This window comes from Tachyglossus aculeatus, chromosome X1 (genome assembly GCF_015852505.1).
Source record: "Tachyglossus aculeatus isolate mTacAcu1 chromosome X1, mTacAcu1.pri, whole genome shotgun sequence".
NCBI lineage: Eukaryota > Metazoa > Chordata > Mammalia > Monotremata > Tachyglossidae > Tachyglossus > Tachyglossus aculeatus.
In genome coordinates this window covers 111,841,001-112,066,396 of record NC_052101.1, presented here as the reverse complement: position 1 = coordinate 112,066,396, position 225,396 = coordinate 111,841,001, and the positions used below count along the sequence as shown (strand labels likewise).

Sequence of the window (225,396 nt, the reverse complement as noted above, 5' to 3'; positions counted from 1 at the left end):
TCAAATAAATAAATACATAAATAGAGTAATAAATAGACACGAAACAGGTGCCGGGGCCCAAGCGATCGGAAGGCAGTCCGCGTTTGGAATCAGCCGCTTGCTTGGGGTGTCGTCGTGCGACAAGAATAATAATAATAATAATAATAATAATAATAATAGCATTTGTTAAGCGCTTACTGGGACACAAGGTGATCAGGTTGTCATCATCAATCTCAATTTTCAGTTCAGCGAAGACGCTATATTTTGCTAATTGCCAGATCTATTGAATTTAAGAAGTCAGCAAACCAGATTGAAGTTTGTCCCACGTGGGGCGCGCAGTCATCAGCCCCATTTTACAGAGGCGGGAACTGAGGCCGCGAGAAGTGAAGTGACTTGCCCAGGGTCACCCAGCAGACATTTTTAGACTGTGAGCCCACTGTTGGGGAGGGGCTGTCTCTAGATGTTGCCAGCTTGTACTTCCCAAGCGCTTAGTGCAGTGCTCTGCACACAGTAAGTGCTCAATAAATACGATTGATTGATGGGGGCAGGATTCGAACCCGTGGCCTCTGACTCCAAAGCCCGGGCTCTTGCCACTGAGCTGCGCGGCTTCTCTGAATTGGCAATTCATTCATTCAATTGTATTTATTGAGTGCTTACTGTGTGCAGAGCACTGTACTAAGTGCTTGGGAAGTACGATCAATCAATCAATCGTATTTATTGAGTGCTTACTGTGTGCAGAGCACTGGACTAAGCGCTTGGGAAGTGCAATCAATCAATCAATCAATCGTATTTATTGAGTGCTTACTGTGTGCAGGGTACTGGACTAAGCGCTTGGGAAGTACAATCAATCAATCAATCGTATTTATTGAGCACTGACTGTGTGCAGAGCACTGGACTAAGCACTTGGGAAGTACAATCAATCAATCAATCAATCGTATTTATTGAGCGCTGACTGTGTGCAGAGCACTGGACTAAGCGCTTGGGAAGTACAATCAATCAATCAATCGTATTTATTGAGCACTGACTGTGTGTAGAGCACTGGACTAAGCGCTTGGGAAGTACGATCAATCAATCAATCAATCGTATTTATTGAGCACTGACTGTGTGCAGAGCACTGTACTAAGCGCTTGGGAAGTACAAGTTGGCAACATATAGAGACGGTCCCTACCCAACAGCGGGCTCACAGTCTAGAAGGGGGAAACAGACAACAAAACAAAACATATTAACAAAATAAAATAAATAGAATAAATATGTACAAATAAAATAGAGTAATAAATACGTACAAACATATATACAGATATACAGGTATCACACGGGGCCCAGGGCTGAGCCCTAGCCAACCCTGGCCCTCATTAAGCATCGGTGGGGAGCAGGAAGCCTGCTCCCCACACCCGCATCCAAGGGCAGACTGGGAAGGAGAAGAGAAATCTCCCCCCGCAGCCACTCTACAATCAATCAATCATATTTATTGAGCGCTTACTGTGTGCAGAGCACTGTACTAAGCACCTGGGAAGTACAAGATGGCAACATATAGAGACAATCTCTACCCAACAGTGGGCTCACAGTCTAAAAGGGTGGGGGGAACAACCCCTTTCCCTGAAATGACGCTCTTCCCCACTCTATCAGTCGTATTTTTTGAGCTCGTACTGGGTGCAGAGTTTAGCGTCTGAGGGAGAAGAGAAATCACACACTCGCTCTCTCTTTCTCTCTCTCTCTCTCATCCACCCAACAGAGAAATAGCCCCTTTCCCTGAAATGACCCTCTTCACCACTCCTGCCCATGCCTATAGCTATTCCTCTAGTCTGGGATTAAGGCAAAGGGGTATAGAGGTGCCAGTTGCAATCTCCTATCACCCCGATCCTATTTTAGGGCTTTAGAAGATATAGAGAAAGGGAGGGTTTAAATTCCTCACCCTCATGCTTCCCCTGACCTAAGAATAATAATAAAGACTGTGAGCCCGTTGTTGGGTAGGGACCGTCTCTATATGTTGCCAACTTGTACTTCCCAAGCGCTTAGTACAGTGATCTGCACACAGTAAGCGCTCAATAAATACGATTAAATGAATGAATTAATAATAACTGTGATATTTAAGTGTGTACTATGTGCCAGGCATAATAAGCGCTGGGGGGAATGTAAGCAAATTGGGTTGGATACAGCCCCTGTCCCACATCGGGCTCAAAGTCCGAATCCCCCTTTTACAGATGAGATGACTAGGGCACAGAGAAGTGAAGTGACTTGCCCAAGGTCACACAGCAGAAAAGTGGTGGTGTCAGGATTAGAACCCATGACCCACCTGGCCATGCTGCTTCCGAGTTTAGATGTCCCCAAACATCTTCCTCCAGCCACGATCTCATGACCTTGACTCTATCTCCCTCAATCCAAAAATCTCTGGGGGGCAAAATCAGGGGCAGGGATTAGAGGAGGTGGAGTGAGAAAGGCTTTGAAAAGACTTTTTTTAAAATGAGTTTGTATTAGGTTTTTTAAGGGTTTTTATTAAGTGCTTACTATGTAGCAGGCCATGTAAATGCTGTGGTAGATACAGGTTAATCAGGTTGGACACAGTACCTGTCCCACATAGGGTTTACAGTCTTAATCCCCATTTTACAGATGAGGGAACTGAGGCACAGATAAATTAAGTGACTTGCCCAAGGTCACACAGCAGGCAAGATGGACAAGTGTTTGTTATCTCTCTGTCTTACAGGTAGGAAAGACATTTAAGCTGTTCCAGGTGGCACTTTTTTTTATTTTGCGGGGAGCTGGCACGGTAGAGGCAAGAAATGCTTTAGCTAGCCCTCGAACCGTGTGACGTGGGAGAGAGAGGGAGAGCTGGAGAGATAAATAAATGACAGATATATACAAATATATACATATGTGTTGTGGGGATGGGAGGGAGAGTGAATGAAGGAGCAAGTAAGAGCGGTGCAGAAGGGAGTGGGAGAAGAGGAGAGGAGCGCTTAGTCAGGGAAGCCTTCTTGGAGGAGATGTGCCTTCAATAAGGCTTTGAAGTCAGGGAGAGCAATTATCTGTCTGATATGAAGAGGGAGGGTGTTCCAGGCCAGAGGCAGGATGTGGGCGAGAGGTCGTCAGCGAGATAGACAAGGTCGAGAGAAGCAGCGTGGCTCAGTGGAAAGAGCCCGGGCTTTGAAGTCAGAGGTCATGGGTTCAAATCCCAGCTCCGCCACTTGTCAGCCGTGTGACTTTGGGCAAGTCACTTCTCTGGGCCTCAGTTCCCTCCTCTGTAAAATGGGGACGAAGACTGTGAGCCCCCCGTGGGACAACCTGATCACCTTGTAACCTCCCCAGCGCTTAGAACAGGGCTTTGCACATAGTAAGCGCTTAATAAATGCCATAAAAATTATTGTTATAATTATTAATGAGAAAGTATTAGCGGAATGAAGTGTGCAAGTTGGGTTGAAGTAGGAGAGTAGCGAGATGAGGTGGGGGGGCAAGGTGATCATTCATTCATTCAATCGTATTTATTGAGCGCTTACTGTGTGCAGAGCACTGTACTAAGCGCTTGGGAAGTACAAGTTAGTAACATATAGAGACGGTCCCTACCCAAAAGCGGGCTCACAGTCTAGAAGGGGGAGACAGACAACAAAACAAAACATATTAACAAAATAAAATAAATAAAATAAATATGTACAAGTTTAAGTGCTTTAAAGCCAATGGTGAGGAGGTTTTGTTTGATGCCTAGGTGGTTGGGCAATCACTGAAGTGTCTTCCCTCTGGCCTGGAACTCCGTCCCCCTTGATATGTGACAGACCACCACTCTCCCCATCTTCAAAGCCCTATTAAAATCACATCTCCTTCAAAAGGCCATCCCTGACTAAGCCCTCATTGCCCCTACTTCTCCCTTCTGCGTCACCTACCCGCTTGGAGCCGTGCTCCTTAAGCACTTGATAGTCACTCGAACCTCAGCCACACAGCACTTATGTCCATATCCTTACACGCTGCCATTTACCCTGGCTGTAATTTATTTTAATGTCCACCTTCCCCGCTAGACTGTAAGCTTCCTGTGGGCACGGATCCTTTCTCCCAACTCTGGCATACAATAAGCCCTCAATAAATACTACTGATTGATTGATTGATTGATTCTACTTTTCCTGCAGGCCCCCAAGCACCTAGAACAGTGCTCTACACACAGTAGGACCTCAATGAACACTGATGAGGACAAACTAATGAGGGAGACAAGGGTCACTTAAGAATACTGGACATTGAGGCACCCGTGACATCATGTGCATCATGCCCGGCATGTAGCCTAGTGTGATGATGTCACAGGCACCACTATGCAAGATTATGCTGATTCTGTCCAAACTTACAGCATTTCTCTTGGGGGGGCCCTTGATTCCCCTCGAAACACACGCACCCTCCATTGCAGTCTCCTCCCAAGTCCAAGTGAACACAGGCACCACATCTGAGCCACAGGGCTTGGTATCAAAAGCCATGGAGGAGGGAGGCTGGGTACTAAAAATTAAAACAAACAAAAATGGACATAAAGGCTTCTGGTGCTGTACTGGTCATTCAGTCAGTCAGTCAGTCAGTCGTATTTAGTGACAAGAGCACAGGCTTGGGAATCAGAGGTTGTGGGTTCTAATTCCGGCTCCACCACTTATCAACCGTGTTACTTTGGGCAAGTCACAACTTCTCTGTGCCTCAGTTATCTCATCTGTAAAATGGGAATTAAGACTGTGAGCCCCACGTGGGACAACTTCATTAACTTGTAACTACCCCAGTGCTTAGAACAGTGCTTGGGACATAGTAAGTGCTTAAGAAATCCCAGCATTATTGTTTATTGAGCACTTACTGTGTGCAGAGCACTTTATTAAACACTTGGGAGAGTATAATATAGTAATAAAAAGACCCATTCCCTGCCCACAACGAGCATACCAGACAGAGAACAGACCAGCTGAAAAATGGGCTGTCCATTATAAAACTGGATGACTGGCCACCTTAGCAAAAGCATAGATACGAATGATAAAAGCAAAAGTGAATGATGAAATAAATAGTAAAGAGCCATATAAGTGACTGCTAAGGTGACTGATGGTGGTAAAATAGCCATGAAAGTGGGAGATTAGTCCTCTTGGAGAAGGTGGCTTGATAACTCCTAGAAGACTTCAAGACTTTCCTGTCCTCTGAATTATAACTGTACTTCCCCATCAGTGATCCCCTTCTCATAAAAAAATCTTTCCCTCCCCCCACCCACTACACATTGTTATACACCCATACACATGAAAGCACAGGCACATGTGCAGATGTCCTCAGGCTACAACACACACACACCTCTTCTTGCTCCCTACTCCTGTTCCTCTGGATGATTCATGGAGGGGGCAGGGAGGGGTCTATTTGGAGGTGGGAAGGAGAGGGTCCCATTGCCCAGTGAGCAGCAGACTCATATTGGAGAGGGGAGAAATCCCTAAAAGGCCAGAAATGGGAGAACTGGGGACTGGCAGCTCAACCCTGCAACCCTTTCAAAGGCAGAAGGGACTGGGGAGGAGGTGAGGGATCGCAGGCTTAAGGAGTTGGGAAACCATTCTCCTAATACGGAAGCAGAATTCCCATGGATGGCAGATAGCCTCTTCCCCATGCCTCCCCACCTTCAATGTCACCCTCATGCCTTTCCTGCTTCCCCAAACAGCCAGCAGGATCTCAAATATGAGCATGCGGATGAGGAGCATGTGGATAATGGAAACCCATGGATAAATTCCCGCCTCCCCCGCCCCTCCATCCCACAACATATACCATCGCTTCCACTTTCTCCCCTACTAGCCCTATCCCAGAACTGCTCACAAGGAATGACATGAATGAGTGTGAGTTCCCCCTTCTCTTTCTTCTCTCCCTTCCCCTGCTCCACCTTTAGTTGGAGGATCTGGGAAAATGGAGACTATGATTATTCCTCCCTCACCACCCTCCCCCAGACTTTCAGCATTCCTTCTGCGCAGAAGAAAGAGATGAAAGCAGAGATAAAGAGGTGAGTGCAGAGATAGAGGCATGCCCCCAGAGAAATAACACCCCCCCACAAACACACACTTTCACAGAAATAGAGCGACCCAAAGAGATGGAGAGACACAGATACAAATGAAAGGCAAATGGTCACTATACTCTCTTTTTCTGGGATTGGTCCATGGGCAGATGTGGGAGCCCCACGGATGCCTGCCCCACTCCTCTACTGGCTCCTTCCCAAATCCTCTGTGTTTGTGGAGGATGCTGCCTCCAACTAGGGATGCAGGTTCTAATGTGCCTTTAATAATAATTATTATTATGGTATTTGTGAAGCATTTACTATGTGCCAGGCACTGTACTAAGAGCTGGGATGTATTCAAGCAAATCGGCTTGGACACAGTCCCTGTCCCGCATAGGGCTCACAGTTTTAAACCCCATTTCACAGATGAGGTAACTGAGGCACAGAGAAGCGAAGTGACTAACCCAAGGCCACACAGAGGACAAGTGGCGGAGCCGGGATTAAAGATGTTTATCCTTCCTCCTGCCCCCAACCTTAGACCTGGTCGTGCCTGGGCTTCCTCCGGTGCCCCTGAGGCCAACTGGCAAGAGTTTGGCGTCAGAGCTTTGGAGGGGAAGCTAGCAGATGTAAGGCAAATGAATGTGTGGGGTGGGTCTTGGCGGCTCTGCTATGATGGAAGGGGAGGGGCAGGGGGTTTGAGAGGGAAACAGATCCTCAGGGTGCTGCAGTTTTCCAGAGCCAGGAGATGGTGCAGTTTATCTGGGATCCTGGCCCTTCCCCCATTCCCCCCACCTCTCCAGACTATGATCTTTCCCCCAACTCCTGGTCCACTGAAAAGACATAATTGGGGCAGGAACCCAGCCGTCTTGCCTCCCAGCATGTGCCCATCTTGGTCCCTGCACATAGGAAGGGTTCCCTGGTCCCCACTTCTGTGGAGTGGGGGCTCTGTGAGGGGTGAGGAGTGGGGCAGCAATACAGCAGGGTGGCGTGTGCTACGTCCATCACCTCCTACTCCACGGCGGCTCTCTGGCCACGTTCCCGTTGAGAGACCTTGAGCTGAGGACACACCTCACCCCACCAGGCCAGCTGGCTCCTGCTGTTTAGCCAGGAGGCTGCGGCAGGGAGGGTGGAGCTCGGAGCCTGGCCCGGCTGTTGCACCGGGGTATCATCCCCTAGCTGGAGCAATGCCCGCTCGCCGCCCATCTGGAGCACCACGGAAGGGATGTCCTCGACAAGGGGAGGGCCCCGTTAAATGTCCCCAGGACCCGTGGAGGCCAAGGGGCAGGCCTAGTGCCAGGGGCTCCCAAGTGAGTGGGGAACCTGGTGGCAGGAGCAGGGGCTGGGTATAAGAGTCAACTTGACTATTAGATCTGGGGTACAAACCACCCACCCTCATCCCTGTCCATCATGCCACCAGTGGAGCAGCATGGTAAAGTGGATAGTCTACAGGGTGCTTAGGACAATGCTTTGCACACTGGTCACTGAATACAAACGAATCTTCTTAAAGTGCTGTTTGGAACACATCAGTCCCCTCCTCCCAAACTTCCCAGAGCTACAGGTTTCATCGACCCCCGGCCCACGTCATCCCCCGGGCCTGGAATGCCCTCCCTCTGCCCATCCGCCAAGCTAGCTCTCTTCCTCCCTTCAAGGCCCTACTGAGAGCTCACCTCCTCCAGGAGGCCTTCCCAGACTGAGCCCCTTCCTTCCTCTCCCCCTCGTCCCCCTCTCCATCCCCTCATCTTACCTCCTTCCCTTCCCCACAGCAGCTGTATATATGTATATATGTTTGTACATATTTATTACTCTATTTTACTTGTACATATCTATTCTATTTATTTTATTTTGTTAGTATGTTTGGTTTTGTTCTCTCCCCCTTTTAGACTGTGAGCCCACTGTTGGGTAGGGGCTGTCTCTATATGTTGCCAACTTGTACTTCCCAAGCGCTTAGTACAGTGCTCTGCACACAGTAAGTGCTCAATAAATATGATTGATTGATTGATCTTGCATAAAACAAAAACTCCAAATCTTTGGTTTAAGTCTCTTTACCAGCTTTTTCCTATCTGCCTTCTTCTTCTAGACCCCAGCTCACACTCTTTATTCTTCCCTAACTAGCATATTTCTATATAATCCTTCATACTCAAAGACACCATTTCCTTCACTTCTGGATGCATGTGGGACCCACACCTCTCACACACAAAGACCGTCCTCTGTTTTGCTGCCTGGTTTATGTTTGCAGCGCCTGGGGCTGTTTTCACTTTCGCCTCCTTGTCTCGTGATCTGCTCAAAAAGAGCTATGCCTTCCTTAATTGCAGTATACCACGCCAGAACTGTCTGCTGTACTGTCCACCAGTTATCAGCGTAGATGCAGCATTAAGTCTGCTTTACTACATCCTTAAAACGTTTCTTCTGTCCTCCTAGCTTTCGGTTTCTTAATTTCTGCTCAACATACAGCAGCTGTTTGGGGTATCTTATTCTCAGAATAGTCTAGAGGAAGAAGATCGGGGCCGGAAGTCAGAAGACCCGGATTCTAGTCCTGACTTTCCATTTGTCTGCTGGTAACCTTGGGTAAATCACTTAGCGTCTCTGTGCCTTAGCTGCTTCGTCTTAAAATGGAGATTAAAACCCTGTTCTACTGCTCTTGGGCTGTGAGTCCTGTGTGGCACAAGGACTGTATCCAACCTGATTATATTTTATCTACCCCAGTGGTCGGCCCATTGTAAGCACATAGTAAAGTCAATCACTTTTATTATATTTATTGTCATCCATTTTCCTCACATGTCATTCATTCATTCATTCAATCGTATTTATTGAGCACTTACTGTGTGCAGAGCATTGTACTAAGAACTTGGAAAGTACGATTCAGCAACAAATAGAGACAATCCCTGCCCATAGTGGGCTCACAGTCTAGAATGGGGGAGATAGGCATCAAAACAAGTAAACTGGCATCAATAGCTTCAATATAAATAAATAGAATTATAGATTCGTTCATTCAATCGTATTTATTGAGCTCTTGCTGTGTGCAGAGCACTGTACTAAGTGCTTGGGAAGTACAAGTTGGCAACACATAGAGACGGTCCCTACCCAACAGCGGGCTCACAGTCTAGAAGGCACATCATTAATATAAATAGAATTATAATATATATACACACACACAAGAGCTGTGGGGGGATGGAGCAAAGGGAGAGAGTTGGGGCAATGGGGAGGGGGAGCAGAGAAAAAGGGGGGCTTAGTCTGGGAAGGCCTCCTGGAGGAGATGAGCCTTCAGTAGGGCTTTGAAGGGGGGAAATGTGATTGTTTGGAGGATTTGAGGAGGGAGGGCATTTCAGGCCAGAGGTAGGACGTGGGCGGGGGTCGACAGCGGGACAGGTGAGAATGAGGCACAGTGAGAAGGTTAGCACCAGAGGAGCTGAGTGTGCGGGCTGGGATGTAGAAGGAGGGAAGGGAGGTGAGGTAGGAGTGGGGGCAAGGGGATGGAGAGCTTTGAAACCAATAGTGAGGAGTTTTTGTTTGATAAAGAGGTTGATAGGCAACCACTGGAGATTATTGAGGAGGGGGGGGTGACATGCCCAGACTGTGAGCCCTTCTAGATTGTGAGCCCACTGTGGGAAGGGATTGTCTCTGTTGCTGAATTGTACTTCCCAAGAGCTTAGTACAGTGCTCTGCACATTGTAAGCGCTCAATAATATGATTGAATGAATGAATGAAAGATAATCCGGGCAGCAGAGTAAAGTATAGACTGAAGTGGGGATCACTTATGGTTATGTCCTAACCAGCATACCAGTGTTGAGGTGAGCATAGCTACAGAATGTGGACGACATTGGATTCAGAGCATTCTCTGGCCCCGGGAAACGGCTGGATGGAAAGAAGGAAGGCATCGAGTCTCGTCCTTTGTCCATGAAGCCTGGAGACATCCGGAGGGGAACTCCCAACTACAAGTTCTGCCCGGGCCGGATCACCTTCATTCGGAATTCACGACCTCTGGCTGAGAAGGTGGGAAAGGATGACGTCGGAGGCTGCTTCGGCTCCGCCACTTCTCTGCTGTGTGACCTTGGGCAAGTCACTTCACTTCTCTGGGCCTCAGTTACCTCATCTGCAAAATGGGGATTGAGACTGTGAGCCCCGGGGTGGGACAGGAACTATGTCCAACCTGATTAGCTTGTATACACCGCAGCGCTTAGTACAGTGCCTGGCACATAGTAAGTGCTTAACAGATACCATCATCATCATCATCATTGCCTTCTCTGGGGAAGGTCAATCCCTGTGCAAGAAGGGGAGGAAGCTGTAGACCGGCCGCTGGCCAATAAATCATCTCGTGCAATATAGAGGTGTCTGGTTCCTGAGGCCTGGGGGCTGGAGGTATCCACTGCCCACCCCTGGATCACTCCCTGAGGCTTCCTCTTTCCCTACACCTCATCTCCCCTGCCTCTCCTTCCTCCTCCTTCCCCTCCTCTTCCTCTGCTTCCCTACTCCCTCTCCCGGTGCCCTTGGATCCCATTATGGGGTCTCTGGTGCCCATCTCACACAGTTCTGTGCTCATCCTTCCATGGGGGTTTGGGGGAACAGTGTCAGGGGAGGGGTAGGCTATCCCAGCTCCAGGCTGACACAGGAGCTCATGATTCATTCATTCATTCAATCATATTTATTGAGCATTTACTGTGTGCAGAGCACTATACTAACCACTTGGGAGGTACGGGTTGGCAACATATAGAGACGGTCTCTACCCAACAACGGGCTCATAGTCTAGAAGGGGGAGACAGACAACAAAAGAAAAACATGTAGACAGGTGTCAAAATCGTCAGAACAAATAGAATTAAAGCTATATGCACATTATTAACAAAATAAATAGAATAGTAAATATGTACAAGTAAAATAAAGTAAATAAATAAAAAAATAAAGTAAAATAGAGTAATAAATCTGTACATATATATAAGTGCTGTGGGGAGGGGAAGGAGGTAGGGTCGGGGGGATGGGGAGGAGGAGAGGAAAAAGCGGGCTCAGTCTGGGAAGGCCTCCTGGAGAAGGTGAGCTCTCAGTAGGGCTTTGAAGGGAGGAAGAGAGCTAGCTTGGCGGATGTGTGGAGGGAGGGCATTCCAGGCCAGGGGAAGGACGTAGGCCGGGGGATCGACGGCGGGACAGGCGAGAACGAGCTACAGTGAGGACGTTAGCGGCAGAGGAGCGGAGGGTGCGGGCTGGGCTGGAGAAGGAGAGAAGGGAGGTGAGGTAGGAGGGGGCGAGGTGATGGAGAGCCTTGAAGCCGAGAGTGAGGAGTTTTTCTTTGATTGAGAAGTTTTTGCTTTGACTCCTTGCCTCTACCTGTTCCATCCATAAGTGGCCGGCCTCTCCCCCAGGCGCTCAGATGGACCTGAACCGGGCATGGCCCCTTGGGTGGGTGGGACCGGGCCCTCGAGTGGCATGAAGCTTCTCCGGGGTTTGAACTGCTGGCTGCCATTCACTCCTTCAATCATATTTATTGCGGGCTTACTGTGTGCAAAGCACTGTACTACACGCTTGGGAGAGTACAATATAACAACAGACACATTCCTGCCCACAGTGAGCATCCCGTTGGGTCCTCGGACGGTTGGGGATGAGAGCCCCTGAGCCCCAGCTCCCTTCCCGGGGCAGCAGTGGAGCCTCCCTGGAGGTGGACAGCTCACCCTCAGGTGGCCCAGACACCCTCTCCGTAGCTAAGAGGTGGTTGGGTGTCGACCCGCAGATGTATTGTACTTTCCCAAGCGCTCAGACCAGTGCTCTGAATGTAGTAAAGTGCTCAACAAATAACACCACACTGCCACTACATTCTGTTAGACAGTCTCCCAAAGGATGAGCTGGCCTTCTGGATTCATTTTTTACTTCCTCGTCTACTGTTGCATTGTTGGCCAGTGTTGTCTAGGTAACAGAATTCTATGACAAGTATTCATCTGTGTTGCCAAGGCAAATTTTTTGTCAAGTGCACGTAGCTAACTGAACTGTATCTCACTTGCGACTTTCTGGTCTCTGACCCACTGCTTGCACGTTGTCCCTCACCTGGAACTCCCTCCCCACTCAAATCCACTAAACCCCATCTCTCCTCATCTTCAAAGCCCAACTTGATGCCTCCCCCAGGCCTTTCCTGATCAATCCATTTGCCTGGTCATAACACCGCTCCTGCTTATTTGTACAGTTTGTGTCTATCGGTCTGCTATTTAACTGCTTAATCGTTGCTTTTGTTTTGATCTGCACGCTTACTCTACCTACTGTGTATCTCGCATTTAGTGTCAGCTGGTCTCCCCCATGAGACAGTGGGGTCATTGAGTACAAAGGCCCACATCTTATATCTGTGCTGTATGTTACTAAATACTACAGTGATCTGCACACAGTAGTTAAATGCTGTTGATGACAGCGGCGGGGGGCCGGGAGAGGGGGATCCGGGAGACGGTTAATTCAGGGGCCTGCAAACAGGTACAGAGTTCCCCTTCCCCCCCCTCAGATGGCTGGATTTGAGGACAAAACCCTGCTTGTTTCACTCTTCTGTCCAGTCACCGTCAATCACAAGGCAGAGCCTTTTCTGATGCCCAACTGCCTGAGAGCTTTTGGAGAGGAAGTTAGTTTAGAGAAGGAAGAGAACGGAAGCAGGGATCCCCCAAGGGGAAGGAAAACTCCTGCTGCCTGCTTCTTCTAGACTGTGAGCCCGCTGTTGGGTAGGGACCGTCTCTATATGTTGCCAACTTGTACTTCCCAAGCGCTTAGTACAGTGCTCTGCACACAGTAAGCGCTCAATAAATATGATTGAATGAATGAATGCTTCTCACCTCCTCACACAGGTTGTCATCCTCAATGATCGGGAGAATTTCCTGGTCACCAGTGACTGCAGTGCTAATCCCGACTCCATGGAGTCCTCCCGTTCCTTTAGTTACTGGAGCTGAGGGGTGGGGGATGATGCCCAAATCTACCTCGCCTCCTTGACTATGCCCTCATTTCATCTTCTCTCACTTCCTTCTGCATTGCCCTTGGATTTGTACCCTTTGTCCCCCCCACCAAGCCCCACAACATTTATGTACCTACCTGTAATTTATTAATTTATATCAATGTCTGTCTCCCTCTCTAGACTGCAAGGCTCGTTGTGGGCAGGGAATGTGTCTATCAACGCTGCTATATTGTACTCTCCCAAGTGCTTAGTACAGTGCCCTGCACACAGTAAGCACTCAATACATATGATTGATGGATAGACCACTGTCCTCTGCAGTCTTGCATTTCCTCCTGCCTTCAAGCCTTCAAGGGCATCTCTACTTGGATGTCCCGCTGACACTTCTCTCCCAGTTCCTCCTGTCTCCTGCTCCTTCTTCAACTCTCCCATCTTTCCCAGGAGTATCTCTAGAGGAGATCTCCTGCCTTCTCTCAAAATCCACCCCCTCCGCCTCTGCATCCGACCCCATCCCTTCGCACCTTATCAAAACATTTGCCCCTCCCCTTTTCCCTCCCTAACTGCCGTCTTCAACAGTTCGCACTCCAATGGCTTCTTCCCCACTGCTTTCAAACACGCTCATGTCTCCCCTATCCTAAAAAAAACCCCTCCCTTGAACCCACGGCTGTTACTGCCCCATCTTCCTTTGTGTCAAGCACTGTTCTAAGCATGGAGGTAGATACAAGTTTATCATGTTGGACACAGTCCCTCTCCAAGCTCCTTGAGTGAGTTATCTACACCCGCTGCCTCACGTTCCTCTCCTCTAATTCTCTCCTTGACCCCCTCCAATCTGGCTTCCGTCCCCTTCACTCCACAGAAACTGACCTCTCAAAGGTCACACACGATCTCCTTGCGTCTACTCCATCCTAATCCTCATCGACCTTTCAGCTGTCACTGACATTGACAATGTCAACCACCCATTTTCCTGGAAACGATATCCAACCTCAGCTTCCCTGACACTGTCCTCTCCTGGTTCTCCTATCTCTCTGGCCGCTCATTTTCAGTCTCTTTCACAGGCTCCCCCTCTGCCTCTCATTCCCTAACTGTGGATGAAGGTTCCCTCAAGGTTTAGTTCTGGTTCCCCTTCTATTCTCCATTAATATGCACTCCCTTGGAGAACTCATTCACTTACATGGCTTCAACTACTACCTCTATCCAGATGATTGCCAAATCTCCATCTCCATCCTTAATCTCTCTCCCTTTCTACAGTTTCACATTTCCTCCTGCCTTCAAGACATCTCTACTTGAATGTCCCACTGTCGCCTCAAATTTAACATGTCTAAAACAGAACTTTTTATCTTTCCACCCAAACCCTGTCTTCCCCCTGACTTTCCCATCAGTGTAGATGGCACCACCATCCTTCCTGTCTCACAAGCCCGTAACCTTGGCATTGTCCTTGACTCCTCTCTGTCATTCAACCCTCATATTCAATCCATCACTAAATCCTGTTGGTTCAACCTTCACAACATCGCTAAAATCCGTCCTTTCCTCTCCATCCAAACTGCTACACGTTAGTCCAATCACTTATCCTACCCTGCCTTGATTACTGCATCAGCCTCCTCACTGACCTGCCTGTCTCGTGTCTCTCCCAACTCCAGATGCCCCTCCATCTCTGCATCAATCAATCAATCAATCAATGGTATTTATTGAGCACTTACCTTGGGCAGAGCACTGTACCAAGCACTTGGGAGAGGACAATACAACGGAGTTGATACACACATTTGCTGTTCACAGTGAGCTGACAGTCTTCCAGGTGGGGCATCAACTGGGGGGCCCAGACTGAGCCCCCTCCTTCCTCTCCCCCTCCTTCCCCTCTCCATCCCCCCCCACCTTACCTCCTTCCCTTCCCCACAACACCTGTATATATGTATATATGTTTGTACGTATTTATAGAGTAATAAATTTATTTATTTTACTTGTACATATTTATTCTACTTATTTTATTTTGTTAATATGTTTTGTTTTGTTCTCTGTCTCCCCCTTCTAGACTGTGAGCCCACTGTTGGGTAGGGACCGTCTCTAGATGTTGCCAACTTGTACTTCCCAAGTGCCTAGTACAGTGCTCTGCACAGAGTAAGCGCTCAATAAATACGATTGAACGAACGATCAAACAGCGTGAAGCAAAGAAGCAACGTGGCTCAGTGGAAAGAGCCCGGGCTTGGGAGTCAGAGGTCATGGGTTCTAATCCCAACTCTGCCACTTGTCAGCTGTGTGACTTTGGGCAAATCACTTCACTTCTCTGTGCCTCAGTTACCTCATCTGTAAAATGGGGATGAAGACTGTGAGCCCCACGTGGGACAGCCTGATTACCTTTTATCCCCCCTAGTGCTTAGAACAGTGCTTGGCACATAGCAAGTGCTTTACAAATGTCATCATTATTATGGTTATTAATAAACAGAAACCCCTTATCAAAGACTTCGAGGCACTCAATCGGTTCTCTCCCTACAATTATACCTTGCCAATCTCCTACTGCAAATCATCCCACACATTTCGCTTCTCTAATGTCAGTGTACTCACTATAACTCGGTCTCATCTTCCTTGCCATTGACCCCTTGCCCACATCCTCCCTCCGGCCTGGACCTCCCCTTCCCCTTCATATCTGACTGTCTGCCACTCTCCCCATCTTCAAAGCCTTACTAAAATCATACCTCCTCCAAGAGGCCTTTCCTAACTTTCCTCTCATTTCCTCACTTTATCTCCCTCCATTTTTCATTGCCTATGCACTTGGGTCTGTACCCCTTAAGTATTTGATATTCACCCCACTCCCTCAGCGCTTACGTACAAATCCTTGTACTCGGTTATTTCCCCTAACAATAATTCATTCATTCATTCAATCGTATTTATTGAGCACTTACTGTGTGCAGAGCACTGTACTAAGTGCTTGGAAAGTACAATTCAGCAACACATAGCGACAATCCCCGCCCACAACAGGCTCACAGTCTAGAAGGGGGGAGACAGGCATCAAAACAAGTAAACAGGCATCAGTAGCATAAATAAATATAGATATATACACATCATTAGTATAAATAAATAGAATTATAAATATGTACATATATATACAAGTGCTGTGAAAGAGGAGGGGGGCAGAGCAAAGGGAGTGAGTTGGGGCGATGGGGAGGGGAAGGGGAGCAGAATAAAAAGGGGGCTTAGTCTGGGAAGGCCTCCTGGAGGAGGTGAGGCTTCAGTAGGGCTTTGAAGGGGGGGAAGCGTGATTGTTTGGTGGATTTGAGGAGGGCGGGCATTCCAGGCCAGAGGTAGGACGTGTGCTGGAGGTCGATGGCGGGACAGGCGAGAACGAGGCACAGTGAGAAGGTTAGCACCAGAGGAGCGGAGTGTGCGGGCTGGGATGTAGAAGGAGAGAAGGGAGGTGAGGTAAGAAGGGGCAAGATGATAGAGAGCTTTGAAGCTAATAGTGAGGAGTTTTTCATTTATCTTAATGCCTGTCTTCCCCGCTAGATTGTTAGCTCTTTGAGGGCAGCAAACATGTCTACCAACTCTGCTTTATTGTACTCGGCCCAGTGCTTAGTACAGTGCTCTGCTCTGCTCGGCCCAGTGCTTCCTCTCAGTTCCTTTTGAATTGAGAGAGGAAGGGTTGGGATACTGAGGACCTGGGAAACTGTAGTAGTTAGGGGCTTTTCCATCCATCTTCCTCACTTTTCTTCTTGGTGCTTGCTGTTTCATAGAGAAGCAAGGCAGACAGTCAGATATGAAGGGGGAGGGAGGTGCAGGCCAGACAGAGGATGTGGGCAAGGGGTCAGTGGCAAGAAAGATGAAACCAACTTAGAGTGAGTAGGTTGGCATCAGAGAAGCAAAGCGTCTGGGGTGATTTGCAGTAGGAAATTGGCAAAGGACGATGGTTAGGGGCAGAACTGATTGAATGCTTCAAAGTCAGTGGTAAGGAATTTCTGTTTGCTACCCAGCCTGGAGGACCGTAAGCTTGTCGTGAACAGCAATTGTGTGTACCAACTCTGTTGTATTGTCTTCTCCCAGGTGCTTTCCCACAGGCTGGGCATTACCCTCTTTGCATGGAACTGGGTCTACAAACACCTACCAATCCCCCCTCTCTTCCCTCCCCCTAACTGGGCTTCCTTCCTCTCCTCAGCCTTCTTCCAGAGAGTGGAACAGCTCTGGTTGGGATTTCACACTGTGAGAGATGACAATTACTTCTCGTTAATTAAACTCTGGCTGGTGATTAACACAGTATTTCATCTGTGATAACCTCAGGATCCAAGGGATCTGGAGTCCATGAGCGGCAAGATGTTTTTAATAATTAATTGGAGGCTAATTAGTATTAATGAAAGGTGACCCGGTCCATGGAGTTTGCCATTTCATCTTACTCCCGTCATTTTGTTAGTATTTTCCCCCCTCTATTGGGGCCTGATTTTAGTCTTGAAATTCCTCAAGAGCCCGGCAGCAGGACTCATAGGAGGGCAATGGAGAAAATGGAGTAAGGGATGGTCAGGGGGCCATCTTTTGCCTCATTGAAGAAGCAAACTGTATCCCTGGGTTTCCAGGTTGGCCAACCTCTGGTCCTCAGCCTTTCTCACTGTGGGTAGGGAACGTGTCTACCAACTCTGTCACATTGTACTCTCCCAAGCTCTTAGTACAGAGCTCTGTACATGGTAAGCGCTCAATAAATACGACTGATTGAGTACTTAGTTTTCAGTGGGGGTCTGGACCTGGCAAGAAGAGAGAAAAATTGCTGAAGGCAGCTGGGCTGAGGTTCCAGTGGCCTGACTGAAGTCCAGATTGGTTCCAGGTGGTCCTCTAGTTGCCAGAGGCTATCCTAGGGTTTCGGGATGCCCCACTCGACCTGCCTCCTGCTCCACCCGAGGGCTTGGAAAATTTTCGGTCCTTAGGTCGGCTTAACTTTTTGACAAACTGGGGAATCGGGTGACCGGTGAGACTTCCCCATCAGCTTTGAAGTGGGCATGGGAGGTACCTGCGAACACCACAGGACCCCTCACCAAGTTAGATCAGGCATATCCTTTCCCCTTGTGCCTCGTAAATGAGCTTCTATCTTTGGAGGTCCCTTCTCCCCAAACCTCACTGCAAGCCTAATCCATTCTGGATGCAGTTTAGCTAGCTCATATAGCCAGTCTCTGGAGAGATAGAGTGTTGGCTTTGGAGGAGAAGGACCAAATAATAATAATAATGATGATGGTGGTATTTGTTAAGCACTTACTATGTGCCAAGCACTGTTCTAAGCGCCAGGGTAGATACAAGGTAATCAGGTTGTCCTACATGGGGCTCACACTGTTAATCCCCATTTTACAGATGAGGTAACTGAGGCCCAGAGAAGTGAAGTGGCTTCCCCAAGGTCACACAGCGGACAAGTGGCCGAGCCAGAATTCCTTTCTCAGTCTCCCTCCCACCCCCCCGGCCAACCAATCATCCTTTCGATTACCACCCACCCACTGCCCCGGTCCCAACCCTGCCCAGTCACCAAAACGGCTAAGCATAATCATGGTATGGAACTGATGGGTGAAACAATTGAATTCTGGCCCGAATGAACCTCTGATCAGACCCCAACCCCACCCCTCACTATGGCATTTTTTAACCATGTTATGTCCAGGCCTCTAGTTTTTGCAAGAAAGTGAAGACAACCTCCACGCGTAACCTATACTAAACCAATCGGGGTAGCATCCTCAAAAATGGCTTTTGAAATGGGTGAGGGCATAATCAAACAAGAGCAATTGAGAGTAAACTGTGCGCAGAACACTGTACTAAGCACCTGGGAGAGTATAACACAACAGAGTTGGTAGACACATTCCCTGCCTGTAAGTTTCCAGTATCCTCCCCCTCCCATTCTCTCACTGTGGGGGTTCCCCAAGGTTCAGTGCTTGCTCCCCTTCTGTTCTCGATCTACACGCACTCCCTTGGTGACCTCATTCGCTCCCACGGCTTCAACTATCATCTCTACGCTGATGACACCCAGATCTACATCTCTGCCCCTGCTTTCTCCCCCTCTCTCCAGGCTCGCATCTCCTCCTGCCTTCAGGACATCTCCATTTGGATGTCTGCCCACCACTTAAAACTCAACATGTCGAAGACTGAACTCCTTGTCTTCCCTCCCAAACCTTGCCCTCTCCCTGACTTTCCCATCTCTGTTGACGGCACTACCATCCTTCCCGTCTCACAAGCCCGCAACCTTGGTGTCATCCTCGACTCCGCTCTCTCATTCACCCCTCACATCCAAGCCGTCACCAAAACCTGCCGGTCTCAGCTCCACAACATTGCCAAGATCCGCCCTTTCCTCTCCATCCCAACCACTACCCTGCTCATTCAAGCTCTCATCCTATCCCGTCTGGACTACTGCATCAGCCTTCTCTCTGATCTCCCATCCTCGTGTCTCTCCACTTCAATCCATACTTCATGCTGCTGCCCGGATTATCTTTGTCCAGAAACACTCTGGGCATATCACTCCCCTCCTCAAAAATCTCCAGTGGCTACCAATCAATCTGCGCATCAGGCAGAAACTCCTCACCCTGGGCTTCAAGGCTGTCCATCACCTCGTCCCCTCCTACCTCACCTCCCTTCTCTCCTTCTACAGCCCAGCCCGCACCCTCCGCTCCTCCACCGCTGATCTCCTCACCGTACCTCGCTCTCACCTGTCCCGCCATCGACCCCCAGCCCACGTCATCCCCCGGGCCTGGAATGCCCTCCCTCTGCCCATCCGCCAAGCTAGCTCTCTTCCTCCCTTCAAGGCCCTGCTGAGAGCTCACCTCCTCCAGGAGGCCTTCCCAGACTGAGCCCCTTCCTTCCTCTCCCCCTCGTCCCCCTCTCCATCCCCCCCATCTTACCTCCTTCCCTTCCCCACAGCACCTGTATATATGTATATATGTTTGTACATATTTTTTTTACTCTATTTGTTTATTTTATTTGTACATATCTATTCTATTTATTTTATTTTGTTAGTATGTTTGGTTTTGTTCTCTGTCTCCCCCTTTTAGACTGTGAGCCCACTGTTGGGTAGGGACTGTCTCTATATGATGTCAATTTGTACTTCCCAAGCGCTTAGTACAGTGCTCTGCACATAGTAAGCGCTCAATAAATACGATTGATGATGATGATGATGAAAATCAATTACGGATATGTACATAAATGCGGTGGGGCTGAAGGTGGGGTGAATATCAAGTACTTAAAAGGTACAGATCAATCAATCAATGGCATTTACTGAGCACTTACTGTGTGCAGAGCACTATATTAAGCACTTGGGAGAGTACAATACAGAGTTGGTATTGTCCTTGCCCACGACAGATTTACAGTCTAGACCCAAATGCAAGAGGTAGACGGAGGAGTGGAAATCACACCTTAGTCAGGGAAGGCCTCTTGGAGGTGTGATTTTAATAAGGCTTTGAAGGTGGGGAGAATGGTACATGAAGTGGGAGGGAACTCCAGGACAAAGGGAGGACTTAGGCAAGGGATTGGTGGCAAGACAGATGAGATCGAGGAACAGGGAGTTGGTGGGTGTGCAGGTTGGGTTGTCGGAGGAAATCAGCTAGGTAAGAGAGAAGGGGGTGCGCTGAGAGAGTGCTTTAAAGCCTATGATAAGGAGTTTCTGTTTTATGTGCATGGGCAACCACTGGAGGTTCTTGAGGAGAGGGGAGAAGTAGACTGAACAGCTGGATAGAAAAATGATCCAGGCAGCGGATCATTGCTGGAAAGGGGAGAGACAGGAGGCAGCAAGGAGGCTGATACAGTAGTCGAGGTGGGATGTAAGTGCTTGGATCAGGGTATTAGCAGTTTGGATGAAGCAGAAAGGGGGAATTTTAGCGATTTGTGAAGGTCAAATTGATAGGACACATGGTGGCAGATTGAATATGTGGGTTAAATTCATTCAATCGCATTTACTGAGCGCTTACTGTGTGCAGAGCACTGTACTAAGCGCTTGGGAAGTACAAGTTGGCAACATATAGAGACGGTCCCAACCCAACAGCAGGCTCACAGTCTAGAAGGGAAATGAATCTAGGATAATGCCAAGGTTACGGGCGTGGGAGATAGGAAGGACAGCGGTGCTGTCTAATGACGGGAAAGACATGGGGAGGACAGGGTTTGGGTGTGAAGATGAGTTCTGTTTTGGACATATTAAGTTTGGCGTGTGAGTGGGACATCGAAGTAGTGATGTCCTGAAGGCAGGAGGAAATGTAAGACTGCAGAGGTTGGAGATGTAGACTTGGGAATCATTCTTGTAGAGATTGGAGTTGAAGTCATTGCAGCAAATGAGTTCTCCAAGGGAGTGGGTGGAGGTGGAGAATAGAAAGGGATCCAGAATTGAGCCTCGAAGGACTCCCACAATCTGAGGATGGGAAGCAGAAGAGGAGCCTGTGAAAGAAACTGAGGAGTGGCCAGAGCGTTAGGAGAAGCGGGAGAGGACAATGTCAACCAAACCAAGATTAGAAAATGTTTCCACGATAATGGGGTGGCCCGCAGCTGAGACATCGAGGAGAATAGGCTGGAGTAGAGGCCCACGTCCTACCTCTGGCCTGGAATGCCCTCCCTCCACACATCTGCCAAACTAGCTCTCTTCTTCCCTTCAAAGCCCTACTGAGAGCTCACCTCCTCCAGGAGGCCTTCCCAGACTGAGCCCCCCTTTTCTTCTGCTCCTCCTCCCCTCCCCATCGCCCCTGCCCCCTCCTTCCGCCCTACTGCCTTCTCCTCCCCACAGCACTTGTGTATATTTGCACATACTTATTACTCTATTTTATTAACGATGTGTATATTTATATATAATTCTATTTATCTATTTTGATGGTATTGACATCTGTCTACTTGTTTTGTTTTGTTGTCTGTCTCCCCCTTCTAGACTGTGAGCCCGTTGCTGGGTAGGGACCGTCTCTGTTGCCGAATTGTACTTTCCAAGTGCTTAGTACAGTGCTCTGCACACTGTAAGCGCTCAATAAATACGATTGAATGAATGAATGGAAAGGCCATTGGATTCGGCAAGGAAGTCAATAGTGACCTTAGAGAGGGCAGAAGCCAGATCAGAGGGGGTCAAGGAGAGAATTGGAGAGGAAGTAGAGGCAGCAGGTGTAGACAACTCACTCAAGGAGTTTGGAGAGGAATGGTAGGAAAGAGATAGGGGGAGCGCTTAGTACAGTGCTCTGCACACGGTAAGCGCTCAATAAATACGATTGAATGAATGAATAACTGAAGGGAACCCAGGAGTCAAGTGGGTTTGTTTTTTTTAGGATAGCATGTTTGAAAGCAGTGGTGAAAAAGCCATTGGAAAGTGAATGGTTGAAGATGGCGGTCAGGGAGGGGGCAAGTGATAATAATAATTATGGTACTTAAGTGTTTACTTTGTGCCAAGCACTGTTCTAAACACTGAGGTAGATACAAGCAAATCGGGTTGGATAGTCCCTGTCCCTCGTGGGGCTCAGTCTCTATCCCCTTTTTACAGATGAGGTGACTGAGGCATAGAGAAGTGAAGTGACTTACACAAGGTCACACAGCAGACAAGTGGCAGAGCCGGAATTAGAACTCATGACCTCATGACCTTCTGACTCACAGGCCCATCTCTAACCACTACACCATGCTTCTTCTCAAGATAAGGTGGGAGGAGATGAAGTCAGAGGCACAAGATTATGAGGAGGCAGATCTCCTCGACACACTGCTCAATAAAGTATGTAGCCAAGTCATTTGGGGGCAAGAGATGAGGAAGGTTGGGGGACAGGGGATTTGAGGAAGAAGTTAAAAATCCAAAACAGCTAGTGTGGGCAGTGGTCAGGAGAGTCAATAAGGATGGAGAAGTAATGTTGCCAGGTGGAGAAGGGGATAGACTTAAAGCAGGAGAGGATGAATTAGAGTTGAACAAGATCAACCTGGTGTCTGGATTGGCACCAATAGCACTCCACGGCTTGTGCACAGGAACAGAAAAAGCATACTCTAGGTTTGAGGCAGGGTTGTGGGTATGAGATTGGCGGAGGGATCGGAGACTGAGGGAGCTGAGTTCATTCATTCATTCATTCAATCGTATTTATTGAGCACTTACTGTGTGCAGAGCACTGTACTAAGCGCTTGGGAAGTACAAGTTGGCAACATACAGAGACGGTCCCTACTCAACAGCGGGCTCACAGTCTAGAAGGGGGAGACAGACAACAAAACAAAACATATTAACAAAATAAAATAGAATATGTACAAATAGAGAAATAAATACATACAAACATATATACATATATATAGGTGCAGTGGGGAGGGGAAGGAGGTAAGGCGGGGGGATGGGGAGGGGGAGAGGAAGGAGGGGGCTCAGTCTGGGAAGGCCTCCTGGAGGAGGTGAGCTCTCAGTAGGGCTTTGAAGGGAGGAAGAGAGCCAGCTTGGCGGATGTGCGGAGGGAGGGCATTCCAGGACAGGGGGATGACGTGGGCCAGGGGCCGATGGCGGGACAGGCGAGAACGAGGCACCGTGAGATTAGCGGCAGAGGAGTGGAGGGTGCGGGCTGGGCTGTAGAAGGAGAGAAGGGAGGTGAGGTAGGAGGGGGCGAGGTGATGGACAGCCTTGAAGCCGAGGATGAGGAGTTTTTGCCTGATGCGTAGTGGAGGGGGCACGGATTTGTGTCAAGAGAAGGTAGCTGGGAACTCCTTGTCTTCCCTCCCAAACCCTGCCCTCTCCCTGACTTTCCCATCTCTGTTGACGGCACTACCATCCTTCCCGTCTCACAAGCCCGCAACCTTGGTGTCATCCTCGACTCTGCTCTCTCATTCACCCCTCACATCCAAGCCGTCACCAAAGCCTGCTGGTCTCGGCTCCGCAACATTGCCAAGATCCGCCCTTTCCTCTCCATCCAAACCGCTACCCTGCTCATTCAAGCTCTCATCCTATCCCATCTGGACTACTGTATCAGCCTTCTCTCTGATCTCCCATCCTCGTGTCTCTCCCCACTTCAATCCATACTTCATGCTGCTGCCCTGATTGTCTTTGTCCAGAAATGCTCTGGGCATGTTACTCCCCTCCTCAAAAATCTCCAGTGGCTACCAATCAATCTGCGCATCAGGCAGAAACTCCTCACCCTGGGCTTCAAGGCTGTCCATCACCTCGCCCCCTCCTACCTCACCTCCCTTCTGTCCTTCTACAGCCCAGCCCACACCCTCCACTCCTCTGCAGCTAATCTCCTCACCGTGCCTCGTTCTCGCCTGTCCTGCCATCGACCCCCGGCCCACGTCATCCCCCGGGCCTGGAATGTCCTCCCTCTGCCCATCCGCCAAGCTAGCTCTCTTCCTCCCTTCAAGGCCCTACTGAGAGCTCACCTTCTCCAGGCCTTCCCAGACTGAGCCCCTCCTTCCTCTCCCCCTTGTCCTCCCTCCATCCCCCTCATCTTACCTCCTTCCCTTCCCCACAGCACCTGTATATATGTATGTTTGTACATATTTATTACTCTATTTAACTTGTACATATCTATTCTATTTTATTTTGTTAATATGTTTGGTTTTGTTCTGTCTCCCCCTTTTAGACTGTGAGCCCACTGTTGGGTAGGGACTGTCTCTATATGTTGCCAACTTGGACTTCCCAAGCACTTAGTACAGTACTCTGCACACAGTAAGCACTCAATAAATACGATTGATTGATTGATTGATTACAGAGATCAAATGGGGGCACAATGACTTCAGAAAACTGAGTGGGCAAAAGATCAGAGGTCTCTGTGGAAGATAGATTTGTTGGGAGTGAATGTACAGGAAAAAATGCAGGTGAAGAAAGTGCGGTTGGATAGAGCGATTCCAGAGTTGGTGAGGGCAGAACTTGTAGTGACCAGAAGTGATGAAATCAAGCGTGTGTGCAAATTGGTGAGTGGACAAGGTGGAGTGGGGCAGAAGGTCAGTGGAGTGGAAGTGGGCAGAAGGATCATTGGGAACACCCACATTGATACAGAAGTCCTCGAGGGTCAATGTAGGGATGGAGAGAGAAGGAATGTGAAAAAGCAGGCACGGTGCCACCCATTCGCCCCACCAGACACCCTGTGACACATGCCACTGGGCACAGGGGAGCCAGGTAAGAGATGTGGAAGGATGAGCACCTTCACAAAACATCACAAAAGCAACATACATGTGTCCTGATGTCAGGAGGGCACTTCTCCCCTCATCCATTAGCCTCTGCCCAATGCTCACCTGAATGGCAAGGGACTACACATGGTGCCCTATTGCGTTTTCACAGGCAATGTGCAAGATACTCTGCCACTCACTGACATTCTCATCCGCTTTGAGCTGAAGGACAACTCAGTAAGTTTTACGTTTGGGGGACTGGGTTGGGGGCGGCGAGAGGTTGAGGTGGAGGGACGGGCCACTTTGAACCCAACTTCGACTATTTCTGTCCTGCTCACCAGAAGAGTCGGTGGGTGCGCCGGCTATGGCAGGATGAGAACTGCAGTGTCAGGGGAGAAGGAACACTTCTGTGAGACGACACGCTATAGGATGACCGATTTCATATTACCATTTTATGCTTCGCCGTTTTGCCATTTTCAGAGACAGAGTCACAGCTGTGTATAGATATTTATTTTCTTTTTTAAAAAAAGGTATTGCACAAAGGAAGGGGGATTTCACAGGGTACCAAGAAGAAGCTACAAAGTTCTTTCTGACAAACCTAAATTCACTGCTACCCCAAACTTGAGGTTTCCTGTGCCCAAGCTGCAAAGACAGCAGCGTCATAATCCCAAAATGCAGATGGATATCTCCTGGAGGCGACTACCCATCTTGCTGCTGAATGAAAGGGTTTGGAATGGCCTCCATGCCATCCTGAGGGCAGATAAGGACTACAGAAGTCCCTCTGCAGACCACCAGTCCCAGCTGACGTGTGTCCTCAGTGAGCTTGTATTGATCGTCTGGGTCTGAAATGGAACAAACTAAGTCAGTAGGAGGAAGAGGAACCACCTTTAACACACTTTGGCCAATTAAGGTCAATAGCCTCAGTCCAGTTAACGGCTCGAGTTGGAGGGGAACCGTCACTGCTCTAATGTTTAGGTTCCTACCCTCCTGGTTGGACCCCCGCAACCTCCCCACAGCCCTCATGTATTTCTCTAGCTGCTTCTTGCTGACTGTTTTATTCCCATGGTTTTTATATGTTTCCTGTTAGTCCACAGAGGCACAAATCTGGGAATCAGGGAACACAAGGTTTTAATCCAAATTCTGCTTGCTAGGGCTCCACTTTCAGTGGTGTAGGTTTGACCACAGAACCCCCAAAGGTATGAGGCGGACAAGCTCAGCAGGAATCTTGGGTGTGTGTGTGTGTGGGGGGGGGAAATTGCGGGCTAATAAGGGCAGTGAAAGCCACAAGGGCTACCAAGGCAACTGCCTACCAAGTTATGGCTCTATGGCACAACAACTGGCTCTAGGTTGTGGCCACTGAGGCCTTAAATGAGTCCTGCATGTAAGAAATCTCCTTGGGCACTTCACAAGGTACACCCCACGCTGCAGAAGGAACATGGCAGCGAGGACCAGAGAAGTAGCATGGCCTAGTGGATAGATTAGAGGCCTGGCAGTCTGGAGGATCTGGGCTTAATCCCAGCTCTGTCACGTATCTGCTGTGTGACCTTGGGCAAGTCACTTAACTTCTCTGTGCCTCGGTTACTTCATCTGTAAAATGGGGGTTAAGACTGTGAGCCCCACATGGGACAACCTGATCACCTTGTATTCTCCCCAGCGCTTAGAACAGTGCTTTGCACATAGTAAGCGCTTAACAAATGTCATTATTATTATTACCCCAGAGCTTAGGACAGTGCCTGGCACTTAGTAAGTATTTAAATACCATTAAAAAAAAGGAAGCCATGTGTCCTAATGGAAAGAGCCTGGACATCAGAGAACCTGTATTTGAATCCTGCCTGCACCACCTGACTGCTGTGTGACCGAGGGCAAATCACAACTTCCCCGTGCCACAGTTTCCCCCCCTGTAAAATAGGGACTCAATTCCCGTTCTCCCTCCCGACAGATCACGATGGACGGGGATTGCGTCCGACCTGATTATCCTGCATCTTCCGTGGTGCTTGGCACATGTTTAGCAAACACCACTATTGTTATTAACCATTACTGCTATAATCAGTTCCTTGTGCAGACTCCCCGTGCTGAGGGTTCAGGACAGAGACTCGTCCAGAGTTTGATGGAAGATTCCATCATCACCACGCTTCCACATATTTGTGAGTTTACCCGTCTTTCCATTAGTCTGTACGGTCCTCTTGGGTAGGGAATCACCCCACATTCTACTCCCTTTGAATGACCCCAAGCACCTTACAAACAACTACAATGTCACAGCCGTGGCCTGGTTGATCAAAGGTCCTGTCCGAACTCCCTCCCATCCCCCTGACCTTTCTGGCCGTACTTACCCTTGCTCAGGCAAGTTTCTTAACCATTCCTTGCTCCTGATTGTCCCATCCCCAGTCTATTACTTATGTTTCCCCCCACCCTCAAATCTGCCAAAGCATGTCCCTCCCCTCCTATTATTCCATTTGGCCTTCCCCAATTAATCCCCTACACCTCCCCAGTAATGCCACCCCAACTCACATGTACTCATTTGTTTATTTCTGTCTAGGAGTTACACCCATTTGCTTATCAATGGTCCTTTTGTCAATGTGCATTTACCGTCTTCCCCAATAGAGCATATGCTCCCTGTGGGCAGAGATGATGTTTTTTTTTTACTTCCGGCCTCCCCCAGTCACCCACAAACACATCAACAGTTACCTGTGGGTTAATGACAGAATCAAAGCAGTTTAGCCCCCGCAGCTACATGTTGTTTGTTGTGCTTTAGCTGCAGAAGCAGCCCCACTTTCCCTAAAGATCCATAATCAATTGATGAAATTTACCGGGCACTTGGTGTGCAGAGCACTGGACTAAGCCATGGGAGAGTATAGGACAACAGAGTTGGCAGACACGTTCCCTGCCCACAAGGAGCTTACAGTTGAGAGGGGGAGTCAGACAACACATTCCCGTTAGGGGAAATGGGACTATAAGGATATGGACACAAGTACTGTGGTGCAAATATCAAGTACTTAGGGGGTTAAGATCCAGGTGCATAGGTAACAGAAGGGAGGGTGGGTAGGAGAAATGAGAGCTCAGGGAAGGCCTCTTGGAGGAGATGTGCTTCCGCGGGGAGGGGATAGTCTAACACCTGGCACATAGTGGGATCGGCACACAAACGCCAGCAGCCGGGTACCTGAGAAAGGGGCACATTCCTAAACAGATAATAAACTGGGATGGGGAGCAGCATGGCCTAGTGGAAAGAACACAGGCCTGGAAGTCCAAAGGACCTGGGTTTTAATCTCGGCTCTGCTATGTGACCTGGGCAAGACCATCTAACTTCTCTGGGCCTCAAGTTTCTTCACCTGTAAACTGATGACTCAGTTCTCTCTCCTGTGACTGTGGAGCCTGATGCAGGACAGGGACTGTATTCGACTTGATTATCTTCTATCTACTACAGTACTTGGCACACAGCAAGTGCTTAAGTAAAACGGTCATCAGTCGTATTTGAGCGCTTACTATGTGTAGAGCACTAAACTGAGCACTTGGGAGAGTACAATACAGAGTTGACAGCTAACAGCAATTCCCTGTTCATTCATTCAATCAATCGTGTTTATCGAGTGCTTACCGTGTGCTGAGCACTGTACTAAGCGCTTGGAAAGTACAATTCGGCAACAAATAGAGACAATCCCTACCCAACAATGGGCTCACAGTCTAGAAGGGGGAAACAGACAAGAAAATACATTTACAACAAAGCTTACAGTCTGGAGGATCACCATCAACAAGTTTTCCTACCTACCTCTCATGTATTCAATAGTACCATCAAGGACCAGGTTGAGGAGAGGATCAAAACCTTTCAAAATTCCACTGGCTAGAAGAAACCAAGAAACAGAAGGGGAGCATGGGAGTTACATTTCAGAGACACGTAAGAGTCGGTCTGAGTAAATACACCTTACAGGCAGTTTTGACAACCAAAAAAATCCTGCAGCCACCCACCCAGAAAAGAAGCCAGCGTATAATAAGCAGCGTGACTTGGTGGAAAGACCCCAGGCCCGGGAGACAGAGGACATGGGTTCTATATCTGGCTCTGTCACTTACCTGCTGTGTGACCTCAGACAAGTCACTTCGCTTCTTGGTGCCTCAGTTCTCATCTGCAAAATGAGGGTTTGACACCTGCTCTTCCACTTGGACTGTGCGCCCCATGTGGGACCTGAGGATCTTGTACTACTGTTTAGTACAGTGGCACATAATAAGCACTTAAATACTACAATTATCATGATAAACTCTTAGTGGGAATAATGGGTGGAGGAAAACAACCAACAGCTCCATCTTATTAGTTGGCCTAAGAGCCACAGAAAGAGTGTAGAGGAACACACTACCATGCTGGGTCAGATCCACTGTCCTGTCCCCCACCGCCCCCAACCCAGAATTCTGACTTGGCAGCATAAGGTCATCGAGGAAAGAAACAGCTGCCCTCTTGGCCATCCAGGCACGTAACAAAGGGAATGGAAAAGTCTGTCTTAAAGGGATCGGGGGCATTTAGCCAGAAGAGAAGGCTTGAGGTGGTCGGGCACTCAATGGTTTGCAAGCGTCAGAAGTTTTTACAGGGACAGACACCGATCTACTCTTCAGCCCCCTCAACTGCATTTGAACACTTACTGTGTGCAGAGCACTGTACTGTATTTGGGAGAGTACAACACAATAACTGACACATTCCCTACCCTCGACAAGCTTACAGTCTAGAGGGGAAGAGAGACATTAATATTTGCCAGCAGGGGAACATAGGTTTAGCAATAAGTCAGGGGTAGAAACACCTTGGCAAAGGTGACCAAGGGAACTTGGGGAGTCCCCAAGCCTGAATCTTTTAGCAACATGGCCTGGTGGAAAGGGCATGGGCCTGCCTGGCAGTCGGAGGAGCTGAGTTCTAATCCTGACTGCCACTTGCTTGCTGGGTGACCTTGGGCAAGTCATCTGACTTGCTTGGGCATCAGTTTCCTCAACTGCAAAATGGGGATTGAATACCTGTTCTCTCTCCTGCTTAGACTATGTGCCCCATGTAGGATGGGGACTGTCTCACCTGATCGATATCTCTGCCAGCGCTTAGAACAGTGCTTGACACACAGTGTAGACATAATAATGGTGTTTGTTAAGCACATACTATTCTAAGCACTAGAGTGGAATCAAGACCCACATGGGGCTCGGTCTTAATGTTTGCTAAGCACATACTATTCTAAGCACTAGAGTAGAATCAAGCCCCACACGGGGCTCGGTCTAAGTAGGAGGAACAGGTATTGAGCCTTCATCTTAATAATCATCACTGTGGTATTTGTTAAGCACCTACTACATGCCGGACACCGTACTACGCTCTGGGGTAGATCCGAGACAATCGGGTTGGCCACAGTTCCCGCCCTACATGGGGCTCAGTCTTAAATCCCCATTTTCCAGAAGAGGTAACTGGGGCCCAGGGAAGTGACCCGCCCAAGGATACACAGCAGGCAAGGGGCCGAGTCAGGACTCGAACCCAGGTCCACGGCTTCCAAGTAACCCAGCAGCCACGTGGCATTCAATCACTCAGTCGTATTTATTGAGCGCTTCCCGTGTGCAGAGCACTGTCCTAAGCGCTCGGAAAGCATGGTCCTCTGGCACCCAGGCCCGTTTCGGGCGCACACGCCATTCCATCTTCCAGCCCCCATCCCGCCAACGCTTCGTTTCCCCGGGCGGGGTTGGCCTCACCTTCGCGGCCGCCCTGGAATTTCACGCGGATGGTTTTGTCGATGTACTTGGAGAGGTCGAGGATGCTCTCCTTCTTCTTCTTCTCTTTGTCCTGCGGGGAGAACAGAACGCTGCCATGGAGCACGGGAGAAAGGGGGGCGCGGGCCCCGAGGCCGTAGCCACCCTCCTCCTCCTCCTGGTCGTCAGGAAGGCCCCCCAAGCAAGGCCCCCGGGCAGGCCACACGACTCACCGCCATTTTGGCGGCCTTCTTCCCGGCCCTTTCGCCTGGCGCTCCTCTTCCGGCCTGTCTGCAGGGCGTTGCCCGGTAACGCGTGACGCCACAACTCCTCCCCTTTCTCCCCCTTTTCCTCCTCCTCCTCCTCCTCCTCCTCCCAACTCCTCCCCTTTCTCTCCCGTTGCTCTCCCTCCTCTTCCTTGCGGGGCCTTCCGCGGGCCGAGATGGCGGCGACAGGGAGGACTGGGACGCTGGTCCTGCCCGTGCTCCTCCTGCTCGCGGCCCAGGTGAGGGGGTTTGGCTCCCCGGGGAAGGGGGCTCTCAAGCGCTTAGTCCAGTGCTCTGCACACAGTAGGCGCTCAGTAAATACGGCGGATCGATTGCTTGCTCCCGGGGCCCTAAGGGCGAGCCCCTTCTAGACTGCGGGCCCGCCTCTTAGATGTTGCCAACTTGTCCTTCCCAAGCGCTTAGTACAGTGCTCTGCACCCAGGAAGCGCTCAATAAAGAGTGGATGAATGGATGAGACGATCTCAGGCCGGGCGGGGGGCGAGCTTCGCGGGAAAGGGCCGTCCCGAGCCCCCCATTCTCCTTCCCGGACCCTCCCCCCACTCTCCATCCTCAGTTTATCTTGCAGTTTACTCCCTCTTCACCTCCATCCCCCCCTGAGACGGAAGAGAGTCCCCAGAGAGGGTGGGGATGGAATCGTAACCAGGGCCCTGGCCCTGCCTTGCACCCTCCCCAGCGCTTTGCACATAGTGGGGGCTTAATCAATGCTGTCATTATTATTATTATTCCCCCCTTCTAGACTGTGAGCCCGCTGGTGGGTAGCGACCGTCTCTTAGATGTTGCCAACTTGTGCATCCCAAGCGCCTAGTCCAGTGCTCTGCACCCAGTAAGCGCCCAAGAAATACGATTTGAATGAATGACTGGCCATCCGGTCCTGGCACCAGCAGCATTGCCCGCTTCACTACAGACCCTTGGTCCGGAGAGTAGAGATCTGGAAGGGCAGCAATACCCCCGGGGTGGTGTCTGGTGTGGGGCTTGGCTCTTGGGTGCTGTATGAAATGTTCATGCAGATAGGGCAGATTAAAGGCCCTCCTTTATGTGCCAACTGCAGTACTGCACCCATTCACCCTCCCCACACTTTAAAACAAAGGGCCTCCAACCTAGTCCTGGATTGTAGTCTAAGAATTTCTCCCGCTGGTGACATTGCTGGAGGGAGGATCGCTGTAAACGGTGACTCATGGCCCGTTCTTCCACTGGTGTTTTGCTTTCTTTCGAAGCATTCCCAGAAAAGGGCTCTCTCTCCCTTTCTCTTTTTTTCCTCCTCTCTCCCAGCAGGAAGCTCCCTCACGATAAGGAGAACTTCCTTCTCCTGAGTTGTGTCAGAGGACAGGCACTTGGACTCAGGCCCCTTTTTTTTTTTTTTAGGAATCCCGGATCCTTCCGGCTTAGGATCTGGGCCCATCATTCTGGATTTGGGAGTCCCCGCAGAGCTTGGGAGAATTCCCCATCTGTTAAAGGCAAATTCCAGGCTCAAAATGAAGAAGGTGGCTGGCCTCTTTACTGATAGATGAAAATTCATTTCCCGGCTTCTCCTGGAAAATCACTTTGTTTTACACTCTTTCTTAAGGAAGGCCAGGAAAAAAACTTTCACTCCATCAAATCAACTTTAAAAAAAAAATAAAATGCAAAAATATTCGTTTGTGGCTAAAGTCAGGAAAGAATATTTCCTTGCCAGGAAAGAGTATTGTAGGAGAGACAATGCTCTGGGATAAAATGGTGGCCCCGTGTTTTTTTGACTTAGCCGACTGAGCGTCAGGGAATACTGTTGCTATCCATGAGACTCCATCCCTAACTTTCACTCACGTTTGTTTGCATAGCTGAGATTTTTTCAAATCCCCCAAAACAGGTTTGGATGTAGCTGAGACTTAGATCCCTAATCTATTGTATTTCTCTTTAGGGCTATTATCACAGCTTCCAGAGAGTACTGGTATTCCATACTATTGACTCTTCAATTGGTCTGTTGAGTGCCTTTATTTTTTCAGTATTGTCATGCCACCCCGTCAACCACCCAACGCCGTGTAGATCTGTCTATGTGCATACTTTTCAGGGTTTTACAAAAATCATTTGTCTCTTCTCTTCCTATTATGCCGAATAATGGCAGTTTGTATCCGCTTGCCTCCCCCACTAGATTGGATGATCCTCGAGGGCAGGAACTGCATCTTTTCCATTTTTTCTATCTATGTAGAGTTGTACTCTGTGTGCGCAGAGTGGTAGGGACTGTGGATCTTGTGTTGGCCTCTTCAGCCAGACACACACCCGTAGTTGAATGTCGCCATCAACGGCATCACCTTCGAGTACAAAAGGCAGCTGCGTATGGTCTAGCTGCCCTTCATACTTGAAGACTTCTATCGCATCTTCCTAAATGGCTGGTGGGGTAGATACTCGAAACATGCTGTTGATGATAACGGTAGTTTGGCGGGGATAGGGAGGGGAGTGGGGAATGGGAGGAGGAGGGCTGGTGTGCGCTCCCATGCTGAGGTCTTCAGGTGTCCCAACCTGAACAAGGCAATATTTTAAATAAGTGTTTTTAACGTGCACTTGAATAATAATAATAATAATGGCATTTGTTAAACACTACCTATGTGCCAAACACTGTACAGAGTGCTGGGGTGGATACAAGCAAATCGGGTTGAATACAGTCTCTGTCCCTTGTGGGGTTCATAATCTCAATCTCCACTTTCCAGATGAGGTAACTGAGGCACAGAGGAGTGAAGTGAGTTGCCCAAGGTCACACGACAGACAAGTGGCAGAGCTGGGATTAGAACTCAAGATCTTGCAACTCCCACTTCCATGCTGTGAGCCCACTGTGAGCCCACTGTTGGGTAGGGACTGTCTCCATATGTTGCCAACTTGTACTTCCCAAGCGCTTAGTACAGTGCTTTGCACACAGTAAGCACTCAATAAATACGATTTATTGATTGATTGCTTCTCTTAAGAAACTTGTATGGTTTCTTACGATAACCAGGAACCCTTTTAGCCAGCTCCTTTAGTGAAAACAGTATCGTCATCATCAGTGATATTTATGGGTGCAGAGCGCCGTACTAAGCGCTTGGGAGAGTTCACTATAACCGAGTTGGTAGACATGTTCCCTGCCCACAGTGAGCTTACAGTGTAGAATATCTTAGGCGGAGGACTTCTCGGTTGGTTTCCCTCTTCAGTTCCCTAAGGTCACATCTCCTCCAAGAGACCTTCCCTGACTAAACCCTCTTTTCCCCGGCTCCCTCTCCGTTCTAGGTCGCGTATGCGCTTTGATCTGTGACCTTGGGGCATTTGATACGCACCCCACCCTCAACCCCACGGTACTTATGTACATATCTCTAAATTATATTAATGTCTGTCCCTCTAGACTGTAAGCTCGTTGAGGGCAGAGAACACATCTGCCAACTGTGCTCTGCTCCCGGTAAGCACGCGGTAAATACCATTCAAGATGATGATGATGATCTGACATTGGAGAATCCTGTGGAAAGAGAGTGTACCAAAGGGGCTTTCAGTAAAGACCGATTCATCATCATCATCATCATCAATCGTATTTATTGAGCGCTTACTATGTGCAGAGCACTGTACTAAGCGCTTGGGAAGTACAAATTTGCAACATATTGACCGATTGACCAGTGTTTGCGGCTGGTGGGGCCTGGGTGGCCCCTTCCATAATCACTAGTCGAACAAAAGTCTCGGTGACCTCTGTTAGGCCCTGGACGGTGGTGACCATTGCAGAAGCGAGGCTGTCCAGGGCAACGGACTACAATTTGAAGACGACTAAGATGGTGTAACAGGTTGGGACTGCATTGACCGACTGACTGGGTTGGGACTGGGTTGTTCTGTTGCTTTCACACCAGCAGTTAAGCGAAGCAGGCTTGCTCCGTTGTTTCAGATTTATCAGTCGATGGAATGCAGGCGTGCCCATTCAGAAAACTGCAAAAAGAAACAGAGAAGCAGCGTGGTCTAGTGGATGGAATCAGAAGGACCTGGTGTTCTAATCCCGGCTCTGCCTCTTGCCTGCTTTTTGACCTTGGGCGAGTCATTTTAATCATAATAAAGATGGTATTTAAGTGCTTACTAGGTGCCAAGCACTGTTCTAAGCACTGGGGTAGATACAAGGTTATCAGGCTGTCCCACGTAGGGCTCACAGTCTTAATCCCCATTTTACAGCTGAAGTAACTGAGGCACAGAGAAGAGAAGTGACTTGCCCAAAGTCACACAGCTGCCAGGTGGAGGAGCTGGGATTAGAACCCATGACCTCCGACTCCCAAGCCCGTGCTCTTTCCACTGAGCCACACTGCTTCCCCCTACTTTACTTTTCTGGGCCTCAGTTGCCTCATCTGGAAAATGGGGATTAAGACTGTGATCCCCCTGTGGGACATGGACTGTATCCAACCTGATTAGCCTGTATATTCCCCAGCGCTTAGCTCAATGTCTGGCACATAGTAAGTGCTTAACAATAGGGACCGTCTCTATATGTTGCCAATTTGTACTTCCCAAGTACTTAGTGCAGTGCTCTGCACACAGTAAGCGCTCAATAAATATGATTGAATGAATGAATGAAATACCCCCCAAAAAATGGAAGTTGGCTTCAATCCTCCAGGAAATTTTTCAACTCAGGGCATCAGCCAGGGTCCTTGAGACAATCCTCCCGGAATTGGTGTCTCTCTCCCCCACCAGAATGCTCTTGAGGTGTCCTCCCAGGGGAACATCTAGGAGATCCAGGACCCTTTTCCAGCTATCTGGTGTGATGAACTGCTGCAAAATCTGAAGACCAAGGTCACATACATAAGTTCCAACTCCACTGGGGTGACAGAGTTGATAACTCGCCCCCCCCACCCCTTACACCCAGAGAGGGGTCCGCCTTCTGCCTGCTACCAGCAAGATGGGGAGGAGGAGGAAGACGAGGAGGAAGCCGCTGCTACTTTTCAGGTCCGCACCGGGGCAGGGTGTTAGTGGCTCTCTTCCCCGCCGGGAAGCACCTTTATTTAAGACTTCCTCCGTCCCTGCTGATAAATCCAGGCAGCCTGGGAGATCTGCCACGGCTCAATGGAACGGGCACGGGCTTTGGAGGCAGAGGGCATGGGTTCAAATCCCGGCTCCGCCAATTGTCAGCTGTGTGACTTTGGGCAAGTCACTTAACTTCTTTGGGCTTCAGTTACCTCATCTGTAAAATGGGGATGAAGACTGTGAGCCCCTTGTGGGACAACCTGATCACTTTGTAACCTCCCCAGTGCTTAGAACAGTGCTTTGCACACAGTAAGCGCTTAATAAATGCCATTATTATTATTATTATCTGCCGAGAATGGGCTAGGGGTTGGTGCTCTGGAGCTGCAGTGGGGCCACCTGAGTGCAGCCTCTTTCCGGCCAGGAGCCCCATCTGCCACGGCAGCGCTGCCACAGCGGAAACATCCCAACTTCATCGACGTGGCCATAGATTCTGGCCCAAAAGGGGCAGCGCTTGTGCAGTCTTGAGGTGGTTGGGTCAGAGGTGCCTATGCCGCAGTGGACCCGATACGCCAGCCCCTATCCCAACCCTGGTGGGTCCCCTAGGCTGCCTGGGTGATCAGTCAATCAGTTGTATTTATTGAGCACTTACTGTGTGCAGAGCACTGTACTAAGCGCTTGGGAGGGTACAGTACAATGGAGTTGGTGGCAATGTTCCCTGCCCACAACGGGCTTACAGTCTAGGCCCTGGAGTTGAGGCTGAGAGGAACCATTCGCGCCCAGTCCTGGTGCCCTGTGAGGATCTGAGAAGCAGTGGTGATGGAAGAGGAGAAGCAGCATGGATGAGTAGTGACATTTTCCTTCTCTTCTCCCCCCCGGTTCTCTCCTCCTCCCTCTTACTCTCTCTTCCTTCTCCCTACTGCATCTCTTCCTCCTTTCTCCCCATCTTCTTCCTCTACCCACTGAAAGCCTGGCCCCTCAAACCTCCACCCCATCTGTCCCCATACTCAAAGCGCAAAATTGGCACTGGTGTCCCGGCTCACCAGCCGGCAATGGAGATATCCTACCTGTAGCCGAAGGCTTTCAATAGTGGATCAGAACCGAGAGCTGCCCCTGAATAATTCTGCTGCCTGGGCACCGTACACCAGTTGACAAAGAACAGAAGAACAAATGAGTAAAAAGTCCACCTGTCCTTTGGGAGGCTGGTAGAATGGAGGTGCCAGGGCTGCATCAAGTTTCAGATGAGGGTGGGCAAAATAGAGCTCAAGGATCACCGGTCTCTCCTACCAGCCTCCAAGTCTGCCGTGAGTACAGTTAAGGCACACCACACGCTGCTCCTCTCGGGCTCCCGTTGTGCCAGTGGGTTGCTCACTGCATCTGGGAATGGCTCCGGGCCAGGTAAGAGCTGCTGCCGCAGCAGAGCCGCTGCAGGCGAAGGCAGCTGCGTCTTCCAGGCTGTAAACACCTCCCCCATCCTTGTCCCCGCGCTTACCCTCCTCGCCGTGGGGTGCCGACTCTCCGCCCGCTTCAACGTGCTCCTTAAGCGGCCCCGCGGCCTCCCCCATTCTAGATCTCGCTAAGGTCCGAAATTCTCCTTTAGGGCCGGGACGCTTAGGCCTGCCACAGATGTCGCATCTGGTTGCTTGGGCGGTTTCATCGGCTTCACCTGTGAGTCATTCCTAAGTGGCAAGACCCCAACAGGGAAGTCCCAGTCTTGCTGCAACGTAACTCTGGAGGACTGGACATGGTCAAAAGATTGATGACAACCGGGCACTGCAACAGCTGCCCTTAAGCAAGCCAGAGTAGGGCGACCTTAAAAAATGAAGACACACCGCAACACAGCTTTAAGCTGCGAGGCATAGGCGTGGCATGTTAGGAGGAAGCAGCAGCTGCAGCCAAATCTACCAGACTTGCAGCTATCTGGTACTGTGGCTCGGGATCGTGGGGTCGTTTGGTGTCAGCCCTCAGAAAAGGGCACAGTAAAAGTGGCATCCTTGTAACGGCGGTGCTCAGGTGGTGTTTGGGAAGGGGTGATTTGAGGGGAGGAGGTAGATAGAGAAGTCGGCGGTTGGGAACGTGCCCCTCTGAGCTCCCAGGTTACCCGCTCCCTCCCACGAGCATCCTGGAGGGTGCTCCTCTGAATTTCCATTTCTCGTAGCAGCGCTGTGATAAGCATCATTATGTATCGAGCACCTCCTCTGGGGAGACTTACTGTTCTGAGTGCTTGGGAAAATACAATAGGAGTGCAAGACCCGGATCCTACCCTCAAGAAACTCACAATTTAATGGGGGAGTCAGGCGGGCACAGATTGCAGAGGTACATAAAGGCCAAGGGGCGAGAGCAGGAGTTTTGGTGCAACTGATGAAAGCAAAGGTGGGCCAGTCAATTAAATGAAATTCACAGAGTTTCAGGGGCCTGATGAGATGATAAGATCAGGGTTGGGGAGGGATTAATCGGGGAATCCCCCCTGGAGGAGGTCAGAGTAGTAGTAATAGTACTCAGTGTCACCTATGCACCTGGATCTGGACCCTGGATAGTCATCCCATCCTCAGCCCCAAAGCACTTCTCTCATATGAGTTATTTATTTTCATGTCTCTCCTAGACAGTAAGCTCCAGGTGGGCAGGGAACATGCTTACCAACTGTTGTATTATACTCTCCCAAGCACTTAATACAGTGCCCTGCACACAGTAAGCACAAAATAAATATGATTGATTCAATTATCAAGTACTCACTGGGTGCAGTGCACTCTACTAAACACTTGGAAAGGACATGACACATTCTCTGTCTGCTGAGAGCTTACACTCTAATGGAGGAGACAGATAAAATATTTACAGACAGAGTTATCAGAGAAGCAGCGTGGCTTAGTGGAGAGAGCGTGGCCTTGGAAGTCAGAGAACGAGGGTTCTAATCCCAGCTCTGCCACTTGTATGCTGTGTGAACTTGGGCAAGCCCCTTAACTTCTGTGTGCCTCAGTTACCTTTTCTGTAAAATGAGGATTAAGACCGAGCCCCACGTGGGATAACCTGACTACCTCGTGTCTACCCCAGTGCTTAGAACAGTGCTTGGCACATAGTAAGCATTTAACAAAGCGCTTAGTACAGTGCTCTGCACACAGTAAGCGCTCAGTAAATACGATTGAATCAGTGAATGAACAAATATATTATTAATCAAGATAAATGAGTGTACAGTTACATTGTAGGCAGGGAATGTGTCTGCTAAGTCTGTCGTATTTTCTCCCAAGCGCTTAGTACAATAAACTGCATATAAGTGTTTAGTAAATACCATTGATTAAGTTGTGTAAATACTGAGGATGGGTATGTAAATGAGTGCTAGAGATGGCTGATGGCTTTATAAAACTCAGGATGCTGGGAATTGGGGAAAGCTTGTTGGAGCAGGATGGGGAAGGATTTGGCGATAGAAGAGCAGCGCAAAAAGCAGCATGGCCAGTGGTTAGAGCACAGGCCTGGGAGTCGGATGGACTGGGTTCTAATCCCGGCTCTGCCACTCATCTGCTGTGTGACCTTGGGCAAGTCACTTAACTCCTCTGTGCCTCAGTGAGCCCCACGTGAGCCGGGGACTGTGTCCAACCTGATTAGTTTGTATCGACCCCATAGTTTAGAACGGGGGGAACCCAGAAAAGGCCAAGTCCCCTTGGAAAGGGTGAGGTCCTTAGGGTGTGGGGCCCAGATCATCCAGAGTTCAGTCACAACCAGCTGTGACTTTTCCAGTCTTCTAAAATTAGGCACATGTAGGTTTTGGAGGAACAAAGAGAGCAACATGGAGAGCAGGTGAAGAGAGAGAGGATGTGTAAGGAGGGGCAAATTGGTGGAGAGCCTTGAAGCTGATTGTGAAGAGCTTTCGCTTGATGCGGAGTTAGGTGCATTCTGAGGGAGTGGGGAAGGTCCCCCACTTCAATCCATACTGCACGCCGCTGCCCGGATTGTCTTTGTCCAGAAACGCTCTGGGCATGTTACTCCCCTCCTCAAAAATCTCCAGTGGCTACCAATCAACCTACGCATCAGGCAGAAACTCCTCACCCTGGGCTTCAATGCTGTCCATCAACTCGCCCCCTCCTACCTCACCTCCCTTCTCTCCTCCTACAGCCCAGCCCGCACCCTCCGCTCCTCTGCCGCTAACCTCCTCACCGTGCCCCATTCTCACCTGTCCCGCCGTCGACCCCTGGCCCACGTCATCCCCCTGGCCTGGAATGCCCTCCCTCTGCCCATCCGCCAAGCTAGCTCTCTTCCTCCCTTCAAGGCCCTGCTGAGAGCTCACCTCCTCCAGGAGGCCTTCCCAGACTGAGCCCCCTCCTTCTTCTCCCCCTCCTCCCCCTCTCCACCCCCCCGCCTTACCTCCTTCTCTTCCCCACAGCACCTGTATATATGTATATATGTTTGTACATATTTATTACTCTATGTATTTATTTATTTTACTTGTACATATCTATTCTATTTATTTTATTTTGTTAATATGTTTGGTTTTGTTCTCTGTCTCCCCCTTCTAGACTGTGAGCCCACTGTTGGGTAGGGACTGTCTCTATATGTTGCCAACTTGTACTTCCCCAGCGCTTAGTACAGTGCTCTGCACACAGTAAGTGCTCAATAAATACGATTGAATGAATTGAATGAAAAGGTGGGAAAAATAGCGTTCTGCCACTTGTTCATTCATTCAATCACGTTTATTGAGCGCGTACTGCATGCAGAGCATTGTACTAAACACTTGGAAAGTACAATTTGGCAACAGAATGACAGTCCCTACCCAGCAACAGGCTAGTCAATCATTTCTTGAGTGTGTCCTGTGTGCAGAGGACTATACTAAGCACTAGGGAGAATACAGTATAACAGACCCATTCTCTGCCCACGACGAGCTTAGAGTCTAGAGGGAGAGACAGACATTAATATAAATAAAATTACAGATATGTATATAAGTGCTGTGGGGCTGGGAGGGGGGATGAATAAAGGGAGTAAATCGGGTGATACAGAACGGAGTGGGAGAAGAGGAAAGGAGGGCTTAGTCAGGGAAGCCTCTTGGAGGAGACATGCCTTCAATAAGGCTCTGAAGCTGTAATTGTGTCAGATATGAAGAGGGAGGATATGGGCGAGAAGTGGGTGGCGACATAGACGAGATCAATGTACAGTGAGTAGGTTAGCGTGAGAGGAGCAAAGTTTGTGAGCTGGGTTTTAGTAGGAGAGTGGTGAGGTAGGAGGGGGCAAGGTGCTAGAGTGCTTTAAAGCCGATGAAAAAGAGTTTCTGTTTGATGCGGAGGTGGATAGGCAACCCTGGAGGTTCTTGAGGAGTGGGGAAACACGGACTGAATTTTGTTTTTTGTAAAAAAAAATGTTCCAGGCAGCAGAGTGAAGTATGCCCTGGAGTGGGGAGAGGCAGGGAGGTCAGCAAGGAGGCTGATACAGCAGTCAAGGCAGGATAGGACAAGTGAATGGATTAACGTGGTAGCAGCCTGGATGGAGAGGAAAGGGCGGATTTTAGCGATGTTGTGAAGGTTGAACCGACAGGATTTAATGATGGATTGAGTATGTGGGTTGAATGAGAGTGAGGAGTCAAGGAAAATGCCAAGGTTATGGACTTGAGACAGGAAAGATGGTGATGCCGTCTACAGTGATGGGAAAGTCAGGGGAAGGACAAGGCTTGGGTGGGAAGATAAGGAGTCTGCCATGTGATGCTGGGCAGGTCCCTGTGCCTCGGTTACCGCATCTGTAAAATGAGGATTAACATTGGGAGTCCCATGTGGGACATGGACTGTGTCCAACCCGATGAACTTGTATCTACCCCAACACTTAGTATAGGGCTAGGCACATAGTAAGCACTGAACAAGTACCATATAATAATAATAATAATAACTGTGGAATTTGTTCAGCACCTTCTACTTGCCAGGCACTATACTGAGCTCAGGGGAGGTACATGATAATCGGGTCAGACCCAGGCTCTGTGTCGCATGGGGTTCACAACCTAAGGGGAAGGGAGAAGGGTATTGAATCCCCATTTTGCAGACAAAGCTGAGGCACCGTGAAGCGATTTGCCCAAGGTCACACGGCAGACACATGGCGGAGGCAGGATTAGAATCCAGGTCCTCTGACTTCCAGGCGTGCGCTCTTTCCACTAGACCGTGCTGCTTCTCTTGTTAGGAAGGCTTTGAAGGTGAGCAAGGACATGGATTGAGAGATTTCAGCAGAGTTCCCTGATAGGGATAAAGGGCTGCACAGTGGATTGGAGACAGGAATGTCGAGAGCAAGGCCCAGTTAGCTGCATCATCTGGCAGCTACTTCACCCCTCGTATTGCCATGGCCCTTGACCTCCTAGCCGCTGGCCCTCCAAATTCATAAGCAACACAAGTGCCCTCGGGTCAGTCATTTGTTAGTCAGTGGTATTTAGTGAGCATTTAACTGTGTGCAGAGCACTGTACAAAGCGCTTAGGAGAGTACAGTACAACAAAAAACCAGACACATTCCCTGCCTGCAATGAGCTTGTAGTCTAGAGGATCTGAGTGGAGGACGAGGAAACTGGAAAAAATGGGATGGTGGTTTGATATCTTTGCAGCTGAGGTGAAAGAACTCGGTTTTGGCGTAGAGGATTTGGTCACAGATGACTTTGGCAGTAGCACATAGGGCAGATTGTAGGGGTACAGACCCACAGAGTGGCCAGCTGGACTGTTGGCAGCTTGTGGGGGTGTGTGGCGTGGCCCCGAGCCCTTGTTTGTTTTTGCCACATGGATCATTTCACAGATCTGGTCTTGTCCACAGCTTTCCGCGCCCACCCCCTTCCCCCCCGCCCTTTGGTCAGAGCATTGTCCTTTCTCTGATGAGCCAGCTAAATGTTCATCTTGCTTCTCTGTTGTTTCTACTCCCTCTATCTCCCCGTCTCTTCTCCCTTTCCCTCTTGCTACCCATCACTTCTTTCTGCATCCCATCCTGATGAGGGGGATTCAGCTGGAGCTGTCAGAACCTCGCCGTAAGGAGCCAGCACTCTTCCCTTTGCTTCCTTTGCTGGGTCTTTCCCTCCCAGGACACACTTAGCAGCACTTGGGTTTTGGCCAGAGCCAATTACATGGTCCAAAATAAAACAGCAGCTTGCAAACTAAGAGGAGGGAGCACTTGACACAAAGGCTCTAGGGGGGCCTGGCTTGACAGTTTGAACCTTAATGAATGCATCTTGCGGTGCCCAGGTTGCACATTGCCTCTTCTCCCTTTAAGCATTGGACAGCGTAGACAGAGCAAACTAAACAGCTCTTCGTTCAACTCGGTCGCCAGCACGATGGCGAAAAGGCGGCCTGGATAAGACTAAACTTCGAGACCATAACCTGTGGCTTCTGCTCGGGTCCCCGCAACGCGGAGCTTGGTGCCGGTGCCACTGTTACTCAGATGGCGACAGAGCCTTGGTCCTAAAGCCAAGGTGGCCTAGTGGAAAGAACACTGGCTTGAAAGTCAGAGGATCTGGGTCTTAATCCCGGCTTTGCCACTTATGTGCTGTATGACCTTGGGCAAGTCGCTTCTTTTCTGTGCCTGTTACCTCATCCGTAAAATGGGGATTACGTCCTCCCTCCGATTTAGACTATTGGACAGGGTCTGTGTCCGACCCGATTATCTTGTATAATCTAAAGCAGCGCTTAGTATGGTGCTTGGCACATAGGAAGCTTTTAACAAGGACTATTTTTTTTTTTTTTTAAAAAAAGATCATTTGGGGCACTTCAGGTTTCTTTCTTTGGCCAGTTAACAGTTCTGGTGAAGCCGGGAGTGGGTGCTTTCCAGCAATAATCCTCACATCCCCAGGAAGCAAGATGCATTTCCCTATTACCATGACAAATAGCTTCTACATTTAGTGTGAATTTGTGGGAAGCCCGCATTGCCTCTCCCCCTCCTCCCCTTCTTCCCCACCCTACCTCCTTCCCCTCCCCACAGCACCTGTATATAAGTTTGTACATATTTATTACTCTATTTATTTTACTTGTACATATTTACTATTCTATATATTTTATTTTGTTAATATCTTTTGTTTTGTTGTCTGTCTCCCCCTTCTAGACTGTGAGCCTGCTGTTGGGTAGGGACCGTCTCTATATGTTGCCAACTTGTACTTCCGAAGCACTTAGTACAGTGTTCTGCACACAGTAAGCGCTCAGTAAATACGATTGAATGAATGAATGAATGGAAAGGCGATCCGATCCGGAGCCTCTGAGAAGGAGGCCCTGGAGGCGTAGGGGGTGGGTCGTGCCTGCGGACCCTTCAGCCCCACGACCCGGGACAGTAATCGGGAAGCCGGGCTTCGTGGCGAAGGAGCGAGAACAGAGAGAGCCAGGGAGCCCAGGTTCAAGGCTCACCGGATCTCTGTGGCCCCATGCCCCTCCTTTCCTCTCGAGGATATTGGAATGATTAGTGAGAGAGGGTTTGTAAAGGAAGGTGTAACCGCACTAGAAGACATTGGTGCTGGTTTGTTCTGCTCCATAATCTGATCCCAAAGTGAAAATCTGCTCCTCTGCTGCTGCTGGGGGCTGTGGGGAGACACTTTCGCCTTCCGTGCGGCCCCTGGAGAGGAGAGAGCACCCACCAAGGACCCTGCAAACAATCCTCCACAGCCGATTGTGACCCCTGTGTGGGGCTGGGATTGTGCGCTTGGCTTCTAGTAAGTGATTCGTAGAGACTATCGCCTACTTAATTTGAGGATTGTGTCCTCCCATGCTTGCCGGATCGCCAAAAAAAACCCCTTCTCTTAGGTTCTCTTGGCCTCTTGATACAGCGTTCTGCGCATAGTAAGTATTCAATAAGTGGCATTGATTGATTATTGGGTCCTTGAGCCTAACCCCTCTCTGGTGGTTTCAGGTAACCTGCGAGTATGGAATGGTCCATGTAATCCCTGAGATGGGGGATGCCAAGGGAAAAGACTACTGCATCCTGTTCAACTCTCAGTGGGCCCATCTGCCGCACGATCTCAATAAAGCTGTAAGTACCGTAAATATCTGAGATAAGTGACAAAGGGTCCCCAAATGTCTGAGATTCCCAGGACTCTTTGATGTGGACTAAGGGGCCTCGTGTGTTCTCCATGAATTTCCCAATGCTCTTTTGGTCCATTAACCCACCAAACCCTCATGATCAGGAGCCTTATACAGCATTGTGTATGGGAGCAGCCGTGCTGCACGCAGAAAGCTGGAAATCAAAGGGAAAGATATCCTTTGGCAGGATAGCCAGGGACCACAGAGAAGCTGCCCAAATGTACCATTCCCTAAGAAGTTAAGTGAAAGCCACAGATGCAGCCCACGGTTTGTTCTCTTAGCAAATAAACTGGATGTCCTTCTTTCTGGGTGATTGCTGAACCAATTCCAGAGACCTGCAATTGATGCTTTTGTGAAGAGTCCTTTATTCAGAAGCCACGGGCTGGCAGGATGAGTGGTTTAGGGCCAGGGATGAGGGCAGCAGGACTCATAAAGCCTATTCCTGGTTGGATATAGTTTGAAGTGGATGATTCACAGAACTGCCCGATGTATATTCCTCTGTAACTCTTAGAGTATAATGCAGCCTAGAATTGTGGGAGCAGGTGGGAAGTATGTGACCCCAATCTGAGGCTGCCTCCTGGACATAGGAGTGAAGCCAAGAATTTAAGCTTGCTCCCAAGGCTCTTATGAGACTCAGGGAGGGGACTGTGAGAGGACGTGATCACTGGAAAAAAAAACCCCACTAGGTGCCAGGCTGCCCCTGCCATTTGGGGCCCCCTAGCAGCTCTACAGTTTGGGAATTCCCTAGTCTTTCTGCCATGGCTCCGGACTGTCAGGTAGGGAGCTTTCCTGGGGTGTAGTCGTGGATCTGAAGGGCATGTGGACCCTACCCGAGCATTGAGCGTATTACCAGCATCCCTGGGTCCCCTCGGCTCTTCAGAGGCCCAAGCAGCGCGTGGCATCTTGGGGATGTTCCTTCCCACACCCCTCCCTCTCGGAGTTCAGCTGCTCTCAGGGGGTTCTGGCCTCAAGGACTTTGAAAGCCTTCCGGGAGGGCCTTGCGTGGGCTCAAAATCTGGGGTTGGCCCAGTACCGATCCTTGCCTGGGCCAACTCCTTCAGACCTGGTTCCAGCTAGGGAATTCTGATCACCTTAGATGGATGGGGTTGGGAACCGAGAAGGACAGCTGAAGCAGGGAGCTGGGAGGGAGAAAGTGGAAGGCGGAAGAAAGGGAGAAGAGGGAGTGGGAAAAGAGAAGTAGGAAAGGGGGAGAAGGGAGAGAATATTCCTTTACCACCGCTACCCAAATGGCAGGAATCTTGGAAACCTGACTTAGGGCTGGCCAACTGAGCCAGCTGCTGCTCCTGTCCAAGGGATGGCAGTGGTGCTAGCATTAATCTTGGCTCAACTGGCCTGTTCTGTGTTGGGCTACAGCTGCCATTCCCCTCCCTCCCCACCCCCAGCCAAGTGGAAGCAGCAGTAAGCTCAGCCCAGCCATCCTGGAGGCTTGTAGTATTCACGCTCTGGGGTGGCAGTGGGGTGAGATGGAAGCCTGAAGATTGTGACTGTTCTGCCCATTTTGGCCATTCTGGTCAAATACGTGAGGCACACCAAACGCAGAATGCCCTGAAACTCATCTTTAAGGGCTCCGGTGGCCCACTGGGTAATATCTCAAGTCACCTTTGGTTTGAGGCTAAATACAACTGGCTGAGACTAAGCAAGTGGCACTAACAGGAGTTAATTACCAGGCTAGACCCAGACAGGAACTGGGGCAGGGCGGGCTAGGCCCCAGATAGTCCACCTGGGCAAGCTTCCACAGTACGGAGTTCTACCTCCACCCAACCTCCTCCTTAGCCTTTTCTGGCATTCCCCTGCTGAACGCTTCCCTCTGACCCCGTAGGGGTTGTGGAGACCCGCCGTCGTGTCATACCTGCAACCATCCGTCTGCTTAGCAACACTGCCCTCAGCTGCGGGAAGTTACTGCCAGTTCCCCCCCACAGTCATTCCCTCAGCAACTCACCCACTACTCCATATGTCCCCCAACTCTCCTCCCCACCCCAGTACATTTACTGTATTTATAGGGGGGCTGTCCCCATCCTCGAGCTTTCCTTCTTGGGTTCAGTTCCCCCGTACGTATCCCCCCATAACCTGTGCTGTTCCCTCTACCATGCCCAGGGTTCAGCCCTCCTCTCCCTGCTGAATCTCCCCTTCTGCATTGTGATTATTTTTCTGGCCGATGATATTTTTTGCACATATTCCCAGCTATTTTTAAGTGCCCAGGGTGAGTGGAAAACCTGTTGTTTACGAGGCTGTATTATTTCTCTGACAGTTTGGGAAAAAAACTGGGAACAAAAGCCATATTGTTTTTTTCAAATCAGTGGCTGAGAGGGCAAGGGCCCTGGCTTAAGGAGTTAAAGGAGAGGCGGTGGTAAAGGAATGGATTTGTACCCGGATGCTGCTGTGGAACTTGTTATAGTCCTGGAAGCGCATCCTGTGGTGCAGATGGCAAATGTCATTTTTTTTTTCAACTGGGTAAACAGAGGCAGGGAAGAGTGAGCTGGATCAGGGAATGGGTTCCAGGGTTAGAAACCGGTCCCCGGAGGGAACCGTGACTCATTGGAGTTCATTGGTGACCACAATCCTGTTGTAAGTTTTTTGGGGGGGGTTTTGTGGGGTTTTTTTCTCCGAAGTACACTCGGTTCTGTGACAATGCGTGCTTCCACTCCATGTTTTGGCTAGAATGTTGCAAGGGAATTAAGAAAGGTTTGCCCCATGAAGTGGTCTTGTTTGTTTAAGGCATACCACGATATCAGGAGGAACTGGTTGTCCTCACATGCGTGGTGTCAGAGCAGGGGTGAATACCGCAGCGTGACTTTTCCCCAACTGTGTTGCCTATAGTATTCTAGAATTGGGTGTAATGAAAATTGGGCGGGAGGTATTGAATTTTTCTGACACTTCCAACGTAGAATGTCCCATATTTGCTCGACTTTGCTCCAGAAACGGAATCTGCAATTAATGCATCTTTCTCTTCAGTCTCTGTTACAGCTTCAAGACCAGACAGTGTCTGTCTTATGTTCTCCTTCCGATGTCCCCAGTGGGGGATTTAGCAACCGAATCCCCATGGTGATGCGGGGAAACTGCACCTTTTATGAAAAAGTGAGGCTGGCTCAGATCAACGGGGCTCGCGGGCTGCTGATCGTCAGCCGAGAGAAGCTGGTGAGACTCTTCTGGACTGTGATTTTTCAGCTACTCCCAAAAACTCATACCACAAACTCTTCTGTACCGGGTGTTAGAGCCGTTTTCCTGAAGCCCTTCTTTCCCGAACAACTTTCAGGGTTAAGAGGCCTTTAAATATTGGGCAACGGTGTATCTCTCCAGGGTGGCTGTCTAACCTCGTCCCAGTGAGAGACTCTAACTACCAGCTCAGAAATATGAGTGAGGAGGACAGTGTGTATTGGGTCCCTAAAGATCAGGACATTACTAAGAGATCTGGTTGCTTATCTCTAGGCATCCCGAGTAGAGGACATGAGGGCTGAAACAGGAAGTTGTGCCGGTTGGAAATTTCAGGAGGTTCAAAAGGGATTTGGATAGATCCCATGGTGGAGTGGGAGAAGGAAAGTCCGGGGTGTTAAATGGTCCCTTCTTAACCAAAAGGATGGGAGTCCAGGAGGGCCATCAACCCCACTGTTACTCTGTGTCCTGATGCCACTGTCAGAGACAGACTGGTAGGCTATGGATCTGACCCGGTAATAACATCACTACTTAGGGATGGTCTGATGATTTCAGTAGTTATATTTTTTCCTCTGGCTATAACCTCTCTCATCCGTGCCATTCGATTGGCTAGGATTTGGGGATGCTAAGGTTCTGGCGGGCAAGATCAGACAGTGGGCAATAAGGGCTTTGCTGTTGGGGCATAGAGGGAGGGGGTTGTTGCGGGCACCAATAAATCCTTGATCTCCTGACTCCTAATCTCACCTTGCAGCTCTTGGATCAAGCAATCTTTTTTCTTCTCCCCATCAACAGGCCCTTGCCTGGTTTCAGACCTCGGGACACTAACAGCTACAGCTCGAATGAGTCTAAACCCGAGTTTTCCCTTTCTTTGCCGTCCATTACCTATATCAATCAGTCGGTGATATTTATTGAGTGCTTACTGAGTGCAGAGCACTGTACTAAGCATCTGGAAGAGTACGATACAACGGAATTGGTAGACACATTCCCTGCCCACCAGGGATTTAGTCTGGAGGCGGAGACAGATGTTAAAATAAATTATAGATTCGTTCATTCATTCATTGAGAGCTTATTGTGTGCAGAGCGCTGTTCTAAGCGCTTGGAAAATACAACAATAAACAGTGATGTTCCCTGCCCACAATGAGCTCACCATCTAGAGTGGGGGAGACAGACATCAATCCAAGTTACAGACTTGTACATAGGTGATTTGGGGCTGGGAGGGGGGAAGAGCACAGGGATAAATAAATATGGACATAGGTGCTGTGGGGCTGAGGGTGAGGTGAATATCAAGTGCTTAAAGGGTACAGGTCCAAGTGCATAGGCGATGGAGAAGGGAGAGGGAGTAGGGGAAATGAGGGCTTAGTCGGGGAAGGTGTCTTGGAGGGAGATGTGATTTTGAAAAGATGGGGAGAGTGATGCTCTGTCAGATTTGAAGGAGGAGGGAGTTCCAGGACAGAGGGAGGACATGACAAACAAAGACAAGATCGAGATAGACTGAGCAGTTTGGCGTGAGAGGAGTGAAGTATGTAAGCTGGGTTGTAGAGGCAATTAGCAAGGTAAGGTTAGGAGGGGGTGAGCTGATTAAGTGCTTTAAACCTAATGGTAAGGAGTTTCTTTTTGATGCGGAACTGAATGGGCAATCAGTGGAGGTTCTTGAGGAGTGGGGAAACATGGATTGAACGTTTTTATACTAAACTTATCCAGGCAGCAGAAAGAAGTGAGGATTGGCGAGGGGAGACAGGAGGTGGGGTGGGGGGGGCAGCGGGGAGGCTGATGCAGCAGTCAAGGCAGGATGAGAGGTGCTTGGTTCAGCGTAATAGCAGTCTGGATGGAGAGGAAGGGAGGATTTTAGCGGTGTTAAGGTAGAATCAACAATATTTCATGAAAGAAGGAATATGTGGGTGGAATGAGAGAGATGAGTAGAGGATAATGCCAAGGTTTTGTGCTTCAGAGATAGGGAGGATGGGGTGCTATCTACAGAGATGGGAAAGACAGGGAGAGGGCAGGGTTTGGGTGGGAAGATGAGAAGTTGTGTTTTGGACATGTTAAGTTTGAGGTGACAGCAGGACATCCAAGTAGTGATGTCCTGAAGGCAGGAGGAAACGCGAGACTGCAGAGAAGGAGAGGTCTGGATTGGAGAGGTAGATTTGGCAATCATCCGCATAGAGGTGATAGTTTGAAGCCTTAGGAGCGAATGAGTTCTCCAAGGGAGTGGATGGTATGAGATTGGCGAGGGGCAGGGGAGCAAGGGAGCGGAGTTCAGTGGAGAGGGCAGTGTTGAGGGCATGGATTTGTTCGGCAAGAGAAGGTAGTTTGGTATGGAGAGCAAATGGGGTGTGATGGCTTTAGAAAATTGGTGAGGGGGGCATCAACAAGATTGGAGGTCTCTGTCGGAGAAAGGATAGATCTGCGGGAGTGGATGTGTAGGAGAGAAGGCAGGTGAAGAGGTTCATTCAATCGTATTTATTGAGCGCTTACTGTGTGCAGAGCACTGTACCAAGCACTTGGGAAGTATCAGTCAGCAACATATAGAGACGGTCCCTACCCAACAATGGGCTCACAGTCTAGAAGGGGGAGACAGACAACAAAATGAAACATGTAGACAGGTGTCAAAATCGTCAGAACAAATAGAATTAAAGCTAGATGCACATCATTAACAAAATAAATAGAATAGTAAATATGTACAAGTAAAATAAAGTAAATAAAATAAAGTAAAATAGAGTAATAAATCTGTACAAATATATACAAGTGCTGTGGGGAGGGGAAGGAGGTAGGGCAGTGGAATGGGGAGGAGGAGAGGAAAAAGGGGGCTCAGTCTGGGAAGGCCTCCTGGAGGAGGTGAGCTCTCAGTAGGGCTTTGAAAGGGGGAAGAGAGCTAGCTTGGCAGATGTGTGGAGGGAGGGCATTCCAGGCCAGGGGAAGGATGTGGGCCGGGGGTCGATGGCAGGACAGGCGAGAACGAGGCACAGTGGCAGAGGAGCGGAGGGTGCGGGCTGGGCTGTAGAAGGAGAGAAGGGAGGTGAGGTAGGAGGGGGCGAGGTGATGGACAGCCTTGAAGCCGAGGGTGAGGAGTTTTTGCTTGATTCGTAGGTTGACAGGCAGCCACTGGAGATTTTTGAGGAGGGGTGTAACATGCCCAGAGCGTTTCTGCACAAAGATAATCCGGGCAGCCGAGTGAAGTATAGACTGAAGTGGGGAGAGACAGGAGGATGGGAGATCAGAGAGGAGGCTGATCCAGTAATCCAGTCGGGATAGGATGAGAGATTGAACCAGCAAGATAGCGGTTTGGATGGAGAGGAAAGGGTGGATCTTGGCAATGTTGTGGAGGTGAGACCGGCAGGTTGCAGTCGGATAGAAGAATTTCAGCGTTAGTGAGCGTAACAATAATGATGGTATTTGTTAAGTGCTTACTATGTGCCAAGCACTGTTCTAAGCACTGGAGAGATTGTACAGTGACTAGAGATGACACGATCAAGTGTGTGTCAAAGTTGGTGAGTGGGAGAAGTGAGGTGGAGTAAGATGTTGGTGGAGCTGGGGAGTGAGAGGAAGCAGGTAGGGGCAAGGGCATCGGGATACTGAAGTCCCCATTGTAGGGGTGGAGAAGGACAGAGAATGTGAGAAAGGGATCAAAATGGTTCAGAAAGATGCAGGAGGATCCTGGCGGGTGGTAGTTGACCGTGACTAGTAATTGGAGTGGCAGATGAAAATGGCTTCAAAGGAAGGGAGAGAGAGGGATGGGGGAGGTGGGATGGTGCGAAAGGGGCATTGGGGAGCGAGAAGGAAGCCCACTCCTCCTCCCTCTTTCCCTCTTTCTTGGGGAGTGGGAGAAGATGAGGCCCCCTCTGGAGAGAGCGGCAGAGGATAGAGTGTCATCTGGGGAGAACCAGATTTCAGTGATCAGAAGAGGAGCAGTGGCTGGATCAGGAACAGGCCCAGGATGAAGGGAAGCGTTCCATGATGGTTTCGGGGGGTCCACAGGCTGCACTTGACTGAGGCTATTGTCAGGGGATGTAGTGAGGGGACAGCAAGAGAGGTGAGGAGGTGTTGGATGGGAATGAGCTGATGGGGGCTGGTGAGGCGGGGAGGGGAATGGGGGATAGGGATGGGGCAGGGGAGGAGGCAGTGCACGGTGCAGGGAGGAGTGGGGTGGAGCGGGATGTAGGGTGACTCTGGGAAGGAAAGGTGGGGGTGGAGGGAGGGGAAGATGCAAGGGGTAGGGGTGGGTTGAATGGAGTGCTGGAAAGGAAGGACAGGGATAGACGGATTAGAGGGAGGGGATGTGGTGAGATTTGTTTATACTGTTTGTATATGCTGTTGGATCTCCTAATCTTCCTCCTGAATTTTGACCTTTTGAATGTTATGCTCCACAAGATCAGGACCAAGGTCTTGTATGTTGCTTAGAACAGTGCTTTGCACATAGTAAGCGCTTAACAAATGCCATTATTATTATTATGTTCTTCATGGTACATTTAAAGTCCTGAGTAAATGTGGTGGTGGTGATGGTGATGACATTGGAGATGAATGACTCTACATGTCCTCCCTAGAGTCAAATCCAACTATTTTGGGAAAGCTTTTTAGAATCTTCTTTCTTAGAAGCAGCTTGGCCTAGTGAAAAGAACCTGGGCTGGGCATCAGAGGGCCTGGGTTGTAATCCCAGCTCCGCCACTTACCTGCTGTGTGACCTTGGGCAAATCACTTAGCTTCTCCATGCCTCAGTTCCCTCATCTGCAAAATGGGGATTCAATACCTGTTCTCCTTCCTACTTAGACTGCGAGCCCCATGTGGGATCTGATTATCTTGTATCCTCCCCAGTGCTTAGTATAGTGCTTAACAAATACTGTTGTTATTTTGAGTTAAACTCTTGATTGATCCAGCACTTCATAAACTTCGTAATTTCTCTCATTCCCTTTCTGGTCCTCAGGTTCCCCCTGGGGGCAACCGGTCTCAGTATGAAGAAATCGATATTCCAGTGGCGCTGCTCAGCTACACCGATATGCTGGATATTGGCAAGGTACGTTCAACTGCTCGCAGTCTGGAACTTAGTCTCTGGTTGGGTGTCCAAGTGTGTCTCTGAAGGGAGGGAAAGAAGGTTAGAAGCTCTAAAAAGAGGATATTTGGTTCACACCGTAAGTTGTGTAGGTCAGATATATCAGATATATATTTATCCAAAGAAAGTTTGGATAAATTCCTAGACCAGCGGTCCATGACAGACTACTAGAGGGAAAGGTAGGGATGTTGTTAGGCTTAAGAAAGGTTGATATAGTTTCATTGGCATTAGGTCTGTGGCCCAGCCTTAGCAGTGGATAGAACATGCTCAGGCCTGGGACTCAGAAGACCTGGGTGCTAATCCTGGCTCCACCACTTGCCTGTTGTATTACCTTGGGCAAGTCACTTCACTTCTCTGGGCCTCAATTTCCTCATCTGTCAAATGGAGATTCAGTTAACTGTTCTCCCTCCTAGTTAGATGGTGAGCCCCATGTGAAACACGGACTGTGTCTGACCTCATGATCTTGTATTTACTCCAGTGTCAGTGTCTGTTTATTGCTGTTCAGTGTCTGTTTATTGCTTTTAGACTGTGAGCCCCTTTTAGATTGTGAGCCCACTGTTGGGTAGGGACTGTCTCTATATGTTGCCAATTTGTACTTCCCAAGCGCTTAGTACAGTGCTCTGCACATAGTAAGCGCTCAATAAATACGATTGATGATGATGATGATGATGCTGTACTGTACTTTCCCAAGTGCTTAGTACAGTGCTCTGCACACAGTAAGTGCTCAGGAAATATGATTGAATGAATACAATACTTGGCACATAGTAAGCACTTTATTGTTATCATCAGAGGGAAAAATTAGGTTGTTAGATAGTTTGTCCCTAGCCATTAAGGTGGATGTCCAGGAGGGTATCCTAGTATTGTAGTTGGAGACAGAATCCTAGGCTTGATGAAACCTTGGTCTGACCCAGTGATGGCATTTCTCGTGGTTTGCTGAAATGTCGGAAACAGATGCAGTGGTCCTCAGTCTTTTCCCCAACAGTAGTTTTGAATCTTGTGACCCAGTTATTTAGGGAAGAGCATCCTAATTTGCGCATTTTTCCCTCATCTCCTCAACCAGATGTCTTTCTTCCCCTTGAAATCAGGGGTTGTACTAGGAGCCAGAAATATATCAGTCAGTGGTATTTATTGAGCACTTACTGTGTGCAGAGCACCGTTAATACACTCTTCGGAGAGTACAACGGAGTTGGTGGACAAATTCCCTGCCCACAGCGAGCTTGCATGATGAGTAGAATAATATAGAAACTCTTAGGATTGATGCAGTTTTTCTTGGGATCAAAAGTTCTGGGTGCAGTTTTCCCAAGATCTTAACTTATTGGCCATTAGGGTACTTGGCCCCAGGAGTGGATGAGGGCTTCCGAGTTGGCATTACTCCTTTAAATGAGCAGTGTGGCAGGAAAGGGAAATGTCACCCCTCCTATCTGTGGTTATCGTGCCCCTGAGAATTGTGGTATTATGCAATAACTATGTGCTAAGTGCTGGGTTAGGTTCAGGAGCATCAGGTCAGATAGAGTCCCTGTCCCACACAGGCTCACACAGAAGCAGCATAGCCTAGTGGAAAGAGCGCAGGCCTGGAAATCAGAGGACCTGGGTTCTAATTCTGGCTCTGCCATGTACCTGCTGTGTGACCTTGGGCAAGTCACTTAACTTCTCTGTGCCTCAGTTCCCTCATCTGCAAAATGGGGATCCTCCTGTTCTTCCTCCTACTTAGACTGTGAGCCCCCTGTGGGACCGGACTATCTTGAATCTACCCCAGTGCTTAGTACAGTGCTTGGCACATAGTTAACAAATACTTACCGAATACCATAGTTATTAGTAACTATTAGAGTCTAAAGGGCAGGGAGAACAGGTATTGAATCCCCATGTTACAGATGAGAAAACCGAGGAAAAGAGAAGAAACGGGTCACACAGCGGGCAAGTGGCAGAGTCCGGATTAGAGCCTAGGGCCATGTTCTTTCCACTAGGACATGCTGCTTCTCCTCTAAGGAAAGAAGTTAGTGAATAGAGTTTTTGGGAAATGACCGCCCTTGTCATTGAATTATGATGTGTCTCTGAGGCAGAATTTTGGCCGACTTGTGAAGGTGGCGATGTATGCCCCCAACGAACCAGTGCTTGATTATAATATGGTGATTATCTTCGTCATGGCTGTGGGCACCGTCGCGATTGGAGGCTACTGGGCTGGAAGCCGAGATGTCAAAAAGTAAGTAAATTCATCGGTCGGTGAGCTTTCTCCTCCTGTTTTTTCTCTGACTTTCTGGGGCCAAATCCTATCAGTCTTAAAGTTGGTATCCTAGTCTAGAGCCCAGTCAAGACTTTGGAAGACAGAGAATTTAAAAAAGCCATGCCTGACCTGCTACCTCTGGGAATAGAGGAAGTCAGAAATGGTGTGGGGGGCGGGGGGGGGTTTGGGAAATCCAAAATGAGGCGTTATAACAGGACAGATTGTTTGTTTTGCAGTATGTGTTAAGCTCTTACTGTGTGTCAAGCACTGTTCTAAGTGCTGGGGAAGATACAAGTTTATCAAGTTGGACACAGTCCCTGTCCCACATGGGGCTCACAGTCTAAGAGGGAGTAGGATTTAATCCCCATTTTACAGTTGAGGAAACTGAGGCACAAAGAAGTTAGGTGGATTGCCCAAGGTCACACAGCAAGCAATTGACATAATCAGGATTAGAACTCGGATCCTCCGACTCCCAGTACCGTGCTCTTTCCATTAGACCACGCTGCAGATCCCTGATGAAGATCTTACTGGTGAAAATGGTTCAATTAAGAACACCATTTCACTGAAGAAACTCCTTGGATTTCACTAGTCAAAAGTAAATGCACAGGACATGGGATAGGGCCTATAACAACGATTGGAGCAAGCCAGTGCCTGTTGGAAAAAAAAAATCAAATTTCCCAAACCATGTGTTTCTTAAACAGTGCAAGCATAGACAGCCTTGTTTTCAAGCAAATGGGGTTTGGAAACTAGTTCATTATGATGCCATATTTGCCCGATTGACTGAAGGCCTTCAGAGGGCCTCATAGGAAATAAGCTTTGTCTTTTTGCCTTCTTCCTAGCCTACCCAGGATTTCCTAGGTATTCCCTTCCCTATTCCCTCACTAGCCATCTCCTGGTAGCTCTGCCCTATCCCACTGTGCCTCTCCAGCTACCCGCTTGCCCCATATCTCATAGAAAACTGTCTGTGACTGGCCTGGAAAAGCCTGCATTGTCATGTGTCCTTCAACTGGGAGGAGCGAAAGCCACAAGGTACCCAACATGGGCCGTAGGGCAGGATCGTAAGAGCACTGGACGGGCTGAACTCCGGCTCGGTGTCTAGAGCACTATTCTTCGACTTAGGTCAGACCAGAGCTCAGACCGGTTGGAGGCGGCCGGGTTCGGATGTCCCTCGGGAGCTCCCCCGTTTCAGGCATTTGGAGTTGGGGTTGGGGCAGCCACAGTGCGGTAGCTGAGGTGCCGTTGCCCACGGGCAGTCATTCTCCGGGCACCCGGGAGTCAACTCTCCACAGCTGCGCACATTTAGCAGTGTCCCTGGAAGTGAATCCCAGGCCCAGTTCGAGGTTAACTCCAGTCTGGCCAAGTAGAACTTGGACACCACGGTTTAGCACAGCTTGGGGCCGGCTGGGAATTTCCAACTTGTGCTGGACTCTCCTAGAAACCTGGCTCCAAAATATGCCCATGTCACATAACGCTTCCCCCGTCCCCCCCCCGCAGTGTTTGTTTGTATTGGATTTGCCCTTTGTAGACTGAGATAAAAACTACATTTCAAGCCAAAAAAAACTCAAGAAAGGCAATCATTTCATTTGATTCAGAGAGGTTTGAAGTGTCCAGCAAAATAGATCAATGGAAATTTGTTGAGGGTATATGGAGTGCAGCGCATTGTTTTAAATACTTGAGAGGGTACAACAGAAGCAAGAAACATATTCCCTGCCCTCAGGGAGCTTACAATCACACAGTAGGGACAGACAGATGAAAAGTATAGTCAATATGTCTATATCTTTCTCCCACATGAGCCAGTAAGCTCCGTGTGGGCAGGGAATGTGTCTTGTGCTTCTGTTGTATTTCTCAAGTGCTTAGTGCAGTATATATTGCATTTAGTAGGCACTCAATAAATCCCAGGACTTCGGGAGGAAGAACAGAAATATGGGTAGTAGGCAAACCTATCAATGAAATAACAGAATGAAAAATAGAAACACAAATAAATCTGTAAGTAAGCCTCGTTGTTGAGAGGAATAAAATCCATAAGTGCTAAGGGTGGCTGCTGGATTGACATGATTAGACTGTTGGGAATTAATTGGGGAAGGCTTGCTGGAAGAGTTTGGGATTTAACGAGGGCTTTGAAGATGGGGAGAGCTGTGGATTTGGGATGGGCAGGAGGAAGAAAGGAGTTCCAGGCTGGGAGCACAGTGTGAATGAGGAGTCGGAATTGGGAGAATTGAATGAGGTACAATTAGAAGGTGATCTTGGGTGCAGTGAAGAGTGCAAGCTGGGAAGCAGTGGATGAGACGCGCCAATATGGTAAAGCTAGGCTAACTTTCTCTCTCTCTCTTCCCTCCCCCCTCCCCTCCCTGGAGTTTCTCTGAGCTGATGTTTTGTTATGATGGATTTTTGATGCTGAAAACATATGGGATGTTAATGGGGTGCAGAGAGAGGATTGTTACTTATGACATTTGTTATGCACTTACAGGGTGCAAAGGACTGTAGTAAGCTCTGGGGAAAGGTACAGGGCTATTAATTCAGAGACGGAGTCTAAACCACATGGGGTTCAATTCATCAAACCGTGGCATTTTTTGAGCGCTTACTGCATGCAGAGCATTATACTAAGAGCTTGGGAGAAAGTACAGTACAACAGAGTTGGTAGACACGATTCCTGCCCTTGAGGAGCTTACGGTCTAGTGGGGGAGACAGACATTAAATTACAAAAAAGGGGAAGCAGCTCACAGTCTGAAAGTGGGGAGGGGGTTGGGCTAAAGGAATCGAATCCCATTATGTCATCCCATACCCACTCTACCGCAGCTCTGACCCATCCTGATACCATGCTCCCTTCCTTCACAGGAATCCCACTGCCTCCTTGACACAATTACCTCAGGGCTTCTGCTACAGATTCCCAAACCCAGTTGCTTAGACAGGTAGAGAGGAGTGAATCACCCAAGCTGCATTTTTTATGGTATTTAAGTGGTTACTCTGTGCCAGACACTGTACTAAGCACTGGGGTAGTTACAAGATAATTGGGATGGACACAGTCCCTGTTCCACATCAATCAATCAATCGTATTCATTCAGCGCTTACTGTGTGCGGAACAGTTTCGAAGGCAGCTGAGAGGTCGAGGAGGATTAGGATGGAGTAGAGGCCGTTGGATTTGACAAGAAGGAGATCATTGGTGAACTTTGAGAGAGCAGATTGTGCGGACTGAAGGGGTGGAAAGCCAAATTGGAGGGGGTCATGGAGAGAATTGGAGGAGAGGAACTTGGGACAGCGGGTGTAGACAACTCGCTCAAGGAGTTGGGAGAGGATAGGTCGGAGGGAAATGGGACGATGACAGGAGGGAGCCGTGGGGTCAAGGGAGGGAGGGATTTTTTAGGGTAGGGGAGCCGTGGGCATGTTTGAAAGCGGTGAGAAAGAAGCCACTGGAGAGTGAACAGATGAAGGTGGCAGTTAGGGAGGGAAGATGGGAGGGGGTCAGATGCACAGGTGGAGGGGGGTGGATTTTGAGAGAAGGCAGAAGATCTCTTGAGATACCGCTGGGAAAAATGGGAGAGTTGAAGGAGGGCCAAGCAGAGGGAGGAGCTGGGGAGGGGCAGGGGAGATTTTTGGGAGATCATGCCTTATTGTTTTCGATTTTTCTCAATGAGGTAGGTAGCCAGGTCATTAGGGGTAAGAGATTAGGGAGGGAGGGGAGCAGGGGGTTTGAGGAAGGAGTTAAACATCTGGAACACATATGGCTCACAGTCTTAATCCACATTTTACAGATGAGGTAACTGAGGCACAGAGAAATTAAGTGACTTGCCCAAGATCCCTCAGCAGACAAGTGGCAGAGCCAGGATTAGAACCCAGGTCCTGATTCCCAGGCCCATGCTCTAACCATTCGACGACACTACTTCTCCTGCATTTGATCAACTGCAATTGCACTTTTGTTTAGGACAAGAAAAGGGAGAGTCCGAAGAGCAAATTTCAAATTCTGATTTAAAGGTATCCCTATAACACTGCCTCCTGTTTTAACCCATCCTGCCATAAGCCATATGAGAAGCAGCGTAGCTCGGTGAAAAAGAGCCTGGGCTTTGGAGTCAGAGGTCATGGGTTCAAATCCCAGCTCTGCCACTTGTCAGCTGTGTGACTTTGGGCAAGTCACTTAACTTCTCTGTGACTCAGTTCCCTCCTCTGTAAAATGGGGATGGAGATTGTGAGCCCCCCCGTGGGACAACCTGATCACCTTGTAACCTCCCCAGCGCTTAGAACAGTGCTTTGCACATAGTAAGCACTTAATAAATGCCATTATTATTATTATTATAAGCCAAGACCAAGGTCCTTGTTATTACACCCAGTTCTCTTATAGCGGGGGACTGTTCTAGCAAAACTCTGCATTAAGGAAAGCTCATGTAGTTCCAATGCTGCAGTTGTGCACTCAGACCATTTCTTCTGAAACATGCTGTATCCAAACAGGCTGTTGTGGTTTGGGAATAAAATGCAAAAAAGCTTAGGCAAAACTCAGAGTGAAAATATGCATTCTGGCAGAACCGATCCTACTAACATTTAGTAAGCACTGAAAAATGTGCACGGGACTGTGCTAAGATCTGGGGTGTGTACAAGGAAATCAAGGATCAAGGCAGAATCCCTGCCCCACACAGGCTCCCAGTGTAGATGTGGGAGGACAGCACATAGAACAGAAGGATATTATCTTTCAATGGTATTTATTGAGCACTTACTGGGTGCAGAGCACTGTACTAAGTGCTTGGGAGAGTCCAGTATAACAGAATGGGTAAACATGTTCTCTGCCTACAAGGAGCTCACAATCTAGAAGGGGAGACCGACATTAATATAAATAAATTATGGCTAGGTACAAAAGTGCTGTGGGGTTGAGGGTGGGATGGATAAAGGGTGCAAATCCAAGTGCACCCTTGAGGCAAACAGTTGAAAACCAGTTAAAATTAACTGGCCTTAAGCAATAAAAATATCAACAGTAAAATGTATATTGGTTAAACAGTACTTAGAAGGGCAGTCTTTGGGTAGAGGCCCATCAACCACCAACTCAGAATTCTGAGTGCTTCATGCCCTGACACAAAGGATACTAATGACAGATTGACTAAATAAATCATCGTTGCTCCAAAGGAGCAATTACAGCCTTACCTGGCACAGATCCAGATTTGATTTCAGTAATTTCGTATTAGCGCTGTACTGGTTAAGTACATATTATGCAAAGATGTTCCATGTTAACAAATAATTAGTGAGTTTCCAGATACGCTGTTCAAACAGGTGAATGAATGAATGAAGAAACAAACAACTGTGAAAGGTATTTGTGTAAAACTGTATGCAGCTGAAAGCCAGGGAGCTCCAAGTTGGAGGCTGAATACCAGTTTGAAGTCCCACTGTGAATAAAACAACTTAGCTCCTTGGGACAGAGGTGCTGTATAAATGGTAAGCAAAACAATAAAGGCTTGCGGTGGTAGCGCATCGCTGTTACGGAGCCCATGTCTGCAAAAAACCAAAACTAAACATTGGTTTGAAGGCTTTCTACCGGCTCTCTCCCTCTTACTGTATGCTTCACTTCTTTTGCTACACTGTGGCTCACACGCTCTGCTCTTTGTGATACCTGGTTTGACAGTCACACCTCTCCCAAGCAAATCAAACCCCTCCTCCAGAAGGCATTCCTCGATTATGCCCCTGTTTTCCTGGTCATTCCACCCTAATGACAACCTTAGCATTTATATAACATCTATTTTATTTAATGGCCTACTTGAATTTTTATCTTTTCGTTGAATCGTATTTTTCGAGAGCTTATTTCGTGTAGAGCACTGTAGTAAGTGCTTGGTAGAGTATAATACAACAGAATTGGTACATGAATTCCCTTCCCAGAAGGAGCTTACTGTCTAGAGGGGGAGACAGACATTAATATAAATAAATACATTAGGGATATGTACATAATAATAATAATAATGATTGTGGCATTTGTTAAGGGCTTACTATGTGCCAGATCGGACATAAGTGCTTATGTTTCACATAAATGCTGTAGGTCTGAGGGAGGGGTGAATAAAGGGTGCAACTCCAAGTGCAAGGGTGAAACAGAGGGAAGTGGGGGAAGAGCAAATGAGGGCTTAGTCGGGGAAGGCGTCTTGGAAGAGATGTAATTTTAATAAGGCTTTGAAGTTGAGGAAAATGATGGTCTGTTGGCTACGAAGAGGGAGTTCTAGGCTGGAGGCAGGATAGGATGTTGGTGAGGGGTTGGCGGCAAGATAGATGAAATCAGGGTTCAATCAATCAATCAATCAATTGTATTTATTGAGTGCTTACTGTGTGCAGAGCACTAAAAAGCTTGGGAGAGTACCATGTAACAGGCTTGGTAGACGTGTTTCTTGCCCACAACGAGCTTGCGGTCTAGGAGGTTGGCATTAGAGGAGCCAAGTGTGTGGGCTGGGTTGTAATAGGAAATCAGAAAGGTAAGGTAAGAGGGGGCGAAGTGACTGAGTGCCTTAAGGCCAGTGGTAAGGGGTTTCTTTTTGATGGGGAAGAAAGGATTTGGGTGAGAAGATGAGGAGCTCCGTTTCAGACATGTTAAGTTTGAGGTATCCGTAGGACATTCAAGTGGAGATATCCTGAAGGCAGGAGGAAATGGGAGACAGAGGAGGAGAAAGATCGGGGCTGGAGAGATGTATTGGGGAATCATCCACATAGAGATGGAGTGAATGAATTCTCCAAGGCAGTGGGTGTATTCATTTCATTCATTCAATCTTATTTACTGTGCACTTACTGTGTGCAAAGCACTGAACTAAGCGCTTGGAAGAGTACAGTGGAAGCAGTGTGGGAAGCAGCGTGGCTCAGTGGAAAGAGCCCGGGCTTTGGAGTCAGAGTTCATGGGTTTGAATCCCGGCTCCGCCAATTGTCAGCTGTGTGACTTTGGGTAAGTCACTTAACTTCTCTGTGCCTCAATTACCTCATCTGTAAAATGGGGATTAAGACTGTGAGCCCCCCGTGGGACAACCTGATCACCTTGTAACCTCCCCAGTGCTTAGAACAGTGCTTTGCACATAGTAAGTGCTTAATAAATGCCATTATTATTATTATTATTATTATTACAGTATAACAATAGACACATTCCCTGCCCACTAGGAACTTACAGTCTAGAGGAGGAGTAGGGAGGACAGAGGTGTAGATAGAAAGGGACCTAGTATTGAGCCTTGAGGGACTCTCACATTCAGGAAGTGGGAGGCAGAGGAGGAGAGTAAAAGAATAAAAGAATATAAATTCAAATGAATTGAGTGTTTGCTATGTACCAAGCATTATGTCAGGCTCTGGGTTGAATATGTAATAATCAGTTCAGTCATGGTCCTGTCCCACGCAGAGCTCACAATCCAATTGGGAGTAGTCAGGTGCATAGAACAAAAAGAGTGAGATATGAAATGACAATAAATTACCAATTGAACAATCCAAAACCATGGTAAAGTAAGTAGCTACAAACAGGGCAGGGCTATCTTCAGTGTCCTCCCTGCTCCAGGCAACAGTTTTTGGTTCCAAACCACCACAGCTTTCCCAGCTTCTCCCCCGATCCGAAGGCCAGGGTTGAGTTTTTTGTTCGGTAGGATTTGGCAAGGCTGGCTGGGGCATTGAGGTTTTAGAGGGGGCTTATAAGACCCTGGCCTTATAGGGACGCTGGTCTCATTGGCCCCTGTTTTCCTGGGGCTTCCGTTCCACTTGGGTCAGGAGGGCTACAGCCAGGAAAGGCCAGGCATCAGGCAGCCCTTGGAGTTCCCAGTCTTGTCTGATGTACGGCTGTGGGTCTGCTCGCCTCCCCCGTGTGATTGTTAGCTCTTGTCAATGTTCAAAAAACCGGGATGGCAGATTCTGCAGGGGAAATGGGGTTAGCTTCTGTGGTGCTCAGTGTTGTGGGGTGAGGCTGGTCCAGGCAGTGGGTAGCCCGCCGTGGCATGGGAGCCCTGGACCACGTGGCTCCAAGCTTTTTTGCCCACCGTCCCTCGACTGTATGATCTGTCCCTTTCAGGAGGTATATGAAGCACAAGCGTGACGATGGAACTGAAAAGCATGACGACGAGACCGTGGACGTGACGCCCATCATGATCTGCGTCTTCGTGGTGATGTGCTGTTCTATGTTGGTCCTGCTGTATTACTTCTACGATCAACTTGGTACGTCTCTTTCTGTTCTTACGAAACAAGCCAGCTCTCTGCTGTGTGCCCACTCCCCCATTGTGGCTCTTAAAATATCTGTTCAGCCCCATTAGAAACTGCAGTCTTTTCTCTCCGTTGCCACTTAGACCTTAAGTTTTCCCTCATTTTCACAAAAAAGTCTCATTTTCACAGCTTGAGCCAGTGCCCTCTAGTGGCTCTCAGGATTTCCTCATCCAAAAGTAAAGCTGAAGAGAGAGAAGTAAATACTGAAAATTGTAGTCTTTGTTATGTGCTGACGATGTGTCAAGCACTGTACTAAGCGTTGGGGCAGATACTGGTCCCACATGGGGCTTACAGTCTTAGTAGGAAGGAGAACAGGTACTGAATCCCCATTTGGCAGTTGAGGGAACTGAGGCACAGAGAAGTGAAGTGACTTGCCCAAAGTCACACAGCAGGTAAGTGGCGGAGCCGGGATTAGAACCCTGTTCCCCTGGCTCCCGGACTTGTGCTCTTTCCACTAGGCCACACTGCTTCCCAGTTATTGTCACTGGGAACTGCCTCTTTCCCTTCTGATGCTGTCCCGCCGTCGACCCCCGGCCCACGTCATCCCCCGGGCCTGGAATGTCCTCCCTCTGCCCATCCACCAAGCTAGCTCTCTTCCTCCCTTCAAAGCCCTACTGAGAGCTCACCTCCTCCAGGAGGCCTTCCCAGACTGAGCCCCCTCCTTTCTCTCCCCCTCCTCCCCCTCTCCATCCCCCCCGCCTTACCTCCTTCCCCTCCCCACAGCACCTGTATATATGTATATATGTTTGTATGTATTTATTACCCTATTTATTTTATTTGTACATATTTATTTATTTTATTTTGTTAATATGTTTTGTTCCCTGTCTCCCCCTTCTAGACTGAGCCCACTGTTGGGTAGGGACCGTCTCTATATGCTGCCAACCTGTACTTCCCAAGCGCTTAGTACAGTGCTCTGCACACAGTAAGCGCTCAATAAATACGATTGAATGAATGAATGAAGTAGATTAGGCTCTTGGTTTGGCTTTTTCAAACTAGTTTGCTTCATGGAGATCAAAACTAAGTGACCACCCCCTAACTGTAGGAGTCTCATAAGGCTCAGTTCAGGGTCCCCGTCTATTCTCCATCTACACCCACTCCCTGGGAGAACTCATTCACTCCCAAGGCTTCAACTGCCATCTCTGTGTGGATGATTCCCAAATCTACATCTCAATCAATCAATCAATGGTATTTATTGGGTGCTTACTGTTTGCAGAGCACTGTACTAAGCACTTGGGAGAATACAGTATAACAGAGTTGCTGACATGTTCCCTGCCCCCAAGGAGCTTACATTCTATATCTCCAGCCCTGATCTTTCTCCTTCTGTGTAGTCTTGTATTTCCCCAAACTTAACATGTCCAAAACAGAACTCCTTATCTTCCCCTCCAAACCCTCTCCTCCCATTGACTTTCCCATCACTGTAGACCTCACCACCATCCTCCCTGTCTCACAAGCCTTGGCATATTCCTCAACTCATCTCTCTCATTCAACCCACGTATTCAATCTGTCACCAAATCCTGTTGCTTCTACCTTCACAAAATTGCTAAAATCCACCCTTTTCCTCTCCATCCAAACTGCCGATACTACTGATCTAAGCACTTACCGTATCCCGCCTTGACTACTGCATCAACGTCCCCGCTGACCTCCCTGCCTCCTGTCTCTCCCCACTCCAGTCCATATTTCACTCTGCTGCCTGGCTCATTTTTCTAAAAAAGACGTTCAGTCCATGTTTTCCCACTCCTCAGGAACATCCAGAAACGCTCTGGACATATTACTCCCCTCCTCAAAAACCTCCAATGGCTACCGATCAATCTGCGCATCAAGCAGAAACTCCTCACCCTGGGCTTCAAGGCTCTCCATCACCTCGCCCCCTCCTACCTCACCTCCCTTCTCTCCTTCTACTGCCCAGCCCGCACCCTCCGCTCCTCCACCACTAATCTCCTCACTGTACCTCGCTCTCGCCTGTCCCGCCATCGACCCCCGGCCCACGTCATCCCCCGGGCCTGGAATGCCCTCCCTCTGCCCATCCGCCAAGCTAGCTCTCTTCCTCCCTTCAAGGCCCTGCTGAGAGCTCACCTCCTCCAGGAGGCCTTCCCAGACTGAGCCCCTTCTTTCCTCTCCCCCTCGTCCCCCTCTCCATCCCCCCGTCTTACCTCCTTCCCTTCCCCACAGCACCTGTATATATGTATATACGGTTGCACATATTTATTACTCTATTTATTTATTTATTTATTTATTTATTTTACTTGTACATTTCTATCCTACTTATTTTATTTTGTTGGTATGTTTGGTTCTGTTCTCTGTCTCCCCCTTTTAGACTGTGAGCCCACTGTTGGGTAGGGACTGTCTCTATGTGATGCCAATTTGTACTTCCCAAGCGCTTAGTACAGTGCTCTGCACATAGTAAGCGCTCAATAAATACGATTGATTGATTGATTGATTGATCCAGTGGTTGCCCACCCACCTCAACATCAGACAGAAGCTCCTTATCATTGTCTTTAAAGCACTTAATCACCTTACCGCCCCCCCCCCCCCATCTTGCTGATTTCCTACTAAAATCCAGCATGCTCACCTGGCTCCTCTAACTCCAACCTACTCACTGTTTCTAGATCTAGTCTTTCTCATTGCCAACCCCTGGCTCACATCCTCCCCCTGGCCTGAAACTCCCTTCCCCTTCATATCCGACAGACTATCACTCTCCCCACCTTCAAAGCCTTATTATATAATCCCATTTCCTCCAAGAGGCCTTCCCCAACTAAGCCCTCATTTCCCCTCCTTCTCCCTTCTGCATTGCCCTCACATTTGGATCTGTACCCTTTAGGTCACTTGATATTCACTCCACTGTCAGCCCCACAGCACTTATGTACATATCTGTATTTTATTTTCATATCTGTCTCCTCCCTAGACTGTAAACTCCTCCCTCTAGATTGTAAGCTCCTTTTGGCAGGGAACATACCTCCCAACTCTATTACACTGTACTCTCCCCAGTGTTTAGGACAGTGCTCTGAACACACAGTAAGCACTCAGATATGACTGAAGTGACCAAAAATGCATCAATAAAACATTTCCATCTGAGGATAGCACCTAAACCAGGATGGACTGGGATGGGGCGTTCAAGTCTGAGACCGGTTGAAAATAGGCTAGTGCCATACGCCAATCTGCTTGCTTGGGTTTTCCACCGTACCTGTAACTCCTGTGCTCTGTTTCAGTGTACATGATCATCGGAATATTCTGTCTGGCATCTTCCACGGGTCTCTACAGTTGTTTGTCTCCTTTCGTAAGAAGACTCCCATTTGGGAAGTGCAGGTAAGCTGTTTCAATATGAAGGAAATTTTGATGGTCTTAAACAGAGACTTTGGTATTCCTGAGAACGATATATTCTCGTTCTCCTGATATATCGTCTTCCTGATATAAAGGGATGAACTTGGGCCTCAGGAGCTGAGCCTCTTGAGGTTGATTCAGACTGGAAAAGGGACCTCCTCTGAGGGTAGGTTCCCTCTGTTGTGTTGGCCAGGCTCCCCAGTTAGACTGTAAACTCTTAAACTGTGCTTCTTCCTACTAATGTGTGTTCCCACACTCAGTAAACGCTAATCAATAATGATGGTGATGAACAATGAGTACAGTAGAAGGTTGGTTATCCTATTTGGGATTACAATTATTTCTCATCATTAAAAATTTGGATAAGTCCATATCTAGTTTTGCATGGTTATTCCCAACTTTTTACCAAACTGCAAGCGGTGTAGTTACTGGATCAGACCATTGGCCCATCCAGTTCAGAGTTCTGTCTGCGACAGTGGCAACAGGATGCTAGGACGAACCATGTGATGGTTCCCCTCCTGGATATCCAGGTTTAGATGTACTATCTAAAAGCTAATAATGATAATAATAATAATGGTATTTAAGTGCTTACTATGTGCTAAGCATTGTTCTAAGTACTTGGGTAGATACAAGTTAATCAGGTTGGAAGAGCAAAGCGAAATAGTGTGGCCTGATGGATAGCGCCTGGGTGTCAGAGGACCTAAATTCCAATCCCGCCTCTGCCACTTGTGTACTGTTTGAACTTGGTCAAGTCACTTAATTTCTCTGTGCCTCAGTTACCTCATCTGTAAATGGGGGTTAAGACTGTGATTCAACGTGGGATGTGTCCCACCTGATTATCTTATTAATAATAATAATAATAATAATGGTATTTGTTAAGCGCTTACTATGTGCCAAGCACTGTTCTAAGCACTGGGGTAGGTACAGGGTTCTCAGGTTGGACGCAGTCCCTGTCCCATGTGGGGCTCACAGTCTTAATCCCCATTAAGCGTGGCTCAGTGGAAAGAGCACGGGCTTTGGAGTCAGAGGTCATGGGTTCGAATCCTGGCTCCGCCACGTGTCTGCTGTGTGACCTTGGGCAAGTCACTTAACTTCTCGGAGCCTCAGTTACCTCATCTGTAAAATGGGAATGATGACTGTGAGCCCCACGCGGGACAACCTGATCACCTTGTATCCCCCCCAGCGCTTAGAACGGTGCTTTGCACATAGTAAGTGCTTAACAAATGCCGTTATTATTATTATTATTATTTTAAAGATGAGGGAACGGAGGCACAGAGAAGTGAAGTGACTTGTCCAAGGTCACACAGCAGACAAGTGGCAGAGCCAGGATTAGAACCCAGGTCCTTCTGGCTCCCAGCCCTGTGCTCTATCCACTACACCATGCTGCTTCTCCTTGTATCTACCCCAGCGCTTAGTACAGTGCCTGGCATATAGTTAGCGCCTAATAAATGCCATTAAAGAAAAAAAATTGAGAGGGGGCTGTATCAGGTGAAGAGGAAATGTGTTAGGAGAGAGGGTTGGTTGAGAGCTTTGAAACCAATTGTGAGGCGTTTCTGTTGCAGAGAGGGAAGAGTAGCCATTAGAAGCTTTTGAGGAATGAAGTGATGTGTTCAGAACACTGTTCTAGAAAGCTAATCCAGGCAAACAGAGAGTAAGATAGACTGAAGAGGGGAGAGGTTGGAGCCAGGGAAAGCACAGCGACCCTTATCCTGATGCTCTGGGATTTGCTGAGTGACAGTTCCATATTCCCCCAGTCCTACACCCTCTCTGATTTTGTAAACTTCAGTCAGCCTTTGTCTTTCCAGACTGAAGAGTCTTAATCTCTCACTTATCCAGACTAGCCCCAGTTCAGATAACCACTCGGTTTACATAAACAATGTTTGGATAACCAACTTTCCACTGTAGTAATAAAGGGGTATTGAAAGGATGAGTCAGGTTACCTCTCTAGAGAGATTGGAGCATGAAAACCCCTATCAGCTCGAGTGGAAATTTTTCCTCCCGCTCCCCGAAGCGGCCTGAGGTACTTTTTCTTCACCCCAACCCACCCTCCTCCTCAGCCAACTCTCCTTGGGGACGGAGCCCCGTAACCGGGTGCCGGAAACTGTATAATACATCTGGGTATGCTCCCGACTGATGATTTTCTATTGATATGGCCTCCTTTCTGCCTCTAGGGTCCCAGACAACAATTTACCATATTTCCACAAGCGCCCTCAGGTTCGGATGCTGCTCCTGGCTGTGTTTTGCATCTCTGTCAGTGTGGTGTGGGGAGTCTTCCGAAATGAAGATCAGTAAGTGCTTCAGTTCCTGGAGTGCCGGCGTCCATCCCATCCCCGATGCTAGACTCTGGGGAGGGGAAGAGCCGGCTGCCCGAAAGATTTGGGCCGTGAGCCCTCTCTGCCTCGCCCCCCCACCCCCGCAACCTTTCTGCTAACTCTGAGCGGTATCCTCAGGCGCCCCCAGATCTGGGGCTCGGAGCACTGGACGTGCTCACGCCTTATCGGCACTTCCCTAGAGACAGCCCGGTAAGCAGCTTGGAGCCGCTTTCATTCCACGGATATTAAAAACCTTCCTTTTTAGCCTGCTGAGAATGATCAAAGTGATGGTGCCACCCACACGGTAACCCGGGCTCCTCTGATAGGACTGTCTGGGCAGTGGCTTCTTTGCTTCTCGACTGCATTCAGGTTCGAAAGGAGTCGGGCAGGTTTATCCAGTTGCAGGATGAATTGGAATTGAGATCTGGCCGCAAACGTCCCCCCGAGCTCTTTCGACTGCCAGGGTGGCCTGGTCCGTAGGTCCTCGATCAAGGCCTTGCACGTGCTCCTGCAGCCGGGAAAGGAATTCCCATTTGGGGGCTTTCTCCGGCTACTTGGTTGGGCTCTCAGGCGTGTTCGCTCCTGACCGGAAAGGCCGTCGGTTTCCCAGCGGAGGGCTGGACACCCAGCGGCCCTCAGGCCGTTTGGGTCCCGGAGGAGAGCCCTGGCCAGTCACCTGGCACCTGCTCAGTGCTAAGCTTTAAATCTCAGGCTCGGTGAGGATTGTTCAGGAGGACAGAGTGGGCTTGTTTCTGCACAGTGCTGACAGCCTCTGCTATCAGTGACACCATCTGGTATTTTCTTAGAGACCTTCTTTCAAAGGAGCAAACTATTCTTGGCTCCAGTATAATGTGGAACTTTAGCTGAATAAACTGGCAGGAGGAAAAAGCAAAAATATTTTGAGGGTCCTTTTTGCATCAAAAACGAGCGTCTAGACTATTACTGCATGCAGTCAAGGCAAGATAACCCATTGCTTGAAAACTGTCTGCTCCTGGGTGAGTGAGGAGGGGGTCCCAGGACGCCTGACTCGCCGGGCTGTCGGCTTCCTGGCTGGGTAAGGTCTGCCCAGCCCAAGACACCCTGCTCCCCATCCTCCTCCTCTCCTCCCCACCCCTACTGCCTTTCTGTCAAAACAGGGCACCCTTAGAGCCGAGTCAGCAGAGCGATGGTCCTCAGCAGGAAGGAAAGCACAATGACCAAACACGGTCATTGGCCGCATCCACTAGTGGATGGGAAATGATCTTTCTAGGTAAATTGCACGTCCCCTCTTGGCCGGCACTTTTGAAGAGTTGCCGAGCTGACTTCAGAGACGGATGCACTTCGGGGGTGCTTCCGAGAGGCAAAAAACCATGACCTCTGTGTAGTCTTGAAAAGCACGTTGAATGCCTCCGGGAAGTGTAAGACCCTGCCGGTGAGGCGTTCTTTCAGTCAGGATCCCTAAGCTGCGAGGACCTTCCTCACGAGCTCTATCGGGGCTGACTAGAAGGGCCCCCGGGCTGCCTTCGTTAATGAAGTCCTTTTCGGAACTGCTTTCTCCCGAGCCCATGGGTACCATGGGTGGAGAACTGTTCTGGAATTCTGGGCCGGGTGGGAGTGCCCAGCTCAGAGCCTTTGTTGCAGGCTGATAATGCCCTTGCTCTTTTGTTTTCTAGGTGGGCCTGGGTCCTTCAAGATGCTCTGGGGATTGCCTTCTGCCTTTACATGTTAAAAACCATCCGCCTCCCAACTTTCAAGGTAGAGAAACTTGATGAGGGCCAGAGGGAAGGGTCATATTGCAGTCGCTGGGTATGAAAGAAGCAGTTAATAGTGGATTGGATGGAGCTGAGATGGGCTTTGCAAATCGGCCCTTTTCCAGGGCGAGTGTGTCTCCCCGAGGTTGGCGGCTAACTCTTCGGGGTGAAACATCTCTCTTCCCCCCTCCCCCAGACCCAGGGCTAGGGGCCTGAGGGAGGAAGGGAGCTGCCAGAGAACAGTGCCAGCCCTAAGCATCCTTCTCCCCAGTGACCCTGATCTGGTGCCATCATTGCTGCCTGCTGTGGCCAATCTTGCTTATGCAGGGGCTGATTGTCCAGTCTGTGGCATATTCACACCTTTTGCGTCTCGTCCCCCTGGCTCTAGGCCCTTTGGCCGGGAGCACCGTAGAGAGAGGGTGGGGGAAGTGAAAGGAGAGGACACCTCAAATCAGGCTGCTTGGCAAAAGCTTTGCTGGAGGGGGTTGAAACTAACAGGTAAACGAAGGTTTGGGGATTAGCTGTGGGGCTCACTTCTCCTTGCTATCGCCGGCCACCGGTCACCGTGCATGATCAACGTTTGATTGGACTCTCACCTACCCTACCCCCCTCGCTTCCAGAGGGGAAGAGGAGGAGGAGAGGGAGGCTAAAACCCGGTAACCTATAACCAGGCCTGGTTAGAAGAAGATAGTGTGAGAGGGACAATGCTTTGTAATTCTTCACCCGGAGGAAGGTCCTTGAGGCGTTTTGGGGTGGTGTATACTATCCTGCACTTTCAAAGATGCTGATGATGTGCTCTGGGTGAGCAGACGTGGCCGAATAAGGACAATACGTGAACAGCACGTTTTTCCACGTTGCGGATAAGTGAAGACTCACCAGTGGGGTTTACAGCCACCGTTTGCAGAGTCTGTCACTGTGTGCCGTTCTGGCTCTTTGCCTCACAGGTTGTGCGACGTCTTTGGTCCGACAGAGCCCTCGCATCTCTTTTTCAAGTCAGATGTAGTTAACCTGTCTTTTGCTGTGGTTTCCCAGCATTCCATAGCTCTGAGCCATTGCTTGAAGCTAGGCTTTGTGTCCTCATGGCATGTGTTCTGCCCAACCCTTCTGATTCTGATCTTCAGCTCCTCCTGTGGAGGATTTGATTTGATCTCTTGTCATCTGTCCTCCACAAATTCTGCCTAATGGCAAGTTAGGCTTCACTTGGCTTTCCTGGTGAATATTCCAGGGTGACACAGGTGGGCGTGTTGGTCTTTTAAGTGAAGTAAGGCTCATAGGTAATGCTGAAGAAACCAGTCAAGAAGACAGTTGCCGGGGGATAGGCATAGGGTTCACAGTCATAAAGAGGGTTGGGCACCACTACCCCTCCTTCAACAATTTCAGGTCTAGGTCTTGATGCTGTGATGATGTGCAGCGGCATCTATCCGTGTGGATTTCAAGAGACACGTTGGCTTTTTAGACTCGGTTTTCTACTTCTTTGTCTATCAGCTCATCTTTGGGTAAGGTGCCGCAGGTAGCTCAATTTGGTGGCCGTGGCGTGTCCTGCTACGGGCTGGTATATGATCTCAGCCTTCCCACTTAACAGCCTTCCTTTGCTGTGCTGGGCAGACTCTGCAAAACAGTCCGTGCTTTCACGAAATCGTACTGCCGTGTGCTCTATTCATGATACCGCTTCCTCCCTTGGGTGATGAGAAATGGATTAGACAGAACACTGTCTTCCTGGTCCAATCAACCGTAACACCAAAGAGTAACTTTGCCGACAGTGGTGGGATGCCGAGGCTGGAGAGCCCCAGGGCTAAGCGAGTCTCCAATAAACTTAAAAACGTCAGTACGTATGTATGCATATAAATATAGCCCCTGATGCTTTCCGAAATAGTCCACTCTTCCTCGGCACTGCAAAAGTGAGATATGTGCCACTCTCCACACAGACCCAGAATTCTGTGGTGATGCTGTCAGCACTTCAGCGGTCATCTTGATGCACTTTCCGCCAGCGAGGTCGACACCCGACCAAACATCTAGAACCGGCCAAGGCAATGTGTCCCGGCCTTTATTCTAGTTTTTGCAGTCAGGGCCATGAGCGATGAAGCCCCAGACCTTCTGGTGTCCCCGCTAAGATTGCAAACCAGGAAGGAAAATAATGTGCCTACAACTGTGTAGACCAGGGGATTTCAAAGCTCCCACCATCACTGCTCTCTCCCTGAGGAAAAAGAGAGAAAGTTGACTCATGCACCACTCACCATCATGGATAAGATGCTGACCAGGGTCTTTTTGCCTCAGATAACTAACTGCTCAACATGTCAGAGCAGGGCTGTATTTTTTTCATAATTACTCGTTAGAGTGTCCTTGTTGTTTCTTCCCCAAGCCCAGACTTCAAAAGTTGGTTTGTTTGGTTTTTTTGAAATGGGAACAAATATGGCACTGATTTTCCAGCTCTCTATTACTCCAAAACGCCTAAACGTTTTCTGCCCAAGCTTTTCCTGAAGGATCTTCCTTTTATATAGGACCTCAGTAAGTTCATTTTCAGGCTGAAAGGGGGAAAATAAATTGAGAGTTAAAATCAATCAATCAATCATATTTATTGAGCGCTTACTGTGTGCAGAGCACTGTACTAAGCGCTTGGGAAGTACAAGTTGGCAACATATAGAGACAGTCCCTACCCAACAGTGGGCTCACAGTCTAAAAGGATACATTAAAACTTAATGTATCGTGAATTTGTATACATCGGGGGGAACAGCGTGTTTGTTTTTGAAATCATAAGCTCTATTATGAAAATATAATGTGAATCTACCATGTCTTCATAACCAGAGTATGGAATTTTTGGGTTTTCCCTGATTAATCCAATTTCCTCATTCCCTTCATCCAAGTAATTTTTAAAGATTTCAGTTAAACTCAAAAAAGCCTTAAAATCTAATTATTTTAGTGGTTTTTCTTAACATTTTCTCTGCCAAAATGTACTTGTTGATTTTGCTAATCAGTCCCAATTCTCCCAAGGCAGATTTTAGTTGAATTAGTGCATTTATGTGATAAATTGTCAGTCTCTCCACGGTTGTTGATATAATTGACGTGCATTTTGAATTTGCTCTCTGAAAGCTTTGGTCACTTTTGTTTCTGGGGGATTTCCCTTTTTTCTCCTCTGTAAAGAGTCTGGTGATTCCTTAGGTAATTAATGCAGTAATAATTGTATTACTGTTGCTTACTAGGTGCCTAGCACTGAATGAAGCACTGGGGCAGATACAAAATAATCAGGCTGGACATAGTCCCTGTCCCACATGAGGCTCGTGGTCTAAGTAGGAGGGAGAACAGCTATTGTTTCCCACTGTCACATGGCACTGGCTGATCATGCCTGTGAATGTCTTCGTTCTTCTCCCTCCAATATAGAACCCTCACCTCGAAACCCAGATTTGGATATTATTTCTGGTTCAGATTGATGCCGGAGCCCGCCGCGCTCAACTGAGCAAGGTGGCTTTCGCGTGGCCGACCGGGAGCTGTGGTGTCAATGTTCAATTACTTATTTACCTTTATTTGCAAATGCTAGAAGTACTTGCCGTACAGATGCTACATGTGAATTACAAAAATAAAAGCTAAAATGAAAACAAATTGTTTTGAAGAATAAGCCCAGTTTTTATCCAAATTTAAAAATAAACCATAAGACTCGATGATTGGCCCCCGATTGTGTATTTAAATCTCCCAAATTTGTACCCTGTTCATAACTCTGCAATGCAAGGTTTAAGATAGGATACGTTCTGTCCTAGTCTAGGACTGCTGTAAATATAGTTGGAAGTGCCTATTTCCAGCCCAAGCAAATCATGTTTGTCTGTCTCTTTCTCAGGGCTGCACTTTACTTCTGATGGTGCTTTTCATCTACGATGTGTTTTTTGTCTTCATCACGCCTTTTCTGACGAAGGTAGGAACAGTGCCAGTTGGTCTTTGAGAGTGGAATGGTGTTTATTACCCACAGTCTGAAATTAGTTTGAACTCGACAATTTCCCTTATTTCCTTTAGAGCGGGACCAGCATAATGGTGGAGGTGGCTGCAGGCCCATCTGACTCAGCTACTCATGAAAAGGTATTTCATGTGATTTTATGAAACATGAGACAAATTCAGACTCTTTAGCCGCCGTGCACTTTGGACCACAAAGAACTGCAGCAGTAGAGCTCATAAATAGGCTTTAGGTTGTGTAATCTCAAAAGCTGATGGTTCTGAACTGAGACCATTAGAGTGTATGGCACTGGGAGAGGGGTTTGGGAAAAAAAAAAGGGTGTATGTTGTCTGCTGTGTGACCTTGGGCTAGTCACTTACCTTCTCTGTGCTTTAGTTACCTCATCTGTGAAATGGGGATTGTCTGTGAGCCCCGTTTGTGACATCTTGTATCTATGTACCCCAGCACTTAGTACAGAGCCTGACACATAGAAAGTGCTTAACAAATACCATTTAAAAAAATTTAAAATTGGAAAAAAGAAAAAAAACTGGCAAATTTTCCCCTGATACAAACAGAAGGATTAATGTTGAACTCCAACAATAACAATAATAATAATAATAGCATTTATTAAGCGCTTACTATGTGCAAAGCACTGGTCTAAACGCTGGAGAGGTTACAAGGTGATCAGGTTGTCCCACGGGGGGCTCACAGTCTTAATCCCCATTTTACAGATGAGGTAACTGAGGCCCAGAGAAGTGACTTGCCCAAAGTCACACAGCTGGCAATTGGTGGAGCTGGGATTTGAACCCATGACCTCTGACTCCAAAGCCCATGCTCTTTCCACTGAGCCACGCTGCTTCTCTACCTGAAAATGGGGTCAAAGTTATGATTGGTGTAGGAGAAAAATGACTGCTTTTGCGTTTCCATCGAGGAGGCCTAATGTTGTCATATGTACAAAAGTGACCTGAGAAAAAGAGATTCTGGTGTTCATGACTTTGAATGTAAATAGATCAAATTTATTTTCTCTGAAACATATATTTTTTCCATTTTTAGCTTCCTATGGTGCTAAAGGTTCCAAGATTAAATGCTTCACCATTAGCCCTCTGCGATAGGCCATTCTCTCTCCTAGGCTTTGGAGACATTCTTGTTCCAGGTATGTCATTCACTAAGCTCATTAGTGTGATCAATGAAAAGTAAAATCCTACCTGCTGTATTATTCCAAATCATCATCATCGTCATCATCAATCGTATTTATTGAGCGCTTACTGTGTGCAGAGCACTGTACTAAGCGCTTGGGAAGTACAAATTGGCAACATATAGAGACAGTCCCTACCCAACAGTGGGCTCACAGTCTAAAAGGGGGAGACAAAACCAAACATACTAACAAAATAAAATAAATAGAATAGATATGTATAAGTAAAATAAATAAATAAATAGAGTAATAAATTTGTTCAAACATATATACATATATACAGGTGCTGTGGGGAAGGGAAGGAGGTAAGATGGGGGAATGGTTTATGGGTGGCTAAGGGACCCTTTCGTAATAGCTGTAGACTGCTTAGAAGCAGTGTGCTCTAGTGGAAAGAGCACGGGCTGGGAAATCAGGGGACTCCCTGCCACTTGCCTGCTGTGTGGCCTTGGGTAAGTCAGTTCACTTCTCTGTGACTCAGTTTCCTCATCTGTAGAGTGGAGATTCAGTACCTCTTCTCCCTCCCCCTTAGACTGTGAGCCCCATGTAGGACAGGGACTGTATCCAACCTGATATCTACCCCAGTGCTTGGGACATAGTGTTGAACAAATACCCTTATGGTTGTTATGATTATTGGCTACCCTTGTGATGTGGTGCGTGAACTTAATGACCCTCTCCCAACCTCAAGAGGGCTACTGTAGCAGATGACCAGTCATTCTCCATCTCCCTGAGAACAGAATGGCCTCCAACTGCAGCTGGAAGGGGGCTTTAGGTTGTCAAGAAGAACCTCTGATAGAATTATTAAACACTGGGGTTTCGAGGCTATGGATAGTAGTGATTGATTGTGGAATCTCCTTCTGAGGGGATTTGATGAGGACCGGATAGCTATCCCTTCCCTCACCCCAGTGAGTTGAGATCTGGTTCTTCCTGACCAGACAGTGATCTTTCAAGGTCCTGTCCAAGGAATCTCAGTTTCCCTCCTAATTCATGGTAGTGGTTGCTCCAAACTCAATACCCTCTCTAATAAGCATCCTAACATTTTACTTCTGAATAAGTAATGAGCTATGTGGTGATACTACATGAACAGAGTGGGCTTTTCATTTCCTGTAGCCCTGACTGTTTTTGCAGTGGTCCAGGCTACTATTTGATTTTGCTCTAGTTTCTCATCCCACTCAATGCCGTGTGACTTCTGTACACCAAGCTCTTACATACTTCCTATGGGTAAAGGGTACTGAGACTCATTTGGGTTATTGTGGGGAATATAGCAACAATAATAATAATAATAATCATGGTATTGGTTAAGTGCTTACTACATGCCAGGCACTGCACTAAGCACAGGGGCAGATACAAGCAAATGGGGTTGGGCAAAGTCCATGTGCCAAATGGGGCTCACAGTCTTAATCCCCGTTTTACAGATGAGGGAACTGAAGCACAGAGAAGTTAAGTGATTTGCCCGAGATGACACAACAGACAAGTGATGGAGCCGGGATTAGAACCCAGTTCCTTCTGATTCCCGGGTCCAGGTTCTGTCCCCTGAGCCTTGCATGCTGCCTTGCTCAGTAGGTTGAAAAGATGCTCTCTTCCTTTCACTTACTGTGAGCTTGATCTGAAGATAATCTTTTCCTCTTTCTTTCCTTCCCTAGGATTACTTGTGGCATACTGCCACAGATTTGACATTCAGGTGCAGTCCTCCAGAGTCTACTTTGTAGCTTGTACCATAGGTAGGTCTAAGATGGTATTTTTCCTCCAAGCTTCAGCCGATCCCTCGAAGAGTCGAACTGAAACTCTGCCATCTCCAAAGAAGCCTTACCAAAGATCCTAAACCAGGCTTCCAGAAAGCCACTTTTCAGTTTGCCCAAGACTAGTAATGGGCAGGCTGGAAGTAAGGATTGTCAATTTTATTTCCTTTATTATCTGTATAGTTCTCCACCAGCTGACTCCCTCTTACCTACCCTCTCTGTTCTGCTACACCCCATTGTGTACCCTTCGCTCTTCCCAAGCTAACCTTCTGACTATACCTTCCTTACGACTCTCTCATTTACTATCTGATGTTCATGCATTTTCCCTTACCTCAGTGCCACCTAACCCCTCCCCTCCTTCAAAGCCCTTCTCAAAAGTCATCTCCAGGAGGGATTCCTTTACTAAGCCCTGGGTTTCTTGGCACCTCACCCAATCAGCCACCTTAACTTGTGTTTCTCAGTTATTATCGGTCTATCTCTTTTTGTGTAATAGCTTACTTGTGTTTTCTGTCATCCCGTGCCTACTCTTTTACCTATTGTCTATTTAGCAATTTGCCTGTATGATTTGCTCATTAGATTGTAAGCTCCTTCAGGGCAGGGACTGCAGTGTTTACATCTACTGGAAGTTTTCCAAATGCCTAATAAGGCACTAGGTGCATGGTAGGAGCTCAGTAAATACTGCCGATGAGGTTGACGACAGGTATGGGGAGGCTAAATTGGTGAAAAACAGTCCTAGGCAGGTGCATTACTGATGCTTCTGCGAGGTTGTTCTAAAAGCCAGTACACTCAATTCTGCTATAACGTGGGTTTTCACTAATTATTTTGACTATAACGTTGTCAGGGAAAGGGAACATTGATCCGACAACGTGAGCTTGTTCGGCTATAGCCCGCTCCATGGCATTAGAAGAAATGGTTCATGCACAATTTTCCTGAACTTGAGGTTTTAGGAGAACGTTACCCCATGTTATAGGAGAACTGGATATCTTTCATTGTTGTGATGTATTTTAGGAGTATCTTCTAGATAAATCTACTCGTGAATACATTGGAAATAACTTGGCCTTTTCTCTTTCTCTCTCTCATTTGGCTTTAGCCTATGGCATCGGCCTTCTGGTGACTTTTGTGGCCCTGGCACTGATGCAGATGGGCCAGCCGGCCCTACTCTACCTGGTGCCCTCTACTCTCATCACCAGCTTTTCCGTAGCTCTCTGGCGTAAGGAGCTGACAATGTTCTGGACGGGCAGCGGCTTTGCGGTGAATACCAGTTTGATATGAGTGTCTTCGAGAAATACTAATATTGTAGAACCTAACTAAAATTAAAGTTGAGTAAAAATATTGCAGTATTACGATCAAAATCATGCAGCTGATCTCGTTTTGCCATAAAACTTGTTTTCTGAGTGCAAGGGGGTTTTGCCTCTGGTGGTATGCTTAATACAGCCCTGTGGTGTGAGGAGAAGATAGAAGTGTTAGGGAGGGCAATCATTCCCCTATTCCTCCAAGCAGCCTGTTGTCACCTGCCAGAGACAGATTCCTGGTTCATTCATTCATTCAGTCGTATTTATTGAGCGCTTACTGTGTGCAGAGCACGGTTGAGTCTGACCCAGTAATCGTGTTGCTGATGGTCTTGTGTTCTTATATGTGGCCAGCCTCAGAAAGAGACCCTCCCCTTCCAACCCCCCAGCCCCACCAAGTTTCAGATTAATTTTTGCTTAACCTTGCTATTTTCTTTCCAAAAGAATTCCCTTCAACCTGCAAGTATTAACGAGGTTCTTGATTGGGTTGATTCACAGTTATCATCCTTGAATCATCTGACCCAGATACTTAAAGGGAATTTTCAGTCTCTGTCATCTAAGCAGTTAGTGAGCTGTAGCCAAATGCTTCACCCCTCCACATCAGATTGTTGGGGGGGTGGGGGTCCTGTGTGCGTGCGTGCGTGTGTGTGTGCTTTCCTCCCCCGGCCCTTTAGGGACATTAGCTGGGGCTCTCCTCACCCCCTGCGACAGGTGAGGTTGCCTCCAAAATCATTAGGGGGAAATCTTGGCATGCCCACTTGAGGAGAGGGAAGGGAGGGGTTTGAGAAACAAAAGCTGCTTCTGCTTCCATCTTCTAGCCTTCCTCCTGGCTCCGAGTAACTTCTGGTTTGCTCTGAGTTCCAGGCAAGCGAGGAGCCATTTGGAGCCAGGTAGAAGCCAGGCCAGCCCCTCCCCACCTACACAATGGGCACCAGATCACCAGCATATTCCTGGGGTCCCAATGGCCCAGTCTGGCCCCATCCAGCAGCCTCCTTGAATGCGTTACACGTCAGTGGCCAATATGCTGGTAGTCTGAGGTGGCACAGTTGAGAGAGACTGAGAATAATAATAAGAATAATAGGGAAGCAAGCAGTGACCCACGCACAGTGTGACTAAGTAAGACCACTAAGCTTTCAGAAGGAGGAACAATTAGCCATCTTAAGATACTGATATGGAAGCGGTCCACTCTGGCAGCAAGGCAGTGTTCTGTTCTGCTGGGTACCTGGCCTCTCAAGTGATCCGAAGCAGTTCTTCAAATGAAGTTGTTCATTTTCAACTCCACCCAAGGAGCTCCCCTGATTCAGTTCTCTATTGAAGTCCTTGGGGTTTAGCTACGCTTAATCCTGGACTCCCGATCCTCTGGGATCGGCCACGAGAGGCCGTGTATTTAGACTCCACTAGCCAGGTCAGGGACTCTCCTTGCTACAGGGCAGTTCCCTGCTACGAGGACTCCTGGCAGATGTTGGTAACCCAGAGCCATCGAAGAGGCATCCTTTTGGAGCCTGCCTCCCAAACTACCGAGTGCTGGGCGTTTGGGTTGGGGACATTTTTGTTTGACATTGCCTGATCGGCGGCTTTCCTTTTCCAGAAGGACCTACCTCAGCCATCCTTGGTGGTGTCATCGGCCGGCTGCTCCCAGCCCGCAAAAGATTCAAATACCTCCCCTTCTCAACAGGACCCAAACAAGGATCTGACCAGCCCCACCTTCCACGCAGAAGACCTTTCAGGCCCATCCCTGGACCCGGAGAAAGGAACAGATGCCGACGGACCTACTCCTGAGCCCGAGGGCTCTGCCGGCCACATCAAAGACCCAGTCGCTGAAGGCAAGGACCACCCCGAACAGGAGGTTCTCACAGCCAGCGGCAAAAGTTCTTCGGGCTAGGCCGCAACAGAGGAAATGAGAAACCCAGCCCTTGCCACCACGTAGCCAACTTGTACACAGGCTGGTTCTGGAGTGTCTAGAGTTCCCCCTGAAGTGCTCTCTCCTCCCATCCTCCTCTCATTTTCCCCCTCAAGGAATCACTGAAACAACAAGAAATGTCCCACGCACAATTGCCTGTACTCATTAGATTCCTTTTCCCTTCTTTCTGAAACATGGTGCTCTAAGATCATTTGGATGACCATTTCAGTGAGAATGCCAGTAGGTTAGCTCTCTCCTTTCTTATCTAAGCCCAGTTGTATTAAGAGTTTTTATTTATGCAGTGCTGTGTGCTCGTGTAGCTGTTGTGCTTCTCTAAGTTAATCCAGAAAGGGGGAAGCATTGGACAAGCCTCCTGCAGTGCAAAGCTGGGAGAAATCATGGTTAGCACTTTCTCTCCTTAGCAGTTTTCATTTGATATCTTTTTTTGGGTTGTCTGTTTTTGTATGTATGTGTGTGTCTGTCTTTGTAATACCTGAATAACGAGCTTCGAGAAGAAACCAGAAATGGTTTGGTTACCAGCCTGTGGGAAAAGATATGCATTTTTACTGTGGTGCATCCTTTTTTTCCTTCGGGCTTTTCTTCAGGCTATTTTTAATTATTTTCCTTATCTGTACCTTAGCTAGAAGGTGGTCTGGCTTGAGGCAGCTAGACGCTCTTACCTCCTTGAAATTCAAGGTACTGTTTTTCTAGGAAAGCTTTCACTGAGTAGACTAATTGCCTGATGCTCAGCATAACATATGTATCCAAGTCAACAAGGTATAAATGCAATTGGGAAACACAAATCCCCATGCACCCTGCCCTCCAGATAATTCAGAAAAGGGACCGAAACTGGAGAATGAAATATGAAGGTGGGGCGTGGATGTGGATAGAGTTGTTTGTTTAAAGGACATGACACAGCAGTACTGCATTTGTACTGCTTTATCCTCTAATGTAAGATGGAGCAGAGAGACCTTGTGCACGGGGTCTTTTTAAAACGGGAGAGTGATGATGGTATCTTTTGAGTTGGGGTGGGGGGGGTGGGTGGAAAGGAGAGCTTGTTTTGAAACCAATTCTTAGCCCGAAATCTCCGATATGAACGGGTTCAGCACATTGGTGATCAGAGTAAAGAAACCCCAGCCCTTTTAATGGGAAATCAGCTTGAAGATCTAGGGTCCACCCTGTAGTATTCCTATTCCAATGACTAACAGCAGGGCTGTTTGTCCCCCAAGTGAATCATTGCCTCGGCACCTGGAGACTCCCAAGGGGGTGTGCATGGTGGTACTGAAGATGGAGGAAAATATGTCTCTATAATATGCACATAAGGATAGATCTCGAAGGCCCTGCAAGTTACAAAGGCCAAGATTATTATTTTTTTGTTGTTGGGGGGGAGGGGGGAGGGCGGAGGGCGTGCCTAGTGTGAGTTCATAAACTCACCATAGCTGGAAGGGCAAGAAACCACTTTGCTTTAAGAAGTCACTTTCCTGCTACCAGGGACTGAAGCAGACACTAAATGGTCCTGGCCCTTTCATAGTTCTCTGCTGCTAGTTTCCCTAGGCCCTGGCCACTGGGTTCAGGGCTGGGTTGGTTGTACATTAGAGCATTTCTTTTTGTTTGTATTGTGGCAAAGGATCCAATTTGCTGTAAATTTACAGAGAATCAAGGGCATTTAATTTCTTTTCTAAACATAAATATTCCTAACTTCTGATCACAGACATTCCAGTTCCACCAATCAGTGGTATTTACTGAGCACTTATTGTGTGCAGAGCACTGTACTAAGCGCTTGGGAGAATACGACAGTTGGTAGACACGTTCCCTGTCCACAGGGAGCTTACAGTCTAGACGGGGAGACAGACACGAAAATAAAGGACGTACGTGGACGTAAGTGCTGTGGGGCCGAGGATGGGGTTACTATCAAGTGCTTAAGAATAACAATAATTGTGGCGTTTGTTAAGCGCTCATTACGTGTCAGGCACCGTTCTAAGCCCTGGGGTGGATAGAAGCAAATCGGGTTGGGCACAGTCCCTGCCTGACGTGGGGGCTCACAATCTTAATCTCCATTTTACAGCCGAGGTAACTGAGTTGTGAAGAAGTTAAGTGGCTTGCCCATCGCGGTCACACAGCATACAAGTGGCCAAGTTGGCATTAGAAAGAACCCAGGTCCTTCTGAATCCCAGTCCCATGATCTGTCCACTAGGTCCAGACCCAAGTGCATAGGTGATGCAGAAAGGAAGTAGGGGAAATGACAGCTTAGTTGGGAAAAACCTTGGAGGAGGTGGGATTTCTTCATCACGCAACAGTAGTGAACTGCATTCAAAATATAGCTGTGTTCCTAGGTGCCCCCTTCCCAGGGATGATGGGGGCAATTGCTCCCATGGTTTCTTGAGCTGGACTCCCAGATTTGCTCCACCCAGGTCTCAGACAAGACCTGAGAGTTCATTCCTTAAATTGTATTTATTGAGCACTTACTGTGTGCAGAGCACTGTACTCAGTGCTTGGAAAGTACAAATTGGCAAAATATAGAGACGGTCCCTACCCAACAACGGGCTCAGAGAGTTGCCAATCAGGGCTGAAAAGACTCAAGATGGTGGCTTTGTGACCTATTAGCTCTTTGAATAATAATAATAATGATTGTGGTATTTGTTAAGCGCTTACTATGTGCCAGGAACTGTACTAAGCACTGGGGTGGATCCAAGCAAATCAGGTTGGACACAGTCCCTGTCCCGCATGGGGCTCATAGTCTCACTCCCCATTTTACAGATGAGGTAACTGAGGCACAGAGAAATGAAGTGACTTGCCCAAGGTCGCACAACAAAGTGGTGGAGCCAGGACTAGAACCCATGACCTGGCTCCCAAGCCTGTGCTCTATCCGCTATGTTGCGCCTCTGTCCGCTGCCAGTCCTCATCCCTCCTAAAATTCCCGCCCCTTTCCTCCCCGCACTCAGAATATCCCTCTAGATTGTGAACTCGTTGTGGTCAGGGAATGTGTCTGTTTCTTGTTGTATTGTACTCTCCCAAGCCCGTAGTATAGTGCAGGGAATCATGGTAATACTCTGGAAAGAGCATTTATTCATTGTCATATTTGAGTGCATTCAGTCTTCCAACTACCAAGTTGGATCCTCTTTTCCTCTGCCAAACCGTCTGAAGGCTTGTTCCATGTTCCCATCCAGGACATGAAAGAAATCAGACTATCAGCTGATTAGATGAGAAGCAGCACGACCAAGTGAAAAGAGCAGGAGCCTGAGAGTCAGAGGACCTGGGTTCTAATTCCAGCTCCCCCATTTTTTTAGATTGTGAACCTCCTGAGGGACATGGAGCATGTCCGATTCTCTCCCACCGCTCAGTAGAGTGCTTTACACCCAGTAAGCACTTAATATAATTACGATTACTAATGTCTGCTGTGTGACCTTGGGCAAATCACTTAAACTTCTCTGTACCTCTGAGAAGCAGCGTGGCTCAGTGGAACGAGCACGGGCTTGGGAGTCAGGGGTCATGGGTTCAAATCCCGGCTCCGCCAACTGTCAGCTGGGTGACTTTGGGCAAGTCACTTCTCTGGGCCTCAGTTACCTCATCTGTAAAATGGGGGTTAAGATTGTGAGCCCTACATGGGACAACCTGATCACCTTGTCTCCTCCCCAGCGCTTAGAACAGTGCTTTGCACATAGTAAGCGCTTAACAAATACCCAAATTATTATTATTATTATTACCTCATCTGTAAAACGGGAATTCAAAAACCGTTCTCCTTCCTACTTAAGCTGTGGGTCCTATCCGGGCTAGGGACTGTGTCTGACCTGAGTATCTTACATTTACCCCGGCACTTAGTACAGTGCCTGGCACATAGTAAGTGCTTAACGAATACCACAATTATTATTATTCATGCCGCAGAACTCAGCCTCCATGGTCCCCTGTGAGTGGATGGGGAAACTGCGGCCTGGGTCAAGGCTAAGTCTGAGCAGCCCCTGAACTCTAAGAGGAGAAAGAGACATATTTGCCTTTGCCCTCCGCCCTCCCTCCTGCACCCAATACAACACCTACAGTCCCAAACCACACATTTTGGATTAAGCACAGTGCCCCGGCAGATGCCCCAAAGTCTCCCACAAACCGGGTTGTAAGGGTTCTCCTGAACTGAACTTCAAGAACTTGTGCCCAGGGCCCACTCAGGCCCTGAGCTGAGTCCTCCAGTTAGGTGTAGAGTCACTTGGGAATCCCTAGAAGTGACTGATTCGGGTTCTTGCTTCTCAGGAGTTTTGATTCCGACTCTCTTCCCCTCCCACCCCCTTTAAACACTGCAGCCTTTGGAGTTGAGCTTTGAAAGGCTTTTCAGTTTTTACATAAAATGACAGAACAGATGCACTCTTACACACCTGCTTGTTTTTATTCATTCAGCCTACAAGGCCTTCCCGATATAGCTACTTTTTAGAATTCTGTCTTTCCTTCAAATATATCCCTCCCCCCAGCTCAACTATCCCGCTATGGACGGAACTTTTTCCAGAATAGTGGAGGCTTTTGATAAAAGTTCCATCTGTTCTGAAAAAAATATGAGCAGTGGACACATGGAGAAGCCTGGGGTAGCCATTAGCCCTCTGGAGAGTAGTGATGGGTTTTCTCACACAAAGCAAAAATGTCTCCACTGAGTCCTGAAACCTGTTTGTGTATTTCTCTTGGGTTCAAATGAACTGATAACAGCCTGGGAACAATACCAAATAAACCTTTCCCTCCTGCTTGTCTCCCTGCCCTTTTGTTAGCCTGTTGCTGTGGGGTAAAGTCACGCATATGAGCTCTTGTGCCGAGCAGGATGAGTCGGTGAATCTGCTTCAACCCCTCGGACTATGCCTTAATCGAAGCCATTTTCTACATATTAATTATGCATAGAATATACATTTTTTAAAAAAGTATTTGGGAAAATTTGACTGCCCAGCATCAAGAAATTCTAAGGCAGATGTTCCTTCTTCGAGATTGAGTTTCCTATTTTTGCCTTGCTTCTGTTTTAATCTCATTAAACTTAGATTTTGATATTTAAAGCTCAGCCTTTTGAATTGAATGTAAGTCAGTTTCTGCAGCGGTGCACAAGGATGCGAGGGACCTAAAGGAGCACTGAAAAAAGGAAGACGTTACCAGTATCAAATTCAGAACAGAAAGATTTGGTCAGGCACGCAATTATTTTTCTGCTGGCTCCAGAGGAGGTTGCCACCCGATGTTCACTGGCTTGTCTGGACAAATAGCTTGTTTGTGGCGAGAGGACAGGGGTTGGGCATTGACCCCTCACACATACACAGCATTACACCCATACTCAGATAGTTTTTCCTAGCTTCTTTCACTTATCTGAATGAGCATGTGACACTTGAAATAGATGGGTGGGTTTAGATCAGCTCAGGGAGTGCTCTAGGAACATAAGGAAGGGGAGAAGATTCCAGTGTCCTGTGGAGAATTCAGTTTGTGATGATTTTGTGTGAACATGAAGGGCCTAATTGTATCTTCCCGTGAAGGGAAGATTAGATTAATTGAGGCTTCCCTGAAGGCTATCACCAAGGAAAATGTCCCCTTTTTGAGCTTAAGCAACAGCTAAAAGTTGCTAAAACTTGGCACGGTCACGACACAGAATGAATTCAGTTTGGTTTCCAAAACTCAGCCCTGGAGGTCAGAATTCATGACTGGGGAGTTGTTCTGAGAGAAATAGCGGGTGGCTGCAAATTACCAAATGGAAGTGGGGGGGCCATTTTCACCAAGGAACCTTGCACCGTAGGGAAGCAGCATGGCCTAGTGGCAGGAGCATGGGCTTGGGAATCAGAGGTCATGGGTTCAAATCCTGGCTCTGCCACTTGTCTGCTGTGTGACCTTGGGCAAGTCACTTAACTTCTCTGTGCCTCAGATGTTACCACACCTGTAAAATGGAGATTAAGACTGTGAGCCCCATGTGGGACACGGACTGTGTCCAACCTGATTACCTTGTATCTATGCCAGCGCTTAGAACAGCGCTTGGCACATTGTAAGTGCTTAAGATACCTTTTTTTTTTTTTTTTTACGAGACACAGAAGTTAAAACTCCCCCCAGAAAACATAATGCTTTGTGATGATTGCCGACGTCCCCCTCTTCCCCAGCCTCCCACAGAGCTGGATCCTGAGCAATTTTATGCTATCCTATTCTGTGCCCCATCAAAGTTTCCATCCCCTAGTGGACCCTTAGACTCGTTCTCTGACTTTCTCCAAACCTCTCCAATGCCATTTTTAAGGTAGAGTGGTAATTTTTTTTATATAGAACCCTGCTTTCTGAGAATGTGATTCCCTCTGCCCTAACGTGGGAGGAGAGAGTAGGGGCCCCCTGCTACAGAGATTTGTACACGAAAGGCAGAGAGGTTGAGAGAAATGGGCACACCCAACGTAGGCAGGGTCTCTTCTAAGATTTCATTAAGAGGTTTGAGAACTGGGGTGGGTGAGGAATGCAAGTTCCTTACTTCTCTGGTGCTGTTCTTACCTGGTTCCAACTGCCTATAGATTGAAGTTCATTCATTCATTCAATCAGTCGTATTTATTGAGCGCTTACTGTGTGCAGAGCACTGCACTAAGCACTTGGAAAGTACGAATCGGCAACAGAGACGGTCCCTACCCAACAACGAGCTCACAGTCTAGAAGGGGGAGACAGACAACAAAACAAAACAAGTAGACAGGTGTCAATACCATCAAAATAGATAAATAGAATTATAGATATGTACACATCATTAATAAAATAGAGTAATAAATATGTACAAATATACACAAGTGCTGTGGGGAGGGGAAGGGGGTAGAGCAGAGGGAGGGAGTAGGGGCGATGGGGAGGGGAGGAGGAGCAGAGTAAAAGGGGGGCTCATTCTGGGAAGGCCTCCTGGAGGAGGTGAGCTCTCAGTAGGGCTTTGAAGAGGGGAAGAGAGCTAGTTTGGTGGATGTGAGGAGGGAGGGTATTCCGGGCCAGGGGTAGGACGTGGGCCGGGGGTCGACAACAGGACAGGCAAAAATGAGGCACAGTGAGGAGGTTAGCGGCAGAGGAGCGGAAGGTGTGGGCTGGGCTGGAGAAGGAGAGAAGGGAGGTGAGGAGGGGGCAAGGTGAGGGAGAGCTTTGAAGCCAATAGTGAGGAGTTTTTGCTTCACGCGAAGGTTGATAGGCAACCACTGTAGATTTTTGAGGAGGGGAGTGACATGCCTAGAGTGTTTCTGTAGAAAGATAATCTGGGCAGCAGAGTGAAGTATAGATTGAAGCGGGGAGAGACAGGAGGATGGGAGAGCAGTATGGTGGAAAACGAATTTTTTTGAACCTTGTGACCTGGCCCACGTAAGTCCATCACAGCCCATGGAATTTGTTCCTACGTAAAGCTGTGTATCAGGAAATTGCAGGTTCAAAAAGAGTTTGGAGAAATTTTTGGAAGAGTGGCTTATAAGTGGTTACTGGAGAGCAAGTTAGAGATGGTGTTTCCCTGAACATCCGGATGGATGTCTGGAGTGGGGATGGGTTGTGGGGAAGAGGAGGAGGCAATCATTAGATGGTTACTTTAAAGTGCCCTGGTGCTGCTGTCTAGGCAGAATCCTGGGCAGGATGTGTCATAATGTCTGGCCCAGGATGGCACTTGCAGTCCATCAATTGTATTTGTTGAGCACCTACTGTGTGCAGATCACTGAACTAAGTGGTTGGGAGAGTACAAAAATCAGAAGACATGATCCCTACCTTCAAGGAGCATACAGTCTAGTCAGAGAGACTATTTTAATTACAGATGGGGTGAGTGGGGGTTAATAGAATATAATGGTATGCAGTACTAAATGTCAAGTACTAGGGTAGGTACAAGATAATCAGACATGTTTACTGTCCCACCAAGAGGTAAGGAAAGCAAAAATCTTATTATCCTCATTTACAGATGAAGTACAGAGATGTTTAAGTGCCCAAGATCACCCAGCAGATCGGTGGCAGAACTGGGTTGAAAACAAAGATCTCCCATACCCCCATACCCATGATCTTTCCAGTATTGTACCCTCCCAAGTGCTTAGTACAGTGCTCTGCATGTAGTAAAAGCTCGATAAGTACCATCGATGGTGATTTGGCCACATTGTTCTAACAACGGTTTCTGGATTTGCCAAGGGGCAAAATCGATCAGAGTCAAGGTAGAAAGAGAGCCTCTTAGTCTACTACTGGGAATGGAAGCCATTGCTGTCCACTTCACCAAGTTCATGGAGATCGAGACTATCTGGAAGCAGATGGTTGTGGCCATTACATTACCTGCCCTTCTGCAAATAATGATCAAACCATTTACAGAAGCATTGCTCTAAAATGACCGGGGTAGTTAAAATAAATACCATTAATTAATTATTATTGTTGGTGTATTGATGGTGGTCACTTTCCAAGAGCCCCACCCCCAGGCATACCTGCTGAGGTTGTTTTTTAACTGAACTTTTCTGATCTGTATCCACCACTTTTATTGCGTACCTGATGTTGGCAGAGCACTGTGTTAGGCCCTTGGAGAACATACAAACATGTGTTAAGCGCTGACTATGTGCTAAGCACTCTTCTAAGCACTGGGGTAGATACCAGATAATTAGATCCCAAATGGGGCTCCCATTCATTCAATCGTATTTATTGAGTGCTTACTGTGTGCAGAGCACTGTCTAATCAATCAATCAATCAATTGTATTTATTGAGCGCTTACTGTGTGCAGAGCACAGCGCTTGGGAAGTCCAAGTTGGCAACATATAGAGACAGTCCCTACCCAACAGTGGGCTCACAGTCTAAGTAGGGAGAATGGGTATTGAATCCTCATTTTGCAGATGAGGGAACTGAGGCACAGAAACAGCGTGGCTGAGAAGCAGCGTGGCTCAGTGGAAAGAGCACAGGCTTGGGAGCCAGAGATCGTGGGTTCAAATCCCAGCTCTGCCGTGTGTCCGCTGTGTGACCTTGGGCAAGTCACTTAACTTCTCTGTGCCCCAGTTACCTCATCTGTAAAATGGGGATAAACACTGTGAGCCCCATGTGGGACAACCTGATCACCTTGTATCCTCCCCAGCGCTTAGAACAGTGCTTTGCACATAGTAAGTGCTTAACAAATGCCACTATTATTATTATTATTATTATTATTATTATTATTATTATTATTATTATTATTATGTAGAGCGGAGATTAGAGCCCAGGTCTTCTGGCTTTCAGGGCTGTGCTTTTTCCACTAGGCCACACTGCTTATAAACCAGGTAAAAAAGCATGGCCACAGTGCTTATAAAACAGGTAAAAAGCGTGATTCCTGCATCCAGAGTGCTTACAGCTTAAACTGTAAGGATGTGGGGAAGGGGAGGGCCAGTTAAAGTACATAAGGGACGGGTGGTAAATCCAAATCCTGAGGGGACAAGGAAAAATGGGAAGGGCAGGATATGGGGGAGGCCAAATCAATCAATCAATCGTATTTATTGAGCACTTATATGTTTGTACATATTTGTTACTCTATTTATTTTACTTGTACATATCTATTCTATTTATTTTATTTTGTTAGTATGTTTGGTTTTGTTCTCTGTCTCCCCCTTTTAGACTGTGAGCCCACTGCTGGGTAGGGACTGTCTCTAGATGTTGCCAACTTGGACTTCCCAAGCGTTTAGTAGAGTGCTCTGCACACAGTAAGCGCTCAATAAATACGATTGATGATGATGATGATGCAGAGCACCGTACTAAGCGCTTGGGAAGTCCAAGTTGGCAACACATAGAGACAGTCCCTACCCGACAGTGGGCTCACAGTCTAAAAATGAAATGCCTCCATTTGGGAGGTGAAAAAGGGAGTGAGGGAGGGCACCATGGGAGGAGATGGGGGGAGCCCGGGGAACCCTCCAAACTGTGTGCCTCAAGAGAAAAGTTAATATTTTCCGAAAGTGTCTTGGGGCACCCTGTGGAAGGGGATCCCAGAGCTGAGGAGAGTCATTTGCATTCAATCGGATTTACTGTACTAAGCGCTTGGAAAGTACAATTTGGCAGCACATAGAGGCAGTCCCCAGCCACCAACGGGATGGAGGAGGGGGTTCCTGAGGGAAAGGAGGCGGGGAGAGGAGGGGCCCCCCCCTCCCCCGCCATTTTCCCCTCAAAACGGGCCGGCGCCAGCCAGCCGGTCGCTCGGAGGACGGGGAAAACTGCAGGACGGAGGAGCAGCCCACGGTGAGTCCTGCCCCTGCCCCGCAATCAATCAATCAATCCTATTTATTGAGCGCTGACTGTGTGCACAGCACTGTGCTAAGCGCTTGGGAAGTCCAAGTTGGCAACATCTAGAGACAGTCCCTACCCAACAGTGGGCTCACAGTCGAAAAGGGGGAGACAGAGAACAAAACCAAACATCCTAACAAAATAAAAGAAATAGAATAAGGGAAGGTCGAGGCTTCTCCCTGCCGGTCACACCTTCAGGCCGGCCATTCCTTCTGCCAGGTACCCACCACCCTCTTCACGTCGGGCAATCCCCAGGAGGCCCGAGGGCCCAAGTGTTATCTGGCCTTCCCCTCGTCCCCCTCTCCTTCCCCACAGCACCTGTATATATGTTTGTACATATTTATTACTCTATTGATTTTACTTGTACGTATCTATTCTATTTATTTTATTTTGTCAATCCGTTTGGTTTTGTTCCCTGTCCCCCCCTTCTAGACTGTGAGCCCGCTGTTGGGTAGGGACGGACTCTCTATGTTGCCAACTTGGACTTCCCAATCAATCCATCAATCAATCAATCAATCGTATTTATTGAGCGCTTACTGTGTGCCGAGCACTGGACTAAGCGCTTGGGAAGTCCAAGTTGGCAACATAGAGAGACGGTCCCTACCCAACAGCGGGCTCACAGTCTAGAAGGGGGAGACAGGAGAACAAAACCAAACAGATTAACAAAATAAAATAAATAGAATAGATATGTACAAGTAAAATAAATAAATAGAGTAATAAATCTGTGCAAACATATATACATATATACAGGTGCTGTGGGGAAGGGAAGGAGGTAAGATGGGGGGATGGAGAGGGGGACGAGGAGGAGAGGAAGAAGGAAACATATGTATTCTATTTATTTTATTTTGTTAATATGTTTGGTTTTGTTCTCTGCCTCCCCCTTCTAGACTGTGAGCCCGCTGTTGGGTAGGGACCGTCTCTAGATGTTGGCAACTTGGACTTCCCAAGCACTTAGTACAGTGCTCTGCACACAGTAAGTGCTCAATAAATACGATTGATTCGATTGATTGACTGACTCCGATCCCAGGGAGTGACTTCTAGCGTGAATGGCTCCTTCCGAGAAAGGAGCTGGAAATCACCAATCCCGGGCCCCACTGAGTCAGAGGTCATGGGTTCAAATTCCGACCTGTATATATCAATCAATCGTATTTATTGAGCACTTATTGTGTGCAGAGCACTGTACTAAGCGCTTGGGAAGTCCAAGTTGGCAGCATAGAGAGATGGTCCCTACTGTGGGCTCACAGTCTAGAATATGTTTGTACGTATTTATTACTCTACCTATTTATTTTATTTGTACATATATATTTTATTTATTTTATTTTGTTAATATGTTTTGTTCTCTGTCTCCCCCTTCTAGAGTGTGAGCCCACTGTTGGGTAGGGACCATCTCCAGATGTTGCCAACTTGGACGTCCCAAGCGCTTAGTATTCATTCCTTCATTCAGTCGTATTTATTGAGCACTTACTGTGTGCAGAGCACTGTACTAAGCGCTTGGGAAGTACAAGTTGGCAACATATAGAGACGGTCCCTACCCAACAGGGGGCTCACAGTCTAGAATGTTTGTACGTATTTATTACTCTATTTACCTATTTATTTTATTTGTACATATTTATTTTATTTTGTTAATATGTTTTGTTTTGTTCTCTGTCTCCCCCTTCTAGAGTGTGAGCCCGCTGTTGGGTAGGGACCGTCTCTATATGTTGCCAACTTGGACTTCCCAAGCGCTTAGTATTCATTCATTCATTCAGTGGTATTTATTGAGTGCTTACTGTGTGCAGAGCACTGTACTAAGCGCTTGGGAAGTACAAGTTGGCAACATATAGAGGCGGTCCCTACCCAACAGCGGGCCCACAGTCTAGAAGGGGGAGCCAGAGAACAAAACAAAACATATTAACAAAATAAAATAGAATAAATATGTACAAATAAATAAATAAATAAATACATAGAGTAATAAATACGTACAAACGTAGTACAGTGCTCTGCACACAGTAAGCGCTCAATAAATACGATTGAATGAATGAATGAATGACTCCGCCAGTTGTCAGCTGGGTGACTTTGGGCAAGTCACTTCACTTCTCTGGGCCTCAATTCCCTCATCTGGAAAATGGGGATGAAGACCGTGGGACCACCTGATCACCTTGTATCTCCCCCAGTGCTTGGCACAAAATAAGCGCTTACCAAATACCATTGTTATTATTATTGTTATTATTATCATCATCATTATTATTAATACTATTACAGTGCTTGGCACATAATAAGCTCTTAAAGACCATCATCATCATTATCATTATTACAGTGCTTGGCACATAGTAAGCACTTAAGAAAGACCATCATCATTATTATCATTATTACTATTACAGTGCTTGACACATCCTCCCCAGTGCTTAGAACAGTGCTTTGCACATAGAAATGCCATCTTAAGTGCTTAGTACAGTGCTCTGCACACAGTAAGCGCTCAATAAATACGATTGAATGAATGAATGAATGCCACCTGGGCAGGTAAAGTGGTCTGCTCTCAGACTGAGGGCTGGATTTTTGAGTCCTTTCTCAATTCGGATCCACCGAACGGTATTAAAAAATCCTTTCTCTGCCCTCGGCATCTCGGGCTATAAATGTGGCATGTGTATTTTTTTCCTTTAAAAGGTTTCAAATTTTTTTAATGGCATTTAAGTGCTTACTACGTGCCAGGCACAGTACCAAGTGCTGGGGTAGATACAAACTAGTCAGGTCGGACGCAGTCCATGGGGCTCATAATCTTAATCCCCATTTTTCAGGGGAGGTAACTGAGGCCCAGAGAAATGAAGCGACTTGCTCAGGGTCACACAGCAGACGAATGGCAGAGCTGGAATTAGAACCCAGGTCCTTCTGATTTTCTGGCCCGTGCTGTATCCACTAGGCCACCCTCCTTCAAATGACTTAGATAAATAGCAGTGTGATGGTAGGAACAATGATTAAATATAGCCACTCCCAGATTACTACGTTAGCAACCAGTGGACTTGGCAGGTGCCGAGATGAAAGAACGAGCAGTTATCTTACCATTATTATTTAATATTTTTAATTGCCCGTTGGAGAGACATTGTGCATTCATATGTAGAGACACATAGTTTCCTTCAGTCAGTGATATTTATTGAACACTTACTGTGTACAGAGTGCTTGGGAAAGTACAATACAACAGAGTTGATAGACATGTTAGTTGCCTTCAATCAATCGTATCTATTGAGCGCTTACTGTGTGCAGAGCACTGTACTAAGCGCTTGGGAAGTACAAGTTGGCAGAAGGAACTACAAGGAACTTAAAGACTAGAAGGGAAGATAGACATTAAAATAAATTACATATATATATATACATACATAAATAAATGCCATTATTATTATCTAGCTTTAATTCTATTTGTTCTGACGATTTGACACCTGTCCACGTGTTTAGTTTTGTTGACTTGTCTCCCCCCTCTAGACTGTGAGCCCACTGTTGGGTAGGGACTGTCTCTATATGTTGCCAACTTGTACTTCCCAAGCGCTTAGTACAGTGCTCTGCACACCGTAAGTGCTCAATAAATATGATTGAAAGAATGAATGAAGATCCATTAAGATTTTGAGTTTTTTGCATATCAGTTAAATTCATGCAGATGTTGGCTAATTACCTGGGTGTTAAACAGGTTTCTAGTTCTTGTCTAAAAGATCTGTGAAGTGCCTTGGGGGTAACATGCAGTATTATAATAATGGTATTTGTTTAGCACTCTCTATGTGCCAAGCACTGTACTATGGATTCAAGAATCAATCAATCAATCGTATTTATTGAGCACTTACTGTGTGCAGAGCACTGTACTAAGCGCTTGGGAAGGACAAGTTGGCAACATATAGAGACAGTCCCTACCCAACAGTGGGCTCACAGTCTAAAAGGGGGAAATAAGAAAATAGGGTGGGACACAGCCCCCGTCCCACAAGGGGCTCACGGTCTTGATTCCCATTTTCCAGATGAGTAACTGAGGTACAGAGAAGCTAAGTGACTTACCCAAGGTCACACAGCAGACATGTGGCAGAGCAGCCGCAATTGTACTTTCTTGGAAAGTACAGTGCTCTGCACACACTAAGCGCTCAATAAATACGATCGAATAAATGAATATTTCTAACGTACAGTTCCAGTCTAGAATTGTGACATCGAGTCTGACAAAGACATTTTTCCACATTGCCCTAATGTCCTGTCTTCTTCCATTGCACCTTCCCTGTTTCGCACCTTGCTTGGAAAATCAGCTCCATTGCCCTCAAGGCTTCCAGCTGTGGGTGAAGCCAGCATGGCCTAAGGGATAGAGCACGGGCCTCAGAGTCAGAAGGACCTGGGTTCTAATCCTGCTCCTCCGCATGTCTGTTGTGAGACCTTGGGGAAGTCATTTAACTTCCCTGGGCCTCAGTTACCTCATCTATAAAATGGGGATTAAGAGTGTGAGCCCCATGTGGGACAGGGACTGTGTCCAACCTAATTAACGTGTAGCCACCCCGGTGCTTGGCACATAGTAAATGCTTAACGCTTAAGTCTTCTAGACCGTGAGCCCACTGTTGGGTAGGGACTGTCTCTATATGTTGCCAACTTGTACTTCCCAAGCGCTTAGTACAGTGTTCTGCACACAGTAAGCGCTCAATAAATACAATTGATGATATGATGATTAACGTGTATCCACCCCGGTGCTTGGCACATAGTAAACGCTTAACGCTTAAGTCTTCTAGACCGTGAGCCCACTGTTGGGTAGGGACTGTCTCTATATGTTGCCAACTTGTACTTCCCAAGCGCTTAGTACAGTGTTCTGCACACAGTAAGCGCTCAATAAATACAATTGATGATATGATGATTAACGTGTATCCACCCCGGTGCTTGGCACATAGTAAACGCTTAACGCTGGAGTCTTCTAGACCGTGAGCCCACTGTTGGGTAGGGACTGTCTCTATATGTTGCCAACTTGTACTTCCCAAGCACTTAGTACAGTGCTCTGCACACAGTAAGCGCTCAATAAATACGATTGATGATGATGATTAACGTGTATCCACCCCGGTGCTTGGCACATAGTAAACGCTTAACGCTGAAGTCTTCTAGACCATGAGCCCACTGTTGGGTAGGGACTGTCTCTATATGTTGCCAACTTGTACTTCCCAAGCGCTTAGTACAGTGCTCTGCACACAGTAAGCGCTCAATAAATACGATTGATGATGATGATTAACGTGTATCCACCCCGGTGCTTGGCACATAGTAAATGCTTAACGCTTAAGTCGTCTAGACCGTGAGCCCACTGTTGGTTAGGGACCATCTCTATATGTTGCCAACTTGTACTTCCCAAGCGCTTAGTCCAGTGCTCTGCACACAGTAAGCGCTCAATAAATATGATTGATTAACAAGTGCCGTTATTATTATTGTTATTCCCACTCTCACAGACATCTGGTCTTTCTGATCCATTAACCCACATAGCCTGCCTGCCCCCAGTTCCACCCACTGAAAGCTGTCTCTGTGCCTCCATACTCATGATGAAAACCTGACGCCTTTGAATGGGAGTCAATCAATCAATCAATCGTATTTATTGAGCGCTGACTGTGTGCAGAGCACTGTACTAAGCGCTTGGGAAGTACAAGTTGGCAACATATAGAGACAGTCCCTACCCAACAGTGGGCTCACAGTCTAAAAGGGGAATCACCTGGACAGGATGAAGAGGCTCCAGAGGAGGAGTAATTAAGGAAGGGGGTACAGTTAGAAAATGGCATGGATAATGTTATGAGCCCGAGCCGTATGGGTAGTTTCAGAAAACTTGGCGTCTCTGATATTTTCACTGGTTTGTTCCTGTTTTTATAATAATAATAATAATAATAATGGAATTTGGTAAGGACTTACCATGTGCCAAGCACTGTTCTATGCACTGGGGTAGATACAAGGTAATCAGGTTATCCCATTCATTCATTCAATCATATTTATTAAGCGCTTACTGTGTGCAGAGCACTGTACTAAGCGCTTGGGAAGTCCAAGTTGGCAACATCTAGAGACGGTCCCTACCCAACAGCGGGCTCACAGTCTAGAAGGGGGAGACAGACAACAAAACAAAACGTATTAAAATAAAATAAATAGAATATTATTGAGCGTTTACTGCATGCAGAGCACTGTACTAAGCGCTTGGGAAGTACAAGTCGGCAATCATTGATCTCCACAACCACAGGGTGGGCCAGAAAATTTGCCTGGGGGACATCGAGACCATCTTCACGCTTCCTCTGCTTCTGTGGAGGGACAGGGCCTGTGCCATTTAAATATGCAACAATTTTAGGCCCGCTCCAGACATTTCCAGGACAACAGGACAGCCCAAGAAATGAGACATCCACATAGGCCAGACATTCATTCATTCATTCATTCATTCAATCGTATTTATTGAGCGCTTACTGTGTGCAGAGCACTGTACTAAGCGCATGGGAAGTACAAGTTGGCAACATATAGAGACGGTCCCTACCCAACAGTGGGCTCACAGTCTAGACATCTGGCAATCCTATATGACCTCAGGGTAATAATAATAATAATAATGATGGCATTTATTAAGCACTTACCATGTTAAAAGCACTGTTCTAAGCGCTGGGGTAGATACAAGGTAATCAAGTTGTCCCACGTAGGGCTCACAGACCTAATCCCCACTTTCCAGATGAGGGAACTGAGGCCCAGAGAAGTGAAGTGGGGCTCACTTGGGGCTCAGTCTTATTCCCCATTTTACAGATGAGGTAACTGAGGCACAGAGAAATGAAGTGACTTGCCCGAAGTCCCATAGCTGACAAGTGGCAGAGCCGGGATTAGAACCCATGACCTCTGATTCCCAAATCCGTGAACTTTCCACTAAGCCACGCTGCTTCATGCTGCTTATCAGTGTCCCCAGCAGCCTTGCCTCCTTCTAGGTTGTTAATGCAAATAGGTGCTTAATAAATGGTTTTCAGTAGGGATCATGAGAGGGTCTTTTTATTTACGGCTACTGGAAGATGAGGCCCCTGATGGTAAAGTTGTGTGTCGCTCCAAAGGCCAATGTGGAACCCGCAGTCCCCACCACATTTTCTACCCACAAAGGTGGTCCTCTATTGTGCTGTTGGGTTTGTTGATTTCACTCCCTGCTGATGTTTTCACTTTTGCCTCATCGTCTCTTGATTCTCTCAAAGCTCCAGCTCAAAAGGAACTGCTCCATTCTGGATTGTCTGCTGCAGTTTTGGGTTTTTTTCCCCCATCAGAGACACTGTATTTTATCTGAGGCTTTGCTGAACTGCCTCCTTAAAACGTTTCCTCTACCCCCTTGTTTTTGTTTTCCCAATTTCAGCCCACCAGAGTAGCTTTTTGGATTATCCTGCAGCCTTCCCTCCTCCTCACGCATTACAGCCAGCAAAGCTGCGTTGAGGCGAGCATAGCTCACCTTCTAGGAGAGTGGTTTCAATCCAGGACTTTGTTGTATGTGATGCTGTTTTGCCTCTTAATGTTGAGTCTGGCCCACAAGTGATGCCGATGGAATTGCTTAAGGAATCCAGGTCTCACAACCAGAGAAAAGGTTGTGCTTTGGAGAGTTTGTTCGATCTGCAGCCATATTCTGCTGCACTGTTGCCATATTCTAACACTCTCCCAAAAGGTGGTTGGTCTTCTGACTTTCTTTTGCTGCTTCCTTTCCTATCATTGCATCATTGGGCGGTGTGCCAATTACTCTAGAGTTATATATATATATATTACTATAGAGTAATAGAGTTATTACTCTATTTATTATTACTCTATTTATTTATGTATTTATTTTACTTGTACCTATCTATTCTATTTATTTTATTTTGTTAGTATGTTTGGTTTTGTTTTCTGTCTCCCCCTTTTAGACTGTGAGCCCACTGTTGGGTAGGGACTGTCTCTATATGTTGCCAATTTGTACTTCCCAAGCACTTAGTACAGTGCTCTGCACATAGTAAGCGCTCAATAAATACGATTGATGATGATTACTATAGAGTAATAGAGTTATTACTCTATTTATTATTACTCTATTTATTTATTTTACTTGTACCTATCTATTCTATTTATTTTATTTTGCTAGTATGTTTGGTTTTGTTCTCTGTCTCCCCCTTTTAGACCGTGAGCCCACTGTTGGGTAGGGACTGTCTCTATATGTTGCCAATTTGTACTTCCCAAGCGCTTAGTACAGTGCGCTGCACATAGTAAGCGCTCAATAAATACGATTGATGATGATGATGATGTGCTCCCTAAGTTGCAGAATTCTGTGGATTGCATCTAGCTCCGTTTTCCTGTGAACTGCACCTGGTATTATGACGCTTAGATTCGAACGTCCCCGGAGAAAACGCATTTAGAGTTCTCTGCCCAACACAGATTCCCATGAAAACCGAACAAAAAGGTTCTAGAAAGGAGAGGCCAAGCTTAATAAATTTCTTTCAGTATGATGACTGATTTATTGTATATGAGCTGGCAGAGTGGTGAGAGAAGAGAGAAACTGGAGAACAGGAGGTATTGGCCCAGACCAGATATGTTGGTTTTTTGAATGGGCTTTGGCTAGATTAGTCTAGAAGTAGAGGGGTCAGATGTGAGGCAAGTAAGAGAGAAATGAAAAATGCACCCAGACTGGGTTAGAGAAAAGACAACGGAAAAAGTCATATATCACATATGTCTACACAGTATAGGGGACATCTGGCAATTCAGTTGTATTTAGTGCTTTGTATGTGCAGAGCGCTGTACTGAGCGTTTGGGAGAGTACAAAATAAGAGTTAGTATACATGTTCCCTGCCCACAACAAGCTTACACTCTAGAAGGAGAGACACACATTAATGTAAATTTCAGGTATTTACATAAGTGCGGTGGGGCTGAGGGAGGGGTGAATTAAAGGGTGTAAATCCAAGTGTAAGGGTGACAAATAGCAATTACCAGATGAATTGGATCAAGGTAAACTATCAAACCAGACAAAAATTAAAAATCCACTTTGGGGCATGAATTGTGTGTATTTGTGTGTATGGGGGCATTATTTGTTAAGCCCTTACTATGTGCCAGGCACTGTACTAAGCACTAGGGTAGATACTCTCCCAATTGCTTAGTACAGTGCTCTGCGCAAAGTAAGTGCTCAATAAATACCATTGATTAAGTCTCCTACTCAGCCCCATGTAGGACCTGATTATCTTGTATCTACCCCAGCGCTTAGTACAGTATTTGACAGCAGCGTGGCTCAGTGGAAAGAGCACAGGCTTTGGAGTCAGAGGTCACAGGTTCAAATCCCAGCTCCGCCAACTGTCAGCTGTGTGACTTTGGGCAAGTCAGTTCACTTCTCTGGGCCTCAGTTACCTCATCTGTAAAATGGGGATTAAAACTGTGAGCCCCCCATGGGACAACCTGATCACCTTGTAACCTCCCCAGCACTTAGAACAGTGCTTTGCACGTAGTAAACGCTTAACAAATACCATCATTATTATTATTATTATATAGTAGGTGCTTAACAAATACCACAATTATTATTATTATTATTATTACAAGTTAATTGGGTTGGACACAGTACCTGTCCCACACAGGGCTCGTAGTCTTTAATCTCCATTTTACAGATGAGGTAACTGAGGTACAGAGAAGTGAAGTGACTTGCCCAAGGTTCACAAAGCAGACAAGTGGCGGAGCTGGGATTAGAATCCAGGTCCTTCTGACTCCCATATCCGTGTTTGGGAATGTGAAGTGTACTGAATCTAGTCCTGAGCCTCACATAATTTAAACTGTGAGCCCACTGTTGGGTAGGGACTGTCTCTATACGTTGTCAATTTGTACTTCCCAAGCGCTTAGTTATGTGCTGTGCACATAGTAAGCGCTCAATAAGTACGATTGATGATGATCTTAAGAGGGGTGTGCAGAGGGAGAATATAGAGAAGTGTAGGGGAGAACCACAAAGATGAAGTGACATAACACCTATGAGAAATGGCTAAGGAAAACTGGAATTGTGTATACTGGAACAGGGAAGACTGAGGGGCTGTAGAGAAAGGCAATAATAAAGGAAAAGGTAAGAATAAGACTTCAAATTTGTATATTGCTTTAATTTTTCCCAAAGCACCTCATTTTATCCTCGCCACATTCACAGATGAGAGTCGGGAATCATTTTCCCGATTTACAGGTGAAGAAACAAGAAAGGTGGCTTGCCCACAGTCCCACAGCAGGCCAGTGACAGAGCCCCAGAACTAGAACCCACATCTCTGTGACTGACACATGTGCTTTCCTCTAGACCCTTATTGCCTCCTGCAAGCAAAATTATACAGAGAAAGATGACCTAATGTTCTCAACAGACAACAGGCAGTATGCGTTCATTGCCACAGGAAGGTAGATGTACAGGCAGAAAACATAAAAAGGTTCAAGAAGGGTTTGGATAAACTCATGGATGAGAAATTCATAATGGACTACTAGAAAGATAGGAAAGTTAGAAGGGTTAAATGGCTATATGGTTGATAGGTTCATGACAATTAGAGGAGAAAATTAGGGACGTTAGATAGTCCACCCCTAACCGTGAAGAGGGGTGTCCAGGAGAGGATTCATCCCTGGTGTCATTTTAAGAGATCGATTAAATAAATACTCTATTTATTTTACTTGTACATACCTATTCTATTTCTTTTATTTTGTTAGTATGTTTGGTTTTGTTCTCTGTCTCCCCCTTTTAGAATGTGAGCCCACTGTTGGGTAGGGACTGTCTCTAGATGGTGCCAACTTGTACTTCCCAAGCACTTAGTACAGTGCTCTGCACACAGTAAGCGCTCAATAAATACGATTGATTGATTACTAGGCTGAATGGACCGTGAGTCTCTCCTGAAAATAAGCTCACACAAAATACCCTCCCCAGTTTGCTCCTATATGACGGTTTTGGCTTCTCCAATGGCTAGGACCCATCAAATTCTCTCTCAGCGGGCAGTCTTGAATCTCCAAATTTCTCCTAACCTTTGCTTTGTCCTCTATTCAAATATCCCTTTCTTTCTGATTGGCCTCCTGTTCATTCATTCAATCGTATTTATTGGGCGCTTACCGTGTGCAGAGCACTGGACTAAGCGCCTGGGAAGTACAAGTTGGCAACATATAGAGACGGTCCCTACCCAACAGTGGGCTCACAGTCTAGTGTTACCTCACTATCCCTTGTCTCTGAAGAGTTCTGTCCGTCAGCACCGAGATAGATATGTCAGTCCTTTCTAACTTGTATGTAGACTGAGTCCCCAGGAAAGAACTGTGTTTTGCTCCTGTTAAGTAATAATAATAATAATAATAATGATATTTGTTAAGCGCTTACTACGTGCAAAGCACTGTTCTAAGCGCTGGGGAGGTTACAAGGTGATCAGGTGGTCTCATGGGGGGCTCACAGTCTTCATCCCCATTTTACAGATGAGGTAACTGAGGCCCAGAGAATAATAATAATAATAATAATAATGGCATTTATTAAGCGCTTACTATGTGCAAAGCACTGTTCTAAGTGCTGGGGAGGTTACAAGGTGATCAGGTTGTCTCACGGGGGGCTCACAGTCTTCATCCCCATTTTCCAGATGAGGTACCTGAGGCCCAGAGAAGTGAAGTGACTTGCCCAAAGTCACACAGCTGACAATCGGCGGAGCTGGGATTTGAACCCATGACCTCTGACTCCAAAGCCCGGGCTCTTTCCATTGAGCCACGCTGCTTCTAATCAATCAATCAATCAATCAATCATATTTATTGAGTGCTTCCTATGTGCAGAGCACTGTACTAAGCGCTTGGGAAGTACAAATAGGCAACATATAGAGACAGTCCCTACCCAACAGTGGGCTCACAGTCTAAAGCTTCTAAGTACTAAAGCAGACTAGGATTTCCCACCACACCCCGTCTTCCTCCCTTCATAAGCTTTGGAAAACGAATTTCTGCCTTATAGTCCTTGCTATTAATTCCTGATTCACCCAATCTGTGCATTTTACAGCAGAGGAAAATTTCACACCCTTTTCAAAAAAAGGTTCCCATTACAGTGGGAAAGGGGAGATAGATATGCAGTGATTAGGAGGTTGCCAGGATTCAACAAAAGTAGTAGTAATAATACACCCCCTCCTTTCTGCTTCACCTTTGCACTTGGATCTGTACTCTCTAAAGCACTCTGTTCCCCCCACCCTTAGCATTTATGCTCATATCTGTCATTTATTTTCATGTCCACCTCCTCCTCTAGACTGTAAGCTTTTTGTGGGTAGGGTACGTATCTACCAACTCTGTATGATAGTCTCTCAAGTGCTTAGTACGGTGCTCTGCACACAGTAAGTGCGTGATAAATGCCATTGATTGATTAAAGGTATTTGAGGGCCCAATAAGTGGAATTCAGAGAAACAGGATTGCCTAGTGGCAAGAGCACTGGTTTGGGAATCAGAAGTCGTGGGTTCTAATCCCGCCTCCGCCACTTAATAATGACATTTATCATCACCATCATCATCATCAATCGTATTTGAGTGCTTACTATGTGCAGAGCACTGTACTAAGCACTTGGGAAGTATTAAGCACTTACTATGTGCAAAGCACTGTTCTAAGCGCTGGGAGGGTTACAAGGTGATCAGGTTGTCCCCCGGGGGGCTCACAGTCTTAATCCCCATTTTACAGGTGAGGTAACTGAGGCACAGAGAAGTTAAGTGACTTGGCCAAAGTCACACAGCTGACAATTGGCGGAGCCGGGGTTTGAGCCCATGACCTCTGACTCCAAAGCCCATGCTCTTTCCACTGATGCACGCTGCTGTGTGACCTTGGGCAAGTCACTTCGCTTCTCTGTGCCTCAGTTACTTCATCTGTAAAATGGGGCTTGAGACTGTGAGCCCCACATAGGACAACCTGATCACCTTGTATCTACCCCAGCGCTTAGAACAGTGCTTGGCACATAGTAAGCACTTAATACCATTAATACCATTGTTATTATTATACCATTAGAGAAGCAGCGTGGCTCAGTGGAAAGAGCACGGGCTTTGGAGTCAGAGGTCATGGGTTCAAATCCCAGCTCTGCCAATTGTCAGCTGTGTGACTTTGGGCAAGTCACTTCACTTCTCTGTGCCTGTTACCTCATCTGTAAAATGGGGATTAAGACTGTGGGCCTCCTGTGGGATAACCTGATCACCTTGTAACCTCCCCAGCGCTTAGAACAGTGCTTTGCACATAGTAAGCACTTAATAAATGCCATTATTATTATTATTATTATTATTCATTCATGGGCCCAAGCAAAACAGAGGGAGAAACATTTGAGGGTCAAGAATTGATGAGAGAGACTTGAGAGACTCTGCTGGGCTTCTGTTCTCCCTTTTCCACCCTTGACTACGTACCTTCTGGTTGAACTTCCCAAGCGCTTAGTACAGTGCTCTGCACACAGTAAGCGCTCAATAAATACGATTGATTAATTGATGTGGCAAGGAGGGTGACCCGCCCCGTCCCGGGCAGGGGAGATTCATTCATTCATTCAATCGTATTTATTGAGTGCTTACTGTGTGCAGAGCACTGGACTAAGCGCTTGGGAAGTCCAAGTTGGCAACATCTAGAGACGGTCCCTACCCAACAGTGGGCTCACAGAAGATATTGCTGGCACCCCTCAAGACTCATTACGGGCAGGGAACGTGAAATGTCCGCTGATTCTCTTGTATTGCACCCTCCCAAGTTCATTCAATCGTATTTATTGAGCGCTTACTGTGCGCAGAGCACTGTACTAAGCACTTGGGAAATACAAGTTGGCCACACATAGAGATGGTCCGTACCAAACAGCGGGCTCACAGTCTAGAAGGGGAAGACAGACAACAAAACAAAACATATTAACAAAATAAATGGAATAGTAAATATGTAAAAGTAAAATAAATAGAGTAATAAATATGTACAAACATATATACAGGTGCTGTGGGGAGGGGAAGGAGGTAAGGCGGGGGGGATGGGGAGGGGGAGGAGGGGGAGAGAAAGGAGGGGGCTCAGTGTGGGAAGGCCTCCTGGAGGAGGTGAGCTCTCAGTAGGGCTTTGAAGGGAGGAAGAGAGCTAGCTTGGCGGATGTGGGGAGGGAGGGCATTCCGGGCCAGGGGGAGGACGTGGGCCGGGGGTCGATGGCGGGACAGGCAAGAACGAGGTACGGTGAGGAGGTTAGCGGCAGAGGAGCAGAGGGTGCGGGCTGGGCTGGAGAAGGACAGAAGAGAGGTGAGGTTGGAGGGGGCGAGGTGATGGACAGCCTTGAAGTCGAGAGTGAGGAGTTTTTACCTAATGCGTAGGCTGATTGGTAACCACTGGAGATTTTTGAGGAGGGGAGTAACATGCCCAGAGCGTTTCTGCACAGCGATGATCCGGGCAGCAGCGTGAAGTGTAGATTGAAGTGGGGAGAGACAGGAGGATGGGAGATCAGAGAGGAGGCTGATGCAGTAATCCAGTCGGGATAGGATGAGAGATTGAACCAGCAGGGTAGCGGTTTGGATGGAGAGGAAAGGGCGGATCTTGGCGATGTTGCGGAGGTGAGACCGGCAGGTTTGGCTGATGAATTGGATGTGAGGGGTGAATGAGAGAGCCGAGTCGAGGATGACACTAAGGTTGCGGGCTTGTGAGACGGGAAGGATGGTAGTGCCGTCAACAGTGATGGGAAAGTCAGGGAGAGGGCAGGGTTTGGGAGGGAAGATAAGGAGTTCAGTCTTGGACATGGCTGATTCTCTTGTATTGCACTCTCCCAAGTGCTTAGTACAGTGCGCTGCACAAAGTTAAGTGCTCAAATACCAGCGATTGATTGATTTGGGTCAATTTTTCCTGAAAAATTAGAAAATAGTAGTGTGACCTAGTGGAAAGAACACGAGGACGTGGGTTGTAATCCCAGCTCTGCCCCTTGTCTGCTGTGTGACCATGGGCAAGCCACTTAATTTTTCCGGGCCTCAATTTTCTCATCCGTAAAATGGGGATTAAGTCCTACTCCCTCCTACTTAGGCAGTTTAAGCCCCATGTGTGACAGGAACTGTGCCCAGTTTGATTATAGCGTATCTACCCAGCATTTAGTAGAGTGCTTGGCATATAGTAAGCACTTAACAAAAAGAATAGCATGGAATAGTAGATAGAGCCCACGCCTGGGAGTCAGAAGGTCATGGGTTCTAATCCCGGCTCCACCACTTGTCTGCTGTGTGACAGTGGGCAAGTCATTTCACTTCTCTGTGCCCCAGTTACTTCATCTGCAAAATGGGGATTGAGACTGTGAGCCCCACCTGGGACAGGGACTGTTTCCACCTAGATTTGCTTGTATCCACCCCAGCATTTAGTACAGTGCCTCGCACAAAGGAAGCACTTAATAATAATAATAATGGCATTTATTAAGCTCTTACTATGTGCAAAGCACTGTTCTAAGCGCTGGGGAGGTAACAAGGTGATCAGGTTGTCCCACGGGGCGCTCACAGTCTTAATCCCCATTTTACAGAGGAGGTAACTGAGGCACAGAGAAGTGAAGTGACTTGCCCAAAGTCACACAGCTGACAGTTGGCGGAGCCGGGATTTGAACCCATGATCTCTGAATCCAAAGCCCGGGCTCTTTCCACTGAGCCACACTGCTTCTCAAGTGCTTAACAAATGCAGTCATTATAAAGAAAACTATAAACTTTTCTGTTGGTAATACAAGGTATTATTACATATCTTTTGGTTGTAATTTGCACCCTAGAAACTGTACATGCACATTGAAATACACAAACGAATGTTTCAGTGAATTTCGTGTGACCGCAGCTTACATGAGAGCCAGTTAGTATCCAACTTGGGAGTACCCACAGCAAAGCTGAAGGTCAGATCGAATAATTAGTATCAGGATACCCTGAATGAAAGAGCACCCATTGCTGAGCCTTCGGGATATTCAGGGCATGTCAGCATGACTTCTTCCACCACGTCCGAGCCCGCGGAGGAGCAGCCGCAGAGGAAAGCTGGGTGCGGGAAATGTAAACGAGATACAAAAGTCCAGTTCCATATCAATACCAGAGGGAGGTTGGGCCCTGTGACTAAAAGTATCAAACCCAAAGGCCATCCAGTTCTATTTCAATATTGAAAAGAGAGATGTGTCCGTGGCGTGGCTATGGGTCGGAGACGACTCAGCAAAAGACAATCAATCAATCAATCAATCAATCAATCGTATTTATTGAGCGCTTACTGTGTGCAGAGCACTGTACTAAGCGCTTGGGAAGTACAAGTTGGCAACATATAGAGACAGTCCATACCCAACAGTGGGCTCACAGTCTAAAAGGGGGGAGACAAAGAACAAAACCAAACATACTAACAAAATAAAATAGAATAGATATGTACAAGTAAAATAAATAAATAAATAGAGTAATAAATATCATCATCATCAATCGTATTTATTGAGCGCTTACTATGTGCAGAGCACTGTACTAAGCGCTTGGGAAGTACAAATTGGCAACATATAGAGACAGTCCCTACCCAACAGTGGGCTCACAGTCTAAAACGGGGAGACAGAGAACAAAACCAAACATACTAACAAAATAAAATAAATAGGATAGATATGTACAAGCAAAATAAATAAATAAATAAATAGAGTAATAAATATGTACTGAACGGTGGACAAAACAGCATGAAATTGGACAGATGGCCCACCCCTAGTTGATGAGGCCCGCAGAACGTAACGGGGAATGGAGCGATAATACAGTATTGGGCTGTAAACTGTGGGCTCCATTTTTTTTTTTAATGGTGCTTGTTAAGCTCTTACTATGTGCCAGGCACTGTACTATCACTGGGATAGATACAAGCAAATCAGGTTGGACACAGTCTATGGGACTTGCAGTCTTAAGCCCCATTTTACAGTTGAGGTAACTGAGGCACAGCAAAGTGATTTGCTCACAGGTGGAGCCGGGTCCTCCTACTCCCAGGCCCGTGCTCTATCCACTAGGCCATACAGCTTCACCTCTTGGGCAGGAATTGCGTCTACCAACCCTGCCGTATTGTTCCTCCTCCTGCTTAGACTGTAAGCCCCATGTGGGGCAGAGACTGTTTCCGACCTGATTAATTTGTATCTACCCCAGTGCTTAGAGTAGTGCTTGACACATAGCGATCACTTAACGTGCCATAATAATAAATACCATATTACGATGAGCACTGTGGCCCGTCCTGGACCCCTCCCAGGCCCCCCCATCACCACTCTTCCCCAAAGGGGGAGGTCAGCAGGTTGGACAAAGCCTAATGTATTGGGAGAAAGAATGTCTCTGCCTGTAGAGACCTGCAAAACTCAGTTTACCCCACCTGATCGATGAGCACCCGCAGTGCGTTGGAGGTCAGACCAGGTAAGTAGACTCTTTTTGGGGGGGTATGTGACAGGCACAGATGGATGGTTGGGAAGTAGGAAATAGGCACGGGTGTTAATTAATATACCCATGCAGGTTGTGCTATAGCAATCCAGAAGTGAGCTCACCCCTGGAGAGGCAGGCGCAGCTGTGTATGAAAGAACGCTTTTTTTTTCTTCTCATAATGAGTGATGGAAGAAGGAGGTCATGTGGAGCTCAGTATAAAGAATAAGCTCAAGTAAAAAGTGCTAGAAAGAGATGAATTGACAGAATTGTCAATCTCTGACCTAATCAGTTCCTTTGATGAAATGAAAGCCAGGCATTGGACTGCCTGTGAATTTTCAGGTAAATTCATCATGGAATAAACACGTTCTGCAGTTATTTTAAAATTTATAATGGAAAATCTGAAGGGCAGCAGAATGGCATCCGTCACCGGGGTCGATAAAGATGTGAAGTTTCCGGATATGTTGAAGCCATGGAAAACCTATTGGATTTGAGAGTTGTTGAACTCACCTAGAGCCATGTGTATGCAGTGGAGGTGGGACAACTACTTTAGCTTACTAGCCACTTACCCAATTTTATATATTTTATGTGGGCTGCACTCCCCACCAGCTGTCTCACTGAAGAGTTGCGGGGCGTTTGGGGGTGGATGTTGAAAGGTAAAAATTATCCTTAGGTTTGGATGTGACACTGCCAACAGTCAGACTGCATCCTTAAGTATGTCTTGGAGAGAAAATGTCATGCACACTTGGTCCAGGACAAAGGGAATCCACTTTTTCTGGTCCCTGGCTACTTGGGTGGGCTACCATTTGGATGAGAAAAGACCTCTTGAGATGAGGTTCATTCAGATGCCAGCTTTCTTGAAGCCATACAACCTTTTTGTTTTGTTTTTTTGGTATTTAAGCTCATACTGTGTGTCAGGCACTGTACTAAGTGCTGGGGGTAAATACGAGATAATCGGATCGGACACAGTCTACGCCCCACACGGGGCTCATAGTCTTCATTCATTCATTCAGTCGTATTTATTGAGCGTTTACTGTGTGCAGAGCACTGTACTAAACGCTTGGCTAAGCGCTAAGTGTGCTTAAAAGCACACTTCCTCCCACAGGCCTTCCCGACTAAGCCCTCTTTTCCTCTCCTCCCGCTCTCTTCTGGGCCGCCCTGACCCTTGGATTTGCACCCTTTATTCACCCCACCCTTATCCCCATAGCACTTAGGTACATATCCATAATTTATTTGTTCATTCAGTCGCATTTATTGAGTGCTTACTGTGTGCAGAGCACTGTACTAAGTGCTCGGAAAAGTACAATTCGGCAACAGATACAATCCCTACCCAACAACGGGCTCACAGTCTAAAAGGGGGGAGACAGACAACAAAACGAAACAAGTAGGCATCAATAGCATCAAAATAAATAGAATTATAGATATATGCACATCATAAAATAGAATAATATGTGCATATATACACAAGTGCTATGGGGAGGGGAGGAGGAGCAGAGGAAAAGGGGGGCTCAGTCTGGGAAAGCCTCCTGGAGGAGGTGAGCTTTATTAATGTCAGTGTCCTCCTCTAGACTGTAAGCTTGTTGCAGGCAAGGAACGTGTTTACCAACTTTCTATTGTACGCACCCAAGCACGTAGCTACCGATGCCGTTATATTGTATTCTCCCAAGCACTTAGTAAGTACCATTGATTGATTGAGCCTTCAGTGGCTGATGCCACAGAGTTTTGCCCCAACATCCCAGTCCCACTATGCCCAATAGCTCTGGGGACCACGACGTGCAGTGGAATGAGAGTGGATTTTAATCCCATCAATGCCACTGGCCCGTTCTGTGACTTGGGGCAAGGCAGTTCATCTCTGGGCCTCAATTTTGTCATCTTTAAAATGGGGATAATGACACCTTCCTCTCCCTACATCACTGGGATGTGAGGGTAAGATAAGAAAACTGATGCGAAAGTGCTCTGGAAAAATGAAAGAATTCTATACATTATATTGCAATATTTCCATTTCAGATTTTTCCCGTAATTTTTCCATTGAAGAAATGTTTCTTTTATTCCCTGCCCCCCCACACCCAACTGCCTTAATCTTTCCCTTTTTTCCCTAGACCATCATATCTCATGTGACGAATAGAGTTTATTATCTTTATGAGCAGAAGTCTCAGGGCATGAGCCCCAGTAGAAAAGAGATGAGTCAGGGCACAAAAGGAATATCTGAGCAATGTGAATGGCTCAAGTGAGGGAAAATACGGTTTGAGGCTGAGTTTGACTGAGCTCAGGATATTTTGAATTCCAAGTGAAGTTTCAGGTCAGCGCTTTGCCCACCTGCGTCAGTGTCAGTACTGAAATACGTATTAAGCACCTCCTCTCTTGCGTCATCATTATTGTCAATATTTATTGACTACCTACTAGATCCGAGAAGCTGCATGGCAGGCCTGGAAGTCAGAAAGACTGGGGTTCTAATCCCGGCTCTGCCACGTGTCTGCCGTGTGACCTTGGGTAAGTCACTTCACTTCTCTGGGCCTTAGTTACCTCATCTGTAAAATGAAGATTAAAACTGTGAGCCCCATGTGGGACATGGATTACGTCCAACCTGATGAATCCCCGCCCTTGGTATTGTGCCTGGCCCATAGCACTCAACAAATATATAAAAAAAATAAAAATAAAAATAAGTTGCAGAGCATCATCCTGAATATTGTACTGTATTATATTAGATAGAAACTCAATCAGCTCCCTCCCTCCTACTTAGCCACTCTTCTCCTATTAGAGTGGCAGTGTGGCTCAGTGGAAAGAGCCCGGGCTTTGGAGTCAGAGGTCATGGGTTCAAATCCCAGGTCTGCCAAGTGTCAGCTGTGTGACTTTGGGCAAGTCACTTAACTTCTCTGTGCCTCAGTTACCTCAACTGTAAAATGGGGATTAAGACTGTGAGCCCCCTGTGGGGCAACCTGATCACCTTGTAACCTCCCCAGCGCTTAGAACGGTGCTTTGCACATAGTAAGCGCTTAATAAATGCCATTATTATTGTTATTATTATTAAACTCCAGCTCTCGCTCTTTGCTGTTCTCAAGATAACCTACTCACTATGTCTCATTCTAGTTCTCCTGCCGCCGACCTCTTGCTCACATCCTCCGTCTTGCCTGGAAATCCTTCCCCCTTCCCATCCATCCAATGTTCTCCCGTCTTCAAAGCCCCTCTGAAATCATACCTCCTCCAGGTGGCCTTCCCTGATTGATTTCTTGTCTCCCCCTTCCCCCACAACTGCCATTTCAGCATTTCTATGCCCTCACAGAACTCAACTCAAAGCCCTCACAACCCTCAGGATATATGTACAAACCTTGATACTCTATTACTATAATTTATTTTTGTATCTGTTTCCCCTATTAATAATAATAATAATAATGATGGCATTTATTAAGCACTTACTATGCGCAAAGCACTGTTCTAAGTGTTAGGGTGGTTGCAAGGTGATCAGGTTGTCCCACGGGGGGCTCACAGTTTGACAGATGAGGTAACTGAGGCCCAGAGAAGTGAAGTGACCTGCCCAAAGTCACACAGCTGACAAGCTGTGCAGCCGGGATTTGAACCCATGACCTCTGACTCCAAAGCCCGTACTCTTCTATTAAATTGCAAACACCTTAAGGGGACCGTAAGACAGGCAGACACAAATTGCAAGCCTATAAGAGGAACAAGAATAAAAGCCTAACTATAAAAGATGAAAACAAAAGAAGGAAAATAGAACAGATAGACATTTGAACACTAAGGTTGGTATGACCAGAGAGGTAGGGATTGATTGGGGAATGTAGAAATATAATGCTCATTTCCAAAGATTTCAGGATTTTGAAGTTGCCTCTCTTTAAAAAAAATCTTGAAGATGGGGGTGATGTCTTTGAGATCCTGTGACATCTCCTCCGTGTTCCATATATTGAGGAAGAGTATGTATGTTTTAGCAGATTGTCCCCTCCAGGCTTGCAAACTAATATCATCAATTATCAATCGTATTTATTGAGCGCTTACTATGTGCAGAGCACTGTACAAAGCGCTTGGGAAGTACAAATTGGCAACATATACAGTCCCTACCCAACAGTGGGCTCACAGTCTAAAAGATAAAACTAAAAACTAATAGATAAAAACATCCCCAGTCGCTGGTGTCTTGCTTTCTTTTGATGTATAATTCAGTTTGGTCTGAATCTTGATGCCATACTCTATCGTTAAGCCTGATATTCAAGCTTCTTTATGACTGTGCAACCTGGATCTCCCACTAATGCCATACACAACTTCCATTAACAATGGCACCTATGCCCCATACTTAATATCAAGTGGCAAGGCGAGAACACAAACATCCAAAGTCCTGAAATCAGTCAGTCAACCGTGTTTATTGAATGCTTTCTCTGTGCAGAGCACTGTACTAAGTGCTTGGGAGAGTACAATAGAATGGACACATTCCCTGCCCACAGCGAGCTTACAGTCTACAGGAGGAGACAGTACAGAAGTGCTGTGGGGTTGGGAGTGGGGATGAATAAAGAGAGCAAGTCAGGGCAATGCAGAAGGGAGCAGGAGAAGAGAAAAGGAGGGCTTAATCAGGGAAGGCCTCTTGGAGAAGATGTGCCTTCAATAAGGCTTTGAAGGTGGGGAGAATAATTGTCTGTCGGATATGAAGAGGGAGGGCGTTCCAGGCCAGAGGCAGGACGTGGGTGAGAGGTCGGTGGCGAGCTAGACGAGATTGAGGTACAGTGAAAAGGGCGGTGTTAGGAGGAGTGAAGTGTGTGGGCTGAATCGTAGTAGGAGAGTAGTGAGGTGAGGTAGGAGTGGGGGCAAGGTGATTGAGTGCTTTAAAGCTGATGTGGAGGTGGATGGACCTCCACTGGAGTTTCTTGAGGAGTGGGGAAATGTAGCCTGAATGTTTCTGTAGAAAAATGAGCCGGGCAACAGAATGAAGTGTGGACTGGAGTGGAGAGAGACAGGAGGCAGGGAGGTCTGATACAGTAATCAAGGCAGGATGGAATAAGTGCAAGGAATCTGATTGGAAGGCAATCAGACCCCCTGCACTGCTGCAATAATAATAACAATATTTTTCTAGACTGTGAGCCCGCTGTTGGGTAGGGACCGTCTCTATATGTTGCCAACTTGTACTTCCCAAGCGCTTAGTACAGTGCTCTGCACACAGTAAGCGCTCAATAAATATGATTGAATGAATGAATGAACAATAATAATGATGATGATGGTATTTGTTAAGTGCTTACTATGTGCCAAGCACTGTTCTAAGCACTGGGGTAGATACAAGGTAATCAGGTTGTCTCACGTGGGGCGCACAGTCTTCATCCCAGTTTTACAGATGAGGGAACTGAGGCCCAGAGAAGTGAAGTGGCTTGTCACACAGCTGACAAGTGGCGGAGGCGGGATTAGAACCCATGTTCTCTGACTCACAAGCCCAGGCTCTTTCCATAAGCCACACTGCTTCGCAGTACTGATCACATCACTCATGCGAAAAGAATGGCTTACATGTCAAACGACTGCTCTATGGCGAGCTGAAATGGGGAACCTGTGAGCAGGGTGGACAGAAGAAATTCTTTTTAAGATCCAGTGAAGTAAAACCTCAGAGGATGCAGAGCGGTGGGGAGTTTGGCGAGAGCAGCAGAAAGGAGATAGACCCATTGGGTCCATACAGCCTAGTACTCAGCATCCAACAGTTCAGTAAGATGTTTGAAGGAACTATGTGATTGTTGCCCTTTGACAATTCTCAGGTTTCGGCATGTAGCACCTAAAACCTCTAGCTTTGCGGTGATAATTTCCCCTTTCATAAACCATTATGGATGGTTGGTCCGTGAAGTTTCTCAATCCCCCTTGAACCTCTTGGTATTTTTGGCTCGCTAAATGTCCTATGGTGATGAGTTCCATTTGCCTTGTGAAGAAGTGTTTCTTTTTGTTTGTCTTGAATCTGCCATCTATAAGCTTCAATAGATGCCCCCTCATTCCAGTATTGCGGGTTTGGGCAACATTCATTCTGTCCATGCCTTCCTTGATTTTGTGACTTCCATCATGTCCCCTCTCCGTCTGCATCTTTCCAGATTTAAGAGGCTATCCTCATGAAAAAGCTTCACTCTGATCATTCCAGTTGCTTTTCTCTGCCCTTTCTCCATCTCTGCTGCTCCCTTCCTGAGATGCGGTGACCAGAACTGCATGTAGTATTCCCAGTGGCTTTATAGCATCAAAAACTCTGCCTTGTATCTAAGCACTGTCAGAAGGATCTGGGTTCTAATCCTAAATCTGCCACTTGTATGCTGTGAGACCTTGGGCAAGTCGCTGAACTTCTCTATGCCTCGGTTACTTCAGCTGTAAAATGGGGGTGAAGACTGTGAGCCCCATGTGGGACAGATGGTATCCAACCTAATTAGCTTGCATCTATCTGCAACAGTGCTTGACACATAGTAAGCGCTTAACAAATATCATCATTATTAATACGAGTCAAGCACTGTTCTAATCGCTGGGTAGATAAGTCGAGCATTGTTCTAAACCCTGGGGTAGTTACAAGTTAATCAGATCAGACACAGTCCCTGTCCAACTTACGGTTCACAGTCTAAGTAAGAGGGAGACCAGGCATTGAATCCCCCATTTTACAGATGGGAATACTGAGGTACAGAGAAGTTAAGCAACTTGCCCAAGGTCACACAGCAGGCAAGTGGCAAAACTGGGATTAGAACCCAGGTCCACTGACTCCTGGGCCCATGCTCTTTTTGACTGGGCCACACTGCTTCTCAAGAGTCGATCCTTGATGAGGATAGGATGGACTCTTAAATCTGAAAAGATGCAGACTGGGAGGGGACATGATGAAAGTCACAAAATCATAGAAAGTATGGATGGGATTGTTGTTTCCCCAAACCTGCAATATCAGAATGAAGGGGTATCTAGTAGTTTATTTTAAGTTTTGGTTTATTTTATTTCCACTCTCCATGCACACCCACTCAGTCCCTTGGAGAACACATGAGCTCCCACGACTTCAACCCCCATCTCTACGCAGCTGACTCCCAAATTGACCTCTCCAGCCTCCACCTCTTTCCTTCTCTGCAATCCTGCATCTCCTCCTGCCTTTAGAACCTCTCCACTTGGATGTCCCGCTGACACCTCAAACTTACCATGTCTGGAATAGAGCTTATCTTACCGCTCAAATCCTCTCCTCCCCGTGACTTTCCCATCAATGTAAGCAGCAACCACTATCCTTCTGGTCTCAAAGCCTTGGTGTTATCCTCAGCCCATCTCTCTCTTTCAACCTCCGTATTTCTCCTGTCCCCAAATCCCGCCGGGTCTACCTTCACAACAGCTCTAGAATCCGCCCCTTCTTCTCCATCCAAATTGTGAATACACCGGTCCAAGCACTTGTCATATCCTGCCTTCTCGCCGACCTCCTTGCCTCCGACCTCTCCCCTCTCCAGTCTGTTTCGCACTGCTGTCCTGATGATTTTTCTAAAAGATCATTCTGCACTGTCTCCCCACTCTTCAAAAACGGATGTCCATCCATCTTCACATCAAGCAGAAACTCCTCAATGTCAACTTTAAAGCACTAAAGCAGCGCTCCCCCCAACATAGCCTCGCTTCTCTCCCACTCCAACCCAGCCCACACCTTTTGCTCCTCTGATGCCAACCTACTTACTGTGCCTCAGTCTTATCTCTGTCACCTCCAACGCCTTGCTCACGCCCTCCCTCCTGACCGGAACACCCTCCCCCTTCATACCTGACAGACCGCCACTCTCCCCATCTTCAAAGCTGTACCAAAGTCATATCTCCTCCAGTAATAATAATAATAATTGTGGCATTTAAGTGCTTACTGTGTGCTCAGCACTGTACTAAGCACTCGGGTAGATTCAAGGTACACAGTCCCTTTCCCAAATGAGGCTCACAGTCTAAGAAGGCAAAGAAAACAGGCATTGAATCCCCATTTTACAGATGAGGAAACTGAAGCACAGAGAGATTGTGACTTGTCCAAGGTCACATGTCAAGTAAGTGGCGGATCTGCCATTAGAACCCCGGTCCTCTAACTCCCAAGCCTTTCCACTAGACCACACTGCTTCAGGACTCCTTCGCCGACTCATCTCTCCCCCACCATTCTCCCCTCACCCCTTCTGTGTTGCTTATGCACTTGAATTCCTATCCCCTAACACGTTGATATTCACCACACCCCCAGAGTACTTTCGTATATACCTTGATATTGTGTTGCTTCCCCTGTCTGTAATCTATTGTCTGTCTCCCCGACTAGATCATAACCTCCTTGTGGGCCAGGGACATGTCTACTAACTGCACACTGTAAGTGCTCAATGAAGCCCATTGATTGTATTGTTTCTTCCCAAGCACTTAGTACAGTGCTCTGCACACAGTAAGTGTTCAGTAAATACAATTGATTGATTGGTTTTCTCTCCTGTTCCTGATGATAGCCAACACTGGCCTGCCATTTTTGGCTGCTGCTACACATTGGACCAGTGCCTCAACCTTGGTGTCATCTTTGACTCCGCTCTCTCATTCACCCCACACATCCAATCCGTCACCAAAGCCTGCCGGTCTCACCTTCACAACATCCCCAAGATCCGCCCTTTCCTTTCCATCCAAACCGCTATCACGTTAGTACAATCACTCATCCTATCTCGACTGGATTGCTGCATCGGCCTCCTTTCTGACCTCCCAACCTCCCGTCTCTCCCCCCTTCAGTCCATACTTCACTCTGCTGCCCAGATTATCTTTCTACAGAAAGGTTCTGGGCATGTCACCCCCTTCCTCCAAACTCTCCGGTGGTTGCCTATCAACCTCCATATCAAGCAAAAACTCCTCGCTATTGGCTTCAGAGCTCTCCATCACCTTGCCCCCTCTTACCTCACCTCCCTTCTCTCCTACATCCCAGCCCACACACTCCGCTCCTCTGGTGCTAACCTTCTCACTGTGCCTCGTTCTCGCCTGTCCCGCCGTCGACCCCTGGCCCACGTCCTACTTCTGGCCTGGAATGCCCTCTTTCCTCAAATCTGCCAATCACAATTCCTCTCTTCAAAGCCCTACTGAAGGCTCACCTCTTCCAAGAGGCCTTCCCAGACTAAGCCCCCCTTTTCCTCAGCTCCCCCTCCCCTCCGCGTCGCCCCGACTCGCTCCCTTTGCTCTACCCCCCCACAACAGCACTTATGTAAATATGTACATATCTATAATTGTATTTACATTAATGCCTGTTTGTTTTGATGTGTATATATCTATAACCCTATTCATTTATATTGATGCCTGTTTACTTGTTTTGATGCCTGTCTCCCCCCTTCTAGACTGTAAGCCCGGTGTGGGTAGGGGTTGTCTCTCTTTATTGCTGAATTGTACCTTCTAAGTGCTTAGTACAGGGCTCTGCATACAGTCAACTCTCAAATGCGATTGAATGAAGGAATGAATTAAAGGAATCGATCAATTAGAAGCAGCATGGCCTAGTGGATACAGCACGGGCCTAGGGATCGGAAGGACTTGGGTTCTACTTCCGGCTCTGCCACTTGTCTGCTATGTGACCTTGGGCAAGTCATTACTCTATTTATTTATTTATTTTACTTGTACCTATCTATTCTATTTATTTTATTTTGTTAGTATGTTTGGTTTTGTTCTCTGTCTCCCCCTTCTAGACTGTGAGCCCACTGTTGGGTAGGGACTGTCTCTATATGTTGCCAGCTTGTACTTCCCAGGCGCTTAGTACAGTGCTCTGCATACAGTAAGCGCTCAATAAATACGATTGATTGATTGACTTAACTTCTCTGTGCCTCAATTACCTCATCTGTAAAACGGGGATTAAGACTGTGAGCCCCATGTGGGACATGGACTGTGTCTAACCTGATTATCTTGTATCTTCCGCGGCGCTTAGTCCAGTTCCTGGCACAGAGTAAGTGCTTAACAAATACCATAAAAAATTGTATTGAGCATTTACTGTGTGCAGAGCAATGTACTAAGTGCTTGGGAAAGTACAATATAACAGTTACTAAGTAGACACATTCCCTGCTCACAGAGAGCTTGCAGTCAGTGGGGGATACAGACATTAATATAAATTGTAAAATTACCGATGTGTGCATAAGTGCTGTGGGGCTGAGGGAGGGGTGAATAAAGGTTACAAATCTGTGTGCAAGGGTGATGTAGAAGGGAGTAGGAGGAGAAGTAATGAGGACGTAGTAGGGGAAGGCCCCTTGCAGGAGATGTGCTTTTAATACGGCTTTGAAGGCCCGGAGAGTGATGGCTGTCAATCAATCAATCGTATTTATTGAGCGCTTACTGTGTGCAGAGCACTGTACTAAGCACTTGTCAGATATGAAGGGGGAGGGAGTTCCAGGCCAGAAGGAGGATGTGGGTGAGGGGTTGGCAGTGAGATAGATGAGATGGAGGTACAGTGAGTTGGTTGGCATTAGAGGAGCAAAGTTGTGTGGGCTGGGTTGTAGTGGGAGAGCAGTGAACTAAGGTAGGAGGGGGCAAGGTGATTTAAAGCCTATAGTAAGAAGTTTCTGTGTGCTGCAGAGGTGGTTGGACAACCACTGGAGGTTCTTGAGGAGTGGAGAAGCATGGACTGAATGGATTTTTTCTTTTTTGGTTTTGTTTTTTTATAAGAAAAATGATCCAGGCAGCAGGGAACAGTCAACAAGTGACTCCAAGAAGATTGGGAGCACTGCTAAAGACAATTCCTTATGCATAATCTTTTTAATATATCATCTCAAGTTATGCGTCTCTCTGTATTCCTTGCATTTCCGTGAAGTTGTCAATTCTTGACACATTTTTTTCTATATAATTTTCTTCTATTCCCTTCCCAGACCCCAGTCCCTGTCTTCCTCCTGAGCACTAAAAGAGCATTTTTCCTCAAGTCATTTTTTATCGTGGTTGGAACCTATTGCTCATGGATAGGTTATGGTATTGGGAGTGGGGACTTCTGGCTTGTGAACTTGATTCTCGTGTAGCTTCTTGTGTATAAATCACATATCCACTGTGGGCTGCTTTCTCCCCCTTACAAAATGGGTGTGGGTGATATTTCTTGAGCATCTTATATGTGTGCAGAGGCAACAAGTAAGATGACCTCTCTGCCCTCAAGTATCTAGGCAGAAGGTTGACGTGAAATTTAGTGGAAAATATAGATGTAAAGCACACACAAGTAAATGCATTAAAAATGGCAAATAAATAAACATAAATAAATGAGCGGGTGAATTAACGGGGTGCCCTGACCAGGAAAGTAGAAGGAATTAATCAGAAAAGTCTCCTGGAGGAGATGATTTTTTTAGGATCCTTTAGCACTCCTAAAAAGTTTCCTCTTCTACCACACAGTAGATTTGGGATCATGATTTAGGCCTGCAAAAGTGTTCGGAGTTCCTGGGAAGCAAATTTGGAATAAATGCAAGGAAATGAATAATGTAAGCTTTTCTTTTTTTTTTTTTTTTTTGTCCTGTGTGCCAGGCAGTGTACTAAGCTCTGGGATATGTATATAAGCTAATCAGTTAGGACACAGTCCATGTCCCACAGCACTTGTGTATATTTGTACATATTTAGTATTCTATTTTATGAATGATGTGTATATATCTATAATTCTATTTATCTATTTCGATGGTACGGACACCATCTACTTGTTTTATTTTGTTGTCTGTCTCCCCCTTCTAGACTGTGAGCCCATTGTTGGGTAGGGATTGTCTCTATCTGTTGCTGAAGTGTACTTTCCAAGCGCCTAGTCCAGTGCTCTGCACACAGTAAGTGCTCAATAAATACGACTGACTGACTGAATGAATGAATGAACATGGGGCTCCCGTTCTTAATCCCCATTTTCCAGACGAGGTAACTGAGGCACAGAGCAGTGAAGTGACTTACCCAAGGTCACACAGTAGACAAGTGGCGGAGCTAGGAATTGAACTCAGGTCCTTCTGACTTCAAGGCCTGTGCTCTACCCACTAGGCTTTACTGCTTCTTGTGGGGGAAGACCCACCTATAAGTTGCAAAGAGGTTGGGCCAGCATGGCAAAGACCACAGAAATGATGGATGACATCATCTTCCATCCTGGAAGACAGATCAATCAGTGGTATTTATTGAGTACTTACTGCGTGCAGAGCACTATACTAAGCGCTTGGGAGAGTACAGTGCTACAGAGTTGGCAGACATGTTTCCCGCCCACAGGGAGCTTACAGATCAAAGAAAGAAAAGGGCAGCTCTGGACTTAAGGTTGCTTGAAATGGTTTGTCTAATGCTCCTCCAGAGGCTTCTTGCAGGGAGGGGGATTTGAGAAGAAATGGGTTAGAGGGGAGGATAGTAGCTTGGCAGATGACAGCCAACCGGATGCCGTCAAGTATTCAAATTGGAATTTAGAAACCACGACTAAACGGACCCATTTGCAGCGTCTCCGTCCCCCTAAATCATCGTTGTCATCATCAAATAAATAGGCAGGGCAACCCCTCCCAATCCGTCTGAAACCAGGGCATCCTAAGCACAGATGCCTCTTTTCAGACCTCAGCATAAAGGGACAAGTGTCTTCTGGATCATTGTTTCTCCTTCTCCACTCCCCTGTGCATCTCCTCTTTCCACCTCTTCACCTTTTGAAGCTGGCAGGGAGGCGCAGAGGAGTCTTTGTCATGGGTGCTTGCTCATCGCCTGCGGGACGGAGCACTCTGGCGGGACTCCAAGGTGGCCCAGCCCCTGCTCACTCATCACCCGCTGTGGCTTCAGCTCATCAAAGGGGCAACCCTCATCCTGAATGGCGCTGAGCTTCATCATGGGGGCACAGTCAGTGGAAACAGAAGGGAATTGTCATCCTCAGGCCTGCTTGTTTTCCCACGGAGGAAAGTGGATCGGCAAGGCTGGACCTGCGGCACTTTACCTGCCTTAAAGAAAAGAGAGAGAGAGAGAGAGAGAGAAAAACGATGGAAATTTTGAAGAGCTAAATTTTGATCCCTGGGAAGATGTTAAAACAAATCACCATACAATTTGCGACTGCCCAAGGAAGCTTGAAGAGCAAATCTTGCTGGGCTGATTTAATTTCTTTACTGAAGGATGTAAGCGCTGCTGTTCTTGCATCTGTCCCGTGGTCCCTAAAAGATAATCAGGTTGAACACAGTCCCTGTCCCACTTGGGGCTCACTGTCTAAGGAGGGAAAACAGGTACCCTAATCCCCATTTTGCAGTTGAAGAAACTGAGGCATAGAAAAGTTAAGTGATTACTCGCCCAAGGTCCCAACAGGAAACAACTGGCAAAATCAGGATTTGAACCCAGGGCCTCTGACCCCCATACCTCTGCTGTTTAATAATGATGGTGTTTGTTAAGTGCTTATATATATGTATATATATATATATATATATATATATACATACATATATGTATATATGTTTGTACGTATTTATTACTCTATTTTACTTGTACGTATCTATTCTATTTATTTTATTTTGTTAATATGTTTTGTTCTCTGTCTCTCCCTTCTACACTGTGAGCCCACTGTTGGGTAGGGACTGTCTCTATATGTTGCCAACTTGTACTTCCCAAGCGCTTAGTACAGTGCTCTGCACACAGTAAGCGCTCAATAAATACGATTGATTGATTACTACGTGCCAAGCACTGTTCTAAGCACTAGGGTATATACAAGGTAATCAGGTTGTCCCACGTGGGACTCACAGTCTTAATCCCCATTTTCCAGATGAGGTAACTGTGGCACAGAGAAGTTAAGTGACCTGCCCAAAGTCACACAGCAGACAAGTGGCAGAGCCAGGATTAGAACCCATGATCTCCGACTCCCAAACCCGGGCTCTTTACACTAAGCCACGCTACTCCTCATGCCAAACACTCCTTTGCCTGAATCTGCCTCTGTTTTGAATCTGCAGTTGTTTCAGATATTTAACTTCCTCCTCAAACCCCTTGTCCCCCTAATCACCTCAATTCGCTCACATGGCTTCAGGTACCAACTCTGCAAATGATACCCAAATCTACATCTCCAGCCCTAATCTCTCTCCCACTCTGCAGTCTCGCATTTTCTCTTGCCTTCAAGGCATCTCTACTTGAATGTCCTCCCATCACCTCAAACTTAACAAGTCAAAAACTGAACTCCATATCTTCCTACCCAAGCCCTGTCCTTCCCCTGACTTTCCCATCACTTTAGACTTTAACCCCGTAAACCTGTGACCTTGGCACTATTCTTGATTCCTCTCTATCATTCAACCCACATATTCAATCTATCACTAAATGCTGTGGGTTTGACCTTCACAACATCGCCAAAATCCACTCTTTCCTCTCTATCCAAACTGCCACCACATTAGTCCAAACACTTATTTTATCCTATCTTCATTATTATGTCAACCTCCTTGCTGACCTCCCTGTCTCCTGTCTCTCCCCACTCAAATCCAGACTTCGCACTGCTGCCAGGATCATTTTTCTACAAAACGTTCAGGCCATGCTTCCCTTAATTATATATCTATAATTCTATTTATTTTGATGCTACTGATGCCTGTCTACTTGTTTTGTTTTGTTGTCTGTCTCCCCCTTCTAGACTGTGAGCCCGTTGTTGGGTAGGGATTGTCTCTATCTGTTGCTGAATTGTCCTTTCCAAGCGCTTAGTACAGTGCTCTGCACACAGTAAGCGCTAAATAAATACAATTGAATGAATGCCAGTGGCTGCCCATCCACCTCTGCATCAAACAGAAATGCCTCACCATTGGCTTTAAAGCACTCAATCACCTTGCCCCCTTCTACCTCACCTCACTATTCTCCTACTACAACCCAGCCCACAAACTTCCCTCCTGTAATGCTTACCGTCTCACTGTATCTCAGTCTCGTCTATCTCACCGCCGACCTCTTGCCCACGTCCTGCCTCTGGTATGGATCGCCCTCCCTCCTCATATCTGACAGAAAATTACTCTCCCCATCTTCAAAGTCTTATTGAAGGCACATCTCCAAGAGGCCTTCCCTGGCTAAGCCCTCCTTTCCTCTTCTCCCACCCCCTTCTGCATCGCCCTGACATGATCCCTTTATTCATCCCCCCTCCCAGCCCCAAAGCACTTATGTACATATCTGTAATTTATTTATATTAATGTCTGTCTCCCGCTCTAAACTGTTAGCTCATGGGCAGGGACTGTGTCTGTTTATTGTTATATTGTACTCTCCCAAATGCGTAGTAGAGTGCTCGGCACACAGTAAGTACTCAATAAATACGATTGACTGACTGAGCTTATAGTCTAGAGGGGGAGGCGGCCATTAATATAAATAAAGAAATTACGGATATGTACGTAAGTGCTGTTGGGCTGGGAGGGGGGATGAATAAAGGGAGCAAGTCAGGATGACAGAAAGGATTGGAAGAAAAGGAAAAGAGGGCTTGATTAGGGAAGGCCTCTTGGATGAGATGTGCCTTCAATAAGGCTTAGGGGGTGGGAGGCTGAGGAGAAGCCCTCCAAAGAGACTGAGAATGAGCCGCCAGAGAGATAGGAGGAGAACTAGGAGAGGACAGTGCCCATGAAGTCGAGGTTGGAGAGTGTTTCCAGGAGAAAGGGGTGGTCGACAGTGTCGAAGGGGGCTGAGAGGTCGAGGAGGATTAGAACAGAGTAGAGGCCGTTGGATTTGACAGGAAGGAAATCTTTGGTGGCGTTTGGGCCGTTTCTGTGGAGTGAAGGGGGCAGAAGCCAGATTGGAGGGGGTCAAAGAGAGAATTGGAGGAGAGGAACTTGAGACAGCGGGTATAGACAACTCGCTCAAGGAGTTTGGAGAAGAATGGTAAGAGGGAGTTGGGTTGATAACTGAAGGGAGCTGTGGGATCAAGGGAGGGGGTTTTTTTGGGGTTAAGGGAGACGTGGGCTTGTTTGAAAGCAGTGGGGAAGAAGCCATTGGGGAGCAACCAGTTGAAGATGGCACTTAGGGAGGGAAGAAGAGAGGGGCAGGTGTTTTCATAAGATGTGAAGGGTTGGGGTCAGAGCCTTTTGTTGGGCAGGGATTGTCTCTGCTGCCAAATTGTACTTTCCAAGCACTTAGTTCAGTGCTCTGCACACACTAAGTGCTCAATAAATACGACTGAATGAATGAGTGCACAGTGGAGGGGTTGGATCCTGTTGGGAAAGATGGAGATGAAAGAGGAGCAGGAGGAGGGAGGTACTGGGGAGGGTTAAGGGAGATTTTAGGGAGATCACTCCTGATAGTTTTGATTTTCTCAATAAAGTAGATGGCAAGGTCATTAGGGGCCTTGATGGGGGAGGTGGGAAGGCAGGGGGCTTGAGAAGGTAGTTAAATATCTGGAACAACTGGCGAGGGCAGTGGGCATGGGCGTCAATAAGAATGGAGAAATAATTTTGCCGGCAGAGGAGAGGGCAGAATTACAGCATGAAAGGATAAACTTGAAGTGGACGAAGTCGGCCTGATATTTAGGTTCCCGCCAGCAGCGCTTTGTGGCTCATGTAACGAGAGCGAAAGGAGCGGACTGTGGCGGTGATCCAGGGCTGTGGGTTAGCGGTACGAGATTGACTACGAGATAGGGGAGCGGATGAGTTGAGTTCAATAGCAAGGGTGGTGTTGAGAGTGTCGATTTGGTCATCAAGAGAAGGTAGTTTGGGTATGGAGGCTAAATGGGGCATGACGAGTTGAAGAGATTGGATGGGGTCAAAAGATTGGAGGTCAGGAAGAGCACAGATTTGCCCGGAGGAAGTGTGTGTGTGAGAGAAGGCAGGTGAGGAGCTTGTGGTCAGACAGAGGGATTTTGCCCTATGCACTTGGATTCATAACTTTTATTCTCCCCGCCCTCAGCCCCGCAACACTTGTATACCTATGCCTAATATATTTATCTAGATTAATGTCTCTCTCCCTTCTAGACTGTAAGCTCATAGTGAATGTGTCTATCAACACTGATAGATTGTACTCAGCCAAGTGCTTAGTACAGTGCTCTGCAACAGTAAGCACTCAATACATATGATTAATTCATTCAATCGTATTTATTGAGCGCTTACTGTGTGCAGAGCACTGTACTAAGGGCTTGGGAAGTACAAGTTGGCGACATATAGAGATGGTCCCTACCCAACAATAGGCTCACCGTCTAGAAGGGGAAGACAGACAACAGAACAAGACATGTGGACAGGTGTCAAGTCGTCAGAATAAATAGAATTAAAGCTAAATGCACATCATTAACAAAATAAATAGAGTAGTAAATATGTACAAGTAAAATAGAGTAATAATAGGATGTAATATTACATCCTAGGATGTAGGATGGAGAGGAGGAGAGGAAAAAGGGGGCTCGGTCTGGGAAGGCCTCTTGGAGGAGGTGAGCTCTCAGTAGGGCTTTGAAGGGAGGAAGAGAGCTAGCTTGGCGGATGTGCGGAGGGAGGGCATTCCGGGCCATGGGGAGGACGTGGGCCGGGAGTTGACGGTGGGACAGGCGAGAACGAGGTACAGCGAGGAGGTTAGTGGCAGAGGAGCGGAGGGTGCGGGCTGGGCTGGAGAAGGAGAGAAGGGAGGTGAGGTAGGAGGGGGCGAGGTGACGGACAGCCTTGAAGCCGAGAGTGAGGAGTTTTTGCTTGATGCGTAGGTTGACAGGCAGCCACTGGAGATTTTTGAGGAAAATGGATTGCCTCCCTCACGCACACACTGTGTCCTTCCCGATTAGAGTGATAGGCCAGATACACGGGGGGGAGTAGTTTGTGCACTCTGTGACGTGAATATACACGATCCAAGACAGTGGTGTAGTCCCTCGGGAGTGCTATAGAAGGCCGAAGAAGAATGCGTAAATATTTTGATGCCTCCAGTATTGGGAGGATGGCCTTACCTCATTTGGGAACAGATATGGTGACTGCTATCCCTTAAAATGACTTTGCAAATTTGAAAGAGCAATATTCATTAACAAATACCACTACAGATATATGTCAGAATTCCTGTTATAACATCAAAATTATGGTAACAAAGTTGTCTGTTGTATTTATTTTTGACATTTGAGCACTTACCTTGTGACAGTGACAGAATTAAGAACTGGGGAAAGGTACAAAGTCCAATCAGAAATTATTCATGGCCCTCGGGAGCGCACAATTTATAAGGTGTGGGGAGGACAGACTCGGTGGGAAAGAAAGAATGGGATAAATCCAGTAAAAGAAAGCACAACTCAGTAACCACCAGCACACCAAGAAGAGAAGCAGCAATACACTACTTCTTGGAGGGAGTAGTCCTTCTTAAATCTGAACTGTCACCTCCTTCCGTACCTCGACAGCGGGAATGTACTGCACCTCCCCTGACCTGACTACACTTAGAATGCCTCTGGCACAGCCCCGGCTGCTAGTCGGGGGTTAAAAATAAGTTGGATCGGCCTCTTCGGCCTCCAGCGTGGCTCCGTCTCCTCTCGGCCCTTGTTCTGGTTCTTTTCTAGTAAACGGCTGCAGCAGCAAAATGGAGACAGGAGGAGGAGGAGAATGCACTCATCTTTATCCAAGCTTGTACTCCTTTTATTGTGGAACTCTGCTGGCCCCCAGAGGGAATAAGAGGCAAACTAGAGAAGACAGGATAGCGTATCTAAAATGGACTTTTTCCCCCACTGCTTTTAAACACACTAGCCAAAAAAAACCTTCCCTTGACCACACAGTTCCCTTCAGCTACCACCCCATCTCCCTCCTATCATTCCTCTCCAAACTCTTTGAGCCAGTTGTCTGCACCCACCGTCTCCGCTTCCTCTCCTCCGATTCTCTCCGTGACTTCCTCCAATCTGGCTTCCACCTCTTTCGCTCCACGGAAACTGCCCACTCCCAGGTCACCAATGATTTCCTTCTTGCCAAATCCAACGGCTTTTCCTCCATCTTAATCCTCCTTGACCTCTAAGCTGCCGTTGACACTGTCGACCACCCCCCTTCTCCTGGAAATGTTATCCAAACTTGGCTTCACTGACACTGCTCGTTCTCAGTCTCTTTCACTGGATCCTCCTCTGGCTCCCACCTCATAACTGTGGGAGTCCCTCAAGGTCCTCTTCTATTCTCCATCTACAGCCACTCCCTTGTCGAACTCATTTGCTCACATGGCTTCAACTACCATCTCTATGCAGATGATTCCCACATCTTCGTCTCCAGTCCTGTTGTCTCTCCTCTGTAGTCTCACATCTCCTGCCTTCAATGTCCTGCCATCACTTCAAACTTTGCCTGTCCAAAACGGAACTCCTTATCTTCTTACCCAAGCCCTGTCCTCCCCTTGGCTTTCCCATCACTGTAGACAGCACCACCACCCTCCCTGTTTCAGAAGCCCGTAACCTTGGCGTTATCCTCAACTCATCTCTCATTCAACTCACATATTCAATTTGTCACCAAACCCTGTTGGTTCAACCTTCACAACATTAACTCTGGCCAGGTTAATCCAAGCGCTTATCTTATCCCACCTTGATTACCGCATCAGCCTCCTTGCTGACCTCCCTGCCTCTCCCCACTCCAGTCCATACTTCACTCTGCTGCCGAGATCATTTTTCTACAAAACCATTCGGTCCATGTTTCCCCACTCCTCGGGAACCTCCAGTGGTTGCCCACCACCTCCACATCAAACAGAACCGCCTTCTGACTGACTTTCTTTCTGACTCTTCCCTTCTGCTAACTATTCTAGGGTCTAGGTCACCGCTGCCGTAGTCCGGGAAGCATGGAGCCAGAAGAGATCGGCTTAAAGCCTGCGCCTGCCATAGGAAAAGGACAACTAGGTGGCAACCACACCTGCTGTAAGAAAACAGTGGCTACTGTGACGGCCAGTGGCGTGGCTGTGGTTTCCATAGGACTCCTCTTTCTGGGTAAGTGCGTCTCGGGCCTGGGTGCCTCTAGAGCCTGGTCTACTGAACCATGAAAATAGCAGTGGGGACCAAAGTGTAGGTGTAGGATGGAATCTGCCTCCAGCCTTTGGTTTTAACGGGCAAAATTTAGAGATGAGCGCAGGGAAAATAAGTCATTGTTTTAAAGTAAGGACAGTGTGTGGGTATTGAGGATTCCCCACTGCCATGACTACAGAACTGTCCGATTGCTGGGAGGCAGGGAAGTCAACACCAAGACCTCCGGCTTAAGTGTAGCATCTTGAGCACAATGGCAGATTCACCCAATTTGTGGCAGATTTGGGGAGGAGGGGTTAGGTACCATCACAAAGAAGTAACCGCTCCCTTTAGGTCATAACCCAAGAAATGACGTGCAAGGTAAGACCCATCCACGTCTACATCTCATCTTTAGACTCCTGACAGTGACCCCCAAAGAATGCTTGGAGGAGCCATTAGGGTGGTTGGTTTCCTTGACTTTCATCTCTACATCCCTAACTTTCCCTCTAATAATCAATCCATCATGGATCGATCTATTACCCACAAATGCATCCAGAGTTTTTGTGAGCCTATTGATGTTGTCTGCCTGAGCAGCTTCGTATTGGTAACGAAGTCTATGTGCTGAGCCTGTTGCTAGGTGAAGAAGTGTTTCCTTTTGTGTGTTTTGAACTTGCCCCATTACAGCTTCAGTGGCCGTCCCTTTGCCGTGGTGCCATGGGATTTGGGGAACAGTTCTACGATCGCTCTGTCGATCTGCTTCGTGACTTTGTAAACTCAGTCGTGTCTCCTCTCGGGTATCCCTGCCCTCGCCCACTACCAGAGAGTTGGGAGAATGAATGAATAGTCTGCTGTAATGACCCTGTGGAGCTCTGCGGGTGGAGGGCAGTCTGTTAGTAAATATAAATATCTAAATATCAATAGAGTTTAAATGCTCTGCACACAGTAAGCGCTCAATAAATACAATTGAATGAATGAAAGGGGAAACAGAGACTATGGCCCTATCCCTAATTATCTTATCCTATCCTATCCTAGTAGCTGAAGACCCTTTGAGTGTCCAATCCAGAAGCAGGCTTAGTGGAAAGAGCACAGGCTTGAGAGTCAGAGGATCCGGGTTCTAATCCCGGCTCCACCGCTTGACTGCTGTGTATGTAGTATGTAGTAATACATACTACAGTGATTATAATAATAATAATAATGATGGCATTTGTTAAGCACTTACTATGTGCAAAGCACTGTTCTAAGCGCTGGGGGGATACAAGGTGATCAGGTTGTCCCACGTGGGGCTCACAGTCTTAATCCCCATTTTCCAGATGAGGTAACTGAGGCTCAGAGAAGTTAAGTGACTTGCCCAAGGTCACACAGCGGGCATGTGGCGGAGCCGGGATTCGAACCCATGACCTCTGACTCCAAAGCCCGGGCTCTTTCCACTGAGCCACGCTGATTATTATTATCTGACAATAGAATCCTGAACTCCCAATTGATGGGGGAAGTACAGGAACTCCCGGGGCCATTCCTTTCATCTACCAGTCATATCAAGGACTCCCAGTTCCTACAACTCTAGACTGTGAGCCCACTGTTGGGTAGGGACCGTCTCTATATGCTACCAACTTGTACTTCCCAAGCGCTTAGTACAGTGCTCTGCACACAGTAAGCGCTCAATAAATACGATTGAATGAATGAACTCCAAGATGAGGGAGTGGGCGGGCTGGGAATTCAGAGCAGGGGATGGGGTTCATTCATTCATTCAATCATTTATTGAGCGCTTACTGTGTGCAGAGCACTGTACTGAGCACTTGGGAGAGCACAATACAACAATAAACAGATACATTCCCTGCCCACAATGAGTTTAAAGTCTAGAGGGAGCTTACAGTCTACAGGGTTGATGCCTATGGATGGGGGCTAGGCAACCTAAAGCCTCAGTGTGAAGTGGGGTGGAGGAAGGATGGAGAGAGACGGAAGACAACAGGAAAGATGAGTAGAGAGTATTCCTTATTGGTGAATGCTACAGAGAAACTGGGAAAATCCCTGCTGTGGTAAAGCTTGTTGTGGGCAGGGAATGTGTCTCCCAACTTATTTTTATCGTACTCTTCCAGTGCTCTGTACACGGTAAGTGCTCAATAAATATCATTGACTGATTAAATAATCCTGATGGTATTTCTTAAACACGTATTATGTGCCACGTACCGTGCTAAGCACCGGAATAGATACAAGATAATGGCCTTGGGCCCAGTCCCTGTCCCCCATGAAGTTCGAAGTCTGAGAGGGAGGGAAAGTGGGTGTGGAGGCTAGATTTGTGAGTGGTTTTTGTGGGGTGTTTTCTGTTTGTTTTTGTGAGGGATGCAACACGATGCTTTTCTTACCGCTGACGTTAAAATCAACTGCCAGTCCCCCACCATGTGATGGCATTTATTAAGCGCTTACTATGTGCAAAGCACTGTTCTAAGCGCTGGGACCCAGTGTTCCAGGCTTAGTGAAGCAGTAAGTCCCATGGGTCAGGCCATCTCATGAAGTCCTTGGTCTCTCTGTCCGCAGCTTTTCTTTCTTCCCAGGACCTCAATTTTGAACATATAGCCGAACTGAGAGGGATTCAGTATGACAGCAGTTTACAGAAGGAGACCTCCGACTATTTCAGAGCATTGACACCTGCTCTGGAGTTGCTGGTAAGACCCTGCCCTCTCCACCCTGAATTGAGGAAGACCTAATGGTTTAGACTGGATTAAAGGGCTGACTAAATTGCAGAAGGCACCACACCATCAAATGGCATCCTGTTTGAGAAGCTCTGAAAGCCAGAGGCTCTTCTGTTGGAGAAAGAGGCTCAGATGGATGGCCTGGGTCGAGCCCAGACCCAACTTTAAACATGATCTGGGAGCGCATCCCTAGAGAGGGGCCACCCCAGATTTATTTAAAAAAAACACTCAGACTGGAAGAAAAGTGGATGAAAAGCTCTAGAGTCGATGGGACAAACTGTTTTCATCAAACCATATTTGACTTTAAATTGCCTCCCTTAACATGTTTAAAATGAAGGAATTACAGCTTGTTTTCCCCAAAGGCACTTGGACAAAATGTGAGAGTACACCTGGGGTTGAAAATTGGCTATTGAGCTCATATGAGTCTGATCTCATTTGTCATAGTCAGTGCTGTTTCCTGGGCGCCTTGTGGGTGTAGAGCCTTCTAAGGGGCACTCCACTTATTGGGTGCTAAGGAATATGCAACAGAAGTTGCATAGAAGCAGTATGGCTCAGTGGAAAGAGCCCGGGCTTTGGAGTCAGAGGTCATGGGCTCACATCCCGGCTCCGCCAATTGTCAGCTGTGTGACTTTAGGCAAGTCACTTCACTTCTCAGTGCCTCAGTTACCTTATCCGTAAAATGGGGATTAAGACTGAGCCCCCCATGGGACAACCTGAACACCTTGTAACCTCCCCAGCGCTTAGAACAGTGCTTTGCACATAGTAAGTGCTTAATAAAAAATGCCATTATTATTATTAAAAAGTTAAAGACATGTCCCTGCCCTCAGTGGATTTACAGTTCAGGAGTGTCACTGTGCTGGGTAGGAAACAGGAGAAAATAGTATAGAGTTTTGACTCTGAAGAAATTCACTTTTTAAATGTGAAAGTGATGTAGAGAAGCCGCGTGGCTCAGTGGAAAGAGCCCGTGCTTGGGAGCCAGAGGTCATGGGTTCGAATTCCAGCTCCACCACATGTCTGCTGTGTGACCTTGGGCAAGTCACTTAACTTCTCTGAGCCTCAGCTACCTCATCTGGAAAATGGGGATTAAGACTGTGAGCCCCACGTGGGACAACCTGATCACCTTGTATCCCCCCAGCGCTTAGAACAGTGCTTTGCACATAGTAAGCATTTAACAAATGCCATCATTATTATTATTATTATTATGTATGTCTGCCGTCTCAATCCTCTATTGGGCTCACTCAGTGTAGACAACTGTGAGCCCCACGTGGGACAACCTGATCACCTTGTATCCCCCCAGCGCTTAGAACAGTGCTCTGCACATAGTAAGCGCTGAACAAATGCCATCATTATTAAATAAGTGGGACAGGCCGGCACCTTCCAAAATAATCTGACTTTTGTATCTAGCCTGTAAGCTCGTTGTGGGCAGGGAACATGCCTACCGACTCTATTGTGTTGTACTCTCCCAAGAGCTTAGTACAGTGCTCTACACACAGTCACGCTCAGTAAGCATCACTGATCGATTGATTAGCAGTGTAGACGCCAACCACTTCCATGTGATTTTTTTTCAAAGCAGTTTCTCTTCAGGGAGTGAAGTCATTTTTAAGATATCTTTGAACAACTTATTTTTAGCCACTGAAGGTTAGAGTGTAGACCAGGCAAAAAGCAAGGGAATGTTCTGTTCCCAGGATGGCTACTGGGGAAGAGGGCAAGCACAGACTTGCTTAGAAGCCAAACACTTTCCCCCAGACCTTGGCTCCTAGAATTACACAAAACCCCAGAGCCATTCCCTTGCCAGTGTTTGTATTGCTTCCCACTCTTGTCGCCCCAGACCTGAACAAGGGATTAACACAGCACAGGCAATACTGAAAAATAAAGCATGCTGCCCGCGGCTTGGGAGTTAGAGGTCATGGGTTCTAATCCCAGCTCCGCCACTTGTCAGCTGTGTGACTTTGGGCAAGTCACTTAACTTCTCTGTGCCTAAGTTCCCTCATCTGTAAAATGGGGATTAAGACTGTGAGCCCCACATGGGACAACCTGATCACCTTGTATCAGTGCTTTGCACATAGTAAGCGCTTAACAAATACCATCATTATTATTATTATTATGCTTCAGGGATTCCTGATACTTGATTTAGTCCTGGATCTGTGGGATTTCTTTATTGCTCCGATTTAAATTTAAAGAGCAGAATGCATGATTTTCCCAGCTAAATTGCCTCCCCCCGCACCACACCACTCCATGGTCTGTTTGTCGTTGAGAGGAGAGGGAATGGGCGGGTGGGGAGAAAGGGAGGGAGAAAGAAAGAAAGAAAGAAAGGGAGAGGGAGGGAGAAAGAGAGAAAGAAAAAGAGACAGAGAGAGAGAATTAGAACGGGTATTAAAGTAAACCAGAATGGGCCAGAAATTAGTTCTGGTGAAGCAGCCGTTCTGGCAGAAAACTAATTTCACTTCTGCAGTGGGAGGAGAAGACTGCAATGTGCTGCTGCTCTGGGCCTTTCAACGGCAGCACCCCACCTTCCTATCCTCCCCACAGAAAGCCTGCTCACCGAGCCAGTAAAATGATTTTTCTTTTTTTTTTACTTTTACCTCTGGTGATAAATCTCCCTAGCAGTCTTCCTACAAGTTGCATGAGTGGCCGAAAAAGTGATCAGTAGTGAGAAGCAGCGTGGCTTAGTGGCAAGAGCCCGGGCTTGGGAATCAGAGGTCTTGGGTTCTAATCCCAGCTCCGCCACTTGTCAGCCATGTGACTTTGGGCAAGTCGCTTAACTTCTCTGTGCCTCAGTTCCCTCATCTGCAAAATGGGGATTAAGACTGAGCCCCACATGGGACAACCTGATCACCTTGTAACCCCCCCAGCACTTAGAACAGTGCTTGGCACATAGTAAGCACTATGATGATGTGATATAATGATGTGATGTGATGCGCTAATAATGATGTGCTAACAAATACCATTATTAATGTTATTATTATCAGGCAGGAAAGCTGCTGCCATCGTCACCGTTTCAAACTGTATCTCCTTTTGCAGTTCGTGAGCAGCTTTCAGAGGACCAAGTTGGAGGCAAGTTGCGTGGGCTGCACCGTGCTGAGTTACAGGTGAGTTTTATGTCCCTCCCACCCCCAGTTCCCTTTAATAATGGTCCTTTCCCCCCATCTAGGGCGAGGCTACTTAAAGCAGTCTAAAGGAGCCCAGAGCTGCTCGGGCAGGAAAAGCTTACCCCTCCCTGGCTCTACTTGCACTGCTTGTCTCTCCCATCTTAGGGACGGGAACTCGAGCGTCCTTGTCCATTTCCGCCTGCGTTTCCTGCCCCAGACCCCGTGGTCCCTGAACTCAAGACTAGAGGAGGAAATTCTTCAGCAAGGTTTGGCCCTGAGGTTCCGGGAGCACAGCATCCCCATAGCCACCTATGGTTCCATCTCCTCGGCTGCACTGATGGGTGAGCCCTGTTATTGCTGGCTCAGCGGATCTCGGCCCCGGGGGGTGAGCCTCCAGTGGAAAGGCACCTGAGCCAGCAACCTGAACAGCCATGGGGCGGGGGGGGCTGTGGGGAAAGAAACCAGAAGCAACTAACCGCCTATCACTGGGGGGGGGAATAAAAAAAAAAGAAATCACTAGTGGAATTTTATTCCAGTCATTGAACAGCTCCCCAGATGACCCAAGGGCTTACATGTCAGAGGGACATACTCACAAGCCATCGCTAGCAAAAGCCCCAGAAATCTCCTTGTTGCTGCCAGCCGTTGATCGGGTAAGCCATTTTTTCTTCTTGATTTGCCCTGCCTTCCTCCCACCGTCCTTTAAACTTGTGTCCCCAGTCTGGTAACTTTGAGGGAGACCTCCACACTCCTTTGCCCACCCCCACCGTTTCCCGAAACCGAACCCTGTGTTTGCCCCCGTCGTCCCGATCCCTTTCCAGCCCTCACCGTCCAGTCCTCACCGTCCCGGCGCCCCGAAGTCGTGAGGATGACGGTGGGCGGGTGGGGTGGAGAGGAGTGGCGGCTGTCTCGGTCCCAGCCACGTTGGTCCTGTCCTCTCCGCTCTGTGGTTTTGGAGTCCTGGGATGGCAAACACAGGAATGAGCGCAGCGGGGTCCGGGGCTAAGTAGGGGGGGACCGCCGAGATGAAAGCAAAGGCAGGGCAGGGCCGGCTGGGGGGTTGGGGGGTTTCTGGGGCAGGATGGGTGGAATCTCCACAAAGCTGTGGGAATGAGACACAAGTTTAAAAGATGACAGAGAGTGAAGACAGGGGGTGGGAGGAGGGGGGGGGAAGAGAAGCAGCATGGGCCCAGGAGTCAGAAGGACCAGGCTTCTGATCCCAGCTCCACCACTAGTCTGCTGTGTGACCTTGGGGAAGTCACTTCACTTCTCTGGGCCTCAGTTATAATAATAATAATAATGGCATTTATTAAGCGCTTACTATGTGCAAAGCACTGTTCTAAGCGCTGGGGCGGTTACAAGGTGAGCAGGTTGTCCCACAGAGGGCTCGCAGTCTTCATCCCCATTTTCCAGATGAGGGAACTGAGGCCCAGAGAAGTGAAGTGACTTGCCCAAGGTCACACAGCTGACAATTGGTGGAGCGGGGATTTGAACCCATGACCTCTGACTCCAAAGCCCATGCTCTTTCCTGCTGAGCCACTGCTGCTTCTCAAGATGAGTTATCTCATCTGTAATATGGGGATTAAGACTGGGACCCCCAGGTGGGACGGGAACTGAGTCCAACCTGATTCGCTTGTATCTGTCCCAGCGCTTAGAACGGTGCTTGACACATATTAAGCACTTAAGTACCATCATCATTATTATTATTATAATTATAGTGATAATAATAAAGAAAAAGGAAATGGCTAAAAATGGCTTATTTCCTCAACAGCAGCCTTTTCTGGACACCTGCCACATGCAGAGTACTGAACATCCAATAAACGTAAAAGACACTGTCCCTGCCCTTGGTTAGATTACAGTCTAATACCTGATGGACAGCTGTCAGCGGCACAGATTTCCAGGGCTTTTGTCAGTGGCAGGGAGTGAGTATGTTCTTCTGACGTGTCTACCAAGTCTGTTGTACTCTCCCAAGCGCTTAGTCCAGTGCTTTGCACGCAGTAAGCGCACAATAAATACCATGGATTGATTCTGACAAGGTAACACCCAAGGTAGCCTGAGGCTCTTTAGAGGGCTTCTGATGACTGCCCCTTATGAAAGGAACTTACGGGGCCTTTTGACTGAGGAGGGTAGCCTCCTCTTTGTATTTGAATATTCTAAGAATCTCTCAGACCTCTCACTTGTGGACTTCTCCTTTTTGTCATTACAGGGTCCGAGGAGATGTCTTTTGCTGAAATCGCTTCCAAGTCAGGTATGTCCTCCTGATTCAGGAATGTGCCTTCTGCCCCGGAGCCAGCTTGAGCTTGTCCTTGAGCACTGGCCAATTCCCCTCCCAGATAAGCGGAGGGAATTCCAAGGCTTACTGGAATTCCTGGTACAAGAGAAGGGGCTCCTTGTTCCGCAGGGAGGGAGGGAGCTGTGGACATCAGCGGTGGTGCCGTGTTTGGCCTCCAAAGCTTGAATTCATTAGGCAGCTGTAGATAATAATTCCCCCTCGCCCCGCCTTCTAGACTGTGAGCCCACTGTTGGGTAGGGACTGTCTCTATATGTTGCCAACTTGTACTTCCCAAGCACTCTGCACACAGTAAGTGCTCAATAAATACGATTGATTGATTGATTAAGCGCTTACTAAGTGTCAAGCCCTGTTTTGAGTTCTGGGGTAGAGTTGTGATGGAGAAAGATTTATTTGCTGTCGAGTAAGGACCTGTATTTCAGGAAGCTCCCAAATGACAGGAAGCTCAAATTCTGCAATCACATTTCTTCCAGGAGGCTCTCCCTGATTAATCTCTCATTATTCCACCCTATTTTCTACCGTTTCATCCCTTCCTTGTCACCTAAGCACTAGGGTATTCATCCCCTACCCCCTGTTTATGTACATATCTTTAAACTCTGTTGCTTACCCTACCTGTAATTTATTATCAGTAATAGTAATAATAATAATAATAACGTCTGAAGCCCCCCAGCTCGTACCAACCAGGACTTTCCTGGACCGGAGGAGCCTCAGTGCCATGTAGTAGAGACAGACCACACCACTGACCACCAAGGTTTAAAGTGGAAATTTTTTACTTAGTTTTACTAACGTGCAAGGGAGTGACACATACACACTCTCAATCACTCACTCCCCTCCACCAAGGATCCAATACCAGTCTGCTGGTCAAAGGAGCCCGTTCTGCCGATCCCACCGCAGAAGGTTGGGAGAGGTTCCTGGCAACACGGACCGCTGCAAGCCTCCTCCTCCACGCGCAGCTTTCCCCAGACGCGGCTTCCTCTCTGCTTCTAAGTGCCGCTGCTCTCTCTGCGTGCTTCTGCTTTGCTTCCTTCCTGCTTCTCCTCTGCGTGCTTCCTAAATACTTGAATCTGCGTGCTCCAGTGCTGCTTCCTCTTGATTCAAAACAACCTACCGCCTTTTATCTGCCTTAGATGTCACAGCTGGGGCTCTGCGTGGCAGTCATCGATTGGTCCAGGCCCGTTACTGGGTAGAGGCCACGACTCCTTCCCTGTTCCACCCCCACAGACCGACAACCATCTGTCCTCAAACAGAACCTATCGCTGCCTTCTCGAGTCCCTTCCCTGTTGTTGTTCGTGGGATCACAAACAGTCACTAGTAAGGCAGCTTGCTGTGGGCTCACCACAAATAATAATAATAATAATTATGGTACTTAAATGCTTACTGTGTGCCAAGCACTGTTCTAAGCACTTGGGTAGATACAAGTTAATCAGGTTGGACACAGTCCCTATTCCACATTGGGCTCACCCTCTTAAGCCCCATTTTTTACAGGTGAGGTAACTGAGGCGCAGAGAAGTGAAGTGACTTGCCCAAGGTCACACAGCAGACATGTGCCGCTAATCTCCTCACCGTACCTCGCTCTCGCCTGTCCCGCCATCGACCCCCGGCCCACATCATCCCCCGGGCCTGGAATGCCCTCCCTCTGCCCATCTGCCAAGCTAGCTCTCTTCCTCCCTTCAAGGCCCTACTGAGAGCTCACCTCCTCCAGGAGGCCTTCCCAGACTGAGCCCCATCCTTCCTCTCCCCCTCGTCCCTCTCTCCATCCCCCCATCTTACCTCCTTCCCTTCCCCACAGCACCTGTATATATGTATATATGTTTGTACATATTTATTACTCTATTTATTTTACTTGTACATATCTATTCTATTTATTTTATTTTGTTCGTATGTTTGGTTTTGTTCTCTGTCTCCCCCTTTTAGACTGTGAGCCCACTGTTGGGTAGGGACTGTCTCTATATGTGGCCAATTTGTACTTCCCAAGCGCTTCGTACAGTGCTGTGCGCATAGTAAGCGCTCAATAAATACAATTGATGATGATGATGATGATGACTGCCTTTCCCACTAGATTGTAAGGTCCTTGAGGATATTGTGTACTCTCTCTCTCTTTCTCTCTCTCTCTCCCCCCCCCCCCATGTTTAGTGTAGTATAAGTGCTCAGTAAATACTATTGATTGATTCTCTCTCACACACCAGTTTTGTCCCCAAAATGCCCTTTGTCCCGTTCAGTGTCTCCTCCAGAGTCCCTGAGGAGGGCTCTCTGACAGCTGTATAGTTTCTGAGTGCAGCACGAGCTTCGGTAGATTCAACTGCCTGTTGTCCCCACCCGGGGCGAACAGTCCTGGACCCTTCTCCAGAGGGTGATAGATTGGCCTCCTTGACTATTTCCAGGAGGTGATTGGACTATCGGCTCCTGATGCACACCGCCACCGCCCCCCCTCCAGCTCCTACTTGCTCCATGGCTTCAGGCACACTCTCCCCCGGCCCCCAGCGCTCTGGTTTGGGAATCAACAGGGGCTGTGCTGGTGCCATTAGCTGGCAAATAATAATAATAATAATAATGGCATTTATTAAGCGCTTACTATGTGCAAAGCACCGTTCTAAGCGCTGGGGAGGTTACAAGAGAAGCAGTGTGGCTCAGTAGGAAAGAGCCCGGGCTTTGGAGTCAGAGGTCATGGGTTCAAATCCCGGCTCTGCCAATTGTCAGCTGTGTGACTTTGGGCAAGTCACTTAACTTCTCTGTGCCTCAGTTACCTCATCTGTAAAATGGGGATTAAGGCTGTGAGCCCCACCAGGGACAACCTGATCACCTTGTAACCTCCCCAGCACTTAGAACAGTGCTTTGCACATAGTAAGCGCTTAATAAATGCCATTACTATTATTATTATTATTATTATTACAAGGTGATCAGGTTGTCCCCCCGGGGGGCTCACAGTCTTCATCCCCATTTTCCAGATGAGGTCACTGAGGCCCAGAGAAGTGAAGTGACTTCCCCAAAGTCACACAGCTGACAATTGGCGGAGCTGGGATTTGAACCCATGACTTCTGACCCCAAAGCCCGGGCTCATTCCACTGAGCCATGCTGCTTCTCTAATGTGAACATTGCCTCTGAAACAAAGGGCAGCCTGCTTACCCAAGACAGGCAGACACCCACACAAATTCACCCTCAGTCTGAACAGCCTACATCTGTCAATCAATCACATATTGAGTGCTAACTGTGCAGAATGCTGTATTAATTACTTGGAAGAGTACAATAGAGTAAGTAGACATGATTCCTGCCCTCAAGGTGCTTACAATCTAGCAGGAAAGACAGACATATCAGGCAATCGAAGGTATTTATTGAGTGTTTACCTTGTGCAGAGCACTGTCCCGAACATCTGAAAGAGTACAATAATGATAATTCATTAATTCAATCGTATTTACTGAGCGCTTACTGTGTGCAGAGCACTGTACTAAGCGGCGCTTGGGAAGTACAAGTCGGCAACATATAGAGATGGCCCCTACGCAACAACGGGCTCACAGTCTAGAAGGGGGAGAAGGACAACCAAACAAAACATGTAGACAGGTGTCAAAATCATCAATCAATCGTATTTATTGAGCGCTGACTGTGTGCAGAGCACTGTACTAAGCGCTTGAATCATCAGAACAAATAGAATTATAGCTATATGCACATCATTAACAGCATTAACATCATTTACTATTAAATAGAATTGTAAATATGTACAAGTAAAATAGAGTACTAAATCTGTACAAATATATACAAGTACTGTGGGGAGGGGAAGGGTAATAATAATGGTATTTGTTCATTCATTCAATCGTATTTATTGAGCGCTTACCGTGTGCAGAGCATTGTACTAAGCGCTTGGGAGGTACAAGATGGCAACATATACAGATGGTCCCTACCCAACAGCGGGCTCACAGTTGAGCGCTTACTACGTGCTAAGAACTGTTCTAAGCGCTGGGGGGGGATACAAGGTAATCAGGTTGTCCCCGGCAAGACTCACAGTCTTAATCCCCATTTTACAGATGATGTAACTGAGGTACAGAGAAGTTAAGTGACTTGCCCAAAGTCACACAGCTAAGTGGCCGAGCCGGGTTTAGAACCCATGACCTCTGACTCCTAAGCCTGTGCTCTTTCCATTGAACCACTCTGCTTCTGAGCCATGCTACCAGTAATAATAATAATAATAATAATGGCATTTATTAAGCGCTTACTATGTGCAAAGCACTGTTCTAAGTGCTGGGGAGGTTACAAGGTGATCAGGTTGTCCCGCGGGGGGCTCACAGTCTTCATCCCCATTTTACAGATGAGGTAACTGAGGCCCAGAGAAGTGAAGTGACTTGCCCAAAGTCACACAGCTGGCAATTGGCGGAGCCGGGATTTGAACCCATGACCTCTGACTCCAAAGCCCGGGCTCTTTCCACTGAGCCATGCTAGAGTTTTAGATAGGTTCCCTGCCTTCAAGAAGCTTACAATGTACCCACAGAGAGATGTGACATAGTTTAAAGATATCTACCTATTTGCTACAAGGGGATGGGGGTGAGTACCTGAGTGCTTAGGTGACACTGCAGTAGTAGTATAGGAACAGAGTTGGGGAATGAGAGACAAATCAAGGAAGGCCTCCTGGAAGAGATGGGATTTTTAGGAGGACTTTGAAGATGGGAAGAGCTTTGGTCTGCCAGATCTGATGGGGGAGAGTTCCAGGCAAGAGGAAGGGCCCGAGCAAGAAGATGACAGCAAGTGACGAGAACGAGGCACAGTGAGTAGTTTGGCTCGAGGTGCAAATTGTGTGGGCTGGGCGCCAGGATAAATATTGGGGAGAGAGCTGATTGAGGACCTTAAAGCCAGTGGTTAGAAGTTTCTGCCTGAGGCAGAGAAGAATGGACAAGCATTGGACAATTTTGAGGAGAAGGGTGACAGGCACAAAACAATGTTTTAAAGAAATGATCTGGGCAGAAGAGTGAAGTGTGGATGGAGAGGGAAGAGAATGGAGGAGGAAGGTCAGCAAGGAGGTGAGTAGTCCACGTGTTTGGAACAGGGTGGTGGCAGTTCGGAAGGAGCGGATTCTGGAGCTGTGAAGACAGAATTGACGTGATTTGATGGCTCGCTGAATATGCGGGTTGAGAGAGAGAGGTCAAGGACAATGCCACAACTGGGGGCTTGAGAGATGGGGAGGATGGTGTGCTGTGAGCGGTGACGGGGAAAGTTGGGAGGAGAAAGTTTGGGAGGGAAGATGAGAAGCTCAGGACATCTATCCTCCTCGCTGCCTATTGAGTGCATTTTGGGGATGGACCACCGTACTAGGTACTTTGGGAACCTACCGTAGAAGTAAAAACATGGTTCCTGCCTTCAAGGCGCTTACAAGCTAGGACGTGTGTTGTTCATTATGAATCCAGTGGTCTGAAACGGGTGAGATCAGTGCTGCTCAGAAGCTCTTGGGTCTTGTCAGAGACCTGGGGTGAGTGAGGTTGCGAGACCATTTTGAAGAGCTGTGGGGGCCAGAAACCCCTTGGAGTTGGCACCTGGGAAAAGCTCCAAGTCTCAAATACGTTACTAATATCAGTTCTTCATTCTCCCAGCAAATAAATTCATTCATTCATCCATTCAGGCGTATTTATTGAGCACTTGCTGTGTGCAGAGCACTGTCCTAGGAGCTTGGGAGAGTGCAATGCAACGATAAACAGACACATTCCCTGCCCACAGATAAATGATCTCAGGAGGCCCGGCGGGGTGTTCTGGATCACCAGGGTTCTGGATGCTGGAAGGGCTCAGTGTTTTGGGAGCAAATCAATCCCGGGAATCTCTGACCTCAGATGGTAATTGTGTCCTTCCTTCATCCCCCAGGAGCCTGCCCGGGGAGCGTGTTTACCTGCAAGAGCAGCCAGTGCGTGATCAAAGTGAACCCTGAGTGTGACGGCCACGCGGACTGCTCTGATGGCTCCGATGAGGATCTCTGTGGTAGGTCTGTCTAGCTGCCCCCTATCCCAGATACTTCACTCCTTCTGAATGAATTATGGTATTTACCAAGTGATTACTACATGCCAAGAACAGTACTAAGAGCTGGGGCCGAGAGAAGATCATCAGGTCAGGCACAGTCCCTGTCCAAAATGCTCACAATCTATGTGAGACTGGGGTAAAATGTACCCCATTTTAGAGATGCGGTAACTGAGTCAGTCAAGTATTGAGCACTTACTGTGTACAGAGTACTGTACTAAGCGCTTGGGAGACTACAGCGTGGCTCAGTGGAAAGAGCACGGCTTGGGAGCCAGAGGTCATGGGTTCTAATCCCGGCTCTGCCACATTCATTCATTCATTCATTCAATCGTATTTATTGAGCTCTTACTGTGTGCAGAGCACTGTACTAAGCGCTTGGGAAGTACAAGTTGGCAACAGAGACGGTCCCTACCCAACAGCGGGCTCACAGTCTAGAAGGGGGAGACAGAGAACAAAACAAAACATATTAACAAATGAAATAAATAGAATAAATATGTACAAATAAAATAAACAAATAGAGTAATAAATATTAAGAGCTTACTATGAGCCAAGCACTACGGTGGATACAAGCAAATCAGGTTGGACACAGGCTGTCATTCATTCAATCATATTTATTGAGCGCTTACTGTGTGCAGAGCACTGGACTAAGCGCTTGGGAAGTACAAGTCGGCAACATATAGAGACGGTCCCTACCCTGCCATATGTCTGCTTTGTGACCTCGGGCAAGTCACTTAACTTCTCTGGACCTCAGTTCCCTCATCTGTAAAATGGGGATGAAGACTGGGAGCCCCACGTGGGACAACCTGATCACCTTGTATCCCCCCCAGCGCTTAGAACAGTGCTTTGCACGTAGTAATAAATGCCATTATTATTATTATTATTATTATTAACAACAGACACATTCCCTGCCCACACTGAGGCACAGAGAAGTGAAGCGACTGCTCAAGATCACATAGCAGGCAAGTGATGGAGCCGGGATCGGAACCCAGGTCCTCCGTCTCCAAGGCCCGGGCTCTTTCCACTAGGTCATGCTGCTTCCCACTGCTTCTGAACAGGAGATATGGGTCAGCTTCTGTTCTGTACCTACCCTAGGGAATGGGAAATTCGTCTAAATTATGGGGTAGGAACAGCTGGCTCTAAATAACTCAGCTCAGGTCAGTCAGTCGTATTTACTGTGTGCAGAGCACTGTACTAAGTGCTTGGGAGAGCACAATATAGCAGTATACAGACACATTCCCTGACTGCAACGAGCTTACAGTCTAGAGGGGGAGACAAACATTAATATAAATATTAATGTCTTTAATAAGACATTAATAGATGGTTCTAATCCCGGCTCCGCCTCTTGTCAGCTGGGTGACTTTGGGGAAGTCACTTTACTTCTCTGGGCCTTAGTTCCCTCATCTTTCAAATGGGGATGAAGACTGTGAGCCCCACGGGGGGGACAACCTGATCACCTTGTATCCCCCCAGCATCTAGAACTGGGCTTTGCACATAGTAAGCACTTAGCAAATACCATCATTATTATTATTTTTTATTCTGTTGGTGTTGACACCTGTCTACTTGTGTTGTGGTGTTGTCTGTCTCCCCCTTCTAGACTGTGAGCCCGTTGTTGGGTAGGGACCGTCTCTATATGTTGCCGATTTGTACTTACCCAGCGCTTAGTACAGTGCACTGCACACAGTAAGCGCTCAATAAATACGATTGAATGAAATACGATTGAATGAATGAATAATAAGGTCCTTGTTATCCAATCCTATTAGGTATCTAGCCTCCTTCTCACCCCCACCTTCTCCAGCACTGCACACACAGTTGAAGACAGGGGCTGGTATAAAGTTGGGAGGGTTGGAACTTCAGGAAAACCTAAAACAATGGGAAAAAAAAACCCCACCCTCCCGGTTTTTTACACCCATTGAAAATAATACCTTGTTTTATAATGTTTTGTTGTCTGTCTCCCCCTTCTAGACTGTGAGCCCATTGTTGGGTAGGGGCCGTCTCTATATGTTGCCAACTTGTACTTCCCAAGCGCTCTGCACACAGTAAGCGCTCAATAAATACGATTGAATGAATGAATACCAGTCTTGAACAATAATGAATCTCAGATTCAAGCATCAGTCAATAAATTGTATTTACTGAGAGCTTATTGTGTGCAGAGCACTATACTAAGCACTTTGGAGATTACAATATAACAGAGCCCCATTATGTTTTCCTTAGGTGTTTTGGGAAATTAGGGAGCGTTCGTCCAATAAAACATGTCTGTCCAAACAGAATGTGATGCAGAGTGGGAAGGAATGGCTTGCTAAGGTGTAAAGAGTATAGTGTAGGTTTTTCTTACCGTGGGTCTTCAAGAATGTCACTCCTGCATTACAGAACTACTTTCATTAGCTCCCAAAATAGGAAAGCCTGGAGTTTAGCTTCAGAAACAACCAGTTCTGGTCAAAAACTGAAATTAGCACTCATTTCTGTTAGTGAACTGGAAGCCATCCCTTACCCAGAGGAGAGGGAAACCACACCCAGGCACAAAAGGCAATCCAGCAAACCTCAGCAGAGACTGATTTGTCCCTCAAGCTGGCAGTGGGGAAAAGGAAGAAATTGCTGGGCTTCTAAACTGCATGGACGTATTACTTACCACACTTCACTGAACTGGTTGAGAAATCATTTCCTTTAGAGGAGAATCCTCCTCCTCCTCCTCCTTCCCCCTCACTAATCTCCCACCTTATTTATTATAGAGAAACTTTTGCCTTTGTGAAGCTGATTCCACAGCCGCCCAGCGGAAACCACTTCCTGTTGACGCGATTTCCGCTTGGGATTCTGCTTTTGAAGATTGGCTGTGTAGCTAGGACTGCGTCTGATTCTCAGTTGTGTATTTTTTTTTCCCTAGCATTTCGTAAAGAGCTTTGCGGATAGTAGGTTCATCTCGCTCATTCGATCCACACTTTCAATCTAATATGAATTACTGTCGGTTCTACCTTAAAAACATCAGCCCTCTCCTCTCCCTCCAAACTGCTACTATGTTGACACAACACTTATCTTGCCTTGGCCTCCTCGCTGACCTCGGGCATCCTGTTTCTCCCTATTCCAGTCCATACTTCACTCTGCTACCCGGATCACTTTTTTAAAAAAACATACAGTCCACATCTCCCCACCTCCAGTGGTTGCCCATCCACCTCTGCATCAACTATCGGCTTTAAAGCACTCAATCACCTTGCCCCTCCTACCTTACTTCCCTGATTTTTTACTACAACCCAGCCCATTCACTTCATTCCTCTAATTCCAACCTACTCACTGTACCTAGAACTCATCTATCTCACCGCTGACCCCTCGCCCATGTGCTCTTTCTAGCCTGGAACTCTCTCTCCCCTGGATATCTGACAGGCCATCACTCTCCCCGCCTTAAAAGCATTATTAAAAGCACATCTCTTCCAAGAGGCCTTCCCTAAGCCCTCGTTTCCTCTTTTCCCACTCCCTTCTGCATCACCCTTACATTTGGATTTGCATCCTTTATTCACCCTTCAGCCACACAGCCCTTATCTACATAACTGTAATTTTAAAATGTATATTAATGTCTGTATCTCCCTCTAGATTGTAATAATAATAATAACAATGGAATTTATTAAGCGCTTACTATGGGCAAAGCACTGTTCTAAGCACTGGGGAGGATACTAGGTGATCAGGTTGTCCCACGTGGGGCTCACAGTCTTAATACCCATTTTACAGATGAGGTAACTGAGGCCCAGAGAAGTTAAGTGACTTGCCCAAAGTCACACAGCTGACAATTGGCAGAGCCTGGATTTGAACCCATGACCTCTGACTCCAAAGCCTGGGCTTTTTCCACTGAGCCATGCTGCTTCTGAGCTTCTTGTAAGCTTCTTGTGGTCAGGGAACGGGTCTACCAACTCTGTTGCATTGTTTTCTCCCAAGCAGTTAATACAGTGCTCTGCACACAGTAAGGGCTCATTAAATAACACTGACTGATTGATTAGCAGGCACTTAATAAATTCTACTTTTTAAGCATTCCCCTTTTCTATTCTGAAAATGGTTTTTTAAACAGCTGCTCTCACTGCTGCTACTGCCATTGACAAGTCAGAAGGTCATGCGTCCTACTCCCGGCTCTGCCACTTGTCTGCCGTGTGGCCTTGGGCAAATCATTTAACTTCTCCGTGCCCCAGTTACTTCATCTGTAAAATGGGGATTGAAACCGTAAGCCCCATGTGGGACAGGGACTGTGTCCAACTTGCTTTGCTTGTATCCAGCCCAGCGCTTAGTACGGTGCCTGGCACATAGTAAGGGCTTAATGTTACCAGAATTATTTTCATTATCTGCCGTCCCCTAATCCCACTCCAGTCTGAACCTTGCACCCCACTTTACAACCCCAGAGAAGCAGCGTGATTTTGTGGAAAGTGTACGGGCCTAGGAATCAGAGGACCTGCGTTCCGATGCCGGCCGGCTCCACCGCTTGCTCGCTACGTGACCCGGGGCAAGTCACTTAACTCCTCTGTGTCCCAGTTTCCTCATATGTAAAATGGGAATTAAATCCTACTCCTTCCTACTTAGACTGTGAGCTCCGTGTGGGACAGGGCTGTGTCCAACCTGATTATCTTCTATCTACCCCAGTGCTTAGTATAGTGCTCGGCACATAGTAAGTACTTAACGAGTACCATCGTCATTATTATTGTTATCATCATCATTATTATTAGGCAGGAATTGCAGGCTTGGGGAAGAGGCCACTGGCAGTAGTGGCAGCAGTAGTTTGCAGAATAGAAAAGCCGTGCGCTTACTGTGTGCAGAGCACTGTACTAAGCACTTGGAAAGTACAATTCGGCAACAGATAGAAACAATCCCTAGCCAGCAACGGGCTCACACTCTGATCCAGTGTCGTCTTCACCAGCCTTTTCCCTTTGGGATCTTGCCTGTGTGCATTGTGTTCATAATCATTATGATATTTCTTAAGCGCCAAGCTGATAATAATCGTGGCGTTTGTGTCAAGCCAAGCACGGTGCTAAGTGCTGCGGTGGATACCATACAATCCGATTTGGCACAGTCCTTATCCCACATGGGGCTTACAGTCTAAGCCCCAGAGGAGGGGGAGAAGAGGTACCTTACCCCCCATTTTACAGAGGAGGAAATGGAGACCCAGAGAAGTGAAGTGACTCATCCGAGGTCACACAGCAGGCAAGTGGTGGAATGGGATTCAAACCCAGGCCTCCTGACTCTCAGTCCTGGGCTCTTTCCACTAGGCCATGATGTCTTTCACGCTGCCGAGGCGGGGAAAACCACAGTGATGGGGGGGGGAGTGTGGGGAGGCACAGGAGGGTAGGTTCTCCCCCTTTTAGACTGTGATCCCACTGTTGGGTAGGGACTGTCTCTATGTGTTGCCAACTTGTACTTCCCAAGTGCTTAGTACAGTGCTCTGCACACAGTAAGCGCTCAATAAATACGATGATGATGATGATGATGATGATGATGAGGTAGGAAAACAACAAGCTGGGACCCAGAGAGGGGAGGAGAGGTATAGTCGATAGGGCTATTCGAACATCCTCAAGAAAGAGATTATGTAATATATGCTTCATCAGGCAGCACATGGCAAGGGACAAGGTGGTATTAAGAAGTATACACAGTAACTAATAAGGGGAATTCATTTATTTATTGATATTGCTGTCTATTTACTTGTATTGATATCTGTCTCCCCGCTCTAGGCTGTGAACCTGTGGACAGGGATCATCTCTCTTTATTTCCGTATTGTACTTTCCCAGGCGCTTAGCCCGTTGCTGGGTAGGGATCGTCTCTATATGCTGCCAACTTGTACTTCCCAAGCGCTTAGTAAAGTGCTCTGCCCACAGTAAGCGCTCAATAAATAAAATTGAATGAATGAATGCTGTGCACACAGTAAGCACTCAATAAATATGATTGAATTGAATGAACAAATGGGGGATGTTGGGGGCAGTTGCCACCTCCCCCAAACTGCCCAAGGATTTCTGAGACTATGAGCCCACTGTTGGGTAGGGACTGTCTCTATATGTTGCCAATTTGTACTTCCCAAGCGCTGAGTACAGTGCTCTGCACACAGTAAGCACTCAATAAATACAATTGATGATGAGAGGGCTGTCCTGTGCCCTTTTGGACCGAACGTTCAGGCTTCTCTCCCCACAGGTCTCTGATGAGAACCGAGGACCTTGGAGTGGGGCTGAGAAGACCCCAAGTTGGGTCTTTCTACTCTGTTGGCTTTGGGAGCCGGCCCCCGACTTCCCAGGCCCCGTCCCTCTTGGTCTCCCTTTGACCACCTCCCTGAAGACTGTAAATTTCCATCCTGTCCCCTCACAGCTCTGTGTCTTTCCGGATTGGAAAGTCCTAACTCCTGTCAGAGCTGCTTCATTCCCCCGATCATCCGGGTGTCCCTTCTCCAGCCCCGTTGTGTCCTTTGTAAAATGTGGTGGCAATATTGCGACTGTTGACTCAGTTCTGCCACATTGTGAGTTTTTAACCACGTGCTTTGGCCAGAACACTGTGAAGGTTTTAGGGGACGTTCATCTGACAATGCATTACACCATGGTAATAATAATTTTGGTATTTGTTAAGCACTTACTATGTGCCAAGCACTGTTCTAAGTGCTGGGGGAGATACAAGGAAATTAGGTTGTCCCAAATGGGGCTCACAGTCGTAATCCCCATTTTCCAGACGAGGTAACTGAGGCACAGAGATGTTAAGTGACTTGCCCAAAGTCACCCAGCTGATAAGTGGCAGAGCTGGGATTAGAACCCATGACCTCTGACTCCCAAGCCTGCGCTCTTTCCACTGAGCCACGCTGCTTCTCTAAGTGGCATCGGAAGAAACTGGTTTTGCACGTGTGTGTGGCAGAGAACCAGTGAGTACTGCCGCACAAGTTTTCCTTAACGGGGTTTTGCAAGTGCTCAACTGTAGCGTTATAATAGAACTGGGTGGAGCGTGGTTTTTTTTAGAGTGCCAAAATACCAAAAAGTGGTATTTTTGAGCACTTACTGTGCAGAACACTGTACTGATTGCTTGGCAGAACTCTGCCTTTGGTTTTCGGGCCCCCATCTGGTGATATCTTAGTCCGAGGGTCTGGGCAGTTTGACCTCGCAGGGCTGAACCCTAGAATGGGTGCCCCAAGGTTACTGCCTTGGAACTGGATCTTTATCTTTTTTTTTAAATGGTATTTGTTAAGCGCTTCCCATGTGCCAGGCATCGTTCTAAGTGCTGGGGTAGATACAAGCTAATCAGGTTGGATGGACACGGTCCCTGTCCCACGTGGGGCTCACAGTCTTAATCCCCATTTTACAGTTGAGGTAACTGAGACACAGAGACGTTCAGTGACTTGCCCAAGGTCACACAGCAGACCAGTGTTGGCCTGGAGTTCCCAGTAGCCTTTCCCTTTCCCATTTCTTTTTCTAATTCCAATCATGGCAGTATAGAAGTTTCATTACCAGAAGCTGGCAGACTGGCCGGCTCTTTCCTCAAGAGTGGCTTGGGTGTAAAGGTTTGTCCTCTCTTTCAGACTGTGGAGTCCGGCCTGCCGTGCAGATATCCAACAGGATCGTGGGGGGTGTCGACGCCTCCAAGGGCGAGTTTCCTTGGCAGGTCAGCCTCCGGGAAAACAATGAGCACTTCTGTGGAGCTGCAATCCTCAGTGAAAAGTGGCTGGTGTCTGCAGCTCACTGTTTCAACGAGTAAGTCAGTCCCCCGCCACTGACCCTACCCCACTGTATCTCGGTACTGGGAGGGAGTGTGACCCGGTGGCAAGATCACGGTGGCCAACTCTGCCACTGCCCTGATGCATGCTCACGGGGAAGTCCCTGATCTTCTCTTCGTCGCAGTTTCCTCAGTACAATGGGAAGCATATACCCGCCAATCCCTACCTCCCGAGGATAACTGATATGAAAGGACTTGGAGAAATAAAAAGTGCTTTTACAGGTCGAAGGTCTGATTGTGTTCCCCATCTAGCCTTCCACCCTCTTGTGTATGGGCGTGGTCTAGTTCAGAAAGTGGATACTGTCATTTTGGCAGTGCTAAGATGCATCTCGCTGAGCTCTCTGACAAGGAGAGAACTCAAGAGAGCTCGAAAGAGGTGTCGGCTTCATGGAAGCAATCTGATCTCCAGCTGTGGGGGGTGAAAGTGTTCATTCCACCAACAACAGGTGAGACAAAGCTGTTGTTTTCATGTGGCATGATAGATACAAGCGCACAAACACACACAAAACCACACACTTCTTTCTCCCATTATATTATATATTCAAGGGCAGAGACTGTTTAGTACCAGATGTTCCTCAACACCTAGAACAGTGCTCAGCATGCAGTAGGTGTGGAGTCCAGACTGTTGGTGATGATGATAATGAAGCTGCCCTATGCCTTTGCTGGGTGATAAATGTTTCCCAAAATGGGCAGTACGAGAAAAAACTTGGCACAAAGTCAACGCTTAACAGATACCCCGCCTTTAATGGACTCTTGCCCCATCTCTCCCTTTCATTCCTCATTTCTTGTGGGTCTACAGGTTAGAGACGCCCATACAGGTGGAGACTGAGGCATCATTTTCTCCTGAGTTGGTCTAGGACAGCGGGCAGAGAATCCCCGTGGTTTGGGATTGGCTCCACAACATTTATGTACATATATGTAATTTATTTAGATTAATGTCTGTCTCCCCCTCTAGGCTGTAGGCTCACTGTGGGCAGGGATCGTGTCTGTTTATTGTTACATTGTACTCTTCCAAGCACTTAGTACAGCGCTCTGCACACAGTAAGCACTCAATAAATCCGACTGATTGAGTGAATGAATGAATGAATTTGTGGTTGGCCCCTCCAGATTCCAAGACCCGACCGCTTGGACGGCCTTTGCTGGGACCACATCCCTCAGCGGCTCCGACGGGGGCACGGTGAAGGTGGGCATATCTCAGATCGTCAAGCACCCCTTCTACAATATGGACACAGCTGACTTTGACGTGGCCGTGCTGGAACTGCATCACCCCCTGCCCTTCAACAAGCGCATCCAGCCCGTCTGCCTTCCTGCAGCCACCCACATCTTCCCCGCGAGCAAGAGGTGCCTCATCTCGGGCTGGGGCTACCTCAAGGAAGATTTCCGTAAGTATGGCGGGGGCGAGCGTGCAGGACACTTGGCCAGCCCGGGCCTAGGGCTGTGGTCTCCAAGACCTCCGTTTAATAATAATAATAATAATAATAATAATAATAATAATAATAATGGCATTTGTTAAGCGCTTACTATGTGCAAAGCACTGTTCTAAGTGCTGGGGGGGATACAGTGTGATCAAGTTGTCCCACGTGGGGCTCACAGTCTTAATCCCCATTTTTACAGATGAGGTAACTGAGGCTCAGAGAAGTGAAGTGACTTGCCCAAGGTCACACAGCAGACTTGTGGTGGAGCCGGAGACGGTCCCTCCCCAACAGCGGGCTCACAGTCTAGAAGAGTCGGAGGTCATGGGTTCGAATCCCGGCTCCGCCACTTAGCTGGGTGACTCGGGGCAAGTCGCTTCACGCAGGCGTCACGGCAGAAGTACTCTTTGAGAAGCCCAAAGCAAGTTGAGAGAGAGCGGCTAATCTTTCCCTTTCCCTTCTCCTTTCCCGACTCTGCCGGTGCCTTTCCCTCTCCCCACTATCCTCCTCCATCCCCTCTTCTGGGGCTCCGGCAGGGAAGGAGAGAGGAATCCGGTTCAGTACGCGCTCCCACCCCCATGTTTGCTCTCCAGCGGCACAGCCTGTTCAGTCCGGCGTCGACGTGGAGCGGAGTCTGGGATAAGAGGGGCAACCCTGGGGCACAGTTGTGGAGCAGGGCCACCAACGCAGCCTCCTCTAGACTGTAAGCTCGTTGTAGGCAGGGAATGTGTTTGTTATATTGTACTCTCCCACGTTCTTAGAACGACGCTCTGCACACAGAAAGCACCGTGGCCTGCTGGCGAGAGCCCGGGCTTGGGAGTCAGGGGACGTGGGTTCTAATCCTGGCCCCGCTACTTCATCATCATCAATCGTATTTATTCATCATCATCATCATCAATCGTATTTATTGAGCGCTTACTGTGTGCAGAGCACTGTACTAAGCGCTTGGGAAGTACAAATTGGCAACATATAGAGACAGTCCCTACCCAACAGTGGGCTCACAGTCTAAAAGGGGGAGACAGAGAACAAAACCAAACATACTAACAAAATAGCCCGCTATGGGAAGCGTGGCTGACCCATGTGATTATTGCCCTCCTGGACATCCTTCCCGTGGCTAAGACTGGAATCATCTCACACCCCCAGTTTAGTCTTATGCATCCTTAATCTTCCTTCCAGGAATTTATTAAGGAATACCCATCCCTAAATTTATCCAAACTCCTCTTGAACCTTCATGACCATCAGAATTTACTGAGCACGTTCTCTGTGTAGAGGACTGTACTAGGCCCTCGAGAGAGCACAATTTAAGACAAAGACATTGAGTCCTACCTCAAGGAGCTTGCAGTCTTAGAGGAAAGAACTCAATCTCATCTATCTCACGGCTAGCCATCATCAACCGTATTTATTGAGCGCTTACTATGTGCAGAGCACTGTACTAAGCGCTTGGGAAGTACAAATTGGCAACATATAGAGACAGTCCCTACCCAACAGTGGGCTCACAGTCTAAAAGGGGGAGACAGAGAACAAAACTAAACATACTAACAAAATAAAATAAATAGAATAGATATGTACAAATAAAATAGAGTAATAAATATGTACAAACATATATACATATATACAGGTGCTGTGGGGAAGGTAAGGAAGTAAGATGGGTCTTACCTACTTGTAGTTAAGTAGGTTGTCTGCTGTGTGACCTTGGGCAAGTCGCTTAACTCCTCTGAGCCTTAGTTACCTCATCTGTAAAATGGGGACTAAGACTGTGACAACCTGATCACCTTGTATCTACCCCAGTGCTTAAAAAATGCACTTATTATTATATTATTATTATTATAAATATGATTGAGTGACCGACCGGCTGACCATTTAGTTGAGTCCAGCCACAGAAGCACCCCCCGGCACAGGGCACCCCCTCTCTCCCTCCCGCACCCCAGCCTCGGCGCTACTGGTTGACAGTAGACTGTGAGTCCACTGTTGGGTAGGGACCGTCTCTATATGTTGCCAACTTGTACTTCCCAAGTGCTTAGTACAGTGCTCTGCACACAGTAAGCGCTCAGTAAATACGACTGAATGAATGAATGAACGACCGTGAACATTTTAGGAATGTTTACACTATTTAAAGGGCTCTTTGGGGGGAAAACAGGTGTAGGTATCAAATGGTAGAACCGGTTTGGTTTGGTGGTCCATTACCAGCCAGCCCAGAGACATAGCCACTGTTGAGTAAATAATTAATTGCCTTGGTCTCTGTCTTCCTGGGACCTTGGGGTAGAGAGCTGCCAATGGGTGGGATAATAGCTAAGAGGCCTGGGTGAAGTTGTGATTTGTTTTGTTTTTTTAATAATAATAATAATAATAATAATGGCATTTATTAAGCGCTTACTATGTGCAAATCAATCAATCAATCAATCGTATTTATTGAGCGCTTACTATGTGCAAAGCACTGTTCTAAGCCCTGGGGAGGTTACGGTGATCAGGTTGTCCCACGGGGGGCTCACAGTCTTAATCCCCATTTTCCAGGTGAGGGAACTGAGGCACAGAGAAGTTAAGTGACTTGCCCAAAGTCACCCAGCTGACAATTGGGGTTTTGTTTTTATGGTATTTGTTAAGCGTTTACTATGTGCCCGGCACTGTAGTAAGCGCTGGGGTAGATACAAGGTAATCAGGTTGGACACAGTCCCTGTCCCGCGTAAGCCTCACAGTCTCAATCCCCATTTTGTCGATGAGGTAACTGAGGCTCAGAGAAGTTAAGTGACCCGTCCAAGGTCACACAGCAGACAAGTCTCCCAGGCCCGCGCTCTTTCCACTAGGCCATGCTTGCAGCCAGGATCCTCCCTGAGGAATGGAAAATATTTCTCTCTCCCCTTTCTTCCTCAGTGGTGAAACCAGAGATCCTGCAGAAGGCAACAGTTGAATTGCTGGATCAGGCTTTGTGCTCCAGTCTCTATAGCAACACAGTCACCGACAGAATGATGTGCGCTGGCTACCTGGACGGGAAAATTGACTCTTGTCAGGTGAGACCCCCCAACAGGAACAAAGAGCAAGCAGTATAGGGTTTCTTTTCACCCCAAAAGCAGAACTCTGAGGGTTCCTGTGCCAATTAAGCCAAAAGGGGAGACTGCAGGTTATTTTCGTATAGGATCCAGTGGGAGGGGATTTCCTGCCAGCTCCAGCCACTTTTGAAATGACCCTATTGAGGTTGAAGTTATCTTCAGGTGTCCCTAATCTCCTATAAGGGAAGAGACTTTGTTCTCTTTTATGTAACCCCAAATGCCTAAAGCAGTGCGAGGTTTCCCTGTGGGCGCTCATTAAATACTCTTGCAAACTGACGGTTGTTGGCTGAAGTTCAGGAATGTATACTTGCTTCTGGGGAAAGGCTGAACCCCTGGTAATAATTATCCTGAGACCTTGAACTTGTAGAGCTCTGAAGACCTTTCACATCAATAATGTCCTTTTTAGCCTCGCAACATCCAGTGAAATAATAATAATAATAATAATAATAATAATAATAATGGTGGCATTTGTTAAGCGCTTACTACGTGCAAAGCACTGTTCTAAGCGCTGGGGTGAATACAAGAGATACAGAGAAGCAGCGTGGCTCAGTGGAAAGAGCCCAGGCTTTGGAGTCAGAGGCCATGGGTTCAAATAGAGAGCGGTGGTGTTTGTTTAGAACCGGGTCTCCTGATTCCCAGACCAGTGTTCTTTCAGTCAGACCATACTGCCTCCATGCTCCAGGGTCACAGAAAGGAAAACACTTTGTGGCCTGTTTTAATAATTATGGTACTTGTTAAGCACTTACTAGGTGTTCTGAGCACTGGGGTGGATGCAAGATTGAAATTTATTCCCTCCTGCCTAACCTTATTTACTTATATCTACCCCAGCACTTCGAACAGTGCGTGGACCGTAGTAAGCGCTTAACAAAGTATCATTATTTTTAGATTAATAATAATATTGTTATTATCAGTGGCAAGCGCCCGAGCTTGGGAGTCAGAGGTCGTGGGTTCTAATCCCGCTCTCCCCCATGTCTGCTGTGTGACCTTGGGCAAGTCACTTAACTTCTCTGGGCCTCAAGTTACCTCATCTGTAAAATGGGGATTAAAACTGTGAGCCCCACATGGGACAACCTGATCACCTTGTGTCATCATCATCATCATCAATCGTATTTATTGAGCACGTACTGTGTGCAGAGCACTGTACTAAGTGCTTGGGAAGTACAAGTTGGCAACATATAGAGACGGTCCCTACCCAACAGTGGGCTCACAGTCTAAAAGGGGGAGACAGAGAACAAAACCAAACATACTAACAAAATAAAATAAATAGAATAGCTATGTACAAGTAAAATAAATAAATAGAGTAACAAATATGTACAAACCTATATACATATATACAGGTGCTGTGGGGAAGGGAAGGAGGTAAGATGGGGGGTGGAGAGGGGGACGAGGGGGAGAGGAAGGAAGGGGCTCAGTCTGGGAAGGCCTCCTGGAGGAGGTGAGCTCTCAGTTGTGTCCCCCTTCCAGCGCTGAGAACAGTGCTTTGCACATAGTAAGCGCTTAACAAATGCCATTATTAGTAGTAGTAGTAGTACTCTGTCTCACAGTCTAAGTAGGAGAGAATAGGATTTTACAGGTGAGGTAACTAAGGCCCAGAGAAGTAAAGTCACAAATCCCAAGGTCACACAGCAGGCCAGTGGCAGAGCTGGGATTGGAGCCCAAGTCCTCTTACTCACCGGCCCGTGTTCTTTCCGCTGAGCCACGCTGCTTTCTATTTTAAAAAGTAAATTGGAGAATCAGTGCTAAAGTGTGGTTCTGGGGATCTTGGAAAAGAATTTATGGGCGAAGAATCTGCTCTGAGCCCCCACCCCAGACTGAGCCCCCTCCTTCCTCTCCCTCTCCTCCCCCCATCCCCCCTGCCTTATCTCCTTCCCCTCCCCACAGCACCTGTATATATATATATATATATATATATATATATATATATGTTTGTACATATTTATTACTCTATTTTACTTATTTTACTTGCACATATTTATTCTATTTATTTTATTTTGTTAATATGTTTTGTTTTGTTCCCTGTCTCCCCCTTCTAGACTGTGAGCCTGCTGTTGGGTAGGGACCATCTCTAGATGTTGCCAGCTGGTACTTCCCAAGCGCTTAGTACAGTGCTCTGCACACAGTAAGCGCTCAATAAATATGATTGAATGAATGAGTGAATCTATATCTGTCAAAACGTAGCAATAGAGTATCCACGTGGGATGGGGGGAGGAGCATAGTGCTCTCTAAAACCTACTGAGAGCTGATTGAATTGGTCTTCAAGGGAAATGATCAAAAGTTGGGAAAGTACACTAGGGTTAATAGACATGATCCCTGCCCTCAAGGAGCCCACAATTTAATGGGAGAGACAAGACACAGACAATCAATCCATCAGTGGTATTTATTGAGTGCTTACTGTGTGCAGACCGCTGTACAGAGAAGCAGCATGGCTCAGTGGAAAGGGCATGGGCTTTGGAGTCAGAGGTCATGGGTTCGAATCCTGGCTCCGCCACATGTCTGCTGTGTGACCTTGGGCCAGTCACGTAACTCCTCGGAGCCTCAGTGACCTCATCTGTAAAATGGGGATGAAGACTGGGAGCCCCACGCGGGACAACCTGATCACCTTGTATCCCCCCCAGCGCTTAGAACAGTGCTTTGCACATAGTAAGCGCTTAACAAATGCCATTATTATTATTATTACTTAAACGCTAGGGAGAGTACAATACAACAGAGTTGATAGACATGTTTCCTGCCCACAAGGAGCTTCCAGTCTAGAAGGGAGCGTGCAGTCTAGGTAATTACAGGTGGGGGAAGGAACAGAGCAGAAAAATCCTAAGTGCGGTGCGGGGTGGGTGAGTAGCCAAGTACTTGGGTGATGCGGAAGTGCTGAAATGGCAGGAGGGGGTTTCTGGGGGAAGGGAGGAGTGTGAGGTGAGAGATGAATTAGGGAAGGACCTCGGGACGAGACGTGGTTTCAGAAAAGCCTTGACGATGAGGAGAATGGTGGTGATTCAGATGTCCTGGATAATCTGAGGGTCCTGGTTAGAAGGGAAGGGGGTGGGAGAGGCAAGAGTGAGGCATAGCGAGTCGAATGGCTTGAGAGGAGAAAACTAAAAGACTTGGTCCTCTCTTACTTTTTCCCCTCTCTCTCCCTTCAACGGGGAGCCAGATCCAGATAACACAAGAATTTGGAGGAGATTCGATTTTACTTTCAAAAAAGCAGCGAAAGAGGGAGGAAAAATAAGAAACCTGGGTGGGTGTCTTTCCACTCTGGTGGTTTGATCCTTCGGCAGCGTTTGTGGAACAGCTTTGGTGTGCAGAGCTCTATACTGGGCTTCCTACTACAGTATACAGAGCACTCTTGTAGGTGGCTGCTATGATAAAAACAGAAACAGACTGTTAAATATATAGCCCCCAAGTCTACCTGTATATTGAATTAAGGTAGCTGATGGTATACCAAGAGCGGAAAGGTGGAGGGATTAATCAAGGTCTCTTGGGAAAATTGGCTTTCTAATCCCAGCTCTGCCACTTGCCTGCTGTGTGTCTTTCGGCAAGTCCCTTCACTTTGCCGCAGTTTCCTCATCTGAAAATTGAGGATTAAATGCCTGTACTCCCTCTCCGGTCGTCTGTGAGCCCCATGTGGGACGGGGACTGTGTCTGACCTGATGAACTCATATCTACTTGTGAACTCGTAGATGAACTCGTAAAAAAAAATCATCTTGATATATTTGGAATATATATATATATGGAATATATATATATATGAAATATATATAGACCTGATGAACTCATATCTACTTGTGAACTCGTAGATGAACTCGTAAAAAAAATCATCTTGATATATTTGGAATATATATATATATGGAATATATATATATGAAATATATATATATATTCCAAATATATCAAGATGATTTTTTTTTACGAGTTCATCTACGAGTTCACAAGTAGATATGAGTTCATCAGGTCAGACATCTCCCTTCTGGACCGTGAGCCCGTTGTTGGGTAGGGACTGTCTCTATATGTTGCCAACTTGTACTTCCCAAGCGCTTAGTACAGTGCTCTGCACACAGTAAGCGCTCAATAAATACGATTGAATGAATGAATGAATATCTGGTATAAATGTGATGGTTTGAATAAGGAAGCCTACCTCAACATGTCCACTGTGGAATTAACCAAACGTGTGGTGAAAAGAAAATGTATGGAAGACATGTGGTCACTTGTATTGTTTTTGATAAACTGGAATATTAAAATTTGGTGTAAAGAGAAGCAGCGTGGCTCAGTGGAAAGAGTACGGACTTTGGAGTCAGAGGTCGTGGGTTCAAATCCTGGCTCCGCCAATTGTCAGCCGTGTGATCTTGGACAAGTCACTTCACTTCTCTGTGCCTCAGTTCCCTCATCTGTAAAACGGGGATTAAGACTGTGAGCCCCACGTGGGACAACCTGATCACCTTGTATCCCCCCAGCGCTTAGAACAGTGCTTTGCACATAGAAAGCGCTTAACAAATACCATCATCATTATTATTATTACCCCAGCGCTTAATACAGTGCTTAGCACGTAGTGGGAACTTAATAAATGCCCTAATTATTATCATTGGTATTAGGAAGTGTTATTTGAAGGCGGGGAAGGATTGCTGTACTGGAGATGGAATATGACCAGTGATTCCCTTCATGCTCCTGAAATGCAGATGTCTTTAGGATGGGCTGAGACTTCCCCCTAGCATCGCGCTTGCCGAGGAGAAGGGAGTGGAATGTATTCCTGCTCCGGTCCACGCTCGGTAGAGCGGGATTTAGTTCCGGACCCCAGGGCCGTCCTGCGTGAACTGCTCTGAGCTGCTTCTTTCTGTGTTTGGCTCGCAGGGTGATTCGGGAGGGCCCCTGGTGTGTGAGGAGTCTTTGGGCAAGTTCTTCCTCGCCGGCATCGTGAGCTGGGGGGTTGGCTGTGCAGAGGCTCAGCGGCCCGGGGTCTACGCCCGAGTGACCAAGCTCCGGAACTGGATCTCGGAGGCCATCTCGAGTCGCTCTACCACGGGGGCGGCCTCTGATACCCGGGCCAGCACCCCAGAGAGCCCCACCATCACCAGGACCACGCTGCCGCCCAGCACGGGGCTGGGAGCCACCGTCCTGCCTCGAGGCACCACATCCAGGCCGCAAGGTAATTCACGGTTGAGACCGGCCGACGCTGTGGGAGAGCACCGCTCGACTCGGAGCTCCCTTTGTCTCGCAGCAGTGAGCCCCTTCTTGCCTTCTCAGGAAGTGTGTAAACCAGCTGGAGTCGTTGATTCCCCTCAGAGCTGCCCAGACCTCAGGAAAGAGCCAGGCACCCTATGGGTTTCCAGGGTTGAGTGGGGACGCTTAGTACAGTGCTCTGCACAAAGTAAGCGCTCAATAAATACGATTGATTGGGGACAGTGGTGCTGCGGCCCCATTCGTACGGCGTGCAGAACACTGAACTGAGCACTTGGGAGAGTACAACACAACAGAGTGAGCAGAAACGTTCCCTGCCCGTAGTGAGCTTACAGTTTAGGGTGGGGAGACAGACATAAATATAAATAACTGATACTGTATCACTTAAAGCTATACATTCATTCATTCGATCGTATTTATTGAGCACTTACTGTGTGCAGAGCACTGGACTAAGCGCTTGGGAAGTACAAGTCGGCAACAAATATATGTAAAGTGCTGTGGGGTTGAGGGTGGAGTGAATATCAAGTGCCCAAAGGTCACAGATCCAAGTGCATAGGCGATGCAAATGGGAGAGAGAGCCGGGGAAAAGAGGGCTTAATTGGGGAAAGCCTCCTGGAAGAGATGTGACCTTAATAAGGCTCTGAAGGTGGGGAAAGTGGTGTTCTTGTTAGTGGGCCTTTGCTGGCGTTAGCTAGCAGGCAGCTTGTCACCTGGGGGAAGAGTGGTGACCGGAGTGCGAGTTTAAGAAACAGAAACTGGGGTGTGTGGGGACCTGTGAGAAAACCCACTGCTGGTTCTGTCTGTGCTCTTGTCTGCTACCTGTATGCTCTTTCCCGGTGTTTAGTACAGTGCTGTGCACAGAGCAAGTGCTTAATGAATACTGTTACTCCTCCCCCTCCCAGGTGTAGGGGATCTGATGTTTGCCTAAGACTTTAGGAAGTAGGGCTGAGGACATGGTCCAGCAGTTGATGATGATGGTGGTATTTGTTAAGCGCTTACCTTTTTCAGCGCTGGGGAGGTTACAAAGTGATCAAGTTGTCCCACGGGGGGCTCACAGTCTTAATCCCCATTTTACAGATGAGGTAACTGAGGCACAGAGAAGTGACTGGCCCAAAGTCACACAGCTAAGTGGTGGAGTCGGGGTTAAAACCCCTGACCTCCGACTCCGAAGCCCGCGCTCATTCCACCGAGCTACGCTGCTTTGAGGGGGCACCACTGGGGAGCCCCTAGCAGGTGGTGGGGCAAGAAGAATCACTGGACACAAGCAGTGCCATGACTAGGTCAGGCCTGTGGTTCATCTAGCCTAAGATCCTGCCTCTGGCAGAGGCCCCACCAGCCTTGGAGGAACCCGGGGATGGCTGCCCTCCTCAGTCCCATCATCAGCATAAATGATATCCCTTAACGTTGCCTCTTGAAACCCATTACGGGCCACTCATCCATGCGACTTGGACCAGGTGCTGTTTTCAACCTGTACAACTTCCTGTGGGAGTCAATTCCCCATACTTACTGTTCCCCCACCCTCCTCCAGTCCCCCCCGTCCCCACCGAGCCCTGTTTTGAGGGAGGGGAAATGTGCAGCGATCTGGAATCTGCCACCTGGTCCTTTGGATCTGAGCCAGAACGGCTTTAAGGGGGTCTGCTCGAAGGGATAAATAACTCCAGAACCTGGTCCTTGGGCAGCCATGTCATAGCTCTAGCCCTCCGGGCTTCTCTACCCCGTGAACTGCGGGGGGGGAGTTGAAGGGGAGGAGGTTCAAGCCACGCTCCCCACACCACCAGCGGCAGGGACGCTGAAATGAGATGATAGACTGTCCTCCTCTGGGACATCCTGAAGAGGTGCTGGGGACCCCCACATTTCTGGAGGCAGGGGATTGGACGCACTGACTTCTGGAGGTCCCTCCCGGCCGAGCCCTTGGGGGGTCAAACGACTCGATGCTCCGGACCCTGATGGAGCGGTTGCTTTTGTGTTTCCCACCCCTGGCAGAATGTGGGGGGAGACCCGGGATGCTGAAACCCAGCAAGATTGTGGGCGGATTCGCTGCGGCCAAGGGGGAGGTCCCGTGGCAGGTCAGCCTGAAGGAGGGATCGCGCCACTTCTGCGGAGCCACCGTGGTGGGGGAGCGATGGCTGGTCTCGGCCGCGCACTGCTTCAATCAGTAAGAACCTGCCTTACCTCGGAAATGTCTCCCTTATTGCCCCCCACCCCACCCCACCCGTCACTCGCTTCGGCTGGATTCAGGAGAAAAGAGTGCCTTGGAGATCCCTGACGTATTGTGAGTGCCTTGGGCATCTGTCAGTCCAGCTGTGTTACATCGGGGAGACCAGCGAAGGACATGGCCCTTGGAATATTACGACATTGTAACATCCAAGAGGCACAGAAAGTGGGAGAGGCAGGGGGGTGGCGGGGAGGAGGGGGGGTCTCTATATATTTCTTTTTGGTCAAAACCTCATCCATGCGATGGGAAACGAGTCTCTTGCAGGTAGGTGCCACCCCAAGTGGGTTCACAGCTGTGACACCTAAGTGGCAGTTTCCTAAAAATCCTGCAAGGTTTGTAGCGCGGCAGAATGAATTGCACCTCTGCTTCCCCATCAGCGATCCATGTCTTCTTTCCATGGGAAATGAGGGTGCTAAAGAATGGCCATTCCCCCCACCCCCAAAAAAGACAAGCAGCTCAAAGATCTCTCATCATTAGGGGTACGGATTTTGGGGGTGTGCCCTGACTTAATAATGATGGCATTTATTAAGCGCTTACTATGTGCAAAGCGCTGTTCTAGACGTCTAACTCAGATCATTTTTTCTTTTAATATGGGCCTGTGTTAAACCTAAAACCAGAATTTTAAAAATTATGTTGAATGTGGCAGAATTAGGACTGTTTCCTAAATCAACCTAAGTATTTTTGGCAGGAGAAATGGAAGAAAAACAAATCTAGCACATTGGCATGATGATCAGGAGCTCCACAGTCAACCACAGAATGGAGGTTTGTTTGGGAATGTGATATGTGGAAGGTTTGATCCCTTTTCATTGGATCGTAAACATTGTAGAGAAGCAGCGTGGCTCACTGGAAAGAGCCCGGGCTTTGGAGTCAGGAGTCAGGGGTTCGAATCCCCGCTCTGCCAATTGTCAGCTGTGTGACTTTGGGCAAGTCGCTTAATTTCTCTGTGCCTCTGTTCCCTCATCTGTAAAATGGGGATTAAGATTGTGAGCCCCCTGTGGGACAACCTGACCTCCTTGTAACCTCCCCAGCGCTTAGAACAGTGCTTTGCACATAGTAAGCACTTAATAAATGCCATCATTATTATTATTATTGCGTGTCTGGGCTAGTTCCCTTTTCTCCCCTCGGTAAAGAGTCTGGAGATTCCTTGGGTAACTGGCACACGGATCAATTCTGGCTCATTCTTCTTGCCCTTGCTTCAAAATCCAGATTTGGATATTGTTCCTGGTTCATCTTGACCCCGGAGCCCGCTATGCCAAACCAAGCAAAGTGCCTTTAACGTGGCTGGATGTGCTGTCGTGGAGCCGTGCTGTCAAACGCTCAGTTACCCACTGGCGAGTGACTGAAACGTGTAATTACCAAAGGAACGTTTGCTCCACAGCTAGCGTATGAACATAAAAAACACGAGTTAAAATGCAGATTTTTTTTGGAAATTTAAACCCGATTTGACCCAAATCTTTAGATCTGTAATAAAACCCGTTATTTAACCTCCCGCTGATATATTCTTTTTTTTCTGCCCCCCAAAATCCATGCCCTACTTATTCTGAGCAGCGACACACTTCACTGCATGCCGAAGTTTTGAGAAACCCGGTGCTGATCAAGCACTGAGTACGGCGCTTGGCCCCCCCGTTAGCGCTCAATGAATGCCGTTGATTGATTGACTGGTGGGTTGGGGAATGTCTGTCTGGGCTCCTGTCTCTGCAGCACAAAGGCGGAATATGTTCAAGCCTATGTGGGAACCACAACTCTCTCCGGGGCGGATGGCAGTGCCGTGACCATCAACGTCAAGAGATTGGTGCTCCACCCCTCCTACAATCCCATAATCCTGGACTTCGATGTGGCCGTGCTAGAGTTAGCCAGCCCTCTCCTCTTCAACAAGTATGTCCAGCCCGTCTGTCTCCCGCTGGCCATCCAGAAGTTCCCCGTAGGCCGCAAGTGTGTGATTTCTGGCTGGGGGAATGTCCACGAAGGCAACGGTGAGCTCCGGCCGGGGTCGGCAGAGATGGAGCCTCAGCCACCCACATTCAGACTTCTGACCCCACCAAGGGCATGGGGCGGCAGAGGAAGGCTCTGGGACAGAGCTCTGAGGGGGCCTTGAAAGATAAACTGGGGAACGGGAGGGTCTTAAGCAGGGTGGGACAGTAGGGTTTTGTCCCCGGATTCTCAGAATAGGATCAAGGAGATTTGGCCACCAATTATTACCAGAATAGTCAACTCTCGCTTATCTGCTTTGTGAGCACGGTTAGATGTAGCAGATTGAATTATTATTAAAAAAAACCCAAACTTACCAACAGCAAATCAGCCTTCTATCTGATCCGCTCCCATATGACTGCATCACCAGGGTCCTCAGCGGTGATTTCTCGATTCCAGTGATCCAGGATCACTTTTCCCCTCTCCTTCCCTATCTCCAATTGTCAAGATGGGACCTGAGCTTCCCTCATCTGGTGTTTTACCGTCCCGCTTCTCCTCGCCGTCCCTGCCGGTAATCACGAGTGTGTTTCTGCTCACTTCCAGAGGGAAGCCAGCAGTGATATACAGGGGCTCTCTGTCCCTTGCTGCCTCCAAAACCCCGTTTCTGGAACCTTGAATGACAGGGAAATGGGCAGTGCCTTCCACAGGCATGGAGGAGAATTAAGGGAGAAGATAGTTCCAGTTTTCTTAGGTTGGGTTAGAGTCAAGCTAGTCCTGCTTGCTAAAACATGGATACCGGACTTCTCTCTCCTCTCTCTGCTGGGAAATTTCCCAGCTTCCTAGGCCCAATGCCTCTCTCTGACTGGCTAGAAACCGAGCTCCTTCTCTTTGATTTCTCTTGCAGCCACCAAACCTGAGGTCCTGCAGAAAGCATCTGTGGGCATCATTGACCAGAAGACTTGCAGCGTCCTCTATAACTTCTCCCTCACAGACCGCATGATCTGTGCCGGTTTCCTGGAGGGAAGGGTCGATTCGTGTCAGGTGAGCATCCGTCGGCCCCATTGGCACCATCACTAAGCGTCTTCTGGGTGGGCGGGAGACAGGCCCAAGAAGTATAAGCCATGATCACTGCCCTCGGGGAGCCTGGAATCCAGTGAGGGAAGACAACAGACCTCAAAGGATGAAGATGCCGTAGTCGCAAGAGCATGGGTTGATCTCGGTAATAGATGCAGGGGGATAAATACATAAATCAATAACAAATAAAGCAGCAGCCCAACGCCAGTGGGACGAAATCCGTCCTACATCCAGCTCTGAAACCAGAGAGTCAAGTGAGGGGGAAAACTTGTCAGCCGTTCTCTCAGTAAAGGTTTTGTTGACCCTGTATAGGCCTGGTGATTTGTTCTAGTGACAGGAGAAAACCACCCCTGTGGCCATCACATGGCTTAGTTACACAGTCACCTAGGCTTGGCTGCGCTGCAACGCAGAAAATTCCGTCTTTCCCAGGATCTGCCAGAACACAAAGCACGCCCTAAACTTTGGTCTGCTGACCGTGAAGGAGGAGGAGGGCACGAGAGAGAGGTTGGCGGTTGGAGAAACCGCAATGAGGCACAGGGTGTAGGTTAACTCGAAAGGAACAAAAAAATGCCAGCTGGGGCGGAGTGGGAGAAGAGTGGGAAGATGAGAGGGCGGGAGGGAGTGGATTGAGTCCCTTAAAGCCAGTGGTCAGAAGCTTCTGTTTGATGCGACGGTGAATGGGTAACAAGTGGAAGTTGTTGAATGGAGAGGTTTGTGCAGAACAAGGTTTTACAGAGATTGTGAGCAAACCCCCTCTTCTGCCTTGACACTGTTTGAGAAGCAGCATGGCCTACTGGAAAGAGGCTGGACAGCAGGAGACCTGGTTTCTAATCCCAGTTCTGCCAGTTACCTGCAGGGTGACCTTGGGCAAATCACTTAACTTCCCTGCGCCTCAATTTCCTCACCTGTGAAAATGGGGATAAAATACCTGGCCTCCCTCCCCCTTGTACCGTGAGTCCCATGTGTGGACAGGGGTTGTATCTGATCATCTGTCTTGACCCCAATGCTTAGTGCCGTGTTGTGGCTCAGTGGAAAGAGCCCGGGCTTTGGAGTCAGAGGTCAAGCGTTCAAATCCCGGCTCCGCCAGTTGTCAGCTGTGTGACTTTGGGCAAGTCACTTAACTTCTCTGGGCCTCAGTTACCTCATCTGAGAAGACTGTGAGCCCCCCGTGGGACGACCTAATCACCGTGTAACCTCCCCAGTGCTTAGAACAGTGCTTTGCACATAGTAATCGCTTAATAAATGCCATCGTTATTATTATTACCACAAAAAGACACTAGGATCCACTCCCCGCTCCTGGAAACCTCATCAGATCTTGGTCCTATTGATACAGTCCTCTTCCAGTTCTCTTATCTCTGGCTACTCTTCTCAGTCTCTTTTGGCGGCTCTTCTTTCCGCCTCTTGCTCCCTAAATGTGGGTGTTTTTCAAAACTAAGTTCCATTTTGGGCCCCCTTCTCTTCTCAGTTTACACTCACTCCCTCAGGAAACGTACCCACTCCCAAGACCTTAACAGTCACCTCCATGCAATAATAATAAATAATAATAATAATAAATGCATTTATTAAGCGCTTACTATGTGCAAAGCACCGTTCTAAGCATCGGGGAGGTTACACGGTGATCAGGTTGTCCCAAGGGGGGCTCACAGCCTTAATCCCCAAATAATAATGACGATGACGGTATTTGTTAAGCGCTTACTATGCGCCAGGCTCCGTTCTAAGCGCTGGGATAGATAAAAGGTAATCAGGTTAGACGCGGTCCCTGTCCCACATGGGGCTCACAGCCTTAATCCCCATTTTCTAGATGAGGTAACTGAGGCCCAGAGAAGTAAAGTGACTTGCCCAAGGTCACACAGCAGACAAGTAGTGGAGCTGGGATTAGAACCCGTGACCTTCTGACTCCCAAGCCGGTGCTCTATCCACACCATGCTGCTTCTCAAATCTACCTTGCAATAATAATGTTGGTGTTTGTTAAGCGCTTACTATGTGCCAAGCACTGTTCTAAGCGCTGCAACCAATGGATGGAATTTACTGAGTGCTTATTCTGTGCAGAGCACTGTACTAAGTGCTTGGGAGAATTTTAAGAGAAGGGGTAGCCCTGATCCCTGCCCTCAAAAGCTTACCTGTATATATGTATATATGTTTGTACATATTTATTACTCTATTTATTTATTTTATTTGTACATATCTATTCTATTTATTTTATTTTGTTAGTATGTTTGGTTTTGTTCTCTGTCTCCCCCTTTTAGACTGTGAGCCCACTGTTGGGTAGGGACTGTCTCTATATGTTGCCAATTTGTGCTTCCCAAGCGCTTAGTACAGTGCTCTGCACACAGTAAGCGCTCAATAAATATGATTGATTGATTGATTGATTAGCAGAGTAGACAGACAGTGAAGCAGCAGGGCCCAGGGGAAAGAGCATGGGCCTGGGAAGCAGGAGTACTGGGTTCTAGTCCTGACTTTGCGATGTGCCAGTTGTGCAACCTTGGGCAAGTCCCGTAACTTCTCTGTGGCTCAGTTTCCTCATTTGTAAAACCGGGGAAAAGATAGCTGCTCTCCCTGCCCCTTAGACTCTGAGCCTCATGTGGGGCAGGGACTGTGTTCAATCTGTTTATAGTGGATGCCTAGTATAGTGCTTGGCATGTAGTGAGCACTTAACGAATACCAATTATGATTATTTCAGAGGAATTAATTACAGGGAGGGGGAAGCGACAGAGTTTAACAATATGGAGAGAAGGGCTACAGGGGAGCGGCGAGAAGGGGGAGAGGTGTCTATATTGCGATCGCATCACAGAGGGAGGGGACAGGCACCCCACAGAGAAGACCTATCTTCCCTGCCTAAGGGTGGTGCTACAGGGGGAATGCAAACCCTGGAATTGCAATAATAATAATAATAATAATTAATAATAATAATTAATAATAATTGCATTTATTAAGCGCTTACTATGTGCAAAGCACTGTTCTAAGCGCTGGGGAGGTTACACGGTGATCAGGTTGTCCCACGGGGGGCTCAATCCCCATTTCCAGATGAGGTAACTGAGGCCCAGAGAAGTGAAGTGACTTGCCCAAAGTCCCACAGCTGACAAGTGGCGGAGCCGGGATTTGAACCCCTGACCTCTGACTCCAAAGCCCGGGCTCTTTCCACTGAGCCACGCTGCTTCTCACGAGCAGCGTGTGTGAATCAAAGGGTTTGAGCCGAGATCTAATGCTATAACTCCGACCTTTGGGGGTTTGAACCCAGATCAATCAATCAGTCGTATTTATTGAGCGCTTACTGTGTGCAGAGCACTGGACTAAGCGCTTGATAACCAGAAGGGGACGGCCCAGATTGAAAGAAAATCCATTCCGGGGTCCATCCAGTCATGGCAACTCAACTCTGTCGTATTGTACTCTCCCAAGCACTAGGCTCAGTGCTTTGCACATAGTACGCACTCGAATACCACCGACTGAACCGTGTGCTACTCGACATTCGTCTTCACCGCTAGTCTTTTGATCTGTTGAGGAGCAGTGTGGCCTGGTGGAAAGAGCACGGGCTTGAGAGTCAGAGGACTTGGGTTCTGATCCCGGCTCCGCCGCCTGTCAGCTGACTTTGGGCAAGTCACTTAACTGCTCTGGGCCTCAGTTCCCTCATCTGGAAAATGGGGATGAAGACTGTGAGCCCCAAGTGGGACAACCTGATCACCTGGTATCCCCCCGGCGCTTAGAACAGTGCTTTGCACAGAGTAAGCGCTTAACAAATACCATCATTATTATTACCATTGATTGATCTGCCACTAGTCTGCTGTGTGACCTTGGGCAAGCCTCTTAATTGATCTGGGCCTCAGTTTCCTCATCTGTCAAATTCATTCATTCATTCAATCGTATTTATTGAGCGCTCACTGTACTAAGCGCTTGGGAAGTACAAGTCGGCAACATATGGTGACTCAACACCTGTTCTCCCTCCCCCTTAGACTGTGAGCCCCAAGTGGGACGTAGACTGTGTCCAACCTGATTAGCTTGTCTCTGGAGAAGCAGCGTGTCTCAGTGGAAAGAACCCGGGCTTTGGAGTCTGAGGTCGTGGGTTCAAATCCCGGCTCCGCCAACTGTCAGCTGTGTGACTTTGGGCAAGTCACTTAACTTCTCTGGGCCTCAGCTCCCTCAACTGTAAAATAGGGATTAAGACTGGGAGCCCCCCGTGGGACAACCTGATCACCTTGTAACCTCCCCAGCGCTTAGAACAGTGCTTTGCACATAGTAAGCGCTTAATAAATGCCATTATTATTATTATTATTACCCCAGTGCTTAGTACAATATTCAGCACATACTGGGCATTTAAATACCACAATTATTATGTTATCACTTGCCCTCTAGTAACCCACTTATCGATCGGTGATATTTGAGGATTTCTCGGTATTTATCGAGAGCACGTCTAAGCGCTTGGGAGAGTTCAGTAGGTAGCCGTCCCCAACCCCCACCCCTGCACATTTCTTCTTGCCTCCAGGGCACCTCTCTACGGCCCCCCTGCAGCCACTTTAAGTTCAGTAGGTCTAAAACAGAATTCCTCATCCCCTGACCAGAAACTCTTGACCACTGGTTTTAAGCCCGGTTGGGTAGGGACCGTCTCTATATGTTGCCAACTTGTACTTCCCAAGTGCTTAGTCCAGTGCTCTGCACACAGTGAGGGCTCAATAAATACGATTGATTGATTGATTAAGGCAGTCAATCAGCGCTCTCTCTCTGGCTTAGCCATTTTCACCCCAGCTCACACTCTTCATTCCTCTCCAGCTCCCTGCGTCTCACACTCTTATCTCTCTTGCCTCGAACTCCTTACTTACCCCCTCCCTCCCCTTTCCTATTCTCCGGGCCAGGGCACTCCCCAACTTCCAAGCCCTTGTGAAAGGCCAGCTCTTCCAGGAGGCCCCCCTCAAGTTTTCTTCTCTCCGGTTACCACCCTTGCGCTCTGTGCCAACCACCCGCTTACGTCCTCATATCCACCTTTAGCACGGTTGCATGTGCCCCATTGCTTAAGCACTCACCTAAATAGCCACTTTCCTGAAATTGTTTTAGTGCCTGCGTCCCCCGCTAGATTGAAAGCTCCTCGGCAGCAGGGATCGGTGTCTGTCGGAGAAGCCGCGTGGTCCACTGGGGGTCAGGAGGCTCGGGTTGTAATCCACTTGCCTGCTGGGGGACCTTGGGCAATTCACTTCACTACTCTGTGCCTCAGTTTCCTCATCTGTAAAAAAAAAAAGGGGGGGATTTAAGTACCCGTTCTCCCTACCCCCCAAGACTGGGAGCCCCATGTAGGATTGTGTCTGCTCCGGGGCTTAACACGGTGCTTGGCACATAATAAGCACTTAAAATACCAAAATTATGATTGCTATTATTAAATATTTTACTCTCCCAGGGGCTTAGTAGGGTACTCTGCCCACGGTAGGTGCCCAATAAATACTGTTGATTGTGATAAGGGCAGTAAGCTTTATTTGCTATGTAGTATTTGTAGTATTTGCTATGTATGCTTCTAAACTGTGAGCCTACTGTTGGGTAGGGACCGTCTCTATATGTTGCCAACTTGTACTTCCCAAGCACTTAGTACAGTGCTCTGCACACAGTAAGCTCTCAATAAATACGATTGAATGAATGAATGAATGAATGAATGAATAGCAGAGACCTGTTCAGGAAACTCCCAAATGGCAGCAAGTTCAGATTCTCTTTCTCACTCTTGCTCACCCCTTCACCACTCAAAACAGTTTTATTCCCAGTATCCCCTCTGTCAGTTTCAGTCAGCCAGTTGTGTTTATTGAGCACTTACCGTGTGCAGAGCACTGAGTGGCTCAGTGGAAAGAACGCGGGCTTTGGAGTCAGAGGTCGTGGGTTCAAATCCCGACGCCCCACTTGTCAGCTGTGTGACTTTGGGCAAGTCACGTAACTTCTCTGGGCCTCAGTTCCCTCATCTGTAAAATGGGGATTAAGACCGTGAGCCCCCCCGTGGGACAACCTGATCACTTTGTAACCTCCCCAGTGCTTAGAACAGTGCTTTGCACATAGTAAGCGCTCACTAAATACCATTATTATTATTATTATTATTACTAAGCACTTGGGAGAGTACAATATAGCAAACAAACATTCCCTGCCCTGGAGGGAAAGAGCTTAGGGTCTAGAGGTGGGTTCGGGGTCTCCACCAGAGTCCCCGTGTCCTGAGGAAGGCTCTCTGACAGCTGTAGAATCGCTGAGATTCGACTGTCTGCCGTCTCCACCTGGGGCGAACAGTCCTGGCCCTTTCAGTTCCAGCCCCCGTCATTCCGGGAACAGAGTTCGGACAAATCTAGCTCTTCGGACAAATCCAGCCCAGCATCACCCCCGATATAGAGAGTGAGTGGGAGAGGTGGGGTTGCTTGTGCTTCCCCCAAAGACGCTCCTCCTGTCCCACACCAGGAGACAACTGGAAGGCCTGAGACACCTCCGTAGGGCAGTCGGTTACTTCCTAACCCTCGGGCCAGGCTCCAGAAAGCGGACATCGAGAGCATCTAGTCTCTTCGCTTCTTCTTTAGGGTGACTCCGGAGGGCCCCTGGCCTGTGAGGAAACTCCTGGCGTGTTCTATCTGGCGGGGATCGTGAGCTGGGGGATTGGATGTGCTCAAGCTAAGAAGCCCGGGGTCTACTCCCGAATGACCAGGCTCAAAGACTGGATCGTGGACACCATGTCCCTTTCCCTCCATACCACTTCCAACCTGTCCACCGAGAAAACATCCAACGTGCCCAGTACCGCTCCGGGAACTACTCCCGGCAGGACAGCCACCAGTCTCCTCACGTCTGGGAAAATGACGACGCCCAAGCCAGCCGGCAAACCCACCGTGAAACCGACCAGCCCGCCTGCCACCGCAACGAGTACCAAGAGTAAAACACCACTTCCGCCCCTAAAAACTACCGAAACCGTTAAGCCCGCCCGGCTTCCAGGTATGGTAATGAAAGGGATAGGCTCGGGTGTTCTGGCTTTTGCAACGCCAAATCTTCCACCCCGTTTCGGGCCCTCGCTGTCTCCGGGAGGTTGAACTCTGCATTTCCCAGGGTCAGCTCCTCAGGTGGCATTTCCTCACCCAATTCACTGGGGCAGGGAGGGCCGCGTTCAAGACCCATAGCAAGTTTGATAGAGGTCCACAGCATTCCCATCACCTTGGAAATACTTACTGCAAAAACCATAGTAAAGGAGGGGGGCGGTTTGAAGCCAGGGCGTTGCCTCAACTGACTCTCGTCACGTCGATCACGACGGCAGCCCCATACTGACACAATGAACAACAAATCGACGGGTATGTCAAGACAGGCCCAATACCCGTTAATACTTAGGTACAAGTGAATATACACAAGTCAGAGGAGAGAGAATGGATTTTGGTGGGGCCAGCGCTGTCTGTGGTTTAAACAGTGGGTCCAGGGAGGAGAATGAAGAGTTGTCAGGCTTCAAACCCAAGGGTGGAAGGGACGCGGTTTTGGGGGGGAAGAGCAAGGAAGTTGATCCAATTGGATGATTGGGGTAAATGCTTGGAGGAGGGAAAGGGAGGTGCCCAGGTGGGGAATGGTAGGATATCAGCTTAGCTGAAGTGGAGTGGCAGGGTAGCACTTTCTTTCACCCCTCATGCTCTCTCGTTGCCTCTGCCTGCTTCCCGGAGCCTGGGGTTCTCGTAGACACTTCTGTTTGATTTGAAAGGACCTTGTCTGACATTTCGGAGCACCAATGTGCTCATGAGGCAGAGCCTGGAGGAACAGGGTCGATCAGGAACCACCAGCCCTGGTTCAAAGGAAACCCCCCCCGGCCCCCAACAGGGAGCCAGCAGCCTACAAGGCACAGCGTATAGCTTTGGTTGTGTACCATCTGGCAGCTTCCCAACCCTCCCAGCCTGCAGATTCCAAGAGCCTATGCTGGGCCTGTGGCCTCCTTAGCCGTCACGGGAAGAAAAAGACCCCGAGAGAAGCCAGCCGGGGCCAACTCCGTGGTCCATCCAACCAAGACTGGGTCTCTGATGGCGGCGCCAGGCCGCCTGGAGGTTAGGAGAGGACCCTATGACACCCCCAGAATTCCCCCTCTAGATCCCTGACCTTCCTTCCAGAGACCGAGGATGGGCCTCTTAATAATAATGATGGTATCTGTTAAGCGCTTACTATGTGCAAAGCACCGTTCTAAGCGCTGGGGGGGATACAAGGTGATCAGGTTGTCCCACGGGGGGCTCACAGTCTTCACCCCCATTTTACAGATGAGGGAACTGAGGCACAGAGAAGTTAAGTGACTTGCCCAAAGTCACTCTTGTTCGCGCTTCTACCCAAGCCCCTCTTGAACTTGATATTTTCAACTGCGCAGCTTCTTGCAGGGAGGAACTCCTTGTGCTCATCCCTTGCTGGGTGAAATCTTGCTTCCATTTGTTTGCTTTGAACTTGCTCCCCCTCAAGTTCCAACAGGTGCCTGCTCTTCCGGGTCCCCTGGGACTTGGGAAGCAACAATCCCATATTCGCCCTGACCACTCCTTTCATGATTTTGTAAACTTCAGTCCTATCCCTTCTCCTCCTCCATCTGTCCAGACAGAAGAGGGCTAACTCTTTTGGTTTGTCTTTGTTTTGGCTGCCCTTCTTGGCCCTTTCTCCAGCTTTATTCCGCACCTGCAAACTGAACCACCGCGGGGTTGTCAGGAGGGGAATGGGATTCTGGAACTGACCTCTTGAAGCGGAGTCCCTTCCAGCCCGGGTGGTCCTGGTCCAGGGAATTGAGTAGAGCCTGAGGTTCCAGCAAAGGTAAAATGAGAAGAGTTGGTTCACATACTCCCCTCACCTTCAAGAGGTGCTAAACTGTTCAGCCTCCTGTTTTCCCAACTCTTGCCCCCCCCTCCACTAGATGGTAGGGCAAACCTAATTAAATTACCAGCTGCCTTATATCAACCTCGAGCTGCCAGTGAAGGGCAGGTAACAGGCACGGAGGCCTGGGTCGGGGGGTTCCATCCTGCAAGTTGGGGGTAGGGAGGGCAGACAGATGGATTTGGCAAGGAGAAGGTCACTGGTGACCTTAGAGAGAGCCATTTCCATGGGGTGGAAGCCAGACGGAAGAGAGTTTAGAAAGGAATGGTAGGAGGGAGATGGGACGCTGCCTGGAGAGAGCCGTGGGATCAAGGAAGGGGTTTTGTAGGCTAGAGACACCGGAACGTGTTGGAGAGCAGAGGGGAAGAAGCCTTTGGAGAGGGAGCGGTTGAAATGGCTGTCAAGGAAGGAGGAAGGGGCCATTTTGAATATGGTGCGAGGGGATGGGGTCCAAAGCACGGGTGGAGGGAATAGATCTTCAACCCCTTTCCTGAGGCCTCAGTGCCCCCAACACTCTCTGGCTTCTCACCTGCTTCCCTCTCCAGCAAATGAGGAGAGGTCACCTGCAGGGTCAGCAAGGGGTGTCAGAGTAAAGTGACCGTGTTTCTCAGATCCAAGTCCTAATCACCCAACATCTGGGTCCTTATTGGTGATGCCGCTCAGCTTGGCTGGGAGGAGAGGGGAGAGACAGGCACAGGGAGCTGGGCACAGTTATTTTCTCTTTAGCCACGCCACGCACGAGCTTAACCTTCAGGAGGCCCGTCCAAGTCCACTCCGGGAAACCGAACCCAAAGTGCGATGGCCCACACGAGCGTCGCTGCAATAAGTGGTTGTGGTCCCAGCCCACCGCCCGGGACTGAAGGTTAACATACCCTATTAATTTCCCCAACCGTCCTCTGCCCTTCCCATCCCTCACTTGCCGGCTCTCCTGTTCACAGAGAGGAGGACGCGGAAAGGCCAGTTGATGGATTCGGCCACCGTGGCGGCAGCCTGGGGCGGAGCCTCCCGGGATCCACGTTCTTAGAATGATGGTGTTTGTTAAGCGCTTACTATGTGCCAAGTACTGTACTGAGCGCTGATAACCGCTGGCCTGGCCCGATTTCTCTCCTTCTCCAGGCACGAGCCGATGAGATGGCGGGAGGAAAAGCTGAGAGGTGCCATGGGAGGAAAAAAGCATGTAGGGGGCTGGGCGGTATGGGACGGACAGCGGTTAGAAAAGTGAGGAAAAAGACTAATATCAAGGGAAAAACAGGGGGCGAACAACCTAGAGAACTCCACCCCATCTCCTTCCCTGCCTAGAGGCTAGATCCAGGCTAGAAAAACTCCCTGCGGAAGGGACTCGGTCAGTGGGCACATAAGGAACAAGGAGTTCCATCCCAAACGAGACTCACTATCCGTCCATCCGTCTATTCCTCCCGGGGCTCTCTCCAACGGTGGCACCAGGACGCTTGGAGAAACTCTGATGGCATCCCTCCTTACCCTTTCCTCCTAGCAACCCATCAGGGACCGCTCTTCCGTGAACTTATTGCCCAAAGCCACCTCGCATCTCTCAACAGCTCTAACGTCTCTGTTTCTGTCTTCTCTTCAGACCTTGGGCCAGGCCACCATGGGTGAGACATGCACCCCCCCCAACCTGTCCATCCAAACCAATACCGTCTTTGACAGCGGCACCAGGCCGCTTGGGAGAAACCATAGGACGGTTGTCCTCCTGGACACTGGTCCTCGTGATTAGGGACGGGCCATCCAATACCCCACATTTTCCTTGCAGTGACCTACTATGGATCCTTCGGCTACGAATTCATCCGAACCTTTGCTCCTGAGTAGATGAAATGGTTATTGAACGGTCCCATCTATACTTTGGCTGCAGGACTCCCGGTTGCTGGCTTCGAGGGGCCGGGTCGGTCCTGGGTCTGAATCGGGGCGTTCAAATCTGTGGGTTCAGTCTGGCCCAGGTCCAAATTCAGACCTTCAGAACTTACCCCATTTTCCCGATTGTCCCAGAGAGGGGATGGTTCGGGAGCTGATCCGGGGCCCTCGTGGCAGCTCCTAGAAGGATTCCACACATGATGTGCATTGCTTCCCTTTCCTTGGTCAACTCCAGTCTGTTTCGGCTGTTCTTGGTTGACGATAGGCAGAGTGGGCCTTTGAGATTGTCCCTTCAGGTGTCATCTATGTCCCCTGGCATATTGCATACCCAGGAAAAGCTGGGGAGAGGGAGGGATCACCTCGCCCAACACTCTGGCTAATGGAAGAGTCGGGGCTGCCCTGCCAGGGGCTTGGCAAAATAAAGGGGGCTGACGCTGCTGTTGGAGGGAGAGAGCTTTTGCGAATCCCCTTAGCAGACACCAGACTCAAGCAGACATCAGTGGAGAGAGGGTGCTGAAGCTGCTTGGCCTCTCAGCTTAGCAGAGTTTACCAAGGAGTGATTGTCCTGGGATTTTGGGGAGAGAGCTGACACGCCAGCCATCACGACGGATGACAGAGTGTTCACCGGGCTGTTGTTCACAACAGGCGATCACTTTGTCTCCCTCATCAGCGCCGCTCCGTCCCTGCCGGGGTCTGAGAAACAACTGGCCGGCCCCTGCCTGGAGCCAGCACTGAGGGCAACAACCCCCCTGGGTCTACAGAGGCTTCTCTCCTGCCGGCGCTGGAGGAGAGACAGTCCCGGGGGTTTCGGGGGGGGACGGTTCCGGTCTCCCTGGAGCGGCGCGGTGACCCCGCTTTTCCCCTTCCCTCTCTAGACTGTGGCACCACCCCGGCGGCGACATTCGCTAAGATCGTGGGCGGCAGCAGCGCGGTCCGGGGTGAGTGGCCCTGGCAGGTCAGCCTGTGGCTGCGCCGCAAGGAACACAAGTGTGGGGCCGTCCTGATCGCTGACAAGTGGCTGCTCTCGGCAGCTCATTGTTTTGACATGTAAGTGTCTGTGGGGCCACGGGACCCCAGGAGCCGGGGGGCTCCTCCCACGCCCAGCCCAGCCGCTGGCTCGATTTCTGCATCCTGCGGGCACCCTGGTTCTCTGGGTCTTAATCTGCCCTTCCTTCTCTGCCTCTATGAAGGTACAGGGCACTAGACTAGGCACTGGGAATACACGCCAAAATGTGGTCTCTGCCCGAGAGACTCTCACCATCTAGAGACAAGGAGACAGATTTCCATATGCCCCATTGGTTTAAGAACGGATATAAAAATAAAAATGAACACGCGAGAATGAATTAAAAACAGAGGCGCAAATCCAGGAGGGCCAAGGTGCCTGACGGGGTGGCAAGACCAGGAATCTGGGGGTGGGGGAAAAGAGGAAGGATTAATCAGGGAAAGCCTTCTGGAGGAGGTGGGTTTTGGGGGTTTTTTTTTAAGGCGGGCAGTGGAGGGGAGGGGAAAACCCCCAGAGACACGAGGGGCTTCCCCAGGCCTAGGCAGCTGCAGGCCCTAACCGACTCCAGGGAAAGCTTCTGGGGTTCATTTTTTTTCCAGAAGCGATTTCCCTTTCCCCCGTCCTCTCCCAGCAACCCTGAAGCCCAAAGCTGCCACCGCCCGACTCCGGCAGGGCTGCTCGGGTTTGCTCACTCAAACTCTCTCCCTAAAGCGATCCCAACCGGTGACCTGTTTTCACGTGCTTTAGTTACAGTGACCCCAAGATGTGGGTTGCCTTCCTGGGGACCCCTTTTCTGAGTGGAATTGATGGGAGGATTGAGAAAGTCTTCCGCATCCACAAACACCCATTTTACAACGTCTATACCCTGGACTTTGACGTGGCCCTTTTGGAACTGTCCACGCCCGTGAGATTCACCACTGTAATGAAGCCAATCTGTCTCCCAGATCACTCCCACCTCTTCAGCGAAGGAACAAACTGTTACGTCACGGGCTGGGGCTCCACCAGGGAAGGAGGTACGAAGCCATCTCGGATCATCCCCGCGCCTCACCCGTCACCCCCCTCTCCCCCTCTCCGGCCAGGCCTATCCGGCCAATGTTCCTGAGATTTTGGCCCCCTTGACCAGCATGGCGGAAGCACTAATAGGCTTCACTCCTTTTTCTAGCACAGCCCAGATATCCACTGCCCTCCAGTTTCCCTGCCCAGCTGAGAGCCTCAGACCACGCACAGAATCACTACTGGCTGAGCCCCACAGTCCATCGGGTCCCGATTCTCTCTCTGATGGCGGCACCGAGACGCGTGGAGGGATGGTGGGGGTGGTTGCCCTTCTGAAGGGAGATGGGCTATCCACCACCCCTAACTCACCACCTCCCTCCTTACAAGCACTCAGTACAGTACTCTGTACGCCCTTTGACACCCTTCGTCGATTGACTGATTCCTTACTCCCCCATCTAGCCACCCCTCTCCGCCTAAACTGCTGACATTGTGCACTGCACAGCTTCTTGTGAGCAACTAATTCCAAGATACGCTTACCCTCCACCCCGCCGGGTGAAGAAGTTATTTTCTCTCGCTTCAGAGGGTGCCCTCTCGTCCCGGGGCCGGGGGATTTGGGGAACAACTCCGTGTTCATCCCTGTCACGATTCTGGAAGCGTCAGCAGTGCCCTTTCTCAGTCTGAGTGTTCCCAGGCTGCTGGTTCCCAGTGCTCTGCACACAGTAAGCGCTCAAGAAATACGACTGAATGAATGAGCACCCTCCATTTTGCCTCGGGCAGGGGTGATGTCAAAGCACCTGCAGAAAGCCATGGTGAACATCATCAGTGAACAGACGTGCAAGAAGTTCTACCCCATCCAGATCAGCGGCAGGATGCTGTGCGCCGGCTTCCCGCAGGGAGGTGTGGACAGCTGCTCGGTGAGGCTGACGACTTCCCCCTCCTTCCCCTGCCAAGACTAGAGTTTCCCACTCCAGTGCTCAGCAACTTGCCCAAGTCCTGGAGGAAAGTAGCAGGGAGGCTCCAGGACACTCCCAGAGTCCACTCCCAGAGTCACCTCCCTCTCATAACTGGAAAGAAATCACCTGGAAAGGCGGGGGGAAGTGTACAGGCCTATTTGTCTTTCCTTGGAAGTGCTTCAGGGCAAGGCACTCGAGGGCAGAGGGTAGCTAATAACCTAAGACCTTGAATTTGTAGCAGGCTCTGTTTGGCAAAGCCTTCACATCACTGATTTCACTGTATCCTCGCAACATCCTTGTGAAGTCAGGAGAGACGGCTATTATTAGTCCCCATTTTACAGATAAGGAAACTGAGGCCCAGAGGTTAAGTGATTTCCCCAGTTACCCAGCAGGATGGCATCAGAGCTAAGATTAGAACCCAGGCCTTCTGACGTCCAGACTCACGATTTTTCCTCTAAGCCACGATCCCTCCTGGGGACCCGCCCCAGACTCCCAGATTACCATCTTGGAAGGATGAGAGAGGGTCTCTTAAATTTACAAGCAAATTGAAAAAAAAAAATGAGGAAAACAATTTGGAAGAATGATTAAAAAGCTCTGCCTCGGTGATACGGACAGCAAGGCCTAGAGAGAGGGTGGGATGGGGGCAACCGTCAGGAGCAGTGTGGCCTAGTGGAAAGAGCATGGGAGGCAGGAGACCTGGGTTCTAATCCCAGCTCTACTGCCCTGCTGGGTGACCTTGGACAAGTCACTTGCCTTCTCTGAACCTCATCTGCAAAATGGTGATTCAATACCTGCTCTCCCTCCCCCTTAGACCGCGAGTCCCATGTGCGACAGGGACTGTTTGATTTGATTCTGTTACATCTACCCCAGCGCTTGGCACATAGTAAGCACTTAAATATACCACGATTTAATTTTTTTAATTCCAAGGAAACCAGCTATAGCCTATATCACCATCACTATAAGTGCCTGCTGAGTACTGTGCTAGACCCTTGAGAAACATCCAAAAGAAATAAAAGACTCCAGTGCCTGCCCTCGGGGAGCTTGGTCTCACGTGGGGGACAAGCGAACACACACTGTCAAACATACCACAGGGAAAAAGTTTATTACACAAGTTCCAGTAGATTTTTAAAAAAAGTCCATGAAGAATACCCAAATGCTCCAGTCCCTAAGGGGGATGCAAGACCGGGAAGGGGGGAATTAGGGAAGGCCTCTTGGGAGGAGGTAGCTTTGAAAGCGGGTAGGGAGGTGGTTTGGCAGAGAGGAAGTTCTGCGGAGGGTGGAAAAGCTATTCGTGACAGATTGGACAGAGGTCCAAGCCCAGAGCCGAGAGCGCAAGCCGGGGAGGATCATCATCATCATCATCAACAATCGTATTTATTGAGCGCTTACTGTGTGCAGAGCACTGTACTAAGCGCTTGGGAAGTACAAATTGGCAACATATAGAGACAGTCCCTACCCAAGAGAGCCTCAAAGTCAATAGTTTAAATGAAGTTTTGATTCAAAGTGAGGAAAAATGGGGTTTTCTGAAGGGAGTGATGCATTCTGGATGGTGCTCAGAAGCTGATACATGCAGCTCTGTGTAGGAGAGGGGCGAGGCTGTTACAGCAGACCAGCTGGGAGGTGATGAGGGACTGAATTAGTATGGCGATCCTAAGTTGGAAGAGGAAGGGGGCTGATCCATGAGAATAGAGGGAAAAACCCAAGCCCAACATTAAATGGTGGCATTTGTTAAGTGCTTACCATGTGCCAGGCACCGTCCTAAGCGCTGGGGTGACTTCACGCAATGTGGGAGGTTAACGGCAAGCTGGAAATGCGACAAAGGGGACAAGCTTCTGGGTGGTGGTGAGTGACGAGAAAGGAGGGAGGGAATGCAGGCGGTCTGATCCTCCACGGAGTCCGACACAAATTCCTCTTTAGCTGAAGCTCTTTGTCCCTGCCACCTGCCCCTCTGCACCAACCTGTGATCCCTTCTGGGCCCCAAGACAGGGAGCCTGGCTTCTCCAGGCCTCCCATTGGTGCCATCGAGGATGCTTCGCTCCCATCCTCCTGGCTAGGGAGGGACTGGTCTAACCACTAACATGCCCCTCTCCTGACCCATCACGGACCCTCATCTCCGACTCCGTTCGGCATTCTATTCTTGACCGTGCTTTTCGTGCGCACTTCCGTGCGGTCAGGTCTTCAACAACCGATTAGTGAATATTTCACCTAGAGTCAGTAGTGGGTGTTGTCACGGCGCCTCTCGCCTCTCCCCACAGTTCCATGCTGTGTTTGAGCGAGCAGTCTGGCCCTGACCCCTGACGGCATCAGCCACAGGAAGAGCCAAACCACCAACTCCCGGAATCACAAGATGATAAAGGAAGCGGGGGATGGGTGCCGAGTTCCCACACAATTTTCCTGCCCTGGAAATTTCTGTGGGAAAGGGGAGGGAAAAGGAGAGGCGGTGGGGAGGAAAGGGCCTGACCCATCGCCAGATAAAAAGCCTCCTCCTCCCTTCTTCCAGTGCAGGCTTTCAGGGTCAGGGTTTGCCTTCCCTACCGAATCGTACCTAGGGTTGCGAGCCACAGGTCCTTAGTGAAAAACCGGCTTTTTTGCCTTGAGACATGCTGCTTAAAGCCTCAGCAGCCCTCCCAAGACCCTCTGCCTTTCTGACTGTTGGCATTTCTTTCTCCCTCCTTGCTTCAGGGTGACGCCGGAGGCCCCTTGGCCTGCAAGGGGCCCTCGGGGAAGTGGTTCCTCGCCGGGGTCACGAGCTGGGGCTACGGCTGCGCCAGACCCTATTTCCCCGGGGTCTATTCCAAAGTGACCGCTGTGAGAGGCTGGATTGGACAGAACGTCAAGCTGTGAGAGTGCCCGCTTCCCCGCGGAAGCGTGGGGCTTGAGCGAGGCCCCCACGCCAAGGGTCCCCTGGGGGAACACATCAGCTGCCACTTAAGAAAAAGATAAAAAGTCGAAGTCCAGGTTCCGGGCGCCAGCCCAAATTCAGAGCGGCAGCGACCCTGAACGTGGGACTGGCCTGGGTTAACTGTGGCCGTGGCCTTCCCAGCAAATGGAGTTTTCCTTTTGAGTTTGAAACACAATGTGGTGTAGGCGTCATTTTGTACAAATAAAGCACCATCTGTGTCAGAGCCCAGCTCACTGTGCTGTTTCCTGGAGACCCTGGGTTCTGAACGTACCGGCCCCTGCCCCCGCCGAAGCCCCCCGAGGGACCAGCTCCAGGGACCGCCCCCACCTGCACATTGGCTTCCTTGATGAATGCAGGATGCCCAAGCGGGAGCGCTACCCAGGCTGGCCCAGACCCGGCCTCCCTCTCCTCACAGCACTGACAATCCGCAAAATCGCCTCCCCATCTCACTTCCGTAGGTGTGCAGCTGGGAGACAAACGTACTACAGTGTGCCACTTTTTCTCTCCCCAAAACATCAGGCCCCATGCCAGGGAGTGACCACGGAAGGGTGGCCTGATGGAGAGCATGGTGAACAGTGGCAACAACTGAGGTTGCCGGGTCCCTGAGAAAGAAAAACTCTCTCTCTCTGCACTAGGGTCCGAAGAAGGACCGGCAAGGTGCGAGGGGTGGGGGCTACTCCTCCGTGGGGCACAGTCACCCACAAAGGAACGGGCCACAGCAGGAACCGACTCTGCTGAGACCCAGGATTCGGAGGGAATGGTTTGGGGCTACTTTTAGGACAAGATGATCTTTACTGGCCTTCTGCAGAAGATGCAAGCCCAGGATAGGGAGAAGTTGGCTAGAAAAACAGAAGGGCAGTGACTTATCCACAGCTTTTCAACTCTTCTCTCTGTCTAACGGTAATACTGGTATTTGTTAAGTGCTAAGCGCTGGGGTACAAGATAATCAGGTCGGACACAGTCCCTGTTCCACCAGGGGCTCCCGATATAAGGGAGTGGGAGATCCCCATTTTGCAGATGAGGAAACTGAGGCACAAGGACGCACAGCAGGCAAGTGGGGAGCGGGGATTAGAACGCAGGTCCTCTGAGTCCCAGGCATGGGGGTCTTTCCACTAGGCCACGCTGCCCCTCCAAGTAATTTATAACAGGTACTCAAGAGTGGGTGAGAGAACCAGAAAATGGCTCTTCGGGCTCCTGACACTCAAAGCAAGCGAACCAACTGGGGTCGCCCTCAAGCCGGTGACCCGAAACCACCTGCTTGCCCTCACAAGCAGCGATCTGTTCATTTGGGGCATCACGGGCCAAAGCGAGGAAGACGCGGTCCCCACCCCTCAGTGGGATTCATTCCCACACCAGTGGATCCGAGCAACGATCAGACGGCAGAGACTGGGTTGCCCCAGCTTCCAAACCGAGATGGGAAGTCGCGGGCCCTGGAAAGGGGGTGGGGGGAGGAGAGAGAGAGAGAAAGAGAGAGAGGCAGAGAGACTGGGAAGCAGGGGCTTGGCTAGGACATCACAGCAAAAGGGCAGAGGATTCAGGCAACACCAACAGGGTTTTTATTCGGACAAAGAGAAGGGTGGGCGGGGGTGCTCATCACAGGGCAGTCTGAGGGGAGCCCAACTGTGCCAATCTCTGGAGTCCCCCTCCTGACCCAGCTCACACCTTCTATTCACAAAATGCATTTCCCAGAAATTGAGGGGCCCGGCTGTGTCCAGGCCTCCTCCAGGACCCTGCTCCGAGTTGATCCGGACCACCTGGGGTAGAGTTCTTGTGCGTGGGGGGCGGGGGGCGGGCGAGGGGAGGCTGGCGCCTCACATGTTCGCTCGTTCCCGCTGCAGCCTGGAGTTGTAGGCACGGGAGACCGTGTTCCAAGCATCCATGTACCGATCCATGCACATTGCAATGCATTTCTGAAAGGGAAATAAATGGGGGGGGGGGGGGGGGGGGGGGGGGTCGGGGGTGTCACTGGACCTCCCAGCCCTGAGCAATCAGAGACCAGAGGAAGGAAAAGGGTCAAAACAGACACAACCTGGAAGACCGCACCTTGAATTTGTATCGTGCTTTCACTTTTTCCCCAGTGCTATTACAATTTTCTCTCATCACAGCCCCGGGGGCGGGGGCGAGGCAGGCTTCACTCTTACCACTTGACAGAGGAGGAAACGGGAGGTCCAGAGCAGCCAAGTGACTTACCCAAAGTCACCCAGCGGTCGGGGAGCAGAGCTAGGGTTAGAACCAGTTCCACGGGACCCTAACTTGTCGTCACGGGTGGAGGGAGGGGGAAGGGGAGAAAATGTTCGTCCCCAGCTCTTCAGGGTCACAGACTTCGGCACCCAAAAAAACTAAAGGCCCTAAAATTGCCTGGCTATCATGCTAGCCACTGGGCATCACGCCCTGCCCCCGGGAAACGCTCCCTGATTCCTACTCAAAGGCCGTCCCCAAGGACTGCCCACACCAAAGCGGGCAGGGCCACCTGAAATCAATGCTCTGCTCTTGGAGGGGGGGTCCTCTCCTCCCCTCTACGGCCAAGCCTGCGGTAACGCCACGGGCGGGGGCCACTGGTATAAATGGGATGGTGCTGCATCGCAGCTCCACCGATCTTCTCGGCTGTCGATTGGGACTGGTGGGCAACCGGCCGTTCGGGGCCACGACCACCGTGGGTCTCAAGTTGGGCTCCAGAGACTCTGCCCACAGAGCACCCGACCCCTCCTCCGGGTTTCACGGCACGCGTGGCTTTCACGACTGGGAAGCCACGGCTCCACCACGTACCCCAAATCACCTGCCTCCGGGTCCAATTCAAACCCGGGACCCCTGGAGCCATCACCCCTAGACCACTGTGGAAAGAGCCCCGGTCCGCCCCTGGCCTCTGGGGTAACCTCAGACAGGTACAGCTTCTCTCTGCCTCAGTTCCTTCACCTGGCCAGCGGGACTATTCATCCCTGGCTTTCTCTACCTCACCGCAATGCCGGGATAATGTGCAAGCGCTCTACAAATAATCCCAAGCATTACTTCAGACCTGCCCCATTCCCTCTTCTTTTCTGACTGTAAAACGCCAGGTCTGCACCCACTACAGTGATCGTTCCTTCTCCTGAGGATCCCCAAATGTCCCCAATCCCGGAGTGACGGGTCCCTTTCTCAATCTTCCTGCACATCTCGTGAATCGTCTTCTGGAGGCCCCTATGCCCCTGAGCAATTCTCATCCGCGTCGGAATCTCCAGGCACCACAAAACTTACTGAGCACTCACTGCGTGCAGAGCACGGTACCAAGTGACGGGGAGGGTACAGCAGATTTTAGTAGACACGATCCTTGCCCTCAAGGAACTTTGCAAAGTCCCCACAAGCAGCTTCAAGCCCCCTCCACTACCTGAACCCGCCTTTACTTCTCCGCTCTCTTCACTTCCCACCCCCGTCTCCGACTAGCTGTCTTCGCTCTTCCCAAGCCAACCTTCCGCCGTTAATAATCACTGGGGGGTTTGGTGAGCACTTACTACGCTCCAGGCACCGCACTAAGCATTGGGCGGATATCATTGACGCACACTGGACACAGTCCCTTAACCCATCTAGGACTCACAGGCTAAGAGGGCGGAGGAAGGACGAGGTATCTCATCCCCATCTGAGATGAGGAAACCGAGGCATGCTCCTAGTTAAGCAACTTGCCCCGGGTCTCACACAGCAAGCGAAAGAACCAGTATTGGAATGGGGGGGGGGGGGGTCTCCTGCTTCTCAGGCCTGTGCTCTCTCCACAAGACGATGCTCCTTCTAGCCGCACCTCACTTTCGGGCCCCCCACCTCCGTCCTCCCCATTCATTCATTCAACCGTATTTATTGAGCGCTTACTGTGTGCAGAGCACTGTACTCGGCGCTTGGGAAGTACAAGTTGGCAACATAACCAGACCCCAGCTCCCCCCACATTCACAGCCCTCTTCCACCAAGCTTTCCCCGATTATCTGCGGTGCTCAACAAACACCAGTTGTCATCTGACCTCCCTGTCGATATTTTAATGTTTTGCCTCCCCCGTTAAAATGCAAGATCCTTGTGGGCAGAGAACACTTCACTAATACAGTTTTTCGGTACTTCCCAACTACGCCAAGCGGGCCCTCAATGCTTTAGTGGGGAAGCTGGACACTAAAAGAGCCCGGGCTTTGGAGTCGGGGGTCATGGGTTCAAATCCCAGCTCCGCCAATTGTCAGCTGTGTGACTTTGGGCAAGTCACTTCACCTCTCTGGGCCTCAGTTCCCTCATCTGTCAAACGGGGATGAAGACTGCAAGCCCCCCGGGGGACAACCTGATCACCTTGCAACCTCCCCAGCGCTTAGAACAGAGCTTTGCACGTAGTAAGCGCTTAACAAATGCCATTGTTCATTGATTAAAATAATTTAATAATTAAGAGTTTGAGTCAGCGAGTAATAGCGCATGTAATTCAATATATTTAGGTGTGATTACGCTCACCTCCCTACTCTGCCTCCTCCCACGAGCCGCCACGTCATATTTCTGCATCACCCAAGTGCCCACTGTTGGGTAGGGCCTGTCTCTATATGTTGCCAACTTGTACTTCTCAAGCGCTTAGTACAGTGCTCTGCACACAGTAAGCGCTCAATAAATACGACTGATTGATTGATTGATTGATTGATAGTAGCAGCAATACTATTAAGCCTGCCCCGTGAGGGGCTCACTGTCTATTCACTTCCCCCCACCCCCTCAATGGACATCTTTATACTTTACCACTTCCTCCTACCTTTAATTTATTTTAGTGTGTCCCAGCAGATTGTAAACTCTTTGGAGTTGGAAAATAGGCCTACCAAATGTATTTATATTTGGTATGTATGTACATACCACTGATTAAACGCCGTGCTACTGGTGGAGGTGGTGAGTGCACAAGGGGGCGGGGAACGTGTCTCCTGCTTTTCCAAGCTCTTTATCAATTCAATCAATAAGTATTTACTGAGTGCTTAATGTGTGCAGAGCACTGTACTAATCATTAGCTCTCCATCACCTTGCCCCCTCCCACCTCACCTCCCTTCGCTCCTTCTCTGTCGCTAATCTCCTCACTGGGCCTCGTTCTCCCCTGCGGGTCGACCCCTGGCCCGCGTCCTACCTATTTCGATGGTATCTATTTTGATGGCCCATCTACTTGTTTTGTTAGGTCTGTCTCCCCCTTCTCCACTGTGAGCCCACTGTTGGGTAGGGATTGCCGACTTGGACTTCCCAAGTGCTTAGTACAGTGCTCTGCACACAGTAAGCGCTCAATAAATACGACTGAATGAATGAGTACAGGGTTGCTAGGCACATTCCCTGCTCACAGTGAGCTCATTCTAGAGGGGGGACAGACATTGATATAAATAAGTTACAGAAATGTAACTATTGTGGGGCTGAGGGAGGGGTGAACCAAGGGAGCAAACCAGACTGAGCCCCCTTTTTCCTCTCCTCCTCCCCACAGCACTTGTATATATATTTGTACACATAACTCTATTTATTTTACTTGTACATATTTACTCTTCTATTGATTTTGTTAATGATGTGCATATAGCTTTAATTCTATTTGTTCTGACAATTTTGACACCTGTCTCCATGTTTTGTTTTGTGGTCTGCCCGCCCCCGTCTAGGCTGTGAGCCCGCTGTTGGGTAGAGAACGTCTCTATATGGGTCCGACTTGTACTACCCAAGCGCTTAGTACAGCGCTCCGCACACAGGAAGCGCTCAATAAATACGACTGAATGAATGAAATGAGGGCTTTGTCAGGGAAGGGCTCTTGGAGATGTGCCTTCAGGAAGGCTTTGAAGGTGAGGAGAGTAATTGTCAGGCATGAAGAGGGAGGGTGGTCCAGGCCAGAGGCAGGATGCGGGCGAGAAGTCAGCGGTGAGATACGGAGACTGAGATACGGCGAGCAGGTGGGCATAAGAGGAGAAAACTGTCTGGGCTGGGTTGTAATAGGAGGGCATTCATTCATTCAATCGTATTTATTGAGCGCTTACTATGTGCCGAGCGCTTCTGAAGTACAGTTTGGCAACATATAGAGACGGTCCCTACCCAACAGTGGGCTCACAGGCTAGAAGTGGGCGAGGCATTTGAGTGCCTTAAAGCCGACGGTGAGGAGTCTGATCCAGGGGTGGACGGGCAACCACTGGAGGTTCTTGACGAGTGGGGAAAACATGGACTGAACGTTAGCGGAGTATACTGCTTTTAACAGGTGCTCAATAAACATTATTACTATTATTATATAGGATTTGTTAAACACTTACTGGCTCAGTGGAAAGAGCCCGGGCTTTGGAGTCAGAGGTCATGGGTTCGAATCCTGGCTCCGCCACATGTCTGCTGTGTGACCTTGGGCAAGTCACTTACCTTCTCTGAGCCTCAGTTACCTCATCTGTAAAACGGGGATTAAGACTGTGAGGCCCCCCCCCATGGGACAACCTGATCACCCTGGAACCTCCCCAGCGCTTAGAACAGTGCTTTGCACATAGTAAGCGCTTAATAAATGCCATCATTATCATTATTATTATGTGTCAAGCACTGTTCTAAGCGCCGGGGTAGATACAAGGTTGGATGCAGGCCCTGTCCCCGTCAACAGTTTAAGTCTCCGCTCTACCCGTCTCAGGTCCTGCCCCACAGTACTTGTGAGGCTGGAAACCTCTTCTTCTTCTCCTCCCCCTCCATTCCTCTTGCTCCGCACAGTACTTCCCCTTCTTGGGCGGGGGTCACTCCAGACCCTCCCTAGAGAAGGCAAAGAAAAGCCCTTTCCTCTCCCCAGCTGCCAGCTGAGAACACCCATCTTCATGACTAGGGAGGGATCCACGATTCCAACACTCAGAATTTTCCCTTCTACATCCCTGACTCGTCTCATCATCAATCAGTCGTATTTATTGCGCGCTTACTGTGTGCAGAGCACTGTACTAAGCGCTTCCTATAACAATCCAGCACTTGGGGGGCGGCGGGGAGAGACTCATCGATGGAACCTACCGCTTTTTCAGATGCCGTGTGCCTCTCGTCCAGAAGTGTTTACTTTTGCTTACTCTGAATAACCCCGATCCCTACGGGGCCTGGAAATCAAGACACGTGGTTTCCAGTTCCAGCTCCGCCGCTGCCGCTCGGTGACCACGGGGCAAGGAACTCACTCTCTCTGGGCCTCACTGGCCCCATCTCTAAAACGGAGACAACACCTACCTCGCCAGGATGCTATCGTTGATGAGAAAGCACTTTGGAAAAAGTAAAGTCCTCCACAAATTCAAGTCTCTGGATACTCCCAAGTCTGCCTCAGGTCCCCTCTTACCGCACGGCCTGAATGGCTGGGAGGGAGGGTGGCTAGTCCTAATGGAAGGATCAGTGGGGTGGAAGGGGGAACGGCCCCAGAATTTGAATTTCCCGTTTAAATATCACCCTCCCCGCCAACCCCCACCGACACTGCTGCGCTCAAGCAATTCAGCAGGGCAACCGGGTGGGTGCCAAGGTGGGAGGGTACCATCCGCGGCCGGGCATGGATGCGGTCAAGCTTGGGCCCGCCGGTTCAGAGTGGAACCCAACGGGGGTCAGGAGGGAGACACGGCCTCACCTGTTCCGAGTTATCCAGGGAGCTGCCGGGCTTCCCGATGCATTTCCGAAAACACTTGTCCGTCATCCTCTGGATTGGGGGTTACAGAGCACAGCCCGTCAGTGAGGTAACCCTGCGCTCCCCCCACCTCAGCTTCGGCCTCACCATCCAACCTTGCTCCCTCAGGAGCCCCGCTCCCCTCATCCCTAGGGGACACAAGACAGGGATGGGGAGGATAACAATAACGATAATGATGGCATTTGTTCGGCGCTTACTCTGTGCCAAGCACTGTTCTGTGCGCTGGGGCAGATACAAGGTCACCAGGTTGTCCCACGTGGGGCTCGGTCTTAATCCCCATTTTACAGATGTGGGAGCTGAGGCCCAGAGAAGGGAAGCGACTTGTACTTCCCAAGCGCTTAGTACAGTGCTCTGCATACAGTAAGCGCTCAATAAATACGACTGATTGACTGACTGACTTGCCCAAGGTCACCCAGCAGACAAGTGGCTGCTTAGAGAAGTGGCTCAGTGGAAAGAGGCGGGCTTTGGGGTCATTCATTCATTCAATCGTATTGATTGAGCGCTTACTGTGTGCAGAGCACTGTACTAAGCGCTTGGGAAGTCCAAGCTGGCAGCATCTAGAGACGGTCCCTACCCAACAGCGGGCTCACAGTCTAGAAGAGTCATTCATTCATTCAATCGTATTTACTGAGCGCTTACGAAGTCCAAGTCGGCAAAATAATAATAATAATAATAATAATAATAATAATAATAATGATGATGACATTTGTTAAGCGCTTACTATGTGCAAAGCACTGTTCTAAGCGCTGGGGGGGGATACAATGTGATCAAGTTGTCCCACGGGGGGCCCACAGTCTTAATCCCCATTTTCACAGATGAGGTAACCGAGGCTCAGAGAAGTGAAGTGACTTGCCCAAGGTCACACAGCAGGCTTGTGGCGGAGCCGGTCCCTCCCCAACAGCGGGCTCACAGTCTAGAAGAGTCGGAGGTCATGGGTTCGAATCCCGGCTCCGCCACTTAGCTGGGTGACTCGGGGCAAGTCGCTTCCCCGGGCCTCCGTTCCCTCATCTGTAAAATGGGGATTAAGAGTGTGAGCCCTCCTCATCACCTTGTATTCATTCAATCTTATTGACTGAATGCTTACTGTGGGCAGAGCACTGTACTAAGCGCTTGGGGAGTCCAAGTCGGCAACATCTAGAGACGGTGGGCTCCAGTGCTCAATATACGATTGATTGAATGAATAAATGGCCTGAGCCCCCGCGTCCTCTTGACCCCCAGGGCCTGCCACTGAGTCACGCTGCTGCTCCCATGGGATGGGATGGGAAGGGGGGCGGGGGGGAGGCCTCTGCTCCTCGTTACCTGCAGGAGCTCCTGGGCGTTGGCCACGGCGATCTGCACCTTCACCTGCTCCATAATGAGCCCCGGGTCCAGTTTCCCGCCTGCCGCCGCCCCGGCCGCCCCGAATTCCGAACCGAATCCACCGTCCATGATCCCCGCGGAGCCCCTCGTGCGCCCCCGCGCGCGCGCGTGCGTGCGCCCGCCCGCCCCGGAGCACCACGGGAAATGAAGTCCGAAAACTACGCCATCATCCCCGCGGAGCCCCTCGTGCTCCCGCCCCGGAGCACCACGGGAAATGAAGTCCGAAAACTACCCCATGAGCCCCGCGGAGCCCCTCGTGCGCCCGCCCCGGAGCACCACGGGAAATGAAGTCTGAAAACTACCCGATGAGCCCCGCGGAGCCCCTCGTGCGCCCGCCCCGGAGCACCACGGGAAATGAAGTCCGAAAACTACCCCATGAGCCCCGCGGAGCCCCTCGTGCGCCCGCCCCGGAGCACCACGGGAAATGAAGTCCGAAAACTACTCCAGGAGCCCCGCGGAGCCCCTCGTGCGCACGCGCCCCCGCCCCGGAGCACTACGGGAAATGAAGTCCGAAAACTACTCCATGATCCCCGCGTGCGCCCGCGCGCCCGCCCCGGAGCACCACGGGAAATGAAGTCCGAAAACTACAGCGGAGGGGCGGGGCCCCCTCCCAGAAGGCCGCGCGGCCCTCTTTCCTAGCCTCCCAGTGCGCTTGCGCAGTGACTCCCATCCCACCTCGCTCTGAGGCGCTTTCCCGCGCAAACGCCCCTTTTCCCAGACAATAGCTCAATAAATGCAATCGAATGAATGAATGAATATCGGGGGGCAATGTGGTGGTTTGAGTAAGGAAGCCTACCTCGACATGGCCACTATGGAATTAACCAAATGGGTGGTGAAAAGAAAATGTGTGGAAGACGTGGAAGTTGTGATAAACTGGAATAGTAAAATCCCTGGAAAATCCATCTGGAATCAATCAATCAATCAATCAGTCGTATTTATTGAGCACTTACTGTGTGCAGAGCACTGGACTAAGCTTCTCCAAGCACTGTTCTAAGCGCTGGGGAGGTTACAAGGTGATCAGGTTGCCACAGGATGGAGCACGGGCCTCGGAGCGGGAGGACCTGGATTTTAATTAATTAATCAATCAATCAATCAATCATATTTATTGAGCGCTTACTGTGTGCAGAGCACTGGACTAAGCGTTTGGGAAGTCCAAGTTGGCAACATACAGAGACAGTCCCTACCCAACAGCGGGCTCACAGTCTGAAAGGGGGAGACAGAGAACAAAACAAACCATTAACAAAATAAAATAAATAGAATAAATATGTACAAATAAAATAGAGTAATAAATACGTACAAGCTACATATATACAGGTGCTGTGGGGAGGGGAAGGAGGCAAGGCAGGGGGGATGGGGAGGGGGAGAGGAAGGAGGGGGCTCAGTCTGGGAAGGCCTCCACTTGCTTGCTGTGTGACCTTGGGCAAGTCACTTCACTTCTGTGTGACTTTGGGCAAGTCACTTCACTTCTCTGTGCCTCAGTGACCTCATCGGTAAAATGGGGATTAAGACTGAGCCTCCTTGGGACAACCTGATCACCTTGTAACCTCCCCGGCGCTTAGAACACTGCTTTGTACATAGTAAGCGCGTAATAAATGCCATCATTATTATTATTATTATCATACTCTGGGCCTCAGTGACCTTATCTGTGAAATGGGGATTAAGACTGTGAGTCCCACATGGGACAGGGACTGTGCCCAACCTAACTTGTATTCATTTGTTCATTCACTCAATTGTATTTACTGAGCGCTTACTGTGTGCAGAGCACTGTACTAAGTGCTTGGAAAGTACAATTCATTCAATTAATAATAGTGGCATTTATTAAGCACTTACTATGTGCAGAGCAGTGTTCTAAGCGCTGGGGAGGTTACACGGTGATCAGGTTGTCCCAAGGAGGCTCAGTCTTAATCCCCATTTTACCGATGAGGTCACTGAGGCACAGAGAAGTGAAGTGACTTGCCCAAAGTCACACAGCTGACAATTGGCAAAAGCGGGATTTGAACCCATGACCTCTGACTCCACTGAGCCCCGCTGCTTCTTGCACACTGTACTAAGCGCTCGGAAAGTACAATTCGGCAACAGATACAATCCCTACCCAACAATGGGCTCACAGTCTCGAAGGGGGAGGCGGACAACAAAACAAAACAAGTAGACAGGCGTCAATACCATCAAAATAGATAAATAGAATTATAGCTATATACACATAAATAAAATAAATGGAATAATAAATATGTACAAATATGCACAAGTGTTGTGGGGCAGGGAAGCGGGGGGATTAGGGAGCAGAGAGTGCGATCCACACCATCCACACCGAACTAAAAGCACAATGAGGCAGCGTGGTTCAGTGGAAAGAGCCCGGGCTTGGGAGCCAGAGGTCATGGGTTCGAATCCAGCCTCTGCCACTTGTCAGCTGGGTGACTTTGGGCAAGTCGCGCCACTTCTCTGGGCCTCAGTGACCTCATCTGGAAAATGGGGATGAAGACTGGGAGCCCCCCGTGGGACAACCTGATCACCTTGTATTCCCCCCCCCTCCCCCCCAGCGCTTGGCACATAGTAAGCGCTTAACACCATCATTATTATTACCAGTGCTTAGAACAGTGCTTGACACATAGTAAGCGCTTAAATGCCATTATTAGAGAACTAGAGAAGCAGCGTGGCTCAGTGGAAAGAGCCCGGGCTTTGGAGTCAGAGGTCATGGGTTCAAATCCCGGCTCCACCAATTGTCAGCTGTGTGACTTTGGGCAACTCACTTCACTTCTCTGGGCCTCAGTTCCCTCATCTGGAAAATGGGGATTAAGACTGTGAGCCCCGTGGGACAACCTGATCACCCTGTAACCTCCCCAGCGCTCAAAACAGTGCTTTGCACATCATCATCATCATCAATTGTATTTATTGAGCGCATACTGTGTGCAGAGCACTGTACTAAGCGCTTGGGAAGTACAAATTGGCAACATATTGGCACATAGTAAGTACTTAATAAATGCCATTATTATTATTAAGAGAAGCAGCGTGGCTCAGTAGAAAGAGCTCGGGCTTTGGAGTCAGAGTTCATGGGTTCAAATCCCAGCTCCACCAATTGTCAGCTGTGTGACTTTGGGCAAGTCACTTCACTTCTCTGGGCCTCAGTTACCGCATCCGTAAAATGGGGATTAAGACTGGGAGCCCTCCCATGGGACAACCTGAACACCTTGTAACCTCCCCAGCGCTTAGTACAGTGCTTTGCACATAGTAAGCGCTTAATAAATGCCATCATCATTATTATTATTATGCCCCAATTTTGTCACCCGAGATGTGGCTCTCCACGTGCAGGAGAGTAGCCACTTGGGATTTCTGATTTAAGCAGCGGGAGCTGGGAGCTCCAGATGTCTTCCCACTCAGTTCCAACCCGGAGCCAAATTCACCGTATGGCTCCATACTGCAGGGTGGCCAAGTGGGCAAACATTCCCTAATCCCACTAAGGCCACAGCAATACATTAACACGGGAGCACTGGTCCATCCCGCCCAGTTTGGAGGAACCACGCGACAGCTGCTCTCCTGGACCTCCGCCCTGATGGTTAAGGGCCCCTACTTTTTTGCCCTTCACATAATAATAATAATAATAATAATAATAATAATAATAATAATAATAATAATAATAATGGCATTTAAACGCTTACTATGTGCAAAGCCTCCCCACCTTTCCCTCCAAGTGATTCATTCTACGGACCTGGCAGTGCCCGGCTCATAATAAGCACTTACCAAATGCCATTACAGACCAATTGCGGGCAGGGAACGTGACTACCGATTTTTTAATATTATGTCATGTGCTTACTTACAATGCGCCAGGCACTGTACTAAGGGCTGGGGCAGATCCAGGCTGATCAGACTGGACACAGTCCATGCCCCATACGGGGCTCACAATCTTAATCCCCGTTTTACAGATGAGGTGACTGAGGCAGAGAAGGGACTCCCAGGCTCACGCTCCACCCCCGAAGTCATATTGTATCTCCCAAGCGCTTAGCACAATGCTCTGCACACAGTAAGCACCCAATAAACACCACTGACAACCAAGCATATACTCACAGATGTGTTTTCAATACAAATTTACTTATAGCATGGAGGGAAGGTGTTCTTGAAGAGCTTTGGGATATACAGAACTCACATGGCAGTAGCCTTTGATTCAGATTAAGTGTAGACAATTCAAAGATGCCACGCTGGCTAGTGCTTTTTTGGATACAGTGCTTTACACCCTTACCCTTTATGTTTATCGGCGTATTAAACACTATAAAGTTGCAGAAAAACAGGTAACGTAGCATCCCATTTTCACTTGCACAACCGCACCCATCAGGTTCTTCCTACACTAAATCATTTAGAGCTGTTTCTTGCACCCCGTTAAATTCCTTGAGTTTACTATCTACTGGGTGACAAATTATTTCCCACTTTTGGACCAGCCCCCACTAACCATCAGTACGTGTCCCTCTGTCCTGGAAGCAGCATGGCGCCGTGAAGAGCCGACTTGCTTGGGAGCCAGAGGACCTGGGTTCTAATCTCCACTCTGCCCCTCACTTGCTGTGACCTTGGGCAAGTGACTTCCCTTCTTGGGCCTCAGTTCCTTCATCTGCAAAATGGGGATGCAATATTTGCTCCCCCTCCAACCGCATGGGACCGGATTATCTTGTTGTCTACGGTGCTTGGCACACAGTAAGCACTTAACTACCGAGGATTCTTGAGGGATTTGGCGGACGATTCCACGATCAACCTGTTCGTTTAGGACGGAAGTTTATAAAATGATCGACCGCCTCCCTCTCAGTCTGCATCAACCTGAATACAAAGCACTGTACTAAATCCTTGGGAGTGTAAAAAGACACATATAAAAAGGGTACATACGACATTCCCTGCTCTCAAAGACTCCACAGTCTATCGGGGAGAGACCGAACAGAACACCCTCTTACGGTTTGTCCTCGTGCAGAAGTTTTCTTTCCCCCACATTATTGGTTTTTCTTTTTTTTTTTAAAAAAAAAAAAGGAAACTGAAAATCGAAACATTTATTGGAGTGTGTCGTACAAAAAAGTTTCCAGTCATAAAATGTATATTACAAATCATTGAAAAAGAAAGGCTTTTGGCATGCATATTTTATTAAAAAAAAACACAAACTTTGAAATGATAAAGTCTAGGTGGTCACATAGTTTTAAAATCATGATCATACTTCTCGAATTTGGAGCCTGTCATGGTACACTATAATCCAGTAAGCCAGTTTTTTGTTTTTGTTTACAGTATTCTTTAAGAATAGCAGTACGGTACCCGTGTGGTACAGTCATTACGCACACCGAACCGCAGATAACGCTTGAAAAATGTGTTATTACACTGGAGGCCAAAATCCACCCTCCCATGAAAATAGAGTTCACGTAGTAAAGTGTCGATTAAAATTTTAAGCCTCACGGCTTAACATTACTTAAAATAGCTTATGGCTATAGCAACTTTAGTGTAATCACCTGGGGGAGTAAGAAGCCCATTTAAGAGCACTCAACATGCCCATTCCAGGAAACTGTCAAGTTTGCAAGATCAGCTAACCCAAGTCCTTTGAGGAGAGGAAGCTGTTACTGTTTCAATGTAACTGTCAGTATGTTTGGGCATTTCGGACTCTTCCGCCGTGACTCAGTTAACCATCGTTTCTTCTAGACCTTAGCATTTCAAGAAAGGCATTTAAGTTTACAAAGAATAACTGTGTGTAAATACGGTCTTATACAAAAGGAAAAAAAAATAATCACCTTTAAGTGGCTTGAAGCTAAGGATATCTGAGGGCAAATACAAAATTTGGTTTCCCAGGCCATTTCCAGCATTTGAAATGAAAGAAAAACAAACAAAACAAAAAACCCCAAAAAACAACCTCTCGTCATTGGTCCAATGTTTCCAAATATCCCGTTATTAATCACCACTGTCCAGTAAAATATCACCACCAACCAGCCTTCCCTGCTGGTGTCTCCTGCCAAGTATTTGACATAAAGAAAAAAAAAAGGACAAAAAAAGGAAATTTAAACTATGAAATGGCTTAAGAATGGGGAGCTCCACCTGGCCTGTCGGGCTTGGTTCCTGGTTAACACCAGGAGACCCATGTCAAAACAGGTTTTCCACTCCTTCTCTCAGGCACACGCGTATAGAAAGCTGGGGAGCCCGTTCACAAGGCATGCGCTTAGCACATGGTAAGCACCTAATAGAGCCCATGATTATTACGTGGAGCGGTAATGGGGGAGGGAAGGAGGAAGGGGCAGGTCACCCATGAACCCGTTACTCGGCCTCCTTCATATCCTTCCGTGTGAGGTAAGCTGGACCCTTCTCCGGTTTTGACTACTTTGGGCCATGATAATAATAATGACGGCGTCTGTTAAGTGCTTACTACGTGCCAAGCCCACCGTGAGGTGGAATGCCACCTCAGATGAACGCCCCCCGTGCTTTCCACTCTCCCTTCAGACCCAATGGGTCTTCGGCTTAAGGACAAGTACACAGAGTGAATTTCCCTTTCACAGTCAGGATCGGTTCACATGGTCTCATCGTAGGGGGCAGACAGCACTGTTCACGTCGGCCTTCTCCTTACGGAGTGGTCCCGCCCAGGGCACTCCTCGAAACCCCGCCAGCCGGGGAATCCCCGCGTGCTCCTTTCGGATACGCAAAATGCTGGTTTCTAGGTGGACCTGTCATACTTTCTCTTCAGAAAGTGGGGCACTGATCTGTTTTGCTCTAAGAGTTGACTGAGAGGCGGCCCGGTTCGGGGAGTAGCTGGGGGCGGGAGATTCAGGAGCTCTATAGAGCGGCTGGATATTCCGCAGGATCCTCTCCCTGAGCAAACAGTCGCCTCAGCCTACAGGCGCCGGACGGGATCTTTCGAGAGGTAAACTCTCGGTTCAATCCAGTTGGACCGGCACTGGGTTTCGGCGGTAACGAGGACGGTGAAAAGCCAATGCCGAAAAGCCAACGGACTACCTTTTGTTCCCGGCTCTTTCCAAGGTTCGAAAAAAAAATCTCATCGAGCCACCGGGACAGACCGAGTGCCGTATTACCCAGCCGGCCCCGGCTGCCTCAACAAGATGACCGGTCAGTAAGGTAAGTGCGAATGAGAAAGGTGCACGCCCCTAGTCAAGATCTGTTCCCCAAAACAAGTGGAATTCAGTAGTTTAAATGCATCTAGGGACTCTTCCGCAAGAAATCGCTCCCCGTCCCTTAATCAAAAACTCGGAACCTGAGGATCCTAGCACTTGAAAGGACTCGGAGGATTCAGCCTCCTGCCTCTAAGCAGGGGACACCTAAACCATCCAGGACAAGTGGTGGCCTATCGAGTGTTCACATGCTCTCCCAGATTTTGGAGATGCTACCTCCCTTTCCTCACCCCTTCGGTGGGGCAACACCTCCATCCTCACCGGGGACTGGTTTGAAGTTGTGTTTGTTCTCCCTAGAGGAGATCTCTGGAACCCTGAGTTGGGAATCTTGGATTTTCATCACAAGCAATTCTCGAGTAAAGCAAGACCCCTGCGGTACATACAGTAGTCGGGGGGAGACTTGGGCTGTTTTTACACTGAGTGAAGCACTCTATTTGCAAAAAGCTCCCCAGGAGTCGGTCCCCTTGCAAATATTCAAACCCACCATGCCCGCACCCCTCATCGAAAGCATCACGAGTTCTGGCCAGTCACTTATTACCCGGGCATGGGTGGGAACAGCCTTATGGCTCAGATTATTTGGGATTCAAGCTACACTCCTAGCCCAGCTGGCACAAGGAAATTCACTGGATTAGGCCAAGGGAACTGTCGCGGATCACAGCAGGGGCAGAGCAAGGGTGAGCCCTCCGCTCCGGGTGCGGAGAGGAGGCAAGCGATGCTGCCAGATTAAGGGGTGGGCATCCCACCGATGCCCACCCAGGATGCCGAACCCTCTCTCCGGAGTCTCACATTTCGACCATCGGGGACGACTCCAGAAACAGCTCAGAAAGCAGGATTAAGCAACATGCATACTGGCCAACGTGTTTTGTTTTGTTTTGTTTTTTTAAAAAATAACAATAAATAGGGCTCTAAAAAAATAATGTCTCTGTATATATGTGGGAAGATGTATAAACAGTGGATGAGTAGGGAAAACAGGACATTGGGGTCCAGCAGCTGGAAGGTGGACTGCATGGTTTTCAACCATTAATTTAGACCTGGTTAATTGGTATTTGCAGGTTTGTCTGAGAAACGATTTCAGCAAGATAGATACATATATAGCGATAGATATGCATATATAATTGACAAAGATAGGTACGTTTTCACTACACACTCGGCCCCTTGATTCCAACAGGGTGGGGAATAAAAACTTTAAAAAGGTTCATACTCCAAGGAAAGAATTGAGTATTATCTAAAACACCAATGGATTATTTTTCTTCAAAACTACTTTTCCCCTAATGGGGGGTCAGAAATGTTTCAACATACCCCGAAACACCCCCCTCTAAAACACTGTGTTGCTAACACTGTAGCAATACTCCGAATGCACAAAGCCTGCCCTTTGGGCTTTTCCCTTTGAGTTTAATGACAAGGAGGCTCAGGACTGAGTGGCTTTGAAAAAAGAAAAAAATTCCGTTCCCACCCTGTTTGCACTGCAGCAAAGCTATCGGTTAAAGCCACTACACTGCCCACCTAGATTATATGTTCCCCGTGAAAATAGGTATAAGAAAACAAGATCTAAAAGCCACAGAAGACATCCCCGCAAGGACTCCAGGTTTACCCATTTGGGGATGCCTTAAGGGTAGGGTTTAAGAAATCCACGCCTTAGAAGGCGGGGAGGAGGGGGGAGAATTTTGCTGCCAACTCCATTACCCCGTTCATCAGTCGACGACACCTTATCGGACACAGGGCTGATTTCAATAAATGCTAGGCCAAACTTTTCGATTCCTTCCTACATCCCACCCCCCACCCCAATCTCCCTCCCACCCCCTGCAACTGAAAACTACTCGCTTCAAAATCTATTCCCCCAAGCTCTCAGGTAATCCGCTTCTGGTGCGTAATGTCAGCGGCAGATTCACCACTAGCCTCAATTCCCAGTTTAGTAGAAAAAGCTAAAAAATGCTATTCAATTCACGAGCAGTTTTGTTCCCTCTTTCAAGTGGAGAAATGGGAGCAAAAGCCAATTTGTTAAAATCACGCCCCTCCACCCTCCTTCCTCCCCACTCTGCGCTCACCGGAGACCGGTGCTTGGGTCCCTGGCAAGAGGGACTTCAACGCCGGCTGACCCTGCTCCACTCGAGCCGCAGATTCACCTTACTACAGGTTTCAAATTAATCTGAAGGTTCATACAGGGGGTGGGGGGAGAGTAAGCTGGCAGGGGGAGGCCAGTAGTCCAACAGTATTATTGAAGGGACCATAAAAAAAAAGGAAGAAAAAAAAAATTAGATCCATCCAAAATTGCTGGCAGTTTTGCTTGTTTAAAACTCTTTTCTAAAAATGTACCATGGAGTAAAGAGATCCAATGATATAAAAATAGGTTTTCAGTGGTTCTGGAGAAGAGGAAAAAAATGTAAAAAAAAAACAAAAAACAAAAAACGTAGCAGGATAAAGAAAGATTAGTAATGACCGGGCGGGGCTCACATCACCGCACAGCCACGGGAGGTTGCCTGGGGGTCTCCCTGGAAGAGAACGCAGAAGGCAGAGTCAGTGTCCGGAGTTGGAACCGGGCTGGGAGCTTTGATGGGGCCCTGGGGACGCCACCGGGTTGGGAGGGACGCGGAGAGGGCTGACGTGAGCCGGAGGTCCGGCGAGAAACAACCCGAAGCCTCCTGGTCGCTTTTTCCCAACCGCTTACCTGTTGATGGAAAAGGTCTTCTTCGCCAAACTCCACTTCGTCCTCCTCCTCCTCCTCCTCATTCTCCCGCACCACCACCGACTGGGTCACGCTTCGCACCGCAACTTCCTAGGCGGGACAAATGGAAGAAACGTTGAAACAGAAGCCAGGCAGGCACCCGGCCCTGGGGTCCCAAACCGTTACCACCTGTCCCATTCTCAAACTGGCAAAGGACCGTCTAGCCTCCTGGCTGGGTCTCATTTTCCTTAGAATTTCCAAGACCTCCTGGAAATTGCTAGTGAAACAGGTCGGGAAAGAGAGAAGTTTCTGATGGCTTCATTAGGCTACTGGCAGGTCAAACAAGAAGCCAGTGAGTTCCTAATTCAGGTCATTTGCTTGCTACTGAAAGAGGTCAAGAATAGGTGTAAATTGATCTACCCCTCTCCCTTCTCCTTGGAAACAACCACTTTTCAGGTGTGTACTTGGGGGGGCATGGGAGGGATGTTGCTGAATTCTGTAAGGCCCCCGAAGAGGACCTGCTATGGGTGGGGAGAGTTGCAATCTTGCAGAGGACACCCGAGGCTGCTGCTTTGCATTACCACTGCCATCTCCTACTGTCAGCTGTGTGACTTTGGTCAAGCCTCAACTTCTCTGGACCTCAGTTGCCTCGTCTGTAAGATGGGGATGAGGACTGTGAGCCCCCCCGGTGGGACAACCTGATGACCCTGTAACCTCCCCAGCGCTTAGAACAGTGCTTCGGACATAGTAAGCGCTTAATAAACGCCATCATTATTATGAGGTGGCGGAGCCGAGATTAGAACCTGATTCACTAGGGCTGTAGTTACTAGGCTATTTCTTCACTTCCGCTAGCGGTCCAGATTTCTTCGCTAGTTGCCTGGCCCTATTTTACTTGTACATATTGACTATTCTATTTAGTTTATTTGTTAATCTGTTTTGTTTTGTTGTCTGTCTCCCCCTTCTAGACTGTGAGCCCGTGGCTGGGTAGGGACCGTCTCTATATGTTGCCAACTTGTACTTCCCAAGCTCTTAGTACAGCGCTCTGCACACAGTAAGCGCTCAATAAATGCGATTGAATGAATGAATGAATGAATCTCCTGCTACTTTCCAGGGCAGTGGGGGAGGACAAGAGAGAGAGGGAGAGCCTCCAGTGAGATCTCTCTCGTCCCCCTGACCCCACCTCCATCGAGCCACTATCTCACCCAGGTGTAATAACGGCAGGCGGGAGAAGGATCTTAACACAAGCAACCCAAGAGGAAATGGGTGCGATCCCAAAGCAGAAGGCCCCGAACCCTCTGACAACAGCAGTAGTACCTCTCCATCCGCATTGACGAGGTATGTCCGGATATTTCCTCCAGTGCCCCAGCTGCCCTGGTTCTTCCACACCAAGACGGATGGTGGACTGTGAACCACCCCTGCCTCCGCGGCCCAGATCTGAGATAAAGCACATACACAAAACCGACAAACCTATTGAGCGATTTTTTTTTTCCAGTCCTCCTCGATGCCCAAAAGCCTCGGAAGGGCTCCTCCTTGAAATTACCCCCAATTTCTCAGGTCCCTATAGAGCCAACTCAACTCCCAGTGGAGGTGCCACCTTTTGACTGTCAACACGGGGCCAAAAAGCGGGTAGGGGGAATGGCGCCTGGGAAGGAAAAGGCTTCCAAGAGCTAAGAGGCCAGAAAACCATTATTTTGGGGTCTCCCCTACCCTAACTAGGAAATCTCAGGTCTTGTCAGAGGCCTGCGAGGAGTCAGGTATGGGGGTGAAGGCAGCTCAAACAGTTTCATTTCAAACTTCTTCACCTGAGGCGAGACAAATCCCTCTATGCTTACATGCTGTTAGCCAAACTAGCTCCATCTTGACTTATGTAAATATTCTTACACTCGACTATTCCTATCTCTAGTCTATTTTAATGGCTGTATCCCCCTGTCATAATAATAATGATGGCATTTGTTAAGCACTTACTATGTGCAAAGCACTGTTCTAAGTGCTGGGGAAGATGCAAGGTGATCAGGTTGTCCCACATGGGACTCACAGTCTTTATCCCCATAATAATGTAAGAACCGCTAGCGTAGTCACAGATTATATCAGAAGACAGGACATTCTGGAGAAAATATATACTTAGAGTCGCTATGAATCAGAAGTGACTCGGAGCTTGATAATAATAATTATCATGAATAAATGAACTGAGGACATACATTGATATTCGAGTGCTTGCTGAAGAACCCAGCTGACCAAGCTCCTTTGGGGGCAGGGATCGTGCTTTCCAACTCCGTTGGGACTGTATTTTCCCAACTGCTCAGAGTAACACTCTGCCCCCAGTAAGCACTCAATGAATCAATGGTATTTATTAAGCAGTTACTGTGGGCAGAGCGCTGTACTAAGCACTTGGAAGAGGTACAATACAAAAGTTGGTAGACACATTCCCTGCCCACGAGGAGTTTACGGCCTAGAAGGGGCGATGGACATTAATAAGTAAATTACAGATATGGACGTAAGTGCTGTGGGGTGGAGGATAGGAAGGGCACGGATTCAACTGGAATAGGCGATGCAGAAAGTAGGGGGCAGGAAAAAGATGGTTTTAATCAGGGAAGCCACATGGTCTAGCAGGAAGAGCCCCAGCCTAGGAGTCAGAGGACCTTGGGCAAGTCACTTGACTTCTCTGTGCCTGGGTCACCTCATCTGTCAGATGGGGATTAAATCCTCCTCCCTCCAATTTCGACTGTGAGCCCCACGTGGGACAGGACTGGGTCAACCTGACAAATTTGCATCAACCCAAGAGAGTAGAAGAGTGCTCAGGGACACACACACCTCTTGGACAAGATGTGACCTCAATTAGGTTTTGAAGGTGGGGAGAGTGATGGGATGCGGGAGAGGGAGAAAGTTCTAGGCCAGAGGAAGGACTTGGGCACGGGATGAGTGGCACAAAGTACAGTAGGAAATCAGGGAGGTAAAGTTGGCCGGGGCAAGGTGATTTAAAGCCTATGGTAAGGAGTTTCTTTTTGATGTGGAGGTGGATGGGAAACCACTGAAGGTTCTTGGGGAATGGGGAGATGGGAACTGAACAGTTTTGTAGAAAAATGATCTGGGCAGCAACTGGAGGCAGGGAGGTCAGCAAGTAGACAGATGCCATAGTCACGGCGAGATAGGCTAAGCGCTTCGGATCAGCATAGTAGCAGTTCGGATGGAAAGGAAGGGGTGGATTTTAGCAATGTTGCAAAGGTAGAACCTACGGGTTTTGGTGACAAATAGGTGGGTTGAATGAGAGAGATGAGTGGAGGACAATACCAAGGTTATGGACTTGTGAGACAGGGAGGATAGTGGTATTATCTACGGAGATGGGAAAAACGGGGAGGACGGGGTATGGGTGGGATGATGAAGAGTTACGTTTTGACATGTTTAGTTTGAGGTGTTGGCGGGCCTTCCAGTTAGAGGTGTCCTGAAGGCAGGGGGAAATGCAAGACCGCAAAGAAGGGGACCGGAAGATTTGGGAATCATCCACATAAAGATGGTAGGGGGCAAATGGATTCTCCAAGGGAGTGGGTGTAGATGGAGAATAGAAGGGGGCCCAAAACTGAGCCTTGAGGGACTCCCACAGTTAGGGTATGGGAGATAGAAGGAGCCCGCAAGAGACTGGGAAGGAGCAGTTAGATATGAGGAGAGCCAGGAAAGGATGGTGTCAGTGAAGCCACAGTTGGCTAATATTTCAAGGGGGTGGTCCACAGTGTCAAAAGCAGCTATGGGGTAAAGGACGATTAGATGAAATAGAGGCCATCAGATTTGGGATGGTCACTTGCAGTTTCCATGGAGTGAAAGGGCTGGGGGGGGCGGGCAGACTGGAGGGGGTCAAGGAGAGAACTGGAGGCGAGGATGTGGAGATAGCAGGTGTAGACAACTCTCAAGGAGCTTGGGGAGGAAGAAGGGTTAATAACTGGAGCGAGTTGTGGGGTCAAGGGAGGATTTTTTTTTTTTAGGATGGGAGAGACATGGGCTCATTGTAGGGCAGAGAACATGTCTGCCAACTTTGTATTGTACTCTTCCAAGCACTTTGTATAGGGCTGTGCTCTCAATAAGTGCCATCGATTGACTCAAGTTCCAGGATTTCTGGGTATTAAAACTGGAGAAGGGGACAGGCCCTACCTGGGTTCAGCCAAAATATCCAATCAGTGCCCAGATACTGGCATTCTGCTTAAACATGCTATCTGCCTTCCTGCAAATCCCATATTAATCGAAAGAATCGTGGGACAATCATCATTTCGATGGCACAAGATGGTTCTGAAAAAAAGAAAGGCTACTAGGCTTGCGGTCATACCAGATTCATTCAGTCAGTCATATTTATTAAGTGCTTACTGCGTGCAGAGCACTGGACTAAGCGCTTAGAAAGTACAATTCAGCTATGAAGAAGGATGTGGAAAACCAGAAAGTTTGTTTCAAGCACTCGGCATCGTCTAACGTCTCCCTGGCTATCAGCACACCACTGGGAACCAGTTTACAATTTACAGTGTCTTGTTTACTAGACAATGGTAGCAATATTGTAATTGGTTCATTGTGTAATGCTAATGATATCAGGATTGCAGAGCGATCCTTTGATTCTGCTTGAAGCCCGCTTTTGGAGCACACGTTTTTTGCAAACCTCCACTGCATCCCTCACGCTGCATGACGCTACACTTCCCTATTTGGTAAGGACGCCTGTATCACCTACCACCAGGCGCTCAGGTTAACAACTACTGACTTGATTCTACGGATAACTGGAACTTCTCCACCCCTTGTATTACAAGATCCAAACTGTCGCTGTCGATGCATCCGGGACCTCAGTGAGCCCACACAGGGGAAAAAGCTTTGGCTCCCCTGGTGCTAAAACAGAACCTGCCTCCTAAGAAGTGAGAGATTTTCCCATCACAACCCCCACCCACCCCAGAGCGATAGTCCCCATGGACAAGTCCGATTTTCAGAAAGACCTCCTTGGGCCTCTAGACTCCAAGCTCGTTGTGGGCAGGGAACGTATCTCCCAATGACTTGGCACAGTACTCTGCACACGTTAAGTGCTCAACAAATGCCACCGACTTTCTCGGCCTCATAGTAAAGCGCTTACTATGTGCCAGGCGCTGTACTAGGCCCTGGGGCAGATACAAGATAGTCGGGTTGGACACAGGCCCTGTCCCACAAAGCGTTCACAGTCTAAATCCCAATTTTACAGTTGTGGTGTTCACCTGTATCGCATTCCTGTTTTCTCCACCATCCCCTCTCAATAATAACTGAGGGAAGCAGCGTGGCTCAGTGGAAAGAGCCCGGGCTTTGGAGTCAGAGGTCATGGGTTCAAATCCTGGCTCTGCCACTTGTCAGCTGTGTGACTTTGGGCAAGTCACTTCACTTCCCTCGTCTGTAAAACGGGGATTAAGACTGTGAGCCCCCCGGGGGACAAGTTGATTGCCTTGTACCCTACCCAGTGCTTAGAACAGTGCTTTGCACGTAGTAAGCGCTTAATAAATGCCACCATCATCATTATTAGTAGTAGTAGTAATAATGACGATGATGAAAATAACAACAGTATTTGCTAAGTGCTTCCTCTGTGCCAAGTACTGTACTAAAGTTCTGGGGTCGATATAAGATCGTCAGGCCCGGCATGGGGCTCGCAGTCGAAGTAGGAGGGAGAACAGGTACTGAATCCCTGTTTTGTAGATAATAATAATAATAATATTATATAATTATATTATATATATTGCCACTGAGCCACGCTGCTTCTCCAGGTTTCCCTGGGATCCTTGGGGTACTGTAAGAAAAGAAGATTGATACCCCCACCCCTTGGTGTATATATGTTTGTAGAGATTTATTACTCTATTTTACTTGTACATATTTACTATTCTACTCATTTTATTTTGTTAATCTGTTTTGTTTTGTTGTCTGTCTCCCCCTTCTAGACTGTGAGCCCGCTGTTGGGTAGGGACCATCTCTATATGTTGCCGACTTGGACTTCCCAAGCGCTTAGTACAGCGCTCTGCACACAGTAAGCGCTCAATAAATACGACTGAATGAAGTGACTTGTCCAAGGTCGCAAAGCAGAGCTGGGATTAGAACCCAGATCCCCTGACCCCCCCAGGGCTGGGCTCTTCGGGGCAGACCGGCAGTCGGCCCGTGCCCATTCGGGACTGCCACCAGGGGGCACTGCCGCCGTTGGGTAGGGACCGTCTCTATACGTTGCCAACTTGTACTTCCCAAGCGCTTAGCACAGTGCTCTGCACACCGTAAGCGCTCAATAAATACGACTGAACGAATGAGCACCAGACGATCCCGTGATTGAGGACCGAGGCCAATCCTCACCGGGCCCCCTAAGCCATTTAAACGACAGCCGGCACCCCGCCCAGCAATTCTCTCCCCCGACCTACCGAGACGGTCTGTCCGGCCCGTAGAACATATTTAGGAGTAAACTTGTAGGCGATTTCTTCTCCTTCTCCGATCTGCCTCTTCAGTCTCCAGTTCCCCAGAGATTGATCCTCGAGAAAACACACCACTCCCAAGTTATTCAACCGAAGGGCCAGGCCCGTGTAACAGCTCTCACTGAAGACCTCCGGGATGGTCCCATTTCTCGGCTTATCTCAGTTACACCGAGGCGGATTAAAGGGCTTCCGTCTGGGGCCGGCAAAACCCTCCGACGCGGCTTGCTCTTTCCAGGAGGGCCAAATCATCTCTAGATTACCCCCATTCTGCTCCGCCGGGCCAGGCACCGGCAAGATTTTTACGCCGCCGAGCCAGGCCAAGGTCAGGGGAGCCCGGTGAGACGGAGGTGACGTACACCGGAGACGCGGTAGTAGCCGAGGTTGCCACGTATGGCATCGTCACCCCCGGCTACCTGAGAGCAGCAGCTGGGCCCCGGGTGGAGGCTAGTGGGCTAGGCTCGGCCGCTGGGTGTAGCCAATGCCCGACTCACCCGCCAGATAATGACAGCCCCAGCCCTGCCCCTCTCCGGTCCCACCCGCTAAGGAGGAAGCAGCGCCCATCATCTCAATGACCTCTGCCACCGGAGAGCTCCAACGGAGCCGGTTTTACCTTTTCAGAGTTGTTCTTCAACTGGACAAACTTCCCCTCCAGGTCTACTTCCTCAATGCTGATGCTGCCGGTGGCCGACGCTTGCTGGGACATCTGGAAACTACTGCTGCTGGCGCTGCTGCCCGTGCCGATGCCGCTGGTGCCGCTGCCCAGGTGCTCTTCCATCTCGACGCGCTTTCTCTTGCTGCGAGAAGAGCGAATGGCAGACGTGCTGCTGCTGCTGCTGCTGGAGGTAGCGCGGGAGACGGTCACACGGGACGACGGGCTCGGAGACAGCTTCAGCCTGGGAACGAGAGGACGGGGTCTGCCGTGATCGCGGGACAGGAGGGAGCCGGGAGCCCGGACGGGGGAGTCGTGCTACTCCCCGGCCCCACTGCTATTCTGGGAGAGGAGTCACGGTAAGAGAGTCCCAGAGCTGCCCGTTTCCCGCTGGAGAAACGTGCCCCGATTGTATTAAATCCGCAGGAAAGAAACTAAATCTCAGTCGGCCGCAGCGGCCAAATCCCTCCCTTTCCTTCCACTTCTCCTCTGGACCTCCCACTTTTTCCTTCCTCCTTCCCTCCCTCCCTCCATCACCGTTTACAGCCTTGCAGAACGAGCACTGCGCCGAGCTGAGATGCGGCACTTACATAATCCGGCAGGCATGGTCCCCGCCTTCACGGGGCCGGTACGCCTTCTCCCGACCAGTCTCTCCCCCAGCTTCACCTACCTCTCCTCCTCTCCCTCGAGGAGTTTCCGATAAGCGCTGATCTCCATGTCCAGGGCCAGCTTGACGTCGAGGAGTTCCTGGTACTCGGCAAGCTGCAGCTGCATCTGGTCCCGCATTTCGGTCATCTCCCTCTCCTTGGAGTCCAGCAACTTCCGGAACTTGTCCCGCTCCCCGGCCAACATTTCCTCCAACTCCCGGATGCGATCTTCTGCCGCGCTCGCCTGTGGACCCCGGCAGATGTGATGAATTCTAATTCTCTGCCCCAGACACCTGCCTCTGAAACGGAAACCCTCCCCCCGCCCTCCAGCAAGCAAAGAATGGAAAGAAAGATCCGAGTACCAATAGGATTTCTCCTTCTGGGGATGACCGACCCTGTCTCCTCCGCTCTAGACCGTGAGCTTGTTGTGGGCAGGGACTGTCACTCTTTATCGCTGTACTGTACTCTCCCAAGCGCTCAGTACAGTGCTCTGCACACAGTAAGCTTAATAAATATGGCTGAATGAATGAATGGGATGGCATCCTTAGTCATCAGCCTCAGGTTCAAGTGGCAAGAACCATTCAGACACTCTGCAAGACTTGGGCAGAGATGGCCCGATGGGAGAGGGGAAGAAAGCCTAAGCAAAGCCCCGCTCCCGCTCGACAGACTTCCTGCTGCGGCCCCCGCCAACCATCCTACATCCCTAGAGGATTCTACTGTACCAAGCTCTCCATATAAGAGGGATCATCGGGTCGGGGGGGAGGCACGGGGCACTGCCTAGCTTCAGACCCTTTCACCGACCACTCGGGGAGACCAACTATGCCACTGACTTGGAAAATTTCCCTCCCCTTCCCGGAGAATGGCTTTAAGGCAGCACATGGGCAGTTCCCCGGGGTGCAGAATGCACGGGTTGCTCTGTGGTCCGAGGGAGTGCTATGCTGTTGCTCCTCAGGTCGAGTGCCGGGGAGGAAATGGAGCAGAGGTTTAGCTGGAGGAGGGGAGAGGGGAAATGTCTGGGAAGTACAGTTCTACGCCTGTTTTTACGGGAGGCCTAAGGGCGTAGGAGCACAGCAAGCCAGCAGCAAAGCCTGCTGAGAAACCACACAGGGTATTAGGAATGGAATCTGGGGTACAAGAGTGTCCGTTCTGCAGGATGGCCAGGGGAAGGTGGAGACTTGACTAACAAAGAATTCTTTCAGAGACCAAGACCCTGAGAAACCTCCTTTAGGTCCAAAACATTCGAAAACCTGGTGCACCTGTTTCTGTAGGCTAGAAAGCTGATAGCTGAGAGATTCCATCCTCACGCGAGCTTCCTTCAGTTCTTCCCGGGCTGCACTGGCAGCTTTGTCGTATTGGTCAGAGGAGAGTTTGGCATTCTCCAGCTGGAAGAGAGCAGCAGAGGGCAGGACCGTGAGAGGCAGGACGGACCCCACTCGACCTGCATTCCCTCGCTCCGCTGCCAACTCTGCTCGCCAAGACCAGAGAAGGGCGACAACCCCCAGCCTCCCGCCATCATCCACATCCTCACCGGGCTGAGGACTCGGCAAGCCCTCTGGCGAGGGCCGGAAGCACGGCCCGCGGGGCTCAGTACCTTAGCCTGATAGGTCTGCTCCAGCTCTATCTTGTAGAGCTTAACTTGCTCATCGTGTTGGTTGCGGAGATCCTCCAGGGCCTGGGACATTTTGAATTCATATTCCTGCTGACGACTAGAATCGACCTCAACCAAGCGGCGCTCGTGCCGTTTCCTGGTCTCCCGCACCTCCTGGGGAGAGAGGAGCAGACCCGCCACACTGTAAATAAGAGGGTGCTTGGTTCTCAGTCAAAGTCAAAGTCTGGAAGGCAGGAGGCTTCCGTTTCTAGGACTTCTGGTTCTCAGGGAGCTCAAGTCAAAGACTGGAAGGCAGGAGGCTTCCGTTTCTAGGACTTTCTGCTCACGCAAAAGCCACGAGAAGGAGGTTTAGAAGGAGAGGGAGTCACCGCGAGCCCTCAAACCGCCAGCCACTGACCGCTGGGGAGGACTGCCCGGGAGTCTTACTCGGGGGCAATTTCGCAGCAGCAGCAGCAGCAGGGTACGGTGAGAAACCTCAGGCAGGCCTCCCTCTCCAATCCACTGACACTGGGAGCCTGCTGCCCACACCACTTCTGCCCTTTAACTTTGGCTAGGACCCCTGGCCAGGTCTCCTGCCCTGGGGTTTCCGTGCTGGGCCCCGGGGGTGGGGGTGGGACGCTCTGGAGGACAGCAGCTCCAGGAGCGGCAGCCAGGCGCCAGCTACTGAGGAGGCCGGCCAAGGCAGATGAGGGGCCGCGGGCCCTGGGTTTCTGGAGTGCGGTCACCAGGAATAGCACCTGGCACCTTCCTAACCATGACACCACGACAGGCCTGGCGGTCACGGTACCCCGGCTCCAGCAACGTCCGGGTGAGACGTCCCCCTTGCCGGCAGAAGGGGTTTCCTCTGCATGAGAATGCCGGGGCCTACAGAAACCCTGGCCTCCAGTACCTCCTCAAATATGTTCTTCCGGAAATCCAGCTCTTCTTGTAAGCTCTGGCAACGATTCTCCAGGTCCACCCGCATCAGCGTCTCCTTTTCCAGCTGCTTCTTAGCCACCGCGTGCCCATCTTCTGCCTGATGGATATTTTAGAGGAAAACCATGCAATTCCTAGGGGCTCAAACCAACCCCTCTACCGCCCAATACCATATGCTCCCTTGGGACAGTAGGCTGCACGTCTGGGTCCTGGGAGCAAGAGGGCCGACCTCCCGGAATTTGGGCGGTGGTTTTTATCCCTCAATTTGCCCAGATTGTTATCCTGGGATAGGTCAATTTAGACACCTAGATGAGAGCTACGGATACACACACACACACGATTTGGCTTCCTTTCTTTCTTCAACTTTACGCCAGGTCAAGGGGCATAAACGCTCCGACCTCAAGGGTGAATGGACGGCGCTGACACCAGCCCCGGATCCCCGGCGAGTACCTTAGCAAGCTGAGCCCGCAGCTCAGCCACGTCGTTTTCCAGGTTGCGTTTGTCACTGAGAGCGGCGGTGAGCTCAGCCTCGCTCCGGTGGAACAGGGACTCTAGGTCCTTCACGCGACCTTGGGCTACGGACAGTTCCCCGTCTTTCTTCTTGCAGCTGGAATTCAGGGAGTCTGGCCGTTAGGGGAGGTGGTCGGAGGAAGAGGTGCTCCACTTTAAACCAAGCTAGAGCCCCCCCCAAGGTATCGTGCTTGTTCAGGGTCACTAGATGTCCCCAGAGCCCTAAAGGTTGATTTGGAAAGGGGAAGTGGGGAGGGGGGTCGCTTCCCCCATCCCAGGAGGAAGGGCACAACCTCCTCTCCGAAGGGTGAGGAGAATTAACTGCCCAAATGGCAAGAGATGGGAGTTCTCTGGAAGAGACTACATAGGCACAAGTCACTCTGTTGGAGCTGGTGAAGCACAAACGATAGTCCACGGCGTGCGTGGGCAAGGAGAGGCGAACCGGACTCCACCACCGGCACGAACAACCGTACCGCAGGCACTGGGGATGGCAATCTGCGGTTGCAATGGTGAGCCCCGACTGTGTTGGCTGGCCAGATTGGTCCGGAGAAGCGCAATCGGCAGATGCTCCTGCAGTGCCTAAGTCACGTCTGGGTTTCAGGCCACAGTGACCCTGCCAGACACCCAGTCCTGGGTTTTCTTGCTCAAAATGTCAACAAGGACCAAAAAAACCCAAAAAACTAACAACATCCCCCCCCCACACACACACACACACAAAAAACAAAACACCCCAATACAACTTCCTCTGAATTTTGAATGGCTGAAGGCCAGGCACTAAGTGTTCATAAGAGAAAGAACGCTTAAGTTGTTATGACTGCTTTGTTCAAGATCAAGGAACCTAAAAAAGAATCAAATGGCAAGCTCAAGAGGTAAGAAAAGATAGCTGTTCTTCCAGTCTATGGAAAATTCTGGGTCACGTATGTAAAGTCCACACCGAGCTGCTTCTCTGACAGAATTTCACAGTTGGAGGCACCCAACACATACTTGTTGCCAGGATGACTTCACTTTGAAAATTAACTTGGCTTTCCCCAGATAGTTTCGCTGCAGTGCGTGTTACACTAATAAGAATGATAACAGTAACGATGAGAGGGGAAAAAAAAGAGGGCTTCATCTGTCTACTTCCTTCTTCCAGTTCATCTCTCTTCAGGCATGACCTTGATCTCCGCAGTTTTGAGCAGGACATCAAGAACTCCTTCCATTGAAGAACAAAGACCACTAGAGTACCACGAGATGCTTTGCAGACAAGTTTAACAAGCAATATGATCGTTGCTGGGATGGACAAGCCGAGGCTAGTATGGCAGCAGCTTTTGCGGTCAGTGTCAGATCCTTTTACGCTTTGCCCGTCTAAAGGAACTGCTCCAAGCAGCGCCTTGAGGGCAAGGACTGTGTCTAACCACTCTACTGTACTCTCCTAAGTGCTTAGCACAGTAATCTGAATGCAGTAACTTTTCAACAGAAACCACTGGTTGACTGAAACAGAGCCACTCTTTCAAGACTTCCCGGTGGGATGGGGACAGGTGGTTGGGCAGCAGACTTCAGACTTTCAAGCCTCATCAACTCCAGAATTCCCAAAGATAGAGTAAGAGCCGAGGTATTCCTCTGGCCTGGTCTTTATGGGGAGAAATAACACTGGGGGCTAGCTAGGTCACTTGAAAGTGAGTGCAGATGGGTCCAAAAATCTGGACTGGTCTAATGAGCACAGGTGCTTTTTTATATTCACTAATCTGGGAGACGTGGTCTAGTGAACCATCTCTGCCTCAACAGGTGAGACCAGCTAGGTGCCCAAAAGGACCCAAGGCAGGTCGGTAGGAAGGTTTCTGCCCAGCAAAGCTAGATCCAGGAGCAGCTCCGCTCCCCACTCCTGCGACCAGAATGGAACGGGAAAAGCAGAACAAAAGCAACCCGGGGTTGTGATGCCGTCAGGCAGGAAGCTTGAGGAAGAGCAAAAATGGCAGCCCAAGACTGGTGACTCCAAAACCCGAACTCCCGGGGCAGCTGTACGCTGCAACAAAACTGGGGAGAATCCGGTTCCCCAACTGGAGGTGTTTGCTGGCAGGAGGGGTGGGGAGCCGGGGGCGGGGGGGGGGGGGGGGGGGAGATCGTCTATGTTTCTAGACTTGCAAGGGCCACCCAAAACCTACAGATGCTGCCAACTCACAGACCCAGGGGCCCAATTTGACCTGGCTGGGATCCAAGGACTAGCTGCAGGACGAGGCCAGGAGAGGAGGTCCCGACCCTGGGCCTAACTCTGTAACTGAAAACCAACCTTCCTGCCCATACTACCCATCACTCTACAACCCTGCCTGACTCAGAGCTGGGTGTCTAGTCTGCTGCCCTAAATGAAACCCATGAACCCTGAACTCCCTTCAGCTACAGAGAGCCGGGCCAAACAAGAAACTTCAGGGCCCCCGGAAGTGTTAGGCCAAGTAAGTCACAAACCAGGACGTAGCTTAATTCTTCACAGAGAGCTGGGACGAGAAAGGGAAACACGTTCTACTAGAACGCCAACTCCCATCAAGCCTCAGAGCCAAGCACACCGGATGATTCCTTTCAGGGAGAAAGTAGGGCCTGAAGGTTCACTGTTAATTAGGCGTACATCACACCAAGTTTAAACCACTTACTTTTTATTGACCTCTTCGAGCTCCGCTCTTAATTTGCCTATTTCAATCTGCAGCCTGGCTCTCTCCCTGGCAGTTTCGTCGAGGACTCGCCGGGCATCTGCCAACTCGGACTCATAGAGGGTCTTGATTCCACTCACCTACATTGAGGAAAGAAATCAAACAAACTGAAGACCTCGTAAACAATGACTTGGACACACTTCAGCCGACATGAGTCAGAGACCGCCACGCTATGCCGGGAGCAGGAAATAGCTTATTAATACTACTACTACTACTACTACACTACTACTACTAATAATAATAATAATGGTATTTGTTAAGTGCTTACTATGTGCGAAGCACTGTGGGGGATACAAGGTGATTAGGTTGTCCCGCGTGGGGCTCACTGTCAATCTCCATTTTACAGATGAGGTAACGGAGGCCCAGAGAAGTGAACTGACATGCCCAAAGTCACACAGCAGACAAGTGGCGGAGTCGGCATTAGAACCCATGACCTCTAACTCCCACGGCCGTACTCTTTCCACCAGCCACACTGCTTCTCAATGATACCTCACCAATCTCCCTCTCTCTCCCCGCTGTCAAAGACCTGGAATCACAAACCTTTCCCAGGACACCAGCCTGGTTGCCGGCCGGCCCAAAAGAGTTGTTCTACATTCCTCCCTCCCCTCTCGAGAGATTAAGTAGGCAACCGAAAACCTCCCACACACTCAAAACCCAACGGCGGTATACTGGGCATTCATTACTTTGTAACCTCCCCAGCGCTTAGAACTGTGCTTTGCACATAGTAAGCGCTTAACAAATACCATTATTATTATTATTATTGTGCCTGCAGATTTTATTGAGATTCATTTAGAGGTCCCTTGCTGAATGGACTTCCAAATAGATGCCGTCTTTTTTAGTTCACAAGCTTCTGGTGCTACATAGGATACAGTGGAGATAAGGAAACGGGGCCGTAATGTGATTAAATGATCAGTTCTCAGTGCAAAATGATCCATAACCCACACCTTCGAGATAGAGCCTATTGGTATGACCAGCAAGCAGCAAAACTCTGAATAATTTGCTAGGCATGGCTAGATGCCCTGACCTCCAGGAACTTCCTTCCGCACACATTTCCCTCTTGAACACCTGGGAATTCCAGCTCTTCCTGGGCACTACAAAGGACTGGGAAGAACAGAATGGACCAACAGACTGTTTGCTGTAAGTCCTGGGAAACAGATCAGATAAAACCACCACTGACCTTAACCCCGTTGTAGTTATCAGGCCCATTTGAAAAGAGCCATTCTGAGTAGGACAACTGGCAGTGAACACCATATACCCCTACCATCCTCTCTTCCCTAGCACCAGGAAAACCTGGTCAATTCAAGCTGGGCAACACCTCTCACAGGACTGTGCCTGGATCCATTTGATCTATGGGGTGAGGAAGAGGTTGTATGTAACACTCAGTCACTTGCCATCACTATAAGAAGTGTAAATGTTTTGCTGCATGCACACAAACTTCTCATTTTCTGTCTTTTCGCTCTCTAACACTAGTAAAATCTCACACATGTACCCCACTGCAATCTGTGGGGATAAATTAGCCTCGCTTCAGGAGGAATATGCTGCTTCACAATCGCCTCAAAAGAAAGAGAAAAACTTTCTCTATGCCCAAACTAAAGGTGAGAATTAAAGGGCCGGGGCCGTCGGGAATGACCTAGTGCACCATATATCACCATATACAATATAAAGAGAGTTTAGTGATTTGAAAACACTGAGATTCAGGAAACCAAGGTCACGCACTACAGGCAAAAGGTCATCTTTACCCCCAATGGAAATATCTCCTCCTGTTTGTGCCCCAGAAAAGGGTTACATTTGGAAATCAAATGGGTTCGAAGGGAGTTTTCTTCCACAGAATTCAAAGCTTTTTAAAGGTGTTAAGCATCAAAATATTTGAGGAAGGATAAGAGAGGGTACCCAATACTCCCAGGAAGTGAACAGAAAATGCCATCTCTCTTCCACTCCAGGAAGGGTCTGACGGAAATATGGGGATGATGATGGTATTCGTTAAGCGTTTACTATGCGCCAAGTACCGTACTAAGCGCCGGGGTCGATACGAGATCCGGCCAGATCCAGTCCCTGCCCACATGGGGCTGACAGTCTAGGTAGGAGGGAGAAGAGGTACTGACTCTTATTTTGTTGGTATGTTTGGTTCTGTTCTCTGTCTCCCCCTTTTAGACTGTGAGCCCACTATCGGGTAGGGACTGTCTCTATGTGATGCCAATTTGTACTTCCCAAGCGCTTAGTACAGTGCTCTGCACATAGTAAGCGCTCAATAAATACGATTGATTGATTGATTGATTGATTGACTCCCCACTCTACAGATGCGGAATCCGAAGCACAGAGAAGATAAGTGACTTGCCCAAGGTACCACAGCAGGCAAGTGACAGAGCCAGGACCAGAACTCGGGTCCTCCGACTCTCAGACCCGGGCTCTATCCACTAGACCACACCGCTTCCCTGCTGCAAAGATGGATCTCAGCCAGGCCTAGTGATGTGAGGAATCCCCACTAACCACTTTTTCCCCTTTGAAAAACGAGTTTGTACTCAAATACCCAAAAAAGCTCCATCTAGAGATTATATCGAGATTTGCCCCAGGATGCGGTCAAATCTAGAATGTCACTGTGGTCAATTTCCTTTTGTTCCTCACTGGGTATCTGTTCTAACTGTAAGACTTAAAGAGTCCCTTGCATTTGAGGCTTTGCTTTCTACGGTCGTTCCAGAACCAGGCATTACGGATGTATGCCAGCAAGACCGACCACATGAGATGACTTAGATACTTCTTAAGAGCTACCTTCTCTGCTCCATCACCAAGTGTTACGGGTGTGCCAGAACACATTCCCAGATCAGCAGAAAAAACTCAGAGCATTTTGGCACGTATCACACTTTTCTGAGGTTCCCTACGTAGACGAGTTTCGAACAATCGGAAGACTGGGATAGGTCCCGACTCCCTCTCCCGTCGGTGTCGCCCTTGCACTGGGATTTATGCCCTTTATTCACCCCACCCTCAGTCCCACGGCACTTGTACCCGTCATTTATTTTAACGTCTGCCTCTCCCTCTAGACTGCAAGCTCCTTGTGGTCAGGGAACGTGTATATCAACTCTGATATGCTCTACTCTCCCAAACGTTTAGTATAGTGCACTGAGCAGAGTGAGTGCTCAGTAAATACCACTGACTAATTTGATTGATTCATCCTGTTAAAATATTCACGCAAAGACGCAGAAATTGGGTGCGGGGGTGGGGGTGTGAGTGTCATAATTTTGTTGGAGACTAGAAAAATAATCGCCTCTAAATTTTCACTTCTCTGATGCTCCCCACCACTAGTAACTTTGTTGGCAGGTTGGTAGATCGTCAAAACTACTTGATTTTTTAAAATGGCATTTATTAAGCGCTTACTCTGTGCAAAGCACTGTTCTAAGCGCTGGGGAGGTTACAAGGTGATCAGGTTGCCCCACGGGGGGGGGGGGGGGAGCTCACGGTCTTAATCCCCATTTTACAGATGAGGTAACTGAAGCCCAGAGAAGTTAAGTAACTTGCCCAAAGTCACACAGCTGACAAGTGGCAGAGCCGGCATTTGAACCCACGACCTCTGACTCCAAAGCCCGGGCTCTTTCTGCTGAGCTACGCTGCTTCTCTGATTCCCACTCTGTCCCAACTCAAGCTTCAATCATACCTAAATGTTAGGTAAGCTTAGCTTTAGCAAGCTAAGACTGGTTGGAATATGAAGTTAAGCTATCTAATACTCTTTTTAAAAAAAACAAACTAAAGGGTTAAGGAAATGAATGAATGATGCTGTTGAGGCGGGTTGCAACAAGTAAATTCTCTGACAGTCCCTTTCACAAGCAATCTCAGGCAGCTAGAATCTAAATTCCTTAGTATTGAACTAAACCAGTCAAAGATCAGCTCTTACTAAGAATTAGGTCTTTTGGGGAGTTGGAACGAAAATAGCCGCAGAAAGATGAAGTAGTGTGGCCTAGTGGATGGAACACGGGCCTCCACCACTTGTCTATGTGACCTGGGGCAAGTCAATTAACCTCTCTGTGCCTCAGGTATGCCATCTGTAAAATGGGATCAAACCTGTGAGCCCCATGTGAGACAGCAACCATCGAACCTGATTAGCTTCTATCTACTCCAGCCCAAAGTACGGTTCCTGGTCCATAAGTAAGCCCGTAGATAGCACTAAAAAATTTTTTTAAATGGGCACTGCCCTCATGGAGCTTACCATTTAAGTGGGGAGATATAGTATTTGCTCTACACATATAAAATAAGAGAAATATGTTTTTTAATACAGAAATGACCCTAATCCCCTCCATAAAAACACCTGCATAAATGCTATATGGGTTGCTGGAATGATGGAGCCAGATTGGGTCAGACCAGAAGGAAAGTTAGGGATGTGAAGGGGAAAATATTAGGAGGGTTGGATGATACATCCCTAAACATCGAGACTGATGTTCAAGGAGGACTGGAAGAGAGCTTTCGGCACAATGCAAAGCAATCAACTGGGCACTTCCCTCTTTTTTGACAAAGACAATTCCTAACAAGCCGGTCTTTCTCAACTTACAAACTGCTTCTTTATCAGAAGAACCATTTCTCTTTTGAACCTGCACCTCCGCACAGACCGCCCTCCCTCACAAAACAAGCTCCTTGCCTCGGAACACGTTCTGCATTTCTTCCAAGACAGCTTTCTAAATGGTAAAATACACTTTGGAAACGCGAACTGCACACAAGAACAGTGGAAACTGAAGCAAAGGAGACTGCCCACGGGCACAACTAAAATGACAAAATCACAGCGCCCGTTTCCTAGAGAGGTTTACTCTGAAGTTGCATATTTTTTTCCCAAAACTCATGCTTTCTAACAAGCACATAGTTTTACTGCCCTCCTCACTCTTACGAGAAGCAGCGTGGCTTAGTGGAAATAGCACGGGCTTGGGAGTCAGAGGCCGGGGGTTCCAATTCCCGCTCTGCCGCTTGTCATTCATTCATTCAACCGTGTGACTTTGGGCGTGTCACTTTACTTCTCTGTGCCTCAGTAACCTCATCTGTAAAATGGGGATGAAGCCTGAGAGCTCCACATTTTTTAATGGCATTTATTAGGCGCTTACTATGTGCAAAGCACTGTTCTAAGCGCTAGGGAGGTTACAAGGTGATCAGGTTGTCCCACGGGGGGGCTCACAGTCTTCATCCCCATTTTACACGAGGTAACCGAGGCACAGAAAAGTGAAGTGACTTGCCCAAAGTCACACAGCTGACACTTGGCGGGGTCGGGATTTGAACCCATGACCTCTGACTCCCAAGCCCGGGCTCCCTCCGCTGAGCCACGCTGCTTCTCCACGTGGGACAACCTGATTACCTCGTACCTACCCCAGCGTTTAGAACAGTGCTTGGCACCTAGTAAACGCTCAACACACGTTATTCTGGTGAACAAAGCCAAAGCTGATGACTCCTAAATACTAGTCGAGGTAGAAGCTCGACTTTCAGAGGCTCCGATCCGAGATGAGAAGGGCAGAAATAGAGTCAGGGGTGCCGTCGCCCTGCCCATGGTTCATTCATTGATTCACTCAATCGTATTTATTGAGCGCTTACTGTGTGCGGAGCACTGTGCTAAGCGCTTGGGAAGTCCAAGTTGGCAACATCTAGAGACGGTCCCTACCCAACAGCGGGCTCACAGTCTAGAAGGGGGGGGGGGGGGGGGCAGAGAACAAAACAAATTACCAAAATAAAATAAGTAAATATGTACAAGTAAAATAGAGTAATCAATACGTACAACCACATATACATGGTTCAGTTCATTGTCTCGGCTTCGGTGAAACGGCGACGGGCGAAACGTTTCCTCTCCCCCTCCTCATCCCTCCCCCCCCGTCTTACCTCCTTCCCTTCCCCACAGCACCCGTTTATATGTTTGTACATATTTATTACTCTACTGATTTATTTATTTTACTTGTACATATCTATTCTATTTATTTTATTTTGTTAACCTGTTTGGTTTTGTTCTCTGTCTCCCCCTTCTAGACCGTGAGCCCACTGTCGGGTAGGGACCGTCTCTCTATGCTGCCAACTTGGACTTCCCAAGCGCTTAGCACAGTGCTCTGCACACGGTAAGCGCTCAATAAATACGATTGATTGATTGACGGTCCCGGGCCCTTCTGTTGGAAGTTCTAGGCTGTGAGCCCGCTGTTGGGTAGGGACCGTGTCTCGATGTTGCCGACTTGGCCTTCCCAAGCGCTTAGTCCAGTGCTCCTTACACTGTAGGCGCTCAATAAATAGGAATGAATGAGGTTCGGAGCTCCGAACCACGGGCAGGGCGACGGCACCCCTGCCTCTCTTCCTGCCCTTCTCATCTCCGACTTGTCCTTCCCAGGCGCTTAGCCCAGTGCTCTGCACACAGTAAGCGCTCAATCAATACGATCGATTGATGGATCTCGGATCGGAGCCTCTGAAAGTCGAGCTTCTAGCTTGACTAGCATTTAGGCGCCGTCAGCTTTGGTTCTGTTCACCAGAATAACACGTGCATTAATGTTATTACTATCTTACTTGCACATATCTATTTCTTTTATTTTGTGAGGATGTTTGGTTTTGTTGTCCGTCTCCCCCTTTTAGACTGTGAGCCCGCTGTTGGGGAGGGACTTCCCAAGCGCTTAGCCCAGTGCTCTGCACACAGTAAGCGCTCAATCAATACGATTGATTGATTGATTAATGTAAACGGCTGCTTCTCCTCCGCCCCTCCTCCTTTCCTCTGGGCGCAGGGGCCTTCCCCCCTCGCCGAGGGGGGCCATACCTCGCGGGTGGTCACCTCCTCCTTCTCGGAGACCTTGAGGAGCAGCCGGTCATTCTCCAGCTCCAGCGAGCGAACCCGGTCGATGTAGTGGGCCAGCCGGTCGTTCAGCTGGCGCAGCTCCTCCTTCTCCTGCAGCCGGGAGATGCGCGTCGGGGAGAGCGGGGTGCCGGGCCCGCCGGCGGGGCGGCCGGACGGCGGGGTGGCCATGACCGAGCCGGAGCGCGATGCCTCCCGCCTCATTCAATCGGGCGGGAGAGCAAACCGCCAAAATGGCCGCCGCCGCCCCCCAATCACCAACCTGCCGCCCCCCCCCCCCCCTCCGCCTCCCTTGGCCCGGCCGCCGCGCGCGCCGCAAGGCAGCCTGGGACACGGAGTCCCGCCGCGCGGGCCGCACGAGCCACAAAATGGCGCGCGCCCCTCCCCCTCTCGCCTCAGCGTGGCGCGCGCCCCCTCCCCCTCCCGCCTCAGCGTGGCGCGCGCCCCCTCCCCCTCTCGCCTCAGCGTGGCGCGCGCCCCCTCCCCCTCCCGCCTCAGCGTGGCGCGCGCCCCCTCCCCCTCCCGCCTCAGCGTGGCGCGCGCCCCCTCCCCCTCCCCTCTCAGCGTGGCGCGCGCCCCCTCCCCCTCCCGCCTCAGCGTGGCGCGCGCCCCCTCCCCCCCTCGCCTCAGCGTGGCGCGCGCTCATTCATTCATTCATTCAGTCAGTCAATCAATCGGTCGTATTTACTGAGCGCCTCCCGTGTGCAGAGCACTAGACTAAGCGCTTACTGTGTGACAATGATGATGATGGCATTTATTAAGCACTTACTAGGCGCCAAGCACTGTTCTAAGCGCTGGGGAGCAGCGGGGGGGCTCCCAGGCTTCACCCCCGTTTTGATGATGGTGATGATCAATCAATCGTATTTATTGAGCGCCTCCCGTGCGCAGAGCACTGGACTAAGCGCGTATTCCTTGAGCGCTTACTGTGTGACGGTGATGGTGGCATTTGGTAAGCGCTTACTAGGCGCCAAGCACTGTTCTAAGCGCTGGGGAGCAGGGGGGGCTCATGGTCTTCACCCCCGTTTTGATGATGGTGATGCTCAATCAACCGTATTTACTGAGCGCCTCCCGTGCGCAGAGCACTGGACTAAGCGTGTATTTCTTGAGAGCTTACTGTGTGACGACGATGATGGTGTTTAGTAAGCACTTACTACGCACCAAGCACTGTTCTAAGCGCTGGGGAGCGGGGGGGGGGGGGGCTCATGGTCTTCACCCCCGTTTTGATTATGGTGATGATCAATCGTATTTATTGAGCGCTTACGGTGTGCAGAGCACTGGACTAAGTGCGTATTCCTTGAGTGCTTACTGTGTAACGACGATGATGGTGTTTAGTAAGCACTTACTAGGCGCCAAGCACGGTTCTAAACCCTGGGGAGCAGGGGGGGCTCATGGTCTTCACCCCTGTTTTGATTATGGTGATGATCAATCATATTTATTGAGCGCTTACTGTGTGCAGAACACTGGACTAAGCGCGTATTTCTTGAGTGCTTACTGTGTAACGATGATGATGGCATTTGGTAAGCGCTGACTACACGCCAAGCACTGTTCTAAGCGCTGGGGAGCAGCGGGGGGCTCATGGTCTTCACCCCCGTTTTGATGATGGTGATGATCAATCAATCGTATTGAGCGCTTACTGTGTGCAGAGCACTGGACTAAGCGCATATTTCTTGAGCGCTTACTGTGTGACGACAATGATGGCGTTTATTAAGCACTTACTATGCGCCAAGCACTGTTTTAAGCGCTGGGGAGCAGGGGGGGCTCATGGTCTTCACCCCCATTTTGATGATGGTGATGATCAATCAATCGTATTTATTGAGCACTTCCCGTGTGCAGAGCACTGGACTAAGCGCATATTTCTTGAGCGCTTACTGTGTAACGACAATGATGGCATTTAGTAAGCACTTACTATGCACCAAGCACTGTTCTAAGCGCTGGGGAGCAGGAGGGACTCATGGTCTTCACCCCCGTTTTGATTATGGTGATGGTCAATCGTATTTATTGAGCACATACTGTGTGCAGAGCACTGGACTAAGCACGTATTTCTTGAGCGCTTACTGTGTGACGATGATGATGGCGTTTGGTAAGCGCTTACTAGGCGCCAAGCACTGTTCTAAGCGCTGGGGAGCAGGAGGGGCTCATGGTCTTCACCCCCGTTTTGATGATGGTGATGATCAATCAATCAATCGTATTTATTGAGCGCTTCCCGTGTGCAGAGCACTGGACTAAGCGCGTATTCCTTGAGCGCTTACTGTGTGATGATGATGATGGCATTTGGTAAGCACTTACTACGCGCCAAGCACTGTTCTAAGCGCTGGGGAGTGGGGGGGCTCACAGGCTTCACCCCCGTTATGATGATGGTGATGATCAATCAATCGTATTTATTGAGCGCTTACTGTGTGCAGAGCACTGGACTAAGCACTTGAATGATGCTTAGAAGCCCTGTTCTAAGCGCTGGGGAGGTTACAAGGTGATCAGCTTGCCCCCCGGGGGGCTCCCAGTCTTCATCCCCATTTTCCAGATGGGGTAACTGAGGCCCAGAGAAGTGAAGTGACTGGCCCAAAGTCCCACAGCTAAGTGGCGGGGCCGGGATTCGAACCCATGACCTCGGACTCCAAAGCCCGGGCTCTTCCCACTGAGCCATGCTGCTTCTCTGTGAGCCCACTGTTGGGTGGGCCATACCTCGCGGGTGGTCACCTCTTCCTTCTCGGAGACCTTGAGCAGCATTTGCTAAGCACTTACTATGTGCAAAGCGCTGTTCTAAGCGCTGGGGAGGTTCCAAGGTGATCAGGTTGTCCCACGGGGGGCTCCCAGTCTTCATCCCCATTTTCCAGATGGGGTAACTGAGGCCCAGAGAAGTGAAGTGACTTGCCCAAAGTCACCCAGCTGACAAGTGGCGGAGCCGGGATTTGAACCCCTGACCTCTGACTCCAAAACCCGGGCCCTTTCCACTAAGCCACGCTGCTTCTGTTTTCCAGATGAGGGAACTGAGGCACAGAGAAGTGAAGTGACTTGCCCAAAGTCACCCAGCTGACAAGTGGCGGAGCCGGGATTTGAACCCCTGACCTCGGACTCCAAAGCCCAGGCTCTTTCCACTGAGCCACGCTGCTTCTGTTTTCCAGATGAGGGAACTGAGGCCCAGAGAAGTGAAGTGACTGGCCCAAAGTCCCACAGCTGATAGTTGGTGGAGTCGGGATTCGCACCCATGGCCTCTGACTCCAAAGCCCGGGCACTTTCCACCGATATATGTATATATGTTTGTACGTATTTATTACCCTATTTATGTATTTATTTTACTTGTACTTATCTATTCTATTTTATTTTGGTAATATGTTTTGTTCTCTGTCTCCCCCCTCTAGCCTGTGAGCCCACTGTTGGGTAGGGACCGTCTCTAGATGTTGCCAACTTGTACTTCCCAAGCGCTTAGTACAGTGCTCTGCACACAGTAAGCGCTCAATAAATACAATTGAATGAATGAATGAATAGGGACTGTCTCTATATGTTGCCAACTTGTACTTCCCAAGCGCTTAGTACAGTGCTCTGCACACAGTAAGCGCTCAATGAATACAATTGAATGAATGAATGAATAGGGACTGTCTCTATATGTTGCCAACTTGGACTTCCCAAGCGCTTAGTACAGTGCTCTGCACAAGTAAGCGCTCAATAAAGACGATTGAATGAATGAATAGGGACCGTCTCTATATGTTGCCAACTTGGACTTCCCAAGCGCTTAGTACAGTGCTCTGCACAAGTAAGCGCTCAATAAAGACGATTGAATGAATGACTAGGGACCGTCTCTATATGTTGCCAACTTGGACTTCCCAAGCGCTTAGTACAGTGCTCTGCACACAGTCAGCGCTCAATAAAGACGATTGAATGAATGAATAGGGACCGTCTCTATGTGTTGCCAGCTTGGACTTCCCAAGCGCTTAGTCCAGTGCTCTGCACACAGTCAGCGCTCATTAAAGACGATTGAATGAATGAATAGGGACCGTCTCTATATGTTGCCAACTTGGACTGCCCAAGCGCTTAGTCCAGTGCTCTGCACACAGTCAGCGCTCGCTAAATACGATTGAACGAATGATTATCATTAGTATTACTCTCCCCACTTTCCAGATAGGCAGACTGAAGCCAAGGGAAATCACGTAACGAGCAGAATCGAAAAACCAGCCATCGGCAGGGCCGGGGACGGCTACCTGACCCGTGCTCTTCCGAAAGGCCGCATATAGCCGTTTTCCATTTTAGGGGCAGAAAAGTGCGGGTACCAGATTTGAAATCCAGGGAAATAGTGCCCAGGAGATGCCACTTTATTATTGTGAAAATGGGGAGTAGAAGGGGGCAGAGATTTTAAGGGAGAGAGAGTAAGCAGGACAGCAGGGGCAAACAGTTCGAAAATCCCTGAATTAAGGTCTTGCCATCCCTGCTTGATGATGATGATGATGATGATGGTGTTTGTTAAGCGCTTTCTGTGTGTGAAGCACTGTTCTAAGCGCTTAGTAGAGAAGCAGCTTCTTAAGAGAAGCAGCGTGGCTCAGTGGAAAGAGCCCGGGCTTTGGAGTCAGAGGTCATGGGTTCAAATCCCGGCTCCGCCACTTGTCAGCTGTGTGACTTTGGGCAAGTCACTTCACTTCTCTGGGCCTCAGTTACCTCATCTGGAAAATGGGGATTAAGACTGTGAGCCCCACGTGGGACAACCTGATCACCTTGTATCCTCCCCAGCGCTTAGAACAGTGCTTTGCACATAGTAAGCGCTTAACAAATGCCATCATTATTATTATTATTATTATAGTACAGTGCAAGCGCTTAGTACAGTGCTCTGCACACAGTAAGCGCTCAATAAATACGATTGATTGGGGGGGGATCCAAGGTGATCAGGTTGTCCCACGTGAGGCTCACAGTTCTTCATCCCCATTTTCCCAATGAGGTAACTGAGTCTCAGAGAAGTTAAGTGACTTGCCCAAGGTCACGCAGCAGACATGTGGCAGAGCCGGGATTAGAACCCATGACCTCCGACTCCCAAGCCCGGGCTCTTTTCACTGGGCCACGCTGCTTAGAAGTCCTTGGGTCTTGTTAGAGTCCTGGGGGTGAGGCTGGGGGTCCAGCCTCAAACAGCCTTAGGGTAAACCCCTCATCTCAATCAATCAATCAATCGTCTTTATTGAGCGCTTACTGTGTGCAGAGCACTGTACTAAGCGCTTGGGAAGTCCAAGTTGGCAACATATAGAGACGGTTGCTACCCAACAGTGGGCTCACAGTCTAGGCTCATCTGCTCCAAGAGGCCTTCCCAGACAAAGCCCCGCTTTTTTCCTCATCTCCCACTCCCTTCTGCGTCACCCTGATTTGCTCCCTTTTCTCTTCCTCCCAGCCCCACAGCACTTGTGTCCATATCTGTAATT

At 48.7% G+C, this 225,396-nt stretch overlaps 5 protein-coding genes and 1 long non-coding RNA gene across 14 annotated transcripts; 2 read left to right on the top strand and 4 right to left on the bottom strand.

The window, feature by feature from the left end:
* Nucleotides 1–25,345: 25,345 nt before the first annotated feature.
* On the bottom strand, nucleotides 25,346–30,875 carry LSM7 (LSM7 homolog, U6 small nuclear RNA and mRNA degradation associated). Its single transcript, XM_038772677.1, has 4 exons — nucleotides 30,782–30,875; nucleotides 30,552–30,642; nucleotides 28,618–28,689; nucleotides 25,346–25,699 (listed from the first exon to the last, which is right to left on the bottom strand). Exons 1-4 carry the CDS (start codon nucleotides 30,785–30,787, stop codon nucleotides 25,557–25,559), a joined length of 312 nt encoding a protein of 103 aa, XP_038628605.1. The 5' UTR covers nucleotides 30,788–30,875; the 3' UTR covers nucleotides 25,346–25,556.
* Nucleotides 30,876–30,984: 109 nt separating this feature from the next.
* On the top strand, nucleotides 30,985–82,536 carry SPPL2B (signal peptide peptidase like 2B). Of its 5 annotated transcripts, none has more exons than XM_038740103.1 (15): nucleotides 30,985–31,053; nucleotides 44,588–44,707; nucleotides 47,731–47,913; nucleotides 52,847–52,936; nucleotides 55,033–55,172; nucleotides 63,184–63,326; nucleotides 66,578–66,674; nucleotides 68,858–68,974; nucleotides 70,651–70,732; nucleotides 74,555–74,629; nucleotides 74,728–74,790; nucleotides 75,698–75,797; nucleotides 77,477–77,554; nucleotides 78,663–78,823; nucleotides 80,537–82,536. In XM_038740103.1, exons 1-15 carry the CDS (start codon nucleotides 30,991–30,993, stop codon nucleotides 80,741–80,743), a joined length of 1,719 nt encoding a protein of 572 aa, XP_038596031.1. In that variant the 5' UTR covers nucleotides 30,985–30,990; the 3' UTR covers nucleotides 80,744–82,536. The 5 variants fall into 5 exon arrangements, with proteins under 5 accessions (XP_038596031.1, XP_038596030.1, XP_038596029.1 ...); XM_038740102.1 differs by having other exon boundaries at nucleotides 80,453–82,536; XM_038740101.1 differs by having other exon boundaries at nucleotides 80,450–82,536.
* Nucleotides 82,537–90,847: 8,311 nt separating this feature from the next.
* TMPRSS9 (transmembrane serine protease 9) lies at nucleotides 90,848–181,247 on the top strand. 4 transcript variants are annotated; one of them, XM_038771921.1, is made up of 19 exons: nucleotides 90,848–90,904; nucleotides 127,744–127,921; nucleotides 130,466–130,593; nucleotides 133,642–133,709; nucleotides 133,875–134,050; nucleotides 135,913–135,954; nucleotides 141,832–141,945; nucleotides 149,492–149,663; nucleotides 150,793–151,067; nucleotides 153,966–154,102; nucleotides 158,978–159,272; nucleotides 161,288–161,459; nucleotides 163,221–163,492; nucleotides 164,332–164,468; nucleotides 171,026–171,431; nucleotides 176,054–176,225; nucleotides 176,929–177,194; nucleotides 177,952–178,088; nucleotides 180,810–181,247. In XM_038771921.1, the coding sequence occupies exons 2-19, from the start codon at nucleotides 127,777–127,779 to the stop codon at nucleotides 180,969–180,971; spliced, it is 3,276 nt and encodes a 1,091-aa protein (XP_038627849.1). In that variant the 5' UTR covers nucleotides 90,848–90,904; nucleotides 127,744–127,776; the 3' UTR covers nucleotides 180,972–181,247. The 4 variants fall into 4 exon arrangements, with proteins under 4 accessions (XP_038627849.1, XP_038627850.1, XP_038627851.1 ...); XM_038771922.1 differs by lacking the exon at nucleotides 180,810–181,247 and having other exon boundaries at nucleotides 177,126–177,194; nucleotides 177,952–178,074; XM_038771923.1 differs by lacking the exons at nucleotides 176,929–177,194; nucleotides 180,810–181,247 and having other exon boundaries at nucleotides 177,952–178,074.
* Nucleotides 120,235–137,070, bottom strand: LOC119950027. Of its 2 annotated transcripts, none has more exons than XR_005457326.1 (3): nucleotides 136,847–137,070; nucleotides 134,535–134,666; nucleotides 120,235–121,040 (listed from the first exon to the last, which is right to left on the bottom strand). It is a non-coding gene; the product is annotated as an uncharacterized LOC119950027 (long non-coding RNA). The 2 variants fall into 2 exon arrangements; XR_005457327.1 differs by having other exon boundaries at nucleotides 134,549–134,666.
* A 1,315-nt stretch (nucleotides 181,248–182,562) lies between the features above and the next one.
* TIMM13 (translocase of inner mitochondrial membrane 13) lies at nucleotides 182,563–190,084 on the bottom strand. Its single transcript, XM_038772889.1, has 3 exons — nucleotides 189,929–190,084; nucleotides 188,573–188,641; nucleotides 182,563–182,939 (listed from the first exon to the last, which is right to left on the bottom strand). The coding sequence occupies exons 1-3, from the start codon at nucleotides 190,055–190,057 to the stop codon at nucleotides 182,841–182,843; spliced, it is 297 nt and encodes a 98-aa protein (XP_038628817.1). The 5' UTR covers nucleotides 190,058–190,084; the 3' UTR covers nucleotides 182,563–182,840.
* Nucleotides 190,085–198,921: 8,837 nt separating this feature from the next.
* On the bottom strand, nucleotides 198,922–220,195 carry LMNB2 (lamin B2). The gene is made up of 12 exons (XM_038772917.1): nucleotides 219,968–220,195; nucleotides 213,163–213,299; nucleotides 210,482–210,638; nucleotides 210,006–210,131; nucleotides 209,099–209,269; nucleotides 208,764–208,889; nucleotides 207,531–207,751; nucleotides 206,822–207,104; nucleotides 206,161–206,268; nucleotides 201,092–201,211; nucleotides 199,781–199,888; nucleotides 198,922–199,604 (listed from the first exon to the last, which is right to left on the bottom strand). The coding sequence occupies exons 1-12, from the start codon at nucleotides 220,172–220,174 to the stop codon at nucleotides 199,563–199,565; spliced, it is 1,806 nt and encodes a 601-aa protein (XP_038628845.1). The 5' UTR covers nucleotides 220,175–220,195; the 3' UTR covers nucleotides 198,922–199,562.
* Nucleotides 220,196–225,396: the final 5,201 nt, after the last annotated feature.

Coding starts and splice junctions, on each gene's coding strand:
- TIMM13 (XM_038772889.1), bottom strand. CDS start 190,057: ATGGACGGTGGATTCGGTTCGGAATTCGGGGCGGCCGGGGCGGCGGCA. Junction 188,642..189,928: donor ACGCCCAGGAGCTCCTGCAG/GTAACGAGGAGC, acceptor CCCCCAATCCAG/AGGATGACGGACAAGTGTTT. Junction 182,940..188,572: donor CCCTGGATAACTCGGAACAG/GTGAGGCCGTGT, acceptor TTTCCCTTTCAG/AAATGCATTGCAATGTGCAT.
- LMNB2 (XM_038772917.1), bottom strand. CDS start 220,174: ATGGCCACCCCGCCGTCCGGCCGCCCCGCCGGCGGGCCCGGCACCCCG. Junction 210,132..210,481: donor TGCGGGCTCAGCTTGCTAAG/GTACTCGCCGGG, acceptor AATATCCATCAG/GCAGAAGATGGGCACGCGGT. Junction 207,752..208,763: donor TTTCTAGCCTACAGAAACAG/GTGCACCAGGTT, acceptor CGGGGTCCACAG/GCGAGCGCGGCAGAAGATCG.
- TMPRSS9 (XM_038771921.1), top strand. CDS start 127,777: ATGGAGCCAGAAGAGATCGGCTTAAAGCCTGCGCCTGCCATAGGAAAA. Junction 130,594..133,641: donor CACCTGCTCTGGAGTTGCTG/GTAAGACCCTGC, acceptor CTCCTTTTGCAG/TTCGTGAGCAGCTTTCAGAG. Junction 161,460..163,220: donor GCCGCGCACTGCTTCAATCA/GTAAGAACCTGC, acceptor CTGTCTCTGCAG/CACAAAGGCGGAATATGTTC.
- SPPL2B (XM_038740101.1), top strand. CDS start 30,991: ATGGCGGCGACAGGGAGGACTGGGACGCTGGTCCTGCCCGTGCTCCTC. Junction 47,914..52,846: donor TCGTCAGCCGAGAGAAGCTG/GTGAGACTCTTC, acceptor TCTGGTCCTCAG/GTTCCCCCTGGGGGCAACCG. Junction 70,733..74,554: donor TCCGCCTCCCAACTTTCAAG/GTAGAGAAACTT, acceptor TCTCTTTCTCAG/GGCTGCACTTTACTTCTGAT.
- LSM7 (XM_038772677.1), bottom strand. Junction 28,690..30,551: donor ATTCCAGGGCGGCCGCGAAG/GTGAGGCCAACC, acceptor GGTTTCTTCTAG/CCAGTGGAATTTTGAAAGGT. Junction 25,700..28,617: donor TACTATTGAATACATGAGAG/GTAGGTAGGAAA, acceptor GTTCCATTTCAG/ACCCAGACGATCAATACAAG.